Source organism: Biomphalaria glabrata, chromosome 18 (genome assembly GCF_947242115.1).
Source record: "Biomphalaria glabrata chromosome 18, xgBioGlab47.1, whole genome shotgun sequence".
Classification (NCBI taxonomy): Eukaryota; Metazoa; Mollusca; class Gastropoda; family Planorbidae; genus Biomphalaria; species Biomphalaria glabrata.
Genome location: NC_074728.1, coordinates 9,219,519 through 9,507,876, shown reverse-complemented (window position 1 = coordinate 9,507,876; position 288,358 = coordinate 9,219,519). Strand labels below are relative to the sequence as shown.

At 36.4% G+C, this 288,358-nt stretch overlaps 9 protein-coding genes and 1 long non-coding RNA gene across 23 annotated transcripts; 4 read left to right on the top strand and 6 right to left on the bottom strand.

The window, feature by feature from the left end:
- The first annotated feature begins 8,819 nt into the window (after window positions 1–8,819).
- LOC106069831 (pyruvate kinase PKM-like) lies at window positions 8,820–40,396 on the top strand. 9 transcript variants are annotated; one of them, XM_056016832.1, is made up of 17 exons: window positions 8,820–8,974; window positions 11,556–11,642; window positions 12,068–12,106; window positions 13,489–13,539; window positions 15,668–15,694; window positions 18,852–19,008; window positions 27,987–28,078; window positions 28,484–28,603; window positions 30,106–30,292; window positions 30,773–30,915; window positions 30,998–31,125; window positions 31,768–31,918; window positions 32,275–32,427; window positions 33,527–33,693; window positions 34,979–35,097; window positions 37,507–37,604; window positions 38,690–40,396. In XM_056016832.1, the coding sequence occupies exons 2-17, from the start codon at window positions 11,556–11,558 to the stop codon at window positions 38,897–38,899; spliced, it is 1,929 nt and encodes a 642-aa protein (XP_055872807.1). In that variant the 5' UTR covers window positions 8,820–8,974; the 3' UTR covers window positions 38,900–40,396. The 9 variants fall into 9 exon arrangements, with proteins under 9 accessions (XP_055872807.1, XP_055872810.1, XP_055872811.1 ...); XM_056016835.1 differs by lacking the exon at window positions 12,068–12,106; XM_056016836.1 differs by lacking the exon at window positions 13,489–13,539.
- A 16,826-nt stretch (window positions 40,397–57,222) lies between these two features.
- On the top strand, window positions 57,223–68,998 carry LOC106069282 (acidic leucine-rich nuclear phosphoprotein 32 family member B-like). 3 transcript variants are annotated; one of them, XM_056016978.1, is made up of 8 exons: window positions 57,223–57,960; window positions 60,343–60,486; window positions 60,718–60,837; window positions 61,713–61,863; window positions 61,993–62,019; window positions 62,369–62,424; window positions 62,592–62,727; window positions 67,873–68,998. In XM_056016978.1, exons 1-8 carry the CDS (start codon window positions 57,895–57,897, stop codon window positions 67,995–67,997), a joined length of 825 nt encoding a protein of 274 aa, XP_055872953.1. In that variant the 5' UTR covers window positions 57,223–57,894; the 3' UTR covers window positions 67,998–68,998. The 3 variants fall into 3 exon arrangements, with proteins under 3 accessions (XP_055872953.1, XP_055872952.1, XP_055872954.1); XM_056016977.1 differs by having other exon boundaries at window positions 62,369–62,457; XM_056016979.1 differs by lacking the exon at window positions 67,873–68,998 and adding an exon at window positions 66,834–67,561 and having other exon boundaries at window positions 62,369–62,457.
- On the top strand, window positions 65,519–66,512 carry LOC129923915 (piggyBac transposable element-derived protein 2-like). The gene has a single exon (XM_056016976.1). The coding sequence runs from the start codon at window positions 65,539–65,541 to the stop codon at window positions 66,403–66,405; it is 867 nt and encodes a 288-aa protein (XP_055872951.1). The 5' UTR covers window positions 65,519–65,538; the 3' UTR covers window positions 66,406–66,512.
- A 7,300-nt stretch (window positions 68,999–76,298) lies between the features above and the next one.
- Window positions 76,299–80,051, bottom strand: LOC129924070 (uncharacterized). 2 transcript variants are annotated; one of them, XR_008775985.1, is made up of 4 exons: window positions 79,871–80,051; window positions 77,904–78,060; window positions 77,317–77,426; window positions 76,299–76,467 (listed from the first exon to the last, which is right to left on the bottom strand). It is a non-coding gene; the product is annotated as an uncharacterized LOC129924070 (long non-coding RNA). The 2 variants fall into 2 exon arrangements; XR_008775984.1 differs by lacking the exon at window positions 79,871–80,051 and having other exon boundaries at window positions 77,904–78,729.
- Window positions 80,052–81,732: 1,681 nt separating this feature from the next.
- LOC106069833 (chitin deacetylase 7-like) lies at window positions 81,733–96,704 on the bottom strand. The gene is made up of 8 exons (XM_056017312.1): window positions 96,234–96,704; window positions 93,241–93,335; window positions 91,554–91,794; window positions 91,040–91,175; window positions 88,330–88,550; window positions 87,192–87,356; window positions 86,759–86,850; window positions 81,733–81,953 (listed from the first exon to the last, which is right to left on the bottom strand). Exons 1-8 carry the CDS (start codon window positions 96,446–96,448, stop codon window positions 81,808–81,810), a joined length of 1,311 nt encoding a protein of 436 aa, XP_055873287.1. The 5' UTR covers window positions 96,449–96,704; the 3' UTR covers window positions 81,733–81,807.
- Window positions 96,705–97,828: 1,124 nt separating this feature from the next.
- On the bottom strand, window positions 97,829–100,344 carry LOC129924016 (loricrin-like). The gene is made up of 4 exons (XM_056017611.1): window positions 100,267–100,344; window positions 99,119–99,428; window positions 98,532–99,023; window positions 97,829–97,860 (listed from the first exon to the last, which is right to left on the bottom strand). Exons 1-4 carry the CDS (start codon window positions 100,342–100,344, stop codon window positions 97,829–97,831), a joined length of 912 nt encoding a protein of 303 aa, XP_055873586.1.
- A 6,428-nt stretch (window positions 100,345–106,772) lies between these two features.
- On the bottom strand, window positions 106,773–145,774 carry LOC106069823 (NADPH oxidase 5-like). Its single transcript, XM_056017610.1, has 19 exons — window positions 145,663–145,774; window positions 138,245–139,084; window positions 134,135–134,246; window positions 133,438–133,588; window positions 132,786–132,877; window positions 132,061–132,179; window positions 131,198–131,248; window positions 126,545–126,713; window positions 124,715–124,919; window positions 123,799–123,894; window positions 121,646–121,722; window positions 120,588–120,779; window positions 118,791–118,923; window positions 116,466–116,558; window positions 114,935–115,149; window positions 113,713–113,922; window positions 112,911–113,010; window positions 112,060–112,226; window positions 106,773–111,943 (listed from the first exon to the last, which is right to left on the bottom strand). The coding sequence occupies exons 2-19, from the start codon at window positions 138,850–138,852 to the stop codon at window positions 111,812–111,814; spliced, it is 2,922 nt and encodes a 973-aa protein (XP_055873585.1). The 5' UTR covers window positions 138,853–139,084; window positions 145,663–145,774; the 3' UTR covers window positions 106,773–111,811.
- Window positions 145,775–156,723: 10,949 nt separating this feature from the next.
- Window positions 156,724–161,308, bottom strand: LOC129923978 (uncharacterized). Its single transcript, XM_056017433.1, has 4 exons — window positions 161,185–161,308; window positions 159,920–160,040; window positions 158,726–158,863; window positions 156,724–157,065 (listed from the first exon to the last, which is right to left on the bottom strand). Exons 1-4 carry the CDS (start codon window positions 161,201–161,203, stop codon window positions 156,822–156,824), a joined length of 522 nt encoding a protein of 173 aa, XP_055873408.1. The 5' UTR covers window positions 161,204–161,308; the 3' UTR covers window positions 156,724–156,821.
- A 1,845-nt stretch (window positions 161,309–163,153) lies between these two features.
- Window positions 163,154–169,772, top strand: LOC106069825 (uncharacterized). 3 transcript variants are annotated; one of them, XM_056017313.1, is made up of 5 exons: window positions 163,156–163,221; window positions 165,525–165,646; window positions 166,126–166,414; window positions 167,652–167,796; window positions 169,475–169,772. In XM_056017313.1, the coding sequence occupies exons 3-5, from the start codon at window positions 166,314–166,316 to the stop codon at window positions 169,577–169,579; spliced, it is 351 nt and encodes a 116-aa protein (XP_055873288.1). In that variant the 5' UTR covers window positions 163,156–163,221; window positions 165,525–165,646; window positions 166,126–166,313; the 3' UTR covers window positions 169,580–169,772. The 3 variants fall into 3 exon arrangements, with proteins under 3 accessions (XP_055873289.1, XP_055873288.1, XP_013085017.2); XM_056017314.1 differs by lacking the exon at window positions 165,525–165,646 and having other exon boundaries at window positions 163,154–163,221; XM_013229563.2 differs by lacking the exon at window positions 166,126–166,414.
- A 2,237-nt stretch (window positions 169,773–172,009) lies between these two features.
- On the bottom strand, window positions 172,010–286,840 carry LOC106069834 (uncharacterized). The gene is made up of 13 exons (XM_056016819.1): window positions 286,610–286,840; window positions 285,442–285,674; window positions 261,398–261,432; window positions 260,919–260,964; window positions 231,955–232,059; window positions 228,296–228,447; window positions 190,317–190,457; window positions 181,635–181,748; window positions 179,081–179,192; window positions 177,674–177,772; window positions 177,122–177,217; window positions 175,989–176,219; window positions 172,010–175,333 (listed from the first exon to the last, which is right to left on the bottom strand). The coding sequence occupies exons 2-13, from the start codon at window positions 285,530–285,532 to the stop codon at window positions 175,317–175,319; spliced, it is 1,239 nt and encodes a 412-aa protein (XP_055872794.1). The 5' UTR covers window positions 285,533–285,674; window positions 286,610–286,840; the 3' UTR covers window positions 172,010–175,316.
- Between the last annotated feature and the right edge of the window lie 1,518 nt (window positions 286,841–288,358).

Here is a 288,358-nt window from a genome sequence, read left to right as displayed (position 1 = left end):
TTGTAGAAACTTATATATTACAGAACAGGGCCGCCGCTACTTATTGTGCAATGTGTAGCATTGCACGCAGGCGGCCGAATGTAAGGGGCGGCCAAATCATTATTTCAAGATTCCTTTTTTTTTCTTAATAATAACAAAATATTTGTTTAAATTCTACTTATTCCATTATCCTTTGAAAACTTGGGGGCTGGGGGGGGGGGGGGACGATATTGGTACAATAAGAAGTTATTTTGGACACTTTAAAAAGAAAAAAAAAAAAGCGGCTCGCGAAGGATTTCCATGGGGTTTTTCCATTGGCGCCGACTCTTTCCTGACCTTGTATTTTCTCAGGTTGTTTGTAATATTTGTTTCGAGTCGAATAGCTCGCCCTGTTAGTAGGTCAACTTTAAAACATTGTCACTTTTATTTGAAATGGTTGTTAGTTGAGAGTAGAATATTTTTTGCCGATTATGCAGTGTAGATAGGCCTATAGATCTACATTAAATTCATTTGTGTTCTAGTTTTAAAAACATTTTTAATTATCTTTTTTTCGTAGTAAAATCAGTTAATAACGGAATCTGTTTTAGGCCTATACATATTTAATATTGGAGCTACTTAATATTTAATTATATATAACGGTATTACCGGGTATTTACATTTCTTTTTAGAGTTTTATTTTTAAAAATTGTGCACGTATTCCGTATTGGATTATTATTACTATTATTCTGTTTTGCACTATTGATCATCAGTATTTTAAATTCAGCGTTTTTCAAACTTTGGGTTCCCCCGGGGGGGGGGGGGGCGAGTACCTCGAATTGGGGTGAGGGTGCAACTTCCTGGCAAAAAGGGGTGTTATTCAGTGTGTCTGTTTCCTAGGCGGCTGTAAGAAGATGTTAAGCGATTGAGTGGTGGTTATGCATTGAAGGTGATGAAATTAGCGTAAAGCAAATGTGAAACGGCAGACAATCTTGAGACATGAAAGAGTAGACTTGTTTTGTCCTGAGCTAGATTTAGTTAAAATATCATTATATTTCATTAATATTAGATCTCTATCTCAAATTAAATATGTGAATATCGTAATAACAGTTATATTAAGTTTATGTTCACATAAGAAGTTTTTTCAAGTTTATTTAGCAAAAATATAAAACACCTTCATTGGTTCAGTTGTACTAGCTGCTTGTAGCGACAAGCCAACAACCAATTAACAACAAGGAGAGGGGGCGGCGAAAAAATGTTTTATTTCCAGTGTAATTTATCTCAATATTAGTAAAATTACAAGTTTAAAAATTAAAATATCTTAAGTAGGAGACGTCGTTTTATCTTCTAATAAGAACCGTGTTTAATGCAGACCGCTTTTTGCGAGGCGCGTATGCAATAATATGGGTGAAAACGTTTTGAAAAAAATGTTTTACATTTTAAAACGTCTCCGCTAAAGTGATTATTCTGGATTTTTAGTCTCAGAATAGTCGCATAAGAGGCAAACAGAGAAAGCGATGGGAAGACAACACAAAAGAATGGACTGCCAATGAAAGAGGTTCTAACTAAGCCAAAAGACAGAGAGGAAGAAAGACGGTCAACAAATCTTTCATGGTGCTCCAACGGTCCAACAGATTATGGGATAGGTAGGCCTAAATGTAAAAAAAAAAGCCCACCACGTGAGTTAATCTCTCTAAAAAATTAGCAAAGTGTTCCATTAAAAACTCAGAATTTGCGACGTGTTCCGTTAAGGAAATAGTTTGGGAAACACTGTTCTAGAGATTCCTAAAAAAGTTCAGTCACCAATGCATGTTAGAAATATAGACAATAATGAAGAAAAAAAAGATGGAACAAGTCATTAGGATTTTTTGACAATGCGCTCTGCCAAGATTCCTGGTGTTGGGTGTTCCTGTGAAACAGACGCTTGTTAAGAGCCAATTCACGGAATGATGAGCTAGAATAAGTTTCAAGCGCTTCTTTCAAATTTTAATTTTGTTAATAACAATTAGGTTTCAATTGAAAGTGTATGTGATAGTTTGGAAATTCCTACCGTGGCTTAAATATAAAAAAAAGTAAAGTATCCCTTTCAGACTATGAGATGATGTCCGACGGTGGCCAGCACAACGACCAACCGCCATTACCTTCCCCTACTAATATCAGGTACCCATTAGAGTTGGGTGGTCTCCCAGGCGTCTTAAAATCTTATTCAATTATTTCTCCAACCAATTTTTACTTGTTTTATTTTTACCATTTCTTAAAATTGTGTAGCGATGTCCTTGCGAGCGCCGGTATGGACAGTATAGAGGGACTTCTTTTGGTCGGACAGTTACGCTGGGCAGGGCACATATCTCGTATAGGGGACAAATGTATGCCAAAAGCGGACCTTTTTTTTTTGGTGAGATAAAAGGTTGTCGACGTAACAGAGGTGTCCCACGAGACCAGCTTCGGAGCCAACTTACTTAGCTGACATAGAAGAGAGCACCTGGTTGGATGCAGCTTCAGAACAAGACAGCTGGAGGTCACTTACAAAGGCCGAGGTATGCACATAAAAAAAAAATCCACTGCCTAGGACAGACTTAGACGGCGAAAAGAAAATCTTAATCTACCACAGGCGGACAATGGTTATATTGCTCTGGTTGTGGCAAAATATGTATGTCACAGCTGAGGCTGCGTAGCCCCGAAAATACTGCATTCCTCATTAATCTTCGAACTCGAAGACAAGCCTTTTAAAATATTAAAAATTTTATTATTTTGCATCTATTTTTATGTATTTATTTATGTTACTAAATTTGTTCATGAATTATGTTTTCTTCGTCAAGGGAAATTTCCGTTAAACCACTAGTGTCTTAGACAGTACCTGTATGCCTGTAAGGCAGTGTTTCTCAAACTTTTTTGTCTGCCGGCACAGTAAAAAAACTACAAAAATTTCGCGGCACACCACGAAGAGCAAAAGTTATTTTATAATAAAAGAAGAAAAGATTTGACCTGTTTTTAAGTATTACATTTAATGTGAAGGGTGTGCCTGTTTTTTTTTTATAGCAAATGCGATCTAATCTAAGCTCCAAAGTCGACAAACAAACTCACATTTCATCGTCTATTGTAAGAAGTCTCTCTCTTTTCTTAGACTTGATTTCAGTCAGTGCTGAAAATCCAAACTCACAAAACCTTGAAGATGCAAATGGAAGAATTATTTTGATTGCTTTTAAACTGATTGCAGGATATAACTTGTTGATTGAAATCCAAAACATGTCCTGGCTCTTTTAAAAAAAAAATTGACTTAGGAACTGTATCATTTTTTTCAATCAATGAGCTGCTCTTCTTCTTTAGTTGAAAGATTTGTAGCTTCATTGTTTCCTAATGGATAGCTGACCCATCCATATTCAAGACTTCCAACTGTTGGGAAGTAATGCTGCAATGCTGACTGCAAGTGTGTCAAAGTGTCCAGAATTTCGGAGGTGATTTCTTTATTTGAAGCACATTCATTGTAAGTAGGAAAGCAGTTGAAGACTCCTTTCGAAATCTTACTTTGCCACAAAGACAATTTTTCACCAAATGACTTCAGTTTTGAGGATGCAGTGATGATGGTTTCGATGGTCCTTGAAGACTTAAATTCAATGAATTTAATTAGTCAAATAAATCAGAGAATAATGTCACCTTAACCCACCAGATCTTGTCATGAATAGAAAATCCAAAGTCTTTTTTTTTCAACCTCCAAGAATGAAATCAGCTCAGCCTTGAGTTGGACGACACGTTTTAACACTTTTACCCTGGAGAGCCTACGAACGTTGGTGTGATACAGGAGACATTTGTAGTCTGAATCCATTGCTTCACAAAGCTCTGAGAAAAGTCGGGATACAAGCGGTCGAGATTTGATGACGTTTATAATTTCAATAACTTGATTCAGAACAGACATCAAATCTTTCGGCAAAGATTTGAAGGCAAGAGCTTCTCTGTGGATCATGCAGAGAACAACTAATACATTTGGATTTTCTTGACGCACACGAGTGACGAATCCCTTTCTATTTCCCTGCATGGAAGGACAGCCATCGGTGCATACGCTGACACAGTTTTTCAATTGTAGTTTGAATAGCAAAATATTTTCGTTCACCACTTTGAAAATATCTTCGCCTTTGGTCGTATTTGGTAAGCCTTTGCAAAATAAGAATTCGCTGACACATTTTTCATCCTTTATGCACCGAATAAAAGCTAGCAGCTGGGCTTTGCGCTAACATCAGTGGATTCATCAACTTGAAGAGACCACAGCAGAGACACTTCATCATCAGTCACGTCGAATTGTTCGCAGATTTGACCTTGTAAATCTGACGATAAGTCTGCGCAAGATAGTATAATTTGACAAAGGAACTTTTTAAACTTTTTCGGCGGCATCGGGTCCATGTATAGTTTCAGCCTCTGTGTGTGTTTTCATGCGTTTTGATAATAACTGAGCAACCTTATAACTTGCAATCAATCCCTTTTCTGGCAGCTTTAGGTAGTTCGTAAGTTTCTTAGCTTGTTTATTTTGTTGAGCCCTGATGTTTTAAAGTATTCTCTCGGTTGCGCTTTTAAAACTGGATGTTTTGTTTCCAAGTGTCTCTTCAATTTGCTTGGAACAAGCGCCTCTTTCGACAGAGTTGCATTGCAGATCAGACAGAATGGCAATGGAGAATCTTCAGGTCCGAAGATATGAAACTATATCCGATTCAATCTTCTTTGTACCTTCGTTTGGTTCCTTGCTTTTCATTGAACGCTTTCGCAGATTCATTCTTGCTAACGTATGTCTCCATGGATAACAATGAATAATGCTAAGTGATAACTTGTTATTATTAGCATACACCTAAAAAAATTACACGAAACACAACGCTTATTATTATCGTTACCAATTCAAGAACTGCTGTGCGTCTGATAAGGCTACTATTACTGGTCGTTGCAAGTGGGGATGTCATCGCAACGTAAAATAAACATTTAATAGTAGGCAGACCTGGGTAACGCTATTCGTGTGGCGTACTGAAAACTCCCGCGGCACACCTGCAAATCTTCGGCGGCACACTAGTGTGCCGCGGCACACAGTTTGAGAAACACTGCTGTAAGGGAAACTACTATGCTAGATTTTACACACACACACACACACACACAAAAGGGGGCGGGGTAAACACGCATAGCTTTGATACAATTGCATATAAACCTTGACACATGTATGACATTGTTGCACTGTAGCAAGGGCGTTAAGCTAAGCCATGCCCAAAAAAAAAACACACACAAACAAAAACAGTCATATAAACTATATAACCATATAACAATTACAAAGGATCACAAATAGGCCTACTGCACTAAACATTATCGAGAGAGGTAATAAAAAAATAATCATCGTATTTGAACACAGTTGTTTGTTTTTTTCTGATTAGACTTAGATCACACATTTTGGGAATATTTTGTTTGATTCCACTGCCATCGCAAAAAGGTAAGGCCCACCGGCCCATTGCTATTATTTTATCCCCGCTTGCTTTTCTGCACCCAATCTGAGTAGGCCTAGTTTTTACCTGTCTGTGAGTTGAGGGTCAGGAGATACTTGGGTGAAGGTCGCCAGACTAGTCGTTCTAGCTTTTCCATTATACATAGCAATAACTGTGTATGGATTAGTGGTTGTTTAACATAGTAAGAACAAAAGTTAGGCTGATTGTGGATTAGAGTAGGTAAGCTAATACAAACGAATAGTCCTTCTTTGATTCACCTTCACCCATCCCCTAGTTTGTTAAACCGTTGGGGCACCACACAAAATCTGTTGACAGTCTTCTCCATTCTTTGATTTCTTAAAAGTAATACCAAAATTTAAAAAAAAAATATTCCTATTTCAAATAATTGAAAAAAAAAAAGATAACAAAAATAAAAATTATTGGAAAGTATAGGGATCGAACCAAAGACATTCGCTTGACGCTCTATTAACTTAGCTAAACCATGGCTAAATAACTATAGGCAATTAGGCATACATGTGCGAGATTTTAACTTGAAATAAATGATTCAATTTTACTTGAGTTTTTAACTTTCATTCAATGCACGTATTCTTAGGTCCATTTTATATTCGCGCCATTTGAACATTTGCACCATTTGAACATTTGCGACCAATTTGCTTTCGACCAACTGCTTGATCTAAGAAATTTCCACTAGATTTTTTTCCTTTTGAATCTGTCGTCAATGATTTATCTATGCTTTCATAATCTGTTTCTGCCCTTTCCGTCGTCTCAAGCTTGTAGCAGCTGGCTGGATTCATATGGTTCCATATCTAATTCTTGGGCCATTAGCTGGCCGAAATTTGAGCGGATTCAAATCCATTTTTTTCTCTGCATTCCAGTGCAATGTCAAACTGCATTTCCTTCGATTATATAATTACCTGACGATATTCATTGTTGTTGTTGGCCTCCTTCAGTCGTGGAGCGACTATGGTTCATCGCGAACACATTTTCATGTAACTATGGAGCCCTATTTTGGAGAGACACTCCCGTCCACAAATAGCGCAGGTCGAGGTGGCTTTCGCTTTGGCGGTAGAGGAACTGGCCATTTTTCGCTTGGCACGTTTTTCGTTTAGAGCTGAGGCCCATGACTCTCACCGGCACCTTCGACATAGGGGTCACGGAGGTCACGCTCTCACCGTCTCTCTCCGTCTAGTGCGGTCTAGGGCTATGTCATCACAATGATCTGTAACAATGTTCACTGTTTTGAGGTCCCGTTTTATTAAATCCACGTAACGGAGGTCGGGGCGACCATTACAGCCAATAAATCCTACCATATGGCTAAAGTAACCAAAAAATGGTAAATGATTTAGATGATTCGCAAATCCAATTGTTTAGATCCTTGCTTTTTTGGGGGTTTGTTGGCATTTTCAACCACTTACATCATTGCATCGTACGCAGCTCTTGTTTGAAACAAACAGTTTTCACATTATCGATTCTGCATTCCCAGCGTGTATCGGACGTAGGGTTTACTGTCAGATTTTTACACGAGTCTTTTAAGATCTGCCATCGTTGTGTTTAAGTGCCGAACAAAAGAGTGTCGTTGTAGATTTCGCCGTGTCTGCAAGAATGAAATTGAAACTAAGATCCACGTGACACACGACATAATTCCGTATTGGGTTCAAAAAGAGGTCTGTGCACACCACTTTCTGAAGCCTTTCGCAAGCGCTCCGTTAACACGTCACTGACCTCTGTAGTTATGCAAACTTTCAGATCTTCAATCTAGACCTAGACCATTGGTGTCACTGACAGCTAGGAATAACACAAAATAGTCATTGATTTTACATGTATAGTGGAGGCGCGGTGGCTGAGCGGTAAAGCGCTTGGCTTCCGAACCGGAGGTACCGGGTTCGAATCCTGCTGGAGTTTTTAATTTCGAAATCTGCTGGTGTTTTTAATTTCGGGATCTTTGGGAGCCTCTAAATTCTGAAAAGTTGCATGATCTTCAGTCTTAGAGATTATACAAAACTACACTGCTGTATAATAAAGTACACAAAATTGCAAGTCACACATTTTCGTTTCATAACACTCTTTTATCGGCCAGTCTATATTTATTTATGTCTATGGTTGAAAACAATTGATCCACGGTGCCATGAAGTGCTAAATTCCGTTCTGCAAGAAGTTGCACAATTGAAATAACTCTTCGTAAAAAAAAAAATTTCCAATGCCGAGTTTCTCTTTACAGAAGTTCTCGTCTCTCTTTGTCAGTTATCTTTCTTTCCTTCGACCGATTTTCCAGCACAACCCAAGTGGCGATAGCAAGAATGTGCTTCTGGGCGATTCACGTTTTCCAATAGCTATTTTCATCTACTGAGAGCTATTGGCAGCAAAAACAAAATACAGCATTTTTTATGGTTTGAATAAAGCAACCAACGACAAATCTAAGCATTGACCAATTAGTAACTTTCTGGAACAAATCCCACAGAGAAATGCTGCTTCTCAGAGACCTCGTCTTGCCGATATTTTGTTCCAGAATTACGAAAAGGTCATTCTTCGACCAGGTAAACAGGTTTTTGTTTCAATAGCTCATTCAAGATGGTCATTACGCCTGGATCTCTCTAATCGAAGTCGATATAGGCCCTACTGGCTGCATCTTCCGTGATTGGGTTGATGACTTCTTCCTGAAAATTGGCCTATTCGTTGACTTCTTCCTCTAAAACCTTCTACTTTGACATTGTTAGCGTTTGTGAAGAAGATTATGTATCTTCTTCGTTCTGAGTATTCAAAGTTAATGCTGCCGAAGGAAATGTAATAAAGCATCTCTATATGTTGAAAGAAAAGCCTCCTCCTCCGCTTTTCGTTTTAGTGTATCAAACTCAAAATAGCAGTTTCAGTCTAAAAACTCTAAGTAGGCCCTAGATATAGGCCTACATATTCGTGAATAAACATTAAGGCGTATTAAACTAATTAGAGACTTAGAGCTAGGCTAATAGACTTGAGAGTCATAGATCTCTGCTATTTTTTAAATTTGATCCAAGTTTCGCTTTTTTTTTTTCTCTAAAATTTTTTTTGGTCATATGCGAACCCCCCACTAGTCGGAGGCCCTAGGCGGCTGTCTAGTTTCCTATGCCAGCCCTGTACACTTTTTGCAGAATTGTTAATTTCAAACGAAGAGGCCTTTCCAAAGTGGCGCCTGGGAGTGGCGGGCCCATTTGTTTCCTCAATAACATGATAAACATCGTCAATCCTGCCAATCCTATTTACGAAGCTTAACGTACGGAAAAGTAAATCTTATAATTACTCTCTCGCTAATAATTTTTTTTAAAGTTTATAGACCTAGATCTATCTAGATTTTTATTTTACTATCGAGATCTAGATCTAGATTGATCTAATTAGGGCTCAGAGATCAAGCTTTTTCTTTTTAAGATTTCCTTGCGAGAAGGACATAGCCTTGACCTTTTTGAAATCGGAAGCGCCATTTGTTCTAGTGCGAATTCGAGGTTGACCTCTCGTTTCTTTTATTCTCTCAAAACAGACTCAACGTAGGTCTGATACATTCTCAATACTGATAAAAAGTAAGAGTTTTGTGTGTTGCTGATATGTTATCTTTAAAAAGTATTTTATATCGTAGATCTATAGAGTCTAGGGCTAGATATAACGTTAATCCAAAGATTAGTCTTATCATAATTAAACAGAATTTGATGTTGACGAAATATCCGGCCATATTCTAGATCTAGATCTAGATCTAGAAAATAGGAAAAATTTAAGTCTAACAACTAAGTGAAGTAAACTAAGTCGTCTAATAAACTTAAATAAAGACTGTAAATAAATAAGTTGAGTCTCAGTCTCGAGTCACTTGTCTAGTACGGTCTAGTTCTTGAGAGTGAGAGTACTGTAGTCAAGTGTAGTCTGTCTCAGATTCATCTTCTAGATCTAGTTTTAGTTTAGATTTACTATCATTTAGATCTAGGTCTAGATCTATTTCTAGACCTAAGCCCTAAAATCATCCGCATGCCCGGTCTACTAATTTTTTTTTGGTCAAGGCGTGTCAGTCAGTGTCACTAGTCACTAGACCAGATGTCCAGAGCTGGAAGAAGAAATATGCCGGTGTGCCAATGCCAAAATTAAAATATTGCGAGTTATCGTGATTCCCCCCCCCCCCCAAAAAAAAAAAGAAATAATTAAATATCATCTAGAATATTCTAGAATAATTCCTTTAAATAATTTTAAAATAATATTATTATTATCACTTAGACTTTATATTATCTTTTAGACTGTTAGTAGTGTTAGTCACTGTTAGACTTAGACTAACTTCACTATGACTATACTTATACTGCCTATACTGGCCTATACTATAGAATCTAGTACAACAGTAAACAGTAGTATAATTTAGATCATCGGTTCTCAACCTTTCAAGCTCGGCGATCCTTTTTACAATCCCCACTCTGCCCCCCTCCACCCGCACACTCACAGCAATAGAAGAATAGACAAAAACAATCCACATTTTGATGGTCTTAGGCGACCCCTGCCAAATTGTTAATCGACCCCTAAAGAGGTCGCGACCCACAGGTTGAGAACCTGAGTTAGATGATGATATAGATCTAGATCTAGTGATCAAGGTAAGTTTAGTAAGCTTTGAGTTTTGCAACATTACAAGTTAATAAACATTTTTAGATTTAAAGTAACACTATCGCTGTGTAATTCTAAAGGCTACTATATTTAGATACCCTTACAATGTTTTTATTTTGTAAGTCTTCATGTGTATTTTTTAAACATATTGTGAATAAATCACCTGACCAAAATTTGTGTAACAGAAACATGAAATTATTTTAAAAATGTAGAAAAAATGAATTATACAATTATTATTATTTTTTTTTTTTTAGATTTGTTTAAGATTAAAAAAAACAACAACACTTTTATTGACTTAGAAGAAAAAAATATTAGTTTTGATAGTTAATATAATTCATCACTCATAATCTTTTAGGCACAAAAAGCAGCATCTGTTTATCCTAACCTTCTATTCTATTTTAAAAATCTCCTATAAATGTTTATCAACAGTATTCCTGACTCATCAACCAGCAACTCAGAAAGTAGATTAGGATAACATTTGTTAATATTTGATGTGTACAAGATAACAATATAATATATAGAAGACATTTTTAAAATATTTTTTTCAAATTTTATCACCAGCCTTTACAGTAATGGAAAAACAAAATGATTAGAGTTATTGTTATTTTTATTAGGATTAAATGTTGAAAAATTTATGTCCTGGTCCTATCATTGTCTATTAGATTATTTAATGCACATACATTAAAAAATGATGGCTGCCTGGTCATGCGGTTTGCGCACTGGACTGTCGAGGGTTCAAACCCTGCCCGCTCCCATCCCCCGTCGTCCTGCGGGAGGTTTGGACTAGGAAGTAAACTATCTTCAACTCTGAAGGAACATCCGAAACATGTAAAACATTTTTAAACAAAAGAAACATTTTACATTTTGTTAACTAACACATACTGGCTTGTTGAAAAATTTAATTAAAATATGTTCATAATTTAGCAATTCAATGCAGTTTTGATATAAATTAAATGTAACTATCAGGCTCATTCACCAAAGGCCAAATAGTATTAAGAGAAAAATGTGTTTGTTTTGTAAGCATTAGGCATTATAATTTGTGCCTTTTTTAAATTTCTAATTCTTTAAGGCAGAAGCTCAAAAAAAATAATGGTGAAGTTATTATTAATTAAACAGTTTGCTAATAAGGGGATCTCATAAGATTTAATAAACATTTATTTGACTTATTTATTTAAAGTATTTTTTTCAAAAGCTGAATAGATAAACTTTAAATGGGAAATGTTTTTTTCTAGTAAAAAAAAAGTACATATATATATTCTAAGCCTAGTTGTTTAAAATATTAATATTACTCTAATAATTTAGCATTTTGAACCTCAAAATTCAGATTCATGTTGCAAAATTTTGAATCCATTTTTTACACAAGAGACTATAGAGTTTAGAAAATTATAGTTGACTTAGATTTTAGCTTGTTGATCTATGCTATATGTTTAACTGATCTAGCAGTCAAAATAGATTTAAAAAATCTTTTTGTGATTTGCCTGGATATGCTTATGGTAAAAGCTGCAACAATTACTAATTTATGCACAGATGGCTCAGATGTTGGCTAAGCCTGGGTCCACTGGACAGATTCCCATCTTGCCCAGATCACCATCAAGTCTGATCAACAAAGCTGGGGTGAGTATTATTTTGTCTACCATTCATTCTGTGCATGGTGTTTTTTTTTTTTTTTTTTTTTTTTTTTGTACACAGTGCACAGAATTATTGTTTGGTAGTGTTTATTTTACCATTGTATTGTGGTTTTTAACCTTTTTCAATGCAAAGAATGTTTAATAGCTTTCATTCCCTTTTCAACCAATCCGTACTAAAGATTGTTTCAAAAGAGTTTTTGTTGTGATTTAAGTTTTTTTTTTTTTTTTTTAAATTTTTAATGTTTTTTTTTTTAACTATTGTCTCTGAAAAACTATTGTGTAACAATAACTTAGTTTGTAGTTTGTTTATAGATGTGAGGCACATTCTCGTGATTTTTGCTTTTAGATTAGTTACGTTTCTTGTGCTGTTGTTTTGTTTTGGCACTTTATCATCGCTTCAATCTACAACAGGTCAAGCCAGCTTTGAAAACTATCTCAGAGAAAACTGAAGTAAAAACATTTTTGTGTGTTTTTTTTTTCTTTGCATCATCTAAATAGCAGTGTACTCCTTTATTGTCTTAATATTAACATACAATTTTGTTGTTAAAAAAGAGTGCATTTTGAAATGTGTGATAATGAACATCAATATTAAATCTTTCAAACTTTTGATTCCGACACGAAATAAAGTTGTGAACTGCTATTTATGGATTTATCCCTCCCCCCTTGTTGCTGACATTTTCATGTCTTATGTAATGCATTTTTATTGGTGATGGTTTTTTTTTTATTTTATTTCAACCCACTCTTCTTTTGGAAAACATTATCCAGGACAGAAGATAAATACAAATGTAAATGCTGAAACAATGAATAATGCATAAATGTAAATAATATATAATGGCACCTCCATGTTCAATATAATTTTAATGAGAGAAAGTTGAAATATATTTTGCAAAATTATGGACTCAACAACTCTGTAGGCAGCAGCACCTGATCAGGTGAGCTGACCACAAGACCATGGTCATGTTGGAGTCTGGGCTCACATTGGTCAGGACTGTACTCTATTTCTCTGCATTTATTTCACAATTTTATCTCATTAAAAATATTGCATCCAGTGATGCCATTTTATATATACTAATTATGCATCAGGACAGAAAACATTTGTCTGCACATCTGTAATCAATGAAGAATTAAGATGATGGACAACTATTTAATATTCTATGTGACTGAAAAATAATATCTAACTTATAAGGCGACCATCTACTTCCTAGGGTGTTTAACTCTTTATTTGAATTTCTATATTTCTCACTTTAAACTATCCTATAAGAATTCAAACAGCTTGTTTACTAAATCTCTGAGAAGAGGTGGTCACCTTTCTACAGTGTTTCTCATAGGTGTGCACTTTCAAAAAGAATCGAGAACGATTTTAAGTATGTGGCATTTAAAAGTGAATAGCCTTGTTGAGAAACACTGCTTAATGATTTAACTTTTTATTTATTTCTTGATATTCTAACATTGTGGCTAACTTACACTTTGAAAAATATCAGTGTTTGATTGAAAGAATCTATATTCTTAGTTACCAGTTTAAAAAAAAAGGGGGGGGGGGCCTTAGACATTGTCCTAGAACTAACTCTTGCTTAGTGCGCTTGTGTGATCAGAATGCTAGGGGCCAGAAGTGAGGAAGTATTTTTGTATCAGTAAATAAAAAATCAATGATGAACACAAAAAGTAAGGGAACTAATAAACGTGCTGAGTATTCAACATCTGTTCCATGGTAAGCTAAACTGAGTGATAAAGAGAGCTCTTTTTTTTTCCCCCACTCAACAAACCTCATTTTTTGCATTATTTGTATTGTGTAAACCACCATGTCATCACCTCATGTGCAATGTTGTTTTCAGACACCATCATCATCTTCATTAGGAAGGAAATCATCAGCAGACGCGACCAGGGCAAGTCACATACTCCATTCATTCATTTACTAACATCCCCACTTTATTGCTTGTTAGGGTCAGCTAGTATTTTAGTTTTTTAAACATATACCTTTTTTTAATTAAAGTTATATTTACCTTTATTTTTGATATGTTTCCCCTTCATACCAACACAGACGCATTAAAGGTATTTAACAAATGGCTACTAAATGAAGTTAGCTACCTTATGTGCATTCTTAAAGCTCTCTGATTATAGCTGTCATTCCAGGCCTGAGTTACGTTAAGGAATATTGTAAAATAAAGTGCAATTGTCATTTAGAATAAATACCTAATTGTAATTTGTTTAAAAATTTTGGTTATAAGTAGTTGGATGTAGCTATAACCTAATGACTTCAAGTGCACAGATATACTTATCATTATAAATATAGTGTGGCATTTTTTTCAGTAAGGGAAAACATATGTAAAATCAAGTGTACAACTTTTATTTGTATGCATAACTAATTTTTAAAATTTATATTTGTCAAACCATTATGATTGCATCCACTCATTAGGGGAATTTGGGTGTATCTTTTGTAGAACTCTAGCCTTTTTCTACCAAGCACAAATTTTGTCATTGTTGCATCCTGCTTTATTTTAGCATGAATTATTAATTAGATTCTTATTTGTTTGTTTGGTTTGGTATAAATTTGGTGTTCCAGACTTGTTAGTGCTTATATTAAAAAAAAAAAAATTAAAAAAATTAAAGAGTTATTAATAACAAATCTTTGCTTTCTTCAACCACTGTGAAAATATTAGTTGAACCATAGTTGAAGATTTTAATTGTTTAAATTATGAATTATATGGCATTAAGAGCACATACCTGAGACAAAGCTTATAAATAAATTGTGGGTTTCCTCATGAGTCATGGTTCCTCCACGATTTTAAGGGGTGCTAAATTTGGCAGGTATGCTAGTTGCAGGAAGTGAATACCATAGTTGATAGTCCCAATATCTTAGAGGCTCCACTCCTGATTTTACCTCAATGTTGAATTCAGAAGTCTTGTAGTATAGCTGTAACCGTCAGTAGATAAGAAACATTTTCATCTGGTATAATATGTAAGCAGACCAGTTGTTGGACAAAGTTGTCAGAGGCTGTTTGAGACATACCATTTAGAAAGATTTTATGACAATTAAAGCTTTTCCATACATATTTCCATGACATATTTCTAAGACTACCTTTGCAACATTTAAATATATGCAAGATGATATCAGTGATTGGACCAAATAAATATCTTAAAATGCCAAAGAAATTTTACTAAATGAAAAATTTAAATCCCACTACTTGTACTAGTATTAAAATAAAGAACAAAAAAAATGTATGTGTTGACATTTGGCATATTCTAAAGTCTTGTCTTGCTCAGTATAGTGTAGTTGGTTGAGGTTTAAATGCATGTTTTTATTTTAGCTCCCTTGTATTGTCTTGGAGCAATTATAGCCCATTAATTTGTAAATGCATATTACATTTAGAGTCAGATGTTATCATTGTGTGCATCATAAAAGCATTTCCTCTTGTGTTTTTTGTTTTGTTTTCAAATATAGTTAAAGTAAATTGGCCAAAAAAAAAAACAATCAATATTTAGGTCCATCATAAATAATTGACTTTTGTTTTTAGGTGTTTACATAATTGTACCGCAAAACCTATAATTTTAAGTAACTTTTCTGGCTTATAGTGTTATTCTCATAATTCTTAGCTACACATACGTGTACCACTACTGCGTAACTCACAAACATTTATAATATTTTTAAATAGTGTTTAAAGCAGAGGTTCTTTGCCATTATTTCTTCTTTCTCCATACACAGTGGTAAAATAGAAGTGAATTACTTACTATTTAGGGGATCCCTTTTTTTTCAGAATTGTATAATAATAATATAATTTTATATAAAGTTTTAAAACTATAAACTGTGTGGACTAACCCTATTTAGATGGTTCACTCTGAGAACTAAATAATACTATGGTTAAGAACCAATGCTTGCTACAGGAATGATTTTTTGCTTTGTGCATCATGTATTTGTTTCCCTTTCTGAATTATTTGACCAATTTAATATTGCTTGTACCTCTACCAATCTTTCATTCATTTAACACTGGCATGTTGTCACTGTTACATTATCAGAGTGATATGGCTTCCAATAAGGAGTCGGTAAGATTTTTTTTGTTGTTGTTTCCCATGACTCTTCATACATCTCCATGTATTCTTTAGCTTCACTCACTGTGACCTCATAGACTCACACTTGCATGTAACATTCTCTTTTGTTCACTAGAGCTTATCTAACTCAATTCATATCGGTTAACACATTTGGGTCATAACACTGACAGATTTTGCAATTCTATCAACTCTGCTACAGACCTTTAGGTTATACATCTCTTTGACATTGAAATCCTTTATTAAGTTTTAGCCAGGTGGAATGTTAGCAAGCTGACAAAGTCAGAATCATGTTATAGTTTTGGGATTAAAACCTGTGTAGTTGGTTAAAGCTATCAGACCCTTTTTTTTTGTGTTATTTTTCTACTCAATAAAATGCTACTGGACTTGGCATACAATCATCATGTTATTATACATAAAGCTGAATAATTGTACCGTAATAATTTGTAACCTGGTTTTAGGAATACCTGGTTATTGCATCATTACTTGGTTTTCCTTACAACTATTTATTAGTTGGTTACACTTTTGCATGCGTCACTGCAGTGATGGTATTTATTCACCTCAACCCCCTTGTGTTTTGTTATTTTTTAACTTCTTTTAAAAGTAATAGTAATGGTCTGTTTCAAATTCAATTTTCAGTGATGCAAGCAACCCTTCCCCTTGAGCCTCAGTGTTTTTGTTTTTGTTCATTAGCACTGCACCCAGTTCATATCCAAGCCTGTTAGCTGTTGGAATTTATTTGGGCTGTGTATGTGTGAGCATGTTCAAACTTTAGTCTACTTTATTCCTGTGTGTGTGTGGTATGCTTCCATTACATTGGAAAACATCTATATCTATATTATTAGGATCAGGCATTTTGGTTTGCCTTCTGGTGGGTTTTAAACTTGAAAGGAAGGGAAGCCAGCCAAAAGACATGTGGTATGAATGGAAGAGTGATTGGGATATTTAAAAAGGGGGGGGGGAGAATTGTTTAGTAAAGAAGTGATTTGGGATAGTTTATGAGGTATTTTGGCTTATAGTGTGTGTCAAATTGTTCTGACAGTCACTAGCTACTTAATGTGTAAGTATTGTCACTCCTGGAGTCAAGGGTAAAGTGTCCTCAGCTTGACCCAGCTTTAAAACTCTGCCAACACTACAAGCACATTAAAATGTGAAAAGCCTTAAGACTGAGGTTTTTGACCTCTGAATGACGTACATGTGTTTGAATGTCTGCACACAGTTGAGTGATTTTGTTTAAGTAGTAATGTCAGTGTTTGACAGTGTCTGAACACAAGTCAGTGTCCTAGAACTGAGCTCTGTAAAGCAAGCCTGTAGTGTAGGGTATAGAAAGTACCTATATGTTTCTATCCATTTACCTTACATACACAAGAGGAAATGTGTTGCATACTTTAGGCCACTTAACTGAAGAAAAACAAATGCCCTATAGGGAAAAAACAAACTTTGGCAACTTAATCCTTCCCCACAGAGAGACAAATCCCTTTCATTGTTTTGTTGTGTGGCTGAAAGACAATGACTGCAGAAGTAGAACTGGTCACCATTAAGACTTGACAGCAGTGGGTTGTGTTGTCATTATAACCATTTTGTACAAAGGTCTTGTGTATATGCTTGTCAAGTATAGTGTTAAAATCAATAATGAAGAGGGAGGGGGGGGGTGTGGACATGTTGCCATCTGTTTAGCAAACAATTTACATTATTATACCATTGAACTGATACGTCATTTCTCTGACGGTGTTATCATTGAAAAATTACTCTTTTTTTTTTTTTTTTAAACATATTACTTGGTGTCCATCTTGTAAAAAAAAAATATGATGGTGTGATTTATCAATAAAGGATGCATTTGTTTTATTGATTTGCATTTTACTTTTTATTGCATAGATAGACAATGATGAAACAGTGAACCAAACTAATTCAATAATTGAAATATTTTTTATTGCTGCTTAACTGATCCTGTGCTTCATGTGTAATTTCTAGTAATTGAAAAATCAATCTCTTCTTGCCAGCCTAACTAACGTAAATGTACTGCTCAAGACTTTGATTAGAGTTGCTTCATTTGTCACATCAGTTCAGTGACTTTATTTATTGATCAAGTAATGCTGTAGATGACCAAACCATGTTTTAGCTTTTGAATTTCAAATACATATTTGAAGTCTTTGTATTTTTTTAATTCTTATAACCTCTATTCATATTTAAATGAACAAAAAAAAACAGCAATAATTTTTATTGACTGCCTTTTTTTTTTTTTTTTTTTTATTACTGTGCTGAAGACAGCAAGGTTTGAATTGAATTTAGTACAACAGATTGTAAACAAATCTTGTTTGAAAAGTGTGTTCTTGTTGAGGTACTCCACTTATCAAGCTGGATGGGGCTAGAACACAGTTCAACTAAATTACAATATTTACAATATACACACAGCTGTTGGACTCTGCTGTACCAGCTCTAGTTCCAATAGCCCCTTATCTTTTTTTTTTTTTTTAAATCATTGTGACCAATTTATGTTGTGTTTTTACTGGATATCTGTAATGGCTAAAAGGGTTAAGGTATTTATATTTGTTATGTATCATTTGAAATATTTTATATAAATATCAAACTATTCTTCAGCAACATCAGTTAAGTACAATAACAGTAGTAACTCTTGTGTTATGGCTTTACTACTACTATTTATAGTGTTTCTATTCAGTGGGTATTTTGTTTAAAAAAAAACAACACTATTACTTTATAACAAGATCTAACACAGTTACTCATTTTATTTTTCAAGCTAGAGATAAAAATAATTTTTTCATAACATAAAGATTTTCTATTTTATTGTTTGTTTTGTTTCTCCTTGAAGTATATTCTTAAATGCAGTATAAATTATCAATCTTTAGAATTTTCTAAATTCTTAATTTCTATTATATTAATAAGTTGTAATTATCATCACAATAATACTTGTCTTGGTGAAATGGTGCTTTTAAAAAAAGGTGCAACAGTCTTTAGTGAAAGCTGGATATTGATATTCTTGTATGAAATGATTGTAGATAAGTATAGTTTTTTTTTCTTTTACATTAATTGTAAATAGCATCAAGGCCAGGTTGGCAAGCTTTGGTCGCAAATTAAATGTCCCCCAAGAAAGCTAACAATTTTAATTGCTTGTTGTTGTTTTTTTTTTTTTGAACAGTTTAATATAAAAGATGTTGAGCACAAGGGAGAATACTACATCCAATCGCAGCAGCTCCATGCTGCCAATGCCAACTCGAGGCTTGAGCATCTGTGTGCTCTTGACATTGACTCAGAGCCTGGAAGGATTCGAATGACTGGCATCATCTGTACCATAGGTAAGGGAGATTCACAATGTTTTCTGTGCTTCATGAGCTAGTTAAGGCTCAGTATATATATATAATGTTGCCTTTGATTTTGTCTCAATTTTTTAAAAATAAATATTCTCAGAACTTTTTTTTAGTTCTGCAAGTTTTCTTTTTTACAATCCCTTATGGTTGGCACCCAACTGTACAATTATTTTTGTTTATAAGCCTAAGTAGGCCTAACTGTGCCTTTGCTAATGTTATAAAATCATGATTATAATTTAAATATATACATGATTTATTTGTATTGATAGAAACTGAACATAACCAAAGCTTAATGTTTAATCATGAAACAAAAAGCAAATATATTTGTGCTCATAATTAAATTACAAAGAACAGAAATATTTTTTCTTTATGGCTTGCATTTATTTCCTTTTCTATTGCATATGGATGACAGTCTGTTAACTATATGGCTCCTTTTGTCTCGAAAGGCAATGGATGCGCCCAAGTGAGTCACTGGTTTTGGCTTAATCTTGAGACGGGGCAGAATCTGGTGTGGCTAATCAAGCCAATTCTAGAACGGCAGACTTTGCCACAATTCGTACATGTGTATGCCTCTGATTTAGGGCTAGCAGACAGGGCAGCTTTCTTTTTTTTCCTTCTTGATTAAAGCCGCTTCAATTCTTTTGTTCTCAGCAAGGGTTGTCCCAGCACGCACAGTCTGTCTCCATGCACTCCGGTCTTTGGCTATGTTTTCCCACATACTTTCACTGATGCCTGAGGCTCTCATGTCTCGCTTGCAGACATCTCTATATGTTAGTCTTGGGCGGCCCTTGGGTCTGACTCCTTCCACAAGCTCAGCATATAAGATATCTTTCGGGATTCTACCATCTGGCATTCGGGTGACATGTCCGAGCCAGCGTAATCTTCTTTGTGTCAGGAGAGCATACATGCTGTTCATATTGGCCAATCTCAAAACTTCCTGATTGGAGACATGGTCCCTCCAAGAGATGCCCATTATGCGTCTCAGGCAGCGCAAGTGGAAACTATTCAATCTGTGCTCTTGGTACATGTATGTTGACCAGCTTTCACTGCCATAAAGGAGAGTGCTCACAACACAGGCGTTGTAGACTAGGATTTTGGTCGCTGTGGTCAATTTACCATTTTCCCAGACGCGCTTGGAGAGTTTTGCCAATGCTGTGGTAGCTTTTCCTATCCTTTTTGTCAGCTCGATGTCTAAGTCTAGGTTACTGACAATTGTTGAACCCAAGTAGGTAAATTCCTGCACCACTGAAAGGGTGTGGTTCCCAATTTGTATTATAGGTATTTCTGCGACGTCTTGTGCCAGGATTTCGGTCTTGGAGAGACTTATAGTAAGGCTAAACTCTTGACAAGCAGCTGCTAAGGCGTTCACTAGCTTCTGTAGACCTCCTTGTGAGTGAGATACGAGTGCCGCGTCATCTGCAAACAGCAGCTCCCTTATCAAGATACGACGCCTTTTCGTTTTGGCTTTAAGACGTGCCAGGTTAAAGAGCCTTCCATCGGATCTGCTATGGATGTATATTCCGTCTTCCAGGGATTTAAAAGCACTGGATAGTACGACTGAGAAGAAGATGCCAAATAGTGTAGGGGCCAGTACACATCCTTGTTTTACACCGCTCTTAATGGAGAATGGCCTGGAGGAAGAACTTTCAAACTGAACGGTACCCTGCATATTTTCGTGAAAAGCTGACACTAGTTTTCTTAACTTATTTGGGCAGCCGATTTTCTCTAGTACAGCAAACAGACCGCTTCTGCTAACAAGGTCAAAGGCCTTGGTCAAATCAATAAAAGCTATGAAGAGGGGCTGCTTTTGTTCTCTGCTCTTCTCCTGTAGCTGCCGCAGAGAGAAAATCATATCTGTTGTAGATCTACCTGCCCTAAAGCCACACTGCGACTCTGGATAAACACGATCTGCCAGGATCTGTAATCGCTTTAGTAATACTCTAGCAAAAGCCTTTCCGACTATGCTAAGCAGTGAGATGCCTCTGTAATTGTTACAATCAGAGCGGTCGCCTTTATTTTTATAAATTGTAACAATGTTGGAGTCTTTCAATTCTTGGGGGACCATTCCTTGTTCCCAGCACAAGCTTAGCAGTTCATGGAGTGGTTTGATTAGGGCATGTTTTCCAGCCTGAATTACTTCAGCAGGAATGCCATCTCCTCCGGGTGTTTTCCCATGTGCAAGCATGTCAATGGCAATGCTCAGCTCCTTTACTGAGGGCGTTTCGTCTAATTCCGTCAAAACTGGAAGTGATGGGAAGTTGGAAACAGCATTTGGTGAGATGGCGTTTTCAATCTGGTAGAGTTCTGCATAGTGTTCTACCCATCGTTCCATTTGCAGCGCACGATCGCTGATGATTGAGCCATCTTTTGACTTGAGCGGAGCACACTTGCTGGTGTGAGGTCCAAAGGCTTTTCTCATGCCCTCATATAGTCCTTTTATGTTACCACAGTCGGCACAAGATTGAATATCTTCGCATAGCTCCTGCCAGTATTTGTTAGCACATTGTCTCGCTACTCTTTGGGCATTGTTACGTGCAGCTCTGAGCCTTTTTAACCCTCAAAATGCGTGGGGCCACGATCGTGGCTTGGTGTAAACAGAAATTATAAGGCGCGAGGCCACGATCGTGGCTTCGTTTATATACGGTCGTTTCTTTCGTATTTTCTCGGTAATTAGTTGCAAAACAGTACATATCCGTTTACTTCCTTCACTTCCGACTTTGAATTTGCAAAGGACGCCAAGTTAATTTCTTTCTAGACGATTTTAATCAATCAAAAATGAGTAGTGAGAGTGAAGTTGATTTTCCAAATCTGAATAAAGACAACCTAACTGACGATGAATTTATGGATTCTGATTTAGATGAAGATTTATCTGGTAAGTGCAAATTATACGGATAATTAGATCTAGATCTAAATATAGGCAATATCCTTCACGTGTAGCGATCTTTTTTTTTTTTTAACAAATGTTTTTATCCATAGATTATTTTAATTTGGGGTGACCAAAAGTAACTAAAAAGGGCGTGGCACCTCAAAGTGTTTGTTTACATTATTAGATCTAGATCAATATTTGAAAATTAGTAAGCTTTAATTTAAAATATTAGTGATATTACTAATATTAGATCTAATAGTAATAGATCTAGGTCCTAAGTCTAAGTCAATCTGTAATATAATAATTTCAGTATAATTAGTCTAGATCTATATCTTATGATAATTTTTTTTTCTTTATTTTCAGAATCAGATGAGGCAGAATCTTTTACACCCTCTGCTGAAGAATGGACACCTGTTGATGATCATGATTGTGGTCCCAGGCCAGTTTTATTTACAGCCCACCCAGGCCCAAAACATGCACCAGCTCCAGATGCAAAGCCTGTGGACTATGTCAACCTTTTTTTGACAGATGACATCGTCAATTTGGTTGTAAACGAAACCAATAAGTACGCCAGGCAATTCATCGAAGATAACCATGAAAACCTGGAAACTACGCCAAGATCTCGTGTCCACAAATGGACACCTATCACAAAGGAAGAGTTTAGGGCATTTTTAGGTGTGACAATGAACATGGGATTAAATAAAAAGCCCAACTATAACGCTTATTGGGACTCCTGCAATCTGAGCCAAGAAACACCTTGGTTCCCTGTTCACATGAACCGAGATCGGTATCAGATTATTCTAAAATTTCTTCATTTCGCTGACAACACGCTGTTACCAGATAGAAATGATATTGGTTTCAAGCTTTTCAAGGTGCAAGAACTTATAAAGCATTTCAATGCTAAATTTAAATACTTTTACCACCCCACTCAAAATGTCAGCATTGACGAAAGTATGATTGGGTTTAAAGGAAAAACCCCTCATATCCGCCAGTTTATGCCTAACAAGAGGCATGCCAGATTTGGAATTAAGATGTGGTGTTTATCAGACAGTGCTAATGGCTATCTTTGCCAGTTTGAAATATATGAGGGCAGTCAAGGAAGAAGAATCGGCAATGGCAGGTCTTATACACACGAGCTTATTATTAGGCTTATGACTGCAGCCGGTCTGTTAAACAGAGGACACCACTTAGGGATAGACAATTTTTTTACCTCCATAGAATTATTGGAAGAACTTTTCACTGAAAATACTACAGCTACAGGAACTGTTAGATCTAACAGAAAAGGGCTACCAGATGTTTGTGTTAAAACTAAATTAAAAAACAAGGAGCTCATCGCAGCCAGAAAAGGTAATCTGCTTTGCTTGGCTTACCAGGATAATAGCAGAAAGCCAATCTTGCTGTCTACTGCTAGTAAAGCTGGTCTCATTGATACAGTAAACAGCAGGAAACAACCTGTAACAAGACCTGCTGTGATTCATGCATATAACCAGGCCATGGGTGGTGTTGACTTAGGCGACGAAAAACTTTACATGTATATGGCTGAGCGCAGAAGCTTGAAATGGACAAATAAAGTTTTTTTTTCCCTATTTGGAAGAGCTATTCTAAATAGCTATATAATCTACAATAGCAACACATCAGACAGACCAAAGCTCTCAAGGTACAATTTCATTGTGTCTGCACTAGAGAGCATGACATCAAACTTTGTTCCCCAAAAAGTGATACGTAGAAAACGCACTAGAACAGAGATGGAGGCTGCAAGAATGGGTCCAACACCCCTAACCCAGACTGTAGCAGGTCATCCACTTGATGGACATGATCTTAGCAAACTGCCAGTGGGGAAAAAACGACAGTGTGTTGCTGGTCATCCAACTCGTGTCAGAACTGGGTGGGAGTGCACAGGATGCAAAGTTGGACTGTGTCCTGAGTGTTTTGCTAAATATCACAGACAGTTGTAAATAATCATTCTTTCTACTTTTACAACTCTTGTATATATGTGTGTATATATATTTTTCTTAAAATTTTCTAAATGTGGTGTTTTTTTTCAAGTTTTATTAGTTGTGATTCTCACGGATTAAATTTTTATTGTGCTTTTTTAAAAAATGGTTTGTATTATTTTTTTAAATAATTTTTTATTTTTTATAAATATATGTTAACTGTCTGGACTTAATTAAATTCCTTATTCAATTAGCTTTTCAAAAATGTATAGGTTCAATAGGCTACTATGCATAGTTTAGCTACTAAAAGAAAAATAAGCAAGTGGGTATCCAATGTTTGTAAACACAAGAATTTTAATCCCACTTTTCAATGCACTCTCTATAAAATAGCTGAGCACTTGAAGGGTTAAGTTGCTTGGGGTGGGATCCTTCTTGTAGATTAGCATGGCTGCTCTCTTGTTCGTAGTGGCAGTTTCCATTTCTGGTAGACTAGCTTCAAACCAGTCTTCGCTTTTCTTGGTTTTGTTTCCAAAGACCAGTGATGATGTTTGGTAGATTGTATCACGCATAAACGTCCAGCTTTTTTCTACCTCAGTCACAGAGAAGTTTTTAAAAGCTTCCTCTAATTTGTTCTCAAATTCGGTGCAAAGATCAGGATTTTTTGTGCTAGTAGTATTCAGGGGTGATTTTCTTTTTCCCTGTGAAGTGTGGATCTTAGTTGGCAGCAGTCTTGTCCGGCAGGACACTAATGTATGATCAGTATCACAATCCGCGCTTTGGTAGCTACGTGTCAGCAGTATATTTCCAATGTCCTTTTTTCGTGTCAGTATCATATCCAGCTGGTGCCAGTGCCCAGACCTAGGGTGCCTCCATGAGACACAGTGCTGTGGCTTTGTTCTGAAGTATGTGTTGGTAATGCAGAGCTTATGGTATGTGCAGAATTCAAGTAGTCTTTGTCCGTTCTCATTCATCTTTCCGATTCCAAAAAGCCCAAGACAGTCTGGCCAGGTAGTGTGATCTGATCCTACTCTGGCATTGAAGTCACCTAGAAGGATCATATGTTCTTTTTGAGGAATGTTTGCAATGGCTTCTTTGAGGTCTTCATAGAACTTGTCTTTGTCCTCCTGAAGCGAGCATAGTGTGGGGGCATAGGCACTAATTAGAGTGACTTTTCCAGATGCTGTCATCATACTTATGCTTAGTAGCTGTTCCGAGCCACCAACTGGAGGGACTATCATGGGAAGAAGACTGTTCTTGACAGCAAAGCCCACACCATGTATTCGAGTCTCATCCTGTGCCTTCCCTTTCCAAAAGAAAGTGTAGTCAGTCTCGCGGAGCATGCCGTTTTCGGCCAGTCGGGTTTCTTGCAGGGCTGCAATGTCAATATGTAGCCTTTTTAGCTCGTTGTTTATAACTGCCGTCTTCCTTGCATCGTCAATCTGCCTTAGATCATCAGTGAGACCAGGACACATTGTCCTGACATTCCAAGTGGCCAGTCGCATGACAGGGATTTTCTTTTTCAGTTTAATTTTTCTTCTTTTATTGCTTGGTGCAAGTTTCCAGCCTACTTGTCATTTTAAACTAAGCTCTAAGCACCCATTAGAGCAGGCAGGCTGTGGCGGATCAGCACCTAACTGACTGGGGGCTGCCCAGGTTGAGGCGGGCGGTAGCTGATCAGTGAGGCGCGAAGACCTCTCCCACCGTCAGAGACAACCCGTGGCGTCCATACATTACGCCAATCAAGTTGGACTTATAACCCGTAACTGTTGTCTCCCGTGTTGTTTTAGCCGCTTTGCAGCAGCACCAGAGTTTCCTCTCCGGGGCGCATTCCTGGGCCTTGGATAAAGGGGTCATGGGTGGCCCATGCGTCATGATCCCTCTCTCGACCTTGCTGATGTGATCCAAAGGAACGCATCGCATTACATTTGGCACCAACTCAGTTGCAGAAGCTGCCGGAGGGAATTTCATAGCTGATACTCCCAACGCCTAAGGGGCTTCACTCCTGATTTCTCCTCGAGGTTGTCTCCTGAAGCCTCAGTACCGCAAGGCAGCGGGGGTTTGAAGTCAGAGTACCCTTCTCCTAGATGAACTGCCTTACTAGGCTAACGAGCTCCATCTGCCCGAAGCTCCCGGTTTTGTGGCGCCAGGTATCCGCCTTCACCCCTTCAACTGTTAGTAAGAGCAGTTTCGCCGGGCTTAATATCTAAGCCACACGAGCAGGCCAGGTGCTGGACTTAGTTGTCAGAGGCTATTTGAGACTGGTTTCAAAGGTTGTCATGGCCAGGGGTGTCAATGGGGTTAAGCTCCCATTGTCTATAAAGTACTCCTAATGGCATGCGAGTGTTAACTACGTATGTGAAAAGAAGCCAGTGCATTGCAAATGTTAAGATTCTGTTCCACTAAATAAGATATTCTCGGGGCTGTCTTTGTATTGGAAAGCACAGTGAATGTCATCTTCTGCATCATGTCTACTTGTTTATTGTCTGTTTCACAAAGAAATGTTGTTAGAAATGGAAGTAGAAGGCACTACTCATTCTCAGATACTTGATCCAAAATTGTGTAGCATTGAAATGAAGTGATATTTTGCTGCATCATTATTAATAACTTCAATAAATTCTCTCCTTTTGTGTCTCTGGAACATCGCAACTTAGATTGTGAATGCACTTCTTGCTTGTGCAAATGGGATATCAGGTAGATTAGGAAAGTATGCTTAAATCTCGTCCCCAAGCTTGTGCAACAAGTTCTCTTGCATAAATTATTGTATCTGTTTGTCAAATTCAATGTCATTTTCTTCATAGAAAGCTGATAAGGTTTGGAACATAAATACAACCATACCTTAAAAAATTGCCATAATATTTTCTTAATATTCTGTTGCTTGAGATCCAATTTAATGGGTTGTTCCTAAATGAAAATATTACATTCATTAACATGGACTATAAAATGATGGCATATTATCAATAATAAACTTAAGTACCTTTCAGTTGTGCCACGTTGTGCATAAATCTTAAATAGCAACTAAACAGCAAAAATAGTATCTATGATCCTACAATGGCATAACATTGTGCTATGCCACACTGTTTGGTGGACAGTTGTATGGACTTAACCCATTAGCTCCTTCTGCAGTTGGAAACGTTTTCCAGTTTTTGTCCTAAACCGTTGAAGAACGTTTCTAAAACCCGCTATTCAATATTCTTGCTTTAAACTTTTTTAAAAGAAGATGTCTTCTTGTTTCGTCGCAAGCGTGATTACAAATCATTTTGGAGATTACCGATTCTATTTTTAATAAAAATCGGGAAGGTTTTTATTTTTTAAATAATTTTTCAAATGAACAGGCCTATAGCCCCAGTGTATAAGCCCCTTCGTCGGAAAATGAGTATTTTTGAAGTTTTTTATATTCTAGTGGAATTAAACGTACATATTTTTTAAAACTAGACATATAGTTCTATTTTTTAAAGTTGTTTGTTTGCTCTTCAATTTGATTATTTTTTCAAAATACATATTTTTTAGGATTTTTTAAATATGGAGTTATCCCTCCTTGCTTAGGACTTTGGAAGGGTTTTTTTTCAACCGGAAATAGGAGCAATTGGGTTAAAAATATAATGTGGCCGTTAAAATGTTTGAAATTATTTTGATTCAGCTGTTTCTGATGGTCTTAAGGTGACCCCTGGCTAATTAACATTCAACTCTAAAGGGTATTGTGACAGGTTTAGAACTGCTGCTTTAAAACATTGTTATTAAAACTTTAAAACATTTTTTTAAAAACAGGGACGCAATTTCTTTTTTCACAATTTTACGTTTGTTTTCAATAATAATATTGAGCAAGTTTATGTTCTTAAATATGCTAAACAAATTGTCATTTGGGAAAACATCGCGGAAATTCTTGCAGAAACGAAAAATTATGTCCTTGACAAATCTCCTGTAGGAACTACAGAGGATGGAACCTGGCAAGTTTCAAACTCTGGACAATCGTTACGACAGTCTGTATCGCTAACCACCAAACCATGCAGCTCTTTTGTTTTATTCTAAACCATTAGTCATGCAGAGAGAAAAGACTGTCTTTAACTAAAGCCACCTTTTCTATGGGGGGAAAAAACTCTAACTCTAAGCATAATGTAATGACCTATTTTCTTGCTGGTGATGATTAAATAATCCTATATGTTGAAAAGGTCCAGCATGCCGAGAAGTGCCAATGCTGCAGAAGATGATTGCGGAAGGAATGAACATCGCCAGGCTAAACTTTTCACATGGAACGTATGAAGTAAGCTAGTATGCCAAGTAAACATTAGGCTAAAAATAGAAATTTAATTATAAGTTTTGAAACTAGCATTAATCATTTTGAGAAATGTTTTACCTTTTTGAGATCTATCAGTATGGAGACAAGTGATGTAATCAAGCATTGAGGAAATTGTAAACCCCCCCCCCCCCCCCCCCCCGCCCCAAACTCAAAAACAAATACTAAATTCATACTCTCTCATTCTTAGGGATATGAGCTTCTGTCCTCTTTGCTCGGAAGCATTAATCTTTCCCGCTAGTAAAGAAACATGGTTATGTTCTAGCTATAAATAAGTTTTATTTTTAAAAATAAACATTTCATTTTCCAAGAAATGCTTGTCGTTATAAGTGAAACCAATTTGTATAAATGTTTATAAAATAACCTTAACAGTATCACAAAGGAAGTATCGAGAATATCCGTAAAGCTGTGGAAGGTTTCTCTGAGCCTAGATCAGTAGCTATCGCCTTGGACACTAAGGGACCAGAAATTAGGACAGGTTTGATTCATGGGGTAAGTTTTCTTTTTTTTTTTTTCTAATTTATTTTTGTATTTTCTAAAAATATAATAAATTAAAGAGCCTGTAATACAATGCATGCTTCCTCAATTTCTTTCCTTAAATGTGATTTGACGGATTGTATTATTTTTATTCTTTTTTTTACTCTTAACCAAACTTTCTTTGTAAATATATAATAATGTATACCTAAATTTCAGCATTTTTCTAAATATGGGGTGGGCTCACCTAGGTTTTTTTTTTTCCTAGGACCAAAAATCTGTTTTATTTGTATTGTGGTTATAAATCCTTATTTGAGTTTATCAAGTATTATCAATGTTTATGATAAATTTGATTACAGTGGAACCTCGAGATACGAGTTTAATTTGTTCCAGACCCAAGCTCGTAAGTCTATCTACTCATTTCTCAAACAAATTTTCCCCATGTAAAATAAAGTAAACCCAATTAATTGGTTCTAATCCTATATAAAAGTTCCAAAATTACCTAAATGCTTTAAAAGACATGTTATGAATTAATAAATGTACATGAAACACATATACATAAACAATAAAATAAATAATGAAATGAGAAATGCAGAAAAGATATCAATCAAATATATGCAAAGTAATGGTAAATGTATAGAATATTATCTGGGTGGCTGACGAAAGCGCTAACCGAGTGCAGGTTAGGAGGAGGGAGCGAGGGGGCAGAACGAGTTGACTGCACAGAACTAAGGCTAGGTAAACACTTCATTAACAGCAGAAACAAAACAACACTGCTTCGTTTCGATGGATATCATCCTCTTCTTCGTATCATTGTGGTTGTGGTTCCTTTTCTGAGTGAGAACGGAAAGATCCGATTTCGTACGATCATCGCCGATAGGTTTTAGCTATTCAACTCGACTCGTAACTCGAATTGTCGCTCATAAGATGAACAAAAATTTTGCTCTCAGCGCTGCTCATGACTCGAATTACTCATATGTAGAGCAGCCTGTATCTCGTGGTTCCACTGTATTATGTGTTGTCCTATTTTGTTATCTTTTAATTAGGACCTTTCATTCTTTTTTTGAGAGAAGCAACTGCAAAACATGGTGGGAAGCGTAGTGGAGAGATTAAGTATGCTTGAATTAGTCTTGGCTTTGCTACCTATGAAGGAAGCTTGAGGTTTGACACCCTGCTCAAGCAGATGTGTGTTTATTGAGCGCCTAAAGGTAGCACGGAAAACCTTCTCCCAGATTTCCCCCCCACCCATCCCCTCCAACCGGTCCACACACGAGATTGGACCATAGCTATGAGCATGAAAGTAGTGCTATTCAAAAAAGCTATAATAATAATAACAACTAGCTTGGCTCTTTATCAAGGGAGTGTTTGGGTTAAACTTGAGCCGGGTTGTGCTTGCTGAGTGCCTTACGGCAGTATGGAAGCCTCCCAGATTTTTCCTCCTCCCATTTGTTTACAAATGCTTTGGACCAGAGCACTATGAGTATGGTATACTTTTAAAAAAAAAATTATATTTTCCTCAGAGTGGCACTGCGGAAGTGACATTAGTGACTGGTGAAAGCATCAAAGTGACCATTGATGATGCCTTCATGGACAACTGCAGTAAGGACGTCCTGTGGGTAGACTACCAAAACATAGTGAATGTGGTCAACCCTGGTTGTAGGATCTTCATTGATGACGGCCTGATCTCAATCATTTGCAAGGAGAAGGGTGAGTGGCCTGACTGCCAGAAAACCATAGGTGTGCTTGGTATGGATGAACCCAGTTATTTTTTTTTTAAGTTGAGTCATGCAGGCTGGTTAATGGGTTCTTCTTGAGTACATATTGTAGGGATTGGCTTTCAAATATCAACAATATGGAACAGCTGTTTTTTTTTTTTAATTATAATGATGAAATGTAATATAAAATTCAATTGAAATAATGCCATAAATGACAATTTTAACATAAACAAATTTATTTGTATATATTAGGTTTTAATAGAGAAGAGAAAATGTTGTTTTTTCGGTAACATACAATTTGACCTTATTACCAAATTAAAAAAAAAAATATGTTGAAATATGCTCTGGTAATGTTTCCAGAAGGAAGATCGTAGTACCTTACTGCTTGTAATGTTCCCATGAGCATTTTTTTCTGTGGTAAACTATCCTGCTGTTGCCTTTCTGGGTTAAAAGAAACTTTTTTTTTTATTAGGCCCAGATTTTCTGCTCTGTGAGATAGAGAATGGTGGAGTTCTTGGATCCAAAAAAGGATGCAATCTTCCAGGGACGGCTGTTGACCTTCCAGCCGTTTCAGAGAAAGACAAGGCTGACCTCCAGTTTGGTGTGGAAATGGGGGTAGGCTAATGAACATATTTGGTTGATTATTGTCCGAATAGTAAGAAAATAGAAACTCCCAGTAATAATCTGTAATTTTTAGGTGGACATGGTGTTTGCTTCCTTCATTCGAGATGCTGATGGCATTAAAGAGATTCGTAAAGCTCTTGGACCCAAAGGTACTAACATCAAAATCATTGCCAAACTTGAGAACCATCAGGGTATTCGCAAGTAAGTTTTTCAACTCAGAACTTAGAAGCTAGTTTCTAAATAGCAATTTTAAAAATACCCTCATCTTATTTGAAAATTATTAGGACAATTTCAATGTATAGCTAGTATTTAAAAAAAATACTTGAACGTTTTATTTTATTTTTTCTAAGCTTTTTACAGGTTTTTTTTCTAAGCTTTCTGCTGTAAAATTACATTTAATTTATTGGGTGTAGTATATGCCAGATAATAAAATAAGTATTGTTTATTAATAAAATCATTAATAAGAAAGAAAATCGTATTATCTTGCTATCAATTCCAAATCATAATGACTTTGGGTGTGGTGTGATTTACAGCATTTTCTTTATGTTCCAAAAATTAAGTCTAACAACTGCTACTTAAGTAAAAGTGCATATCTTTTTTAAAGGTGTTTTCTGTTCTCATGAAGCAAAATGTTTTCTTAAATGACCATATAGTTACAATGTCTTGCGTGTAGTCATATCCACTTCTTATATCAGAATAGAAGGTAATTATTTAGTGATCAGTGGTGAAAAGAGGGAAAATTTCGAGGGGATTTCCTTAAAATTCTTCAGCGTCGAATCTTGTGAGCTAGTATATGTTGTACTTGGTGTTTAAATGTTTGCCAATTGCACTTTATTCCCCCAGTTTTATGGAGATCTTGGAGGAAACTGACGGTGTGATGGTGGCCAGAGGCGACATGGGCATTGAGATCCCCCCAGAAAAAGTATTCCTGGCCCAGAAAATGATGATAGGCTGCTGTAACAGAGCTGGAAAGCCAGTTATTTGTGCCACACAGGTAAGTGAATTCATTGTTGTAACGTGAGAAAAGCCTGGACATTAGCTATGGTTGGAACGATTTCACCCACACAGTGGTTTCCTCTTCTCGACTCAGCTGTTCGTTTAAACCCATACAGTTTGGGATAAGTAGTGTTGCAGATTCTGTCAGGATGTAGGACTGTGAATTAGCATTTGTTAAAACTTGTTTATTTTTTTTATACAAGATAATATTTTGTTCCAGATGTAATTTTTGTTTGTAATTTGTCAAAAAGTGATAGTTAGAAAATAGTCCAAAGCTAGTTGTGTATAACATCGGTTATTCCAGTCTTGATTTAAGCTTTGAACTGAAGGGTGATTTTTACTTTACTGTCTCAGATGTTGGAGAGTATGACAACCAAACCTAGAGCTACCAGATCTGAAACCAGTGATGTGGCCAATGCAGTTCTGGATGGTGCTGACTGTGTCATGTTATCTGGAGAGACAGCCAAGGGCAAGTTCCCACTGGAGACTGTCAGACATATGCACAGAGTAAGTAGTTCAGGTAGATCACTCAGAGCTATTGAATTCTACTCCCCATAATGAATCTTGGAAGGACAGATTTTTAAATGATTATTTATTTATTATTATTATGCATACTGAGTTCAGCTTAAATGGTTGTCTGACATTTATAATGGAGAGTAAAGATGGTTGGTGATAAACCTATGAGATCTTTCACATGCCCTTATATATCCTTTAACATTATAGCAAGCTCTTTCAAACGTGATCTATTAGTTCTAATCCCGGACAGTATTTTTTGTATAAACTAATTTAAGTAGTAAATTTTAAAAAAGAATGATTACTTAAGGTTTAATCTCCAAAGATTGACATTAATCTGTGTAAACAGTAATATATCTAATTACTTTCAAAATTGAATCCAAATTGTCCAAGTCCATTGTTTTTTAACATATAATATGTTACTCTCTACTATTTTTTTTTTAAATTTAGCATAGCTCTTGATCTACATGATGTAATGCCTTATCTTAAGTTCTATCTAAACTTCTACATTGTAAAATGGTTTTGTAAAAAGAAAAAAATGTAAATAGGTTAAGTCTAGAATCAAAAGGATTTCACTTTCAATTAATACATCAAAAGTAATTATATCGTGTCTGGTGATTAGTGTATAAAATTCACTAGCATTGTTTTGTTAAAATCTTAACTAATTCTATTTGTGCTTTGTTTCTTGGTATCTTGAAAAATACCTCTTATCACTTTCCTCGTTAATGTAGTGATTAAATACCTTACTACATAAAATTTAGAACAACAAAAAGATGGCTCAAACATATTATACTAGGGACTATTAATCAACAGCTATTGCACTTATGTGTAAGCAATACAAAATAATGACTGACAAAGAGTAGATAAGGAAGCCTAAAAACCACACTAAATGACTTGCATCAAGAGAAAGAAAATTTGGCTTTACTGATTAATGAATTTATGAAATCTTTGAAATGGTATTGTATATAATGGTATTACAGGTCAACATTTTTATTTTTTTTTTATTGTCATTTATAGCCAAGATATCTCCACCTGTGACTGCTCAAAATGTACTTCAGTGTAGTTTCAATGTAATTACAATTTTCTCTATCAGATTTGCAGAGAGGCAGAATCTGCAATCTTCCACAGGAATGTTTTTGAAGATTTGAGGCGAGAGACTCCATTGTACACAGATTCTACTCATACCATCGCTATAGCTGCTGTGGAGGCATCTTTTACTTGTATGGCAGCAGCCATAGTTGTCTTGACAACTACCGGCAGGTATGGTCAGAACTTTCCTGTTTTTTGAGGTTTTGGGAAAAGACGATATTCGTTTTGTGTGGAATGTCTGTCCGTCTGTCCCGTTTAGATCTTGTAAACTAGAAAAGATAGTGAAAATCCAACATCATAATATTTTAGACCATTCAAAGTTCTGATGCAACGGCTACTTTTTTTCTTTTCTGAAAGCCAAAACTCTTTTTTAAATCACTTGTGCAAGCAGTTTTTTTTCATAAAAATACACCACTTTTACAACTATTCATTATTAATAGTAACAAACTCAGGAGGATCTTAGTAGGGGAGATGTCTATCTAGCATATTTGTAACACATTTATTCAAATGGTTTTAGATTTTTAATAAAAAAAATTGGATTTTTTTTACATTTGTATTGCTAAGTTAAGTAAGTTCTGTCATACTGACTACTACATTTACTCACAAAAAATGTTGCTGTTTTTTTTTGAAGAGAAAAAATCTATTTAGTATGCATATAAGTTGACATAATTCAAAACAACAATTAATAAGTCGTTTTTCATATTATCGTGTGAACTGCAGCGCCGTTCTATGGCCATAGAACACTTAACTGAAGGACAAATGTTTTTTTCTTGAGGATTTGTTTGTTTGTAAAATGTTTTACATGTTTCGGATGTTCCTTCAGAGTTGAAGATAATTACTTCCTAGTCCAAACCTCCCGCAGGACGACGGGGGATGGGAGCGGGCAGGGTTTGAACCCTCGACCATCGATAAATGTGAACGACAGTCCAGCGCGCAAACCGCACGACCAGGCAGCCATCCATTTGAATGAGATTGACACTTTACAAAACAATTAGATCAATTATAAAACATCAGTTAGGCCAGGTTCACATCTAGCTTCACATTCACTTTCACCTATCCTTTGGTCTGCTGGACAGCTGGGGCACCACACAAGATCTGTCAACCTTCTTTCTCCATTCTTCTCTGTCATTTGTCTTTGATAGAATTTCATTCTGATGTTCTTTCTGAAAATATTGAAACCTGCCTTTTTACCTGTCTGGGTGGACCACTTCAGGGGCCAATTTTGAGTTTGTGTTTCCACACAGTCTTTGTAACCTTGTTTTTCATAGGATGAATTCCTGTTAAGGGATTATAAATAGGCCATTTAATGGATTGATCATCGCATTTTGTGTTAAGATTTGTAGGTTCCAGTCGTATGAAAGTCATTATTTTCCATATTATTTATAGGATTTTTAAATTCAAAACAATTTTGTTTCAAATAATTCTCTATACAATGACAAAAAATTGAATCTTCCAGATCTGCCTATCTTGTCTCTGCATACCGTCCACGTTGTCCTATCTTGGCTGTCACAAGGAATGCCCAGACAGCTAGACAGGCACATTTATATCGTGGTATTTTCCCAATACATTATGTAGGTAAGTTGTTTTCATCTCTTCAAAACAATAGTAAGAATCTCTAAGAGCTAAAAGTTGTTTTAATGAACAGACAAAAAGTCGCTTAATTTTTTTTTTTTTTTCGTGGCTTTGAATAAGTTTTTTGTCCCATTATATTTTGTGGGCTGTCTTCCATCATTTAAATGACTTTGGTTGATCTTAGAAAGCTTGGATCATATGAAAGTGTGGGCATTAACAATGTTCAAAATGTCCACCACACAGCAGTTTTGCCTTTCATGCTGAATGTGCCAAGTGACAAATAAGCCCTCTCTATGATGCAGTTGGGTCCTAAAGATTGTCAAAAAAAAACCTGATACATTTTGGGATCAGCAGCATGGAAGGATTTGCCAGAATGTAGCACTTAGCTTCCCTAAGATCCTTGTATATTTCCATTACAAGTTATTTTAAGTAAAGGGACTCAATTCAGTTTTTAAAGTTATTTACCTTACTGCACAGCATAAACCTGTGCTCTCACAGCAATATGGGCCTGTGCACTATAGAGCAATATGGGCACTCCAAAAGTGATTAGCTCAAGATCTAGTTTTACAGTTCAAAACATTTTATTAAAATTATCCACAGAAACTAAGAATGAAATAAGTGCTATTTGATTTTAATAACTATTATTATTGTGGTTACTTTGGGGAAAAAAATTAAGGGTTCTTTCACTGTTTTTGGTTAATATGTAAGGAATAGGAAATACCTTATGGATTTTTCATATGTATTGTCTGATAGGATATAAATTTTGTCCTGCTTGAGATGGTTTTGTGTAATAAAAAATTTAAATAATTATACAAATTTTTGAAATGTTTATTTGAATCAAGAGATTGCTTACTATAGATTTCATTACTCTGTGACTAAAATATATTGAAAAACAGTAACTATTACAATGTTCATGTAAAATAAGGTGTATGCAGACCAGCATTACTTCTGCCATACTCCATTTTGTATGAGTACAAGGCATTTATTATTCTTTTATTGTATGCCAATTCAGCATCATTCTAATTTATTATGTTAAATAGTCTGAAGATCTTATTCAAGATGCCTATCAATATAGGCATTTTCGATGCCACTCTTTTAACATAACTTTTTATTGTCTGTGTTATCATTTGAACTATTCTCTTTATTTTCATTAATGAAAATAAATTTTCGTCTATTTTTAACCTAAATAAGAGTATACCATAGATCTTTGATTTTTTTTAAATCCCTTTTTCTAGAGAATGGTTTTGTTTTTAAATATTAGGTTTGATACTTGAAATTCTAAATTCGTGATGGTATTTTAGATTACAACTACTTAACTACTGGAATTGCAGCTTTTTGTATCATTTAAAAAATATGTAACTATTGTATTTATATTTTCTTTTACAAATATTTTTATTAAGTTTAGTTAAACATTCACTAAATTAGGCACAGACAGGCGTGAAAATAATTACAAGCAAAAACCATTAGCATGTGAAAAGAATGAGAATCGGTGTAATAATATCTGGTCACCTATATGTCTGTGTGCTTGCCTTGGTTACAACCCAACAGGCTTCAGGTCAAGCTCTGTGGACTCATCTGCATCACCACGTCCTGACGTTCCTCTCTTCTACTGGGAGTCTAACATTGATGAGGAGGTTGTCCATGCACTGAAGTATGCTGAATCCCAGAAAGTAATTCAGCCCAACGACCCAGTGGTAGTGGTGACTGGTTGGAAGACCGCTGCTGATTATACTAACACAATAAGAATTGTCCACTGCCCCAAAAGTGGCGAATACACCAACCTGCGCATACCTAAGCTGGATTTGTACTCAGCTTCTGTTTAAGCTCAGTAATTGTTTGATACACAATATTTGTACAACTGTGGTTTTAACACGATTGCTTACATTATTATGTGTATACTAATATTATGCTTACATTTTTTTTGGTTGATTATACTAAACAACATGTGGCTTGGAACTGTATACTTATGAGAAAATGTATTTTTTACAACTTAAACATTATTTGAACACATACGAAAACAAATGCAAAATTATTTCTATTGGAATAAATGAATCTTGAAAATACAGCTGTCTATTTATATTTAAACCTTTAATACTTTTTTTACTGTTCAAATTTAAAAAAAAAAAATTTTCAAAAATTTTGTTAAAAGCCTTTAATGTTATTTCCTTTCTTTATTTTTAAAAATGTTTTTCATATAAATTTTTGGGGGTGATTTTTTACATTTGTCAATATGCAAATTGAGAAGTTTCTATTTATAATTGGTTTCAATATTTAAGATATTTGTGTTCTGTTTAAAAGGAGTCATTGGTAAAGTTTTTGAATTGTGTAACATTTAGCTGAAGCATATTTAAACTATTATGACTTGCTTGTTTGAAACTAATTCTGTATTATTTTTTTTTACCCTTTGTCCAGCACCAAAGATGAACGAGTGGACAGCAGATGTAGACAGGAGAATCTGGAAGGCCATCAGTGTAGGACTGGAGAGGAACATGATCAAAGAATCTGACCCTGTAAGTACTGCATCAGGATTATTGTAAAATACTTTGGATGGTCGATCAGTTATTACCATTTATTCACTTTATTTAAACCTTTGTTAATCCAAATAGATCATTGAAATCTATTTTTTAATACATAGAGCAGTTGTAATGTAATTTTAAAAAATGGGTAGGTGTTTAATACATTTTTAGGGCCCATTAAAAGAATATAATCAAAAGATAAATCTTTTGATCCAAAGGTTTGAAATCTCATTTTGCTATGACCGGTATAACCAATTATAGCAAAATACTTTTCTTCTAAGCAAAGTTCCGGTGGCTTTTCAAATTTAAGTTATCGACATATTTAAATTCTCTGTAAAAACTTGTAATAGTAAGCCATTAGAGTATATCATTTTTTATTGAGATGCTTAGGAGGATCATTTATGTTTTATAAATTAGACAGTAAATTCTTTACATCTTAAAAAAAAAAGGGATTTTGTTTTTATGGTATACTCACTCCCCTCAATAATACTGAAAGTGGATCTAGATCTAACCAATTATATATATATATATCCATCCTTTATTAGTGTGCAACAATGTTTGTGAGACACATCTTCCATAGATATATGGTGCTGAAGCATTTGATAGATTTTAGTCAGTATTACTGAAATCTAGGTCTACATAGATGTAGATCTACTCAGAGCTTTAGGATAACCAACTTTAGAAAAAAAAAGTCTTTTCATCCACATCCCTGCCCAAAAAGTAAATACCGGTACTATTAAATAGGGTGCAAGTCCGATTAATGTCAACAACCTTGTCAGATATACATACAAATGCAGGGATTTCTGATGTCACATAAATATCTGGCACAAATCTGACCATTTTGGATGCTCAGAAAAATTCTTTCAGAAAAACATCAGTTACCGGTACTAAGTTATTATTGAAAATAAAATATTTTATTCCTTATCTGTAAATGGAAACTCGTATTGAAAAATTGTCAAAACCATCAGAGTTCCATTCAAAATTCTCTTTTTCAACATTTAATTTTATCAAGTTTAACAATTTTGTATTGTTTTTTAAATGATTCTTTCATTTCTCTGTTTGTTTGTTTTTAAATCCAGGTTGTCATTCTGACTGGCTGGAAGCCTGGATCAGGGGCCACAAATACCATGAGAATCATTGCTGCTCACAATGAAATGGACAAGGAGTTGCTTCCTCCTATTGTGGGCATGAGCTCTGTCCCGTCCTTCAGTAGAATGAAGGATATGACTGAAGAGTTCTCTGCCATATCCGTAGCATCAGACGAGAGTGGAGATGTCAAGTTTTTCTAAATGTCTTTCCATAGTAACTTTTTTTTTTCTTCTTTCAACAAAATCATTAGAGGCAAACACTTGTGTGGCATGTTGACACTGCCTTAAATTCCAATGACTGTGTTCTCTCAATTAGTCCATGCATGTACTTATGTCTACAGCTGAGCTAAAAAAAAAATTTCAAAAATCAACAAACCATCAACATTGATTGTCCTGCCAGCTTCGGTTGAACTTTTTTTTTTCCCTTCTTGTAGTACTTATTTGTGCTAGCTTGCCTCCTAAGCTTTAGCTGTACATGTCATTGTTCATGTCCTATGCAGACACCTTTTTTTTTTTTTCACATGTGTTTGCACGAAAAGATTATGAAAAGATAAAGTTTTGAAAAGGTAACATTAACAAACATGTTGGAATTTAATGAAATCAGGAATGACTAGATCAACACATGAATATGCATAGGAGTAGTTATCTTCTTTTGAAGGAAAGTCTGTACTGGATAAGATAAGATAATGTTATTCAGAAAGCCTTGTTGATTGGGAGAATATAAGGAGTGTTTTGAAATGCAAAGACTGTGACTATAATCATACTCAGACCTTTGTCTACCATCAAATCAGGATGGTACTCAGAGGCTTTTATTTTATTTTGCTGGTTTGCCTTTGCGTTAGCCTTTTTTTATAAGACAATTTTTTTTTTCATGTTAGCCCTTTGTATAGTGACAGCCTAATAGAACATAAGTCTCTTTTTTGATACAAGCTTTCCAGTTGTATGTCCATGTACCAGATTTCATCCTGTAATTATTATGCATGTAGTTAATTTATTACAGTCACCTTTTATTTGGAGTCTTACTATTTTATGTATTTATATCTATAGAGTTTTGTTTCTAGTTCTTGAGATTAATGGCAGTGCTTCTCAAATTAGTGAGTTGTTTGCTCCCACTCTTTTTTTTTTCCCCAAAAAATGTTTCTTTATTTGTGGAGGGCATTACTCACCAGTTGGGGAGATACTGTCTTATTTAAGTATCCACCAGTTTCTAAGACCTGGGTGTACATATATTTATATAGAAAGAAAAAACAACAGCTTATTTTTTTGTATCTTTTAGTATAAAAGTCAAAAAGCCTGAAGCCAAAAGTAGGCTTTTTTCTTTTTTTTTTTTTTTTTTACTAGTTAGTTTTAATTATTCACTAGTTTGGAGAAAGAAAAAAAAAAAGATGGGTTGACATTTGCTAGGGCATTTTTCTTACAGTTAAAGGCCATGTACAGAACTCCAGCCAATGTTGTAAATCTGTTGACTTCTAGAGAAGCAAGTAATTTAACCACACACAAAAAAAATGTATGTCCAAATCATGACACTATCTTGAATATCAAAAAAAAAAAATGTGATATTTTCTTGTGTGTTTCAAACCATTGGCTTTGATTCTATGATTGTTGGGTTGTGTGTTGATGGACGCTAGAATTTGTAACGCATTAAACACTTTTTTTTTTCTTGTGAGTTGAACAAAAAAAAAGCCTTTTTTAAATTTATTTATTTGTCTTGTGTTGTTTTCAATTTTTATTAGCCAAACAATATTAAAGTAAAGAGTACCTGAAATAATGAAGTTAAATATAATTGACCAAAACAAAAACTACAATCTAAGAATATTTCCTTAGTCCCTTGTTTTGGTCGCCAACGTATAACGGAAAGTAATCTTTCCTTGTTTTAGAAAGTCAATTTCCCCTTAGAGCTGCATGGATTAAAGAAAAATCTCAAGGTTTTGAATTGAAAATCCAAGATCTCTTAGCTAAAGGATGGCTGCCTGGTCGTGCGGTTTGCGCGCTGGACTGTCGTTCAGATTTGTCGAGGGTTCAAGCCCTGCCCGCTCCCGGTCATCCTGCGGGAGGTTTGGACTAGGAAGTAATTATCTTCAGCTCTGAAGGAACATCCGAAACATGTAAAACATTTTACAAACAAATTGAGGACTGGCTTTATGGGTATTCTGTCCGCATTTAGACTTGAAAAGGCATAAAGCTATTTGAGATATGATGCCCTTCTTGTATGGCCTCATTGAAAAGAATGCCTGGGCATTAGCTACGGTAGTAACGATGACGCCTACTCACCAGTACGCCGCTCTCCGCGCACCTGATGTATCCACAAGAACGGCAAGTATCGATATAGTTGTAAGTCCAGTTACGTCAGTGCTAAATATTTATTGGGGGCCCTAATCTGTAACTTTTGTTGCCTTTGGGTAAATAGGGCCGCCACCAAATGGACAACTTTGATTGATAGTAAGGCCCGTAAAAGGGTCCATATCATTCTCATAGAAAAATGGGCATAAGAAGCGGTAGGTGTACAGACTTTAAAATACAGCACGTAATACACACTATGCGATTAACAAACAACGATGAGACCTAAATGAAATCGACTAGCGGAATAAGAACTACCGACAGACGGTATCGTCTGCATTGGATGTGGCAAAGATATGTATAGATAACAGATTACATGGCCATTTGAATACGAATACTCGAAGACAATCCATACATTTCTAATGGCCTTTTAGAATTAGCGTTAGTGTGAACTAATAAGGTGGTAGCATTTATAGTATATATTTAAACTGTTAATCGTTGAGATTTCACAAAGCAAACCAGTTTACTTAGAATTACCGGACACCTGCAGGCTTAAAGAACAGCAAGTACCGATGCAACAAGAAAAAAGAAATCAAAGGACACTTTATTTGTTTAAACATGTTAGTAAAGGCTCTGTCAGGGTGTAGCACAGTGTGCTAAGGGTCACCGGCTCCTGATTTTTCATCAGGGTTGACTCCCCAATGCCTTTACCATGTTTGGGTATAACTGCAAGGCAGCAGAGGTTTGAATTAAGAGTGTGCCTTCTACTAGGCAGAACAGAATTTAAGTAGTTCCTCGTGTATCTCGAAATTCCTGTAACAGGCCCTTATGAATATAGCCAACTGTGCTTCACCCGTTACATCAGTTGACTCATTGAAAGCCAATGAAAAGAATTCAAAATCAGCTTTTTTGTTCTTTAATTGTTCACTCAAGCTAACTAACAGTCATTAATCAGCAGTGTTCCTTGTTAACTTTATTACTTTGAATACTTTCACCTTTTCTGGACAAATTACTTCGGCAGCTTTAACGACAAACTCCTTCATAAAATCAAATTCACTAAATGACTTGCTATGGCTTGTAATTAAGTTTGACAAAATGTAGCTGGCTTTCGCTACAGACCCAATCTCGTTGTTCAGTTTAACAAATACTGTTTGTTGCCTTTTTAAAGTATTTTCAATTCAAGTAGCCTGTCATCTCTCATTGTCCAGGTGTAAGCATGCATCATAGCCTACGCCTTTTTGTGATTAGCGTAATGTCGGTTGACATTCTACTCTTTGGGCTAACGAATGCAAGAGGTGCATATTAAGCAGTGAATCTTATTTGATATCGGTGTGAAGAAATTATTTAACTCCCATCCTTCTTGAAACGATTTGTGTAAGTCTAACATATTGCTCATTTATGGTGTGATTATTAACAATTAATCATAATTTTTAAGTTAAAAAAATTAACATTAAACTTAAAAAATTATTTAAAAGATAATTCGAAGTTAATAAAAACAAAAAAAAAACAAACACGAAATTACCACATCTAATTCAATTTAAAATAAATTTTCCAAAAAATATTTGTTTTTAAAAAATCTGATAATTCTAGAATGCTTAATAAGTGAATTAGTGTTGACAGTTAAACGCTTAATAATTTAACATTATTTTGATAATTCTTGAGGTGGTTAAGAGGGCCGCATGCGGCCCACAAACACTAAGTTTGAAATGCCTGGTCTACGGCATCGTGACATCGGGAAAGTTATTGTCTCTTTTTTTTTTCTCTTTTTTTTTAAAGATTCTTTCGAATATGTTCAAATATAGGCATTATGTTGTTTGTTAATCACTGAGTGTGTATAAAGGATTGAAACCTACACAAAGCACGGAATAGACCATTACGTTATTTCCGATAACATATATGCGTTATATTAGCAATAGTACAATGTAAAGTTTAAAAAAAAAATCGTTTATAAAATGAAAGCCACCTTGACATGTAATAGGCTATATGTGGACCGGAGTGTCTCTCCAAAATAGGGCTTCACAGTCATATGAAAAAGTGTTCGAGATAAACCATAAGTCGTTTCACGACTGAAGGAGGCCGATGATGATGAGATTAATTCGGATTATTAGACACATAATTTGCATTAAATTATTTAACCTAATCCTATATTTGCTATTGTAAATTATTTAGTGTGACTATTATTTATTATAGTACCCCCCCCCCCGGAATCAAGGAGTAGCTAACACAAACCTACAGCAAGACGGCAGGGGATGGAAGCGGGCAGGGTGCGAACCTGAGACCATCGTAATGACAATCCGAAGCACTAACCAGCCAACCATCTGTAGCCAACTTAGTGTCTTTGTGGCACAAACTATGAATTACAATGGATTGAACTAATACGCGCCGCTAGAGCCCACATTTACTACTTATTCTAATCAAAGAATACAGTTAGAGCTAGAGCTAGAGCCCACATTTACTACTTATTCTAATCAAAGAATACAGTTAGAGCTAGAGCTAGAGCCCACATTTACTACTTATTCTAATCAAAGAATACAGTTAGAGCTAGTGCTAGAGCCCACATTTACTACTTATTCTAATCAAAGAATACAGTTAGAGCTAGAGCTAGAGCCCACATTTACTACTTATTCTAATCAAAGAATACAGCTAGAGCTAGAGCCCACATTTACTACTTATTCTAATCAAAGAATACAGTTAGAGCTAGAGCTAGAGCCCACATTTACTACTTATTCTAATCAAAGAATACAGTTAGAGCTAGAGCTAGAGCCCACATTTACTACTTATTCTAATCAAAGAATACAGTTAGAGCTAGAGCTAGAGCCCACATTTACTACTTATTCTAATCAAAGAATACAGCTAGAGCTAGAGCCCACATTTACTACTTATTCTAATCAAAGAATACAGCTAGAGCTAGAGCTAGAGCCCACATTTACTACTTATTCTAATCAAAGAATACAGTTAGAGCTAGAGCTAGAGCCCACATTTACTACTTATTCTAATCAAAGAATACAGTTAGAGCTAGAGCTAGAGCCCACATTTACTACTTATTCTAATCAAAGAATACAGTTAGAGCTAGAGCTAGAGCCCACATTTACTACTTATTCTAATCAAAGAATACAGTTAGAGCTAGAGCTAGAGCCCACATTTACTACTTATTCTAATCAAAGAATACAGTTAGAGCTAGAGCTAGAGCCCACATTTACTACTTATTCTAATCAAAGAATACAGTTAGAGCTAGAGCTAGAGCCCACATTTACTACTTATTCTAATCAAAGAATACAGCTAGAGCTAGAGCTAGAGCCCACATTTACTACTTATTCTAATCAAAGAATACAGTTAGAGCTAGAGCTAGAGCCCACATTTACTACTTATTCTAATCAAAGAATACAGTTAGAGCTAGAGCTAGAGCCCACATTTACTACTTATTCTAATCAAAGAATACAGTTAGAGCTAGAGCTAGAGCCCACATTTACTACTTATTCTAATCAAAGAATACAGTTAGAGCTAGAGCCCACATTTACTACTTATTCTAATCAAAGAATACAGTTAGAGCTAGAGCTAGAGCCCACATTTACTACTTATTCTAATCAAAGAATACAGTTAGAGCTAGAGCTAGAGCCCACATTTACTACTTATTCTAATCAAAGAATACAGCTAGAGCTAGAGCCCACATTTACTACTTATTCTAATCAAAGAATACAGTTAGAGCTAGAGCTAGAGCCCACATTTACTACTTATTCTAATCAAAGAATACAGTTAGAGCTAGAGCTAGAGCCCACATTTACTACTTATTCTAATCAAAGAATACAGTTAGAGCTAGAGCTAGAGCCCACATTTACTACTTATTCTAATCAAAGAATACAGTTAGAGCTAGAGCTAGAGCCCACATTTACTACTTATTCTAATCAAAGAATACAGTTAGAGCTAGAGCTAGAGCCCACATTTACTACTTATTCTAATCAAAGAATACAGTTAGAGCTAGAGCTAGAGCCCACATTTACTACTTATTCTAATCAAAGAATACAGTTAGAGCTAGAGCTAGAGCCCACATTTACTACTTATTCTAATCAAAGAATACAGTTAGAGCTAGAGCTAGAGCCCACATTTACTACTTATTCTAATCAAAGAATACAGTTAGAGCTAGAGCTAGAGCCCACATTTACTACTTATTCTAATCAAAGAATACAGCTAGAGCTAGAGCTAGAGCCCACATTTACTACTTATTCTAATCAAAGAATACAGTTAGAGCTAGAGCTTGAGCCCACATTTACTACTTATTCTAATCAAAGAATACAGTTAGAGCTAGAGCTAGAGCCCACATTTACTACTTATTCTAATCAAAGAATACAGTTAGAGCTAGAGCTAGAGCCCACATTTACTACTTATTCTAATCAAAGAATACAGTTAGAGCTAGAGCTAGAGCCCACATTTACTACTTATTCTAATCAAAGAATACAGTTAGAGCTAGAGCTAGAGCCCACATTTACTACTTATTCTAATCAAAGAATACAGCTAGAGCTAGAGCTAGAGCCCACATTTACTACTTATTCTAATCAAAGAATACAGTTAGAGCTAGAGCTAGAGCCCACATTTACTACTTATTCTAATCAAAGAATACAGTTAGAGCTAGAGCTAGAGCCCACATTTACTACTTATTCTATTCAAAGAATACAGTTAGAGCTAGAGCCCACATTTACTACTTATTCTAATCAAAGAATACAGTTAGAGCTAGAGCTAGAGCCCACATTTACTACTTATTCTAATCAAAGAATACAGTTAGAGCTAGAGCTAGAGCCCACATTTACTACTTATTCTAATCAAAGAATACAGCTAGAGCTAGAGCCCACATTTACTACTTATTCTAATCAAAGAATACAGTTAGAGCTAGAGCTAGAGCCCACATTTACTACTTATTCTAATCAAAGAATACAGTTAGAGCTAGAGCTAGAGCCCACATTTACTACTTATTCTAATCAAAGAATACAGTTAGAGCTAGAGCTAGAGCCCACATTTACTACTTATTCTAATCAAAGAATACAGCTAGAGCTAGAGCTAGAGCCCACATTTACTACTTATTCTAATCAAAGAATACAGTTAGAGCTAGAGCTAGAGCCCACATTTACTACTTATTCTAATCAAAGAATACAGTTAGAGCTAGAGCTAGAGCCCACATTTACTACTTATTCTAATCAAAGAATACAGTTAGAGCTAGAGCCCACATTTACTACTTATTCTAATCAAAGAATACAGTTAGAGCTAGAGCTAGAGCCCACATTTACTACTTATTCTAATCAAAGAATACAGTTAGAGCTAGAGCTAGAGCCCACATTTACTACTTATTCTAATCAAAGAATACAGCTAGAGCTAGAGCCCACATTTACTACTTATTCTAATCAAAGAATACAGTTAGAGCTAGAGCTAGAGCCCACATTTACTACTTATTCTAATCAAAGAATACAGTTAGAGCTAGAGCTAGAGCCCACATTTACTACTTATTCTAATCAAAGAATACAGTTAGAGCTAGAGCTAGAGCCCACATTTACTACTTATTCTAATCAAAGAATACAGTTAGAGCTAGAGCTAGAGCCCACATTTACTACTTATTCTAATCAAAGAATACAGTTAGAGCTAGAGCTAGAGCCCACATTTACTACTTATTCTAATCAAAGAATACAGTTAGAGCTAGAGCTAGAGCCCACATTTACTACTTATTCTAATCAAAGAATACAGTTAGAGCTAGAGCTAGAGCCCACATTTACTACTTATTCTAATCAAAGAATACAGTTAGAGCTAGAGCTAGAGCCCACATTTACTACTTATTCTAATCAAAGAATACAGCTAGAGCTAGAGCTAGAGCCCACATTTACTACTTATTCTAATCAAAGAATACAGTTAGAGCTAGAGCTAGAGCCCACATTTACTACTTATTCTAATCAAAGAATACAGTTAGAGCTAGAGCTAGAGCCCACATTTACTACTTATTCTAATCAAAGAATACAGTTAGAGCTAGAGCTAGAGCCCACATTTACTACTTATTCTAATCAAAGAATACAGTTAGAGCTAGAGCTAGAGCCCACATTTACTACTTATTCTAATCAAAGAATACAGTTAGAGCTAGAGCTAGAGCCCACATTTACTACTTATTCTAATCAAAGAATACAGTTAGAGCTAGAGCTAGAGCCCACATTTACTACTTATTCTAATCAAAGAATATAGCTAGAGCTAGAGCTAGAGCCCACATTTACTACTTATTCTAATCAAAGAATACAGTTAGAGCTAGAGCTAGAGCCCACATTTACTACTTATTCTAATCAAAGAATACAGTTAGAGCTAGAGCTAGAGCCCACATTTACTACTTATTCTAATCAAAGAATACAGTTAGAGCTAGAGCCCACATTTACTACTTATTCTAATCAAAGAATACAGTTAGAGCTAGAGCTAGAGCCCACATTTACTACTTATTCTAATCAAAGAATACAGTTAGAGCTAGAGCTAGAGCCCACATTTACTACTTATTCTAATCAAAGAATACAGCTAGAGCTAGAGCCCACATTTACTACTTATTCTAATCAAAGAATACAGTTAGAGCTAGAGCTAGAGCCCACATTTACTACTTATTCTAATCAAAGAATACAGTTAGAGCTAGAGCTAGAGCCCACATTTACTACTTATTCTAATCAAAGAATACAGTTAGAGCTAGAGCCCACATTTACTACTTATTCTAATCAAAGAATACAGTTAGAGCTAGAGCTAGAGCCCACATTTACTACTTATTCTAATCAAAGAATACAGTTAGAGCTAGAGCTAGAGCCCACATTTACTACTTATTCTAATCAAAGAATACAGCTAGAGCTAGAGCCCACATTTACTACTTATTCTAATCAAAGAATACAGTTAGAGCTAGAGCTAGAGCCCACATTTACTACTTATTCTAATCAAAGAATACAGTTAGAGCTAGAGCTAGAGCCCACATTTACTACTTATTCTAATCAAAGAATACAGTTAGAGCTAGAGCTAGAGCCCACATTTACTACTTATTCTAATCAAAGAATACAGTTAGAGCTAGAGCTAGAGCCCACATTTACTACTTATTCTAATCAAAGAATACAGTTAGAGCTAGAGCTAGAGCCCACATTTACTACTTATTCTAATCAAAGAATACAGTTAGAGCTAGAGCTAGAGCCCACATTTACTACTTATTCTAATCAAAGAATACAGTTAGAGCTAGAGCTAGAGCCCACATTTACTACTTATTCTAATCAAAGAATACAGCTAGAGCTAGAGCTAGAGCCCACATTTACTACTTATTCTAATCAAAGAATACAGTTAGAGCTAGAGCTAGAGCCCACATTTACTACTTATTCTAATCAAAGAATACAGTTAGAGCTAGAGCTAGAGCCCACATTTACTACTTATTCTAATCAAAGAATACAGTTAGAGCTAGAGCTAGAGCCCACATTTACTACTTATTCTAATCAAAGAATACAGTTAGAGCTAGAGCTAGAGCCCACATTTACTACTTATTCTAATCAAAGAATACAGTTAGAGCTAGAGCTAGAGCCCACATTTACTACTTATTCTAATCAAAGAATACAGCTAGAGCTAGAGCTAGAGCCCACATTTACTACTTATTCTAATCAAAGAATACAGTTAGAGCTAGAGCTAGAGCCCACATTTACTACTTATTCTAATCAAAGAATACAGTTAGAGCTAGAGCCCACATTTACTACTTATTCTATTCAAAGAATACAGTTAGAGCTAGAGCCCACATTTACTACTTATTCTAATCAAAGAATACAGTTAGAGCTAGAGCTAGAGCCCACATTTACTACTTATTCTAATCAAAGAATACAGTTAGAGCTAGAGCTAGAGCCCACATTTACTACTTATTCTAATCAAAGAATACAGCTAGAGCTAGAGCCCACATTTACTACTTATTCTAATCAAAGAATACAGTTAGAGCTAGAGCTAGAGCCCACATTTACTACTTATTCTAATCAAAGAATACAGTTAGAGCTAGAGCTAGAGCCCACATTTACTACTTATTCTAATCAAAGAATACAGTTAGAGCTAGAGCTAGAGCCCACATTTACTACTTATTCTAATCAAAGAATACAGCTAGAGCTAGAGCTAGAGCCCACATTTACTACTTATTCTAATCAAAGAATACAGTTAGAGCTAGAGCTAGAGCCCACATTTACTACTTATTCTAATCAAAGAATACAGTTAGAGCTAGAGCTAGAGCCCACATTTACTACTTATTCTAATCAAAGAATACAGTTAGAGCTAGAGCCCACATTTACTACTTATTCTAATCAAAGAATACAGTTAGAGCTAGAGCTAGAGCCCACATTTACTACTTATTCTAATCAAAGAATACAGTTAGAGCTAGAGCTAGAGCCCACATTTACTACTTATTCTAATCAAAGAATACAGCTAGAGCTAGAGCCCACATTTACTACTTATTCTAATCAAAGAATACAGTTAGAGCTAGAGCTAGAGCCCACATTTACTACTTATTCTAATCAAAGAATACAGTTAGAGCTAGAGCTAGAGCCCACATTTACTACTTATTCTAATCAAAGAATACAGTTAGAGCTAGAGCTAGAGCCCACATTTACTACTTATTCTAATCAAAGAATACAGTTAGAGCTAGAGCTAGAGCCCACATTTACTACTTATTCTAATCAAAGAATACAGTTAGAGCTAGAGCTAGAGCCCACATTTACTACTTATTCTAATCAAAGAATACAGTTAGAGCTAGAGCTAGAGCCCACATTTACTACTTATTCTAATCAAAGAATACAGTTAGAGCTAGAGCTAGAGCCCACATTTACTACTTATTCTAATCAAAGAATACAGTTAGAGCTAGAGCTAGAGCCCACATTTACTACTTATTCTAATCAAAGAATACAGTTAGAGCTAGAGCTAGAGCCCACATTTACTACTTATTCTAATCAAAGAATACAGTTAGAGCTAGAGCTAGAGCCCACATTTACTACTTATTCTAATCAAAGAATACAGTTAGAGCTAGAGCTAGAGCCCACATTTACTACTTATTCTAATCAAAGAATACAGCTAGAGCTAGAGCTAGAGCCCACATTTACTACTTATTCTAATCAAAGAATACAGTTAGAGCTAGAGCTAGAGCCCACATTTACTACTTATTCTAATCAAAGAATACAGTTAGAGCTAGAGCTAGAGCCCACATTTACTACTTATTCTAATCAAAGAATACAGTTAGAGCTAGAGCCCACATTTACTACTTATTCTAATCAAAGAATACAGTTAGAGCTAGAGCTAGAGCCCACATTTACTACTTATTCTAATCAAAGAATACAGTTAGAGCTAGAGCTAGAGCCCACATTTACTACTTATTCTAATCAAAGAATACAGCTAGAGCTAGAGCCCACATTTACTACTTATTCTAATCAAAGAATACAGTTAGAGCTAGAGCTAGAGCCCACATTTACTACTTATTCTAATCAAAGAATACAGTTAGAGCTAGAGCTAGAGCCCACATTTACTACTTATTCTAATCAAAGAATACAGTTAGAGCTAGAGCCCACATTTACTACTTATTCTAATCAAAGAATACAGTTAGAGCTAGAGCTAGAGCCCACATTTACTACTTATTCTAATCAAAGAATACAGTTAGAGCTAGAGCTAGAGCCCACATTTACTACTTATTCTAATCAAAGAATACAGCTAGAGCTAGAGCCCACATTTACTACTTATTCTAATCAAAGAATACAGTTAGAGCTAGAGCTAGAGCCCACATTTACTACTTATTCTAATCAAAGAATACAGTTAGAGCTAGAGCTAGAGCCCACATTTACTACTTATTCTAATCAAAGAATACAGTTAGAGCTAGAGCTAGAGCCCACATTTACTACTTATTCTAATCAAAGAATACAGTTAGAGCTAGAGCTAGAGCCCACATTTACTACTTATTCTAATCAAAGAATACAGTTAGAGCTAGAGCTAGAGCCCACATTTACTACTTATTCTAATCAAAGAATACAGTTAGAGCTAGAGCTAGAGCCCACATTTACTACTTATTCTAATCAAAGAATACAGTTAGAGCTAGAGCTAGAGCCCACATTTACTACTTATTCTAATCAAAGAATACAGTTAGAGCTAGAGCTAGAGCCCACATTTACTACTTATTCTAATCAAAGAATACAGTTAGAGCTAGAGCTAGAGCCCACATTTACTACTTATTCTAATCAAAGAATACAGTTAGAGCTAGAGCTAGAGCCCACATTTACTACTTATTCTAATCAAAGAATACAGCTAGAGCTAGAGCTAGAGCCCACATTTACTACTTATTCTAATCAAAGAATACAGTTAGAGCTAGAGCTAGAGCCCACATTTACTACTTATTCTAATCAAAGAATACAGTTAGAGCTAGAGCTAGAGCCCACATTTACTACTTATTCTAATCAAAGAATACAGTTAGAGCTAGAGCTAGAGCCCACATTTACTACTTATTCTAATCAAAGAATACAGTTAGAGCTAGAGCTAGAGCCCACATTTACTACTTATTCTAATCAAAGAATACAGTTAGAGCTAGAGCTAGAGCCCACATTTACTACTTATTCTAATCAAAGAATACAGCTAGAGCTAGAGCTAGAGCCCACATTTACTACTTATTCTAATCAAAGAATACAGTTAGAGCTAGAGCTAGAGCCCACATTTACTACTTATTCTAATCAAAGAATACAGTTAGAGCTAGAGCTAGAGCCCACATTTACTACTTATTCTATTCAAAGAATACAGTTAGAGCTAGAGCCCACATTTACTACTTATTCTAATCAAAGAATACAGTTAGAGCTAGAGCTAGAGCCCACATTTACTACTTATTCTAATCAAAGAATACAGTTAGAGCTAGAGCTAGAGCCCACATTTACTACTTATTCTAATCAAAGAATACAGCTAGAGCTAGAGCCCACATTTACTACTTATTCTAATCAAAGAATACAGTTAGAGCTAGAGCTAGAGCCCACATTTACTACTTATTCTAATCAAAGAATACAGTTAGAGCTAGAGCTAGAGCCCACATTTACTACTTATTCTAATCAAAGAATACAGCTAGAGCTAGAGCTAGAGCCCACATTTACTACTTATTCTAATCAAAGAATACAGTTAGAGCTAGAGCTAGAGCCCACATTTACTACTTATTCTAATCAAAGAATACAGTTAGAGCTAGAGCTAGAGCCCACATTTACTACTTATTCTAATCAAAGAATACAGTTAGAGCTAGAGCTAGAGCCCACATTTACTACTTATTCTAATCAAAGAATACAGTTAGAGCTAGAGCCCACATTTACTACTTATTCTAATCAAAGAATACAGTTAGAGCTAGAGCTAGAGCCCACATTTACTACTTATTCTAATCAAAGAATACAGTTAGAGCTAGAGCTAGAGCCCACATTTACTACTTATTCTAATCAAAGAATACAGCTAGAGCTAGAGCCCACATTTACTACTTATTCTAATCAAAGAATACAGTTAGAGCTAGAGCTAGAGCCCACATTTACTACTTATTCTAATCAAAGAATACAGTTAGAGCTAGAGCTAGAGCCCACATTTACTACTTATTCTAATCAAAGAATACAGTTAGAGCTAGAGCTAGAGCCCACATTTACTACTTATTCTAATCAAAGAATACAGTTAGAGCTAGAGCTAGAGCCCACATTTACTACTTATTCTAATCAAAGAATACAGTTAGAGCTAGAGCTAGAGCCCACATTTACTACTTATTCTAATCAAAGAATACAGTTAGAGCTAGAGCTAGAGCCCACATTTACTACTTATTCTAATCAAAGAATACAGTTAGAGCTAGAGCTAGAGCCCACATTTACTACTTATTCTAATCAAAGAATACAGTTAGAGCTAGAGCTAGAGCCCACATTTACTACTTATTCTAATCAAAGAATACAGTTAGAGCTAGAGCTAGAGCCCACATTTACTACTTATTCTAATCAAAGAATACAGTTAGAGCTAGAGCTAGAGCCCACATTTACTACTTATTCTAATCAAAGAATACAGTTAGAGCTAGAGCTAGAGCCCACATTTACTACTTATTCTAATCAAAGAATACAGCTAGAGCTAGAGCTAGAGCCCACATTTACTACTTATTCTAATCAAAGAATACAGTTAGAGCTAGAGCTAGAGCCCACATTTACTACTTATTCTAATCAAAGAATACAGTTAGAGCTAGAGCTAGAGCCCACATTTACTACTTATTCTAATCAAAGAATACAGTTAGAGCTAGAGCTAGAGCCCACATTTACTACTTATTCTAATCAAAGAATACAGTTAGAGCTAGAGCTAGAGCCCACATTTACTACTTATTCTAATCAAAGAATACAGTTAGAGCTAGAGCTAGAGCCCACATTTACTACTTATTCTAATCAAAGAATACAGCTAGAGCTAGAGCTAGAGCCCACATTTACTACTTATTCTAATCAAAGAATACAGTTAGAGCTAGAGCTAGAGCCCACATTTACTACTTATTCTAATCAAAGAATACAGTTAGAGCTAGAGCTAGAGCCCACATTTACTACTTATTCTATTCAAAGAATACAGTTAGAGCTAGAGCCCACATTTACTACTTATTCTAATCAAAGAATACAGTTAGAGCTAGAGCTAGAGCCCACATTTACTACTTATTCTAATCAAAGAATACAGTTAGAGCTAGAGCTAGAGCCCACATTTACTACTTATTCTAATCAAAGAATACAGCTAGAGCTAGAGCCCACATTTACTACTTATTCTAATCAAAGAATACAGTTAGAGCTAGAGCTAGAGCCCACATTTACTACTTATTCTAATCAAAGAATACAGTTAGAGCTAGAGCTAGAGCCCACATTTACTACTTATTCTAATCAAAGAATACAGTTAAGATGCACTCTTTGATGATATATAGATAAGTCATCGACTGTATGAGTCGGTTTGTGAGAGTGGTAGGCCTAGGTCAATATATATATATATATATATATATATATATATATATATATATATATATATATATATATATATATATATATATATATATATATATATATATATATATATATATATATATATATATATATATATATATATATATATATATATATATATATATATATATATATAACCCGACAAGGAACCGCGCTAACCACAACGCCTGATGAAATATTTAATATCAAACGAGAACGCTAATTATCTTGTAGTTTTGTTGTAGCTTTGAAATGTCAATACAATATAGCCTACATGCCATGAAAGAAAAGCTTTATTGAAATATCTATTCTTGAGTCTATATATATCATGGGCGTACCACCCAGCCGAAATGAAATCCCCCCTGCAAGGGAAGGGGGATCGGAATTTAGTGACATATTTTTGCTTTGATTTGCTTATTTTAGGAAAGATTTTAATACTATAAACCATCACTTGCCCCAGTACAGCCAAAGGGTTTTGAGTTTAAAACCCCTTTCAGATGGGGTTTGATGCTAAAAAATACCTCTTCAATAAAAAAAAATAAAAAATTACACACTAAAATTATTTGAGCGTAGCCAAGCCAGTTGGGGGTTTTGAGTTTAAACCCATCTCCTACAGATGGCTTTTTTTTTTTAATTTAAAATCCCTCCAGATGGTTTTGAGTTTAAAATCCCCATACATAGCGTTTTGATGTAGAAAAATCTATCTTCAATATTATTCTAAAGCAAACTACAGTTACCAAATTATATGACCGTAGCTAAATAGGGTTTTGAATTAAAAAAAAAAACAACGCCAGAGATTTTTTAGTTCAGATGATATTGACGATAAAATTTCCCTTTTCGATATAAAATCTAATGCAAACAACAGTCACCTAATTCCAAGAGCGTATTCAAGAGAGGTTACACATTTCTACCAGTGGCGGGGCTCCATTAATTAAGCTCTGTGAATAGTCATCTGCCGAAATTGAACAACACTAAATGTAGCTCAACAAAGATGGCTCAGATAGATTTTAGGAGTCAGTTACAGAGATCGGCTCTAAATCAAGGAAATCCTATGCCGAACTGGGAGTCGACCCCCTTAGTAAGATTGTGACAGAGCGTCGCATGAGATTTGCGGGATATGTTCTCCGACAAAATGAATTACGCATATTAAGAGTTGCGATGACATCCTGGTACAACTTGGCGCCACACTTCATGGAGGTCCTCAGAGCAGGTGGGAAGAGGCTTCAGACATTACCATTGACAGATTTTTGTGGAAACAGCTTGACGGCAAATGCGCCAAACGGCGCGGGAGGGTCTAAGTCTGTAAGAATAGTACATTAGGTTTTTGAAATAAAACTTATTAATAGCAGGTAATGCATTGTAGATACCTCAGAATATGCATTTTGTTGTCTTTCAATACCAGAAATAGTGCTTGGCGGCGGGGCTCCTAGCGCTCTCCCAGACCTCCTTGCTGGCAATGGCGGGGAGTCTACAATTTTCCCACTAACTTCAGGAAGAACCTATTCTAGGGCACAATAAACGTCTTCCGAAAGAATGAAGGGTCAGAATGTAATAAAGATTATGTACACACAAACACACATACATAGGCCTATATAAAGATTTTTTATAAAAAAAATCCTGGCTACGCCCATGATATGCATACATGCAAAAGGTTCAGAAAATTATGTCAAGAGCAAATAATTAATGTATGTTTTAAATAAACTATATTCGCAATTTCTAAAACGAAAAAAAATCAATCATCTATTTATTAAATTTAGATATATGACAGTTAAACAATAATATTGGCATCATTGCTAACGTTCGTAAATTTCTTGAAGAACTACGTAAATTTTGCTCGCACTGACTAGATCTAGTGAGCGATGAATCGCGAGAGATGCTGGAAAACAGAACAGACAAATTCTCTCTAGAGGGATATGGAGAATGAAAAATAACATAGCCAGTTCGACCGGTGAGAATGAACACGGACTGAATGTTGAATTGGTAGCCATATTGAATTTACCGTCGAACTGGAAGGGGCACCGCTAGACGATTTCACGATCTTACTGTGAAAATGGACGTTTTCATTATTTTAATTTATGGATTCTTAAACCAAAATGTATACTACGCGTTAAAATGGAAATTTAAACACATGGCTAGTTGTCTATGTGCGTATATTAGTAAAAATAGGTGAAAATATGTATGGAGTTAATTGATGTTTTAGTCAAGGTCACTAGGGCCCACTTCGCAGCCGACATTTAGGGAAAAAAATCTTGACTTGCCGGAATAGCACTAAAGTAGGATTTGAAATTAAGGTAACATTTTCCCCAGTAATATAAATTAATATGTTTTAAAACTTTGCCTGTTTGCCTCAATTGTGTATTTCGATTTTGTGAACGATGTTTTTGATAATTTTACTTAGTGTTATGTTTCACGATGACGTCACAGCTGCGGCGCTCGATCACTCACTATCACATGATCATAGTTGATAGTGAAAGAAAAAAAATCCTGTGCATGCCTAGGCCTCCACAGGCTACCTGCAACAGAGCCCCAATGTAGGCCAAATTTCATTTGCGTGGTTGACATACATTTTAAAACTAGACTTAGTTTTACGCTAATTTTCTTCCAAATTATGTTCAATTTTAAAAAAAAAAAGCTTAAAAGCAAATCGTGAACAAAGAAATTCGAAACGAAAAAAAAAAAGTAGACTAGATTTAGATATTAATTCTAGATCTATATTCTAGATACATTCTGATAGATCTAGTTCTTGTTAGATATCTAAATTTAGAATATAGACTTAAACAACAAAAAAACATTATGATATTCATATCGAAAAAAAATAAAAAAAAGTTTCTGCAGTCTATTGTGCTTTAAAAAAAGCGGATTGGTGTTAGATCAGGATAATCTACTGCTCCCCCAAGTAATTTTATTTACTGAAATATAGAAAAACGGGGCAGTCTATAACTCTATTATTTTAAGGTTCTTAAGATTACCAAACAATTGAAAAGTATCAGTGTCTTTTTTTTTTAGGCAGATTGGAATCACACTGTTCCTTTCAGTAATTTGATAATATAGGGGTAATTTTAGAAAAAAAAAATAAATAAAAAAGATAATATAGTAATTTAATAAAATTTAGGGAAAATGAGAATAATAAGGCACTTATTAAAATGGTAGTGTCATTATTAATTTAAATACTTATTTATCAAGATTTAAAAACATTTTTAAAAATAAATATTTGTGGTCTAGATATTGCTAAATGAGTGGTTTCTCTTATGTAGAGTATGCAATAAAGTTAGTTTGTAAAATAAAATGACCATTAAAATATGCCTGTATATTAAGTGTTATAAAGGTAAATATTTATCAATTCATATTTTGCCTCCTTTTTAATTATTAAAAATGAAATATTTTAGGATTAATATTAAACTGTTGTACTACTATTTATTTGGGAAAAAATACGATATTAACATTACATGTAGGCCTAAAATGTTTTGTCTTTTACTTTCGTGTTTACTGTTATTGTTTAAACAGGTTTCAGACTCCCTAAATAATACCAACTTAAAAATATTTCATTTATCTGACTAATTTTACAATAATATGTTGATAATGCACTAAGAAAGATTTCAAAACATTTGAAGAGTAATGCAAATAAAATAAATAATAAACGTAAACATTGGGGGGAAACTGCATGGAAACCATATAAAAATAGAAACTACACGTGGTAATGTTGTTGATAAATGGAGTGCCGATTGTGTTTCTATTGGCTGAAGCGGGAAAATACTTCTATATATTTATGAGATTACCACATGCCCCAGGACTATGTTCAGCCAATCAGCGAAGCGCCCTCTCAACATTGATATCTCGCGCGCACTGTGGTAGTGTAAGATCTTTCTTCTTGAAAACGGAGCTTTGATTTTCAGTGAAATATCATAATTATTTGTGAAATTTGGATAAAACTACATGAAAATGTCGTTGGGGCTCGGTAAAAGAATAGAGTTAGAAATGAGAGGCAGGCCCGCCGATCAGGTAAATATGAATATCGTTGACTTAACTTTATAGTTTAGTGGACTTGTCTAAATCAGTAAATGGCATGGCTATCTGAGTATCTCAGGCGTGCATCGTTGTGCGTCAGCATGGTTACTTGTCGTTTTCCTTGTTTAATATCTGATCTGATGTTGTATAATGTTCAAATTATAATTAGAAAACAGTATCGTTACTCATAATTGATGAAGTTTCGGTTTAACAATAATGTTATTCCTCGTTAAATATCAAAATATTCAGGATCTTATTTTTGCTATTTCATTGCTCTAGGTCTAAACATGGCGCCTTTAGACTCCCCTATCAGCTAAAATTCCTATGCGGCTGAATAAGTCAATTGCATGTGTAATTTACTCGTTATTTGATAATCTTCTATTCCATTTTGATATAGATGTATTACCTTTGTATTAAATGTTCAGTTAATCAAGATATTAAGTCCAATATTGTCAACACACAGTTGATTACAAGCGGAAATGCGTCTTTTTGCCTGTTGTTGTGGACGTTAAATTGGCTTGCTGGCCATTATTAAGCATTATGTCGGTCTATTTTTGTCCTTTAGTATTTAAATATTCAACGTTCTTGTGTGTTACAAGTTTCTTACTCATAAGTAAACCTTTCTACTTCCTTATTTATTAATACGTTTGAACAGTTAATTCTAAATCATTGCCTAACTAATCATAACATTGAGACTAACGATGAAGGTGTTGGGTTGTAAGGGGAGATCAGCGTGTAACTTTCTATCGTTCGTCTTTTGAGCGTCGACAGCCAAACGGACGCCATCTTGGAATGTAACACAATTAATCTTTCATTTTTATAAATAAGCCTTATTAGTGTCGTATTTTGTACTTATTTTTTATTTGCATTCATAAATTAGTTTTAAAAATTTGTTAATGTGTACATATTTGAAGCTTGCATGATTGCAAGTCCTCGTCTGCCGGGATGACCTATTTATAAATCCTCGATTCCCGCCATGTTGGATTGAGCTGCCACTCAGTCAGAGGTCACAAAGCATAGGAAATGGGTCTTGAACTCTTGGGTGGCTTGGCTTGGCGGATAGTCAGAAATCAAGTTTAAATAGATCTAGATTCTAGATCTAAATCTGCTTATTTTAATTGTATGTTTATATCTAGATTCTAGATAGATCTATATTAGAAAAGCAAGATAATGCCCTTAAATTTGCAATATATTCATCCATCTAAAATCTAATGAATCAAATCTAGAGCTAGAGTCTAGGATACTAGAATTATAAATTAAATAGTCAACACTGTGATTAGATTCTATATATTTAATATTATATTATAGATCTAGATCGATATTTAATTAATATTCCATATCCTCCCTATTTAAACTATGCAATTTAATCTAGAATCTAGACTCTATATAGAAATAAAGATGTTTCTAGATCTATAAAATAAAAGCTAAAAGGATTGTTAATGTCTATTGCCTTATCATGATTGAGTGACAATTGTCACTAGCAAAATTAAGCATTTAATTTTAATTATTGTCTTTTTAAAATCTTGATCTACATTCTAATCTAGAATCCAAATGTACAAGTTTGTAGCAGGATATTTTCAATTCTCCAAACTTTTCAATTTCAAAAGCCATATGGAAGGAATTAAATCTCTATTCAAATCAAATTGAATTAGATTAATTTTATATCTAGGTCTACAGAATAGGCCTAACTTACTTGTAGATAAATACTCCAGAATTGCTTATAATATCAAGTAATTAAATATAATTTCATAAAGATTAAATTTTAGTACCTTTACAAACCAACACATTTAATTTTTTTTTAAATTTGTTGTTAGATTTTTTGTGACTAGCATATTTGCTATAATAGTTGGGAAAAAAGGAAGCCTAAGTTGGTTTGGACCCATAATCTTTAAAAAAAAAAAGGTTTTTAAATAGTGCAACTTTCATGCTCATTGCATGCTTAGAGTGCTATGGTCCAATCTGTTTTGAGGACCAGTTTGGGGGGAGGTGAATATCTGCCTTTGGGTGCTCAATAAACACAACTCGAGCCCCCTTGATAGGTAGCCAAGTGGTTAAAGTCTCTATGCCACACATTTTCCTTTTTTATAGCCATAGTTGACCTGCCACCAGAATGTGAGTTAACGCTATTTTGGATATTAGCTTAACAAGTAAACAAAGATGTGTCTGGTTTATCACATGTAATACATATGTAAAATAAAAAGCATTACCATTATAAGGTGAAACCTTTTACCAAAAATGATAATGGATTAGGAACCACTATCATGATTGCCTTGGTAAAAAATGTTGAAAAGTTTGAATTGTGTATTGACTATTAGTTATTTGCTTTTAGTTATTACATTTTGATTTCATTCTAATGTTCAAATGGTTATTTTATAGATACTGGATCTGAATCTTGATAACTGTCGAGCTAACAAAATAGAAGGACTCACAAGTGATTTTGTAAATTTGCAAACACTTAGCCTCATCAATTTGGGATTACAAAGTTTAGAAGGATTTCCCAAACTCGGAAACTTGCGAAAGGTATTGAAATATAAATTTCTATTTTTTTTTGTTTCTTCAGATTAAATTTGTATGACATACTTTGCCAAAAACTAAAATTTGATAGGTATATAGATATATATTTTCTATGTTAGTGAAAGTTAATTTTAGATAATCAATCTTGGTTTTATTGAGAATTTAATTTTTATTATTAAAATCATAAGCTTGTGAATTGAAAGTCTGAATCAATAAGACCTGGTAATATATTTACAGCTTGAGTTAAGTGATAATAGGATTTCTGGAGGACTGAATCATTTAGCTGGTTGTCCAAACCTTACTCACCTAAGTCTCAGTGGAAACAAAATTAAGGATTTTGATGTGCTAGATCCATTGGTAAGTTAAAATTTGTTAGCTTGTCACCCCTTGTTGATTTACTTTAACAAAATTATAATTTTAGGCATAGTGTGGGTAGATGGCTAGAGTTTTTTAAGTATGAAAAGAATGATGACAGTGCCTTTTGGGTCAAAATCAAATCCACATATTCTAGTCTTCATAGAATTGGCAATCTTTAAAACGAGGTCTAAATCTTCAGTTTCTTAGTCATAAATCATTTGGCCTGATGAATTTTTAAATCTCCGTTTTAAATTTAAATAATGTATGGTTTATTTACCTTGAAAAAATATCAGTAATAATAAATAATCAGCAATAAATTTTTAAGTATTAACAGGCTATATCTCAAAAGCCATAAAATCATTCTTGCTGACCTAATGGACGATAGCATGTTCAAGGCAATGAACAATATTTTATAGCTTTCTCTTGAGCTGAATTATCACTAAATGGCTATCTTTCTCTGCATTAGTTAGCATTTTCTCATGACATACATATTTTATCTTCTGGCTAAATGTTAGCATATGTAATGTCAGGAAATCTTTGACTTGCTCAAATATTTTGTTTCAAAAATGAAATTTAAAAAAAAAATTTTTTTTGGATAAGCATTAGATTAGAAGCAATCATTTTTATATTGAATTCCAACTCAGATAAAATATCTAGAAAATAAGATAGATATTTTGAAAAGCATTTTTTAAAAATAAGATTATGGGAGATTTTCATTGTTTCACTCAGTCGATACATGAAGTGCTCATCTTTTACTTTAAAATAAAAAGAAAGCAAATGCACTGGCACTTTTATTAAGCAAGTTGGAATAAACAAAAATTATCCCAAACATGTGATAAATTACTATTAACTTTATTTTAAAATATGTTTTACAGAAAGATCTCCACTTTTTAAGAAGTCTTGACCTATTCAACTGTGAAGTGACAAACAATGAACAGTACAGAGAAAAAGTTTTTGCCAAACTTACACAAATTACCTATCTTGATGGTTTTGATAGAGAAGAAAAAGAGATGGAAGATATTGACTGTAAGAATTTTATAGTGCTTTTTATTAAGCTGATTTTTGTTGTATTGTAATGTATATTTTTTATTTTCATTGACTTTTAGATCTAATGATAAATAAATATGAAATTATAAACTTAATATTGTTTTACAGGTGAAGAGGATGATGATGAAGATGATGGTGAGTACATTTTTAAAATTTGTTGAAACATTCAAATTTACTATTATATTATGTACAAAATAAAGCTAAATTAGGCTTAAATATTTTAGAATAAATTTTTTAGCGTTTTCATAAAGAACTCATTTTACTTGTATGACAATTCTTCTGAAATTCCTTGGGTCCATCTGAAAGTAGTTATTAAACTGGATTGATGTTCATTTAGTATTTAAATTATCTTCCAAAAAGAAAGTTTTAAATTTAAGTTCTTTTTTCTCCCCACCATGTATATTGTAGCCCCCTTTTTTTTATTTAATAAAGATGTGTTATGCATATTTCTATTTCATTAATTAATTTATTATTATTTAACCAGATGAAAACGAAGTAGATGATGATGAGGATGATGATGACGATGAAGGGGATGAGGAGGTTGGTCTGTCATACCTGACAAAGAACATTGATGTTAGTTTTTAAACAAGATCAATAGAATAACATTGTACTTTCATAATTTTATGCAGCTTAGATATTGGTTTTTATTTCATTTAGGATTCTGATATTTTTAGTTTCTTGAACCATTTTTGTTTATTCTAAATTAGGATGATGATGATGATGAAGAAGAGTTTGAGCCTGGAGAAGATGGAGAGGATGATGATGATGACCAAATTGTTGAAGGTGGTGAGGATGATGATGATGATGAGGATGAAGATGCACCAGCTGGACAGGAAGATGGAGGTATGTTTTTAAATAGGTGTTGCCTATATGTAGTTCTTGCAAAAGCTAATTGTATTTTTTTGTATAGTGAAACTAAATTCTTAAGTTGTTAGCTTCAGAAATGATGATAGATTTAGTAGATGTTTGCAACTTTATTTGGACAAATTTCTAGTCTGAGTGTACTAAAGCTCTATGAGATGAAGTTAGTATTAAAATTAATATTTAAATGACTCAAATATCAATTCACTGCGGATATATTTTTCTACCTATTAGTTGATAGAAAAGGCTGAATAAACATGCAGATGTTTTATTTTAATTAACGTGAATATGACCATGAAATGCATACTGTTTCATTAGACCCCTCAGGCTTTTTAGTTAGTCGTGTAGACTTTTTGGAGTTGACATCTTCTAACCTAATTGAGATTTGAGCGTAAATGTAATTACCATTTGTATAACTAATGGATGCTTGAAAAAGTGCCCATGATTAATTTTCATCATTTTGTTGCTTTCTATTGATTCTCAAGCCAAAACTCGTATTCATATTAGGTTAAAGTGGAACAAGATTGGTGTTTGTGTGCATATTTACAGCATGTTAACAAAACACAGCTTCATTTACCAATAATCAAAATAGAGAGCAGTGAATACTTTTAGCTCTGTTTAATAGCCATCTTTGTGACATTTTACAGAACGTTCTCAGTGGAACTGATTGTCTTAGCTTATCTCTTAAAAAACTGAATTTTTTTCTCATTCTACCGGAATTTTTTTTTTCCCCCACAATTTTTATCACATAAGCCTTTTTATAAACGTCATACTGTTTTTTCTGTTTAAAACATAGACATGTTATATAAAATTTTGTTGGAAATTGAATGTACTACAAGATAATTTATCTTTCATGTTATAGATAGTCACTTGAAAAAAAAATTAGGTAATTTCAGAGATGAAATTTTTTTTTTTTTTTTAATTTGGTCTTTAAAAATGGACTTTCCCAAGTAATAAAAGAATATTCCAACAGTCCTCAATCATAATTATTGTATGAAATATTAAACTCTATCCAATTATCTATTTAAAAAACATACCTTTGTCAAACTTGATCAATATTTACACTTTTAGTGAGGTTTCTTTCTAGATCTACTAGGGCCTGGCTGGGGCGACGCCCCCTTTCGTTTACTACTATTACTAGATCTAGGGATGAATAATTCACTATCAGACTCGCTTGAGTCTGAAAATCGCTTTCATTATAACTTTCTAGCTCTAGAATGTCTAAGTCACTCATGTCATTATCATTTGTATCTAAAAAGATATTTAGAGCCTGATCAGCAGTAAAACGGCAAGAAGGCCTGTCAGCCATGATGTCTGATGCAAAAAAAAACGAAAAATTCACTAGTGACTTACAAAAAAAATATTTAGAACAATAAAAACAGCTTAGATCAACAAAGTATCAGAATGAAAAAAAATTTCAAAATGGCCGCTCTAGCGTTTCCTTAAACCATTTAAGGGATTAAAAACGTGGATTAGAACAGAAAAAGAAGTAAATAGGGAAATAGTGATCGGACGCTGGAAGCGTCATTACGTTAGCACGGCCGGGAGACTGGTCGCTGTCAGCGTCATTGCGGTCTTGAAGAGTTATTGGGAAGAAATAACTGTTCAGACAAGAGTGTATTTAATATGCTTTGAATTTAGGATTTCATTGTGAAATCTACTTGATTATTTAACCATTTGGCAACTAGAGTCGCCGGGAGTCGCCTCTACCGGTAGACAACTAGAGTCGCCGGGAGTCGCCGATTTTAGGTTGTTTCGTTACCGGCGCTATTTCGAGTTTTTAATAATTGATTTTATACCTTTTCTAACTCTCACATTAGAGAGCGATAACAGTGCTATTTTTACATGCTTATTTGATGATACTAGCTTAAACGATCGACTTTTTGTGAATTTTTGAAAATTGTCTTTTTTTTTTGCCATCGGGCGAAAATGGAAGATATTTTGAGTATGTTTAGAGACTATACTGGATACGATTACGAAGGTAATACACAAGTTTTAGATCTAGAACCTGAAAATAATGATGGGGAAAGTGATATTGACATTTCATTGGAGCCATTTGGGTCCGATTCTAGTGATAGTGAAGATGAAACTAGCCTAGATCTAGTAGATCTAAACAATGACAGTGGAGATTGGAGTGCTACTACTACTGATGTTGTGGTAGAGAATTTTACTGAAATATGTGGACCTACACATGATCTACCATATGATGCTACTCCTTTTGATTATTTTAGCCTTCTAATACCTGAAAACTTTTATGAGCATATAGCTGTGCAAACTAACTTATATGCCAATTATCGTCAACAAAAAGAAGGCAAAGTCGACAGAGCATGGCAGCCTACAACTGCTTCAGAAATCAAGCTGCTGTTTCATATATACATTACTATGGGTATTCATGTTTTACCTGAATACAAAATGTACTGGGCATCAGATGAACGCCTGAGAGTTGATGGGGTGGCTGGTTCTATGGGAAAGACAAGATTTGAAAAACTATCCCAGTATTTTCACCTCAACGATGCGACAACATTTGTACCTCGAGGTCACCCTGGCCATGATCCCCTACACAAAGTCAGACCTTTTTTAGACCTAATTAGGACTAATATTGCTACAAGATTTGCTGCTGGCAAAAATATTAGCCTAGATGAGGCAATGATACCTTTCAATGGGAGACTCATGTGGAAGCAGTACATCAAAGGAAAACCTAACCCTTGGGGCATCAAGGTCTGGTGCGCAACAGATGCATCTACGGGGTATCTGTTGAATTTCAATATTTATACTGGTAAAGTTGAGGATCCTATGCCTCATGGAACTGGACATTATATAGTTACTCAATTAGGTGAAAGGTTTTTAGGAAAGAGACATCATTTCTTCTTTGACAATTATTTTAGCTCAGTTCAGTTAGCAGAGGACCTTTTGCGTCAGCAAACCTATTGCTGTTCAACAATAAGACCTAACAGAAAAGGTTGGCCTCTTGATCTCAAACCCAAGGCATTAAAAAAATTTAAAAAGGGTGACGTCATGGTTAGGCAGAAAGGGAATCTCGTTGCTACAGCCTGGAAGGATAAACGTTGTGTCACTCTTTTGAGTACCAACACCACTTCAGGTACCGCTGAAATTACTCGCCGAGGACCAGGTGGCAACTTTCAAGTGAAAGTCCCATCTGCTGTTAATACCTACAACAAATCAATGGGAGGTGTTGACAGATTTGATCAGCTCTCATCCTACTATCCAGTAGGAAGGAAATCTGTCAAATGGTGGAGATACATTTTTCGATTTCTCCTCCAGACTGCTGTCATCAACAGCTGGATCATTTATGCTACCTCTCACAGGCCCAGACCCAAAAGCCTATCACTAGGACATCTAGAGTTTCGGCTTGAGATAAGCACAGCCCTTCTAAAGGGAAACATTGTTCGTAAAAGGAAGCAAAGTGATCTCCAACCATCAACTCAAGGAGTTGGCATGAGTGATCTTCTTGAGCATAGGCTCATTCGAATGGTGGGAAACAAACGTGCCTGCCATTGGTGTATGAAGAACAAACAATTTGGAAAAAGAAACAGAGCACATGAAACTGTTTATGGATGTAATCTCTGTCAAATAAGACTCTGTAAAGGAGAATGTTTCTCTAAATTTCATAACTCACTGACACTTCCAAGTCATGTTTAACGTCAAGTGCTCCATAAACATTTTTTTTTTGTTGTACTTTTGTCTTATATTGGCATTGTTTTTGGTTTATATTAAACTTTATCCATTTGTCTTTAATCTTTTCAAAATTTGACTTAATTTGCTTCATTAGTTTTTTTTCTGTGAATTTTTAAAAAACATATGTTGTCAAAAATACGGAGTTATGCCCCTTTTGTTAGGGATGGGACAGTTATTGGTAGGCAACTGCATAGTGATGAAAGGGTTAATGTGAAACAACCCTTGCAGTTTGAGACATTTGAAATTATCTATGTTAAACAAACACGTTTTTAAAAATAATAATAGTATAGCAGTTCCCTTAGTTTAATTGGTGTTGTAATCACATTATATTTCTTAATTATTGTTTGTTTTTTTAAAGATATTTAAGTAAACTTACCTGTTGATTTTAACAGAGGCAGTATTAGTATATTAAAAATGTGATAAGTACTTTTTAAATAAAATTTTGTTATATTTAGGACTTCTGACAATTTTTGGCGTTTTTTTTTTTAATTAAATTTATTAATTTCTTTTCATATAACATCATTATTTTTCTAGATATTATATGGAAACTTCATCTGTTTATTCTCTAAATGCTAATAAACAAATTGCATTTATATTTTTGTTTAAAAAAATTTAGGAATAGTAGTTTGATTAAAAAATTTTGTTTTTTGCGATTTTCTCAAAATACTATTTTTATTCACATTTTTTACTACTCCTTCACTAATTCTGCATGGAATTCAAACTTGTCCTGCTTATTACTTATACCATGTACAACAACTTCTAGTTTACATTTTCTAAGTCTGAATTAATATCTTGACTTAATTGCAATAAAATACTTGAAAAATGAAAAAAATTGTTTTTTTATATAGCAAGGTTAGAAAAAAATTTTAAAAAACGTTTTTACTATATTTAGAAACTAAAACCTAGAAAATGTTCTGGTAAGATTGATTTACACATTGTATATTTTTGTTTGGCAATAGCTTAAATAGTTTTAAAGCCTTAGCGATTTAAAAACGATAAACAACAATATGACGGCTGTTGCCATGACAACCATTATAAGAAAACAATTTTAACATTTTTTTTTTATGGTTATTCATAGGGATTATACATATAAAGTTTGGAGTAATTTGATCAATAAATAGGTCAAGTGTCCTGCATAGCCTTAAGTTAAACTGTCCTGATAATCTTTCTCTGTTTTGAATTAGTATACAATTATCCCACTAGGTCATGCTAGAAATGAGATAGTATAGTGCATATTTTACTATATTTTACTTATTAATTTTTTACTAATGCTAGTAAATTATCACAGAATACATGTGTACTTTGTCATGTCATTGGCTGTTTTTTTTTTTTGTTTTTTTTTTAAGATGTTGCACAAATTAATTCATTTGTATTAATTAAAATTGCTGGCATACTGTTAAAATAATAAAATTTTATCTATCTTCTCCACAGATGATGATGAAGATGATGAAGAGGGTGAGGAGGAGGAAGAAGGTGAAGAGGAAGGTCCAAGGGGGACAAAAAGGAAACATGCAGAAGAAGAAGAAGGTGGGGAAGAGGAAGATGAGGATGCATAGTTGATATGTTGTTTGGTTGCTGTTATTGTACATGTGCATTTGAATTTGGTTGAACTTGTGTGTACATAAAAGGACAAAAGTATTGATGGTGGTGTGTGTGTGTGTGTAGGCAAGTGTAAAAAAAAAAAAAAAGGGGTGGCATCTTTTATTCTCATTAACCTGATGTACATCAATTCTCATTACATATACATTCGTTGATCATAAGTTTTTGACTGTTTTTAAGTCTGCATATGTGCATCATTACTGGTTCGTTCTTTGTCATGCATTTGTGTCAAGTTTTGTGCAGGAGATGAGCACTGCAATGGAAGTGTATTTTAGTACTGTAGTTGCTGCTGTACAGAGTTAGTTTTGTGAACTTCAGTTTTTGTACCTGCTTTTAATTTTCAGTTTATTCATGTTCGGTGCTTTACTACTAGACCCTTAAAGTGTTTACTATGACTTTCTCACTAGAAAATGATCAGCTTAGATTTTCAGAAGCTAGTAATTCTGCCTTAATTTTTTCTCAAAACATTTTGTATGGAATTGAGCAGTACTTTAAAAGAAAAGCAATCCTCTCTTATAAAGAAAATTGCAACTGGTACCTGGCTAATTTTTTTTTAAATTTTTTTTTGTGCGTATATTTTTTTGTTTTAACCAGTTTTCTAGAAGTACACCATTATTTTCATTCAGCATTTGTTTGTGTTTGATCACAATGACCATTAGTGGCAGCCTGATTGTTCTGCTGTAGGATTTAGGTTTTGGCTGCTCCTTTTGTCTGTCTACCTGTGCAGTGTGTTTGAGAGAGAAAGTGCAGATGAATGTTTGATCTCTTGACATTTTATTGGTATGATTCACCATCTCTCACACAATATTTCATACATTCACTGATTATTTTGTTCATTTAAATTTTTTTTATGTGATCCACCAGAATTATATAATGAAAAAAAAAATAATTAAACTTACTTCATGATTTGTCATTCTTACCTTCTGGGAGTCAAATAAAAAATTCATTCATGACAAGATCATTTGATTTTTTCTTTTTGTTACAATTTGTACTAGTTGCAGGCTTACCACATTAGAAAATGCCTGTAATTTTGTTCTGGCGATAATTTTGTAAAACCTATAAAAAAAAAAATTTTTCTTTATGAAACAAATGCTCGAACATAGCTATTATGACCTTTTTTTTTATTAACTTGCCCAAAAATATTAGTATGAATAAAAAATCCCCTCGTCAGTAAAGTTCAAAGCTAGATTTATACTAATGTCCAAGTCATTGTTTTAGTTAGGTGAGTCTCTGGGGTTCATTAGTCTTAGTTGAATCACAGTTACATCTATTTGAATTTTTTTTCTTGAATTTTTGATGCCAAAGTACTCAGTTGAAAATTGTCAATATTTTCTATACTCTTTCATACTCATTAGATTATATTTCTGCCAGAAGAGCTGATTATGATATGGTTACCAAATATGTTTTTCAAATAGATGTTTTACCAATTTATAAAATTATCACTGCTGTAGACATCCAAAACACTAAAAAATTCAGTCTTATGACAGAGAATGGTCATAAAACAAAGTTTGGTAAAGATGTTTCCTTTCCTGCCAAATGATTTAAATAGTACATAAAATGTTTAATGAAAAGAGTTGAAGAAAGTTTTATCAGTTTTATGAATTTCCTTGATCTGGATTTAAATAATGCACAAAAGACAGTTTCTGAATGAGATCCAAGTTTTTGACAGACCATTAGCTTAAAATCAAATTGTGTCAGTGAGAGGGACATTACATGTATACAATTTGAGGTTTCTCTAAGTGCTTATTGAGTATATGTAGCAAAAGTCTCCCATCACAAGTTGATCTATATTTCTCAATAATGTAAATTTTTTAATATCCAATTTTTGACTAATATGTTTTTTTTTTTATTTTATTTTTATTGATTCAAGTTTTGTTAGGTACAATTAAAAAATTTGTGGAAAGTTTACTTGATCTGAGAATGGGTGTGGGAGAATGTTTTCAAAATGTTTACCAGATGGAGAGACATTGAGATTTGAAATAAGCTTTGTAAAAGACAAAAAGGTTACATGATTTTAGACAACTTTTGGATAGTTTTCAAACCTGCAGTTGCATTAGCTTATTGACGCTGAAGTTATATTGTAAATGAATCACACCAAGCAAGTAAGACTTTCAGATAACTTAGGAAAAAAAAACAATCTGATGCTAAATCAGGAACAACTAGAAAAAGAAAAGCTATTGACGATGAAATAAGCACTCTTCTAACAAAGAGACAAGACCACTATTTTCGCTTGAGTTAAATATGCAGATGGAGTTCCTATAGGAAAAGGCTGAAATAATATTTTTGTCAAACACTTGTCCAAGGGGTAATGCCTTTAGAAGAAACGCATAAGAACTAGCTGAAGAAGTTCAGGAAATCTTGAAATATTTCTTTTTTGTGTTTTTAGACATATATTATAATAAATTGTTATAATACTTATAATATAATTGATATCACACTAAATGTACCCTTTAGAAATAATGACAAAACCCCCATTGATTTAAGTTTACAAAACCAAGTGAAATAGTTTTGTATGTGCAAACAAATAACTTGGAATTTTTGAAAGTGTCTTCATTGAAAAAGAACAAGACTTCGAATGGAAGAAGAGATGAACAATTTGTTGACATGAAACGATAGTGAACATTTTGTGGGAATTAGGGTTCCCCGAAAATAGCGCAGAAAAAAATATTTTTTGTCATTTTGCAAGAAATATTTTAGACATCGAAAAATATTGAGTAAATATTTTTTTTTATTTTAATGCTATTATTATTTTTAGCCTTTAGACACTTTAGATATCCTAAAATATAAATATGCAAACATTATGCAAGAATTATAATAAGCTAAAATGAATAATTTCAAAGTATATCATTTATTTACATTCCAAAAGTGCACTTCAAAAACACATAAAGATAGGTACTTCCATACTTGTCAGATTTACACACACACACAATAACTTTCACAAAGTTAAATTGTATGCTATGTCACGTAGAAACTCCACCAGTGGCTTGTTTTCATACATTGCAAGACATCTGGTAAGTTGGAGGTACTTTGTCTTGCATGCAGCTTTACTTCGTTCTCCAGCATTATAACTCAGAATCTTGTTCTCAATGTTTTCTGAGGAAGTGAGAGATTGACTTGTAGACATAAGAGTGATGACTGTCATTAGACAGCTGTAATGCATGGTACCATTCGTGGTAGATTTGTCCTGTACTCGATCTCCAACATTCCATAATGCTATCTTGGAGTCACTCCTCGGTTTCGCCTCAAAATAGTTGTCCTCCCAATAGTCATGCAAATTCCCTACAACAACTGACAGGCAGTATTTACAGAAGAAATGTGATCGCCAGCTTAACCAATCCTGACACCTAAGTTTTACAATGCTGCGGCAAGAGACGCACTGGTTTGATCAAAGAGAGATGCCACATATAATCAAGATTTCTGATTATACCGTAACACACATGTGTAACACACACCTCATCATATTGTAACGAATCTCCCTATCCAGGCTTTCTGCAAACTGCACCACACGACATCACTAAAACTTAATGAACTTGACAACTCTGGGCTCCAAAATAACGTAATAGTTTAATGTCGATTAAATTACAGCCAATACTGTACAATTGGCAACAACAATACACAGACTGTACAAAAGCTTCACACTCGGACGTATCAACTCTGAGACGCTGTATCAACTCTACGCCCCTTCCTAGACTTGCACTTGATTCTCTGTTCTGGACCGACTTCACCTAGGCTGGTTCTTGACTCCGACTCGTACTTGTGAAGTTGCTAGGTAACGTGAAGCGACTTGACTCTGACACACTTGCTCTTATATAGGGTCCCTACTGGCCTTCTAGAACCGGACGGAACATCGCTCGAGCCTTTTAGTCGATCACATGACTACATCCCTCGTGACGCTCCTGAGCTCTACTCACAACACTGATCCTTCCCGAACTGTCTTGGCTGACCGTCGTAACTCGTCACGGTTGACAGCTCGTCTAGTGCTGGACTGGGGCGATTTGCGTCGGCTGTCAACATACATACCACTACCCCCATCTGTGCCACCACCAGGGTTATTACAATATACCTAACCCTTGAACGAGTCATCAAATTTCAAAATCATATTTTTTTTTGTAGCGAATTATTCCTTTTGAACATTGTTGAAAAAGGAGAATGAGATACATTTTAAGTACTCACTTTCTCTGAGTACTTTAAGATCTAATAATATTGAAGAAGATAGAGGTCTCAACGAAGAATGCTACCTAGGACCTTCACTTACTAAAATCTGGTACTTTTATACATGCCATATTTAAGTCCGCGCTATTTTGTCGGGTCACCAGGATTTAGTGAAATTATTTTTAAAAGTAGTGTTATGGACTATATGGAGTGTGTGTGTTTCTATGGTGACTGTGGGAGGAGATTAGCTATTGGTTGTGAATGATGCAAGGTTGATGTCATTGTCGTCAGAGGTCTTTTTTTTTTTACAAGTTCAAATATAATACGCATACATCGGTTTAGTTCTCTATCAGCAGTTTGGTGCTACAAGTCAACAACTAACTGGTATCAATGGTTTCATTGATGATGACTGTTTACAATGTATACATACCCACTCAGCGGTGTCATACGGCCAACCAGCATCTTATACCATTTCTTTGCTGGTGACCAGGGCCGGTCCTACAGATTGCGGGGCCCTAAGCGAAACGGATTGCGCGGGGCCCATTCTGGGTAGGGATAAGGATGATAAAAATGACAATTTTGTCTGTTTTTAAGGAGATTTACATGAGTTTTCAGTAGATTTTAATAATTTCATATTTTCTTGACTTTTTCGTATATTTTGCAATTTCAGGAGAATTTGAGGAAACCTTAAATAATAAGTTAAAACGGTTTATTTAATAATTTACATCTAGAATTCGCGCGGGGCCTATGGAAGTGTGGGGACCACTGCGGCTGCATAGATTGCAGTGGCCTAAGACCGGCCCTGCCGATGACTCACGGTTATACCTCAGTACCCTCAGAGGTGTCGCATCTGGCATCTGGTACCGTTTCAAGGGTGAGTGATTGGATGGTTGAGAATAAGCTCAAGATGAACGAAGGCAAGACGGAAATAATGAAGATTGGCACTCGGAACAACGTCTCAAAAGTCGAGAGCACAGATTCTTTTTTATCACGAACTGCCACTTCCGTATGTCCATGTAGTGAGGAATCTTGGAGTTTTCTTCGACTCAAACACTTATCTTTCGACCCACACATATAAGTCAGCTCTGCAAGGGTCTTTATCTTCAGCTGCGCAGATTAGGCCAGATCCTACCATATCTGACAACGGAGTCAACAAAAAAGGCTAACTGTGGCATTCATACTTTCCCGCCTTGACTACTGCAACGCCGTGCTAGCAGGTATACCTGATGACAAAATAGCCAAGCTGCAACGTATACAGAACAACGTCGCTCGAATAGTCCTTAGAAAAACAAGACAAGATTCTGCTACTACTCTCTTGCGCACGCTCCATTGGCTTCCCGTGAAAGCAAGAATCGACTACAAGGTGGCCACACTTTGTCATCAGTGTATATATAACAATGAAATTCCCCAATACCTTAGCGAACTGATCACTCCGTATATCTCTCAGAGAGCCTGCTCTCAATGGACTCAACGCTTCTAGTGGTGCCACGATTCTCCCTCAAAAGCTACGTTCTGCTGGATTTTTCATTTCACGGACTAAAGGCTTGGAACTCACTCCCCAGTGATCTCAGATAACACGCTACTCAACTTTCAAGAAGAACATTAAAACCTACCTGTTAAAAACTTATTTAGATTAGTTTGTCATGTTAGCTCTCGTGTTTGTGTTTGTAATGTTATAACAGTACCTTTAGTCTACATTTCGTTAGTTAACAGCTCTTTATAAATAAAATTATTATTATTATTATTATTATTGTGATAGTTTCTTTGTTGATTATGTCTGTGAAAAAATCTCTTACACTTCTTATGTTTATATGTTTATAAAGTATTTTGTTTCTTCTGACGCCAATAACTTGTACAACGGGAGATAACTTAAGTAACTTCTTTTGAGAATAAAACTAAATATAGATACAATATAAACAAATTTAACTTGAGATGAAATGAAATAAATGTAGAAGACTTCATTAATGATGTAAAATGCCTGAACTCATTACAATAACATGTCTTTTCAGTCTGTCCTTCTGGAGTCGTCTGTCCTATTTAAGACCGCTGACGACAATCATCTTACATCATTCACAACCAATCACTAACCTCTTCCCACCGTCACCACATATAGTTCGTCCATCGTGGTTCGATGATGACCACTTCTGTCATCCAGGGGGCTGAGGGTTTTGCACTGGGGTTTTGTTCCTCCTCCATTTGAAACCTTACACGGTGACCATTCACTGTCATAACTGCTGTCATCCTTTTCGTTTTGCGGTTCTCTAAAGACATCAACCATTTATTTTCTACCATCATGACTTCATCTATTGTGTCCAAATGTGGCTGCCTTTCATCGTCAGACATATCATCTGACACCTGCTGAATTTTCTTTTTGCACATAACGGCAAAATGATGTCTCCTCTTGCACGCTATGCACGTTTTACCCCATGCAGGGCACTTTTCCTTAATGTATTCGTGAATACTTCCACAATACCTGCATTTACCTTCTTGAGGGTGTTGATACTTTCTCAATGACTGGAGAGTTGGCTTGTATTTGTCTCAACTGTTTGTTGGCGGTCTCGTATGCTCTGCAATGTCTCTGCACCTTTCCAATGTGAGATTACTATCTTGTAACAATTTCATTTTGAGGTATTCATGCCTGTCTCTGATTAAGCTTTCTCCCAGGCGTTCATACCTACACGTATTTGCTAGTCTTCTAAGATTTGTAATGTACTTTTCAATGTCCTCGCCTTCTTGCTGTTCACGAGTATTGAAAACATAGCGCTCATAAGTTTCATTCGTTTTTCCAATGCAAAAACTTCCAATTGTTTTCACTATTCTATCTTTCTTTCTTTTCCCTTTGCAATTTCAAGACCTTCATATATATCCATCGCTTTTGTCCCTATAATTGTCAGATTCTTCCGCAAATTTAGTGGCTAACTCATAGTTTCCCCAGCTCCGGTGAAACTTTTGCCAATTAGCGGCCATGTTACCTTCTACCTCGAGTGGCTCGGTTACAGGAAGGAAATTTCTAGCCGCCATTCTAAGGCGTAGCCTGTAATTGTTGTCTATTTATTATTACAAACAACAAACATTTATTGTACCGATTAATGATTACCTCTGATCATTAACACACCGCTGCCACGATGTTGATTCTCAGTCAGCAATAAGCAAAGAACTACCCATAGACTTATATATTATATCTAGACTGGAAACCGGAAATAAATTCTAATCCGCTACTGATCGATTCACAGGCATATCTATATATAGATTTTTATGTACGTAAACTCTTTTTTTCAGGCTCTAATAATTAATAATTATAAATATATATATTTATAACATGTCTAAACTAGTTTGAATTTCTTTTCTTTTTTTCTCAGCTGCTCATGAATTTTGAGATTTTACAGCTAATAGAGGAACAAATTTTATCTGCTTCCACTTAGACAAACAGCATGGAAATGTGCTATTGTAATGAGTAGAAGATATTTGTCATTTAGAGTATCATGCAACAGCTAATTATCAGTCCACACATCTCAAGATGAGGAAAAGAACAGTATAAGCTACATTCATTGATGCATTATTTATACAAAAATGTATAGTCAACCCAGTCATCACTACATTTTTTTATGAAGCCAGTTACAGTTACCATGAAGGGATGAAATTTCAGATAATATTTTGTTTATTTCATGAAATGAGAATAGGCCTACATCAGAAATTGAGATGGTCATCTTCAGTATTTAATGTTTCATCTAAAAATGATAATTATATTAATACATATTTGATGTACAAACAAATGAAAACCATTCAAACACTTTTTTTTGTGAAGTATAGAGGATTAAACTTGTAAGTGTCTGAACAATACTACATCGACATTAACTTATTATTATAGACTTTTTACAGGAATGTATCTTAAGCTGGACTGAAAGAGAAAGTTGCTATAATTTAAATAATAAAATTTAATAGTTTGAACATGTAACTAAAAATTGAATAATGCTAACATTTATTGACAAGTGAATATTGGTAATGATGTGCTTTCTATTTTAATAAGTCAATAATATTAGTAAGAACAATATTATCTTCCCTTTCTTAATATTATAAACACAATATTTCCTGAAAAGATTTTTTTAAATTATAGAAATAATGCTCAAGTCTTTGGAAATGGTAGTTTTCAGAATCATCAAATCAAGGACAACATAGTATTCATGAACTTCCAGCTATCAGCAAGCTCCTAGTAGGTCTTATGGAGCACATTCTTCTTCAACTCAGAGGATCACAGGCACTGGACAAATTCTAGTACTGTTGATGGAATAGAAACAACATACATTAAATTCATAACAAGTCACCAATTCAATCTTAGTTTCATATAGTACCAAACTTCCATATGTTCAAGTCCTTTACGGATAAAATCAATTCTGAAAACATCTAACAAAACAGTTCCTTAAAAAGTATATTAGGAGTATAGTAAAGTATATTAGAGGTTTTACACAAAAAATGCTATGGGAACATATTATGAAACTAAAATATTACAAAAAAAAAGGAATAGTATAATAATAACAATATTTAATCTTTGACATTATATTCAGTAATATTATGAAAATTTAATGAATGATTAAATGCACTTGAAAGTGAAGGGAACAGATTTAAAAAAAAATTCAGGAAATTTTCTGCACAAGCATGCTGAGGTAACCCAAATAAAGAGAGTCATTGAATATTGTGCTGAGTGTTTGAAACATAATTTTTTACTGCATACATTAAATTATAAACATATCTTTGCAAATTTAAAGGGAGAATTTGAAGACAGCTTTTATTCTTTTTGCACTAAGATAAAAGTATTAAATTTTAAGCTGCTCTACTTACTGAAAGGAGGCCTGGTGGCTTAGCGGTAAAGCGCTGGGCTTCCGAACTGGGGACCAGGGTTCAAATCCTGGTGTAGACTGGAATTTTTAATTTGAGTCTGAGTCCACTCAGCTCTAATGGGTACCTGACATTAGTTGGGGAAAGTAATGGCGGTTGGTCACTGTGCTGGCCACATGACACCCTCGTTAACCGTAGGCAACAGAATGGTCAGAAACAGATGATCTTTACATCATCTGCCCTATCGATCACAAGGTCTGAAAGGGAAACTTTACTTTTTTTTTTACTTACTGGAAGTTTCGTAGGAAGAGTTTCTGGCATAACAAGTGAGTTTTGTGGCATTCATCCTATTGATAAACTCTTAGAAATAAGAAAGCATCATTTCTTCTTGAAATATACATCTGCGGAAAAGAAAAGAACAATTGCTTTAAATGTGAGCAATAATAAAATTCTAATTAAATTTTAAAAATCTCCAAAATATTTATAGTGACTTAGTTCAAAGAATTATGTAAAGACTTTCTTTAAGCATTTTCTCAACTCATCTGACATCCTTTTCCACCAAGATAACTGGTTAATCTGTATTTCTAATTGAGAATTGTTGCATAATATATTTAATTCTTATGCAAGAAAGTATAATTTGAAGGAAAACACCTTAGATAACAAAAGAGTGGTATTGGCCTGCATGAGAAAATTATCACTTTAGAAATACCCTGCACAGGCTGGAGGGAATATAATATGTTTTATTTACAACATAACAACAATATTGTGTAAATATTCACCTATAAGTTAGCTTTAAATAAAATAGCACATGGATTCTTACAATTAAAATAGACTTACATAACGTTTAAAAATAAATGATTAATTACTTAAAAACTTACTGTTAAATGTATTTATACAGCTTCTGGCACTGTGTGAAAACTCCTTTGAAAACAATAAGAGCATATTGTGGCAGTATCTGGGTAAATACTTGATTCCACACATTGAATGGTAGCAATAAGAGCCCTTTGGGTACCTTTCAACATCCTTTGTGTACTTCTTTGGTAGTTAAGAGAAAAGTTAAGATCTACAGTGAATAAATAGCACAATTTGGTACCTATTGCCTACTAGAATATGTGAGAATAATGAAAAACGAAAATAGAACCGATTAGAATGTCTAGTCCAATCTAGTACAGTTGTTTATATCTAGGCAAGATATGAGTTGTGATCAAAAGAGCTAGATCTAGTACATGAGTAGGGCCTATGTTAATGGGCATGGCTGTAGACTGTAGATAGTAGTATTGCTCATCAGAAACATTAAATCTGTAGTGTATAAATCACAAATGGGAATAGATCTAGATACAGATTCTAGATCTAGATGATGTCTATTATTATCATATAAAATATAGACATAAACTAGATATAGATTAGAGTCGTTAGTAAAGATAAAGTAGATCTTCAAATAGTTTAAAGAACGATCTGTGACACTGTGAGCCAAGCACTTCCATTCATGATTCACATATGAAGAAGCTAAGGCTAAGGCGCCTAAGGGCTAAGTAAGACGAAGTTTAAGTTAACAAGTCAGGAAGTCAGATTAAAATTAATCATCATGATCAAGGTAAGATGAAGCTGAACATCTAGACTTGAAATTATCCTAGATCTAGTCTAGAGTCAACTAAAGCTAGATTCTATATAATAGGGGGCCTATATAGATTCAATATCTTCATTCTCTGGGTTTATCAGACACACAAAGATGATGAATCTAGAGACTCGACGTTCATAATATTTTTAGTCATAATTTTGTTAAAAGTAATATAGGCATAGCCAGATTTTTTATAAAAACAAATTATTATTTTACAAACTTAAAAATGGGCATTTACATAAATAGTGTTTAGTGTTCTATATATATATATATATATATATATATATATATATATATATATATATATATATATATATATATATATATATATATATGTATATATATATATGTATATATATATATATATATATATATATATATATATATATATATATATATATATATATATATATATATATATATATAGTAGTGTAGTAGTGTGTTGTGTGTAAGTTCGTATTTGTAGATAAAGTTTATAGCCATAGGTCACTACATCTGGGTGAAAGTCTACATGTTTATGTGTACAATCACTTTCTAGTGAAGTAGAGCCTAAATGATTCTAAAATTTTATTGGGCGAATATATTCGAAACAATATCAGATCTTTTTATAGCTTTTAGAAGAATTGGATGTTATTTGGGATTCTAGTTAGTTAAAAAAAACACTAAAAACTTGAAGGCCGAAATTTTTATGCAGATTTTTCAGTTAGTCATACATACATCGTTGATTTTTTTTTATGGTTGATTTTCCATTACTATAGATAAAAATGCACATTATCTTGAAATTAAAATCAAATTGAATAAAAAAAATATTTGTAGATCTGAACAAAAGTTGGTAAAGATGTAAGATTGTAGGCTTAAAATTATTGACTCACTATATTGTTAATTTATTTAGACTGACTCATTCACAGACTTAACTTAGGCCTGTATCACCCATTATATACAAAATTAATAAATGACACTCTCAGAAATGTATTGACTCTTTCAGTAAATCGCTTATCACATTTAAAATATACATTGTAAAAATAATGATAATAATTATCAAATGTGATGAAAAAAAAAAGAAAAACAAATAATCCAAACTGGCAGCACCAATTAGCAGACAATTAATGTCGTAAACAAGAATACACGAAATACAGGCTTGGCTAATTATCTATATTGGCTAAGAAAATCAGTTACAAAGCTTTATAGTCATAGATCTAAGTCACAAATTGATTTGTGCACACTTACCTCTGTAACATCGTATATGACAATTAAGTTTCCATTTATGATTTGCTGTAAAATTGATGGTAAAAATCTTCGGGAATAGTTTCTTTATATAGTAACAAATTCTACCGGAAGTCAATTTACCACGCAACCAAGGACGCCTCGGTGAAAGGAACTTATGCTTAGTTTCCTTAGTGTTGGCAGTCCATGTAATATATAGTCTATGATCTAGATCTAAAAATTAAATTATATGTTACATAGGTTAGGGTTGAAAAAAAAACAGCTTTACTTCTTTTAACTACTTTACAAAACAACGCCTTGATCCAACTTTCTAAAAAATTTTCACGTCATTTTTTTGTAGTGTTATAAAGTCTCCATGTCCAGTCTAGATATAGTATAGAGTAGAGTCACTATTGCGGAACAGTTTGCAGCTACTTTTAGTTTTCAATTTTTTGCTCCGTAATGGTTAGACCTATGGAAATACTAAAAGTATCTAGGCATTGCCCATCCATTTTCCGATAAAAATAGGCGCTTTGTTTAGTTTTTCAACAGATATTTACATTTTACATTCAATTCGACTGAGATATGGGTAGTCACAATTACGGAACAGGATTTTTAAAGAAGTCACAATTGCGGAACAGGGTAAAAATGTCGGAACAAAGCCTATATAAAGCATATATTTTTATTAGTCTAATACTTGAACTCCTTATCCTTTACATTAATTTTATTTTTATTAAAGCTAAAGACACACATTGTCACTTTTTGATTCTTTACCTCTTCTTTAATTGTAATTGACGTCATACTACTCTGATTTTCCTTACAAGGTTTTTTTTCCCACTACTCTTTAATTCTTTTTTGTTATATTAATATATATAGGCCTATATATGGTATTATGATTTTTTCTTTTTGCTGGATGTCTGGTTATCATACATTATATATTATATATAATATTATTCTCTAAATGTTTTTAAATTTATGTATACTAATACAAACTCATATTTAAATTCCGATATCTAAATCACTATGTAAATATTAAGCTAAATGACAGTAAATGCGCAGGTCAAATAAATAACATCTATAGTGTTCCACAATTGTGACTATCTTTAAAAAGGTAAAAACAGGATAAACACCTCCTAATTTTTTAAAAATTGAATTCCTGGTAGATAGCTATGAAATGAAGTTTTTCCTCATCCATTTATAAACCGAAAAATATGTGTATCATGCAGGTGATGTGTCATTATCATTTTTAAAAAGCCTTAAGCCATGGCCTATGCGGTTCTCCTGGTACGTGAAAAATAATGGACGATTCCACACCTGTCAACTTTAACCTGGAGTCAAAATTAATTTTCTGCTGTGAAAGGAAAACCCTTATATTGGAATTGTAGAGAAATGGACCATGCGCAGTACCGTTACAGTACTTTAGCAGAACATTTCAAAATAAAGTAGATTTTAAATAATTTCGACGAGCTGTTCCGCAAACATGCCTGTTCCGCAATAGTGACTTTACTATATATGTCTATGGAACTACATTTAGTGTCATGGCGTAAAACAATACTATATTATATTGAACGCGTGCACCATTGCGCACCATATCAACAGTATGTAAGTATGAAATATGTACACTAGAGCTAGCAGTATCTAATACTTAGATATTGTAAAAAAAAATGCATTCATGTATTTGAAGCTAAAATGTTACACATTTTACACATGAAAGTATTGGGTTCGGTTAGCGTCACTGAACTATATATGTTTAATTCCCACTCTGGTCATTTGATTGTTTAGTTTAGCATCTGAAAATAGGGTAAGAATTGATTTTACGGTTTAACTTTCATATATTACTTTTATATTAACATTTTTATGAAAGCAAATTCAAACAAATACATTGATTAAGTTAAAAGAAAGATTTATTGTACATTATTTGTGCAATGTGAAGTCTATTGAATCTAAATCTCACTTGTTCATTACTCTTCTTCCGCTATGCATGAATAATTTGTATATTTGAGCCAATTGTAGCTGATTGGATTTTGCATCCAGAAAATGAGTTTGGAAGGTGTCACTAGCCAGACATCTCCCAGGGCCAAGATTTCTTGTAGGAATATACCTAGGGCTGAAAACAAAATTTCTTAGGTTAAATAGATTCACTTTTTTCTTTCTCTACTAAAAAGACAATATTACTAGCAGATGCCCAAATTAGATTTACCTATAAAGTCCAAACTGCATTTGCACATACATTTGATTTGAGTTGTTTGTAAAATGTTTGTTATAAAATGTTGTACATGCCCTCACGCAGTACGACGTGGGATGGCAGCTGGCAGGGTATGAACCCTGGACCATGGAGACAACCGAACGCTAGTCCAGCGTGCATACTGCAAGACCAGACAGTCACTTAGGGCTACATACACACCCTAGTTCAGTGTTTCCCAAAGTGTGGTACGCGTACCCCCAGGGGTACGAAAAGAGTTTAGTTACGCGTTGTACCTCATAACTACGCTGATTTTGTTTCAACACGTTTTTTAGTATGTTCAGTTGATAAATGCTTTTAAAGCATTTTTAAACATTAAGTCGAAATAATCGGCTCTCAGATTGAAATAAACAGGGAACCAAATGATGATGACTGATCATCAAAACACACGCCATTTGATTTCCTTCTCATTGCTCTAAATCAATGTCATTTATGACAGAACTAGAAGTAGCTGCCATGATTTGTTCATTCAAACATGAAATGGCCTAAAAACTTAAGGAAGGCCTAAAAAACTTAAGGATGGCCTAAAAAACTTAAGGATGGCCTAAAAACTTAAGGATAGCCTAAAAACTTAAGGATAGCCTAAAAACTTAAGGATGGCCTAAAAACTTAAGGATGGCCTAAAAACTTAAGGATAGCCTAAAAACTTAAGGATGGCCTAAAAACTTAAGGATAGCCTAAAAACTTAAGGATGGCCTAAAAACTTAAGGATAGCCTAAAAACTTAAGGATAGCCTAAAAACTTAAGGATGGCCTAAAAACTTAAGGATGGCCTAAAAATTAAAAAATGGCATAAAAACTTAAGGATGGCATAAAAACTTAACGATGGTCTAAAAACTTAAAGATGGTGTAACATACTGGGGAAATAATTATTTGTAGACCGTGTTTAGTTGCCACTTGCTCCTAAGTTACCAGCTTGACCACTAGACCTGTGTTGTGAATTGGATTTTTTCTGTTAGTGGTCATGTGTCTTGGGGTACTCGTGAGAAGTGTGCTCTGCTCTGGAAATCTTTGGGCCAAGCATATCTTTATTCATTATTGTATTTTATATAATGTATTTGTTAGTAGATATAGCTTCAAATGATTTCCAGGCAGTATATTTTAACACTGATGTTATGTTGAATAGGGTGCTCTTTTAAAATCAATCCCCATTATTATGTAACCTGACTCTTACAAGCAACCTCATTCTAAATGTAACACGGGGGCTCGTCCGGAACATCTCAAGACATTAATTGCATACCTAGAGGTTATACTTAATAAACTAGGAAATACGAGTAGGGACCAATATGCCACTGGACGAACGAGCCAGCACACCTTTAACAATGATCTGTTCATCTAAAATACCTAAACCTAGCTATAATTCTAATTGAATCTTTTTAGCTATACCCGCTAATGGGTAAATTAATTGATCAACATTTTGTTATGTAGAATGGGGTGCTCTTTTAAAATCAATCCCCATTATTATGTAACATGGGGTACTCTTACAAGCAACCTCATGCAATTTGTAACATGAGGGCTCGTCACATTTCATAATGAGTCCTCTATCTTTATATGTTTGTATGTGACAGATAGCCTAAAAACTTAAAGATGGCCTAAAAACTTAAGGATGGCCTAAAAATTAAAGATGGCATAAAAACTTAAGGATGGCCTAAAACTTAAGGATGGCCTAAAAACTTAAGGATGGCCTAAAAACTTAAGGATGGCCTAAAAATTAAAGATGGCATAAAAACTTAAGGATGGCCTAAAAACTTAAGGATGGCATACAAATTAAAGATGGCCTAAAAACTTAGGGATGGCCTAAAAACTTAAGGATGGCATACAAAATTAAAGATGGCCTAAAAACTTAAGGATGGCCTAAAAACTTAAGGATGGCATACAAATTAAAGATGGCCTAAAAACTTAAGGATGGCATAAAAAATTAAAGATGGCCTAAAAACTTAAGGACGGCATAAAAAATTAAAGATGGCCTAAAAACTTAAGGATGGCATAAAAAATTAAAGCTGGCCTAAAAACTTAAGGATGGCATAAAAAATTAAAGATGGCATAAGAAATTAAGGCAAGCTTTGTTCATTTGGGTCCCAGCTGGTTTGTCAATGAGCTGAGAAACTAAACTGGGTGAAACCAAATAAATATTTAAAAATAAATGAAAGTGAAAAGTAAATATTTGTATGTTGTTTATTTACATTTGATTGAAAACTTTGTATAAGTGTGCTAGGCCTATCTTATCTTCTTATCTTATATAATACAGACGTTACTTTAAAAAAAAAGAAGATGATTACGTCCCGTCCTACGCGTCATGCATTTACTCATGCATGTTACAACCCCTTCCATGCTCTGGACTGACGTTCAGTGGTCACGAGGGTCCCAGTTCGAACCCTGCCCGCTGCGGAAGGTTTAGGCTAGGATGTAATTATCTTCAGAATCTTAAGGTGCATACGAAACATGTAAAACATTTTACAAGCTAGGTCAAAGATATAGATCTAGTCTTTCTATAGACATTGATTTCCATTGCCTGAAGTGTGACTGCTAACGAGCTAGTCGAGGGAAGATGTCATTCATACATTGAGCATAACATTTTCATTCCGTTTTTTTTTTGGTTTACAAACTGAAGCGTACACATTGTCACTCTACTTATGGCATAACTAATAACTTTAAAATTAAAATGGTAGCAAAAAACAAAATGTAGTCTTTGGCTAGGAGGACGAGGAAGGAGAGAATGGGCACCTCTGTCTTACACCTGTCTCGATAAGGAACTAATGATTAAGAACTAAGAACTACTTCCATTGTGTCTAAATGTTTAGAAAAATTGGTTAAAATGTTTCTTCTGAATGATCTTTGTAATAAGTTAGACCCTTTACAATTTGCTTACCAAAAGGGTAAAGGTGTAGACGATGCCATCCTAAATATTTTAAACTGTGTCTACAAACATCTGGACTTACCGAACACTTATGTAAGATTGCTCTTTACGGATTTCTCATCAGCTTTTAACACTATACAACTTCATTTACTCATTGAAAAGATGAAAGCGTTGCAGATTAGTCCATACATAATACTATGGGCTAATGAATTTTTGACCCAGAGAGCTCAGAGGGTTAGGGTAAACAATGTTATATCTAATGAACGCATAGTTAACACAGGGGCGCCCCAGGGGGCTGTAACATCGCCATTGTGGTTCATTTTGTACACCAATGATTTTCAATCCGATAGTTCTTGTTGCTCCTTCACAAAATTCGCTGATGATGCGGCTCTTCTTGCCCTGCTCTCAAAGAGCTCAGACGTAAATGAGTATTTCAAAGAACTAGAACACATTGAGGAATACTGTAAAGATAATTTTTTATTATTAAATGTAAAAAAAACCAAAGAAATGATAATCGATTTTCGTAGGGACACGAAGGGAAATGATATTGTTTCTGTAGCTGGAGAGACTATTGAAATTGTGCAAACCTTTAAATACCTTGGTACTATCCTAGACAATAAACTAAATTTTACTGCAAATACTGATTATATCAGCAAAAAAGGGCAGCAAAGATTACGACTACTAAGAAAACTGTCCTCGTTTAATGTTAGCGAAAAGGCCTTGGCTATGTTTTATCACGCTCACATCTGCAATATTTTAAGTTTCAATATCACTGCCTGGTATGGCAATCTGAGCATTAAAAATAAAAATAAACTTAATAGAATCCTAAATGCTGCTGGCAAAATCATTGGCAAAAAACAAACCCCATTTGGGCAGTTGTTTGAGACAAACATCTATAAAAAAGCTAACAAGATCCTCGAAATAAAGAATCACCCTTTGTGTCAGGATTTTGTGATTTTACCATCACAAAAGAGATACAAGACACCGATAGCAAAGACAAACAGACACAAACACTCTTTTGTTCCCCTGGCAATCAAATCATTAAATAAGAACAATCTGGTATAAACTTTGTCACATGTAAATTATGAGTGCGTCTGGTGTGAATGTACACTTTGGTTTCTTATAGTTATAATGTTTTTTGTTTGGTGTAATGCACAAATTGTAAGACAAATTTCCTTACGGATAATAAAGATTATTATTATTATTATTATTATTATTATTATTATTATGATAAAGAGCTAATGATAAACAACTATGTTTTCCCTAATCTTCCGTCTTAATGCAGCAGCTAGAAAATAGATCGACTGTATAGGTTTATATGTATAGGTTTCGTAGGTTTCGTAGGTTGTGGACGAATTTTTCAGGGAAGCCATATTCTTTAACTATTCGGTATTCCATGGCGTGAACAGAATCGAATGGAGGACTTGGCCTCAGAATTCAAACCTCTGCTGCCTCTTAAAACATGGAAAAGCTTCGGGAGTCAACCCAAGGGAAAAATCAGGAATCGGCGACCTTTTGGACGCTTGCAGCTTTACACTCTGGCAGTGGGTGCGACGCAGCTGATCCCAAACAATATCGGCACTTGCCATTCCTATGGCCACTTGACCACCCCGCCCCCATACCTGCATAAAAAGGATAGTTTTTATATCTGTTACTTCAGAATTTAGTAAAAAGTTAGTATCTTCTTCTCTTTCGTAGTGCCACTAGGATTGCATCATGGTTTCAGATATAAACGATTTATATTTGAGATAAAAAACGGGTCACAATTCGATGACTAAGACCACAATGTAAACATTTCACAGTTGACAAGTTACCTTCCAAAGCGGTTTCATACTTCAAGAACATTGAGGCGTGGGAGAACAGGTGCATTGGGACACGCTGAGCGTAAAACTTGTTGAAGTTATTCCTGTGTGAAAGAACAATTAGTCATAGTTCACATAGTATTGATGTGCTGAAACATCGTCCCATAGTATTGATGTTCTGAAATAATGTCCATTTATTTATCAACGAAGGAATATTGACATTATCATATCGATCATGTCAATATTGGATTCCATACCTTTCAATATCACCTATGTACAAACAGATACAGTAACAGACACTGTATAGTCAGTATTCAATACATGCTACAAACAAAGGTAATCAGCTCTGGTACTATGTAAATCTAAAAGGTCAAATTACCTATAATATGCTACAAACAATGGTAATCAGCTCTAGTACTATGTAAATCTAAAAAGGTCAAATTACCTATAATATGCTACGAAATCATCCACCGTGCCAGTGAAGTCGTTCCCTTTGACGGTGCATCCGTCGATCATACCACAGCTGAAGCCGTTGCTGCCTACCCAGCTGTTCATGGGGATCTCCCAGAGTCCAGGATGTTGGCGGGCTGGGCATGGGCGATTCGGACACCTAACGATATACAAACATTTAGTGTAAGTCTTCTTAAGGAAAGATGAAGAAAACAACACGCAGGTAGCACTAGCTAGCAGTCAGTGGTCCTCTGCATATAGCAAAAACAAATTAGCAGACAAATATCCTTCACATTAGATAAGTGATCTCCCAGAGTCCATGATGTTGGCGGGCTGGGCATGGGCGATTCGGACACCTAACGATATACAAACATTTAGTGTGGGTCTTCTTAAGGAAAGATGTGAAGAAAACAACACGCAGGTAGCACTAGCTAGCAGTCAGTGGTCCTCTGCATATAGCAAAAACAAAGTAGCAGACAAATATCCTTCACATTAGATAAGTCAATAAAAAAAAGACATTTGGCTGCAAGTAGCATACTATTTATCCTAGATTTTATGGTACTACATTAGGTTGCACCATAATTGCTACTTACTGTAGCACAAGTAGCATACCATTTATCCTAGATTTTATGGTGCTACATTAGGTTGCACCATAGTAGCTACTTAATATAGCACATTAGTGGCTAAAAGTAGCATACGATTTATCCTAGCATTTAAGAAGCTGCATTAGGTTGAACCATAGTTGGTACTTAATGTAGCACAGTATTTGCCATAAGTAGCATACATTTATCCAAGCACTGATATGCTAAATGTTAATTGCGGGCCCCTGCTAGGCACAGGACCCATTGGTCCTCATTCACCAATCGTAAACAAACAACATTTAGTCACGTGATAATATTGATAAAACAACGGAAAAAAATGTCAAGTGATAACCATTGTGTATTAAAAATTAGATCGTAATTTGTATAGAAGAGATAGAGAATTACGTGGCTAAATGTTGTCTGTTTACGATTGGTGAATGAGGTCCATTTAGAGCAATCGGTCAAATCGGCCTGTAGGCATGCCCTGTGTACAAGAGTGTAGGAATACATAGTATAAACTTTGTTTTAATCCAGACTTGGAGATTTCATTACCCGTTGTCATCAATGGGGTAGTCCAGTGTGAATGGCCAGAGTGGGCGTCTACCGACCTGTAGCTCGATATTAGTGATCGTGGAGTCATAGAGGAACTGGTTACTTCTAAGCACATCGTACTGGGTGTCGCCCATGATCTTCAGGTAGGGAGACCGGAAGCCTTTGATGTCGTTTGGTTTAATCTTCGTCTTGTTGACGATCAGGTCACGGAGACCCACAATCTGGTGACCAATGACATTTGCAGCTTTTGTAAATAATAGAAAATATAAAAAGCAAAATAAAAAAAAATTCTTTTAAATAAAAAAAAATATTACAAAGCTTATAGTGTATCGATTAGTTTGGATCAAGCCATGTAATTAAATTTGTTATAGATCTAGATCAGTGATGCTCGACCTTATTTCTTTCTACTTTGGGCATCACCGATTTAGACTAACCAAAATAAATCTTTGCCATTAGAAACACTTTTACCTAACCGCTATTTCATGCTTTTAGATTTCTCAGTACGCTATGATCCTATCACATGTCTGGATCAGTTGGAATAGGGTAGCGGGAGAAAGAGTATCTGGGTATCTGGGTGATCGCTTTTTAAATTATTTATATACAAAAAGGTAGTAAGTAAAGTTCCCCTTTCAGACCTTGTGGTCTTTAGGGCAGATGATGTAAAGGTCATCTGTTTCTGTGGCCAACGGTTAACGAGGGTGTCATGTGGCCAGCACAACGACCAACCGCCTTTACTTTCCCCCAACTAATGTCAGGTACCCATTAGAGCTGGGTGGACTCAGAAGTGCCCAAAGAAATTAAAAATCCCAATCTTCACCAGGATTCGAACCCAGGACCCTCGGTTCGGAAGCCAAGCGCTTTACCGCTCAGACACCGCGCCTCCATACAAAAAGGTGAATGAACCAAATTCGAACTCTTGGGCTAAAGCCTTCTCAGGCTTCTCAAGACAATACATTAACCACTCTGCTAGCGAAGAGCTTATGAACATGGAAGATTTATTGTTTCTATTTCATGTTTGTGTTCATTAAGCTTCAGACGACGATCTCTAAAGCATAAGTCAATGGCTCTATGTCTAAAAAGCCTAGTTCTAAATCTTGACTGCGAATCAAAATTATTCACGAATGCTTAGATCTAGTTGTTAGAATACTCATGTTAGAAGACACTTGTTGCTTCAATTTTGGTGGAAAATTCAAAATGCTTCTAGTCTGGTGATCATGAATGGTCCACGAGAAAACATTCGCGTTATCATCACTTGCATTGAGCTCTGAACAATTTGTTTAAGGAACAAAAGACAATTTATAAGAAACTCGAGCAAAAAGAATCAGTATTACAGCAATGTTTTACAAAGAATTATTTTAATTGTGCAGTTCCTTGCAGCACGGAATTTAGCATTTCATGGCACTGTGGATTATTTGTTTTAACTTAATGATATCGCGGCGACAATTTTCAGTCTTTACAGCGGCTCTCTTTGAAGTTTTGTATCAAATCTTCTTTTTTTTTTCTTTTGGCGCTTCAACACAGCAATGAGAGATCTTGAAAGCTCTTGTTTAAAATCTGAGCTCTTTCAGGAACACGCTCGAAATGCAATATCGACAGTGTGAAAGCGATTTGTTTTCAAAAAGCAGCAGCGTACAAAGCTTCGTTGGACGTGGTAAGAACCAAAGCAAGTCGATTGGCGAAACAACAATCTGTTGAGATTTATCGCCTCAACTGAATATCGTCACGAAAGGAATGTATACACATTAAAAAGTGCAGCCGAGTTCATGGAAAAATTTAACTCTTTCTCTCCTAATTGACAATATCATCGTTGATTTAAACTAATTAAAATAAATTAATGTTTGATTTTATAAACTTTACGTTGTCTTATATAAAAAGAGCATACATTCCCCTTTAATTTGATACCAACAAAAACACAACAACATTTTCTGATAACAAACGAAAACGTTATTGAAACTTCATCATAACATGGGAGTGAAATACTCTTGAACAAAATAAAGAGTTTCGTCATAAACGTGGAGAATAAATACGAAGAGAAAGAGTTAAAGAAACTTTATCTGAATCCGCTCAAATTTCAGCCAGAGAATAGGCTCCAGAATTAGAAACGGAACCTGAGATGAACTCCTATTGGTAGCAAGACTGGAAGGGCTAATCCTCCGTAAAGCTTTAGCGAGAAGCTCTGCCGAGAAACGGAACCAGATAAAATCACTTCTCCAGCTGCCTCAAACTTGAGACGACGAAAAGTGCGCCAACAGTTCGATTACGAAACATTGACGATAGACTGAAGAGAAATATATCGATTGGAAATTTTACAAATGTTTTGTGAGATGAAACAGTTTGGTTGCTGACTACACGTTTGACTTTTGGTCTTTTTGGATCTCAGCACAATGTAACAAAAAAAAAATGGCGAGTTTGACCAAACGATTGAATGAAATGTTGCGCGGATTTGAATATCGCGCTCACCGATGCCTCTGGTTGAAATATTGATCCTAAGGTTTAAGGCTAAGGCTGCATATGCCTACGTTCGGCCTTGGAGAGAGAGAGAGAGAGAGAGAGAAAGAAAGAGAGGAGAGAGAAAGAGAGTAGAGTTAAAGAGAGAGAAAGAAAAAGAGGAGAGAGAAAGAGAGAGAAAGAAAGAGAGGTAAAAAGAGAGAATGAGAGAGAGAGAGAGAGAGAGAGAGAGAGAGAGAAAGGATGTAAAAATGTCACGTACCTCGGAGTACACCTCACTATAGAGGTCTGTATTGCTGACGTGGTTTACAGTGTGGTCAGCTATCTCGTGGCCATAATCATAGAGCGTCTGGACCAATGAATAGTCAGTGTAATTGTGGGTTATGAAGAAAGTGGACCTAGCGGAGTAGGCGTGTAATATTAATCAATCCATCAATGAAATCAATCAAATCAGTCAACCAATAGAATCAATCAAATCAATCAATAAATCACTTAATCAACAAAATTGACATTCAAACAATCAAATCAATCGATTCAATTAATTAATAATTCAATCAAATTAATCAATCAAATCGATCATTCAATAGTCGATCTATTAAATCAATCGATTAAACTAATACAATAAATCAATCTACCAGTTAATCAAATGAATCAATGCATCAAATCAACCAACTAAATGAATCAACCAATTAGCCAATCATATCAATCAAATCAAACCAATCCAATCAATCAATCACTTTGTGGAACGAACTGTTCGCCCTTTCTCCCAACCTTACTTAATGGAACAGTTGTTGGGGTTATACAAGTTCCAATAGTTGTCGATCAGCAACTTCCGGTAGACGCTGGAGTAGACACTGATGGTGACAGCGTCATCAAAGGTCAACAAGACAAACTGAGGCGTCTCCTCCAGTGTGATATTAGGCCTACTTCCGTAGCAGAAACAGTTGGGAATATCGCAGTTACTGGGCGAACACTTGGCTATTGGCGCTGGTGTCGTAGTGCTGGTGGTGCTGGCGTCTGCAATGAAAATGGGATAACCCGTGACAACAGTGAGGTACACAACTGAAAGAGAGGATTCATACGAACAAAGCAACTCCTCTAAGCTAGGCTCTAAATATTTTATCTTCAATCAACGCTCTAGATACAGACACTGTATCTAGAAGTAATCAAACTGCTCGAAAGGCTGTGGCCAACATATTCTCGTGGCGAGTTTGATTTTTTCCCTTGGGGAAAATCACCACACTCCCTAGCCTAGTACTTTATTTTTACACTGCTTAAAGTCTTAACTTTTTATGGCTTTAGTTTGCTGGGGAGGCGGAACAGTGGAGGGAAGTGAAGAGACAATCAAAACGTTGGATCTCCCTCACCAGGGGGCACTGTCAAGGGATGCATTGCGATGGTTCCTACACTGTTTCTATTTTTAGACACACTTTGTAAATTGTAAGGCTCTTTTTTTTTTGTTTGTTTTTAAAGCAGATGAAGATTAATAAACAAGTAAAATATAAAAAAAATACTTTAAAAAAAAAACAAACAAACAAAGAAAATATTAAATGTAATTGATCAATTATTTTGAATCAATTTATTTGATTTATTTGAAACAGATTTAGACTAACAATCTGTTCGATTGGAAATATTTTTGCCAAATGTTGTTTTTTTTTTGTCTCGAGCGATATGATGCTTTTAGCATGCTCAATTCGTTAAGGCTCAATCAGTTGTGTACTCTTGGATGGGGGTGGGGGGATAGGATGGGGTATTTGGGAGAAGGTTTCAGTGATGGCTTCCTAAAATGAAATTTTAAAAAGTTGTTCAACTTGAACGGACTCTGTGACTGCAATGTCCCCAAGCCAGCCAAGAGCTTATGAAAATAGAAGGTTTTATAGATTGTTAGTTTTAAATCTTTAAGCGACGACCTAGTTCTCTACACAAAGCTTATCTCCCTTTAGCTAGTACTCTCTCTATAAAATTAATTAGTTACGCCTAATTGATAAAATGATTGGTCATTTTTATCGATTGATTTATGTTTTGTTAGGGGCAAGGTAATTGTCCAAAACAGAGTGTACGAAATTCTATCGGGACAGACAGAGTGAGACTAGGAGTCGATAAAAGTTTTGTAAACAGTTCAAAATAAAACTATCGTGAGAAAGCATGGGGACGACTGGTCTCGGGTTCATACCACGATGAAAGCTGTGATTTTGAACTCTAGTATTTTTCGGACGCCCTAGAGTCCTGCAAACAAGAATGAGAACCTGACATTTGTTGTGTAAAGTAAATGCAGTTGGTCATTATGCTGGCTACATGATACTCTCCTTAATCGTAGGCCACAGAAATAGATGACCTTTACATCATCTGCCCTATAGACCTCATGGTCTGAAAGGGGAACTTGACTATTTTCCTTTTGGAACAATGGCTGCGTATAAAACCCCAGTGCAGCTGTATCAGGAGGTAAGGAGAATTTATAGTCACCTGAAACTGGCTTAGTTGGGACTTGAGAGAATGCTTGGTCGGGATCACAGTTGAATGCTTGTGGCCAGTTGCAGATTTTGTTTTGATTGTCCCACCTAAAATACAAAACAAGGAATAGAAAAAAAAGGATAAAAAAAAAAAAAAAAAAAAAACAATCTAAGGGAAAGAACCGCTAATTACTGCAATTTATCTGAAAATCACAGGACTTAGCTACCTTCTTGCTATATAAAACAAAATTAATTAATTACTTCTAAGTAATTAACTTTTTGGTTTATTTTTGGATTGATTCGTGGATTGTTATCGCTGATTAATTATGCAAAATTTCAACTTGATCCTATAATGGGGAGTGGGAGAAAAGAAAGTGTCAAAACGTAATAAGGGGACTAAGTCTCTCTCTATATATATACATTTATATTTTTATATATTTATAGCATTTGTTCCCCTTATTTTGGAAAAAATAATTAATAACCAACAATTAATTATCTAATTGTTTAATAAGCTTTGCTGCTGCACATAAAAAATATATATGTGTGTCATATGCGAATAGCCCACATTTTCAGTAAAAGAAATTACAAAAGTCATTTCTCTATAGAAGAAGTTACGAAAGTTATACGATTTAAAACAACAGACCTATATATACTACAATAAATATAGGTATTTGCTCTCTATTTTCGATTCATTCAGATGATCAATACTGTACTATTACACACCAAGCATGAGATTTTAGAAAAAAAACAGGTTCGATTTTTGTGTAACGCTATTCGCCGTATAGATCTAAATTAGGCCTACATCTCTTTATTAGTATAATTAAATCTTTATATTAAAATCTGTATGAATGCGTTGGTAATATGGTAGATCTAAGCCTTAACCATTGAAATAATTTCTTCCAACCAATCAAATATTTTCCTATCAAGCATTATACCGAGGTTGACCTTAACCTTGACTTGAGTTTATTTTAAATTAATATTTTAATATTTTAAATTAATACTTGACATTGATACGTGACATTTTGTTTACTATCAATAATCTTTTTTGCTCAGTTGCACAATTATTTAATTAAAAAAAAATATAACTTTCGAAAAAACAAACAAACTCGAGACAGCTCGAGTCAGCTTGAGACAGCTTATGATCTTATGATCCTAACCCAAAGACCGAAGGATACACATTTGAGTCCATAAGTAGGCCTAAAGCTATTGCCAAGGACAGGCGTAGACGTCGATAAGAAAGATTAAACCGACCCTAGCACTCTCAGCACTGATTATGCTATAAAGTTGCACTACATATAAACGAAAATGATGACAATTACTTTATGTTACAAGGTGACGTGGTGGCTGAGTGGTTTGTCGTTGTGCCGGCCTCAGGACAGCCTCGTTAACAGTGGGCCATACATAAAAACAGATGACTTTTACATCATCTACCCCATAGACCACAAAGGTGAACTTTGCATTGTGTTACCAGAAAAGGGCCTAGAAATGTGATTCTACAGTGCCAAAACAAAGTGCCAAAACAAAGTAAACAAAAATTAAAAAAAAATATTATTAGATATTTCCAGGAAAAACTAAACAATGTCAAATACGCTGAATTAGACCATTCTTCAATCCCAGTGGCGCTACTACAGCCTGTTGGAGAGCTCTGGCCTGCTTCAACACATCCCTCTATAATTTCACAGTTTTCAAACTAAATACAATAAGAGAGTTTCAATGTTTACAAGTTCCAATGGATGACAGCTGATCTTAGCGTCGAAAATCCCATATTACCGTTAGCTAAGTTTCCCTATTGGCTTTTTAAAAAAGTTTTAAGTCCAAGAGTGAAGGTCTTAAAAATTATTTTGTTTAAAATATAGGTATATTGGAAATTCTGCTGAGTTGAAAACCTAATCACGGTAATCTGTTCTATATTTTCAAATTTTAAGATCCCCGTTTACGCTGTATACATAGAATACAGGAAGAGAGAAATAAAAAAAAAAAGAAGAGTCACCAATAGGAAGAAATGTAGTGGCTAATTTCGCTATAATGGAACGGTTGAACCTAAAGACAGACGTAATAAACTGAAAAGAGGAAAATTGGGAATGATTTTAAACTAAATGTATACAACCAAAGATGTTAATCCTGTACCTGTAGCGCTAAAAAAAAGTTTTTATAAGCTTTTAAAAATGTAAAGCCTGTCTATACATCCGTATCCTGAACACCGGATACTCCAGGGAACAGTACCAGGGAAAAGAAGAGGAGGCAGACAGCGACGGGAAGACAACATAAAGGTATGGACGAGCCTGATTCTATCAAAGGCAAAAGACAGGGAAGAATGGTGAAAGACTCTCAAGAGATATTGTGTGGTGCCCCATCGGGTCCAACAGACTAAGGTATAGGTCAGCGGTTCTCAACCTTTTTTGTTCAGCGACCCCTTTTTACAATTTTCCACTATGCATCGACCTCGCAGCCGAAAAATCATGTTTTTGATAATGTTAGAATCACCAAATGACTAGTAATAACTGAAATTGTAATTTTATAACTTGGCATTTATGTACTTTTATATAGTGACCAACCTATTCATGTTTTTTCTACTTATGTGCTACATGGAAACGGGGAGTTTCGTCCCACCTTTTGATGGATAGTACTTTAAACTGTTTCAAATAATTACTTATGCTGCGGACTGCGACAGTTACAGAATTTGGAATGATTATGATTCCGTTGTTCGCATCATCTATTCTCGAATGACAATTATATGTAAAAAAAAAAAAAAAAAAAAAAGTAGCTACCCAAGAAACATTTTGCACAATGTCGAGGATTTTTTTTATACAAAAATCTATTTTTTTTCCGATGGTCTTAGGCGAGGCGACCCCTGGAAATTTTTGATTCGACCCCCAAGGGGGTCGCGACCGACAGGTTGAGAACCACTGGTATAGGTGAAGGTGATTTATCTGGTCATACTGGTATGAAATATTGCAACTATTGGATCTAGACAAACGGACAATTTTATAAATACATTTACTTTACCTCAGACTGTTGCAAGTTACATTGGTCAACATGCCGGACACACAGCGCCAGACATTTCTTCCAAGTTCAGCAGACGACTCGCCGGCTTCCAAAGCTTTGCAGGCGTACTCGTTGTCTTGGAGATTTCTGACGCCGTTGCTTGTCGCTGCATTGTAGCAGACGGCTGCTGCAGTGGACAGCATTAAACAGGAGAAAACTATGACTTTAAATGACATCTTGCTTCGTTGTTTTTATTTCGACACTATTTTCTTCTATTTCTAAAACGAGTGACTCTATTTTATTTCTTGAGTCTTTTTTTTCTTTGAGAAAGCTAGATCTAGCTACTTTTTCAGCACTATACTCCCAGATTTAGCACATGTTTATCCTAGACGATGTACTTAAACATGAAGTGACGTCTGGCTTTATGTTGCATTATATACCTTAGCTTTCATAAAATCGGGGGCAGAAGTTTCGCCTAAGCTAAATTTAAATATGGAGTCTAAGGGCGCAGCTGACAACGAAGGTGTGTTCGTGTAGGATCTGATCTGATAAAACAATAGGACAGGTAGGTTCGAGTCACGTGACTGAGATCCCACTGATACTAAAAGGGTCAAAGGGAGCGGGGAAAAATATTTTCAGTATTTTGGGTTAATTTAAAAATTAACTCCCCCCCCCCCACCCCAGCTTTGAGCTTAACAGCATGAATGCAGTTTTGATTTTATTTTAACATGATAGCATACTTAGATAAAAATAAAAAGCCTGTCGCGGCATTAGTGTGCACCAAAAGGAAGACAAAACTGTTAAAATTATCTCCCTTTACTAACCTTGGATAAAATGTAAATTTACTAAAATTAAAAGATTTAAAGTGACGCAAGCGCAGTAAACCGAACGGTTATTCTAACAGTCAATAAACATGACTAGGTTAGCTGTGAATAGGGCTTCGTAAGTAATAAATAGATTTAGATCAAGCTTTAATTTGGATTATAACACATTTTAATTTAGAAAAAAGATTAATTGTATAAACCAGACAGTGACCCATTTCTTTTATTAGAATACACATTTTAGGTACATAGGAACTGACGGAGTTGCCTTCCCGTGCCCTCCAGGATGTAGGTCTAGAAGACATATAGGTAGTTTCTTGTCTAATTAATTGTTCTGCAACAAGGAAAGGCACAATGACCTCATTAGGGTGCTTTAAAAATAGGCAACGATTTGTGAATACATTGAAATTTTTTTTAAAAAAAGGAAAATCCCAATTATGTCACATCGGTGTACACTTTTTGTTATTCTTGTCTCAATGGGTAGTGAGACCGCAAATCTACACATGATCTATCGACCGTCTTTCACCATTCCTTTCTGTCTTTTGCCACGAATGGAATCTCTTTCAATGACAGGCCCGTCCATTATTTGATGTTGTCTTCCCATCGCTTTCTTTGTCTGTCTCTTCTTCTTTTTTCCTGGTGCTGTTCCCTGAAGGAAGGTCTTTGATCCAATCTTCTCAATCTTCACAAATATGAACCAATGTAAGCATTCTTTTTTTTTTTGTTCTTCAAAGAAAGTGTCAAGATGCTCGTAATGTATTAACAAAGAACGGAATGTGTGTACACTTTATCAGATTAGTTATTCATTAAAAAGACAAAGTAAAGATCTACATGTGAAAACAAAAAGATATTAAAGATGATTGATACATATTTACATGTTTAAAGATCCATTTTCACTGAAGTCAAAATCTGTGGTTTGTGTGTGTGTGTGTGCAAGGTTTCACGAATCACTTCTATTTATTACAAAGCTTATATCTGTCTGTCTGGCCAAAAGTTTAGACACCTTATTTCTCCGAAATCCAATCTCTGATCAAGCTGAAATTTTGCACAAGCATTTCTTTTACCTGACAACACAAGAATCAATTAAAAGAATTAGCCAATTAGTTAATTAACTATTAACTCTTAATTTGTTTGTTACTTCAAACAAGGAAAAGAATTTGTACTTGACTGAAGTGGTGGTATAAAGTCCCCTTTATAGATTGTCGTCTGAGGCTTAGTGAACATAAACATTAAATAGAAACAAGATATAACTACTTAATCTTCCACGTTCATAGACTCTTAGCTAGAAGAGTGGTTACCGCGTTGGTCGATCCATTTTTGTTAAAAAATACTTTTAAAAGTGATCACCCAGATACCCCGTTCTTTATCGACCAGACAAGTGAAAGGATCATAGCGTAATGAGAAAGCTCAATGCATGAAATTGGGCGAAAAACAGCAACAACAAAAAAAAAACAACAACAATAACAAAACAGTTCAAAGAGAAACATAACGTAGTTACCTTCACTAACATAGTTACCTCCACCAACATTATTACCTTCACTAACATAGTTACCTTCACCAACATAGTTACCTTCACTAACATAGTTACCTCCACCAACATAGTTACCTCCACCAACATAGTTACCTTCACTAACATAGTTACCTCCACCAACATAGTTACCTCCACCAACATAGTTACCTCCACCAACATTGTTAACTCCACCAACATAGTTACCTCCACCAACATTGTTATCTTCACTAACATAGTTACCTCCACCAACATAGTTAGCTTCACCAACATAGTTACCTCCACCAACATAGTTAGCTTCACCAACATAGTTACCTCCACCAACATAGTTACCTCCACCAACATAGTTAGCTTCACCAACATAGTTACCTCCACCAACATAGTTAGCTTCACCAACATAGTTACCTCCACCAACATAGTTACCTCCACCAACATAGTTAGCTTCACCAACATAGTTACCACCACCAACATAGTTAGGGTTACCTCCAACAACAAAGTTACCTTCACTAACAAAGTCACCCTTACCAGCAAAGTGACCTTAGCTTTACCAACATAGTTACCTCCACCAACATAGTTACCTCCAACATAGTTACCTCCACCAACATAGTTACCTCCACCAACATAGTTACCTCCACCAACATAGTTACCTCCACCAACATAGTTACTTCCACCAACATAGTTACCTCCACCAACATAGTTACCTCCACCAACATAGTTACCTTCACCAACATAGTTACCTCCACCAACATAGTTAGCTTCACCAACATAGTTACCTCCACCAACATAGTTACCTCCACCAACATAGTTAGGGTTACCTCCAACAACAAAGTTACCTTCACTAACAAAGTCACCCTTACCAGCAAAGTGACCTTTACTCACAAAGTTACCCTGGTCAACAAAGATACGATCACTAACAATATTACTCTCAATAACCGATTTACCTTCACTTACCAAGTTACCCTTGTCAACAAAATTGCCCGCACTAGTAAAGTTCTCTCACTAACAAAGTTACATTAACCAATAAAGTTACATTCATCAACTAACTTCTTTAATCACCAATAAGGCGAAAAACTCCTGTTCAGCCTTGGCAATTTTATATCTGCAATAATAAAAAAAATAACTTATACGAAGAATTAATTAATTAATTGGTAATTTTTAAAAAAATGATTCTTGTTTTATCAGGTACGAAAAAATAATTGTACAACATTAAAACTTGATCCGAGATTAGTGTCGCACCTATTGAATTAGTTGTATAGTAAAAATGTTCCCTATTGAATAGTACCGTTTTCGTCTATTTTGATGACGTCATTTTATGGGTATTTGTTTGTGTGCAGTGGGTGATCTCCCCTTGTCGCTTCGTCATATTTTGTTTTATGACGTAGTAGACTTTCGTCGTAGATCGTTTGGTTCTTTCTCTCCATCTTGGGCAGTAGAGCCAAGTTGTAGATCTTTGGAGCTCCTGAATTAGACTTGTGTCTTCGTTACTGGATAACCTTAGCGTTGACCCGGTTATATAGTCTTGAATTATTTGAGCCCTATTTTAGTATTTAGGGTGAGTTTTATTTCATATTGTATAGTTAATTTTTATTTGGATTCGATTGAATTCGTATATAGATTAGAAGATTAGAAGAATCTTTTCTTTATCTTTCTATAGGGTCTCAGTGTAAAGTTTCAGTCTCAGTCTCAGGTTTCAGTGGTGAAATCGCAAGTCTCAGTTCTAGGTTACAGGTCTGAGGTTTTTCATCTCAGGTTTTCTGTCTGATGTTTCAAGTTTGATATAGAAATCTGAGATTCCATATTCCATATTCCAGATTGTTGTATCCAGACCTTGTGGGTGCTTTGTGAAGTTGTGAACTTTGATGTTGCTATGAACTTATTGATTATTGATCGTCGGTGCACGGTATCTTGGCTGGAATATAGATCTACTTGTTGTTGTCTTGAAAGATTGTGTGGACAATATTACTGAACCTTATAAGTTAAGGTGATTATATTAGTTTTAATATAAATACTATACTAAGTATTTAAATTGAACTATATTATATTACATCACATTATATATTTACTGGCATTCATATCAATATCATTATTAATATATCAGTTCATTGTACAAATATCATTAGATTAAATTTATATTTTTATTTAAATCATCATACACATCGTTTATTGTATTATGTACAGCTGGGTGTGTATGGTGTGACTGTCGGGCTGAACGTGGGCCTAAAATATTACAAGTTGTAAAGTAATGTTAATATTTAAACACATTAATAATTTCATTCATCTAAAGACCTGACAATCAGACGTGTACAAACTTTTTTACCAGACAGAGTGAGTTAATATAAGTTTTGTAAAAATCGTCGCTCACAAAACGGAAGTAAACAATAACACAGCCTGAAAAGTTTTCCTTTAAAATCAATGGTCTACTTATGAACACTTTGGTAAACACAAAATTCAGATTTATTAATAGTTCTTGACACGAACTGTGTAGGGAGTGCTTTCTGAAATACATGCACAAGACATGGACTTTTTTCCCCTCTCTCTCTCTCTCTCTCTCTCTAGATTATGATCTAGAGTTCCTTTTGTCATACACTCACTAGGTAAAGAACTATCGTGAAATCTTGAAATATTCAGCGTATATATATAGCCTGTTATGTTTATAACCATAACCGGATGTGACGTCATATGTTATGATTGCTTGATAGTCCTATCATCACGGATATAAAAAAAAAAGAAAAAACATTGCCCCCCCCCCCCCATTCAAGGATTTGTGAGATTAATGATAAATTTTATTGCACTTAATCCAAACTAATTGACTGTTGAAAGAACTGTGACAGAAGGTTTAATTTTAAAATGATAAAGAGTCCTCGACTATCGGGTTTTTAAACAAGTTATTTTCAAAACATTCAAAACTAAAAAAGTAAAAAAAGACTATTGTAGATCTTCATACATGAAGGCAAATCTGTTGTAGGAAGCGTGGCCGAGAGGCTAAGTACGCTTGAACTTGACTTGGCTACCTATGAAGGGGGCTCGAACAGAGTTGTGTTAACTGAGCGCCTAAAGGCAGCACGGAAAACCTTCTCCCAGATTGGACCATAGCGCTCTGAGCATGCTATAAGCATGAAAGAAGCGCTGTGCAAAGGCTATAAATAGCAAGCTTTTTAGTGTATCCGTTGTACAGAATAATGCGAATAATGAAGCATTGATAAGTGAAACAATGATTTAGTTGCACTCTAAGCACATCCCCAAGCTCCTTCTTTTATAGGGCAAAGTCATTTGTTTTTATAGGACAAAGTCAATTGTTTTTATAGGACAAAGTCATTTGTTTTTATAGGACAAAGTCATTTGTTTTTATAGGACAAAGTCAATTGTTTTTATAGGACAAAGTCAAATGTTTTTATAGGACAAAGTCAAATGTTTTTATAGGACAAAGTCATTTGTTTTTAATTGGTTGGTAAAAGTGTTTGGGTTTCAGTATGACTTTTTTGGACATTATTTGTCTATTTTAAAATCTCTCTCAACCATCCCATTTAGTTACTAGGTTCCCACCAGATTTCTTCATATCACTTTCCCTTTTTACCCTCTAACTGTATTGTATGTGTTAAAGAACGTCAGCAAGTTTTTAGAAATCAGAGTGTATTCAAAGCGCAGACTACTGTGATTCATTTTTACAAAGTTTATATCAACTCACTCTGTCTGTCTGTTTGTCTGTCTGTCTGGCCAAAAGTTTGTACACTTTATTTTTCCGACACCCAATCTCGGATCAAGCTGAAATTTTGCACAATTATTTCTTTCACCTGACAACACAAGAATCAATAAAAAAAATTAACCAATAAGTTAATTGACTATTTGGAATTAATTATTTTGTTTGGTATTTTGATCAAGGGAAAGAAATCATACTTTGACAGATGTAGTGGTATAAGTTGAATCAGTCTACATGAGGACTTCTGAGCCCTGAGTAAACGTGTATCATGTAAACATTCACCAAGATACCCCCTTCTTCCCTCTCCCTTTTACAACTGGTCCAGACAAGTGATATGACCATAGCGCATTCAAAAAGCTAAAAGCTAAACAAAAACAATTGGTAAATATATTTCTCATCGCACAAATTTAGTGTCACGCTGTTATAGAATCGCAGACATAGGGCTGATCCAGACTAATTGATACAATTACACTTAATAAAAACTTTGTTTTTGTTTTTGCTGTTCTTCTTGTTTATTCTGCGTGCTCCCCACTTGGTGACCTGAAGAATACTTTTGCTAAACGAACTAAAGCTCGAAGAGTGTCCGAACCATCCCAGATTTATAAGCTTGACACTATAAAGAATCTCCTCTTATTCACCTGCCAAAATATAGAATTCATATAGAAAAACACTTTGTTTTATTAAAATACAATTTCAAAGCTTTTAAATCTATCAGTCCCAAGCCACAGATATAAAAGTATTGAACTCTGTTGCGTACAATGTACAAGTTGTAATGATCGAAGCGGCTAGATTTCCCCAATTGAATAAGTTTCTCTCAAAAAACTCCGTCCATTGTTATTTTAAAACCATCTTTAAGCCTTTCCTTGTTTTTTTTTATACCCATGTCCATCCCTTCCTAGTTATGTTAAATTCCATCTTTTATCCATCCCTTGTTATGTTAAATCCCATCTTTTATCCATCCCTTGTTATGTTAAATCCCATCTTTGATCCCTTCCTTGTTATGTTAAATCCCACCTTTTATCCCTTCTTTGTTATGTTAAATCCCACCTTTGATCCCTTCCTTGTTATGTTAGATCCCATCTTTGATCCCTTCTTTGTTATGTTAAATCCCACCTTTTATCCCTTCTTTGTTATGTTAAATCCCACCTTTGATCCCTTCCTTGTTATGTTAGATCCCATCTTTGATCCCTTCCTTGTTATGTTAAATCCCATCTTTGATCCCTTCCTTGTTATGTTAAATCCCATCTTTGATCCCTTCCTTGTTATGTTAAATCCCATCTTTGATCCCTTCTTTGTTATGTTAAATCCCATCTTTGATCCCTTCCTTGTTATGTTAAATCCCATCTTTTATCCCTTCCTTGTTATGTTAAATCCCACCTTTGATCCCTTCCTTGTTATGTTAAATCCCATCTTTGATCCCTTCCTTGTTATGTTAAATCCCATCTTTGATCCCTTCCTTGTTATGTTAAATCCCATCTTTGATCCCTTCCTTGTTATGTTAAATCCCATCATTTATCCCTTCCTTTTATTGTATTTCACGTATAGTACTTTATAAAACAGTAACATTGTAACGATTGAATGTCTTAATTCAGACACATTGACGTGTGTTTTACTTCCTTGAGTTCTAGTACTGCCCAACTTTGCTCAGTAGATCTGAGATTGACTGACGTATCCACTTGCTACAAATCATCTCACAACATAACAACTTTGTCCGACAACTGTACAACAGTAACATTTGTGACAACACAAGTTACACCGTCACTACCTTAAAACGGGCTACCGATTAATTATAGAAACACATCAAATGTGAATATAAAATGAGCTGTTTTTTTTTTTTTTTGAAAGACGCTATCATTATACAGCTCGAGGCAATGCGGGGAACACGACGGCTTGCTTTGTTAGGCTAAGTCCTATTATGGTCGGCTAGGAATATGGGATAGGCAGGTTGATAGGGTCCGTTCTGGTTTCACTTTGTATGTCACGGGAAGGATAGCATTTAGGTCATTGCTGTGGTCAGCGGTTTACGAGGATGCGATGTGACCATCACAATGAGCGGCTAATGTTTAATCTCGATGACGTTTTCAATCTCGAGGAAAAGAAAAAGTATCGTGTAGTCCAGCTTCAGATGAGCGCTCTATTTCCTCATCCACATTCATTCGCGGAATAAAGTTATAGCGAAGGGTTTAACAATTACATGTTAAGTGACACCCTGGGCGATTGTCAGCTTGAATGATGTCTTGTACAGGCGTCCTCAACATGTGGGCCTCTGTGTCACACTTCACAGAAGTAGAATTACATCTCAACCCTATATGTGTCCAGGCAGAAGTCTGAGTCGGTACCTGCTGGGAATTCAACTCAAATAAGTCCAGACAGAAGTCTTGAGTCGGTACTCGCTGCGAATTAAAAGATTTTCTTTCAGGAATCCATATTATCTGCATGGATGACTTTGTGATCTCTGTTGATTAACGCCCTTTTTTATCCTCGATTCATATTTTTAATGAGAGTGTTTGTGTCTAGGCTCTGATGTAAACTTGAATAGGATTCATTCACATGGGCGGGGAAGTAAGGGGGCGAAAGTTTGAAAACTGAAGGTAAGAAACGGAACTAAGTGTGATTAATGAATTCTGAGATAAGTTTTTAAGTGAGTTTTATCTCAAATTTGAATCATTAGACAGCTTATAATATCGCTGGTGTTTTAAGACAAAGTGACATCTGTACATAGGCTATTTGTTGAAGTCAAATTTATTTGGATGAAGGTTGTTGAGCTTAAGATTTGTGTCACAAGTTCATCAAAGTTTATTGACAAGTTTTATCAAATAAGTTGTAGATCATGTCTATATGTTTACTCTAACTTTTTTTTTTTTTAGCGGCCCCCGAATGGGGAAATGACGCTATTAGTTTCTTGTGGCCTGTCTGTCCTTCTGTCCCGTTTAGACCTCAGAAACGAGAAGAGGAAATGAAAGTCGGACATCATATTTTAGATCATTCAAAGTTCTGATGCAACGGCTACTTTTTTCTTTTCTGAAAGCGAAAAATCTATCTTTTTTTAAATTATGCAAGCAGTTTTTTTCTGTCCTCTTGGCTTCGAGTTTCCCAGAGAGAGAGAGAGAGAGAGAGAGAGAGAGAGAGAAGGGACGAACTTATTTCGAGGTTGTAAAAATCACTCTGTTCAGTTCTACGTTTTAAGCTTCATGTTAAGTCTTTTACTAAGAATTAATTAATGAATTTGGATTATAATGTGTATTTTTTTTTCCAATCTTTTGACGATTTCTACTTGAAAGTTCTCAATATTTTATTTGGTGAAGAGAATTTATTTTTTAAAATTTCTTAACGCAAGCAAGTACTTCCGGCATTCATTTGACATTGGTCCATCTAAATAAACTTCTAAATATACGAAGATGTACACACCACTCAATCCCACTGTATCACATTTATTTAGACCATTTTTATACAAGATTCAAGTTGGCATTGGGCGGACTCCTAGATTGATCTAATGATGCCTATTTGATTAAGTGGAGGTCAAATCTTTTAATTACTCTCTTCAGAATTAATACTTCACTTGATAAATAGTGCAATAATTAAAAGAAAGGGGAAGTAAAACCAAGGAATGAAGAAACATGGAATTTATTTTGAAAACTATACAAACTAAATATTTATAATAATGACATAGGTATGGCACGTAGAGGCTTTATTAGATGGACAGCAAAGTAGCCAAGAGTGTGCAATAAATAGGACATCTATTTGTGTTACATAAAACATTGTGGACCTTTCCTCAAGTGAGAATCCTTGCTATCACTTTAACCTTTCTAAGTTAGATGCATTTCGGCAATGTATGAATGATAGCGTAAGTATCCCAGAGATGTTAGATTTTGTAAATAAATAGTACTTCTTCAAAGTAATCTATTTTTTTTTTTGCATTTATACCCATGTACATTAAAAATGTTTCCTTAAATTACCCCACAATTAGCAGGTCTGATCAACAGTCTCATATTGGGTTAACTCTTTCTCTCCGTAATTATTTTCCACGTTTCGACGGGGATTCTTTATTTTTCTCAGTAGTATTTCACTACCCTGTTATGATTAAGCTTTTTTGTTTGAGATATAAATCAGAAAATGCTTGATTTGGTCTAGAATTAAAGGGGAATGCGTGCTCTTTTTATAATAAGACAAAGAAAAGTTTATAAGCTCAAACATTAATGTGTAACGATGGTATCGTCAATTAGTAGAGAAAGAGTTAATTTTAATTAGTTAGGGAGGCCACATAAAAAAAAATCAGACTGCAAACATGGAAGGAGTATTAAATTAATTTTTCATCTAACTCGAAGAAAAAGGTAAAAATTGCTCCCTAACCTAACGCAAACAAAGTTAATGTCGTAAACACGTGTCGATTTAAAGTGGTAAATAGAATTATGGCAGAGCTATTCAAACCTTATACTAGAGAGAGAGAGAGAGAGAGAGAAGTGTTGAGAGAGAAAGAGTGAAAAAGAGAAAGTGACTAATGGAATAATAATTTAAAAAATAATTTGAAAATATACTTTTATTCAGTATTCATCGCTATTTTATTATTATTTTATTTTACAATGAATACTCCCCTCCGTACATACGATGATAAATAAGATGATAAAAAACACAAAAAAACAACAACAGCAAGAAAAGGTTTAAATCGAAATACGAAGGATTCTATGTCAAAATTATAATTAATAGAATTCATTGCAATGTGAACACAATACATGATTTTCGTCTGATTCTCATTAGCAGACTTGAGAGTCACGTAACGTGTTCCGAGTTTTCCGGAACGTTTCGTTACGTTGTTAACAAAACGAACAAAGTTACGTTACAATAGAATAATGCCAAGATTAATGTTACACCATAGGCACAGAAATATATATAGACATGGAAATATATAGACTGGTAATCGAGATAATGTTAATTTAGTGATTTTATTATCAGACCTATACAATGAAAAAAAAAAGTGTAAATTTCCCCCGTTCAGTTCCTAGGGCAGATGATGTCAAGGTCATCTGTTTCTGTGGCCCACGGTTAACGAAGGTGTCATGTGACCAACAAAACGACAAACCGCCTTTGCTTTTCCCCAAATAATGCTGGGTTCCCATTAGAACTGGGTGGACTTAAAATCCCGAAATTAAAAATCACAGTCTTTATCACGATTCGAACCCGTGGCCCAGACCCTCCTTGCCCCGGTTCGACAGCCAACCGCTTTACCACTCAGCCTCCACCACTATTTATAATAAAATCAACAATTTGTTTATTCACCCACAGAAAACAAAAAACTTTTCTTATTCAGTTATACGAATCTAATTACAGCACGATAGTCCTATTTCCGACATTTCGTATCCACATTGGTGTCTCCGGTGTACAAAATACACTATCAAGGTGTTGATTCTCTGTGTTCTCTGTATTGGATACTTTTTGGTCACATTTTAGAACTGCAGAATCAAATTTTCTAAGGTGTTACGTTTTTTAAGATAAGATAAGATAGATAAGATACTTTTTATTGATCCAATCAAATGGAAATTCACATTTTCTAAGGTGTTCCGTTTTTAGTAAAAAAACAACAACAATGTTTTAAGTCAATTTGTGAATTACAACTTAATTTAAAAAAAAAATGGGCAACTAAAGGCGATTCGATACGAAGATCAAGTGCCACACATTAGGATAGTGTTACAATTCGAGCTTCATTCTTTTCTATTTAGTTGGCAGCAGCGACGTTCAAGATAGCGTCCTTGACATTGGTGAGTGAATCGGGAAAATCTCCAATAAAAGAAAAACCTATACATTGATTGCAAACATTTTTGTAAATGAACTCCGTGGAATTGTTGAAATAAAACGACAGACTTCCTAGCATCGCTTCAACATATTTGTTTTTGTGTGTTATTTCTAGATTTAAAAACACTACAAATATAATGGGATAAATATATTTTTTTAAGGTTAGTCCTTCTTAACAAGAGTAAACGCCTATAGAGTCAATAACTATATCTAGTAAAATTTTTTTTTATATTATGAAAAACAAACAAGAAAAAAAAAAACATTTAAAACTTACTCGTTCTGAGTGGCAGAAAGTATATAGTCTACAACTATAAAGTGTCCAGTCTATCTATATATTCGCTACTAACATGTTTAAACATTTGATTATGTTATTTGAATGTAAATAATCAAAGAAATAAAAACACAATTAATAAATTGCGTTTGATCTAACGGATAAAAAATTAAACAAGAATTTTGAGCAGTGGCGTAGCTAGAGTGAGGGATCCAAATGTGAAAATCCCCCCCCCCGGGCACCCCATTTGAGGGGATTTTTTTTTCATTGAATATTATTGCCATTATCTCATTTCATGATGTCGAATGTCAAAATGCAGGGGCCCCTACAGAGGTTAAGACCCTCCACCGGGCCCACAAATCCCTAGCTACACCACTGATTTTGAGCATATAAAATAAAAAAAATATTTACTTATTGTATTTTGTGCTTATCAGCTTATTTTAGAAATTATTTTTTTCTTTACTTTAGATAGTATCAGAAATATCACCCCCCTTTCCCCACCATAACCGTAACCCATTAACTAGATGGTCTTCTATTGGCCAAGAAGTCCTACGCTTGACCTTGGCTTGTCTACCTATGATGGGGGCTCGAGGTTCGACACCGACTCGAGCAGAGTTGTGTTTACTGAGCGCCTAAAAGGCAGCACGGAAAACCTTCTCCCAGATACCCCCTCCACCCACTGGTCCACAAATGAGATTGGACCATAGCGCTCTGAGCATTCTATAAGCATTAAAGTAGCGCTATATAAAAGCCATCATTTTAAATAGCAAACTTGACATTAACATTTAATATTTACAGCTTTTCACTATAGGACTGTGAATTCATTAATCAGCACACTATATTAAACAAAAAGACAACAATAAATGTATTCATCACAGACCTATATATATAACACTGAAACTGGAAAACGGAAACAAATTCTTATCCATTAATGATCACATCACAGACCTATATATGTAGATTGTTATGTATATAACTCTTTTTTAAGCTGTAAGGGAAGTCGCCCCGAATCTAGGAAAATCGATCTTTTCTGTCTTAGAAAAGTAATGATCTTTGGTTTTCAAAGTTTAGAAAAAATGCAATACCATTTCGCGGATTTCAAATAGAATATGCTATTATTAATATTAATAACAGAATTATATATTTACGCAAATTAATGTAAAGTCATTTCCTGTTAGTTTCCATTGAGATAATGTATCGAAAATCCTAGATCGAAAATAATGTAGGCCCGTTGATTTTAAGTCCGTTGATTTTAATAATCTTATGATTTTAGATGGTAAATTTAAATAGATTGATTACCTAGATCTTTCTAGATCTAGATTATGTATCTAAAAATGGCAAAATATTAACCATGAGATCAGAATACTCTTATTGTCGATGTCTTGTCACGTAGGTTAGGGTTGAAAAAACAACACTTTACTTCTTGTAACTACTTTACAAAACGACGCTTTGTTTCAACTTTTTTTTTTTTTTTTTTCACATTTTTATGTAGTGTTAGAGATCTAGTCCAGTCTAGGTATATATATAGGTCTGTGGCATGCATACAATAGGAAGGGAGGCAACTGTATCACGCGTCATAGCAGAAGTGAAATTTTGTTTTTCAGAACAATTTTTCGTTTACTTCAAACTATTTGGTCATTTCCCTTTTTTCTCTGTCGCTTAAGTTCTGACCTACTTCACTAAATGCGGATTCAGAAAAAAAAATTGACATTTTTAAAACAAAGAATAAAAAAAACAACACGAACATGGCGCAAGTATCACGTGACTTTCTAACATTTAAATACAATCTTACAGCAATACAACACTTCCTTCACACAACGACATGGAGACATTGGATGCATTTAGAAATAAGGGAGGCAACAGCAGAAACAAAAAATTCTCTGACGTTATCAGCAGACAGCGGAATGCTTTAAACTTTAAACTAATCTTTATCACAACTAGGATCAAACGTACAAATGTCTATGCCCCCACGGCTAACACCTCAAGTCCTCAAGTAACGCATCCTAGTATAATATTTATAGTAACAAAAATGTTGATCAAGCCCTTACGTTGAAATTAAGCAGTGGACTTGACAATTATATTTCACTGGCGATGCTCCATAGACCAGAGCTACTTGTATACAATTATTTCAGGAGTTTCGATAATCCAATCTCACCTAAGCAGGGCACCCAGTCATACGGAGTGATTAATAATATGTGGGGGATTTTATAAATACAGTTTTCAATGTAATCAGTGTACAGAGAGACGGAGGTGTTGATAAACCCTGAATACAAAAACCGCAAAATTTTTTTTTTACTTTATTTTTCTTACCTCGGAATCAAATTTCTACACTTTTACTTTTGTTGTACTGTGCAATTTATAATATAATTTATAATGTAATTTATATTGCAAATTAATTATATTTTTGGCAAGAGAGCTCTTTCAATTTAGCGCCCGTGATCTTGTTCATTTTGTCTATTTCAAAATCTTCCTAAATCCTAATTTTGAAAAATGTTCTTCAGTTTTCATTCCCTCACATTTCTCTGAATTGCTTTTTTTAATGACTGAAATTTATCAGTCAAAGAACATAAACTGGATCTTAAGATTCAAAAAGTAAACAAAGAGCAGACTACTCCTCCATGAGAATCAAACAAGAAACAATATCCTCACCAGTAATCTTGACGGAAGTATCAACAATTTAATAAAATACATAAACACAGAATGAACACATAAAAAAATTTAAAAAGTTAAAATCATAGACATATGCCTATGGTTAAAATATTATCAGAGCTACGGGAATCCCAATAATAACCTTGAAATAAAAAAGTTAGTTTTAAACTATGACAGAGTAAGAAAAAACAACAACAAAAAACAACTTATTTTTTTGAAAAAGACAGCATGTCCTATACAGAGCTTATAGCGCGATTATTTTCTATTCATAATAAATGAACGTTAGAATTTCAAAAATGGATTCATTTTAGCCCCGCCCTGTTTCATTCGGAAATACCCGAAGACATCTAATCCGTTCAAGAGAAATATTTTCTGGTTTTCTAGCCAAAGTTAAATTTATTTCTTTTTATGCTTTGAAAAATTATCACAGTCAAATTAGAGTGTTTCCCTGTGTGGCCAACCGGCTAGTGATTCTTGTCTCAGCGATATACATCAACTGCTAAATTACTAGGAAAATCGTTGGAGCGGTTTTTGACATCAGCGTCTTTGCAGGTTTAAGGTTTTAGGTTCCACGACTTTCCGACATGGATAGAGGCATATTAAAAATAAAAATATTGTGTTTTCCCGTTCTCCTTTACATTAGCATTTAACAGAAAAGTTTAAAAACTGTAAAAATGAATGTTCTCTCACAGAGGCGTCATGTTACATGATTGGGTGTCGGAGAAATCATGTGTACAAACTTTTTACCAAACAGACAGACAAAGTGAGTTGATATAAGCTTTGTAAAGAAAAAATGCCTTAAGATATGTTGAAGATTGTTGGCGCAGATCAAAGCAGAAACAAAGGCACAGAAACTCAGTTTTCCTTTTAGAAGTACTCGTGACGGAAGGCAAAGCCATACTTGTGGCTGCATTGCTTCAGAGTCTTGCCCAGTAGAGGTGAACCACAGAAGAAGACTGTCACTCTTCCTTTGGCGTTGTTCTTGATTTTCCGGAACAGCTGTGAACATAGATATACACCGTTACTTCCAAAGCATATATTTGGACTTGGCACGTGAAAAAATCCCAGAAATATAAAAAAAAAAAGAATATGTCGAACATCCATTGACTACTTACGAGATCAAAGTCTGGACGTCCAGCCTGGGTCCTTGTCTGGAGTCCTGTAATCAAATCAGTCCTCTCATGCTCATGAACTAGGTCAAGGGCCAACTGTAGACCCAGGCCCTTCATGTCTGTCTTAGGGGGCGCAGAGGTCATGTACATGTGCATGTCAAGGATGTGACCTGGAGAAACGAATAAGAGATTAATGAAATAGAAAGACAAGATAGAACAGAGGAAGAGAGAGAGAGAGAGAGAGAGAGAAACGAGAGAAAGACAAAGAAAAGAGAGGAAACAGAGAAAAAAAATTAACAAAAAGTGAAGAGACAGAGAAAATAGAGAAGGTAGAGAGTGTATATATATATAGAGAGAGAGAGAGAGAAAGAAGAGAGAAGGATGACCTGCACCCATGAAACCACTGTCACAACAGATCTGAACGAAGTGGTCGTCTCCTTTCCATTAGGACTAAAACAGACAGATTTAAAAACTCCTTCATCCCACTGTCGGTCAGAGTGTTACAAGATCATCTGTCGTCATCGAGAAGTACATAGTAGTCTAATTCACAAAGCGCTGATTGTGGGTGTGTATGTGTTTCGTGTGTGAATGTTGTTCGTATTTGCATCAATATTGTCATTGTACAGTAGTTACGCTGAGGTTGTCAATTGTAGTCAAACTGAATTTCCATTTGATTGGATCAATAAAAATTATCTTATCTCTTTTCTTATAAGAGAGAGATGGAACGAAAATAGAGACAAGAGGGAGGTAAAAAAGAGAAATAGAAAAAGAGATATTTATATATAGAGAGAGATAATGAAAGAAGCTGACAAGGAAAAGCTGTTGAGTGGATTGTTACAACACATTTTACTCACCCAGCCCTCCTTCTATTTCCTGCTCTCTCTCCAGCCTCGACAAGAGATTCACAAACCATTCAAAATGGCGCTGGTCTCGATTGATCCAAATAAAATCGACCTGAACACAAAATCAGCGTTGATCTAAATTTATCATTTGCAATGTATGAATAGAAAGATTTACAATGACCAATAGCCACAGGGGATAAGAAAAATGTCCTCAGTCAAATACTATTTTCTTTCCCTTGTTCGAGAATAAAGCAAAACAATTATTTACCGATAGTTAATTAAATATTTATTTTTTATTGATTCTTATGTTGTCAGGTAAAAGAAATAAATGTGTAAAGTTTCAACTTGATCCGAGATAGGGTGTGGGAGAAATAACGTGTACAAACTTTTGACCAGACAGTCAGAGTGAGTTGATAAAAGCTTTGTAAAAAAAAACATAACTATAACAATAACGACCAAGCAGTTATGTAGATTATAACATGAAGAGGAGAAGATTGTGCTGTCTGGTCAATTATGGCTAGCCATAAATACATTTGAAATGCAGATAGTGTGGACAAGAGAAGATCGAAATGTAAGTAGTAAAGAAAAGAACCAATCAAAATGTAGATAGTACAGAAAAGAGCCAATCCAATTGTAGGTAGTAAAGAAAAGAACCAATCAAAATGTAGATAGTACAGAAAAGAGCCAATCCAATTGTAGGTAGTAAAGAAAAGAACCAATCAAAATGTAGATAGTACAGAAAAGAGCCAATCAAAATGTAGGTTGTAAATAGAAAAAGTAAAAAAAAAAATCGAAATGCAAACTGTGTTTTTACTTTTTTCAAGTTCATGACAGAAGCGGGCAGTTTGTGGCACCATGTGTATTCACATTTCGGACACTGAACGCAGCTGGCCTTCAGCTCTGACACAATGGACTGCAAGATGGAAGCGAAAGGTGTGATCCCGATCCCCGAGCCTATCAGGACTGCGTGCTCCGCTTCAAATATGTGCCGACTTGGAGTACCGTAGGGGCCGTCAAGGTGACACTGTCGAAGACGTGATGCAAAGTAAACGTAGAGTACAAACTGAGTACATGCAAAGTACAGTCACGGTACTTTAAGTACTACCAAATAAACATACAAGCTACATTTTACTGACAAGGTCATCACGAAGTGGAAGTAAAGTACTTACATTGATGTGTTTTTTTCAAGAACTTCATATTTTAAAGTATGTTTCTAAGTTTGTTTTTTCTAGACTTTTTTTTTTACTCCTAGAGTGACCAGTATAGTCTTTTGTTTAGGGAACATGTATATACAGAGAGTAACGAAGTAAAGTATCAGGTTCAGACTTTGCAATCTACAGGGGAGATAATGTAAAGGTCATCTGTTTCTATGGCAGACGGTTTTGGTCATCTGTTTCTATGGCAAACGGTTTTGGTCATCTGTTTCTATGGCACACGGTTTTGGTCATCTGTTTCTATGGCAGACGTTTAACGAGGTGTCATTAGGCTAGCACAATGACCAACCGCCTTTAGTTTCCCCAACTAATGTCAGGTCAGGTACTCATTAGAACTGGGTAGACTCAAAAAATCCTAAAAAATCCATTATTCAAAATCGAGATTCGAACTTGATACCCCTCAATTTGGAAGCCAATCGCTATACCACTCAACCTGGTTTTATAATTTTAATTTGTTGGTTACAACTTAGGACAACCAGTCTTGAGTGTACATGTCATGAATTTAGTCCCTTTCAAAGTCTGTGACAGAACAGAAAAGTTGGGTTGACACTTTGACTTTCTATAGTAGACGGGTGAGATAAAGTTTTGCTGGAATGTCCAATGAAATGCTGCTGCTTTTTTTCTTTTCTACAGTAGGTCAGCTGGGGGTCAAATTAAGCGGAGGGGTGCGAGCTTATTGGTTTAGACTCTTTCACTTCAATCTGGTCCCTTCTTTTCAGTGTCTTCATAAGGATTCAATCTTCGACCACCTTATCTTTACTTACAAAAAAATCAAGGATTTCGTTAGTATCTCAAGTTTGAACCCCTGCCTCTTAACATTACCTGTACACGAGCACACTTGGTCACCACCCTTCTTCTGATATTGGCGTCTATCATGCGAGCTTTGAGAGGCTTTTTCTTCTGCCAGGCGATGGACGAGGCTCTGCGGATTAAGTTGGACTTCCTGACCTGGTCATCGCCATTTTCTTTGGACAATTTCAAAGTTATAGTAGAAAAATTATGCCAGCTTAAAAGATTCAAAGGATTTTGACATAATTTGTGTAATTAAGAAATTAAGAATGGTATGTAGTAGTTCTCAAAAACACAAAAAAAAAACAACAAACAAAACAAAACAACAACAACCACGAAAGTACAAAAACGAAAAAAAAAACCCAGCAATAACAACAAAACAACAACAAGGAAAGGACACCCTCACACCCACCAGTTAGCATGCCCCTGACAATCCGGGTTCAAAAAGCTTCATCACTAACAAGTGAAAGCACAAAGATGAAGTGTTGTGATTGTTGTGAACTCCTTACTGGGATTATACTTGACACAGAACGTACTAGTGATACTTCTTTCAATAAACTCAAGAGACGCCAGAGATGAATTAACAACAAAAATATAACTTTAATCAAAGTAAACCGGGTATCTGTAGTTGTAGACAACACATCAGACGTTAACTAAATGAATATACACATAATTATAAAACTGACTTCTATATTACTCATATCGTACCGCTAGGCTCCATAACTCAGGCCTCTAACAACAATAACAAAACTTAAAGCGCTGTCACTCTGTCCCAACCAATGGACCAATGAAAGAATAGTAAAAATAATAAATTCCTTGAATCTTATAACCCAGGTTCTATCAACTGCTGTTTACAATCCTATATACAAACATAATCACTACATGGAGTGACTAGCCCTAGGCCCTCATGGTTGACAAAAGTGGTTGACGTGGATAAATATTAATAATGAAATGTAATAATGAACTTTCAAAATTGTGACATTAACTCTTTATTGTTTTACGCTTGAAAATATAAAAGTCTAGATACACCAGTATCATATGAAATAAAATCGGCTTGTAGTATCAAGCATTCAAAGTGAATGGTAAATTAGAAGAGGATACTAGCAATGGAATGGAGTGATGCTATACAAGAATCATAGGTGTCGCCTACAAAGACCGCAAACGAAGAGGATCACAATGACAATTTAGCCCCACGATGACCCGTTGACCACTGTCCGTCAAAAAATGCAAACTAAAACTTAATGACCATATCACAAGGTCCTCAGAGCTCGCAAAGACATCCCTTCAGGGAACAGTACCAGAAAAAGAAGAAGAGGCAGAGAGAGGAAAGCTATAGGAAGACAACATCAAAGAGTGGATTGGCCTGTCACTGGAAGAGATTCTACCTAAGGAGTGGAGGAAGACGCTCGACAGATCATGTGTGGTGCCCCAATGGTTCAACAGACTAAAAGATAGTTGAAGATGAAGGGGAATAAATTCTAAAACAGACAAAACATTCTTGTAACAAATAAATGTTGATTTGATAAAACACTCAAAATGTTTGCATTGAAACCTTGAAACTTACCAGCCTCCAGATCCTCACACACGTAGTTGACAAAGTAGTCATGAAGAGACTTGGTCCAGTAGCCCGCTGACCGGATGTGGATTCCGATGCTATCTGAGAAGTTCAGACACAAGGTTAGGAATCAGAACCACTCTCAACATTTTAAGATTTGATGAATCACTCATTTGACATTTTCAATTGAAAACTGAACTAATTCTTAAATGCTACGAGTCAATCAAATGAAAATCTCTTTTAGTAAACTCATAATGACATAGAGCAGGGCATGGAATAGACCTTCTCCTTGCAATAATCATGTAACAAGCAGACAATGTGAGTAGCAATAAAGTCAGAGGAATTTTCGTACATAGATCTATTAGTTTCTTTGTTTTATGGGAAGATTTTTCAAGTGTGTTTTCTTAGTACAGTGAATCCACGTCAAGCCACAGCACAATGCATGATCATTAAAACCTGATTGGATTACCTAACAAGGTCATTGAGAGATTTGGTCCAGTAGCCTGCTGACCGAATGTGGATTTCACTTCTTAGACATTGAGACATCAACAATAAAGACAGACAACCTTGCAAAAGTGAAAGTATTCATAAACCTTCAGCCATATATTCATCTAAGAGGAGGATGATGGTCTTTTTAAAATAGAGCATCTTTTAATGATTGTTTGGTCCCATTAGTCCAACACGAACTCAAAACCTTGAAAGTTTCATTGAAAAACCCAAAAGCAAAGAGCTTTTTCCACATTGGAATAGAAAAGTCATCTTTGTAACCGACTTTCATATTAAAGTCACTGTATTCATGGGCGTAACCAAGTGTGGCGGGGGATTGAACTGCGAATATACACTCCTAAATAAGATGCCCACTTGCGGGGGTGGGGTCATGGGCGTAGCCGGGGGGGTTCTTGGGGTTCAAACCCCCCCCCGAAATGAAATCCCCCCCCGGGGTGAACGGAATTAAGTGACTGATTTTTGCTTTCATTTTGTTTATTTTAGGTGAGATTTTAATACTAAATCATCACTTACCACAGTACAGCCGAGGCAGTTTTGAGTTAAAAACCCTCTACCAGGGGGTTTTGAGTTTAAATCCCCCTACCAGGGGGTTTTGAGATTTAAAAAACCCCTATCAGGGGGTTTTGAGATACAAATCCCTCTACCAGGGGGCTTTGAGTTTAAAACCTCCTCCAGGTGGCTTTTTCTTTAAAGTTTAAAACCCCTCCAGATGGTTTTGAGTTTAAAATTCCCCTACAGAGCGTTTAGAGTTGAAAACCTCTCTCTTCAATTTTATTTTAAAGCAAACTATAGTCACCAAATTCTATGATCGTAGCTAAATGGGGTTTTGAATTAAAAACAAAACAAAAAAACTCCAGATATTTCTTAGTTTAAAACCCCTCAACAGTTGATTTGACGAAAAAAACTTTCCTTTTCGATATAAAATCTAAAGCGAAATACAGGCATGTAATTCCAAGAGCGTAGTCAAGAAAGGTTACAAATTTCTACCAGTGGCTTGGGCTCCATTAATAAAGTGTGAATAGTCTTCTGCCGAAATTGAAAATCATTAAATGTATCTCAACAAAGATGGCTAAGACAGATTTTAGGAGTCCGTCATAGAGATCGGGTCTAAATCAAAGAAATCATTTGCCGAACTGGGAGTCGAATCCTTAGTAAGGTTGCGACAAAGCGTCGCATGAGGTTTTGCGGGACATGTTCTCCGACAAAATGAATTACGCAAAATAAGAATAGCGGAAACAGCTTGCAGAAAAATGCGCCGAACGGTGCGAGAGGGTCTAAGTCAGTAAGAATAGCACATTAGGTTTATGAAATAAAACTTTTTAATAGCAAGATAATGCACTGTAGATACCTCAGAATATGCATTTTGTTGGCTTTCAATACCAGAAATAGTGCCCGGCGGCGGGGCTTCGCCCCGCGCAGGGGGAGCGCTACGAACTCCCCCAGACCCCCTTGCTAGCAAGGACGGGGAGTCTACAATAAACAATAATCTTCTTCCGAAAGGGTCAGAATGTTAAAGATTAATTATGTGCACACACACACACACACACACACATATATATATATATATATATATATATATATATATATATATATAAATATATATATATATATATATATATATATATATATATATATATTATATATATATAAATCCCCCCCCCCCAAAACCCTCCCCGAAACAAAATCCTATTTTTACGTTGGTTAAAAAAAAACTAAAGCAAAACTACAGTCACCAAATTCCTTGAGCGTTGCCAAGGGAAATTTTAGATTAAACCTGTCTTTACTCGGAGCATGGTAAAAAAGTAATTTGAACAATCAATTACTCACCCGTCTGTTCAGGGGCGGAGCTGATGGTAAACGGGTGCCATTCGTAGCGGGCTATGGCGGGAATCTTGACAAACACGTAGTCACCCGCTTTGAAGGTGAAGCCAGTTGGTCTAGAAATGACCAGATGAGTGACCTAAAGAATGCATGAATACCAGCCGTTAGTAATAATCATAAACCTTGTCGTTAACTGTTGGGTTACGTTACTTGCGGCGAACATCACAGCGTTTATTGTAGAGTTCTTCATGAATACATCACTTTCTGATTTGTTGGTGGAATTTTAGAACTTGGAAGCCTCATTGTGACAGAGAATTTTGATCACTAAAGATATCCGTGGGGTCAGACGGAAAACTTCTGGGTAATAAAGGAAGTCTAATGTATTGAATGCAGTAATTATTTGGGCTCGCTACAGTGCGGACGTTTTTAATTTCAGTTGTACTTATGTGTTCTTTTTTGTATAAGAATATTATTCATTGTGTTTGGATTTCTAATAATGTTATTTATTACAACTAGCAGCTTATGGCTGGAATGGTTTAGACCAGTGTTTCTCAAACCTTTTCTCAACGGAACACTTCGCACATTCTGAGTATTTAGAGGAACATTTTACATTTGCTTATTTTTTTCATAGAGAGATAGATTCACTTGGAGGCCTACTAGTTCATTATTCCAATAGTTTGAGAAACACCTTTTCAGGCCTCGCGGAACACTAGGGTTCCACAGAACACATTTTGGGAACACTGGTTTCTATTACGTGGTTTCTATTTTATCTATTAAAACAATGTCTGCTGAAATATGCCTCGATTCAGTGTATCTTTGTTACTAATGTGCTGTCCAACACAAGTTGGACAGCACATTAGTAACAAAGATACAATCACGCCCTCTACACACAAAAACCATACACATTTCTAGAACCCACGGTCGCAAGTGCAATAACTCAAAAATAGCACGTGACACTTATATAGTAAAAGACCAATTCGCCGGTAGTCGTTCGTAGTATCCACCATTTTTAACAAGAAAAACATTTAAAAAATACTTTTAATAAAAGAAAATACCTCCTTTATTATACTCCATTGAATGTGGAAATACCCGAAGTGGCCCGAAGACATAGTCCTGGTTAAGATAAATATTTTCTACTTCTTTAGTCAAATCATAATTCATTTTTTTATACACTGAAAAATTATAAGGGTTTTCACAGTGTGGACGGTCGAGCTAGTAATTCTATTTCTTACGATACACATCAGCTGTAAAATTTCTAGGGACTTCGTTAGAGCTGTTTTCGAGATCCGTGTCCACCCGTGTCAATTTGATAAGTGGCTACCACGAAGATATGAGCAAAGTATAGATATTATTGAAAAAAGTGAAATGAAATGAAAGTTACAATTTTTGTTTTGGAAAGACAGGATAACATTTGGGATATTTTTTTTTATCCAAGGGACATAAGAGATACTTTTTACGAAATCACTATTCAGCTTTTACCTTCGTGGAAACTAAAACCACTGATATTAATTAGACTGTTTATAGATCATTCTTTTTGCATATATTCTAGGAACATCTTATGTTTCTGACCCTCCCAACAATTTCTTCTCCGAAAACAAAAAAAACGTAGTAGGCCATTTCAAGACTTAGTAGTTATTTAGCTTCTTCCTTAGCTCTTTATATGTTCATTCTGATCCGGGAATATGGAATAGTGAAAGAATGAGCCCTACAACTCTGATAGTTACGTGTAATAAATACTATAGGTAGAGCAAAAGGGTTAAGCGTAATATAAGTATATATATATATATAAATATGAGCACCAACTTCCGAGGGTAGGAGGCAGACACTCTGGATGTACGTCTTCCCCATAGTGGCCGTCCTGATCCAGGATATTCTAGAGAAGGCTTCCAGGAAAAAGACCAGCCCAGGTACGGCGAACCACTTCCAGAAGTTCTCACAGTGGATAATGGTCAAGGCCCAGAAGATAATGTACAGCTTATGACTCCAGTAGAAGACCTGGCAATGACAAAGAACACTTTAAGATGTTAGTTTAAACAACTTGATTTGCTGAAAAAATAAGAAAATCAATAACTGATTTGCTGGTAAGATTCTAACCTCAATACCTAGGCTAGAGCAGAGCGTCTCAACATGTGGGGCGCGCCCTCATTGAGAAAAGGTATGTGTGTGCAGGAGAGACCGCGGGAAAGGTCAAAGTCCGTCTTTTTTTTTTAAGGAACTAAAATATTTATATTTTCATTTCACTTAAGTGTTGCTTACAAAGCATTAGAGACCTTTCCTTTGTTATCAACGTAAAGAAATAATTATTAAATCAAGAGAGGTCTTTTAATCTTATAATGGATCAATTTAAAACCATTTTTAGAGGCGTCTGCAACAGTATTCCCATGAAGGAAAAAAAAATGTCAATACGTCTCTGCCATTGCAATTCTAATCGTCTTTCTCAGAAAGTTCTTTTAATTTCTTTTCTGATGACCTCTTTTTTTTTTTTTGCGACTAACACAGACTCGACACACATGCACTTTGACCTGCACTCATTTGGCTATGATGATGTAGATGTTAGTAGAAATACTGTAGATAGCACTTCTGCTGCTCAAAGTCAGCAAATAGCTTAATGCTGGGGATTACAGCATTCACAGAGACCTTCTAGTTGGCTAAGAGGGGTGCACACGAAACTGTTTCTTCTAGGAAGGGCCCCACCAAAGTTGAAGGTTGAGAAGCACTGGACTAGGCGTAACCAGCATTTCAAAGACGTTATAGATTCTATGTATCCACTTGTTAGTTCTTAGATCGAAGACCTCGCTGCAAATTAAAATGGAAGTGAGAATTCCATGTCAATGAGTTAAGGTTCCAAACCTGCAACTGACCTCAAAGTAGCCACTTCTTCTGACCACAGGGAGGGATAGTAGCACCATCACCAGCAGCACAACGCACAACACAACACCTGCAAAGACACATAGGAGCTATCGATTTACAGGGGCGTCAGAAAAGGAGGGTGCCAACAAATTACAGGGGCGACAGAAAAGGAGGGTGCTAACAATTTACAGGGGCGACAGAAAAGGAGGGTGCTAATAATTTTTAGACTCCTTATTTTGGAATTATTTTTGTCTAAATTTTCCAAACAGATGAGAAATATTGAACAACATATTTTTCTGAGACTATAGTGAACTTAGAGGAAAAAGGAAGATTTCACATAATTGGTTGGATGCCTGGTGGTGAGGTATGCGCTTTGAGCTTTGAACCATCGATCGATGGTGTCGAGGGTCCCGGGTTCGAGCCCCGCCATTCGTCCTGCGGTAGGTTAAGGTTAGGGCTAGGGTTAGGGTTAGGGCTAGGATGTCATTATCTTCAAATCTGAAGGAGCTTACGACACGAATAAACATTTGACAAATAAACATGTAAAACCGTGGCGCTAAAACGACCTTGCCACTAAATTGTCGCGTACAGCGGACAATTTCAAAGTGGGAACGCGGAGATGAAGCAACCAGACAACTGAGAACTTTGGACAGAAGATTAACATAAAATTAAGACCTACAAATAATTTATTTTTGCCTAAAACAACAGAGTCTCCAACTTGAGGGTTGATTAGATCACCCACCGCCGTACGTTTTACTACAGCTAACTCTGTCTGGTACAGATTTTAACTCTTTATCTCCTAATTGACGATACCAACGTTGATTTGACCTCATTAAATTAAATTAATTTTTCATTTTGATAAACTTTATTTTGTGTTGCATAAAAAGAGCATACATTCCCCTTTAATGTTACACCAAATAAAACATTTTCTGATAACAAACAACAAAGCTGTTGAGGCTCAGTCATAACAGGGTAGTGTGGTGTTGATGAGCAAAATGAAGAATTCCATCGAAACGTGGAAAAATAATTACGGAGAGAAAGAGTTCTTACTAAAATATGAATAAATCAAAGAATTAGCCAATCAATTAATTAATAAGCAGTAATTAATTAATTTAGGTTGATAACGATAAAGGGAAATAAATCTATATAAATATATATATGGCTATTAATAAACAGTTCTTTCCCTTATATAAGCATTTTTAAAAAGGTATTTTTAACTTAGTGATTCGAAGATAGTAAAAAGCCGATGTTGGTTTAAAAAGGGGGACAAATCTGTTTTGCTCAATTTTTACTTATGTTAACATTAGATTATTCCCCTTTTAAAATTTCATTATAAAAATAAATATTTTTAAAAATTAGATAAATATATAGTTAAATAATGTCAATAAACACTCAAGTCTTTTTTCCCAACAGAACTAGCACTCGTGCTTTTATAGCCATTGCTTTTGAATTTGAATGCCTGAACTAAAAGCAACATTATATTTGATGTTTCACATTCTAAAAGAGTTTTGAGCAATGTATAACGACAATGTATGCAAACGCTAGCATCTCCTTAATTAATCTTAGTGCAATAATTTCGTTAACACAAACACAAGGCAGCGCTTATCCCTTAAAGTAGGATTGTTATAGCACGATTAGGGATATGTTGTTTGTTTCGTAAAGAGGAGAAGTTTTGAAGATAATGACGCGACTAGTAAAAACTAGACTAGGTTTTTATGAAGAATAGCGAAATATAAACCTTGCAAACCCGGTCTGAGCTTACTGATGCAGTAGGTGTGGAGAAGCCATCTGCCGGGAAGAGGCAGAAGTTTATAGTCATCGGCCTAGACAGCAACTAGACCCTGAATTTGTAGCCCCTTAGGCGAAGTACAGCCACTGGGCTTTGAACTCGTAGGAGGTCACGAGATAAACAATTTGTTATACTTTTGGAGCAGTGAAGCTTTGAGGGCTAGAAAGATAAAACAGATAAAAAGTGGGCATTCCCCCCCCCCCCTTTACCTCCTGTCTTTGGGATTGGTGCCAGGACCTGATAAAAAGCTTTTAAGACCGCAGTAGTAGTTTGGTTAGAGGCCTTTTGTTCTTTAAGAAACCAAATTAACTTAGCTTTGTGTAGGCAATGAATGAGGTTGTACTCACCTTGACCTGAATAAATATGAAAACTCACCAGTGAGTGGGGCGAGTCCAGCAATCCATCCAATGTTGGCCTTTGTTGTGAATACCACTTCTATCAGTGTTAAGTGTTTGTCCTCGGCGACAATAACTACAAGACAAACACAAAAATACCAGCATAATAATAATTTGTTTCGTTACACATTGAAATCCAAAGTATTGGAGCTCTTCATATTTGGAGGAAATAAATAGCTTTGTGGTGTATCTGGTGTACATATTACTCTAATTTTTGATTGGCCAGTATTTTAATAAAAAATCTCCAATACATTGCTACTCTTAAAAATGTCGTGTCATTGAGATACAACATCCAGATAGTGCTACATGACATTTCGTGTCATTGAGATACACCATCGAGATAGTGCTACATGACATGTCGTGTCATTGAGATACAACATCCAGATAGTGCTACATGACATGTCGTGTCATTGAGATACACCATCGAGATAGTGCTACATGACATGTCGTGTCATTCAGATACACCATCGAGATAGTGCTACGTGACATGTCGTGTCATTCAGATACACCATCGAGATAGTGCTACATGACATGTCGTGTCATTGAGATACACCATCGAGATAGTGCTACATGACATGTCGTGTCATTCAGATACACCATCGAGATAGAGCTACATGACATGTCGTGTCATTCAGATACACCATCGAGACAGTGCTACATGACATGTCGTGTCATTGAGATACACCATCGAGATAGTGCTACATGACATGTCGTGTCATTGAGATACACCATCGAGACTGTGCTACATGACATGTCGTGTCATTGAGATACACCATCGTGATAGTGCTACATGACATGTCGTGTCATTGAGATACACCATCGAGATAGTGCTACATGACATGTCCTGCCATTCATATACACCATCGAGATAGAGCTACATGACACGGATGACTTACGGGCGTTTCCAACGTGTGCGACAGTGTGGCCTATGCTCTGTATTGCTATCAGGTAGCCACAGATCTTGTGGAACATGATGTGCTGATCGAAGGGTAGAACCTTGACCAGGGGCGTGGCTCTCAGGGAAGTGATCACGCGGCGCAGCATCAGGACGACGATGAACGTGCAGTTGAAATCGAGGCAAATGCCGAAGCCACGTGCGACCTGGGGGTCAAGGATTGGTGAAAGGAAAAAGTTTAATCAGCGTTAAGATGAAACAAAAGTTGAATGTAAATTATAGAGCTATCGCCTTCATAGTTTCGAATATAAATAGAAAACGATTCTAATAAAAATAACAATAAAATAATTCGAATATAAAAAAGATAAATTTCGAAAAAGAGCAGAATTCGAGTATATATAAAATATGATATAATATTCTTAGAATACTATAAGAATAAAAAAAAATTCGAATGTAGATAAAGAACAGTTCGAATATATATATAAATATATATATATATATATATATATATATATATATATATATATAAATATATATATATATATATATATATATATATATATATATATATATATATATATATATATATATATATATATATATATATATATATATATATATAAATATAACGATTCGAATATCAATAAAACATGAATGCCAAACTATGTTCACAGTGGCGTAGCTAGGGAGGTTTGACCTCTTGAAGGGCTCAAACATTTTTAAATTCCACGTTATGACATGCGATAATGTACTTAATAAATATAAGTCTAAACGGAAATTGCCAGAAATAGGTACAGTATATAAGTAAAATTTAACAAAAAAATTATCATTAAGACCCTTTTCTTGAATAATACCGTTGTTTGTAGTCGGGACAAATCTCAATTCATATCGTTTCACGTCGTGAGTTCTGTGCAGCATCTTATAACATCATCTAGATTCTAGATCAGTGATGCCCAAAAAATACGGCCCGCGGGCCAGATCCGTCCCGCAACGTGGTTCCATACGGCCCACTGAAACGTCGTCATGAAGAGTAGTAAACCCCCCCCCTTTTTTTTTTCAAAACGAAAAAGTTGAGAAATGTATCTTAACTACGTTAGCGCACTCTGATGGATTGGCACAATGACCTTTGTTTAAGCCGCGACTAAAACAATTTTTAAACTACGCCTAGAAATTGGAGGATCGATGGGAATATTTACCAAAAAGAGACAAGAAAATGAGCCGTTGGCTAGCTACCTATAATTTTTCTCACAATTTAAGTAGAGAAATGAAGCCGTTTCCGACGAAAAAAAATCTTTCTGATATGCCATTAATTAATGTAAGTACAGTAAGTAGTAAGTATTAGATCAACAGTTTCTATTAAAAATATTTCAGATCAGTTTCTTTCCATTTTTGTACCTTTTCGGTCATGTGGCCCGCGACACGAGTGTCGGAAATAATTTGGCCCGCAGGTTGAATTAGGCTGAGTATCACTGTTCTAGATCAATGCTGTCTAGTATTTGTGACCCCACGTAAATAGCAAGATTACATTATATTTGATATTTAATGTAAAAAAATATGGGCTTTCATTTTAGGGTCCCCCTCAAGTAGATGCCCGGGGGGTGGGACCTTCCTATTCGGACTCTCCCTCTCCCACCCTAGCTACGACACTGTATGTACAACCTTAGTAAGATTTGTGCATGTGCCTTTATTTTAAAACGCTGAGCAATGATATAAAACAACCACAACAACAAAAAAAAAGACTTTAAAATTCGTTAACAATTTGTTTTGGTTGCCCAATATCACTGGCTGGGCCCAGAGCGTGGCCCCCTTACCCATGGACAGCCCTACTTACCGTCAACCAGGTGTTGTAGTGCCAGTATCGCCAGACGTTGATGGCCGTCAGTCCAGCGTTGACCAGCAGGTAAAACACAAGAAACAGGATCTTCTGGAGGTTGTTCTGGATGTAGGTGGTGGTGAAGTGGCGGCAGCACCTGTGTTTTTTCAGAGGCGTCTCCCCAGAGCTAAGGAGAAACATAAAGTGGTATGGATTTCAGTATTTGTTTGTTCTAGGATACACGAATGGTTAAAGTAGATACACATAAACGTTTATGAGATAGTTGCGAAAAGATAAGAATAGAACTTTAAAGAGGAATTTTTAAAAATGATCATAGCTTTTTTTTTTTAAAGTTTATATATGGCTGAGTAGTAAAGCACTTGGCTTCTAAACAGAGGGGTTTAGGATTCAAATCTAGGTTAAAATTGGAATTTTGAATTTCGAGATCTTTAGTATGCGCCATAGTCCACCCAACTCAAGTGGATACCTGAAATAAGTTTGGAAAAGTAAAGGCGGTTGGTCGTTGTGCTGGCAACCTAACACCCTCATTAACCTTGGTTTAATGAAACTGATGACCCTTACATCATCTGACCCTTAGATAGAAAGGCTGTAATTTACTTTACATTAAAAACTATGAACACCTTCGTAATAAAACCCCTTGAAATCATGTAAAAATCTGCAAAAAAAAAAAAAAAAAAAAATCAATAGAAAACCAGAAAAACATTTAAATTCTGTATAAAAAGTCTATACCTTCTTTATACAAATTTTAGAGCTATTGTTTTTCTCTTAATAACTAATGAAAGTTTAATTAATAAACAATGGGACATTTCCCCTCTCCACCCCCCCCCCAAATCACACCGAGAAGGAAAACTGGTTAAGCGAATGTATAGATCTACATACAACATATACACACAGATCATATACACATACAACATGTAGACACACAGAGCATATACACATACAACATGTAGACACACAACATATACACATACAAAATGTACACACAACATATACACATTTTTACACGCTGACACAAGAGTGTAAGCTACTCGAGATGAGTCACTTTAGTAAAGCAAGGAGCCTCCCCCCCTCCCCCTCAATCATCCATCAAACATTCGGGATGGCCCCTGGCTAGCTCAATCACAAAATCTCAGGCCCGATTTCAGACCTACTTGGATGTTCTATTTCTAATTTACTGTTGGTACGAGAGAGAGAGAGAGAGAGAGAGAGAGAGAGAAAGATTAGAGCTTACTGTCAATACATTCGGATTATGTCGTTAACTCTTTCCAGCCTACTGATGACAACTTTGAAGAAAGTCACAGAGACCGAGATGGGAACATTATTCAAAGAAACATGCGCCATGACATGCACACACGTGAACACAGACACAAGATGACGTGGTGTTCGCGAGTTAACCCAACACCAATCGTTACAGATGGCCTCATCACTGACCTGTGACGTCGCTCCCTGTGGGCAGTGTAGACAAATAACTCATTGCCAGGAGAAAGACGGTCGACATTTGAAAGATTTCAAATGACCACTTGAACATTAGAGTATGATATCAGATTTAAAATGACCACTTGAGCTTTAGAGAAAGATACAACATTTAAACTGACCACTTGAACTTTATAGAAAGATACAACTTTTAAACTGACCACTTGAACTTTAGAGAAAGATACAACATTTAAACTGCACTTAAACTTTAGAGAAAGATATAAGATTTAAACTGACCACTTGAACTTTAGAGAAAGATACAACATTTAAAATGACCACTTGAACTTTAGAGAAAGAGATAAGATTTAAAATGACCATTTGAACGTTCCACTAGAAAGCCTCCAGGTCTGTTGATAGTGTAAGAGATACGAAAGGAGGACAACTTAAAGGAATAGACGAGCCTCGCTAGTGATGTGACATTAAAGAGCGACAGAAGTCATAGAGGAATGACAAGAACTGCTCAATAAAAAATGCAGGGCCGGATTTACCAAGAGGCAACACAAGCTATGCGTTAAGGTCTCAACGAAATATTTAGCACTGAAATATAATACTTGAACTTATAAGAGGGCCCAAAATAATGGTCCCATATCTCAAATATATTCGGGCCTTTTCAAATCTGCATGCGGCACTAAGTTGTGAAGTGTTGTGAGTAAAGTGTGGTGTTCGACATATGGTTTGTGATTTGTTGTGTGTGGTGACACCATACGACCAGGTAAACTTGTCATACCAGCCAATCGTTTTAAGTTACTATATGTATTACAGTTCAATTCAAACTAATTAAATCTGTCTCTGATTTTCCTCTGCAGTTCAATCCGAACGAAAAAAAAAAAGGAAAAAGGTCATTAACAAGGTGACAACACCCACAAGTACCGTGTGTACCAGGCATTAACAAGGTCAAAAACATATGTTCAGTGTGAACCAGGCATAAATATATTCTATGTACTCATTTTAATGTAGCTCCCATTCCCTTTCTTTCTCAGACCTTATTTTCTCTTCCAACACACCCCTCTGTTTACACCCGAGGGCTACAGTTAATTTGATCATATTATTACCCATGACGTTTCCAAAACAAAGTTATATGCCTTAACGTGAAGGAGGGGAGCTAATTATAAAAGGAGAAGATTATTTACATAAATAACTATATTGATGTTTATACATTTTGTTTATCTCATTACGTCATTATTGTTGTCATGATTTATTTTAAGCAGTGGCTAATACACTAGTTCTCACACTGTATTCAGAATGATACAGGAGTTATCCCAAAAACTGTTGTTAAGAATTTTGTGAGCTTTAAATAAGCCAAACTTATTATTTCACTGATTTTATACACAAACACATAAAAATACACATTTACGCACATATGCATAAGTCAATTCATATAAACACTCAATACATACATGAATACACAGATGAAATACTCAGTCACACATACACACACATATATACATGGACACATAGATGTGGTGGCGAGGTGGCTGAATAGTAAAGCGCTTGGCTTCCGAACCGGGGTTCGAATCCTGGTAAAGACTGGAATTTTGAATTTCGGAATCTTTGGGCGCAGGTGAGTCTACTCAGCGGTAATGGGTACCTGACATTAGTTGGGGAAAGTAAATGCGATTGGTCTTTGTGCTGCCCACATGACACCCTAGATAACCGTGGGTCATAGAAACAGCTGCCCTATAGAGCGCAGGGTCTCAAAGGAGGAACTTTTCTTTACTTTTACGCATAGATGTACATTCACTCATAATGTATGCAGATGTAAACAAAAGGAAAGAATGAAATGATCCTAATTACTTCTAACTACGGAGAGAGGGGGGGGGGGTTGTTCTACTTCTTTTATGCTTTATATTCTGAATCCCAGCGTAAAACTAATGTTCTTCTTCTTCTTCTTCTTCTAGCCAGCTTTATTGCTGCTGAGCTGTGAGCTCTTTTGCAGACTGTGCCAAGGAAATAAAGTGTGCTGTTTTCTTCAGTTGTTCAGCACTGCCGTACAGGGTGTTGGTTATGTTGGGCTGTAGTGGAAGTAGGGTCTGCCTAAGGTGGATTAGGGAGGGGCATTTAAAGAGGATATGGTTTACGGTTTCAAAGGGGTGGGCGCAATGTCTGCAAAGGGGTAGTTGTGTGGAGTTTATTTTGTTCAGGTGGTAATTTAATAGTGGTGTGTGTCCTGTTCTTAGTTGGAAGATTGTAGATTGTTCTTTGCGGGGGAGGAAGTTAATACTGTCCAGTTTGTTAGGCGTAGTCATTTCTCTGTACATGGCTCTGCCTGTGTTTCCTGATGCCCATTGGTTGAGCCACTCCTCTTTATGATTGTTGACTAACATTGACCTTAGGGTGAGGTAATTAACAGGTCTATCTGGTTGTTCCATAGATGAACCTGCCTTTGATAGCTTATCTGCCTTTTCATTTCCCATGATGCCAATGTGTTCAGGGATCCACTGTAGTGTAATATTGATATTTAATTTTGATATCATCTGGTGGATTATCACAATGAGTGTTGTCAACTCTCTTGGGCTGTTTGAGGTTGACAACACTAAAGTATAGGAAGCGTTTGTTATTAAACAGCAATGTTTGTTGTTAAACAGAAATGTTTGTCATTAAACAGAAATGTTTGTCATTAAACAGAAATGTTTGTCATTAAACAGAAATGTTTGTCATTAAACAGAAATGTTTGTATATTTTCTTTCAATACGTGATGACTTCCCAAGTCTCCTGTCACTGAATTTTCTAAGTTGTGAACTCTCTTCAGGTGCGTCATGTGCACCCCCCTCCTCCTGGAGTTTGTGAACCCTAAGTTGAGAATTTCAGTGTCTTTAACATCGAACCACGCGAGCTATATATATTGTTGTAAGAAGTTGTATTGTATATGTTTTGTTGTCAAATGTTTTACACGTTTTGGATGTTCCTTCAGAGTTGAAGATAATTTACTTCCTAGTCCAAACCTCCCGCAGGACGACGGGGGATGGCAGCGGGCAGGGTATGAACCAGCCACCTTCGGGATGACAGAACGACAATCCAGCGCGCATACCGCACGACCATGCAGCTAGATACTAGTGCTATGTTATAACATGGATCCTTCATATAGTTGTCTAATTTTGAATATTATAAATTAAGAACATAAATGCAACTTGTTCATGCAAGTAATTCAAACTAAACAACTTGAACTAAATAACTTACTACTCAGTAAAGTCGTATTCGATTCCAGCTGTAGTATTCGACATCAGGGTACTGCAAATGAAGATAACATTTTACAATCATTTAGTAATGAACAACAGGGAGCAACATTCTTCAAAGCAGAATCGATTTGTGTATACTGTCTAATAATCTACAAGCTGATTACTAGACACAATCTCGTTCTAGTATGTCTTATAAACTCTAATTCCAAGAAGGGGAGATGACTGCTATAACTCTAAGAAGGTTAGATTACCGCTCTAACTCTAAGAAGGGGAGATGACTGCTATAACTCTAAGAAGGTTAGATTACCGCTCTAACTCTAAGAAGGGGAGATGACCGCTCTAACTTTAAAAAGGGGAGATGACCACGTACTTTGTCAGTCAGTGTGCGACAGATAAAGAGTTAAAATATCATGATCACGTCATCACTAGTTGACTTAAAACAGTTTTGGCCCACAATATACATCTATAGTGTTTGGGTCGATGCACATCGGACGAGTGGTAAAGCGCTTGGCTTCTGAACCGAAGGTCCCGGGTTCGAATTCTGTCGAAGACTGGGTTTTTTTAATTTCGGGATCTTTAGGGCGCTTCTGAGTCCACACATCTCTAATGGGTATGTGGCATCAGTTGAGGAAAAGTAAATTTGGTTGGTCGTTGTGCCGGCCACATGACATTCTCGTTAACACACAGCCACAGAAACCGATGACCTTTACATCATCTGCCTTTTAGATCGCAAGGTTTGATAGGGGAGTTCTACTTTTTTTTATCTTAATGTGTTGTTCAAAGTTTAATGTCAAACGCCCCTTAATTGTCCAGCTTCAAATGTGCCAGGTAAACTTGGCAATGTTTGTTCACATATAAACTCACCTTACTGCCAGATTGTTCGCGATCGTTGGGTGAGCTTCTACTAAACTTTTCAGCTCTTCAAATGAGATTTTCCCGTCTTTGTCTTTATCGGCTGCTGAGATCAGTGCATCCGTTAAAGCCTGGGGAAGATATTCAGATCTTTTTTTTTTCTTCAAGATTTACCCCGGGCTCTAGCTAAGAGCCTCATTTCCACACAGGAGCTTAGTACAGAGAGCACCTCACACGTGAAAGTAGCTTGTTGAAGCGATGGGCGATAGTAAGAACGTTCAAAGGAACAAGCAAAGAAAAATATACCAAGCAAAATATAACAAGCAAAATATAACAACAAGCAAAATGTATTAAGCAAAATATATTAAGCAAAATATAAAAGATTTAAAAAAACACTCAAAGTATATCTAGGGAGAAGAACGCTCCGCGTACAAGTATATCTCTCTATAACGTAGAAGTTATTTTTGCTTTAATTGAAAGGAAATATTTATACGAGATTCGTTGGTTTGTATATTAAATGCAGTAAGCATATACGTGATTTCTCCTTTTTGTAAAATCATATACTCTCAGTATAGAAATAAAGACCTTTGAAATATAGACATTTGAAATATGGACCTTTAAAATATAGACCTTTGAAATACAGACCTTTGGCTGTTAATAACTTTTCTACATTTTATCTAACTTCTGATGTTAGCCATTTTCTAATTTTAACATTTCTCAAAAGCTGACGCACTGACCTGTATGTTGTCCTCGCTCATCTGTAATTTACTTTCTATGACGCAAGACTTCAACACCTGATTGATCTCACTTTTACCTATTTTACCTGTGCCTGAGAAAGAATAAACATCGAGACAATACAACAATGTTAAACATGTCTTTTATAATTTAAGCGCAACTTTCCTTCTGACACCAAATTCTCGAGCTTATGAGACCCAGGCCTTCGGCACTTGCATAGAAAGCCATGACATGTTGGTGCAAGGCTTGAACATAAGACCATGGGAGTGAGAGCGTTGGTAGCCAGGCTAATGTTAGGCTGGTCAAAGACATCTGACATAGCTACATACATGCAGAGTATCTAAGTTACACATGTAAAAACAACAACAATATGTCAATGCAACTATAATAAAAAATATATTACAAAAATGAATGACATTGCATGATATTGATGATATTTTATGAAAGTATGTATGTTCGGTTTATTGTTTATAAGTAGAGAGCATGAAGAGACAGAATAAAGAGACAGAATAAAGAGACAGAATACCACGAATAAAGAGACAGAATAAAGAGACAGAATAAAGAGACAGAATAAAGAGACAGAATAAAGAGTCAGAGTAATGGGTCAGTTCAAAGAGATAGTCTAGTCTTGATGTTCAATACAGTGACTCTTACCTCGTATATTGTAAATAGTAAACAAAAAACGAATCTTTTCCGTTTGATTTCCAAACACCAAGGACCGTAACTGAGTGATCACATATTGCAGGTTGACCTCCCCATCGTGATCTACATCGAATAGTTGAAAACATCGATCCACGAAGAAAGACTTGATGAAAAAAAAAGTGAAATAAATTTGTTTCCTAAAAAAACATGATGGGCATAAATCCAACAATATACTAAGAAACAACCTTCAGTTTATATCTGCTTGAGACTCTGACACGCAGAACATTCTTAGTCTCTAGACTAGTATAAATATTAAAAGTTTGAAAAAAAAGTCGAAGGTCTGTAAGATAACATTGTTCGTATCTTTCGTTAGAGACCATCTTAGAAGTACGAGAGTCTTCAGATATTGGGGGCCTAAGCTTAACCCTAACCAAAAATATCTTGGTTTCATGGTATTTGGTATATTTATCATGGGGAAGGCTTCTAAAACATTGAATAGCAAGTCCTGGTTTATGAGAACAGTTTCTGAAGAAATTCCCCAGATGAATAGGGCACAGTAGAATGTGTGGCAGAGGTCCCGCATATTTAGGACTAATCGTCAATTACGGTGACTAAACAATCTCCCTATCGCCCCCTTCCAAAAGTGGGGTTTGTTAAAGTTGACCCTCTCACCGCCCCCAATGACCCCATTAACAAAAAATATACTGACCTCTTTGACTTGCATAGCTTCTTGAAACTGTGCCAAAGTTAAAGTCTCTGTCCCTGCAGCTTTAGCCGCTAGCCTGGTCTCCACGGTAGTCAGCCATGCTTCCTCTGGACTCCTGGAATAGCATGAGACAAATAAGAAAAAAAAAGTAAATATTGAAGGGAGATGAAATACAATAACATGTAGTGAAAAGTAAAGAATGGAACTCAAAGTCTTAACTAATAATTTACACACATTTAGTAATCGCCCCCCATTAGAATCCCCCAATGGGGGTTGTAGTTTTGTCATTTGTATAAGATATTTCACGACAACAACAACAAAACAGCTATCTTTGAAGTTCTCATAGATAGTCGACAAGTACAATACATGATTCATTTGTAAAGAAGAACAATAGATACTCTCACTCCACCAAGCCTACTTCTGTATAGAGCTTTAAGAATTTCCATTAGCTACTTCTAAAATATGTTGAACCAACGCCAATGCTAAAGTCCCTTTCCCGATGTTAAATATTGGAGCGTAAGACAGGTCTTGACTCTCAGAACTAGCGAAAAAGAAAGGAATTCTAATCCACAAAAAGAAAACAGAAGTCATAAGGATCAACAACTGACAAGAGAACCCAATCATGCTGCAGGGAGAGAATCTCATCGATACGGACCACTTCACATATCTGAGAGGTAGAGTTAGTAAAGACGGAGGAACTAATGACGATATACAGCGTCAGATGAATAAAGTTAGGTTTGCCTTTTCCCCTCTTCAAGCAAGCTCTAATGTACTATCTCTACATAACAAGATACGAACCAATAATACAAACGTGAAGTCTGTCCTTCTATACGGTTCAGAGACATGGAGCGTCACTAAAACAAATATGGAAAAAACTCCAGGCCATAGTTAACAGATGCCTACACATGGAGGCGGCCTTAGGGGGTGGCGATAGGGAAACTGTCTCAGGCCTCGCGTCTTAGGGGGCCTCGCGATAGAGATAATCTTGTGTCACCGTCATCCCATCGTACAAATACTCATGTCCCTGACTGGACACTTGCACAGGGCCCCGCGCAATGCTAAAGCCGCCTCCGCCTACTCCAGGTTGTAGGAATGATGTGGCCGGAAACGATAACTCCTGTCAATTTGTGGGAGGGAACTAGACAAAAACCCATAGCCCAAGATATTACAAAGCGAAAGTGGAGCTGGATATTAAAACCAGCTACCAATGTTGCAAGGCATCTGCAAGGAAAGAGGAAAGTGGGCAGGCCCAAGCAAACCTGGAAGAGGTCAGTTATCAACGAAGCTGATGATTCTGGAATGACAGGGAGCAGTTCGGTGGAGAGGTGTGGCTGGGGCCCTATGCTTTCCTGGGGGTTCGCATGACTAAGTCAAGAAAGGTCTACAATAGATCTACAACAGCTATAGGAAACGAGTAAGCATGTGATAATACTGGGTTTAGAGTAACATTCGACCGTCCAAGATGAAATAATAAGCAAAATCTAAAAAAAAATCCTTTTTTAAAATCAAAGCTTATGTAAGGGGAAGAGCTCCGCACGGACAACTGTTTCTCTCATTGCTGTAAAAGTTTTTTCCCCTTATTTGATATCAAACAGAGTATTAATTACCAATGTGACTAATCGGTAGTTTTTTTTTTTAAATGATTCATCTTTTGTTAGGTACAATTAATAATTCTTTAAAATTTCAGCTTGATCCGAGAATGGATGTGGGAGAAATAATTATATAATTGAACCAAGCCCTACATATTTAACCTTAGCTGCGAACACTGAAGGATTAATTTCAAACAAAAGAATCAGTTATCAGTTGTTAATTGACAAATTGGTTAATTTCTTTTTTTTTTTAATCGATGTCTTGTCTATGGCAATGAATATAGTGCAGAGTTTTAACGTCATCCTAGAAAGGGTGTGGGATAGTATTGTGTGTAAAAGCTTGTACCACACAGACAGACAAAGTTGCTATACACTTTGTACAGAGGGTATGGTTTCAGCTTAAGTATCGTAGAGGAGTCTGAAGCTTTTAGGCTGAGCGTTCTCAATACGATATGATCCTATCAGTTGTATGGACGAGTTGGAAAAGAGGTATCTTTGTGAATGTTACCACGATCGCTTTTTAAATACATAGATAAGAGGTGAACGACCTGGATTCGAACTCCAGAACTCTAGCCTCCTTAATCCAACACACGTAACAATTATGTATTGCTTGTTTCAAACTTAAAAGCAAAATATTAAGGGAAATGATTCATCTATAGCACGACATCAGTCAAGTACAATATTTTTCCATTGTTCAATAGCAACCAAAATAATTATTTACCAATAGTTTAAATCACACAACACTAACACTAACTGGTTAATTTTAAAAAAATTGATTCTTGTGTTGTCAGGTAAAAAAGAATAGTTGTGCAAAATTTAAGCTTAAGCCGAGATTGGGTGTCGAAAAAATAACGTCTTCAAACCTTTCAGGCAGACAGACAAACAGAAAGATTATGGATGGCTGCCTGGTCGTGCGGTTTGCGCTCTAGACTGACATTCATATCTATCAATGGTCCCGGGTTCAAACCCTGCCTTCTCCCATCCCCCGTCATCCTGCGGAAGGTTTGGGCTATGGAAGTAAATTATCTTCAACTCTGAAGGAACATCCAAAACTTGATTAAGTTGGTAAAAGCTTTGTAAAAAACAACTGAATTTTATCATATTAGTATAGAGGCATAAAGTTCACAGACCATAATTGAAACTTAGAAATACACTTATATAATAAAGGTAAAATCAATGCTTTTGTTACAGCAATATGGAATATTCGCAATTAATTAATTGACAATTATCAGGTTAAAGAGTATTTAAACTAGGTCTAAATGCGTAGGTTGGAGTCACATCACTTAAATCGAATGTTCTTCCTTATGAGTTTAATACGAATAGTTTATAAAAGGCAGTCAGGTGTAAACATTCCTGTTATAGCCATCCTGTATACTAAATTTGTTCAAAAGTAGCTCACTCACGAATATTGATGACTACAATATGGGGCGGATGGGTGTCAAAATCCGCCCGTAAATCGCATATCATATTTTGGGCATCCGATTCTAGGTCCACCTGTCCTCAAAGTCATTATGCTAAGTTTGATAATGTATCGCTAACTGTACACATGCATAATGTGAACAGGGTACACTAAATCCATATACGAAATGTAGGCCTTTTATAAGCTGTGCTAGACGACCCCAGGATGCCTGAGTGCAGGGACGTGCCTTTATTGTGAGTTATCATTGATAATCAGTTACATATCATTTTATCTCAAGTTGATTTTGTCTATGTTGGTATAAAAGTTGTATTTATATTTTTCCAAGCTTTATAAGTTAAAATATAATACGCCTGCAGGGATTTAGTTTTCTACCAGCAGTTTGGTGCTACAATTCAACGGCCGTCAACAACAACAACTACAACACACACACACACAGCCACACACACACGCACATTGCTAACTCGTTTAAGAACCTTAAACCGAAACTCCATTCCCCCCTTGAAGCACGCGAAAGGCTTAAGACCAGCACAAGTGCCAGCTTGCAATCACTGGCATAAAGGTGAACATCTGAGATCAAGTGACTTCTAAAAAGAGACAGCTTAAGACCTTTACAAAGACAGCGGCACATCTATTAGCGACTGCCCGTCGAAAAATGAACTTGAACAGACCCCCACACCAAGGAGACAACTGAATGGTCTGTGTCAGAAGGGACAAAATGTGTTGGTCACTTCTATGTGTACGTAGCCACGTAACTCTTGCTTAATTTTTTAACTTCAAATCAATCCTTTGCTAATACCCCAACTTCAAAAAGAACTACATTGTCTGCGCCAGAAGCGACAAATTATGTAGGTCCCCTCTGGGTTTGCGTAGCCACTTAACTATTCCCTTATTCTTTAACCTCAAAATCAAGTCGTTGCTAATGCCCCCATTTCAATGAGACAACTGCATTGTCTGCGCTAGAAGAGACAAAATATTTAGGTCACATCTGGGTCAACATAGTCAATTAACCCTTTCTTTATTATTTAATTCGAAATCAAGCCTTTGTAGCTGTGAAGAATAAAGAAATAATGTCTACAAAGATGACATAGACTAAAATAGACTTACAGAAGTGCCTTTCTTCTCACAGTTTTAGAAGTACTTCCTGTTTTAGAGTTTCTGGATGAGCTTTGACCCCTTGAAGTTAGACTGGGCAGCGTGTCATACACGACAGCCGTCTCCGAAGGGTCGGTCAGCAAGGAGAAGATGCTGTCCCTTCTAGAAGAGGACTGCGATCTATCTGGAAGGGGTGGAGGCTGCTCGTCCGTCAGCTCAGTGGTGCTGTTGTCACTGGAGACAGAGGCGGATCTCTTCTTGTTGGTCTTCTTTTTTACCCCCGTCTCGTGCTTTGTTTTCCTGGGCGCCGTGGCGTAGGTTGCGTACGTTCCAACCCTGGTGGAAGACTCCTCTGCCTCGCTTGGGATTTTGGGATAGAGGCCATTCTGTACTTTCTTTTGTCTGGGCAGGATCGGCGGTAGTGGGGCATCAGTGGATGAAGGTTCTTCAGGCCCCCTTTCTAAGGCATGCTGCTTGGACGATGCGAGCTGCTTCTCTTCTTCTTCTGTGGCATTCTCATAAATGACGTCACCTAGTCCAAGGGAGGTTCTGCTTACAGGCTTCTCAGTTGGGTCAAGGTCTTTCTTACTGATTGAGGTCAATATGGGCTTTTCCATCATTCTATCAGTGCATATACCCCTTTAAAGTCCATAAAAGTGTTTAAAATGTAAAAGAATCTTATAGTTTATATGAAACGCAATCTAGTAAAGATAGAAAATCCAAAATCTGTTTTTAAACATGGCGTTCTGTATCTGATTGTAATGAGACATCAGTGAAGCATCACGTAGAGGTCCAAGATGGAAACATCACGTAATCATTTTCTGACTCCACTCCTGGATGTGTCAGCATCAACTGCAATGCAAAAGAAAAAGTCACTTTACAATTTTATCACTAATAAAAGATATACATTTTGTGTAACAGCATGCTGCTCAGAAAATTTTAAATTGGCATTCTCTAAGATGTCAACAGAACGTTCCAAATAGCATCCTGCTCACAAAACATCCAATTAGGTATTCTATAAATTGTACAGCAAGCTGCGAATGCGACAAAAAATGCAATGATGTTAACTGGGTAGTGGCCCCTAGTGAATACACCGACAGTATGAATACCAGTCACGTTCATTTATGTTCATTTATGGATTTTGGTTTAGTAAAGGATTTGTACAAAGTTTATATCGTCTCACTCTGTCTGCCTGTTTGGTCAAAAGTTTGTACACGTTTATTTCTTTTTCATGTGGAAATTTCGCTCAATTATTTGTAACACATGACAACAATAACAAACATCATAATTGCCATAATTATTATAGTTCCGAATTGAAAAAACGAAAAACATAAAAAATAGTTTTAAAAACCCAAGCTCATATTAAGTGTCATTGTAGCAATTAGTTTGTATCAGTCCTGTAATTAAATTTGTAATAGATCTAGACTAACAATAATACATCTGTGCGATTGGAAATATTTTTACCCATTTTTTTTTATTTAGCGCTATTTCATGCTTTCAACTTTCACAATAGCCTATCACGTGTCTGGACCAACTGGGAAAGGGGTGGACGGGATGAAAGAAAGGAGAGTCTGTGTAAATACACAATATAAACGTTTTTCTACTTGCATTCAAACTCAGGGCTCAAGCCTCCTCAAGGGGACTAACTCAGCTTATACCACCACATCAGTCAAGTACAGTGTCTTTCTCATGTTCGAGATACCAAAAATAATAATTAATTACCAATAGTTAATTAACTAATAGTTGTTTTTAATTGATTCTTGTGTTGTGTTAGACACCTTATTTATAGTTTAGTTATTTAGCGACCCACCATAGAAGACGCATATTGAACGGAACTAGTGACGTTTGGGATATGTTGGGTTAGAGACCGGAAAATCAGTTAGCGATATAATCCTCCAGGGTAACGACTTGTTTAGTGACAGAGACGTTTACTGTGGCCTTTTCTTAGAATAAATACATGTTACATTGTTCTTCAGCGTTGACTACACCTACATCTCTTTACTAGTTAAAAACGATGTGTTTGTTTTGTCTGGATTGTTGATCAACTACACGGAATACACCCGAACAATAACACCCAAACGCTTGCAGAGTAATTGGTTGAAATTCAACAGTCATCCATAGTTGACCTCAAGACAGCCTGAACAAGCAACATCACAGTTGTTAGGGAAAATAAATAATTGTGCAAAATTTTAGCTTGATCCGAGTTTGGGTGTCGGTGTGTACAAACATTTTACCAGACAGACAGACAGAGTGAATTGATATAAGCTTTGTAAAAAATGTGATGTTTAAATCAATTTGTAGAGCCAAGACGGTGAGACTCATAGCTTCTCCTTTCATCCCGATGTTTATAGTATTTTTTTCCACAGAAACGCCGGCGAGCGAGTCCCTCAAAGACGATTTTCAATTAGCGAATGCATTCGCAAAGACACTAATGACATGAAATTCTGGTGAAGTGGCGTGCAGACGTAAGTGAACACCCAGTTTAATGACCTATTGATGCTGAGGGAATCGTGTTAGGACGCTCATTAAAATGACACGACACCAAACATTGAAATAGAAAATGAAAGAGAAGACGTAGGATCGAGCTATAGATTCGCAACTTGTTGCTTTCAAGTCTTTAGCTCAAAGTAACTCCTCAATTTATTACCCTTTACCCCCCCCCCCTTCCACATGACTTGTTCACCTTTGAGTGGAGGCTTTTAAAGGATCTTTTTGTTATATATGTATATTTTTAGCGACCACCGAAAGGGGAAAAGACGCTATTAGTTTTGTGTGGCCTGTCTGTCCGTCTGTCCCGTTTAGATCTCAGAAACTAGAAGAGAAATTGAAAATCAGACATCATGATATTTTAGATCATTCAAATTTCTGATGCAACGGCTACTTTTTTCTTTTCTGAATGAGATAAATATAATTTTTTAAATCAATTATGCAAGTAGTTTTTTCATAAAAATACACCATTTTTACAACTATTCACTATTAATAGTAACAAATACTAGAGTTTTTTTCCAGTAAGGAACTAGACCATTACAATTTTCTAAACATATTTATACAAATGGTTTTAGATTTTTTTTTTTAAATTATTTTTTTTACTAATCGTTTTGCTAAGTTATTTAAGTTCTGTCATACAAATCACTACATTTACAAATCTATTTACTATGCAAATAAGTTGGACATAATTTAAAACAACAATTAATACGTAGTTTTTTATATTATCGCGTGAACTGCAGGCTGGCCAGATTGTCATAAAACACAAAACTAAATGAATTTTTTTTTCAACGGAAATTTCCTAAACCCCAAGGCTTGAATAACAAATCAATTTGATACGCATTATAAGACATCAGTTAGGCCAGGTTCACATCTAACTTCACATTCATTTTCACCTTTCCCTTGGTCTACTGGACCTTTGGGGCACCACACAGGATCTGTTAACCTTCTTTCTCCATTCTTCTCTGTCATTTGCCTTTGATAGAATTTCATTATGATATTCTTTCTGAAAAGATGAAACCGGCCTTTTTACCTGCCTGGGTGGACCACTTCTGATATAATTTAATACCGATATTCTTCTGAAAATATCGAAACCTGCCTTTTTCCTGACTGGGTGGACCACTTCAAAGGGGGGGGGGGCAATTTTGAGTTTTTGCTTCCACAAAACCTTGTTTTTATTGAGTTCAAGGTCAGGTCACAGAACTGTTTAATCTTAACATCAGTCAGCCAAGCATACATTTTATATCCTCTTTCACAAATAAGATTCTCCTAGCTGGTCAGTTGCAAATCTACTCTCTAAACTGAACAAACAACAATATGCTCTCTACAACACACTAGCTACGGCAGCGGTTCTCAACCTTTTTTGTTCGGCGACCCCCTAATACGATTCTCCACTATGCGGCGACCCCCAACCGTAAAATTAATTTCGTTCATAGGCAAATGTACATTTCATTTTGCTAATATTATATAATCGTCATCAAAATGTAGTTGGACTTCCATGATGTATGTTCATATCAACTGAACATTGCAAAAGCTTTATGCAATTAATAGTTTTTATTGTAAAAATAAATTTGTGCTTAAATAAAAAAAAAAAACTTTATGACTTTCAATGACTTTCATTCATCTACTTTTCTAGTGCATATTTATTATGTTAATGCAAACTTAAGAGACAATTTAAAAACTAGGGCTAGGCAAGGAAAACGTACATTTGTTAATACAATGAACTGCATTGCAGTAAAAAGATTGTTGCGACAGTATTTGCAAACACGCCAACGTCAGTACGAAGGTTGAGCTTGGTTATGTTTCCCCGGGTGAGGAATTCTCCGGGCAGTAAGATAAAACGAATGTAACCTTCAGCACCAAGTCTCTTTCTGAATTAAGTCTTAAGGATATGTTGTTGGTAATAGCAGAAAGCGCAAAAAAAAATTTAAAAATCTCAGAACGGGATATGACTGTAAACACCTGATATAGAATTGTGTAAATGACATTGAAAGAATATACTTTTTAGCTGCAGCTCTATTGTGGCAGTGTCTTCGTTGCTAATATTGGCCATGAATCATACAATGAGTTTCGATGACTTTTGGTGACTCATTCTGTACCAAATGTTGAAATCCGGACAGTCATCCTAGCATACTTGGAGCAACATCTGTGCAGTTACAAAAATATCTTTCAAAAAATGAACCGACTTTGTCCATTAAATAACGTTCTATATAAGTTGTTTCCAAATGTAAACTCGTCTTTAAAATCAAGTAAACCAGTAATTGAACATTGGCAACGTCTGTGAATTCATCAAGTTGGATGCTAAATATTGAAAGTGGAGAAGAAATCATTTTCTGAATTACATGATCAATGATATTAGTAGACATATCAACTATTTTACTGTGAACAGTCTTATTAGATAAGAAAACTGCACTCAATTTATTAACGCATTCGGCTTAAATCATCACTCGAACAATGTATTTGACCTCTAGCAATATTCACTTCTTGACAATGGTGTGAGATTTCAAAGCTCTGTCAATTCTGAGAGCCACCAAATAAGACGTTTCAACGGCCAATGTGTTTTGATTGTGGTCTTTGCCACCCGAGATGGGTCTGAATCTCTTGCCTTCACCAACTTTTAAACCTAAACTACTGAATGTAGTTATTAACACGTTACAGTTTGGGGCTTCATACATTCGCCAGATAGAACTTCATTACATCCGAGTTTTCCAGTTCCTGCTTGAACTTTTGAAGTAAAACCTAATCGCAAAAAGCGTCATTACATTATCTCCTCTTACATCGAGCTCCTTGTTCCTGGGATGTTTTGTAATGAATATAAGGCGATGGCGTAATACTGGTTATTATTGCTCCACATAGCGCTAGGCCCTTTGAAATCCCACATTGAGGTTAAGCAGCGCTTTTGATTGATAGTAATTTCAAAATATTTATGGTGCGACATGATTTACAAATGAAAATTATATCATAAAAGATATACAGGTAATTACCAATAGAAAAATATGTCTACCTTCATACATTAATGTTACGCTCCCTAAGGGTGCCTTCTGTATCCTCTGTCAGTGTTCTCAATTGATATGTCTTCCCCTTTTTTCTGTTTGATTAAATTTACTTTTCAGATCATTTTATGATTTTGTGGTAGAGTACACCTGTCTGCGTAATGTCCCTTGATTTTATTTATTAAAATGTAAATGTATACCATCTATGGTACAAATGTTTTTTTATCGTTACAAATTAGGAACGAAATACTAAACTTCCGATAAAAAATTCAGAAAGGTTTTAAAGTATTTGATTAATGATAAAACAGGAAGCTAGGCTAGTATAATTCAACTAACACATTGACATGAAAATAAAAAAAAATAGGACAACAAAAGTGAACAAACGTTAACCATCCTTTCTTAATAAGTATTTTTGAAAAGAAATTACTAAAGATATTTAGATATAGAAAGTTTAGGTGCCCTTTCAGACCTTGGGATCTAAAGGGCAGATGATGTAAAAATCATCTGTTTCTGTGGTCCACGGTTAACGAGGGTGTCACATGGCCAGCACACCAATTTCCCAGCTAATATCAGAGATGGGTGGACTCAGAGGCACATTGAAAATCCCGAAATAAAAAAATTCCAGTCTTTACCAGGATTCGAGGCCGGAGGTCAAGCGCCTTATGTCACATATAAGTCCTAATCTATTAGATTATATCTCTTTGAGATCTCCTTAGATATTCAGAACGTGAACGTACCGTTTGTAATAGAGAATGATAGAAAATGTACAAACTCTTTGATCTTGCTGTAGTCTAAACTACATTAAAACAGATGAGTAGAAAATAAAGTTTAAAGACTCTTTATAATCCTTGATTATTATGGCCTCCTTTAGTCGTGAAGTGACTATGTAGCCCAGGGGTTCTCAACCTGAGGGTCGCGACCCCTTTGGGGGTCGATTGACGATTTGCCAGGGGTCGCCAAAGACCATCGAAAAAATGAATTGTTTTTGTCTATTCTTATATTGCTGTGTGTATTTGCCGAGGATAAGAGGTTGAGAACCGCTGATGTAACCTCTAATGGGCATGAGTTGAATGCCTGGGCATAACCTGAGGTCAGAACGATGGTGACCGAAGGGATGAGATCGTAGCTTATAATGAGAACAAAATGCTGCTAAATACTTATTTTAAATCTTATTCAATTATTGGTAAATACATGATTGAATCGAGTTATCGATTTTTTCCAGATTTGGTCATGCACCTATGTGATTATTTCCCGAAGAACTATTTAGTTATGTCCTGGGAATGCTACTGTGAAATGTGTAGTCTACAAAAGTTTGTAATGTAATCAAAGAGCAATTAAAATTGTTACAGTTTTGAAGTTTCGAACGGTTGTAAGCTTTTGTCATGAATGAGGAATGAAAATATTTATTTTATTTATTCCTTTTATGTCCAAATAGTTTGCTAGTTCTAAAAGGTTGAGGGCCTATCACAATGAGCGTTTAAGAATAGGTCACAAACTGCCTGAATATCTGTAATAAACTCCAAATGTTCACGGAATAAGCTATTAACATAAATAGTATTATACATAAAATAGCCATACCCTGAAAATAGAATACTGCATATAATATTTTTATGATTGGTTTTGAAATATATAAGGAATCGCTCAGCATTGTATAAATTATAGGCCTATTATTGTGATATATAACTGTATGTGAAATCATTTATCATTATTTTATTAAAATATATTTTTGTAAGACTTTTTTTTTTTTGAAGATAGATGCTGATATGCTGTTAAAGTATATAAATTTTATGATGAAGTAAATCTATAAAAATACAAACACACATATACACATATATACATGTGGTACTACTGTCTTGTGTCCCATGTCAATGTTTTGAATAATTGAATTAAAGCGAATTAAAAAGCGGAAAAAGTCCTAGGATGAAATGAAAATTAACAAATTAAGTTCGTTACCTGAGTCTTTGCCTGGAGTGAAGGACCAACACACTGTGTGAGGGTCAGTGTCAATGTGATGGAGTCAGCTGCTTCATCCCTCCGTCGTTCAGCACCCCCCGCCCCCTCCCACGTCTGTCCCTGGCTCCTCTGAAGTACGTGTGGGGACGGGGGGGGCAGAGGTGGGTGAGAGGGGGAGAAATGTAGACACTTCTTTTAATATTTTATATGATAGGTAAATACACACAGAGAAAGAAGGGCCTAGTGAGAAAGAAAGAGAGAGTGAAGAGAGAGAGAGAGAGAGAGAAAGAGGGAGAGAGAGAAAAAAAGAGAAAGAAAGAGAAAGAGAAAGAAAGAACAAAATTGAGTGATAGAGAGAGAGAGAAAGAAATATATATATATAGAGAGAGATAGAAAAGAGAGAGAGAACGAGAGAGAGAGAGAACAAAAGAGAGAGAGAAAGAGAGAGAAAGAGAGAGAGAGAAAGAGAGAGAGAAAGAGAGAAAGAGAGAAAGAAAAGAGAAAGAGAGAGAGAGAGAAAGAGAGGAAAAGAGAGAAAGAATGAGAGAAAGAGAGAGAGAGAGAAAGAAAGACATAGTGAGACAGGGAGATATTGTGAGAAAAAGAGTGACAGTAAGAGATTAAGAGAAAGAGAAGAACATTCGAGTGTATGAAAAAGCTGGAAAAAGAGAGAGACAGTGAGGAGACAGAAGAGAGAAAAGAGAAAAGAGACAAGGAGAAGAGAGAAAAGCGAAAAAAGAGTAAGGTCAGAAAAAAGAGAGCGTAAGAGTAGAGAAAGAAGAGAGAGAGCGAGAGAGATAAAACAAAAGAGAGTGATAAGAAAGGAGAAGAGAATAGGAACAGAGACAATTTGTGTGTGTGAGAGAGAGAGAGAGAGAGAAGAAAGGGAAAAATTCTATTAGTAAACTCTAGCTATTTATTTTCAAAACCGCCAAACAGACTGGTCACGTGGTCTCCATCACGCCATATTATTCTCTCTGAAGGGTGTCCAAATCAAGAGCTTAAGCTAAAAAAAATGTCATTAATTTTTTTTCAAAACAATATTTTATTTAAAGTTATATGATGGATGTATTGTCTTGTTAAAATATGTTTTAAAAATGTTGCCTTGTTTTCTTCTATCTTTCTCTTTTGCTATCAATATTTGTACATCAAGTTTACATCAACTCACTCTGATGCTGAAATTTTGCACAATTATTTCTTTAACCTGACAAAAATAAGAATCAATTAAAAAAAAAGGTTAATTAACTATTGGTAATTAGCTATTTTGATTGGTATCTCTAACAAGGTAAAAACATTCTACTTGACTGGTGTGGCAATATAAGTTGAATTAGCCCCCCTCCCCCTTTTTAAAATTTGTAGGCTGCTGCTTTATATATACATTATATTTTCATAAGCGATTCACTGGTTTAGTGGCTAGCGAGTTCGAATTCAGGTCGTTCCCCTATTTTTATGAATGCATCTAAAAAGCGATCATCCAAATACACCTTTCTGTTTTACCTTACCCCTTTGCAACTGGTCCAGACAAGTGAAAGGATCATAGCGTACCGAGAAAGATAATAGCATGAAATTGCGCTAAACAAAAAGAAATGGTAAAAATATTTGTAATCGTACAGATTTAGTATTTTTTGTTTAGATGTTTTACAAATTTAATTACATGACTGATCCAAACTAATTGATACAACTAAGCTTATGATAAGCTTTGTCTTCTTTAAAAATTCTTTTTTTTTTTTATTAACTTTAGTTTTATCAATCAAAGCCTTCTTCATCTCGTAAAACAGAATTTCATCCATTAATATCTGCCAAAAAATCAATGATTGAGAATGTCTGACGTGTCTGGGTCAAACCCACACATACTTCTACCTCACACACACACACATCACTCAACCACTTACACACACACACCCATTAATACGCACCTTATTAAAATCTAATTTAAATTACATGTTTTACGGTACTTCTACCAACTGGGTGGTCGTTTTGGACAAGATGAGGTCTGTATCTGAAAAAGTCAAGGAACCTAAAAGAAGCAAAGAACCCTAACCAGGTCTCCATGTAAACAAATAGTTTAACACCGCTTTCCTTTTTTTATTTTCCAATTCCCCAATAGCTTACAATTTCTTCATGGGCGGAATGTAAAAAAAAACAAAGTTGGACAAACCTTGGAAGTAGAATGCGCAGCGTGGTCCTAAAGTGGTTTGGTGCGAATGTGGATTGTTGCGAATGTGGGTTGGTGCGAATGTGGATTAGTGCGAATGTCGTTTGGTGCGAATGTGGGTTGGTGCGAATGTGGATTGGTGCGAATGTGGATTGGTGCGAATGTGGATTGGTGCGAATGTGGGTTGGTGCGAATGTGGATTGGTGCGAATGTGAATTGGTGCGAATGTGGGTTGGTGCGAATTTGGTTTGGTGCGAATGTGGATTGGTGCGAATGTGGATTGGTGCGAATGTGGATTGGTGCGAATGTGGGTTGGTGCGAATGTGGATTGGTGCGAATGTGGATTAATGCGAATGTGAATTGGTGCGAATGTGGGTTGGTGAGAATGTGGATTGGTGCGAATGTGAATTGGTGCGAATGTGGGTTGGTGCGAATGTGGATTGGTGCGAATGTGGTTTGGTGCGAATGTGGATTGGTGCGAATGTGGATTGGTGCGAATGTGGTTTGGTGCGAATGTGGTTTGGTGCGAATGTGGATAGGTGCGAATGTGGTTTGGTGCGAATGTGGTTTGGTGCGAATGTGGTTTGGTGCGAATGTGTATAGGTGCGAATGTGGTTTGGTGCGAATGTGGTTTGGTGCGAATGTGGATAGGTGCGAATGTGGTTTGGTGCGAATGTGGTTTGGTGCGAATGTGGATAGGTGCGAATGTGGTTTGGTGCGAATGTGGATGGGTGCGAATGGGTGTTGAATAAAAAAAAAGGAAGAACAAGTAATATCAATTTTTAAAAAATCTATACCTATGTGTTGAAATAAAATCACATCAGATTGGATTATCATTAAAAAAAATGTTGTCCAGTATGGGAATCGAATCTACGGTAGTCCTTCCTGGCCAGTTTCAGGAATTTCCAGGCTGGCAACTTTTTCCTTCAACTTATGAAATGTCAGAAAAGAATGGTAGCTAATAGCTGGACATCAAAAAAAAAACACGAGACAATTTATTTATGTTAAGCTAAAATTCCGATTCGATCCTATTTCAAGTTAAAATTCTGATGTAATATGGGTGTTTAGCTGAATCACTAGGACGTGTTGCTTTTAACCGAAACGTCGTGTGTTCAGTTGAGACCAATCGTTATAGAAGTCATGAACACTGACCTGAAACGTCACAACATGTAGGCAGTCTAGGCCAATATCTCGTTGCCACGTGACAGGTCTATACGACGTGGCAACGAACTATTGGTTTTAAGTCTGCCCACAGGTTGTGACGTTGCAGGTCAGTGTTGAGGCCTTCTATAACGCTTGGTCTCGGTTCATTCCCCTTACTGACCATTCATTTGTTTTTTTTCTCTTAGTTATTCAATGATTCAATTTTTCACTTGAGTATTTGACTTGTGTCTTTTGTGACCTTTTGATTATGAATGAAAATAATCCATGCTTCAGACATTTTAAATTATCTAGATCTGGTTAAAGGGGAATTATAAGTTATTGAACGATGCAATAGAAACATGTTTGCAAAGTCGCAGTGTGGACTTCATTCTGCCAACTAGAAATCCGTCTCTACCTGATACCTTCTTAATAGCAAGTTATTCAATGGACGTACAGTGTGTATGACCCCTTAGAATCCTATGCCACAGACGTAATGGATGAAGCTGTCATAGACATCCGTTCTGTCAGTGGAACAGGTCAGCGGTAAAATAGGTCAGCGTCCAGGTTTTGACACTTGATGTAAGCATATGTTGATTGAATAAAGAAAATTATGGGATGGCCTTAGTCTTTTGGTCAATGTGCTTAGTATTCCTGTTTAACGCCACGTAAACTATCTTATCGGTATTACCATCGTTCTAAGTGATTTCTAATAGAAACCAGCAATAACAATACAAACGTTATTAAATGAATTTATGTTCAAACAAACTCGTAGGCGGCCTCCTAGGGCCAGCTTCTTGTTTTAAGTTAAATGAAAAAGTTGTAAAAATGACTTCTAGTTCTAAGTTTCAATCATGGAGGCTTTTGTTATACTTAAAAAAAAAAGGCTTTATCTCCTTTTATACAGCGAATAGAACAACTATTTTGCACTTAATAATGAATGACTGTTACATTAAAAAAAGGGAACATTTACCCCCCCCCCCTTTCCCCTTGGAAAAAGGCAGTTATTTTAGACAAACCACATAAAACCATTTGCAGTTTTTCTATTTACAGGATCCGCTAAAAACACTGAAAGAAGCTTATATAAAATACCAAGGAACAAATAATTAGTGGTCTGTATAAAAAGAGAAACAAAATAACGAACGAAAGGTTTGTAAGGTGGTAGAAGGCTTACCCGACATTTACCCCCCGATTGGTCAATATTACCCTCGATTAGCCGCCTTTACATGCAAAGTAGAATATTTAAGCTATCATAAGAATTTGTTGCTTCATAACTGGACAAACATAAACCCCCAGAATGAAGTGCCTGGCCAGAGTTAACTACCCACAACACGAAGGCCATATTAAGACAGAGGCCAGGATACACCAGGCTGGCGGAACACTAGAACCGTATTGGACAAAGCCACACTGCAAGCTGTCTCTGGGGTGTTCATGATACAATAATTGTATTATCTGCTTTATTGTCCCTAAAGACGTGATAAGCAAACAAGGTATCTTTCCGTGGTCATAAAGATAAAGAATGATTCTCCGCTATTCGCCACTGCTACAGTTTCAATAGGCCTACAGTCACGTAACGTAAAGCAGCTAATGGATTAAGTTTATTTTTAGATTATCTGCAGCGCAAGGTCATGGTTTCTTGTTGTTGACAAGTGATGACGTTGTTTTTTCTCCATTTGCTCTAAATAGTTTGGATAGTGCTAGAAAGGGAGGTAAGTGGCAGTATTTAAAGACTTGGATAGTCCGTTTTCTTCTTCTTCTTCTTCTTGAAACTGTCAGGTAGAGTTGAGCCTTCAGCTCTTGGAACTCTAGGCCAGCAAAAGTAAACAAGAGCTCCCTCTCACTGGCCTGAAAGAGAACAGTGTACACTGTTCTGTCTGACGGGTGGGTACACTAAGCCTCCCGCCATTTTCCTTTTCTATACCTTGTTGATGTCTAAGGGCTGAGCCGAAGGCTCTTCGAGCCCTAAGTTTGAAAGAAACCCTGCTTGGACTCCAAACAGTAAAAAAAAACAAACCTGTGTGAACACACAGTTCTGTTTGGGAGAGACCCTAGACAATGCCTATGTAAAGCATTGCTGTTGACCGATGCATTTGGCCCCCAACGCGTGGGCTAGACACGACCGGGATCTTCTGCCATTTTCCTTCAATGTACCAAGCTAACTGTGCGGGACCCGCCATTTATGTAACGGTCCCTTTGAGGAACAGCGCATGGATTGGTGACAGGTTTGTGGGGACTTTTTTACAACACCGCCCGTGCAATGAGTGGACTCTCGTCTACCCGTGGGCATCCCCACGGGAGTCTTGTGTTGCTACCCTTTTAGCCTAGCCACTTCCTCTAATGGCCGTTTCCACGCGGGCGCCACGATGAGGCAGGGCAACGTGCCCGCGACAAAAATGGGTTTAGCCAGCTTTCCTTCCTACCTACGCTCTGTTGCCAGAGGTACGAGGCTGAGGTACATGTGTGTGGGGGGGAGTGGGTAGGGGGATGTATGCACGTTGCCTTTGCCCATAAACGCTAGTTGACCGCCCGGAGGCAGTATTGTCGTGGACTTTGACTGTGCCAGTCGCGCTAACAACGACTTGAATGTTGGGCCACCGTGACCCTCGAGCTTACGGCCTTTTTTCACCCCGACCTCACATCCGTGGCAGTTCCCCGCCTTCGAGGTGCCCCCCGGGGAATCGGTGACATCCTTCTACCGTTGCTGGACACCTCCCCACCGTGGACTTGGGAGTCCTAGGAGAGGGCTACCCGCTCCAGCACCAAATCGATCTGTCTGGCCGGACAGGACGGTACCGCCACACAGGGCCCGGCCCCGGCCGACGCAGTCAGTTTGCCGAGTGGACATTCCGCCCATGCCAGCCAGGGCTACAGCCCGCGCCCTGCTCATTAGTTCCCCTTTTCTATACCAGACTAACCGTGCGGGACACGCCATTTATGTAATGGCTCCTTGAGGAACAGCGCCTGGATTGTGACAAGGTTGTGGGAGCTTTTTTACAGCTCCGCGCAGTGTAATGAGGATGTTCTCGCACGCCCTTAGGCACCCCCACGGGAGTCTTGTTTTGCTACCCTTTAGCCTAATCGTTGCCTCCTACGATCGTTTCCACCCGGGCGTCACTATGAGGCAGGGTAGCATATTACGTTTCAAAAGAGAGCGGCGACTAGAGTAAAAGAATTTAAATTGAATTGTATTGTACATTTATGTAGTGTGTATATTATTAGAGTGATTCTTAGTTCCGGAAAAAAGGTCTGTATTTGAATTGTGCGGATTCAGTTTTGAATGTATAGTTTTCATTTGTATCTCCGACATCAAGATATTATTTTAGTGTTTAGTAATTAGTTTAAGAGGATAGATCTATACACCATTATAACATCAGAAACGCATTGTCCGATCAACACGATCTCATTGTAGTATGAATACATCGATGTCATCTGGCACTCAAACATACCTACAAGTTACAATATGAAAGGGATGAAATAGCTCTTTAAAAAAATGTGTATAGACTCGAATACATAACATTTAAAATGAACTAAGTCCTTTTACGCTACATGAAACATTTACGAAATTTAATATGAGTCAGAGACCTCTGATGAGTTATATATATGTATGAGACTGTCTATGACATAATGACGTAATCAAGCCCTCAAACTCTCCTCCTAACAACAGTTCCACTCCTTAAAAGTTTTTTTTTTTCAAATAGATATAAAAGTGGATAAACATTAGTGTCCTGACTTGATGAAGATGTGTTATTGATTGAAGTAAGGCATTTAAAAAAAAAATTAATTGAGCGCCTTACTGTGTTAGTAACATGACAAGAGATTGATACGTGTCAAGGGGAGACGAAGAGTGGTGGATTATCTTCCCATGACGTAGTAGGCCAGAGTCTCGGATAGATTTGGTTTTTACAAAGTTTATAGCAACTCTGTCTGTCTGTAAACAATTATGAACAATGTATTTTTTAAGTATTTTTATATTTTGCTTATTTTTTTTTTTCTGTTTTCTTGAGTGAGACTTAGATCTAAAAGTAACAAGAATATATATATATATATATATATTTAAAAAGCAAAGTTTATATTACGCATAGTTATATCAATTACTTTAGTATCAATTAAATTTGTAATAGATTTAGACTAACAATAGAAAAGCATTAATACATAAGATTTCAGAAATAAGGGGTATAACATGAATTTGAAGGCTTAAGCCTTCTCAGGCTTCTCAAGCTAACACGGTAACCACTCTGCTAGTGGAGAGCTTATAAATATGGAAGATTGTATTGTTAACTAGTGTTTCTATATACTCGTCCTATTTTTCATGCTGTGTTCATTACGATTCAAATGACGACCTATAAAGTAGACTAAATTAGATTATACCTCAACTACAGTCCAAGTGCAAATTCTTTTCCTTGTTTGACATGCCAAATAAAATAATTAATAATAATCAATAATTAACTTAATTTTATTTTTTGATTCTTGTGTTGTCAGGTTAAAGAAACACTTGTGAAAAATTTCAGCTTGATCCGAGATTGGGTGTGGGAGAAATAACGTGTACTAACTTCTTACCAAACAGATAGGCCTTAAAGAGTGAGTAAAAATTATATCCAATATCAATGCTTATCTAAGAGAAAGAGTCGCAAAATCACCGCCATATATATTAATGCTAAGGAATGAGCTCCCTTTTTTCTATTTAAAACAAAAAGGTTATTTTTTTTATTGATTCGTGTATTGACATTGACTATGAATATATGCAAAGTTTCAACTTGATATAAGAATGTGAATTGGGAGAAAATACTTGCACTAAAATAACACAAAAAACACTCGCATCTCTTAATAAATAGCATTTATTTCCCTTTCTCGATACCAAACTAAATAATTACTTACCAATCATTAATTCACTCATTAGTTAATTTAAAAAAAAGTATGTATGTTTTCTCAATGTGGCTAACGAGCTAGTAACTATTTTCCCAACAATATACACCAACTGTCAAATTCTAAGAAAATCGTCGAAGCCGTTTTCCAGATGCGTGTCCACCAAGATTTTTGAGGCCACCCAGAAGGTTTTGGTTTCCATGAAGGTACGAGTTGAATAGAGGCATTGTACTGAAACATCTCAGTTGACTTTCAAGAATGAATTACCTCCAATTTGAAATCAATTTATGAACAGAACTTTTATTAAAGCACTGACACATATCTGTATGCACCACAGTAGCTTACGTTTAATATCATTTACACTTTCTTCCTCGTTTTTTTTTGGTTAACTTCACATAAAGGCCCGTTTAAAATGAGTTATTTTATTTCATTATCCCCGCTCCTTGTTCATCACTGATGTTGTAGCACAGCATGCATAAGACTTCCTACTTCCAGTTGTTATTTCTGATACTTTTTTTTTTATCTAGTTCTCTTTTTTTTAGAAGATCTTTAATTGCAGTATGATGCGCATGAATGCATTCAAATGTAGAGATTAATAAATTATTGGAAGAAAATTGTAAGTTGTAAGTACCGATTAATTTCTATATATGAATCTATATACCATCTGGAGTTAGTGAATTCGATCTCCGATATTCGAGTTTATATAAAAACTAGAAAGAGTTATTGTTTGTATGCAATTATTATGTGAACATTCGCCATTGTGTATTTCATATATATTATAAAGGACTAACAAATTAGTGTTGTCTTTTTTTGTAGCAAAATTGATTGATAATGTTTGAATTGTAAAATTTTTTTTCTCCAGAAAATCAAAACATCTTTCTGTAATAAAAAATAAAAATAAATTAAGGCTTTTATTTCCCTTTTAACTTTATACGACGTTGAGTTTCACTTTCTATGCTTTCAGGAAAAAGAGCGGGAAAGTTGTTTGTGTCAATAGTTTTGGAACAAAATGTTAAGCAGGCAAAACGTTTGGAATTTTAAGGGAAAATCAAAAAGTTTTATTCACAGAGAAGCATCAAAGAAACAAACCTTTGACATTAATATTACAATCTGACAATTACAAACACTTACATGATATTTTTGTGGAAACAGCAGAGCACAAAGTCGGTTTGTTATACAGAACAAGAAAAGAACATTAATTCATTGATAACAAACATTCAAATGTCTATTACAGCCGATGGTCAGTAAGGTAACAAGTAAAGTTCCCCTTTCCTACCATGCGAGTTGACCCAAGTCAGTGTACAATGATTTGAGAAATCAGTAAAACTAAACATTCTATATGTTTATGTCTGTTAAATTTCACAACTATTATGAATGGTGTCAGAAGTGTGTCACTCAAGAAAAGTTTCTACAATGTGACTCATGTTTAAGGCATCGTTATAGATTTTTTTAAAAGAAATATATTCTACTTTTTTCCCCCGTTAATCTCGAATCTCTATTTTCTCTAATAACTAATCTTTAGTTTCTCTAATGTCTGTTTTCTCCAATATATAAATCTTATTCTCTAATCATCAGCTTCTATTACTTCAGTTTTCGTTCATCTTTTTATTTTAATCTCTAACCTATATTTTCACTAATCTCTATTTTCTCTAATCTTCAATCTTTTCTAAACCAAATAGTTAATCCCAAATATCTATTTTTCTAACATTCAATCTCTTATAGATCTGCTCGTTAATATTAAATATCTATTTTCTCTAATGCCTATCTTCGCTTATCTCCCATCTCTTTTATATCTAATTTCCAAGCTCTATTTCAGTCTCGTCAAACTATTATTTTCACTAGAAAACCGTATCCATTCATCTATAGCTTTTCTATTTTCTGATTTCTCTTACTCTATTATCTCACTACTCAGGGCCGGTCCTACAGGTTGCGGGGCCTTATGCGAAACGGATTGCGCGGGGCCTAATTTGGGTTGTGATAAGGATTATAAGTGAAATTTAAGATTTTGTATTAGAAAATAAATTTGTCTTTGCATTTTATTCATACTTTAGTGAGTACATAATCACTGTAAAATTAACTTTTACGAGCAATCTACAGTAGATAGTAGTTTTCCAACAAAAAGCCGATAAACATTCAGATCTGCCTTTTAGATTTACTATCGACTCGCAAAATATCGCTTTTGTTGTTTGTTTTTTTTTCTATAAGAGGTCAAGATAGATTTAGATCAATATTTGTACGCTAGTGGCTATTGAAGTAAATTAAGTATTTGAACTTCTTGTTTCGGTTAAAATTCGGCTTATTATTAAATTTTTATTAAATGAAAACTGACATTGCCTTGTTTTTTAATCGCGAGTAGGATTGGCGTTTTCCACATTGAATGACACATCGAAATGACAATTTTGTCTGTTTTAAGATTTGCATCAGTTTTCAGAAGATTTTAATAATCTCAGGACATTTTCATGACTTTTTCATGTATTTTATAATTTCAGGAGAATTTCAGGAACCCTTTAATAATCAGTTAAAATGGTTTAATTTAATAATTTACACCTAGAATTCGCATCGCGCGGGGCCTATGAAAGTACGGGGCCCACTGCGGCCGCATAGGTTGCAGTAGCCTAAGACCGGCCCTGTCACTACTCCAACATCTATACTCTTTTTTCAAATACACTTTTTACTGTCTATAAGTTCTATTTCTACCATCTTTAATCTCTATTTTCTCTAATCTCTATATTTTCTAATATCTTTTTCTCTAATATCTATTTCTCTAGACTCTATTTCCTCTAACTACTATTTCTCTAATCTCAATTTCTCTAATCTCTATTTTCTCTAATCTCTTTATCTCTAATATCTATTTCTCTAATCTCTATTTTCTCTAATCTCTTTATCTCTAATATCTATTTCTCTAATCTCTATTTCTCTAATATCTATTTCGTTAACCTCTATTTCTCTAGCCTCTATTTCTCCAATCTCTCTCTAACATATATATTTCTCTCCAGTTTCTCTAGAATATAGAATTATCGTCTGAATATGATTGCTTCTGCTTCGGGTTTGTCGTTGATTGCGCGCCCTCCGATGGTGAAGAGTAGTTCAGGTACTGAGGTATCTCTTCGCTGAACTGTTCCACGGGAGGCTCGGTGAAGTTTGGTTTGTAAAAGAGTTCGTCCTCTTCCTCCAGCACCACAGACGTCTGCGTCCTGGAGGGCGACTTGAGCAGCGAGGGTCTTTTATTTTTGGTATCTGAATTTCTAATAGAACAGAAAAAAGGAAGGTTTTGGTACAATATTTAACTGGAGGAACGAGATTTAATCACACCGCTTAGTGCACATGATATGTATGGTGTTGGGTGGAGGAAAAGAGAGGGAGAGAGAGATAGAGAGAGATAGAGAGAAAGAGAAAGATAGAGAGAGAGAGAATTAAGGTTGAAACTGAAACAATGAATTAGACACTCTTATTTGCTTAAGCATATCGAGAAATACGAATTAATTAAAATATAAAATGAATTATAAATATCCCCAAAACGCCCTCAAATCGCGATAGGTCAAAACCAGTTAAGAGTCAAATAAAATATCAAAACGGTAGATTACTTGGAAGGTCACTCCTCCAATACGAAAAAAGGAACAAAACTGCTACAAAAAAGAACGCCTACAATCTTGGAGTCATGGAGTCTGTTGAGCCATTCACGGTCAGTACACACACTCATACCACCCACCCCCCAATACACCTACACACCCCTTATATATATATCTTCTTATCTTATGTAATACAGACGTTATTTAAAAAAAAAAGACGATCATGAATAATACATCCAGACTCCCATGTCATGGATCCCTACGTATGGAGCTTCTTATTAATAGAGTTTCAAAATGGTCGACGTAACTTAAACTCGATTGATGATTTGAAACCAAGACTGGAAAGAGCTTGGAACTGATATCTCACAAGTTACCTTTGAAAACGCTACATGACCTTGGATTCATGGTTAAGACATTGCTCTGAGGTGCACGGAGGTCATTCTGAGCATCCCTAAGTGTAATACGAGTTTAAATAACTTCGAAAAAGTTATTCTTTGCAAAAAATATATAGATGCTCGACAAATTTTCCGCTTTTCTAGCGACCACCCTGTATATAGAATGAAAGGTCAGAAGTGGTGCTGAGACACAGATGCCTGCACGTATAAGAATAATGGGACAGTTTAGTCAAAGACATGAAACAAATAAACACAGTAAGATTTGAAAATACCTCCACAAAAAAAAAAAAATCACGAAACTGTCTATCACTATACAGGGCTTTGTACTAAGTCTTATATCCAACTGAACCATAATGGTTACCATCTTCACGGCTGACCATTGAGCAATGGAGCATTTGAAAGACGCTAAAAAAAAGTCTTTCAAGTAGTGTAGCAAACATTGTAGGAGTGTCGTATTTTTTGGGTAGATTTTTTTTTCTTCTTTTTCTTTTTTTTTTCTGTATTTAAATTCAGTCTACGGATGTCAGACTTTTGTGCAAGACAGTACCCAAAGCCTTCGAGGTTTAGATCTTCTGAATTTTAGTTTAACTCCTAAATTCATTTTTTTTACGTCTAGTAAGGTTGGAGTCTTCTGAAGAACTGTCTTGATTTAATGTTGCAAGGTGCATGCACCATAGATTACATTTTTTCTCAACTAACTTGGTATGTAGTCTAAAGTACAGGGGCGTAGCTAGTAATCTGTCATCATTTGTGAGCATAGGGGCTTGACCTCAATGGAAGCCTCTGCATTTTGCATAATATCTAATATTTAATATAAAGAACACTAATTTGGGGGACACCTCAAGTGGGGGGTCAGGGGTAATTTTCAAATTCTCCCCTCCTCGTCTACCACCCTAGCTACGCCACTGCTAAAGTATTGACATTATAAAAGACCAAATTACCTGCATGCAGTGCAGACGATCAAACAAAGAAAGAGTACCATGAAGCTAAACACAGAGGCAATGTTTAACACGCAGTCCAGGTCTATCTCGTCCTTTTGGATTGGAAGATGGGGCGCCACTTCACTGAATGTCCCCGGGCTGTGAAAGATCATAGAATTGACGTAAAAAACAACAACACAAAAATATCAAACAAACAGACCACAACTCCTGGCACACTATGTCACAGCACATTGTTACACTTCAACACACTATGGTAACACACAACATCACAACACGATATCACAATATGTCATAACACGATGACACACTATGCCACAACACGATGACACACTATGCCACAACATGATGACACACTATGTCACAACACGATGACACACTATGCCACAACACGATGACACACTATGCCACAACGCGATGACACACTATGCCACAACATGATGACACACTATGCCACAAGACGATGACACACTATGCCACAACACGATGACACACTATGCCACAACGCGATGACACACTATGCCACAACGCGATGACTCACTATGCCACAACACGATGACACACTATGCCACAACACGATGACACACTATGCCAGAACACGATGACACACTATGCCACAACACGATGACACACTATGCCACAACGTGATGACACATTATGCCACAACGCGATGACACACTATGCCACAACGCTATGACACACTATGCCACAACACGATGACACACTATGCCACAACACAATGACTCACTAAGCCACAACATGATGACACACTAAGCCACAACGCGATGACACACTATGCCACAACACGATGACTCACTAAGCCACAACGCGATGACACACTATGCCACAACACGATGACACACTATGCCACAACACGATGACACACTATGCCACAACACAATGACACACTATGCCACAACAAAATGACACACTATGCCACAACACAATGACACACTATGCCACAACGCGATGACACACTATGCCACAACACGATGACACACTATGCCACAACACGATGACACAATATGTCATAACACGATGCCACACTATGCCACAACACAATGACTCACTAAGCCACAACATGATGACACACTAAGCCACAACGCGATGACACACTATGCCACAACACGATGTCACAATAAGCCACAACACGATGACACACCATGCCACAACACGATGACACACTATGCCACAAACCTATCACAGCAGATGGATTTCTTTGTGACAGCGTCAACACACGTGCAATTCAAACACAGATCTAGGCGAATGCTCTTGAAACAGGGCTGACTTGCCGTGATGTTAGCCATGATCTGTCCATCTTGTTCAAAGACAAAACAACAGGACATACAGCTCCTAAATATTCACAGTTTTCTCTAATCAAACCCCTATTCCAACAATCTAGATTCAAACGGCAGACCTTCGGGATCGTAACGCATTCTCAAAGTTAAACCAGAACTTTTTAGTTCGGCATCAAACAAACAGAAGGAATCAATATCAATAAAATGAACTCGTTCTAATAGAACAAATCAAGACCAAAGACCTATTCTTTATTTCAAAGTTAACAAAATCAGGGATCATAATCTTTCAAATACTATCGGAAAACATTAATTAAAAACTACTACTCACCATTTCGGACCAGATCAGATATTCTTGTTCGAATAACGACAATTAATTAGGTTTTAAAGCATAGAGATCAAGGGATGAAGCTCTTGGTTATTGACTTCGAATATAGCCACTAATTTTAAGTTGAGATTTGTGGGTGTAAACGAGAGTGCCCTATCACAAATATGATGGATGTATCATCATGTATGGGGGCAATAACAAAGGTTTGTCTTTTTCAACAGTACAGCCCCAGAAACAGGAACATTTTAAATCGCTAGAGAGGCACTAGGCATCACCATTGGGAACCTATACATTCCATCAGGGGATTTCTACAAAGCGGTGTATCTCAAGGTTTTGGGTCTTAGAGACAATGGCATAGGCTACGCCGCTTACGTTGTAAAAGCTACCCAAATATTTGTTAGAAATATCCAACATCCTGACATAAAGCCAGTGGAAGCGCTTGTATTATACATTCTTATATTATCTTATAAATACAGACGTCACTTCCAAAAATGATGATTACGACAATTTACGCCCGACGTAAAAAGCTTATACTTCTGTAAATGTTCAACTAGACCGACTTGCAGCCTTAGCGTTAAAATAGATCTAGTTTATGTCTCTAGTCAGTATACATTGGCACTTTCGTATGATAAATTCAAACAAATAAATCTAGATCTAGACTAGATCTATTCTAGATCTAGTAATAGTTAATAGTAAAATGAAATAGGGACTACATCTATAATCGAAATCTAGATCTACACTATTTCTAATGAATTTAATCTAGATCTCACGTGGTTATTTTTTTAAAGTAAATATCAACTGGTCTTGTGCATAAAACTAAACATTAATATGACAATTACTTTCTTCTGTAGAATGCATTCTGGTGGAGCTGAATTTGCTTCAGGCAATAGCCTGTACTTCCGTTCAGTACGCTTGAATTTCAGTGCTAGCGTTGTACAAAGTACAACAAAAGATATTTTTTTTTTGCGGCGCTAATAAAATGAATTCAACTCTGACAGCAAGCATGTTGGCCACGGCTAGATCTAGATCCTGAGAGCCATAGGGCAGCGTTCAGCCGAGACCATTGTCTGTTCAGCAAACCATTTCCAAGCGCACCCCACCAACAGCCATATTCGTTTCAGAGTTGAATTTTTGCACAACTTACAAATAGAAAAACAAAACCTAATAAAATACTCAGGAAAACACAAGGATAGAGGCACATTTCTTATCCAATACTCTAGAACAAATTCGTACAAGTGCTCCTTCTTCCCTAGTGCCATTAGAAAATGAAATGGGTTGCCTGAATTAGACAGGAAAACCAACGACTTAGCAGAGTTTAAGTCATTGATTAACAATCATGATTAGATTGACACATGAGATGCATTGGACGTAATTATCTTTTTTTGAAGTAACGTCTCTAATATATAAGCAAAGATATGTTTGGAGTCTCTGCTAAAATACGCTTTCGATGTTCAGTATTGGAAAAGGATTAACCTCTTTAATTATTTCTATTAATGATCCATGGTCAGTGTAACAATCTCGGACTCTAATGAAAGCTGTTTATTGACTTTTGTTTCCAAGTTGCTATAAGATAGAAACTCAAACAAAAACCACACTTAAAACATGTTTCTTCTTGAAAAACAAATAAACAGCTACATCGAGTCTAGTTTCATGACTGTGTTGATGTATATCCCCCTCAGTCCCTAGTGAAAATGGAATCATCAAGCATCATCAAAAACAAATATTCCGAATGAATTTTAGATTTTGTCCAGTGGCGTGGCGCAGGGTTCCTTTACGCCCATGACTAACAAGGACCCATAGACAGAAGAAAGTAGTTAATAACTTTTTAGAAGGCGTACAAGCAGTGTGAAGAATGACACACCTTTCCAATCACATTTAATTCTTAAAGACAATCTGCATCCATTAAACCACTGTTAAATTAAATCTGGACAAAGTGGTCGGCTCCTATCAATTAAGAAAGTAATTAAAGTTCCCCTTTCAGACCTTGTGATCTATAAGGCAGATGATGTTAAGGTCATCTGTTTCTTTGGCCAACGGTTAACGGCAGGGTGTCCTGTGGCCGGCACAACGACCAACCATCTTTACTTTCTCCAACTAAATTCATATACCCATTAGAGTTGGCGCCGAAATTCCAAATCTTAGTCTTCACCAGGATTCGAACCCAGCACGCCAGGTTCGAAATCCAAGCGCTTAACCACTCATCCACCGCGCCCCTACCTATCAATTAAGGCTAGAACAAAAGATTTGAAAACTCCTTTATGCCACTCGTAGGGTGTTTCAGGTATAAGGTAGTCCCTATAGCATAGTAGTGATACAAACAGAATGACCTTTTCTTTTCTCCCTTTACCAAAGACACTCGGCTGTGGTCGTCCATGACCAAAGAGTCCAAAGACCATAACAAAACTAACAACGTGTCAATGGTCATAATAATTCCTTCATGACACTTATGCCTCGATCTAATAATAAAAATGCTAGTCTTCGAGTCCCAAGATTTATGAGAAATACAGTATTTCCCATGGCTACTCAGCCCCAGCTGCCTCGATCTATTCATTTCTATATTAATTAACATTTTAAAAAATTTAAATGGTGACATAAACATTTTCTTCTTTCCTGTGACTTCATAGGTGGGCTTTTGGGGCACCTGTAGTAACTCTTTCACAACTTCACGCCTCATTGCTCTGCTGGGACATTTTTTTTCCCGATTTGACGATGCTAAACACATTTTGAGCCTAATGTAATGCGCACTTCTGGTCGATTTAGTTCTATTTTTAGATCATTGGGAAATGTGAACTTTTGTATTCAAAGATTGTGCGACATTCTGTCTACTGATGTTAGTATAAAATGTAAACATCTTTCTTTTTCTTTTAAATTTAGATGTAAGTTCACATCTGTTTTAGAATTAGTATATTTATGCCTTATCAATGTCATGTTATTGATTTCATTATATTTCTCTGGCTATCCTTCTGTGCATATATTATATAATCCAGATTTACTTGCGGAGACCGAGTTACTGCAGGTTCTAATTGAGACTTGATTCTATCATCCACTGATTCAAATGATTGTAATTAGTTGTAGATCTACTGTATATATTGGCATAGTCTATGATCTATGTATTGACACATAATAAGGCTTGTCTTCGAGTCCAAAGATTAGTGAGGAATGCAGTATTTCCCGTGGCTACCCAGCCCCAGCTGTAACCTACATATTTTGCCAAATCCAGTGCAAGCATAATCATTGTCCGCCGGTGGTCGATTCATATTTTTTTTCGCCGTCTGCGTCTGCCCTAGGCAGCAGATTTTCTTTTGGTTTCAAATGTTTATCCCGCGGCCTTTGTGAGTGACCTCCAGCTGTCTCGTTCTGAGGCCGCATGCAACCAGGTGCTCTCTTTTATGTCAGCTAAGGCAAGTTGGCGCCTAAGCTGGTGTTTAAAGCGTTTCCGTAGGGTACCTCTGTTACGTCAACCACCTTTTAGCTCACCAAAAAAAAAAAATGCCTTTGGTAAAGGCATATTCCAAAGTCCATTTGTTAGGACCAATCAGCACAAGAGCTTCTTCTTCCCTACTGCAATTGGTTAAGTGTCACTTGATTAATTTTGTGTATTATAGAAAAGCGGAAATAAATCTCGCAGTATTAAATAGTATTGATAGATATACAGCTATATAACTCAAGAATGTAGAAGATTTTTTTCCTTTTACTATATCAAACAAAACAATTAATTACCAATAATTAATGGACTAATTGATTAATTTTAAAATTGACTCCTGTTCATTAAGTACAATATATAATTGTTGAAAGTTTCAACTTGAGTCGAGAATGAGTACGGGAGAAATAATGTGTACACTTATGTAAGGGGACAAAACCTGACCTATTTAACCATATTTGCGAATACTGAAGGATTAATTTCGCTTGTTGGGTATCAAATAATATAATTAATACCCAGTAATTAATTGACTAGTGGGTTAATTTTTAGAATTGATTCATGTTTTGTCTACAACACTAATGAATAATTGTGCAAAATTTCAATTTGATCCGAGAATGGGTGTGGGAGAAATAACTTGTTCATACTTCTATCAGACAGACAGACGACGGTCAGAGTGAGCTGAAATAAGCTTTGTAAGAAACAGGTTAGTTGCCTTGCTTACCCCTGCTCCACATTTCCATTGGTTTGATGACCGGACGATAAAGCTTTCGGTTTCCAAAACGAGGCTCTCGAGCTGAACTCGTGATGAAAGTGAGGCTTTTAGAACTCGAGTTTTGAAATCCTCACCACACTTTAGGAGGTACTTGACGTTTTGGGGAAAATAAAAAGACTCTAGTTGACAGACTGACTATAAGCCACAGTACTGTTGACCTTTACACCATCAGATGCTGTAGTAACCAAAAGTGCAATTTTTGCCTTTCAAAGATGTCGAGGAAATCCTAAATAGAAAATCTGTAGTTTTCCAAAGGCGTATCTAACATTTATCTTACGAAATTCACGGTGGGTGGAGGGATGGGGGAATTAGTTTTTTTTCTATTTGACCCATCCCTGAAAGTTACATGAATTTCCGCAAATCAGAATAGAATCTCGACAGCAGTAAATGTGTCCCTTTTTTATTCTAATTTTCTGTGTATGAAAGAATTATATGATTTCAATGCTTGCTATACTGTCCAAGAATATATAGTTATGCAGTTATTATAAGCAACAGTCCGTAAACATAAGCGCTTTAATAGTAGAAGGTGACATCGGAATTTCATCGCATTCTCCAAGTATAAAATCTCGCTGTTCAGCCCCATTTCACAGAATCTAAATGTAACAGAATACGCCATAACTTTGTAAGGTGCTTCATTGGCTTCTTAAAAAGCTCATATCCGCCATTTTAGAAAAGGCTACTTAAAGTTGTGTTACAACCATTTGATTAAAAATAATTAAAAGAAGAAAACTATAAATCATTAAAATAAGAACACAAATTACAAAATTGGATTATCATGTTAAGAAAGCCAGTGTTACTGTTTTAGAGAACTCTTTGGGACTTTGCCAACATCTGAAATACATTCTAGTTTGAAATTTAAAGTATAGATGGAGGCTAGAAAAAACCTAGATTAAATAAAAAAAAACCACAACTATTTTTCTCGGTGGCGCGTACACAGCAGCGTTGTGTGATTTATGTGTTTTTTTTCTGTTTGTTTGTTTTCTCAGTGGTAAGTCATGGGCAGTGAGCCCGAGTGGACATGGTGTACTATCATTGTCGTCATCATTCTCGTTGTTCTTCTGCTTCTAATGGTCGTTGGTGGGACTTGCGGCTTCGCATTCTACATGAGGTAATGTTAAGTCCACCTAGACGGTCATCTGCTGACCATTGTCCGAAGTCACGCCACCATTGTTGAAAGGCGTACCGCGCGTTTATTAAAAAAATAAATTCTAGGACATAGGGTTTAGAGTAAGTAGGTCAAACCTCACAGCTAATACGTCTAGAGAAACTTACTTTTCATAATTAAAATTGAAAAAAAAATAAAGCTTTCAAATCGTTATGATTATAGTAGATTATTAGCGTCCATAGCAACGGCATAAAATGGCGGATATGACATCATTTTTTTAAACAAATGGTTATCGTATGCTCAATTTCCATACTGTGAATGTGGCGGCGTAGCGAGAAAATGGAGAAAGCTTGAAAGTTTAGAGATTCTTAACATTCTATAAAAGCTACGAAAATTTTAGTAAAATTGGACGATGGTCAACAGATATCCTCAATTTTTAAAATTAATTCATAAACAAATGCCTTTATGTATATTCTTTTCAGTGACAGTCGCTATATCAAATGTGACCACTGGTCAATACAAGCCTGTCCAAAAGGAAAAAAATACTACAATAAACCCTTTTTTTTTCAATTGAGAGTACGAACTATTTTGTGTAGGCGTGGCTCATGCTGTCAACTTGAAACCTCGTGTTGTCCTTAGTGTGAAAAGTCTGCGGACACAGCTGCCAACTATGTGGAACTGGTGCACTATCTTGCTACTGATCATCCTGATCATGTTCCTAGTGATTGTGATCATAGCTGCTTCCTGTTTCTGTGCTATTAATATTAAAAAGTAAGGCACGGTACATTTTAAAGCCACATTTAAAGCTACAAGTCTTTGTTGTTGTACTAATGTCTTGACTAACATTATAGTGTCAGTGGGAGGCGCGGTGGCTGAACGGCAAAGCGCTTGGCTTCTGAGCCGGGAGACCCGAGCTCGAATCCTGATGAAGACTCTGATTTTTACTTTCGGGATCTTTTGGGGCGCCTCTGAGTCTAATGGGTACCTGACATTAGTTGGGGAAAAGTAAAGGCGGTTGGTCGTTGTGATGGCCACATGTCACCCACGTTGACCGTAGGCCAAAGAAACGATGACTTTTACATCATCTGCCCTATAGACCACAAGGTCTGAAGGGGAACTTTACCTTTTTTTTAAGTGCCAGTGTATTACAAAATTAACAACTCTCTCACTCTCTAAATCTTCTCGGTTGATGTTTATATTGTTAAAGTAGGTGTGTGTGGGGTGGGTGAGGTGGTGATGTAGGCCTGGTCGCGGATGGTTGCCTTGTCCTGTGGTATATTGCTCTGGACGATGATCTCGACGGTCTCTGGTTCGAACCCTGCGTGCTGACATCCCCTGTCGTCCTGCCGGAGGTTGTGGCTAGGATGTAATTATCTTCAGAACCTTAAGGAACATCTGAAATCTGTAATGTATTTTACAAATCAAACATTTTAAAAGTTGTGAGCTCTCGTAACAGTTGAGAATGTAAATGGGATTGTTTTAGCTGTTATTTTGAAAACAACTTCACTGGGTTCACCTAGCCCTCCCTACCATTGTGATTAATATCAGTTAAAGGCGATTGGTTGTGGTGCCTGACGCATAAAACCACCATTTACTTACGATGACACAACTCACCTGCTGGATAGAGGATCCTTATATCTTGAGATTTTTTAAATTACTGGCATGGTATATGACTATTAAACTCAATTTCTTCTAAAAAAAAATACAAAAGTTTCGTGAATATTATTTGGTCTGTTCATGAGTGAATGATTAATATTATATCATATTTCTATTTAAAAAAAAGGTCCTACATAAGGAAAAAAATTTCTCATAGTATCTAATAGATCAATGTCTATAGACAGTTTAGCGAAGAAATCGGGCTCTAAATGACATAAAGGCAGAGTTGAGTAAACTGTTGAGATATGGGGCTCCGCTGGTAAAATACGTCCGAGAACCAATAGCATAAAATAAGAAAACTTCCTTTAAAACATAACACTTTATATTTTCTAAACATTTTTGTATTTTTTAGAGGAAATGAACGCCGTAATCCACCATCAGACTTATATCCCTTTCCCATGGATCTCTACCCTACGTCACAGCGGTCGTTTGTCGCTCCGCCCAGAGATAACAGGATCGAATCCACAGCCCCAGTAACATACAGCCAACAGTCTATGGTAAGTGTTGAGGTAACGAATGATTGGTGGGTCTTCGGGTTTCTCCAGGGCTGGGAACTCATCACGTGACAAAGTAGTTTTAGGGAACATTCTCATGGAAACAAAACATTTCTTGTTTTAACTCTGATTCTATTATTCCCTACATTTTCTCGTTTATGTAGACAACTGAGAAAGCGGGTTTCCCAGGTGTCACCTCTCTTTATCGTACATAGTAGTATTGTCAACACAATCATATGACATACGCGGTATTCATTAGGTGCACTGGTCTGACCACATACCAGATACAGCAATCCGACAGCTGTCCAATATGAACAGTATCAATGCCATTCTAAAAAGGTCCCAACTTCGATGGGCGGGACATGTAGTCCGCATGCCAGACAATCGCCTTCCCAAACGACTTCTGTAATGGGAGCTGTGAACAGGAAAGCGTTCCCGGAGGGGGGGTCAATACAAGCACTATAAAGACAACCTTAAGAGCTCCTTCAATGAATGTGGTAATTACATTCACGGCTGGGAAGCACTAGCTCTCGATCGCTCCTCATGGCGTGAAGCTGTAAGAACATTAAGCAAAGTGTTCCGATAAATACACAGGGAAAAGTTTTGGCAAACACTCATACAATGTTATATAGTTGAAGACAGAATACACTATGAAGATATAGGCAATCAATAATAATCCATCAAAGAGTAAAGACATCTAGGAATAATGACCAATAATTGCAGACCAACGACCAATGACAGAGATAAATGACCCCAATAGAAATCTCTGTTTCTTATATATTTGGGTACAAAGATTTTTCTGGATCTCGTACGTCACTGATTGCTAATTCTCCCAGCTTCTATCCTGACCTATACATCTACTTTATTCAAATCGAGGTCTTCTAAAAGGATTCGACTTTTTTTATTCCTCACAAACGCAATTTGACCCAATAATACGGACAGTTCACGTTCCCATGGTCAGGTACTATCGTTTGCTGCTCATTGTGACAAACATACACACCTGTGACGTCAAGTAACAGAAGACTGCTTTAAGTCATGGTGACATCACTGGAGCTAAAAATAATTTGTAACATGTCTTTGAGAGAAGTAAAGAAGGTCGGGAGGGGGGGGGGGTAAGGAAATAAGAAAGGCGAGGAGAAGTGATGGAACATTAGGAGAGAATTGCTAGTTACTACAAAGCTTATGTATGATCTCTCTGTCTGTCTCTCTGTCTGTCTGGTACAAATTTTGAGCACGTCATTTCTCCCACTTCCGATTCTTGCATCAAGATGAAACTTTGCACAATTATTCATTGTTCCTAACAGAACATGAATCAATAAAATAAATATTAACCTATCAGTTAGTTAACTAGTAGTAATTAAATAATTTTGTTTCATATCGAAAAATGGAAATAAATATTATCGTATTTAGTTTTAAATGTGAAGTTTTTACCCTTAGATAAGATTTTTTTAAAAAGTATTTTTTAAAAATTTTCCTTGTTTTCGCTTTAGTTTTCTGATTATATATTTTACTATTTTTTAAATCTGTGATCCATGATTCATTTTGTTAAATAACACAAGTCTCTGTGTAGCTGTCTTGCAGGGCAGGGAAGTAGCACGGGTAAGAGAGGGGTCATTTCTAAATATGTTCCACTTCTTCTCCGCCTCTGTCTAATCTCACTCTTTCTTGTCCTCCCACCCAGCCCATGTTGACGCCCTACCAGCAATACATCATAGCACAAAACTGGAGCAACTTGTACAGGGCCTACCAACAGAACCAGAACCAAGGCATCAAACAGAAAACTTGATACCAAGTAACTGACGGTCTTCGGTTTGGGCTAGACCGCATCTCATCTCATCTCACTAAACACTACTTTCAAAGATCGATAATTCTTCATCGAATTTCATTTCATCGCTTACGTCCCTTCTTAAGGGCGGGCATCCATTAGTAATATCTGTACCTTGAAAATAATGAAATAAATTGATGTCCAAATTTATTGATTTTATTGTTTTGTTACTTGCTTTATAATAATGGTCATTACCTTATAAATTAAAGACGTTCCTTAAAAGAAATATAAAAAATTCGTGCGTTATATTATATTCTTATTGTAATGTTAAAGGACATCTATAATTGTTTGGTTTGTATAACATAAAGGTGAGATAAGAAAGAAGAGAGAAAAGAAAAAAGACGGAGAAATAGAGAGAAAAGAAGAGAGAGGGAGAAATAGAAAGAAAAGAAGAGAGAGGGAGAAATAGAAAGAAAAGAAGAGAGAGGGAGAAATAGAAAGAAAAGAAAAGAGAGGGAGAGCGAGATAAAGAGAAAAGAAAATAGAGGGAGAGAGAATTAAAGAGAAAAGAAGAGAGAGGGAGAGAAAATTAAAGAGAGGAAAAAAAGAAAAGAAAAGAGAGATCGAGAGGGCTATCTGAGAAAGTTTTTGTGCTGTCTTCAGGCGCTCAGCAATTACTGCAACTCTGTCATCTGCTCAGATTCCTCCAGAGGATAATGACATTTACAAATATCGGACAAAATCATTTCCACTTTGTGACAAAGAAACAACAAAAAACTATATGTGCATTGAGTTTAGTTTTCGTCCAGAGAATGATTTCTACATAAGACGGTGCGCCAACTGTTCATGTTCGACTATTTCTTTGTTACAAAGCTTAGATCAATTCTGTCTGTCTGTGTGAAGTTTGTCCCACGCCAAATGTTGAATCAAGCTGACATTTTACAAATTTTTTTTACCTGACGAAACAAAAATCAATAAAACAATTAACCAATTTGTTATTTAACTATTGGTAGTTAATTATTTTGTTTGGCATCGAACAAGGTTAAAGAAATAGTACTTGACTGATATGGTGGTATTACTCGAATTATTCTTATTTATATTTTGTATTATAATTATAGCTTTTATATAGCGCTACTTTTCATGCTTATAGCATGCTCAGAGCGCTTTTGGTCCAATCTCATTTGTGGACCCGTGGGGGGGGGGGGGGGGGCGTAGGGGTAAGGGGTATCTAGGAGTCGGTTTTCCGTGCTGCCTTTAGGCGCTCAGTAAACACAACTCTGCCTGAGTTGGGTGTCGAACCTCGAGCCCCCTTCTAGGTAGCCAAGCCAAGCGCACTTGGCCGCTCGACCAGAAAAATGTAGTTGCTTTTAAGTTTGAAGCTAACAATAGATAACTACAAGATCTTCTATTTTCATAAGCACTTCGCTAGCACAGTGGTAAGTGTTGGCTTGAGGAGGCTTAAGCCAAAGTTCGAATACAGGTCGTTTAACATTTTTGAATAGATGCATTTAAAAAGCTATCACGGTAACATTTACTCAGATACCCGCTTTCTTCTCCTCCACGCCTTTCCCAACTGGTCCGGACAAGTGACAGGATCATAGCGTTTTAAAAGCATGAAATTGTGCTAAACAAAAAACAATTGGCAAAAAATATTTCTAATCGCACAGATTTATTATTTGTTAGTCTAGATCTATTACAAATTTAATTACATGACTGATCCAAACTAATTGATATAACTACGCTAAACTATACGCTTTTATAAATACTTAAAAAAAAAATCTTTTTCTTGTTCAACTCTTTTTCTGAATAAAATTTTTAAAAATATTTCAGTCAAGTACTTGACATCCAGCTGAGTCTGTTCAAGATAGAAGCCAAATCTAATTTTAAGATGATTATATTTTGAACAAATTTTAGCAGTAAAACAAAAGTTTTCACTGTTTGTCCATTAAGGTACTTATTTTGTATTAAATTAATAAATGTTTTAATATTTTTAATATCTGAACTGTGTATGGACATTGTTATTAATGAATTAACTGTAAAAAATTTAGTTCTTGATATATGAAGGGGGAATAACCGTTGAGGGATTAGGGGCACGACATTGCCTATATTGTGCCGAAGTGCCAAAACCCCAAAATATTAAACATCAAATACCCTCAAAGATTTACGTGGACTGTCCAATTTCTAGGAAATGTTTTAGAGCCATTTTCGAAATACGTATCCAATATCCAACAAGTGTACTTTTTGAACCCATGAAGAATTAGTCAACTGATTGGAGGATTTGTAAAAATTCGTTTAGTTCTAATATTTTCCCTTTAAAAAAATCAGTTCTTTCCCAATGCGATCAACATGAACTACAGACCAATATAGAATACAAATAAACATTAGAAGTAAGGGAGGCTACCAAAAAAATAACACAACAAAAGTGAAAAAAGAAAAACAAGAAGTCTATAGTTTACAGAACCAACTTTTTATTTTATTACAACAAATATATTTTCAGAAGCTTGGTTTTTTTTTCTCAAATAATTCTGGGTTTATTTCTGATCATCGCTAAAACAAAGAGTCAGAAGATTTTAATGTCAAGTTCATTTTCAAACAAGTACAATTTTTTTTTTCAAACATTTCTTAAACTAGTTCACTTCTTTTTCAATTTGTTCAAAACCCAAAATCACTTAACAATTCTTTATATTCTGGAAACGTCAGATTAAAATATGAATGAAAATGAAAATATAAACATTTAACTGAATATTTCTGCACCATATTTTTGCAAATTTTCAACCTCCCCCCCCCTTTTTAGAGATGTAATTTTAAAAATCTCATCAACACTTATATTTTTTCACAAAATATTTTTAGTTTTAATTTTTTTTTTTGCTATTCAAACTAAGACTGTCTTTCGGCTGTTCCCTTTTTACTTGTCAATATGAAATATGTAGACCTTATGTATGTGTTAGCATTGCAGATTTGAAACAAATGCGCATGTTTTTTTATGCCAATCTTTCCATTGATTTCTCCTCTTTAAACTGTTACGAAGTTAGACATTTTGTTTTTTAAGAGCATAGGACAGAGATCACGGAGATCAAGGGGGGAAATAAATTAGAGCAAGTGTAGAGACAGATAAATAGATCAAAAGATAGATAGCTCCGTCTATTACGATTGATAGATAGATAGACAGACAGACAGATATATATATATATATATATATATATATATATATATATATATATATATATATATATATAGAGAGAGAGAGAGAGAGAGATAGACATATAGATAGAGAGATTGAAAAAAAAGAAAGATTTATAGATAGATGGATAGTGAGATAAAGAATGTGTCTGTGCAATCTTGTATGTGTGTATGTGTGAAATAGATAGATAGATAGATAGATAGATAGATAGATAGATAGATAGATAGATAGATAGATAGATAGATAGATAGATAGATAGATAGATAGATAGATAGATAGATAGATAGATAGAATGAAAGAGAGACAAAGACGCTGTGACTGACAGATAAAAAGTCACGCAGAGATTGGAACAGATACTGACAAACGAGATAAAAAGAAACAAAGATGTCGCGTAAAGTTAAAGGTAAAAAAATAAATACACGAACCGGAAGTGGAAAAAAAAAGATAACCCCAAACTGGACTTTACCGCAGAAGACACTAAAAAGAAATGTCTCCATGAAACATTGTTATGTCTAAACTTTATCTCCTCTAACAACAAGTCCGCATATAAGCACGGCCACACAAACGCATTATGTAGACATGCAGATCTCAAACATTACTTATACATTAGTTACAGATATCTTAGAATGTTGATAAGTATAAAAGTAGGAAAATTTCTATTCCTCAGACCAATTTTTTTTTCTGTGTTCTTTAGACACGATTAAAACAAAACGCTATAAAAAGAAATGAAGATCAAAGACCATACCAATACAAACGCATAGACACAAGTTTTATTTGAGGCCTTTTCTGGAAAGAAAAGACCGCTTGGGATACACAGGATCACAATACTCGCAAGACAAGGGAAAGAAGCAGAGATTTTAAAAATAGAATTTCGTCCCCTATAAGAATTTGATATAAAAAAAAATTTATTAAACAGGCCTATTTTATAAAGTTACTTTGAAAAAAAAAGTTTGTATAATTTTTGCTTTCATAATTGTATTAACAATTATTTTGAAGATTTTATTTGGAAATTGTATTCAAATTATAGATTACCATTTCTCAAACAAAAGAAGACGGAAAACAATAAAGGGGAGAGAATTCCATTTTTAAGGTTCACAAATATATACATATAAATGTATTTTCTGAGTCCAACAATTATTTGTATGCTATATACATGTATATCAGTCACAAAACAAATTTTGATACAGATACAGGGGCGTAGCTAGGAGTTTGCCATCATTTGGGGCACCTGGGGGGCTTGACCTCTATGGGGGCTCCTGCATTTTGCGTAATATTTAATGCAAAAAAACACTCATTTGGGGGCTCCCCTCAAGTGGGAGCACGGGGGGTGGGATTTTCTTATTTCCTCCCCACCCTGGCTAGGCCACTGTACATATGTATTTAGCCACTTGATGCAATGACTTTAAGCCTTTGCAAAGAACGCTTGCAATACGAAATCTCGATTAAAGATATTCTGTTTGCTGTTAATATAATTTCTGATACTAGTAAAGTAACCCTTCCTTCGTCAAGCAGGTATTTATCTAATTAAAAATGTAAGCCCATTTTTTTTTTTTTAAAAAAAAAATAAATTTGAAATAAACACTTGGCTAAAAAAGTAATACAATGATGTTACAAACATCTTTTTTTTTTAGAAAGTATTTTTATTGTATACCTGAACAAAAGAAGCCAAACATTTAGAGTCAGTTTGAGGACAAGGTATAAACATAAGATTGATTTGAACACTATTGTCACAATGTATAAAGTGTAAATATTGTATCAGTTTATAGGTTTATGTATATATTTATAGATTACCGGTAGTTGGAAAATAGTTATACAAAATTAGAATGAAACATCTTAGCACAAAAGCCTAACAACAACACCATGAATGTGCAACTGCAACTCAAACGTGTGCAACATACCAGCCACAGACAATTAGCATTTTTTTTCCAAACATTTTTTTAGCCAACTAAAATATTTTTTTTTTTAAAAATCTGCAATTAAAAAAAATAAGTAAAATCGATTTTTCACAAGATTTATTTTTGAAAAATAAATTCAAAGAAAAATTTAAAAAATTGTGAAAAGATTCTGAATTATTAAAATCAAATAAAAATCAGAAACTATAGTTGAAAGAAAGAGAAACAAAATATTGTACACAGTATGCAAACACGGTAATATGCCACAGCAATAAGGACAAAGTAAGACATGTTGCAGATTTCGCATTATATTTGATGACTTGAGTTTAGAAATCCTTTTTTTTTTTTTCATTTTCGAAATTAGTTGCTTCTAGAGGTTTGATTTTTTCTTCCATTGTTATTTTGTTTTAGTTCACATTTATTTGTGTTTCTTGAAGGGTCCATTCAGTTGTTTCCAATGATTTCATTTCCTTTCCAAACACATGAGTAGTGGCATTAAAAACGTTATTTTCTCAATTATTTCCCTTTCAAGATAAGGTCTTTTTAGATTTCATCAAGAGTACACGCTCCTGAAAGTGAGGATGGCTCTGTTGTTTCTCACATGTTGCTGTCATTCATCCAGCAGTCGGAAATTCATCTGTACAACTCAGATATACGTCCATCAGTCATACAAACCTTTCATTGCTTATTGTTTCTGTTGTTCTGTAAAAGAAATAGAAGAAATACATAATTTTGTTTATTTATCTATCCATCTATCTATCTATCTATCTATCTATCTATCTATCTATCTATCTATCTATCTATCTATCTATCTATCTATCTATCTATCCATCCATCCATCATCCATCCATCCATCTATCTATCTATCTATCTATCTATCTATCTATCTATCTATCTATCTATCTATCTATCTATCTATCTATCTATCTATCTATCTATCTATCTATTTATCTATCTATCTATCTATCTATCTATCTATCTATCTATCTATCTATCTATCTATCTATCTATCTATCTAATCAATACAATACTGACCACTACATAGTATGCAGCACTGCCTACTATGAACTATACAAAACTGACCACTATAATTTATACAGAACTAACCACTATAAATCCCTAACCACAATAAACTATAAAGCACTGACCCCTATTAGGGATACAGCACGGGCTACATTAAACTATTTACTAAAGTAACATGTGTCCTGCTAGTCACAAAACACAACTTATAAACAACTATTGGAAGTAGCAATCTCAAGCTTTTTGTAAATAAACAACTTTAAATGTTAAATATTTCAACAAATCTTAGGATAATTTTGTGTTTATAAAACTAAAAGCAATTGATCCGTGAAGTTACCTGCTTTAGCCTCTGCTTGTTTTTCAGCTTTTGCCTCTTTGATTTCCTCTTTGACTTCCTTCACGATTTTCTCCTCAACTTTCTTGAGAGCCTCTTCCTTGACTTTTTCTTTGGGTGTTTCCTTAAGAGCTTCTACTGGCCTGGCGTTCTTGAGTGCCGATGTTTGTGAAATGACATCGTTAGGCCTGACGTTGTACGGTTTCTCGTTCAGGGAAGCGGCGACTGTATCAACTGTAAGCAGAAACATTAAATAAATTTATGTTAACACGGACCACTATAAACTACACATCACTGATCAATATAAACGAAAAAGTACTGAAGACTATAGACTATTTTGCAATGGCCCTTAAAAGCTATACTGACTGCACTGGCAAGTTTGAACTATACAGAACTGACCATTATAATAAATACATACCTGGCCATTATAAACTATACAGTACTGACCACTATAATCAATACAATACTGACCCCTACAGCACTGAAAACTACAAACTATACAACATAGACTCCTACAATTTGTACAGCATTGATCATTATAAACTGACCACAATAAGCTATACAGTACTGACCCCTATAATCTATACTGCACAGACCACAATAAATACACAAAATATGAAATGCTTATTGAAGGCATGGACTCTATCGACAATAGTAATTAGAACACTCCAAACTCTGAAATCCGTGATGAACTGGTCATTAAAATTACAAATGGGTGGTGGGGGAAAGATGGGAGAGTGAGCTACAAACGAGAAATGTTCGAAGCTACACGTGGCTTAAAAATATTGTTCAGATTTTAAAATTGAATGAGACCGAGGATTATTAGACTAATGGGTTAACAATCTATCTAAACCATTGCTGAAAGGCGCCTATCTGACCTATCTGACATATCTGGCCTATCTGACCTATCTGACCTATCACCTATAACAGTGCTTCTTGAGCCCTTCTATAAACTATGAATGAGTGTACTCAGTTAGTCGCTGTGAAGCATAATGGTACGAGTGAAAGCCTGGTTCCGAAAGCGACACTGTCTCTTTGGTCACAATGGGTAATGGGTCACAGTGGATCATAGGTCACAGATGATCTTAGGTCAGAAAGGATCAAAGTTCACTGTTGATCATGGCTAGTCAAGTTACCTAAGATGTCTCTGATCTGTCCAATGTCGTCTGGATTATTGTCTTGGCTGACCCTCTCGTACAGCATGCGTACAATCTCTTTGGCTTCCTCGTTACCTGCAGGAATCAATACAATGAGGACATTTAGAGATTTAGTTCTATGCACCGTCACATCGTCACATTGTTACATACACCTAAGCACAAGTAAAAATATTCGATTGTGTGTCAGATCTCAATACAAAAGTGTTGCGAAACTATGTCTAGATTTTATTTGACTATTCTTTACCTAAATATTTCTTCATAACAGATCTATTTATTTAAAGAATAGAATATCCCTTGTCCCACAGAAATAAACATATTTATTTTTCAATGCTATTTATTTTACAATAATAACATTTGTCTTACAATACTATCTTATGATATTGAATGCTACTAAATCAATTAATCTTACAAAACCAATTTATCTTACTTCCTATATACTAGACCTGTCTAGAAGTCTCAGTATTTCAAAGAACATAACCTGAGCAGACGTTATTGCTAATTTTATTCGATGGCTGACGGGTCAAAATTTACCTTTCCCATAGGCCTCGTTCCAGAGAGCAGCCAGAAAGTCGTAGAGATTGATATCCCCACCAAAATCCTGGGATTGCGCCAAATATTGTTCTTCCGCCTCTGAGAATAGACAATGTCATCAATTAGATTGACTACACCTTATGCAATGGGATATTATAACCATAAATACTCTTGCATCTTGGGTTATATCTTTTTTTTTTTTACAAAGACTATATCATCTCACTCTATCTGTTTGGTAAAAGCATTGTGTATGTTATTTCTCCCAAACCCATTCTCGAATAAAGTTGAAACTTTGCAAAATTATTCATTGGCATAGACAAGATTTTTAAAAACCAATTAGTCAATTATTTACTGGTATTAATTATTTTGTTTGATACCAACAAGGGAAATCAACCTTTCTGTATTCACAGATATAGTTAAATATGAAGGGTTTCGTCCCCTTAAATAATTTTGAACACGTTATTTCTCCCACATCCATTCACGGATCAAGTTGAAACTTTAAACAATTATTTATTGTACCTAACAAAAATGAATCAATTGAAAAAAGATAACTAATTAGACAATTAATTATTGATAATTATTTTCTTTAATAAATTATAATTTTTAAAAAATATATAGTTATTAAGAGCAGAGTTCTCTTCCTTAGTTTGCTTTTTCTTATTGATTTCTCATTCCTACAAAATAATATCAACATATAATGTTTAAAAAAACAGACTTTAGGGCAGGGGTCAGGTGATTCCCTGTCAGTCCCGGGACCCAAGCACTTCTAAAGCCGCCTCTGGTTTTAAGGTCATTTTAGTCAAGTTTATTGAATGAATAGATACGTGTGGAATGATGTCGGATTGATTAAAGCCCCTTGAGTTTCTCCATTTATATCTCGCCATTTCATCTTTTGTCGAAGGGGTGCTGTGACAGTTCGTGTAACCCATTGCCTCCGCTTTCCCCGGTCAGCAGATGTCCTTAGCAAGATATCGAAAGAGAGGCCGGTCTGTTCTTTTAGATTGTCCAGCCAGCTTTTCTTTGGACGCCCCTTTCTTCGTGCTCCCTCCACAGTACTGTGAAGAATGACTTCTGACAGTAAGTTACGTGACAGTATGACCAAGCAGCTCAGCTTTCGTCTCTTTACAGCATTGAGGGATTCCTTTTTTTTTGCCAGCCAGAGTTTTAACCTATTATTTAGGCATGCAGGTCCAGGTCAATTTTACTATCCGGTCGCTATAGTTCCAGAGGACACTAGAGCTATGGAATCTATAAAGGTCTGTGGGTCACTTTTTGCTTTTTTTAATAAAGATGTGTAGTATTCAGTAAGTTCTTAAGACTTATTAAATTTAAGAGACTGACTAGTTTGACAAGCAAGGAACAGTCTGAGACTGTTAAAAAAAAACATAGTAGGTCAGATGTACTTACGGGATGGGTAACCAAAGAGTTCAGCTGGTGCGTATCGGTCAGCTGCAGCGTAACCTGGTCCACTCTGACTCTCCATGTCTACGATTGGGACCTGCTCCAGGTCGACTGGATACTGGAATAAGATTTAACGACATGAAATGAACAGCTACGTATTACTATTGAAATGCAGTGGGATGATATGTCAAGAAATGTATATATCTAAGCACCGTAGAATTACATGTCTACAATAGTAGTTAGAATACATTTATTAAGAAAACATTATTTCTAAACCAGGAAAAAAAAATTAAGATCTCAAAAATTAATGAGGAAGAAAGAATAAAAATTCCAAAAAAAAAAAAAAACTGACGGGAAGCAAAAAAATATTTTCTCTAAACCAGAAATAACTAAGAACACAAACATTGATGACGTGACAGGTACAAGAAGTGACAAGTTTGGGTTTGGGCTTTAGGCAAGACTGAGGACAATTTCCTTTCTTGGAGAATAAATCTGATTGTTTTAAGGAGCCATCTTGTACCTTCTGTTCAAGTTGAGAAATGAGTAGATCTGTTATTGGGAAGCGTGGCCGATAGGCCAAGTGCGCTTGAACTTCGCTTGGCTTGGCTACCTCGAAGGGGGCTCATTGTTCGACACCCGACTCGGGCAGAGTTGTGTTTACTGAGCGCCTAAAGGCAGCACGGAAAACCAACTCCTAGATACCCCCTTCCCCCCACTGGTCCACAAATGAGATGCTATAAGCAAGAAAGCGCTAAATAATAATAATGGGACTCGTTATTGAGCCTGCACATTAGTAACAGATTACCAGAAGATTGTTTCACTACTAAGTACATTGTTTTTCTATAGTAAAGGATGTCTTTTTTTACTGCATTCACTCATTAACCTTCTGTCCCGCAGGGACTTATTAGAAATGGGTGGACGAAGGATAATTACAAAAATGACTAATGAAAGTCCAGACTTCAACAAGACTTGAGAGATGCAAGAATCACCTTTAACCTATCAACGACATGCTTAAATGTCCATCTTGTAAGAGCAGGAATTGTTGTCTTAATGGCTGTACCTCTGCATTTATGTCTATGTAGCAGAGGCGTAGCTAGGATGTTTGATGCCCCGTGCAGCCTGCACCACTCGAATATGGCTAGCTACGCCACTGCTATGTAGTTATAAGTCATTAAGAATTATATATATGGCTCCTTTTGTCTCGAAAGGCAATGGATGCGCCCAAATGAGTCACTGGTTTTGGCTTAATCTTGAGACGGGGCAGAATCTGGTGTGGCTAATCAAGCCAATTCTAGAACGGCAGACTTTGCCACAATTCGTACATGTGTATGCCTCTGATTTAGGGCTAGCAGACAGGGCAGCTTTCTTTTTATCCCTCTTGATTAAAGCCGCTTCAATTCTTTTGTTCTCAGCAAGGTTTGTCCCAGCACGCACAGTCTGTCTCCATGCACTCCGGTCTTTGGCTATGTTTTCCCACTTACTTTCGCTGATGCCTGAGGCTCTGATCTCTCGCTTGCAGACATCTCTATATGTTAGTCTTGGGCGGCCCTTGGGTCTGACTCCTTCCACAAGCTCAGCATATAAGATATCTTTCGGGATTCTGCCATCTGGCATGCGGGTGACATGTCCGAGCCAGCGTAATCTTCTTTGTGTCAGGAGAGCTTACATGCTGTTCATATTGGCCAATCTTAAAACTTCCTGATTGGAGACATGGTCCCTCCAAGAGATGCCCATTATGCGTCTCAGGCAGCGCAAGTGGAAACTATTCAATCTGTGCTCTTGGTACATGTATGTTGACCAGCTCTCACTGCCATAAAGGAGAGTGCTCACAACACAGGCGTTGTAGACTAGGATTTTGGTCGCTGTGGTCAATTTACCATTTTCCCAGACGCGCTTGGAGAGTTTTGCCAATGCTGTGGTAGCTTTTCCTATCCTTTTTGTCAGCTCGATGTCTAAGTCTAGGTTACTGACAATTGTTGAACCCAAGTAGGTAAATTCCTGCACCACTGAAAGGGTGTGGTTCCCAATTTGTATTATAGGTATTTCTGCGACGTCTTGTGCCAGGATTTCGGTCTTGGAGAGACTTATAGTAAGGCTAAACTCTTGACAAGCAGCTGCTAAGGCGTTCACTAGCTTCTGTAGACCTCCTTGTGAGTGAGATACGAGTGCCGCGTCATCGGCAAACAGCAGCTCCCTTATCAAGATACGACGCCTTTTCGTTTTGGCTTTAAGACGTGCCAGGTTAAAGAGCCTTCCATCGGATCTGCTATGGATGTATATTCCGTCCATTAAGAATTACAGTATAAGAAATTAAAAAGATACGAAAGAACAAAAAAACATTTCTCTCTCTTTATTTCTTTCACGTTCTCTCTTGCTCTCTCTCTCTCTCTCTCTCTCTCTTTCTCTGTTTCTCTTTCACCCACTAATTTGAAAAGCAACGCCATATTCTTCTTCTTCTTCTTACGTAGCACTCAAATGGTAGCGCTGGTGAAGTCTCACCAACCGAAGGAAACAAAAACATTGCAATTCATAATCACGTGCATCCCGTCACGTGACTTACCCTTGGGTACATCCGTTTCTCAGCCAGGACCCTGTCTTCGTAATCCTCAATTTGAAGTTTCTGGTACTGGAGAGCTACACTCTTGGCGTAGTTCTGGGCATCCTCAGAGGTCATCTGAAGACAAAATCAAAACACATTATATTTCAAGACTTACAATAACAAACACGAAAAAAATGAGAGTAGATATATAAAAGAATTGTTTTGATCGATTACTAAGGCAATATTGCTCGGCTGAATGGTTCTCACAGCTTTCGATCACAGGACAGCAGAAAAATATTTAAAGTACTTTTATTATCAATAATGTTTTTTTTTTAATTGTGACACGGCCGAATTTACTTGAGTGCTGAAAGCGCAGCAGCTCGGACAGAAACGTTAGATAAAATAGATAAGTAGGTTAATGAGTCATTACCATCGTATTAATTAAGTCCTTTTTAGCCTTCAGAAACTGCTAAAGGCGTCCACGAAACGCTTGCCTAGGACCTACACATACTAAGACCAAGCACTGTATTGTCATAAAATTAAAGTAACAAGATGCCCCTGTCATTAGTTAATGGTCAAGTCGTATGTATTTAGAAATAAATCGTGTATGTTATGTGTTCAAATCCGATGTGCCTAGTAGTCAAGAAGTATGTTTTTCGATTAAGTTAAATGTATATGTGCTATGTAGTCAAGTTCTATGTACTATATGTTCAAGTCAATTGTGTCTGTAACCGCCCAGTGATCCAGTGATGCCCAGACTACGGCACGCGGGCCATATCCTGCCCGAAATACTATACTAGCGGCCACTCGAAATTTCTGCCCACTTTTCATAATGAAGACGCTGAGTTTCGGTTCCACTCAACTCGAATATGATGTGGCCCATGAAACGCATGTTGGAAATGTGAAATGCCCCTTTCGCCCCCTGGCTAAAGTAGGTCGCCCTGCCTTAAAAAAATCTGTTGCACAAAGCCTGGTCCTGAAAAGAACAACAACCCTGAGACAACTTGTAGGAATCCCTGAGCCTGCATGATGTTCCAAACAAAGGCTCCACAGTTCGAGTGGGCTTTGATAACATCTTCAAGCAGACAAGCCGAAATCGATAGCACTTATTTATGCATAATATCCTGGCTAGTGACAGACGAGCAACTCCATTGTATCCACACTTCCTGCTAGAGGCCAAACACCATCTTGACCTATTTCACAATACCATCCAATAATTTTATACATTTTCTTACGCTCCCCTTTCCCCCTGGATTAGACATTCATTGCATTTTCAGTTCTTGGTGATGTATAAATGTATCTATTTGTTATGTTAGTAACTCTTTGCTTTGTAGAGTTGAAGTAGTATCACCTTTTTTTTTTACAAAGTTTATATCAAATCACTCTGTCTGTCTGTCTGTCTGGTAAAAAGTGTGTACACGTTATTTCTCTCACACCCATTCTCGGATCAAGTTGAAACTTCAAATAATGGACCTCATTCACCAAAACCTGATAATATTGATAAAACAACGGAAAAAATCTGTCACGTGATAGTCATTGTTGATTAAAATTAGATCGTAATTTGTATAGAAGAAATAGAGAATCACGTGGCTCATTGTTGTTTGTTTACGATTGGTGAATGGGGTCCATTATTCACTGGAATAGACAATACAGGAGTCAATAAAAAGGTAAGCAATTAAACAATTGATTAATTATTTTTTAAAAGCATTAGTGGAACAACCTGAATTCAAACTCATGGCTCAAGCCTCCTCGCGCTGACATGCTAACCATTCTGCTAGTGAGGTACTATTGACTAGAGAAGGTTATATATTGTTTGTTTCAATTTAAAGCGGCGACCTATAAAGAGAACTAATTCAGCGTATACCACCACTTCAGTCTAGTACAATTTCTTTCCCTTGCTCGAAATACCAAACAAATTAATTAATTACCACTAGTTAATTAACTAATTTTTTTTTAAATTGATTCTTGTGTTGTCAGGTAAAAGAAATAATTGTGCACAATTTCAGCTTGACCCGACATTTGGTTTCAAAGAAATAACGTGTACAAACTTTTGACCAGACAGACAGGCAGCCAGAGTGAGTTGATATAAGCTTTGTGAAATAAAAATTATCTACCCAGTCTTAGTCACAATTTGTAAGAAAATAATAAACATCTTATTCTAAGTCTGTCAATGTGCTTGGATGCTCAGATAAATGTGTATTCAGTCAATATTCATGCATAAGCATAAAAGGCTTAACTAAGATCTAGATTATTTTTTCTTCTTCTTTTGTTACAGTAAATCAAAGTCTATGGTTTTGTCTTGAAAGATATTGACTTGTTTATTGCTGCTTCTATGCAGTATCTTGGGTTTTGTGGCTGGGTTTTTTTATTTTTTATTTTTCTACAGCTTCCGGAAACACGAGCGCCTGTCTGTTTCTTTACATCAGAGCTTAGCACGCGAGACATGAACGTGCAGTGTCAGGCTTTGCTGGACATAAAACGCAAGCTTAGGCATAACTCTATGTACAGTGAAGATCTAACTTTAAGGGTGGCCTAGTCGTATGTATTTAGGACTAAATCGTGTATGTTATGTATTTAAATCCGATGTGCCAAGGGGTCAAGAAGTATGATTTTCGATTAAGTTTTATGTCTATGTGCTATGTCCATAATGTGGTCATATCCTTTGTGCTATGTGGTCAAATCCTATGTGCTATGTGATCATATCCATTGTGCTATGTAGTAATATCATATGTGGTATATGGTCATATCCTATGTGCTATATGGTCATATCCTATGTGAAATGTGGCCATATCCTATCTGCTATGTGGTCATATCCTATGTGCTATGTGGTCTAATCCTATGTGCTTTGTGGTTTAAGTCATATGTGCAATTTGGTCAAATCCTATTTGCTATGTGGTCATATCCTATCTGCTATGTGGTCATATCCCATGTACTATGTGGTCAAATTATATTTCGGCAACTCGTTTGTGTTAAATGTTGAAGTAATACGTGCTATAAAAAGGGGTTAGCGAAATGTCAAGAATTTTCTTTCTCTTTTCCGTCTATTTCTCACTTCATTTCTCTTTCATTCTCTTTATATTCTCTCTTTCTCTCCATCTTTTTCTTTTATTTTATCTCCCTAAGCTATTAAGTAATTGACTCATTAAGCACGAAAGCACGTAGGTAATTGCATAATCTTCAAATGAGACTAGATCAAAATCTTCCTACTTTGTATCGACTTCACCGACCTCTCCAGCTAGATGCAAAGACAAATACATTTTTCTCTGTGGAGCTGCGAACTCTTCGAGAATACAAAATCGCTTTCTTTTAGGCCCCCGTGACGCAAGTGAGAAAACAATTTGCATAAGTTCTAGCCAGAAGTTAAATAAAGCTGAAATCAATCGGTCCAGAGTGTTTCTAGCCTGGGTCTGGTGTGAAAGGATTTGCCAAGGAGAAACATTGAAAAAGAAAACAAACAATTTAGTCTCTTCCTTAAGCAGGCGTGCATTACAATGTCATCAGGGCTACAAGGATCTTGTCCTGCATATCTGTATCTATCTATCTATCTATCTATCTATCTATCTATCTATCTATCTATCTATCTATCTATCTATCTATCTATTTATTTATCTATCTATCTATCTGTCTGTCTGTCTGTCTGTCTGTCTGTCTGTCTGTCCGTCCGTCCGTCCGCCGTCCGTCCGTCCGTTCGTCCGTCCGTCTGTCTGTCTGTTTGTCTGTCTGTTTGTCCGTCCGTCCGTCTATCTCTCTCTCTCTCTCTCTCTCTCTCTCTCTCTCTATCTATCTATCTATCTATCTATCTATCTATCTATCTATCTATCTATCTATCTATCTATCTATCTATCTGTCTGTCTGTCTGTCTGTCTGTCTGTCTGTCTGTCTGTCTGTCTGTCTATCTATCTATCTATCTATCTGTCTGTTTGTCGGTCTGTCTGTCATTCTATCTATCTACGGTTGTATTGTAGAATTAAAATCATTCCTATTAATGAGGTAATGATTGTGATTGTGTCCTTTTACAATAAGACATCCCAGTACAATGATGTTGTTTCTGTTTTCTGTATATCAGCTGACTGTAACATTGTGACGAGTTTTTTTTTATTGATGTACAATTTTTGCTTTCTTGCCTTTTTTCTGAAGCATAAATAATTTTTTCTGCACGACATGATGCCTCAAAGCTGGAATCGAGGGGGAAAAAAGGAAGGGGGGGGGATAGCTGTTAAATGAAATATTTCCAGGGCTTTCATGTCAGGTAATCTTTGTTGGTCTCTAATTCTTTTTGTCCAAGATGTCTGTCTCATTGTCTATGGCTGTGTCATCTCTGTGTCTGTCGTTATGTCTGCTTGACTAAATCACACGGAGTAGTTGAAAGTTTAAACCAACAGTTGGCAATTCTGTTTTGTGTTTTAATAGTGAATGTTTGTGAAGGTTCAATTTGTGAATATTTATGGAGGTTCACGTACATCCTCAGGGGGGGGGAGAGATTTTTTTAAGGAAAAAAATATTGTATTTGCATTGTAAATATAATACAAATTTGTTTTAGTATTAATCAAGTAAATACGATTTTTTTAAATGTTTAAAAAACAATTAAATGAAATGACATCGTCTTCTTACTGTTGTTGCCAGAGGCGTCTCCTACAAAATCGATTCAAATATTTCTTTTAAAAGAAGACGTTTTAAACCATCTTCGTTAATGTCATTGTAAAAAAACATCCCGTCTTGTTTCATGTCAGAACAGTTAAATTTCTGTCGAATAGCTATTTTCCAGTTGACTTCTAGCAAGACAACGTAACAGGCTAACTACATGATCTTAGACAATCAAGTCAACATGCTCTACTGGGTCAATAATCTATCAATTTTCAGCATCAGCCCGTCACATTCCTTCTTTATTTAACTGTACCTGGCCTGCGCTTTTTATTTTTGAACTGAAGATTTAATGCGTGGTAGACGCAAGGAGAATACATTTCTAAAGCTCAGAATGCAGGGGAAGTAGACACCAGAATACATTTCTAAAGCTCAGAATGCAGGGGAAGTAGACACCAGAATACATTTCTAAAGCTCAGAATGCAGGGGAAGTAGACACCAGAATACATTTCTAAAGCTCAGAATGCAGGGAAAGTAGACACCAGAATACATTTCTAAAGCTCAGAATGCAGGGAAAGTAGACACCAGAATACATTTCTAAAGCTCAGAATGCAGGGAAAGTAGACACCAGAATACATTTCTAAAGCTCAGAATGCAGGGGAAGTAGACACCAGAATACATTTCTAAAGCTCAGAATGCAGGGGAAGTAGACACCAGAATACATTTCTAAAGCTCAGAATGCAGGGAAAGTAGACACCAGAATACATTTCTAAAGCTCAGAATGCAGGGAAAGTAGACACCAGAATACATTTCTAAAGCTCAGATCGCAGGGAAAGTAGACACCAGAATACATTTCTAAAGCTCAGAATGCAGGGGAAGTAGACACCAGAATACATTTCTAAAGCTCAGAATCCAGGGGAAGTAGACACCAGAATACATTTCTAAAGCTCAGAATGCAGGGGAAGTAGACACCAGAATACATTTCTAAAGCTCAGAATGTAGGAAAAGTAGACACCAGAATACATTTCTAAAGCTCAGAATGCAGGGAAAGTAGACACCAGAATACATTTCTAAAGCTCAGAATGCAGGGAAAGTAGACACCAGAATACATTTCTAAAGCTTAGAATGTAGGGAAAGTAGACACCAGAATACATTTCTAAAGCTCAGAATGCAGGGAAAGTAGACACCAGAATACATTTCTAAAGCTCAGAATGCAGGGAAAGTAGACACCAGAATACATTTCTAAAGCTCAGAATGCAGGGAAAGTAGACACCAGAATACATTTCTAAAGCTCAGAATGCAGGAAAAGTAGACACCAGAATACATTTCTAAAGCTCAGAATGCAGGGAAAGTAGACACCAGAATACATTTCTAAAGCTCAGAATGCAGGGAAAGTAGACACCAGAATACATTTCTAAAGCTCAGAATGCAGGGAAAGTAGACACCAGAATACATTTCTAAAGCTCAGAATGCAGGGGAAGTAGACACCAGAATACATTTCTAAAGCTCAGAATGCAGGGAAAGTAGACACCAGAATACATTTCTAAAGCTCAGAATGCAGGGAAAGTAGACACCAGAATACATTTCTAAAGCTCAGAATGCAGGGGAAGTAGACACCAGAATACATTTCTAAAGCTCAGAATGCAGGGGAAGTAGACACCAGAATACATTTCTAAAGCTCAGAATGCAGGGGAAGTAGACACCAGAATACATTTCTAAAGCTCAGAATGCAGGGAAAGTAGACACCAGAATACATTTCTAAAGCTCAGAATGCAGGGAAAGTAGACACCAGAATACATTTCTAAAGCTCAGAATGCAGGGGAAGTAGACACCAGAATACATTTCTAAAGCTCAGAATGCAGGGGAAGTAGACACCAGAATACACTTCTAAAGCTCAGAATGTAGGAAAAGTAGACACCAGAATACATTTCTAAAGCTCAGAATGCAGGGAAAGTAGACACCAGAATACATTTCTAAAGCTCAGAATGCAGGAAAAGTAGACACCAGAATACATTTCTAAAGCTCAGAATGTAGGAAAATTAGACACCAGAATACATTTCTAAAGCTCAGAATGCAGGGAAAGTAGACATCAGAATACATTTCTAAAGCTCAGAATGTAGGAAACGTAGACACCAGAATACATTTCTAAAGCTCAGAATGTAGGAAAAGTAGACACCAGAATACATTTCTAAAGCTCAGAATGTAGGGAAAGTAGACACCAGAATACATTTCTAAAGCTCAGAATGCAGGGGAAGTAGACACCAGAATACATTTCTAAAGCTCAGAATGCAGGGAAAGTAGACACCAGAATACATTTCTAAAGCTCAGAATGCAGGGAAAGTAAACACCAGAATACATTTCTAAAGCTCAGAATGCAGGGGAAGTAGACACCAGAATACATTTCTAAAGCTCAGAATGCAGGGAAAGTAGACACCAGAATACATTTCTAAAGCTCAGAATGCAGGGAAAGTAGACACCAGAATACATTTCTAAAGCTCGGAATGCAGGAAAAGTAGACACCAGAATACATTTCTAAAGCTCAGAATGCAGGGAAAGTAGACACCAGAATACATTTCTAAAGCTCAGAATGCAGGGAAAGTAGACACCAGAATACATCTCTAAAGCTCAGAATGTAGGGAAAGTAGACACCAGAATACATTTCTAAAGCTCAGAATGCAGGGAAAGTAGACACCAGAATACATTTCTAAAGCTCAGAATGCAGGGAAAGTAGACACCAGAATACATTTCTAAAGCTCAGAATGCAGGGGAAGTAGACACTAGAATACATATCTAAAGCTCAGAATGCAGGGAAAGTAGACACCAGAATACATTTCTAAAGCTCAGAATGTAGGGAAAGTAGACACCAGAATACATTTCTAAAGCTCAGAATGTAGGGAAGTAGACACCAGAATACATTTCTAAAGCTCAGAATGTGGGGAAAGTAGACACCAGAATACATTTCTAAAGCTCAGAATGCAGGGAAAGTAGACACCAGAATACATCTCTAAAGCTCAGAATGCAGGGGAAGTAGACACTAGAATACATCTCTAAAGCTCAGAATGCAGGGAAAGTAGACACCAGAATATATTTCTAAAGCTCAGAATTCAGAATGCAGGGGAACGCGGCCTGAATGGGACGCAAACCTCATTTATTGTTGCACGAACGGGAAGAGGGCGTCACTTTAAAAATGTGAGAATCATTAGCCTTAAGACTCATTTCAGTACCTACCCCACTCCCTCAAGTTATTGCAGTACTCCCTTCCAGTTATCTGTCACTTCTCAAGATATTAACTGAACTAGAAGAAGCCCAGACTAACACATCGATCTATCTATAGAGCATCCTTATGGATCGACGTAAGTCTTCCTTTGTAATATCTCATATCATAACTCTAAAAACCTGAGTTCCAAAATAGATTTCCTTATTTAGCAAGGATATAAATTTAGGTATTAGCTTAAGGGGAAATAATCGTTAAAAATCGTTACGCTTTCTAATTTAATACGTTTAATGTTTCATTGAGATCAAAAAAAAATTTCTTTAGGAAGGAAATAGAAAATCTTTTCATAGTATATATTCAATCAATGTCGTCTGCAAATAACACATTTATTGATAATAAGAATGTATCACATGAAAGAAAAAAGAAGCTTTCTTCGTTTAAATAAAAGATGAATAGGGTTAAAAAGCGCTGGTATAAATAGATACCATATGTGAGAATATTATGTGAGAATTCAAAAGAAAGATAGTAACTGTACGTTAGACAGTAAACGACAAAACGGTATGATAGTTAAATGCATACCGTTGTAAACCAATAAAGCCATTAAATTCCCAGATGTTAACTGGAAAAATTAATACCATTGGTAGGTTCCGCCGAAAAAAAAAAAAAAAACGGTATGAGGCGGAATTACCAGAAAATCCAAAAGAGAGGAAAAAAAAAAATTAGGCCAGAATAACCCCTCCAAAAAAAGTATAAAATATCAGTCACCTCCCATTCACCCCCCCCCCCAATAATAAATAGTCAAAGTGGTTACTAGTTAGATTCGGCAATTGTTAACAGGATAATGTTCAATATTTCATGTTGTGCGACATCCTCCACTATAGTTTTAAAGTAAAGCTTTATGGTCGTACCTTTGATTGGTTAACCAGTCGATCCAGTGCTGCATAGAACGCATCAAACTGCTGGGTTAAATAGAGGTACTCAGCCATATCCGCTGGGGTCAGCTCTGGTTCCAGGTCCTGCTCCTCATGGGCGATGTCCTTAGAGGGGTCCTACAAAAGAGAATGGTATTTTGGTCTATTATGAATATTATTTGATTTCTGCTTAGAAAATTATAAAATTTAATGAATTTTATTTTTTTTTTGTCAGCTACAAATTGATTAAAGCTAAGGGAAGTAACATATCTTATTAAATACAGACGTTACGTCAAAATATATGATTACGTCCCATGCGAGTCCATATGTCAATCTAGTAATGCATGTTAATGAAAGTCTTAAACTTTGCCAATTCACAACTTTTCCTGGCTGACTTAGGCAACCAGTTCTATGCTCTAATAGCACAAGGGATGAAGGAGCATTTGTACAAATTAGTCCTAGCTTATGGAATAAGTAATATGCCCTAACCTTTCTGTATATTTTCTTAAATTTTGATTTTATATTTGAAGACTATGATTCAGTGTTTTGTGTATTATTGCTACTTTTACTTTTAAGTCTTCTCTCCTGAAGAGTCTCTAAATGTAATGATTTTACTAATCAAATGTGAATATTCGTCTATTATGAATCTCACTGCTCTATTTTTTGTCTGTTTTAGATTATAGGTCACTAGGTACTTAAAACTGGACATTTATTAAACAAATACAGGTCAACGTAACCCAGACCTACCTCTACCTAATTCATTTCTTGTAAACTATCCTTTACTTAACTCACCACTACTTATCTCTTCGTAAGGTATCACTCTTAAACTCAGCTCGACATAACTCAACTCTAACCGTTTGGATTTCATTATGGGAATGTGTGTTTCTTAGTCAAAGACAGAGAGGTTTGGGGGGGGGGGGCTGAGAATGACGTATGCTATTAGCTTATTACAGAAAACCTATCTACAAATAAAATAAAATACTTGTATAAAATACATTGCCAAGGATCCAAAAAATTAAATAGGATTTTTTGGTTAGTGCTAAAAAGCTTGTCTAGAAGAGATCTAGATGGGAGAGTTAATCAATATAGAAAGAAACTAAACAAATAGAAAGACACAATGACTCCATAACAAAAAAAGACAAAACGACTCCGTAAGTGAAGAAGAATAGATGCAAAAGAGCAGACACGTAGTTATACAAAAAGCGTAAGAACAAGAGAGAGAGAGAGAGAGAGAGAGAGAGACACTTGGAGACACACATAGATAGAAGGGAGACAGGTCAGAGAGAAAGAAAGAAAGATTGAAGAGAAGCTGAGACAAAGAACGGCCAGAGGGAGACAGAATAAGAGAGATAGGTAGAAGGTGTGTATGTATCAAGACTATTATAGTCACATCTCCATCACGACTGCTCATTACAACTAAAACATTAACGATATTTTCATAGACTAGCAATTTCAACTCAATTAAAAAAAGTCAAATATAAAAAAAATACCTTTGCAAAAAGCTTATATTGCGTGAAATTGCATCAATTAGTTTGAATCAATCATGTCATTAATTTTTAATACAGGTTGGCCAAGATAAAAGAGGTCCGGACTGCCCCCGGAGTCCTGCTGTGGTTAGTATTATACAGCTACCGAAAACTGAATAGAAGCCTCGTGAAATTTAAAGTTTTATGTGTTTTTTTTTTATGATGGCAATGTCTTCGATGCCGAAGGTGAAGGATGAGTGAAGTGGTTCACGTGACTACGCAAACCTGCATATTTTCCACTCATCTTGTGTTTTATTAATAATATTTTGTTTGTACTATCTTTATTTCAAAATCATAACGTTTCTGTACGTTTTTGGTACTCCTGTACCAAGCCTCCTTTATCTTGGTCACCCTGTAGACTCTAGACTAACTGTGATACATTTGTGGGATTGGAAAACGTTGTTGGCCAGCTGAGGTGTGGGACGGGGTAATCTGGGAGAATGTTTCTCTGCTGCATTGTCAAAAAAATATTTGCTCTAGTCTTCAACCTCCATGATGGAAGGCCGACGTGTTAGCCACTCATCTATTTAAGCACTTATAAAAATAGAAGGTGTTTAAGTCTTTAAAAAAGTATATAGTTTAACATTTTAAGCAAATGACCCAAGTCTCTACATAAGGCTCATCTGCTCTTAGCTAAGTACATATTCTTTATAAAAAATTAGCCTGACATTACCCGCGGCCTGCGGGTCTTAGTTTGTGTTTACTAATCTAGTGGATTGGATTTAGATGTATGTTAAACTTAGCTAATGATCCTTTCAAGTTTTTCTCTTTCGCTACGAAAATAAAATTAGTTTTGCGAAAATGGGTTTACCCGAAGCCGATACATTCATATCTATTAAAAACGAAAGGAGCGATAGATGAATATGATATAAAGTACAATTAAAACGGGTTTACCCGATTTGTTAAATGAATTGTATTATAAGTAAGCCAGGACGTTCTGAATTCGCAGATATATGGAACGAATTTATGTAAAAATGCTTTTGAAACACAAATTTGAAGGTTAATTTTATTAAATAATGAACTCAATAGACTATATTTTGTATTTTCATGTGTCAAAGTAAAAAACTATCTGTGCAAAGTGTAGTTCTTAAAATTAGATCTAGATCTAAAACCTTTCGATCTTTTCTAATGTCAACATTGTAAACAAAGCCTAGATCCATATAATACTATATCTTTAATAGAGTCGGTCAACTAAATTTTTTTTAGGGTCTTAATTTTGTTTTAGGGCTACAATACATACACTACGGTCTAAGTTAGTACCCAAAGAACATTTCTGCCAACTTTTATCATGATTGGTCAAACGGTTTTTATTTCTATTCCTAACATACATACATACATACATACATACATACATACATACATACATACATACATACATACATACATACATACATACATACGCCTTACTTTCTACTTTATATAATAGATAATTAATTACTACTAATTGTTTTTTTTTTATATTTATTCATGTGTTGCCATCGACAACGAATGGTGTGCATAGTTTCAACTTGATCCTAGAATCTGAAGTGGAAGAAATAACGTGAGCAAGATTTCACCCAGACAGACAGACAGAGTGAGAGGATATACGCTGTTAAAAATACCATTAGGCATATAAAAGGAAATGGACAAATATTATTCTGTAATAAAATATTGCCGCCTGCTCATTCCCGCCTATTTATCTAGTGAACTAAAGAAAACACGGACATCAAGAGTCATATATCATGTTTCTAAATAGTGTTGATAAATACAATTAAAAATGTCTTTATTTATCTAACCTAGGGACTTCTTTTTTTTAAATCTCAAAATCACCATGGCAACCAAATAAAATAGAATAAATATAGAACACTAAGACTAAGAGGGTTGATTTCTTCCTCTTTTGACATCAGTGTTCTCCCCTTTCATAATTTTTTTTTGTTTTAAAGTCACTTGCGTTTTTTTTAATGCTGGGTTTTTATACTTTAAAACCTGAGTTTTTTTATACTTTAAAAAAAAAAACCAATTCATTTCTTGTGCAAACAGGGTATGTTATTTCAAACCAGTGATTGCGTCAATCCGTTGACTTTAATTGAGAACTCCAGAATAAAACATAAAGCAGCGATGGAAGATAGAATATAGCTGAGGGAGAGAAGCTGTAATGAATCATTGGAGAATGGTCTCTTGGCGAGTGCGAAAGGCCAAAGATTAAGAATATTAAGCCAATAAATAAGATTACATTCAACGCTGGTCGAGATCTCGTAACGTGATCAGTGTGAGATCGAGATGGCCTTTGCTCGATCAAGTGGATTTCAATATTAGGTACATCTGCCCTACTAAAAATAATAGTGACTTATAGCGTTCAATGGTAAGAGATTGTAAGTCTTTTTTTTTTGTCCAAACATAATTAGAATAAAGAAACAAATAATATAATTTTAAAAAAGTAATCCAATCCTACTTTATGTTCAAGTAATATAATATAAAAACTCTTATTTTAATTTTCATTGACAAATATACAGAACAAAAGTTGGCCAGCTTGGGGATTTGTAACCACGATATTTACCTTATTAGCGCGACACTCTATCAACTTTGCTAATCAGATATAGTACTATCTGGGCCGGCACTAACAATTGCGGGTCCCTATGCAAAACGAATTGCGCGGGATTAGGATAAGCATGTCAAAATTAAGGTTTTGTATTAGAAAATGCGTTCCTCTTTGCAATACATTTTTATTAAATGAAAGCTGACAAAGATGTTTTTTTTTTAAATCGCGCGTACTATTAGCACCCCTAAATGACAATTTTGTCTATTTTTTGTCAGATTTTTTATGTTTTCATGATATTTTAATAATTTCAGGTGATTTCCAGGACTTTTTCGTACATTTAGCAATGTCGAGAGATTTCCAGGAGGCTTTGAAAAATCAGAAAGCCGCGGAAACCCTGTTATTATACATAAGTTATAATGTTTATTCAATAATTTACACCTAGAATTAGTGTGGGGCCCACTACGGCCGCATAGGTTGCAGTCACCTAAGGCCGGCCCTGACTAATATTTGCAAATATTTAAATTGAGAAAAATGATTCTAGCTTCTGACCACATCCCACCCTTCTTAGACTATGAATGTGAGCTAATCATCGTCATCGTCAACATCTGTCCCTTGCTTTTCATCGTAGGGGTGCTGTAGGGGTGCTGTGGGGGTGCTGTGACAGTTTGTGTAACCGAATCCCTCCTTTTTTCCCCCAGTCAGCAGCTTTTCTTAGTACGATAGCAAGAGAGAGAGAGAGAGAGGGAGAGAGAGAGAGAGAGAGAGAGAGAGGGAGAGAGAGAGGCCGGTCCATTGTTTTACGTTGTCCAGACAGAAAAAAAAGTGAATTAGGTGGAGTGAGGTAGAGCTTCTAGATGTTGCTACTAAGAGTTTGATGGAGCTACTTATAAGTAGTTAAAACTACTTAGCGTTTGGTGGAGCTATTTAGAATTAGGTCTAGCTAGGTGGGGCTACTTAGAATTAGGTGTAGCTAGATGGGGCTACTTAGCATAAGGTGTAGCTAGATGGGGCTACTTAGCATAGGGTGTAGCTAGATGGGGCTACTTAGCATAAGCTGTAGCTAGGTGGGGTCTACTTAGAATGAGGTCTAGCTAGGTGGGGCTACTTAGAATTAGGTGTAGCTAGATGGGGCTACTTAGCATAAGGTGTAGCTAGATGGGGCTACTTAGCATAAGGTGTAGCTAGATGGGGCTACTTAGCATAAGCTGTAGCTAGGTGGGGTCTACTTAGAATGAGGTCTAGCTAGGTGGGGCTACTTAGAATTAGGTGTAGCTAGATGGGGCTACTTAGCATAAGGTGTAGCTAGATGGGGCTACTTAGCATAAGGTGTAGCTAGATGGGGCTACTTAGCATAAGCTGTAGCTAGGTGGGGTCTACTTAGAATGAGGTCTAGCTAGGTGGGGCTACTTAGAATTAGGTGTAGCTAGATGGGGCTACTTAGCATAAGGTGTAGCTAGATGGGGCTACTTAGCATAAGCTGTAGCTAGGTGGGGTCTACTTAGAATGAGGTCTAGCTAGGTGGGGCTACTTAGAATTAGCTGTAGCTAGGTGGGGTCTACTTAGAATGAGGTCTAGCTAGGTGGGGCTACTTAGAATTAGCTGTAGCTAGGTGAGCTAAGTGGAGCTAGATGGAAGGGGAGCTAAGACAGTTATCTTTTAACAAAACCTCTAAACATATATCTTTTATTCTTCCTCTCGTCTGCTTGCCTAAATCAGTCTTCTTCCCCTAAAGATTTTTTTTTGTTTGACTCCTATGTAAAGAGCTCAAGTGATCCACGCCGGGGAAACTCTCAGTGCAAAGATAACTCTGTTGCGGGAAATTTGTCACAGTACCAGCGATGTTTCAATCGAGTCAGCTCACGATGTAAGGGGAGGGGGGGGTGAGAAAATCAGGGTGGAAAAAGGCGGGGGGGGGGGGGGAGGGAGGCAACTGGCTTCATCCTCCTGGTATTTGCAGACGTCCGTGATAATCAGAAACTGGACGGCCATTTTGATCATCGAAGATTCCGAAAATAGCTCGTGTGTGGGCGTTAGTTCCATTGTATACATTTCTTTTTTTTTATTTCTTTTATATTTGATTTTTTTTTATGTCTTAATTTTTATTTCTCGCTATTCCAGCGGCTGGCTGACAGCGCTTTGGGTTGTAGCTCACAGAAACCCGATTTTGTGACTGCTTTTTTTTGTTCTGCTGAGCTCATCTCTATGGGAACAGTACGGCTTCTGTCAGAAGTGCTCACGGTAATAGAAATACACCCTTTCAATATAAACATTCAGAAATAATTTTAGAATAACAAGATATTAAAAAGTGTAAAGAAATGTAGAGTCGTAGCATAAATCTGATTAAAGGAAAAAAACAAATCGAGATGAATTCTCCACCTCCCAAAAAATAGTGTGATCTATTTCTAGAAATATAAATTATTTTTAGAAAGTGAAAAGAAAAAAAAGTGAAGTTCCCCTTTCAGACCTTGTGATCTATTTGGAAGATGATGTAAAGGTCATCTGTTTCTGTGGACTACGGTTAACGAGGGTGTCATGTGACCAGCACAACGACCAACAGCCTTTACATTCCCCAACAAATGTCAGCTACCCTTTAGAGCTGGGTGGACTCAAGGGCGTCTGAAAAATCACTTAGTTCAAAATATCACCGAGATTCTATCTGAAAGTGCAGTAAAGTTTCTTCAGGGAACAGTACCAGGAAAAAGAAAAGAGGCAGACAGAAAAAGCGATGGGAGGACAACATAAAAGAATGGATGTGCCTGCCATTGAGAGAGGTTCTAAACAAGGCAAAAGACAGAGAGGAATGGAGACAGACGGTCGACGAGTCTTGCGTGGTGCCCCAACGGTCCAACAGACTAAGGGATAGGTAAAGGTAAAAGTTATTATTAGGCCAGGATATACCAAGATCATCCTGTCAGTTATCCTGTGCTCTTTTGCTGCACCACTAGCGGCGTAGATTTGAGTTATCACCCTGTCACGAGTCTCATCCCTCCTCACTCCACCTCCGACACACCATCTTTCCCAATGGAAAAGAATCATTTCATCTTACTTTTACACTGTGGGTAGAAGTTACCAAGCGTCGAAGATCAGCAAATCTATGGCCGGATATAGCCCGCAGGCCATCGGTTTTAACATCACTGCTGTACGTTATGTACAGGCACAGACACACACACATAGTCACCAGTAATACAAGCTTGTTAAGTCCACAATTACAACCCCAAACATGGTTCAACCACTTTTATATTTCAACCCCCGCTGTAAAAACCTCAACATTTCAAAAGGTGACTAGTCAGTCAGACATATTGATTCAGAAAGAGGCTAAAATGTCAATAAAAATTGTAATTGAAACCCGAAGATTTCTCTCATTATTTATAACTGTCATTAAAAAATAATAATTAAATTTGGCTATTGAATGACTCTTTTTTCGTAGCTTAAAAAGAGTACATTCAATTACCGCTATAAGCAGTAGCTAGAAAACATGTTGTTAATTGGCAAATTCTATCTATGTATCTATCTATCTGTCTGTCTATCTGTCTGTCTGTCTTGTATGTCTTGTATGTCTGTCTGTCCGTCCGTCCGTTCGTCCGTTCGTCCGTCCGTCTATCGATCTATCTATCTATCTATCTATCTATCTATCTATCTATCTATCTATCTATCTATCTATCTATCTATCTATCTATCTATCTATCTATCTATCTATCCATCTATCTATCTATCTATCTATCTATCTATCTATCTATCTATCTATCTGTATTTCTTTGATATATGTAGTATTATGTGTCTGTCCGTGTAGGCATTAGGATCCACCAATCCATGTATATTTTGATCTTATTGTTTTGCTAATAAGCGGATCATATTGTTGCAATGTTTGCAATAAAGCAAGTTTTTTTTTAACTTTGTATATTTCCCAAAATAGTTATACAACTATCGATAGTTATTTTATATTACAAAAGAAAAAAACAAAACACTGGGGAAAGAGAGAGAGAGGGGGAAAGAACTCCAGATAAGAGCAAATTTGCGTTGGAGATTTCATTTCTAGCCGCTGAATTGATTGCAAGCTATTTTTAGCTGGCTACTTCCTGTGGGCGGAGCGCCAGTACTAGTGAAGTGACACCCGGCTTGAAATAGGTTGAGATGCTGTGTCCTCGACTTTGACAAGGTAAAATACAGACCGATCTTGATTTACTGACAAGGTCTGCGAGTCACTGTCGGAAGGACAGCCTAGAACAGTAGCTGCTTGTAATACAGGGCAGAATCGAAAGAATAAAATATTGATTGTTGCTCAATTAAATTAGTCAAGTTTCGACTGCAGCTGATGTGTCCAAAGGCACCGCAGGTGTTGATGCAGTTGGAGATCAGCGGCCATGGCAGGTTATGCTTTGTTGTAGCACTGTGTGCGGTAAGCTGCCCGCGGGTCACCTACTTATGATTTTTCCTGTAGCTATTGGATTGCTTGTTTCAGTAATAACAGTCTTATGGAGCCTGTTTTGAATTTAAAAGGTCGTATAGAGTCCGCGGTAAATTACTAAATGACTTTGATACTTACGGGTCAGCAAATGGCGTCTTCTTTAATTTTTAGCCACACACCTAACAAGTATTGAATAGAGAATGTTCGAATGTCTTACTGAAAAGTGGCTACCTAATGATGACATGCATACATCTCAGCCCTAGGCCTACATTTGCATTACATGCCACCCCGGTCCTCCAATCAAGGCTGCCATCGTTTAAACATCGGAAAACACTCATACACGTTTAGAAAAAGGCAATATTTCGCACTCTTTCCCAGAGGTCGATTTGGGGGGGGGGGAAGCATTACCTTTTTTTAAAAAAACTTCCTCTGCATAACAGAGTAACGCACGAAATTTGCACTATTTGACCTATTTACGACAAGGCTTTCAGTTTATTATTATTATTATTTTCTTTCACATTGTTTACGACATAAAGTTCAGTTAGTCTAAAAGCACAACATGGGCTGGGACTTGCACGCCAGATGGTTATGTTTTTTTGGTTGTAATTTGTTTTCAGAGTTTACTTTGAGTGGATGTCTTCACTGATGATTTCCTGATTCAGTCCTTGAGATGTCATCGTCTAACTGATTGCAGGGTACATTAGATATCTTTTTCTCTCTCTCCCTACACACACACACACACACACACACACACACACACACACACACACGCACGCACGCACGCACGCACGCACGCACGCACGCAAACACGCACACACACACTCCAACACACTGCCACTCACTCCCACTCACTCTGTTTTGTCTTTTAGCTAATAGAAATGTGAAGTTAGGTGCTGAAACAAATAATTAATACATACACATTAAACATATATTAAACGAGTAAATCGAATAACTAAAACTATATTAAAGGCAGCACCAGGGATCAAATGTCAGCTAAAGAAATCAACTTCTAATCTTTCGACTCAGGACCGGACACAACAGAATGCGACAACATATGTACCGGAAGCTCAAAATTGGAACCAGTGAAATCTGCCCATGTGGAGTATCACCAGAAAATGCCGACCAGGTCCTCCAAAACTGCTCTCTTTACCATGAGGCCCGTACAAGACACTTGCCCCAAAACACCCCAATAGAAAGAAAACTATATGCAGAGCTGCCTGATTTGGAAACCACTGCGCAGTTCATCTCATGTATTGGTCTAGTCATCTGAGCGCTCCAACATAATAAAATAATGAATTAAGTGTGACTTAGCAGAGTTTAAGTCATTGGTTTACATGCATAATTTGATTGACACATGAAATGCTTAGGACGTAATTATCTTCTTTTTTTTTTTGAAGTAACGTCAGAAATCTGTAAGATAAGATAAGAACATAAGGAACTGCTTCGACCGAGCAGTGGCGTAGTTAGGAATTTGCCGTCTTTTGCCTTGACTCCTTTGGAGGTTCCTGCATTTTGCATATATATATTTAATATTATTTGTAAAAAGAAATTCCAGCGCTCATTTGGGGACTCCCTTCAAATGGGGAACCAGGGGGGGGGGGCATTGTCAAATTCCTCTCTCCGCCCACCCTAGCTATGCCACTGCGACCGAGGCACGAACTAGCGACCCCAGGAAAAGGCAACACCGTCTACCATCAACGGACTACCAATCGAACTAACTTCAAGACCATAGAGGTGTCACCCGCATCACCCCCCCCCCATCTTTCTGATCTAAAGTATTTCGCCAGCATGCAATTATCACCCCAGTCGTCAATTGTCACATGTTCCACCTAGCTCCGCACCCACCTCGCCACACCCGTATTCATCACAATTTCAACAGAGCCGACACAGACAACCGTTAGGGCAGCGGTTCTCAACCTTTTAGCTCGACGACCCCTTTTTACTATTCCCCACCATGCGGCGACCCCCTGCCGTAAAGTAATATTCTAAAGTAACTGGTGCTTTGGATAATGTTAAAAAGAAATCTTGATCATAATGTTACATCTGATAAGCATTGGCCAAGCTTTAAGTTTAATTACGAAATAATACCAAATTCTACTTGACGGATGTGGTGGTAAAAGTTGTTTTGTTTTGTTATATTTTCTCGGTTCACCTTAAATGAATCAATAAATACACTTTTACACAATGTATTAAAGCCTGCCAGGCTAAAGCCAGAATTAAATTTGTGAATGGTTTTAGTTCCTATAAATAAGAGATCACACAATTACATTCGCAGAATCTCTCTGAAAAAGACTGGAGTCGAGAAATGCTGTTGGATCTGTACAGTTTTGTTTGTCTTTGACTTTGTTTGATGTCTTTGGTACAGTTCGATAATGTTTTGTTCGTTTCTATTCTTACAACTCGATAACGAACATACACTCCAAAATACTATTATTAATGATTTAATGGACATCTTTCTATATATTTTTTTTCCACTAGCATGTTGTATAGCCGCCTGAAAGAGATCTTAAACAAAGTGCAATCATCACTCTTAAAGTAAGATCATCTGTTTCTGTGGTCCACGGTTAACGAGGGTGTCATGTGGCCAGCTCAACGAGGTCTTTACTTTTTTCCCCAAGTAATGTCAGGTACCCAGTAGAGCTGTGTGGACTTGCAAGCGCCCTAAGGATCCCGAAATTTAAAATCCCAGTCTCTACCCAGATCCAACGTTTCGGAAGCCAAGCGCTTTACCACTCTGCCACTCTTGGAAGACAACGGCTCCATCAGAACTACGTCAGGTCGTCGCGAAGTGGGCGACTACTGTCAATCAAAACAAGAACAGAGCGATACAAAAACTCGTTCGTACCTCACTCGGTCAGACTATATCAACGCCACTCGTTGATCAGGAAACATGAAAAGGACCAAGATGCCTGTGTGTAGTCGCTGAATGAACTTTCTATGTTGTGTCTGTTGTAGTTATGTGTATGTTTCTGTTCTGTTGTCTTTACATGAGAATAGAGTCCTTGCAATCACAAGAAATTTCCATAAGGATCAATAAAGCAGTCTTAGTCTTAGTCTTAGTCTTAAAGCAAGCACTTTAAAATTTAAGCAGCATCTAGCTTTATACGTTCCACAAGATCAAGAATATAACAATTGTCAGACAAAAGAATGTGTGCTGTCTAACAGGCTAACACATTTACTAAAAAATTCTTTCTTAATGACAGGTTTTCTATATTAATTCTGGAGAATTTTTCTTTTAAAGTTCTAAAAAGCAGCTTAGAAAACAACGCCATTTTAAATGAAAATTTGAACCCGTTGTTCTCAGTAAAAGCCACTCTGGCAAACAAGACCATAAAAAAAATGTTTAGTTTGTCTTTGGCCTGATACTTCTGGAGAGCTTCAGCCAAAAATCAGGCAAACCAATTAGGCTAAGATAAACTCTGCTAATAATTAGATTTTGGTTTCTTCGTGGCCCACTTCTCTATGAGGAGAACAAAATCAATAAACCTCCAAGCAACGCATTTTTTAAATAGAATTTTTGGTTTTCACACATTTTTTTCCCCAGAAGCCTTTCAAGAAAAAGGTTCACGCTATATGTGTTTTTGGACCAAACATTTTGTTGTGCTTAATCATTTTGCAATTAAATATTTAGGCTTTGAATTTTTAAACATTTGCGTCAAAAAATGGTTATGTATTAGTAATAATACGCTTGTTGTACCACATCAAATTGTAAAGATATATCAAAATATACTTGTGTTCGAAAATTCCTAGATGTCCCGAAATGTGTGCTTTAAATATTTGAAAGTAGCCCATCTCTCTTATAGTTTGCCAAAAGGTGAAGCGAGAAAAAGGTGATGTAATTAAAACCTCATTTCTAAACACATACTTTTGACTCCATACATTCTAGTATCCCGAAAACTCGTGTTTCGGTGCTTTGAAAGAGTTGTTTAATTTAGAAACTCTCCCCCTTTTTTTTTCCACACTTCCAATGGCACGGTCCGCATTATAACGTTCCCCCCATAATACTTTCGTCCCTTGAATTCTAGTATCCCTTACGTGAAATTTTTTAATGGCTCTAATGTGTTGCTTTTTCACACGAATTACTGCGCTTAGATGGTAAATATACTACATCAGTTTATTAAGAAATAATCAATAATTGCAAACCATAATTACTGAAATGATTTTTCACATAAAGCGTAATAAAAATATGTGATTGGCTATGTGCAGACAACAGACTCACACTCCATCGTCCTCTCATCAATGACGTAACTATGAGTGAAGTGAAGCGGTTTTTCTGTCTGTCTTGGTAACGTGACCCATCCCATGCTAAAAGTTGATTGGTTAATCTGTGTACATTCAAATTATATTAAATAGATTTAAAAATAATCTCCAAAGTGTCCAATCGATTCTCGCGCAGACAACATTTTGCATTCGGAGAAGAAACAAATGCATTCGTTTTATAAAAAAGAAATGAGATACACTTCTCCGGAATGGTCTCTAAGATAAGAATATTTTTTAAATTGTAGTTATTACATCTCAATAATTGGAAATCCAAAAACTTATTAACCCTTTACCAGCAATTCCCAGCAGGAGCTCCCGAAGTGCCGCCTTACTCTCGGCACCGCTAAGCATAACGGATTAAAACTTAGATCTCTGGTGGCCACCGCAGATGAGCTCAAACTGACCTTATGTCCATCAGTCCAGCTGTGCCATTAGTATTACCCAATCGACTCTGAGTGTACATGACCTTGCACGGGAAACAAAACAGGTCTGTTGTTCTGACGTGAAATGACGTCATCTTTAACACTACCTACCCAGCCCAGCCCCCTAGCCCGTCTTTCCCGCCAGTTTCATGCCAGAGTACATCTCACGGCACGAGGGACTCATAAGTACGTCATCATTTAGTTTCCTGAATCAGATGTTTCAAATCTAATTTGGGATTGTAGATATCTCTCTTATCTACTCTCTCTCTCTCTCTCTCTCTCTCTCTCTCATTTACAACAGCGAGACACATAGATCTATTTGTGTAGCTGTTTTGTGGCGAGACCAAATCTCTATGTTGTGTGTGATTGTGATCTAAATCTTGAATGTAGAGTCATTAATCATCCATCCATCCATCCATCCATCCATCTATCTATCTATCTCTCAATCTATCTATCTATCTATCTATCTATCTATCTATCTATCTATCTATCTATCTATCTATCTATCTATCTATCTATCTATCTATCCATCCATCCATCCATCTATCTATCTATCTATCTATCTATCTATCTATCTATCTATCTATCTATCTATCTATCTATCTATCTATCTATCTATCTATCTATCTATCTATCTATCTATCTATCTATCTATCTCTCAATCTATCTATCTATCTATCTATCTATCTATCTATCTATCCATCCATCCATCCATCCATCCATCTATCTATCTATCTATCTATCTATCTATCTATCTATCTATCTATCTATCTATCTATCTATCTATCTATCTATCTATCTATCTATCTATCTATCTATCTATCTATCTATCTATCCATCCATCCATCCATCCATCCATCCATCTATCTATCTATCTATCTATCTATCTATCTATCTATCTATCTATCTATCTATCTATCTATCTATCTATCCATCCATCCATCCATCCATCTATCTATCTATCTATCTATCTATCTATCTATCTATCTATCTATCTATCTATCTATCTATCTATCTATCTATCTATCTATCTATCTATCTATCTATCTATCTATCTATCTATCTATCTCTCAATCTATCTATCTATCTATCTATCTATCTATCTATCCATCCATCCATCCATCCATCCATCTATCTATCTATCTATCTATCTATCTATCTATCTATCTATCTATCTATCTATCTATCTATCTATCTATCTATCTAGTAACAGATGATGTAAAAGTCCTCTGTTTCTATTGCCGAAGGTTTGCGAGGGTGTCATGCGGCCAGCACAACGCCCAACAGTTTTTTCTTTCCCACAATTAATATTAGGTACTTATTTGTTTAGGGTGGACTCAGGGGCGTCCAAAAATCACCGAGATTCAAACCCGAGCCCCTCTGTTTGGAAGCCAAGTTACCTGGCAAATGTTGAAGAGCTATTTTTTTGTTTTGTTTCGTATTTTTGCATGGGGGCGGCCATATGCCAAAAGGAATATTACAATAGAATTGCTAGTTACCCTGAGTCCCATAGATGAAGCAGTGGTCTTAAGCGGTATATAATTGTTTATTCATTTAATTCAATAATTAATGAAGTGATCTTCTGCGACTCTGTGATGCCACACACCATGAGCTTATCATATAAATATTAGAGCGGAATAGAATACTGACAAGTTGTGAGTGGTAATATTTAAACTTTAGTCTTTACTGAAAGCGTGGGTTAATAGCAGACAAATAGTAACCTTATTGGACTTCTATATCATCTGTTTATGTCTACATGTATTGCTTGTAATTATATTCATTATGAGCCAGCGACTAGCGTCTAAATCGAATGATTCTGACTTAGCAACGCCATAATTTTGCGTTCAAATACATTCTATATTGTTTCTGACTCCGTGACTCTTATCCTTTTACGACTAAATATATTGTTTCTGAATCCATGACTCTTATCCTTATGGGTCTTAGTATATTGTTTCTGACTCCACAACACGTAATGGTCTCAGGGCAAAAACTGTTAGAGCAATATCGATTCCCGGATTCGTTAACACACTCTGACACCACTTGTTAACAGACTCTGTCAATACTCTAAAGATGGGTTACAGTCACTCTGTGTGTGCGTGTGTTTGAGAGGCAGAAGGGGGGGGGATGTGACACTAAGACGTACTTTTACCAGACAGTAACATTATCAGATAGTAATAACATACATGTCTGAGAAATGATTACGCAATTTTAGTCTGACATGTTTAACGGATATTGGACAGTCGCCATTGTTACTTAAAAAAAAATACCGTACCCTTAGGACTTAAGACATTAGTGTGTGTGTGTGTGTGTGTGTCCAGAAACGTATTACATAATCATGCAGACTATAAAATGCGATATTATAATACCACGGCGCGACGCTAACTAAATTCTACCACGCACTTGGTCACACGGAGGATGATCAAATAAACATTAGTTTAGATCAATAGTACACTTTCACAGTGGTTCCGAGTATGTTTTCTTTTTTGTTTTTTACCAGAGGCTTACAAAATGGTGCAATCTGCATTGTGAATATGTTTTGGGAGGGCGTATCATAGAGAAGGTTTCTCTGCTGCCTTTGTGGAGCTCAACAAACACGACATAGCTTGAGTGAATACTCAGAAACTTTCTGATCTACATTGGGAATCAAACAACACCACCCCCCCCTTTTTTTTTCAGTTAGCCAAGCAGTATCTTTAAATACATATATAGATGAAAGATTGGCCATTTAAAACCATACATCTCAATACTGTAAGATTTATTTCCTCTTTAAATGAAACAATATTAATTAATTACCATAATTATTTTAATAATTGATTAATGTTTTTAATTGGTTCATTTTTTTTTGTACGGAGCAATGAATAATTGTGCAAAGTTTCGACTTGATCCGAGAATGAGAAGTTGGAGTTACAACGTGTACAGAAAGTGTACCAGGCAGACAGACATGGGTGAAAAAAAATGTACTAAATAGTCCCAGACAGACAGACATGGCTAAAAAAATGTACTAAATAGTCCCAGACAGACAGACAAGGCTAAAAAAATGTACTAAATAGTCCCAGACAGACAGACATGGCTGAAAAAAAAATGTACTAAATAGTCCCAGACAGACAGACATGGCTAAAAAAATGTACCTAATAGTCCCAGACAGACAGACATGGGTGAAAAAAAATGTACTAAATAGTCCCAGACAGACAGACATGGCTAAAAAAATGTACTAAATAGTCCCAGACAGACAGACATGGCTGAAAAAAAATGTACTAAATAGTCCCAGGCAGACAGATATGGCTGAAATAAAATGTACCTAATAGTCCCAGACAGACAGACATGGGTGAAATAAAATGTACTAAATAGTCCCAGGCAGACAGACATGGCTGAAGTAAAATGTACTAAATAGTCCCAGACAGACAGACATGGCTGAAAAAAAATGTACTAAATAGTCCCAGGCAGACAGACATGGCTGAAGTAAAATGTACTAAATAGTCCCAGGCAGACAGACATGGCTGAAGTAAAATGTACTAAATAGTCCCAGGCAGACAGACATGTCTGAAATAAAATGTACTAAATAGTCCCAGGCAGACAGACATGGCTGAAATAAAATGTACTAAATAGTCCCAGACAGACAGAAGGAGTGAGTTAATAAAAACTCTGCAAGTAACAAACTAATGGCTAAGTTTATAACATTGAAAAAAAAACAACAGAATCGAATAGAATAAAAGGAAAGAACACATTACAGACAAAAAAATTCTTGTGAGGATTGCGCAATTGTTTTGATCATGTGGTTTTTATTCTAATATTGTCTTTTCAATTTTCCATCAGAAAAAGAAAAAAAAAAGTTAAAAATAAAGATCAGAAACACATTTTCAATAACGAAACAAAGCATATAGTAGCAAAACATGTTATCAGTTCAAAATTTTAAACAAAACAACTAGAGGCTCTGACAAGGTTTTTCTTTTTAAAATCTTTATATTGGGGATAGTCACGAGAAACTAAAGAATGTCAAGGACATTAAATTAAACTTCAATGTTGCCAAATTATTATACTAAATTTCAGAGGCGTTGCTAGGAATTTTTGATCATTTGGGGGCCGGGGTGGGGGCTTGACCCCTTTTGGGCTCCTGCATTTTGCGTAATATTTAATATTTTAGGTAAAAGACACTCATTTGGGGGCCCGCTCAAGTGGGAGGCCCGGGGTAATTTTCAAATTCTCTCCACCTCCTCCTCCCAGCTACGCCACTGCTAAATTTAGATAGAAACGGAAGAGCTCAGAAAATTAAACTTGTTTCTGCAGTGATTTTTAGAAAATGAAAAAAAAAAATACCTTAGCAAAAACAACAATCAACGATACCTTTATTCTTTACACCGGATGCACCAAAATACTAGTTATGTATAGCTCTTCCGCGATGGAGGAGATTCTTTAATAATGTTTTTTTTTTTTTTCTAAATATTACCTTCTGTGTAGCTAGGAATGTTTATTTAGACCAATTTTTTATGATATAAAAAAAAGCACAGCCTCACGTTTTTTTTTTGTTTTTAATTTTAAGGGATTCCTGAAGTAAAGATATTTGGTCATTGTTTTAGCAACTGGACATTCTCGTAAACTGTAAGGCCATTTATAATAAATTTGCTAAACTTAGAGATGACCACTAACTGGAAAGTTGACTTGTCTTTAATTGAAAGCCTAGACACCCACTGCACTTGACATTGTCTTGTCAATGGACACATAAAATGAGAAGTATCACCTAACGTCCACCAAAATGACTTATTATAACAGCTAATCAATTTAGCGTGTGTCTAATAATAAGTTACTTGATTTAGCGTTTTGTCAAAAAAGCTATACAAAACTTAGCGTCTGTTGAAACAGGTTACAGAAATTAGCGTTATTCAAGAAAGTTACACAATTTAGTGTCTGTTGAAATAGTTTCACACTTTAGCGTCTGTTGAAATAGTTTCACACTTTAGCGTCTGTTAAATAAGTTACACAGTTTTAGCGTCATTCAAGACAAACACAAGCTGGTAGAAAGGCAAAATAAAAAACAAAACAAGCAAAAACAAAACAAAACAAAACAAAAAAACAATAAAAAAACAACAGTACAACAGATAACTCCTTCAAATCAAATTCTGTTCAGTGTTTGGGGCAATGTTCAGTTTGCTTATGCCACCCACGCTTTGGATCGATTTAATTAGCAGAAGCAGGACAGAGTTATCTCTCATATCAATACATACACCCACCCACACAGAGACATAAACACACATTTGCGCAGATATGCGCACATACTCACACAAATATACAAACACACACACACAGACACAAGGGCACACAAACATTAATCCCACCGCCTCCCTATTGTCTTATTTAGATGTTAAGAGGTCGGAGCCTCGGATGTCCAGAGGATTAAATCATTTATGACAAGGATAGCAAGATATCAACTCTGTTTTCTTGTGATTCGCGAAAAAACAAATACAAAGAATCGCTTTATCCCTATGTTGGCGCTGGTTTATTGGTGGCATGGTTATTTAACAGTATGATAGTTGGGTTTCTAGTTTGAATGTAATGTTTGTTTTAGCTGTGTGGCAAAGTGTTTGTATGAGAATTGTTCTGTTCATGTTGGGTGATTCCTGGAAATAGTGTTTATCTTTGTTAAAGGTAAGCATTTTTATGCGTTCTAGGTTGATTAATTAAAGTCTGAAATCAATTGGTTGTTTTGAACTTATAGCTAATTAAATTTTATTATTCGACAGCTGCACTTGCTATAAAACTTTTCCCCAGTACACGGAACGAGCGCAAGCAAAAGACGATGTTTCTTTTGACGAGCTTCAATCAGAGGCATCAACCCCCCCCCCATTCACGTGATAGCTATAAAGATAAATGAGACGTCAGTTTGCCCTTATTGCATAGAGGAAATCAGGAGGCGGCCAATGACACACCTGGAAGGAACAGATAGTGAACTGTCACAAAAGTCGCGGGTCACACGTTGGAAGCCTTTAACATATATGTCGAAAAGAGAATTGACCTTCAGGCGGATAACGGCTTTTTTGTATCAAATGTGGCAACTGGGTCTTCCATTGAAGAAGGTCAACAACAAATATATATATATATATTTATATATATATATATATATATATATATATACATATATATAAAGCTGATGTTATTTATATAGTGTTTGGTCATTCAGGGTTAATTAGTTTGTACTTGGAATGCAGGAGTAAATTTACATTTTATTTAAGGTTGACACTTCTTAATGTGTGATTATTACAGAGAGGATCTTTTGTGAGGTTGACACGTGAATACATAATAAACTTTTAATTAATGTAATACTCTCTAGCCCACAAATCTTCTAGTTATGACGTAAGGTTGGGACGCCCCGAGAGTAGTTTTGACTTATTTATTTAGTAGTTACGACGTTTAACTTTGTAAACTACTCTCAAGTTAGTCTCAAAACAATATGGAAAGACCAAGGCCTGGCCCTGGACACTAAAACCAGTCTGATGCGCTCCCTCGTTATGGCCAGACTCAAGTTTGCTTGCGAATTATGAACGCTACTTCAGAACTAGATGGAAGGATCCTAGAAATGGAATTGAGATTCTAAGGTATCACACACAAGGACAGCATCACAAAAGAAGAGATTAGAAACAGTATTTCAACGGTAGTTGAGCACCACTATGACCTACTTACTACCATCCAAAAAACAAACAAACGCAAACTAAAACTTTCCGGCCATATGACAAGGTCCGCGGGGCTTGCAAAGACCTTCCGTCATGGAACAGTACCAGGAAAACGAAGAAGTGGCAGACAGAGCAAGCGATGGGACTACAACATAAATGAATGGATGGACCTGTAATTGAAAGAGATTCAATATAAGTCAAAAGAAGGAATGGAGAATGGAGGTCAACGGATCATTTGTGGTGCCCCAACGGTCCAACAGAGTAAGGAATAGGTCAAAGTGCAGAAGAAATAAAAAGACAACAGACTGAAAACAAACGATCGCATTTCTAAAGACTGTCTAACAGCTCTTCGTTGGGGAAAAAAACCCCACTAACTGTAAATATAAATAACCCAAAATAAAATCTAGCAAGTAATAGAAGCCATGATAAAATATACTTTGTAGGAGTTAAATTCTATAATGTCAATGTAATCACATGTTTCTGTTGGTATCAAACGCCTTTTTTTTTAAATTAATGAAATGTCACGTGTCACTATCATGTGACTGTAGAGGTGGTGTTAAAAATAGCCTGACTCGTATGTTTTAAGTTCCTGCAAAAAAGCTAACAGCTCAGCAGTAAAAAAGCTAACAGCTCAGCAGTAAAAAAGCTAACACTTCAGCAGGAAAAAAGCTAACAGCTCAGCAGTAAAAAAGCTAACACTTCAGCAGGAAAAAAGCTAACAGCTCAGCAGTAAAAAAGCTAACAGCTCAGCAGCAAAAAAGCTAACAGCTCAGCAGGAAAAAGGCTAACAGCTCAGCAGGAAAAAAACTAACAGCTCAGCATTAAAAAAGCTGACTAGAAGAAGAAGAATGTTTTAAGTTAAAGTTGTCACCATAGGACTGTAACAGTCATTTCCCCAAGGTGAGAGTGGCTCAACATATGCGACATGTGTATATTCTATATATGCCATCTTTACATACACCACACATAACATAAAATATCTCTGCACTTTCCCTTTCCGCTCAAATTCATTTTTGTAGACCATAAATAACTAGGGCACAATATCATGAATCTATGTACGCCATATCATTTGCCGTTGTGACTGTAATCTCCTTCAACAGAAGATTTGATGGTCCCGCTATATTGAACCCAAATATGAATTCTTCGGGTCAAGTCGCAGCCGACGCGTTGAAAGTTACTTCCCTTTGTCTCAACCACGAGCATCAATGTATTTCGAAATCCTATGTACTTTATTGTAATCTTTCTAAAATCTTTTTTTTTCAACATTACTTGAAGAGAAGCAATAGAGTGAAGAAATATTCCGATAATTCTGTTCATACGTTACTTCTCTCCCTCTAAACGCCTCTTCTTAAAAAGGAAAAAAAAAGACTGCTATGATTTCGATACCGCCCACTTCCGCTTAGAAACACAAACAACGCCTTGTGTTGTGTACTTATAGATTCATAAGATGTTGAAACAATTAAGAGTCTGCATCCATTAGCTATTGCATTATCGGGAGACTTGGATGGTAAAGGTGCTTAGCTATTAGAAATGTGCACATTCCACTAGCTGGTTGTATTTTGTGTAAACAATTCAGTCTCCTGAGAGTTTCCCAAATGCCAATGACTTCTTTAGACTCCACTTACCATTTGAATGGTGTGTAGAGTCACAAAAACATTTGGATGGTGTGTAGAGTCACAAAAACATTTGAATGGTGTGTAGAGTCACAAAAACATTTGGATGGTGTGTAGAGTCACAAAAAAATTTGGATGGTGTGTAGAGTCACAAAAACATTTGGATGGTGTGTAGAGTCACAAAAACATTTGAATGGTGTGTAGAGTCATAAAAACATTTGAATGGTGTGTAGAGTCATAAAAACATTTGAATGGTGTGTAGAGTCATAAAATCATTTGAATGGTGTGTAGAGTCATAAAAACATTTGAATGGTGTGTAGAGTCACAAAAAAATTTGGATGGTGTGTAGAGTCACAAAAACATTTGAATGGTGTGTAGAGTCACAAAAACATTTGAATGGTGTGTAGAGTCACAAAAACATTTGGATCACGTTGTTTTGTTTTTCTTTATTTAATTTGCGCTTCACGTTTTAGTTTTAGATTTACTTTGTGATTTACTTTGTGATTTACTTTGTGATTTACATTGTGATTTAACTTGTGATTTACTTTGTGATTTACTTTGTGATTTACTGTCTAATTTACTGTCTGATTTGCGTTGTGATTTACTTTGTGATTTACTTTGTGATTTACTTTGTGATTTACTTTGTGATTTACTTTGTGATATATTTGTTTTTATTTCTGATGTATTTTGTGATTTACTTTCTGATGTATTTTGTGATTTACTTTCTGATTTATTTTGTAATTTTCTATCTGATTTACTTTCCTGTTTTTATTTCCGATTTTCTTTGTGGTTCACTATATGATTTACTTTCAGATTTTACTTTCTGACTTTACTTGGTGATTTACCTTTTAATTTACTTGTGTTTTACTTTGTGTGATTTACTTTTTTACTTACTTGTGTTTTATTTTGTGATTCATTTTCTGTTTTTTACTTTCTGAGTTTACTTTCCAGTTTATTTGTGATGTAATTTGTGATTTATTTTCTGATTAATTTTCTTTTTTACTTCATGATTTTCTCTGAATAATAAGAGTGCCATCAGCATTAATGTCTGTTTTATTCTGGATATTTTGCCTGTTGGTAGAGATATATGCTTTATCGGCAGGTCTAAAGGCTTGATGCACCTGGATACGTCTTAAGCATATCTTCTGTTTACTAGTGAACCTACATTTGACATTATTTCAGCAGCATTTACTCTAAGATGTTAAGAAAGATCTGCAAGATGAAAATACATCTACAGAAGACAGATGATCTTTGTTATCAAGTGTGTGTGTGTGTCTATTCGCTGAATATATTCTGATGTAATCATGAATAAAACAATGGCAGATATTTTTGTTGTATAAGCAGAATAGATTCTGATGTAACCAGCAGTAATTTTATGGAAGCTGAGGACGTTATAAAATAGAGGAGTGAAAACTAGCCTAAAAACGAATGACAAACCAGTGACACAAAGACGTGAGTCATAAATATTGCCATTTCACTTTTGTTTCTACAAGAATTCAAAAGCTGTGTATATTGTCAATACAAAGTTACTCTTAATTTTGGTTTAATAGGAAGTCCCATTTTTTGTTTAAAGTTTTGCACCTAGAATGTAATACACTTACAACGGTTTAGTTGGACTTGCTGTCTGGAGTTACAGCCCAACAATCGAATATCAACAATCATGATTATGAAAATAATATGAATAAAAAACAAACTTTATGAAGCTCATGAATTTTTGGTAAGACAAATCACTTCTTTCAGGAATGTCTATTTATTCATTCAACACTTTACTGAATTTAAAACGATGTTTGAGTCCGGAAATACCCGTCGATAACACACACACACACACACAATGCAAAGGTAATAAAACATCATTCACCCAGTATCCTTCTAAGGCCACGAACATTTCGCAAGCTAATAAGGGAAATTGAAAAAAAAAATTGCATTCTGAAATAAACGAAGAAAAAGATTTAGTAATGATCGATAAAGAGCCAATTGCAATTATTGTTATTAGCGTCAGGCTCATCCATACTCACATCCATTCTTTCATATTCTAATGTTGAAAGAAACTTAGGTCTCTTTTTTTGTTCCTGTGATCTCAATGTGACATTATTTTCCTCACATCCACATTATCTGGAAAGAGTTTAATTTAAACCTTTTATTTTGGGGGGTGGGAGGGGAAGGGGGGATCTTTTCTTCCCCTTGACTTCTTGAGCCCGGTTAGTCTCAGTACATTAGTGATTTCGCTTAAGGACATCTCCCAGGCAGAAGTAAAAGTTAAGTCACCCATAAAATACTTGGACACTTCAACAGCTCCCGTGAATGAAGCTGGAATCCTTGCAGCGGTTCTCATATCTCTGTGAAAGTTGTATACATCATATATAATGCTTGACGTGATATGATTATAAAATAGAGCAATCGTTTTATCAAACTGATTTATATCGAACAAGCAGTTAATATAAATAAAAAAAGATGGAGAAATGACATGCTGATATGATGGTTTGATGTCACGGAGGATTGGACAGGGATACAAGAGAATGGACGAGGATGGTGCGAAGATTCACCATTGGTGCTCCATTTGCCATTTTCCATTTGGGCTTATAAAAACATAGACACCCCCCCCCCTTTTTCAATGGCCACTCGACTTCTTGATAGAATATAAGAAATACAAATGTAAAGTAGTTGGAGCTGACGGCTACCTGGTACGACCTCATTGTTATGGAGTGCATGTTCGTGTTTCTAATGTTACTGTAAGAAAAGGTGGGCGGATTGGTTTGGTTGTGTAGACTGAATAGATTCTGATAAGTCCTCAAGGCGGTCTGTGGTATTTCAAGCTCATAAATAGGGGTTTGAGCGTTGAAGAAAGAAAGAGTGGCAACTGACACCAAGACATGTATTTTTGTTTAGAGTGAGTTTTATTTTGTATAAATTGTTCAAGGTCTCATCGTTCGTTCATTCATTTATATACTTCTACACTGAAGATGTCTACACTATGTCTATTTGCAAATACAAGTTTCAGTTCTGTTTGTTTATTTATATTGTTACGACCCTATTGGCGGCGCAAAAGGGTTAACTATAGGCTCAGCGGGGCCATGGACAAGGGACAGTACTACGATTACACGCAAATATGACCAATGTTATGGTCATGTGATCGAAAGCCTGCGGTACGAGTGACACAGTGTGTAAGAAAGCGGCAGTTCAAGACCGGAGAGCGTTGAGACCAGGACTGTTAGTTGGCCATGAAGTCGGTCCTTGTCGAGTCCTCAAGTGTTATGTACGAGTCTAGGAAGAAATAGAGACAGTAGAGTTGTATACGGTGATGTACAGTTTAACATTCGTAGTAGCTTATTGTGTTGCCAATTGTGTCGTATTGGCTGTCTTCTACTTATTCACTCATTATTAAAGTACCAGATTATTGTGGAGCTCTTGTTGGCAGGTTCTTGATGTGTTAATGTGTTGTGTTGTGTTTAGCAGTGTTTATAGAAGGCCGGAGTAGAAGAGAACCGTAACACTGGTGTCAGAAGTGGGATCGGATCGTATCGGATAGGAACGATCCGCTATGGCTACTATGAAAACGTTAGACCAACTCCGTGTGAAGGAACTGAAGGAAGAGCTTCGTGATCGAGGCCTGAAGACGAGCGGCAACAAAGAAACCTTACAAGCACGCCTTCGGGAAGAACTGGTGAAGGAAAAAGAAGATCCGGACACATATCTTTTTGAGGTCGAACCGGACTTGCTGGAACAGATCAATTACAAGATAGATGCCATGGACACCAAGATAGACACGATGGACTCGGGAATCAAAACGGAGTTATTGGCAATGAACCAACGCATACATGCTGTGGAGGAGAGAATCACCAACATTGACGAGCAGATGAATCAGAGGGTCGACGCAGTGGAGAAGGCCATCGACGAAATGAAGATACAAGTCCAACGCAAGCACACAAATGTACCAGAAGCAGATATGACGACATTTGTACCTGAAGTCTACGGGAAAATGAAGCCCCCCGTATTTGATGGTTCCGTGTCCTGGGCAGTATACAAGAAGCAATTTGACGCAGCAGCCAAAGTTAACAAATGGATCAGTGAGGAGGAGAAAGCAATAGCCCTTGTGTTATCCCTAAGAGGAAAAGCCTCCGAATCGCTACAGTCTCTACCGAACCAGCAAGACTTCGCCGCCCTAGTCCAGGCTATGGAACTCCGATACGGGGATGAACATCTGCAAGAAGTATATCGTGTGCAACTAAAGACCAGACAACAGCGCCCCGATGAAACACTACAGGAACTAGAGACAGACATCGAACGCCTCGCACATCTGGCCTACCCAACCGCCGCACAAGATTTTCTGGAAGTCATTATTACAGACGCTTTCATTGATGCCCTTCGAGACCCCGAGTTAAAGAAAGCCACCAGAGTTAGTGGTAAACGTAAGGCCAGTGAAGCCCTCGTATATGCTCTCTCATATGAAGCCGCCAAAGACGCATCAGGGAGCACTCATCAAGGCCGAAGGTTAGAAGTCAAAGAGGAAGAATTTACACAACTTGTGAGAAGGGTGACAGAGGCAATAGATGAACGACGAACAAACCAAGTACCAGAAAGTCAACCTAGGGTTCCTGTACGATGCTGGAATTGTGGTGAACTCGGTCATATACAAAGAAGCTGCACTAGAAGATTTGCACAAACTGGAACCCATTACAGATCAGAAAGGTATGCACGACCAAATTCTCGGGGCTACCAGGGAAACTAGCACGCGCCGGCTTCAAGGGGCGGAACCCGGCGACACAGAGAATGAGAGCCCCTGCAACCATCATCCCGGTCGCCGTGCTAGGGCAAAGTAAGAGTCTAAAGGTCATCGGGAAAATTGGATGTCAAAACTATCACTTCCTCCTTGATACTGGTGCCTCACGATCAGTCATCCGGACGGATAAAGTGGACAATAGCAAGAAAACGCCAGTTAGGGCCTACTCGTTGAAAACAGCCAGTGGAGAACTGATGCCCATAAAAGGCCTGATCGACATAACAGTCGAGATCGGAAATCAGTCATTCAAACACGAATTCCTGATTGCTGACGTCACAGATGACTGCATAATAGGACTCGACTTCATGCTGAAATATGGCTTTTCTTTGAATATCGGCGGAGGCACTTTACAATGTGGGGACCTCGAAGTACCCTTGCTTGGCGACGAAAATGAAGAAGATGGCCGAGCCAGAAGGGTTACGTTGGTGGAAAATACAACCTTGCCTGCTAAGTCGGAAATGATCATTTGGGGGAAGATTGAGGACGACTATCCCACGACAAAAACAGCGCTGGTAGAAAGCTTGAACACCAACTATAACGGGATAGCAGTAGGAAAGACACTAGTCACGATTGGGAAAGACCAAAAGGTACCCGTAAGAATTATGAACCTCGGCGCAGAGGAGAAACATTTACGGGAAGGAAGCCTCATCGCTGGTTGCCATGCTCTAGAGATGATAAGAAACTGCAGCAGTGAAAATCCCGACGGAATACTCAAGCCCAGTGAACCCCAGGTTACTAAACTTCTGGCAGAAGCCAAAACGATCTTGTCAAAAGAACAGTACACCAAAGCAGAACAATTCCTAAGAGAGTTCTCTGACATATTGCCATCTGATGAAATGGACGTTGGGCGAACAAACCTGATCCAGCATCGAATAGACACAGGAAACACTAGGCCCATCCGACAGCAACCACGTCGCCTGCCGCTAGCAAAACGTCAAGAAGCTATGGACATGATAGAACGAATGAGGCAGCAAGGGGTTGTTGAACCATCCAACAGTCCGTGGTGTTCACCCATAGTCTTGGTAAAGAAGAAAGATGGATCCACTCGATTTTGTGTCGACTATAGATTACTAAATGACGCCACACACAAGGACAGCTATCCGCTTCCTAGGATTGACGACACATTGGACACACTTGCTGGGTCACAGATCTTTTCCACCCTTGACCTAAAGAGCGGTTACTGGCAAGTGGGACTACACCCCGAGGACAGAGATAAAACAGCCTTCTCTGCTGGTAATGGTCTCTGGCAATTCACCGTGATGCCTTTTGGCCTCTGTAACGCCCCAGCCACCTTTGAAAGACTAATGGAGCATGTGCTAAGAGGACTCAACTGGACCACGTGTCTTGTTTACTTAGATGACATTATCGTCATAGGCAGAACCTTCGAGGAACATATTGTAAACCTGAAGGAAGTGTTTGAACGAATTAGAAACGCTGGAATGAAATTGAATCCAAAGAAGTGCTCCTTGTTCAGAAGGACTGTCAAGTACCTTGGGCACATCGTGTCAAAGGAGGGAGTCAGCACAGACCCGGATAAAGTTGAAGCCGTAAATGGATGGCCGATCCCCGCTAATATCCAGGAGTTAAGAAGCTTTCTTGGACTCTGCACGTATTACAGACGTTTTGTGCCTAATTTCTCTAGCCTCTGTAGTGCCCTTCATCAATTGACAGAACCGAAGCGGCCGTTTATTTGGACAACGGAATGTCATGAGGCCTTTGAGAGACTTAAAAAGGCTCTTGTTTCATCGCCCATTCTGGCCTACCCGATACCAGCAGAGACGTTCGTACTTGACACTGATGCGAGCAATACCGGAATAGGTGCTGTCTTATCCCAAAAGGTAGATGGAACTGAGAGAGTCATAGCTTACTTTAGTCGGAGCTTGTCCAAAGCCGAGAGAAACTACTGTGTCACAAGACGTGAGCTACTGGCAGTTGTGGATGCCATACAACATTTTCACAAATACTTATATGGGCAAAAATTTATCATTAGGACAGACCACGCTGCTCTACAATGGTTGTTGTCATTTAAAAGTCCGGAAGGACAAGTCGCCAGGTGGATTGAACGTTTGCAAACCTATGACTTCGAGACACAACACCGAAAAGGACAAACTCACCAGAATGCTGACGCGCTGTCTCGACGACCTTGCAGAATGGAATGTAAACACTGCAGCAAGGTTGAAGAAAAGGAAGTTATCGTTGATTGTCGACATCTTGGGGTACAAGCTTCCGGGTCATGGTCCGACGAAAGAATCCGAGAAGACCAGTTAAAAGATGAGGACCTGGCTCCCATTCTGCTTATGAAGGAAGACGGACAAAGACCAGAATGGCATCACCTTTCTGATAAAGGAGCTGCTACCAAGGCATATTGGGCACAATGGGACTCACTGACAATCGACAATGGAGTTCTCAAGAGGGTCTGGGAAACGACAGATGGGACATGCAATCGCTTACAGCTGTTGTTGCCTAAAGTGAGAGTTGCTGAGGTGCTGCAAGAAATCCATAATAATTCCAGTGGGTCACATTTAGGTGTCAACAAGACCTTTGAAAAAGTACGCCAGCGGTTTTACTGGTTCGGCTACCGGGATGATGTAGAAGAATGGTGCCGAAGATGCGACGCATGTTCAGCAGCAAAGGGCCCGCACAGGAGAACGAGGGGACGTATGCAGCAATACAACGTCGGTAACCCCTTTGAAAGAATAGCGCTCGATGTAGCCGGACCATTTCCTGAATCCCAGAGAGGAAACAAGTACGTTCTAGTAGTGATAGACTATTTTACTAAGTGGCCTGAAGCGTATGCGATACCAAACCAAGAAGCCACCACCATAGCGGAAACACTTGTGGAGAATTGGATTAGCCGATTCGGTCCTCCCAGGGAGTTACACTCCGACCAAGGTCGAAACTTCGAATCCAAGATCTTTCAAGAGATGTGCCAGGTACTCGGCATCGAAAAGACACGCACAACCCCTCTTCACCCCCAGTCAGATGGAATGGTGGAACGATTTAACCGAACATTGGAACAACATCTGTCGAAAGTCGTCGATGAACGTCAAGAGGACTGGGACACCTATATTCCAATGTTCCTTATGGCATATAGAGGATCGATTCACAGCACCACCAGTTACACTCCAGCAAAGATGTTGTTCGGCCGAGAGCTGCAACTACCTTGTGACTTGCTGTTCGGGATTCCGGGAGATGTGCCAGCCTCTTCGACAGACTATGTCGCAAATCTCCGAAAACGGATGGAGAAAACTCACGCTCTAGCCCGCAGAAACATCAAGATCAACAGTGACCACATGAAGACAAGGTACGACAAACGGGCCAATGCCGCTGGGTTTCATGAGAACGATCTGGTGTGGCTGTACAACCCACAAAGACGAAAAGGCAAGTCCCCAAAGCTTCAAACAGACTGGGAAGGACCCTACCGCGTGATAAAAAGAATCAACGATGTCGTGTATCGAATACAGAAGAGCCCAAGATCCAAACTGAAGGTCGTCCACATCGACAGACTCAACAAGTACCATGGTGAAGCTGGATCTGCCCGGGACGGACAGATCTAAGGTGGTGGCACAGATGGGGGTAGTGGTGTGTGTAGTCAGCCGTCGCTTTTGCTGCAGAAATGAGTGCCTCCGTCAGCCAGACAGAGCCAGACAACGTTGTGTTACAGCCAGACAGAACCAGACAACGTTGTGTCTTACATCAAGCCTGTAGCTGGGGACATTAAAGACATCTGTCAATCTGTCAGTGCTGATGAGAGGGACCCGAATCCTGATGGCTGCACTCAGATGTTTGGCGAGAACTTTGTGTGTCGAGCTTTGCAGGGAGAACGCCAACTCCAAGAAACCCATCGGCAAGGTCTGCACCCAACAGACGTTTGTCCAGCTGACGAGACCTGGTGATGGTCAAGTAAGTGAACTGGAGCCTGATGCTGAAGATGAGGGTCCTTCGCAAGTGGAGTGCTGCCAACTTACTCCGCTAGTTTGCCCTCCGGACAAGCCTGAAGATGATGTGTGCCACTATCTCCCCTCCTGTGGACCTGACACCCATTCCCAAAAACCCGTCTCTTGAAAACCCTATGAAACAACCTGATAGGCCAGCGATCTTGGTGACCCCAGTCCTGACATCCTATCCCTCCCCGTGTGTTAAGTGGCTGCCCTCAGAAGTGAGCGACCGAAGAAGGCGACGTTTGCTCAGTCCAAAGTGCATGGCGATGCAACCACGACGTCAGTGCAGCCAGGTGAAGGTCACCTGGAGTAGGAGAAAGAGACATACGCCGAATACAACGCAGATGGCTCCATCGAGATGGCAATATAAGCCCATTGTCGCCCCCACCGATAGACCTCCTCCTGCATCGATTCACCTCCACTGCCCATGTCGTGTGATAGATTTTGTCCGGGACGGACAAATCTGAGAAGGGGGCAGTGTTACGACCCTATTGGCGGCGCAAAAGGGTTAACTATAGGCTCAGCTGACACACCCGTGAATCACTCAGGTCAGCGGGGCCATGGACAAGGGACAGTACTACGATTACACGCAAATATGACCAATGTTATGGTCATGTGATCGAAAGCCTGCGGTACGAGTGACACAGTGTGTAAGAAAGCGGCAGTTCAAGACCGGAGAGCGTTGAGACCAGGACTGTTAGTTGGCCATGAAGTCGGTCCTTGTCGAGTCCTCAAGTGTTATGTACGAGTCTAGGAAGAAATAGAGACAGTAGAGTTGTATACGGTGATGTACAGTTTAACATTCGTAGTAGCTTATTGTGTTGCCAATTGTGTCGTATTGGCTGTCTTCTACTTATTCACTCATTATTAAAGTACCAGATTATTGTGGAGCTCTTGTTGGCAGGTTCTTGATGTGTTAATGTGTTGTGTTGTGTTTAGCAGTGTTTATAGAAGGCCGGAGTAGAAGAGAACCGTAACAATATACTTCTACACTGAAGATGTCTACACTATGTCTATTTGCAAATACAAGTTTCAGTTCTGTTTGTTCGGGTTATTTCAAATACTATATTATAAATTTAATACGCCCACATCGGTTTATTTGAACTAACTATTTGGTGCAAGAAGCTAACGAACAAGTATCATCAAATGGTGTCAGAAGTAGGAAAAAAATGACACTTATGTTAAGTAGAAAGATAGCTATTAGAACTCGCATTGAAACATATCACAACATGATCTCTATTGCAAAGATGGCAGTCTCTTAAAGAAAAGAGTGGCAGTTAGTAGAAGAAGAGCATGCTGAAACAATTGTGAAGGAAAAAAGAATGAATATTAGTATTAGATTTATCTCCTGCCACTTTATTATGAATCAGTTAAATGTGACTACAATACATTTAAACTAATCTGACCAAACCGAGAAGCAACCATTTTGGTCCCAATAAACAGCTGTTGCGAATACAAGAACATTTTCTGTGTTAAATGATTATTAGAGTGATGGAAGTTATGGATCGAATAAAAGATGGATCTGATTAAACGGTGGCTCCATTGACCGAATCGACTGTTATAGGTCAAAACATGTATGCGAACTGAATTTATAAGTTCGTACGAAGGTGAGGGAGGAAGAAAGAGACAGAGAGAGAGAGAGAGAAAGAAAGAGACAGAGAGCGATAGAGAGACACTAATAATATATTATAATATTAAAGATACTCTATGTATGATTTGATTATCTGACGGTTTTCAACATTTCTGGTGCAAATGTGATTGTACAAGGACTTGGTTTCAACAAAATGCATAATTAAAATTTAAATAGACGTCCTGGTCGACTCCTTGTCCAGCCCCAAAACGAAACTCAGAGAGACATCATTATTCGTGACAAAAACCAACTTGAATTTCAACAACTGAAGAAAAAAATGTTTTTTAAGTTGGAAATTCCAGTTCCCTGTAGGCTAGAAATCTGGCAACTTCAGGAGATGTCTTTCACTTGCCAGTTTGTCTGTCACCAAATTCGACTCGGGCCAGTGAGATAACAATAAGGAAATTCCCGATGTAGACCGTCGTCTGAACCAAATAATGGGGGACACTGGGCTCGAGGAAGTAGAGGAAGAAAAGATAGCAATGTACACAGAGATAATTGGACAACCAGGATACAGTGATTTTTTTAAATACAATACCTCTATTCAAGTCAGAACTTCATGGAAGTCGGGTGGGCGAAACCTGAACGCTGATATCAAAAACGGCTCTGACGAATTTTCTAGAAATTTAACAGTTGATGTATAACGCTGAGAAAAGAATTACGAGCTCGTTGGCCTTATGGGAAAAACTCTAGTTTGACAGTTATAATTTTTAAAGTAAAAATACATAAATGTAAATTTGGCTCGAGTACTAGACTTAGATTTAAAGCTAACAAAGGTTTTGAAAGGACTATCGCCTTCGGGAATTTTAGAAAGTAAGGCATTATTGATTCAAAGAGTTAAATAAATTAATTTTCTGGATAATTTTGCAAATCTTCATCTAAGTCTAGATTTAAATGCTTAGATCATGATCATTGGAATTATTCAAGAAAGAAATCAAACAGTTGTGTATTAAATGCAAAGTTGTAATTTTATTTATAGATTATCTAACGTGCTTCTATTTTTACGTAAATCTAGATTAACTATAACATCTCATTTATATTTTAGAACTAGAGCTATGTGTAATAAAGGAACTATTAAATTATTGATTTCTTATACAATGCTCGCTGGGCTAATTGGTGAAATCATTCAATCAAGAAGCTTTCAATGTTATCCACCTTGGGTATCAATTTTTTAAAAATCAATTTTGAAAATATACTTTATTACGATATGTGTTCATGTCTTTTTTTTTTTTTAAATGTATTTAAAAAAAAATTTTTCGTGTTTAAATCTAACTTTTGAAACAATGAATTTTGATGCAAATTAAGACAAATGAAAAGTTTACTTTACGATTATGTAGTGCATTCTTTTAGTATTCTAGTAAGAATTTATTATCTTTTAGTGTAATGTAAAAAAAAAAAAAGATACTCTAGAACTTCAAAAGAATTATATAGATAATAAATGCCTTGTATTTAGTTAGTCACGGCAGCGTCTGGCCAACATCAGGAGATGCAATCAACCCCAGTGATTCAATCCGGGCGCATCCATTTTCTCTCGGGACAGAAGGAGCCATACATATGTGCGTTGAGGTGTCAACTACCGTCAACGCGTGGGCAGAATTCTTAAAGAACTGGCGTCATGGTGATACCGAACCCTGTTTCTTTTTGCTGCTTTGCCTTTTAAAACCGACCCAACAAAGTACATGCACTCTTTATGTTCATAAGCTGGGGTTACCTCGAGACTTGGTTGGTGTCACTCCTCGAAGCGCCGACTCTGGTTCATCAACATGTCAAAATATGATTTCCAATAATTTTCTCACGACGTCATCCAAATATTGACGTCGAAATGTAATCGATAATTCACCATTTTTCTTTAAATTAATAGTCGATATATTTTTTTTTTCATCCCTAAACCTATTTCTGGTACCGAGTAAAATAATAATACTACAAAAAAAAAGCCAAATAAAAAGAAAAGTTCCAGTTTCCAAGATATTTCCGGGTCTATTAAACCAGACCTCTAAGTCATTGGGCTCGGAAAACAATTCTGCCTCAATCTCTCTCCCCCACCAACCCCCAAACACACATACACACATTTCCCCCTCCCCTTCCCCAGTTCTCGCAGTCTGCCTTGTTATTGACGTCATCAGACCAGGGAGACGGCACCAATCAAGTAGCCAACTTAGGTCCAATATTGACACGACCACAAAGGTTGCTATTTATATTTCTTTTCTCTCCTTTCCGCCCCTACCCCCTCCCCAAGCCACCGACAAAATGTATTTGCAGAAACACGGAAGGTACGCGTATAAAAGTGCCGGTTATAGATGTTAAAACGCCTCAACCTAAAACATAAACATTTTAATTTTATAACTGAGGAATAGTTTTTGTTTAAACAAAAGATGATTAGGAAACAACAACCAAACAAGAAACTATATTAAAAATTAAAAAAAATAAAAACAACGATTATTTTAGGGGAAGAACTCCACAGTTACGGTTATATTTCTAAATACTATAAGATTTATTTCCGTTTTCGATATCAATCTAAATAATCAATTACCAGTAATTCATTGACTAATTGGCTAAGTTTTTAATTGATTCATGTTTTGTTAGGTATAATAAATAATTATTTACAGATTCAACTTGATTCGAGAAAGATTTGGGAGAAATAACGTGTACAAACTTTTCACCAGACAGACAGACAGAGTGAGTTAATAAAAGCTTTGTTAAATAACATCTAACAAACTTTTCTTAAAATGCAGTACGAAGATAATGGAATCAAGTTATTAAACCTATTTTATTTTCATTATCCATAAAAAATGTCGCGACAAAAAAAAATTGACAGGGCCAAGTTTTAAGACACGTTGAGAAGCTATTCATTTAAAAGTCCATTAAAACAAAATATTACTTGTAATGGATAAGAATGTAGAGCAGTATTTTTTTTTTTAAAAGCTGAAACGCTAAAATTTTTTTTTATATAAAAACTTTGACTTTCTTTTATCACGCATTTTCATTTTAAATTTCGACTGGCTTGGAAGCTTACAACGTAGACCCCCGTTGTTATTTGTTTCGCTATTTTACGAAACAAAATGTCAGATGTTTTTGTTATTAACCGAATTCATCTTTTTTATCCACAAGGGTCAAAGGTCAAAAATATGTTTGATTTTTCTTTCTCTTTTTAGGCTTCCTTCCGTTCCTAACAATGCGCGAGATGGGAATTCTAAAAAGATCGATATCTAGTCATGTTAAAGATATTTGACTAGACACTGAATGTTTTTTTCCCCTCGTAGCCTGGAACAAAGGTGCTCAAAATGTTGCAATGAAAATAACTCCCAGATGAGTATATTTCCTACTAGCTGGCAGCACTCTTTACGCAACAAAATAAGTTTCATTACTTAAGACAAATATATTCTTTGAAAGATCTTTTTTATTTGGTATCTTTTTTTCAAAAATGTAAGGGAAATTAAAACCAAAACAAACAGGGGACAATACTTTCTACCAATGAACTGCGCAGTGATCTTTTTTTTCGCAGCCAATTTAAATAGGTTGCTGGGGTGGTTTATTTTGAGAATTCTGGGAGCGCAGGAAGGTTACTCAGAAGTTGCCTTATGATATTGATTCTGTTAGTATTTTGGAGTTTTCATGGGTGTCTGTTTTAGTACATCGGATGACGAAGACAAACAAGTAATATAAAATAATAATAATAATAGAAGCTTATTTAAGGAAAGAACTCCACATTCGCAGTCGTATTTCTCAATAGTGTAAGATTTATTTTCCTTTTTCTATATAAAAAATTATTACCAGTAATTAATGAAGTAATTCGTTAATTGTTTGATTGATTCGTGTTTTTTTTTAAAGGACAATGAATAATTTTGCAAAGTTTCAACTTGATCCGAGAATGGGAAGTTGGAGAAACAAAGAGAACAAAATTTATACCACTCAGACAGACAGACAGACGTCGAGTCACGAGACTTTCAAGGCTCATCAGATATATTCATGAGTAATTCTTCAGATTTGGCTATTGTATATCAGTTTAAAAAATTGTCTTTCCTATGAGATATCTACTGCTCAGTGAATGATGTGTAACTAGGAAATGAATTTTAAAAAAAAACAAAACATTTTTTGCTTTGGTTAAATAGTTTGGAAACGGGGGACCATGAACTTTTGATCTTCCCCAGCTCAATGCATTATGATCCAATCTCTATTGTGGGTGTGGGGAATGGGGCGAGACCATTATCATAGTAGGCCTGACCTGTGACATGGTGACCTGTGGTCAGTGGAGAGCAATAGATCTTTGTCACGTCACAGATCAGTACGTCACAGATCAGTACGTCACAGGTCAGTACGCCACAGATCAATAGTTCATCGATCAGTACGTCACAGATCAGTACGTCAAACCTACAGGGCTCAGGTATACTATGACGATTGGTCTCGAATGGGGAGCGGGTTTACGTGTTGCATTCAGGCGGGGTTCAGACTCGAGCCCACTTGGTATGTAGCCAAATGATTTTTACTGAAAAGCCACACAACTCATTGAGTTGCTTGCTCTGATTTCTAACAACATGTCATGTTTATTTGACCAAGCTTAGCAAGTGATTTAAAAATTCAAACATTCCATGATCTAAATCCTCTATTAGTAAAAACAACAGAAGAAACTTTTAAATTAATACTACTTTTAGTTTCAGATCAGATTAGACTTTACCATGTCTAGTTTTTGTACAAAGTTTAGGGAACAACAACAAAGCATTTATAGATCAGTAGTCTAATAAAATAGGGGCTTAGTTGAGCCAACTTTTCAATTTAATACATCTCAAAATAGTGGCAGTGCTGCGATCGACACAATAGCGTTGTTTAAACGCAAGCATATCTAGACTTGCTCCTGACATAAATATCTAAAATAAAATTGAACACTGTAATACAGCTAAGTTGACAGTATATTTCATCTATCACCAGATCTCTGCCTACCTGTTGTAATGTAACTAATATGCTAGAATAGATACAGAGATCTTGACTATTTTTAGTACCCACTCTGGTTTGCATACGCATGCATGATTTTACTGGAATATTCATTTTCACAGCGTAAAATCATCGCCAGCTAAAGTCGTACATTTCCATAAATAACTCCCTCCCCTTTTCTTTATCCTTGAACAACTCCCTTTAAGAAAGAAAAGGTTTATGGTTTGGCTAGAAACATAGTCTGTAGATGTTCGGGTTTTATTGCACAGGCGTCTCAAAATTGGTTGAGATGCAAATATCGATCGCAGCGCTCGATGATTGATAATTGTATTTTCACGAGCGTCAGTCGATTCTGGGACATGTCATATAGGAACAAGGGCTCTCAAAATTTCGCAGATAATATATTTTTTTTTACAGTGGGTTAACTCTATGGCAGCGCTTCTCAACCTGTAGAGTACCCCCCATCCCCGAAATAAAAAAAATAATTTTAACTAAATGTTCTGTAGGTGAACTGAATGTTTTTAAACATTGCAAATCTTGAAAAAGAATAAGTCTTTCGCACTTTTACAGTCGTTTTAAAAGTATAAGCTAAACAATAAGTACAATAAATATAAATTACATAAAAGCGTACATAAATATGTTTGATTTGTAACGTTTATAACTGTATTATTTTTATGGTTGACAATACACTCAAATGGTGTTTTTATAAGCATTATTTCCTAAATTAAAGTCATGGTATAATCTCTTGTCCCATCTACTGCTCTTTACGTTTCAAAGATGTAATTCTGTTACTAGATCTAGACTGGAACAAAGAACTAGGCAATCGTTTCATTAGTCCCATTATACATTCATCTACTCCTTGACCCAGACGCCAACTTCAACGCATAATAAAATTCACTCACTGGAACTTATTCGTATTACATTCATTTATACACATAATAATACACAATCTCTCATTACGCCAGCATAATAACACAACAAAGACATTCCTGAAATGTATAATGCAAATCAAGTACTACAAAGACATCCCACACATCTGTAATACAAATCACTTACTACAAAGACATCCCACACATCTGTAATACAAATCACTTAGTACAAAGACATCCCACACATCTATAATACAAATCACTCACTACAAAGACATCCCACACATCTATAATACAAATCACTCACTACAAAGACATCCCACACATCTATAATACAAATCACTCACTACAAAGACATCCAACACATCTGTAATACAAATCACTCACTACAAAGACATCCCACACATCTATAATACAAATCACTCACCGTGCCTTCCTGGACAAAAGTTTCATGGACATCCTCTGAGGGAATGTCGATTTTTGTTTTCACGATCGTCTCTGGTTTGGAATTTCCCGTAGCTTCTTGTTTCACTTCCTGTTTCACGTCGGCTATCACGTTTCCAGTTTTAGCATCCACCACTGCAATGGCCAGTTGGTAAAAAGAGTGTAAAATTAAATGAGACCAACTAGAAAACTTTAAGAAACCAAAGTAATGCTTCTATCTAAATCAATATCAGCGTTTCGCAAATTGTGGGCCGTGCTCTCTTATTAAATTAGGTCACGCCATTTCACCATCTGATTAAAACATTTTATAATGTTTTCATGTTTTCGCGAGAAACGTCTGCAATTAGTATTGTATAAGATTTTTTAAATATTTTGAATAAGATATTTCAATACGTCTTCAGTCACGTGATTCTTGTTTCTATCCGTTTTTCTAGCGTCACAATGTTAATTTTTCTCCCTAATGACGTACCCATTTTTCTGTTGACGTGCTGAATACAAGCATGATCTTATCAGGACTAACTCCAGTACAAACGTACAAGCTTTGGTGTCTCAAATACAACTCACGCTTTGACCTGTTCCATGACTCTCTAACTTTACTTTATTTTATTTGCAATCTTTTTTTTTGCGAGTTCTTTGCAGACTTTAGGAGAATACATTTCTGAATCTCAGAAAACAAAAAAGCATAAAGCAGGTTCAGGGGGCTCCAATTGTTATACTTCTGATCGTTGACGGGGTTCTGATAGTTGGGGGGTGGGGTGGCAGCGTGACTACTTCTTCTTCTTCTAGCTAGCCTTTAGCGCTGCTGAGCTGTCAGCTCTTTTGCAGGCTGTGCCAGGAAAAAATTGTATGCTGTTCTCTTCAGTTGTTCAGCACTGCCGTACAGGGTGTTGGTTATGTTGGGCTGTAGTGGTAGTAGGGTCAGCCTAATGTGGATTAGGGAGGGGCATTCAAAGAGGATATAGCAGTGTGACTAATAAAAGTATGAGAAACACCGATCTGTAATATGTATCTATGTAGGCTACCATATGTTATTGTCTACTGTGCAATATATCACAAAACCCTACTATGTGGCTGGAAACCAGTGTGCTTTATAGATTCTATGAAGTCTGTTACGATGTCAACATACGTTCTCTGCACTCCATCACAGACATACAATAAACAATGATGTTTCGCTAAATGCCATTGTTAGAAAAAAAAATTAGACTAAGCTTATTATTCAATAAGAATATTACGGATGACCGCAAGTCGAATTTTAAAATTTTTATCTCGAACCCAGAGAATGAAATAGCAAGATAGATGATTTGAAGATCATCTCAGAAGTAAGCCTAACCTGACTGGCTTGTTATTCGCCTTTATTCGTAGGGCGACTTTGGTTCATCTCATAGTGGTCTGTCATAGTTATAAGATGCTGTCGCCTAACGCAGTCCCGTTGCTGCTGAAGCCAAAGGAACACTTTAGCGCCGATAAAGTCTTGGTATCAGCAGAATCAGACATTCAGAATGTAGCACTTGCTATTTTGCTGTTAAAGGGTAACAGACTACATATTATACGGATAAAAACAAGAAATCTTTCCTTGTTTTGGCTATGTTTCAAGATATCTGATGTCTCTCCTAATTAGCACATTGCTTACATAACAACATAATAGCAGGATTGGGCAATACTTTTTTTTTCTGTTAATACGATACTCCTAGAAGCAATTACATTGATTTCACAATATCTGGTTCAATGCCTGACTACAGTTTTACGTTATCGTCCAATGCAACTGATCAATAACTAGCTCGATCTAGTCTTTCAGAACCACCACTATATCAAATTTAAAATGTAAAATTTGATTTGATAAACTATTGTTGGTATGGTTGATGTTCATTTTGCTAATATTCTTATTGCTGCTATTGTTGACGCTGTTTCTGTTTGATGTCGTTGCTAGAGTTAATGTTACTGCGTCATGCTATCATTGTTCATGCATTTGTTATTGTTTGCTGCTGTTGTAGAGGTTATTATTGCCCCTGCTGTTGTTATAGTTAAATAATATTGTTATGTTGCTGTAGTTGTGGCTGGTGATGTTGCTGCATTGACTTAGTGTACACGTTAATTTCCCTTCATGCTACAAGATGTTAGCCATAATAACATGTGCAGCGAAAACTTCTTAAAGTCTTTTTTTGGGGGGGGGGGGGCGGCGACCTTATGTATTAGGTCAGTGATGCCCAACCTTATTCATCCTGCGGGCCATTTATATTTCCGATACTCGTGTCGCGGGCCACATGACCGATAAGGTACAAAAAACGAAATGAAATTGACTTGAAACTATTTGATTAGAAACTTACATTAATGATTAGACATTGGAAGTTTTTCTTTTTTTACGCGTCGGAAAGTGGCTTCTTTTCTCTACTTAAAATGTTAGCAACATTTTAGCTAGTTTTAAAACCAACTCATTTTCTTTTCTCTTTTTCATAACTTTCCACATCAATCCTCCAATCTCTAGAAGTAGTTAAACAATCTTTTATTTGCGGCTCATACCAAGAGTGCCGTCATATTTGTTCATGATACTGTTATACATGTGGGTTGTTTGTTTTAAACAGCCACATTTTCTTTACAAATCAAATATGTTGGCATATTATCATGTTTCAATAGCAAAGATCCGTTCACTTTTCCTGGTAAATTCTACATTTAGAGTCCCATTTCGTAAACGAAAACTGATAAAGGTCATGTTACAAACCTATCAGAGAAAAGTAAGAGCCTAACATTTGTAAAAAAAACATTTTTCAACCTTTTTTTATGAGGGGGGGGGGATTGTCTACAATTTGTGCTGACATTTCAGCGGGCCGGATAGAACCACGTCGCGGGCCGGATCTGGCCCGCGGGCCGTACTTTGGGCACCACTGTATTAGGTGATCTTCTTGAGCGGTCTATTTTGGTGATTTTCTTTGGCGATATTCGTGAACGATTTTCTTTGGGAATCTTCTTTGGTAGGCTTCTTTAGGGATCTTCTTTAGGGATCTTCTTTGGTGATCTTTTTTGGTGATCTTAAAGAAGATCAGTGTAACAGATATGTCCCCTCTCATTAAAGCTTTTTAAAGAGTGAACCCTTTAGCCTCGTTTTGGTTTTAAATTCGTGTACGCTGTGCATGACGGGAAATAGCTGATGATTAGAGAACACAGGAAGCATTATTGCACGTAACTAGTGAAGCAACACCCTCACATTTTATCAACATGTTGTAATATATCAGCACTCTGTAATATATCAACACGCAGTAAACTTAATAAGCAGCGCTGCTGTAAATTGCGACATAACAACACAAGGTGGACCTGAAACAGCCCACTCAACAGAGACCAATCGTCCTAGAAGGCCTGAACACCGACCTGCAATGTCGCAACATGCGGGCAGTGGAGACCAATAGCTAGTTGCCACGTCACAGGTCTGTGTTGAGGCCTACTAGGACGAGGGGTCTCGATCCAACAGAAACATGGAAGGTGAACTTTAAAGCTGAATGTCCAGGAACACACACACAGATATACAAACTACTCACATACAGTTGAACCCTTTGTTTTGTAACTATTTGTTTGTTCCCTGGTGATGCCAGGCATGACCAGTGGCCTATTCCAAACGTTATAATGTTACCACTGGTTGGAAAATGAACTGACCTTTTTCTTCTTTCTCTTCAACTTTGACCTTCTCTCCGTTCTTGTTTTCAAAATGGGAGACTTTCTCTTTGTGTACCATGACGTCATTTTGGTGACTTTCTTTGTCTGGGGAAAAATAGGTCAAGAATATAGTTTTTCCTAAAGCTATCAGATGTACTCAAGTGTTTTAATGTCACGCTGCTTAAGACTGTTTGCCAGCACCAATCAAAATCATCAATTTCGATGATTGAATGATCGATCCACCTAATCTATCTATCGATAGGTAAAACCTTCGCCCTAAGAGATGTCTCTCTGTGTATGTAACTCGAACTGTGAATATATTTGTTGTATTTTAAAACCAACTCACTCCGTCTGTCTGTCTGGTAAAAATATTTAACATGCTATTTCTCCCACTTCACAAGTCTCGGATGTAGTTGAAAATGTGTACAATTATTGATTGTTCCCTTCAAAACATGAATCCATAAACTTAATCACACATTATCTATCTGGCTATCTGGGAGAAGTTTTCCATGCTGACTTTAGGAGCTCAACAAATACAAGTAGAAATTAAAACTCAAGCCATACTTCATAGTTAGCCAATAAGATGCTACCACGTGACATGCTGCTTTTATTTGCTGTGTTTTTTTTTACAATACATCTCTTCAAGTCATAACTTCAAGAAACCTAAAACCAGAAACCTGGAACCTGCAAGGACGCTGATATAAAAAAAAAACGCTCCAACAATTTTCCCAGAAATTTAGCAGTTGATGTATATCGCTGAGAAAAGAATTACTAGCTGGTTGGCCACACAGGGAAAAGTCTAGTTCGACTGTTATAATTTTAAAAGTAAAATAAAATGAAATAAATTTATATTTGGCTTTAGATCTAGATTTAGGATTCTAGGTCTAGATCCAGCATCGGTTTTGAAAGGACTATCGCCTTCTTGAAAGAAATATCGCGTTTGGGAATTTCCGAATGTAGGGAAGTCATTATTGATTCAATAGTTTAATAAATTAATGTTCAGGAAAGTATTCATCGTCTTCTAAGTCTAGATCTAAAGGCTTACATTCAAATCAATTGGAATATTATAAAATGTACTAGATGTATACATTCGCTTAATAAGATATTCTTTCTAGCGGAGAAGGTTTTAATCATTTATTAATTTTTAACAGAAAAAACATTCCTCTATGAGTTGCATAGAGTATTTTTAAAGTTTTTCTCTCCCCGTTATAATCTAGATCTAGAATTATAGATGCAATCAGGGAATACACATTGATTGAATTAGGGACACCGTATGGAAGGAATCTATGAATACGCAAACATTTCTAAAACAACAAATATTTAAAAAAAATATCTTAGACTAGAGTTTGTTTGTGTAAACCAGTCCGAACTTTTTAAACAGAAGATTTGAAAGCAAAGCAAATGGTTAGTACCCAGCTGAACTGATCAATAGACAGGTCAATACTCTTGGCATCCCGAATATTTAAACTCTTGATGAAACGCTACACTCAGCTAATAAAACAATAGAAGACCTCAATGTAAAACCAACATTGTGCAAGACGCGCCTCGGACACGAGTAACACGCTGGGAGACTGAATGGCTATTGACTAGGACTAGCGGAGCCTATTAGCAGCGAGTTTATATCCGATCTATAAGTTGTTTTAAGGCTTAAGAAAGAAAGGGGCATTATGAAGTAGTTATATAGACTTGAGAAAACGGTTTTTCAGTGCTTTCTTTCTATCTATCTATCAATCTATCTATCTATCTATCTATCTATCTATCTATCTATCTATCTATCTATCTATCTATCTATCTATCTATCTATCTATCTATCTATCTATCTATCTATCTATCTATCTATCTACCTACCTACCTATCTACCTACCTACCTACCTACCTACCTATCTATCTATCTATCTATCTACCTACCTACCTACCTACTTACCTACCTACCTACCTACCTACCTATCTATCTATCTATCTATCTATCTATCTATCTATCTATCTATCTATCTATCTATCTATCTATCTATCTATCTATCTATCTATCTATCTATCTATCTATCTATCTATCTATCTATCTATCTGTAGAGGCTCAAGACCTCGAGTTCGAATTCAGACTCGAGCAACGTAAATTTAAAAAAAGCTTTTGAAAGGGCAGCACGGAAACCTTCTTCTCAAGCCCCCCTTCCTCCTACCAACTGGGCCACAAAAGGGATTGGACCACAGCACACTGAGCATGCTATAAGCTGATAATTAAACTAATAATAAAAAAATAAAAAAAAATAATTTTTTGTTAGTCTAGATTACTCTAGATCTATTGAATGTTAATTATAGAATTTATTCAAATATTTAATACAATTTCACTTGACGTAAGTTTTGTTGCACTTGTTATAGATGATAAAGGCTACGTGTCCTAAACGTTTGGTTTGTTTTTAGGCCCTGCTTTTTTTAATATGCATTTTTTTTCTATATAAATTCAAGTTATTATATTTTCACGTTTATGTCGACCGAACTAAAGTCTTATTGCAATAATCACTCTTCAATTGTTTTGTTCCGCATTTTACATTTTCGGACTCCTGCAATTGAAAGGTCACGGGAGTCGAGAACCTGTCCAACGAGAGACTCTGAAGTCTCTAACCATAAATGCCCTTGTTTAATTCATCCGATAGGAGGCTCATTTCGACAGAGTTGCCCAATGACAATAACAAAACACACAACAACAAGGGACGACAACAGTACCGACCAGGGACGTATTGATTTAATGCGTTGAATAATTGATGGAGTGTCTGCATGACCCAGTTTTGACCATATTCTGTTTTAAGATCCTAGTCAGACAGTGACCCATATAACGGCTGCTGTTTATACACGATATATTTATTTACATTTGTCTGATATGCCATTCTGCCTTTCTGCCTGCCTCTCTGTCTGTCTGTCTGTCTGTCTATCTGTCCGTCCGCCCGCCCGTCTATCTATCTATCTATCTATCTATCTATCTATCTATCTATCTATCTATCTATCTATCTATCTATCTATCTATCTATCTATCTATCTATCTATATAAACGTTTCCCTAGCATGGTTTTTGATGCTTACTAAACTAAAACCTTTTATAAAAAGTATATCTTAGATATTAAAATTTTGAAATAAATGATATAAAAAAAATTCTCTATGGCTGTAATCATCCTCAGTTGTTTTAGTCAAGGATCCACGCAAGTCTAAGCCTTCATGAGTCTTGTCACAAGTTTAGCCACCACTAAAGTCTAGTCAACACAAGTGTAGGTTCCAATGGGTAAAGGGCCTCATGAGTACAGCCAACATAAGTCTATGTTACACGAGTGTAGGTCTATGAGTCAAGTCTTCCAACAGGTCTACGGCCACATGATTTTCGTGGCTCCATAAGTCTCTCAGCCCATCAATTGTCTAGGTTCTATAAGCGAATGAAGTGCGCTTCTAAAATAAATTCATTAAATAATTATTTTTTTGATTTGTTTTGTTTTTAAAGTTATAGTTTTTTTTTATTATTTTTTAAAGACGCTAAATATAACTTTTATCTTTAGTCTATAGTTTACTCAGACATAAAGCTAAATAACATTTTTTTTTCTTCATTTCTTTTTTTTTTACATTTCCTAGTTCTACTTTGTTTGATTATCTTATTGCTGATAGATCATCAGAGCCCACTACACCACCTCAAAATTTACACATTTCGTCCCTCTCTAAATCGCCTGGTCGTGCGGTATGCGCTTGACTGTCATTCGGACTTCTCGTTGGTCCTGGGTTCATACCCTGCCCGCTGCCATCCCCCGTCGTCCTGCGGGAGAATTAGACTAGGAAGTAAAATTATCTTCAACTCTGAAGGAACATCCGAAACATGTTACAAACATTTTATTTTCAAATCTTACATGTTAAACGCAGTATCAGAACTTACATTCGTATTAACATATACACCCAGGTGTTAGACTACTATTTAATCAGTGCTGCAAATAAAAATGTGGTGACCGATTGCTCACCCCCAGTAAACATTCTTAGCATCCATTGTAGAGCAGCAAAAGGTCTTGGTTATATAACAGAACCCCCTTCCCTTTCCCCAGAATCGTGTCTAATGATTTGACCACCATTCATGCTGTCAAACTGGCTGGGCATCTGCAGCGCCCAGAACTTAGCGGGGGAGTAAAATGAGATGTGAAGGGGTCTGGATGGAAGGCAGAACGATCGAGATGGGGGTGGGGTGGATAAGGCAAGGGGAGAGGGTTTGGAATAAGAAGCGAGGGTAGTGGGGCGGAGGAAGATGGTCTGTATTCGATCACCCAGCTTCAGAATTATGGAGACGGGTGACGTCAAAGTGACGTCATGTCCAAGGCCAGGACATTGATCACCGGGGATCCAATAAAAGAGCGAGGAGGGAGAGGGGCTACCTTTCCTTCCCCCCCCCCTTTCCACAATCTTCTTTTGAACATTTCTGGAAACATTTTCCTCCCTTTTTTTCCCGGGTGTAGTTGTCTAGATTGAAATAGCCGAAGGAGATACGAGTGTTTAAAAGCTGCCAAAGGGAATGTGAAGCAGCTTGAACCGGAAGGGAGTAATTTGGGGGAGATTCTCCATAACATGTACCGAAATCAGATACCAACTGACCCAGAATTCTTCATATTGTTCCAGTCTTTATTTAGAAACGTTGTGACCTTTCAAGAAACTAAGTTTTATTTTATAAAGGTTTTAAAAATTGAAAAATTTTTTTTTAAAAATAATCTTCAAATCGTTTAAAGGAGATTTTAATGTCTGGAAATATTTCTATGGAACAACTAGTAGAGAACGAAGATCTTAAAAAAAAAGACAAGAAAGGCTGATAATCATAATGAAAAAAAAAATAAACCCACTAAAGAACAATACATTAAAAATTTGTTAATCTGTCTCGATCTTAGATTGTAACTATCTAGTTTAAAGATTATTGTATTACAAATGTTGTGCTTAATGTGTGCTCAAATATTTATCCCAAGATTGAAAGGCTTATTAGCGCTACATTCACGAGGTATTTAAAAACAATAAGACAATAGCTGAACGTAGCAAAATATTGCTTGAATTAATCTGCATTGATCTCCTTTGGCGAGATCACCGTGACATTAAACCCATTTCCTCCCCCTTTTTTTAAAAAGCAAAAAAAAAACCAACAAGAACTTTAAAGCACACAAATTACCCTAGGCAAGCCTAAATGATAGAAACTCAACAAATGTATTCCCCTTATAACAATAACACAAATTAAAGTGTGTTACTGCCTCTTTGCTTTTATCTATATTCCGGTCTGATAAACACAATAGAGGGTCTAGCAGAGATAACTTAGCCATTTCTAGACATAAACATTTTTTGTAAGATCCCAACCACCTCCCGTATTTCGGTACAACGAATGATATTATAGCGCATTGGAGATAGTTGGAAGTTTATCCTTGATATTTGGGAAAAAACCTATTGAATTACTGAAGTTTCTATTTATTGGCTATGATTTAAACTAGAATAAATGTTCACACGCTTCACACCAAATGTATGGTGTGTATCTTCAGGGCCGGATTCTGAAAAGGGTAGGCGGGGTCTACAGCCAAGGGAATTCCACAAGAAAGAGGCCCCTACAATAGAGAAACAAATCCATATTTCGGGCTAGTAAGTTTACGTTTTTTGTAAGAACAAAAAAAATTTTCTCGCAATTTCACCAAACAATACTTAAAATAGTATAGTTAGCACCACTGTCTGTTAATAAGTTGTCCGCTTAGAGTGTGCTCGTATTCTCGTCATATACATCGGATTTACTACATTGAGTAAACCAAAAAAAAAACAAAAAAAACAAAAAAAAAAAAAAAAAAAAAAATTCTTGTTACTAAAATATGTATGTTAAAATCAAAACTAATTAATTAATCTACAAGCACTCTCATTCTTGTATAATATGGCATGCTTTTAGATATTAGGTTTTTTTAAATTTAAAAAGTGGATTTTTAATAGAGCTTTTGAAATGCTGTAGAGGCCTCTTCGGAATATCAGCCATGGAGCTTCCACATACTTAAATCCGGCCTTGTGTGTCTACAAAAAAAGTTCTTATTATTAGTCGCATAAGTCCTTCAATATAACTGGATGAAGTGACTGAAGGAAGCAACATGTTTTAACATTATAGCGGGAAATGTTTTTCTAATATTATAAAGAAAAAAATACCAGTAAGGTCCCCCCCCCCTTTTTTTTTCAGACTTTGAGATCGGCCTGTTAGATGATGTGAAGGTCACCTATTTCTTTGGCCGACAGTTAACGAAGGTATCAAGTGACCAATTCAATGACCAACCGCATTTAGGAGATATCAAAAAAATCCCGAAGTTCGAAATCCCATTCTTAACTGGGATTCAAACCCGAGACTCATAGGTTCGAGAGCACGCATCTTTACCCACTCGGCCACCACGCCCGTTCTTCCAAAGGAGCTGTTTCGCTACACCACGCATGCGCATTAGGTGCCACCCACAGGGCATTTACCAATATGGCCAGTCCGCCATCGGATAAAATAAATATTAATATACAAAGAAGGTAAAAAAGGGGACGTGATCGCATTGCTTTATTTGAGACGACTTAAAAGAACTCTCTCCCTTTAATATCACACACACACAGAGACCAGGCCAGGCAGAAAAGATAATTGTCAGGGTGATGGATAGCACTAGTGCCAGTATGACATCCCTAAATAGTTTTCCAGACCTCTCCGTGTCTGTCAGAGCCAAGGCTTTGAAAAAAAAAATAAACCTCTTCCTATCTCAAGCACTGGAGACATTGTCGGAACCCTAGCAGAACGAAGAGTGGCAGAGGAGTCCAATAAGATCTTGTCTCTCTCTCTCTCCCTTTTCCCTGAAGGAAGCCACTTAGGTTTGACAGGGTCAAGATATATATATATATATATATATATTTTTTTGGGGGGGGGCGCACCGAGAGTGAACTTTTTGTGTTTCAATATAGATATTTTAGTGTGCTTTCTTGTATTGTGTGTGTGTGTTTGTTTGTTGTTTTAGTGTGCTTTCTTGTATTGTGTGTGTGTGTTTGTTTGTTTGTTTTAGTGTGCTTTCTTTTTGTGTGTGTGTGTTTGTTTGTTTGTTTTAGTGTGCTTTCTTGTATTGTGTGTGTGTGTGTTTGTTGTTTTAGTGTGCTTTCTTGTATTGTGTGTGTGTGTGTTTGTTGTTTTAGTGTGCTTTCTTGTAGTGTGTGTGTGTGTGTGTTTGTTGTTTTAGTGTGCTTTCTTGTATTGTGTGTGTGTGTGTGTTTGTTGTTTTAGTGTGCTTTCTTGTAGTGTGTGTGTGTGTGTGTTTGTTGTTTTAGTGTGCTTTCTTGTACTGTGTGTGTGGGTGTGTGTGTTTGTTTGTTGTTTTAGTGTGCTTTCTTGTACTGTGTGTGTGTGTGTGTGTGTTTGTTTGTTGTTTTAGTGTGCTTTCTTGTATTGTGTGTGTGTGTGTGTGTTTGTTTGTTGTTTTAGTGTGCTTTCTTGTATTGTGTGTGTGTGTGTGTGTGTTTGTTGTTTTAGTGTGCTTTCTTGTACTGTGTGTGTGTGTGTGTGTGTTTGTTGTTTTAGTGTGCTTTCTTGTATTGTGTGTGTGTGTGTGTTTGTTGAGGGACTCGGTTAGTATTTAGTCATACCCCCAGACTTTGCGATCTATGAGGCAGATGATGTAAGGATCATCTGTTTGAGCGGTTAACGATGGTGCCATGTGGCCAGCACAACGACAAACCGCCTTTGTTCTTCCCCAGGTATTTATTAGAGCTGGGGTGGGCTCAGGGGTGCCCTAAAAATCACGAAATTCAACATCCCAGTCTTCACCAAGATTCGAACTCGAGAGGCCGAGACCCCTCGGTTCGCAAGCCAAGCGCTTTACCACTCGCCCCCCCCCTCTACACCCCACAATTTATATTAGTGGATAAGAAAGTCAAATAAGGGCCTGTAGACTTTTCTCGAAGAGTTTAAAATATTTTAATGAAAGAAATAAAAATCCCTTTGCATAATTTGTAATTGGCTTGTATTGCATCTACAGGTTTTAAATTGACAAGATTCGGATTCTCGATCTTACAGCCCAGTATGGACCATCGAAAGAAGATGAGCTACTAAATAGATATATATTTACAACAATATCTCTCAATAATTGAGAAGTTATTGCCCTTCTTTGACATCAAAGAAAATGATTAATTGACTAATTAGCTATTTTTCTTTTATTGATTCATGTTTAGTTAGGCAGAATAAATACTTGTTTAAGGTTTTAACTTGATATTAGTATGAATGTGGGAGAAATAAAGTGTACAATTATCTGCTTGAGATAGGAAGAGGTTGTTTTTTGAAGCTTTGGCTCTGACAGACACTTCCTAAAACTTCCGCGTATACATAGGTCTTGAATTTTACTTTTTCTAGGTAAGGATAACTTTGTTTAAGACCTTATTCCTGTCATTGTTTAGGACCTTATCCCTGTCGTTGTTTAAGACCTTATCCCTGTCATTGTTTAAGAACTTATCCCTGTCGTTGTTTAAGAACTTATTCCTGAGTTGTTTAAGAACTTATTCCTGAGTTGTTTAAGAACTTATTCCTGTCGTTGTTTAAGAACGTATTCCTGTCGTTGTTTAAGAACTTATTCCTGTCGTTGTTTAAGAACTTATTCCTGAGTTGTTTAAGAACTTATTCCTGTCGTTGTTTAAGAACTTATTCCTGAGTTGTTTAAGAACTTATTCCTGTCGTTGTTTAAGAACTTATTCCTGAGTTGTTTAAGAACGTATTCCTGTCGTTGTTTAAGAACTTATTCCTGTCGTTGTTTAAGAACTTATCCCTGTCTTTGTTTAAGAACTTATTCCTGTCGTTGTTTAAGAACTTATTCCTGAGTTGTTTAAGAACGTATTCCTGTCGTTGTTTAAGAACTTATTCCTGAGTTGTTTAAGAACTTTTTCCTGTCGTTGTTTAAGAACTTATCCCTGTCGTTGTTTAAGAACTTATTCCTGAGTTGTTTAAGAACGTATTCCTGTCGTTGTTTAAGAACTTATTCCTGAGTTGTTTAAGAACTTTTTCCTGTCGTTGTTTAAGAACTTATCCCTGTCGTTGTTTAAGAACTTATTCCTGTCGTTGTTTAAGTATTTATTCCTGAGTTGTTTAAGAACTTATTCCTGAGTTGTTTAAGAACTTATCCCTGTCGTTGTTTAAGAACTTATCCCTGTCGTTGTTTAAGAACTTATCCCTGTCGTTGTTTAAGAACTTATCCCTGTCGTTGTTTAAGAACTTTTTCCTGTCGTTGTTTAAGAACTTATCCCTGTCGTTGTTTAAGAACTTATTCCTGTCGTTGTTTAAGTATTTATTCCTGAGTTGTTTAAGAACTTATTCCTGAGTTGTTTAAGAACTTATTCCTGAGTTGTTTAAGAACTTATTCCTGAGTTGTTTAAGAACTTATTCCTGAGTTGTTTAAGAACTTATTCCTGTCGTTGTTTAAGAACTTATTCCTGTCGTTGTTTAAGAACTTATTCCTGAGTTGTTTAAGAACTTATTCCTGTCGTTGTTTAAGAACTTATTCCTGTCGTTGTTTAAGAACTTATTCCTGAGTTGTTTAAGAACTTATTCCTGTCGTTGTTTAAGAACTTATTCCTGAGTTGTTTAAGAACTTATTCCTGAGTTGTTTAAGAACTTATTCCTGAGTTGTTTAAGAACTTATTCCTGAGTTGTTTAAGAACTTATTCCTGAGTTGTTTAAGAACTTATCCCTGTCGTTGTTTAAGAACTTATTCCTGTCGTTGTTTAAGAACTTATCCCTGTCGTTGTTTAAGAACTTATCCCTGTCGTTGTTTAAGAACTTATTCCTGAGTTGTTTAAGAACTTATTCCTGAGTTGTTTAAGAACTTATTCCTGTCGTTGTTTAAGAACTTATTCCTGAGTTGTTTAAGAACTTATTCCTGAGTTGTTTAAGAACTTATTCCTGAGTTGTTTAAGAACTTATCCCTGTCTTTGTTTAAGAACTTATTCCTGAGTTGTTTAAGAACTTATTCCTGTCGTTGTTTAAGAACTTATTCCTGAGTTGTTTAAGAACTTATTCCTGAGTTGTTTAAGAACTTATCCCTGTCGTTGTTTAAGAACTTATTTCTGAGTTGTTTAAGAACTTATTCCTGAGTTGTTTAAGAACTTATTCCTGAGTTGTTTAAGAACTTATTCCTGAGTTGTTTAAGAACTTATCCCTGTCTTTGTTTAAGAACTTATTCCTGTCGTTGTTTAAGAACTTATTCCTGAGTTGTTTTAGAACTTATTCCTGAGTTGTTTAAGAACTTATTCCTGTCGTTGTTTAAGAACTTATTTCTGAGTTGTTTAAGAACTTATTCCTGAGTTGTTTAAGAACTTATTCCTGAGTTGTTTAAGAACTTTTTCCTGAGTTGTTTAAGAACTTATTCCTGAGTTGTTTTAGAACTTATTCCTGAGTTGTTTAAGAACTTATTCCTGAGTTGTTTAAGAACTTATTTCTGAGTTGTTTAAGAACTTATTCCTGAGTTGTTTAAGAACTTATCCCTGTCGTTGTTTAAGAACTTATCCCTGTCGTTGTTTAAGAACTTATCCCTGTCTTTGTTTAAGAACTTATTCCTGTCGTTGTTTAAGAACTTATTCCTGAGTTGTTTAAGAACTTATTCCTGAGTTGTTTAAGAACTTATTCCTGAGTTGTTTAAGAACTTATTCCTGAGTTGTTTAAGAAGCACGCCACATCTACCAAACCTTCTGTATTATTTTATCTATTCAATTCTATTCCTTTTTCAGTTTTAAACTGTCTGGCTCTTTATTGTTTTGTAGGAATTCCCGTTTATTCTTTCCGTATTATTTCAAGACTTTTAAGGTATGAAATATTTTTTCCTTGCTATCTTTCTTTGCTATGCATTTTTTTTTTACTGACCTAAAATATTATTAAATTTTTTTGTTAAAATTTTCCTTTTTAAAAATAAATTCACAATACTGATAAATGAATTGAACAACATTTCTATTTTTTTTTTTAAAAGGGACTGCAGCCTTTTTTTTAAATTATTGATTTCTGTGTTTTCATACGGCATTGAATGTTGTCATTAGAAGTGCATGTCTAGAAGAGATAGGGTTGAATTCGGTTAATTGTATTAAGTTCTCCCGCTTTGACTATTCTAAATCCTCCTTCTAATTTGTCTATTGGCAATCGATTTCTTTAAAAATAATTGACTCTGAATAGCTAAGCATGGACTATTGATTCCTTACCTTAAAACAAAATAATTAAATTTTCATAATTTGTAATTGGCTTGTAATCGATACACTTAAATCTACAGGTTTTAAATTGATAAGATTCGGATTCTCGATCTTACCGCCGAGTATAGACCATCAAAAAAAGATGAGCTACTAAATATATATACACACACATACAAGTAATAAGAGTTAAAAACACATACTAAAAAAAACAACATACTGTTATAAACCTGGTGGTGGCACAAATGGGGGTAGTGGTGTGTGTGTAGTCAGCCGACGCAAATCGCCCCAGGCCAGCGCTAGACGAGCGGTCAACCGTGACGAGCTACGACGGTCAGCCGAGTCGAGTGTCAACAGGACAGTTCGGGAAAGATCGCCGTCGTGAACAAGAGCTCAGGAGCGTCACGAGAGCTGTAGTCATCTGACCACCTAGAAACGTCGAGCGGCGTTCTGTCCGGTTCGAGAAGGCCAGTAGGGACCCTATATAAGAGCGGAGGCGACGCAGTCAAGACGGTTCAGAAATCGGGTTCACGGCAGGGGTTCAGAGCCCGGTTCACTACAGTCCGGTCGACTACAGCACAGTTCAGCGGTGTGGTTCTGTACGGAGCATTACGACGGTTCAGTGCGGAGTACTGTCAAGTACAGTTGAGACGGCTGGCGTCTTGATCTTGGTCTGCGATCGAGTCCGACACAACGAGCCTAGTGTGTGAAGTCAGTCCTGAACTGTTGAACCCAGTGCAAGCCCGGAATGAGACGGAGAGGCCAGTGCAAGAGTTGATACTGCGGAACGGTGTTATCGGAGAGATATTTGTACAGTGTACGTGTTGCCAATTGTACAGTATTGGCTGTTATTTATTCAACTATTAAAGTGTTACGTTACTTTGGAGCCCTGAGTTGTCAAGTTCTTTACGTTGGTGGTGTATGGTGCAGTTTGCAGAGAGCCTGGATAGTGAGATTCGTAACAATACATTAAACATACTCACACACAGGAATCATTACACACATACTCACTTTCATACTTATGTCACAAACATGGCCCACATTTCTTAGAGGTTAGTAAAAACAGAAACACATTCCTATTGGCTGGAGACATCCAAGTTAAAAAACAGAAACACATTCCTATTGGCTAGAGACATGCAAGTTCAAAAACAGAAACACATTCCTATTGGCTGGAGACATCCAAGTTCAAAAGAATGCTACACAAAAGCTTCATTGTTATGATTTGCTTGTTGCAACATACACAACTCGGGACGGTTCTTTTTTTTTTTTTTTTAAATTCTTTTTCATTCCAAACATTTTTTTACATCAAGAATTTAAAATGCAACAAAAAGCTTTTCATACTAAAACAGACGACAAATAAAAATGGAGGGGAAAGAAAAAGATTTAAAAACATGAATTGAAAGTTCCGTAACTTTGGTAAACAATGTGTCAGAGTGAATTGATGGAAATACAGTTGGGATCTCGCTCAGGGGCGCTTCCTCTGTGTGTCATCATGTGGGCGATACGAGTACTTTTAAACTCTGGCTATTTACATCGGAAAGAAGCCAGAGAAGTGCGTCTATGTGTGGGGGTGGGGTGGGGGCGGTCCTTATCAAGCAGAAAAACATGCCTCCCCAAGATGTTTCGAGACTGGTGTTTCTTTGACTCAGTGTAAACAAATACATTCAAATATAAAAGGTATAATCAAACAAAACGCTTTGATGAAAAAGATTTCTAGTTAGTATAATTGCGTTGACTTTGACGCCTATTCCTCAACATTGTCATCTGCAGATTTTATAGGGCTACTATACAGTAAAAATGCAAGAGACATTCAAGAGCGCCTGCTGTACTGAGTTAAAACTGGAGAACGTTTATACAACTACCCTTTCAGCTGCTACAGGCGAAGTAATGAACTCAAAACAGGTTTTAAATAGTTCGGGGTTCATGTGAGGGGCTGGTGAAAGGAAAACTGTGAGACCTCTGTTCGAAGTCATGCCAAAAACAGGTAAGGTCTTCTAGAGTACATGTCACAGAGGTATTAACCTCCCTCCCTGAGGGCTGTCTCAATGGGGGATAAAATCTGACACTACAACGAGTCAAAGAACATTAATTCGTGAGCGAAAATAAAACCCCCAGAGTTCTCGCCCCTTGAGTGCGTGTGAGGGTTTGTTTTGCATCGTCTGGTGTACTAAAATATAAGATTTGTGTCTTTACCGGCGGAAGTTCCATTGGATGTCTTACTGGCGATCCCTTTCCTTTAACAAGCAAAATATACGTAAAAATATTATTTAAAAAAAAAACAACAACAAAGCTTATCTAGGGGAAAGAACTGCAAAAAATCACACATCTATCTCTTAGTACTACAAGGATTAACTTTCTTTTTCTATACAAAACAGAATTAATAAATTACTATTAATGTGAATTCATGTTTTGTTAGGGACAAAGATTAATTATGCTCAGTTTAATCTTGATGCGACTATGGGAAGTGGGAGAAATAGCGTGTATACATTTTCTTTTTTAAACAGACCGAGTGAGCCAAAGCCCATCTCAAAAAAATGTTTAGATGAAGTGGGTGTTGATACACGCTCCTTGGGTTGTTCCAACTATTTAGTCTAGAGCTACCTCCCTATCAGAAACCCCTTAATTAAGAAACAAATGTGTTAAGATTACTCTCTCATAGCACGCGAAAGAAACCGGGCAGTGAATCTTAAGGTCGCCTTGCCACATACAACAGACAGACCCGTTGCCAAACACGGACCAGTTCTCTCATATCACTTCCAGACAGCTGGTCCAACCAGACCATTGCAGGAGCATTGTGTTAATCTCTAAATGCCGAACTTCAATAAACTTCTATTCTTAAACATCAATACATGTCACTCTTATTAACACTATATACACAGTTGGACAAAGAAAATGCTTTAGGGACACCATTAAAGCTTCTCTGAAAGCCTTCAGCGTTGACCCTGCCACCTGGAAGACGGACGCACATGCCTTCAGCGTTGACCCGGCCACCTGGAAGACGGAAGCACTTGCCTTCAGCGTTGACCCTGCCACCTGGAAGACGGAAGCACTTGCTTTCATCGTTGACCCTGCCACCTCGGAGACGGAAGCACTTGCCTTCAGCGTTGACCCTGCCACCTGGAAGACGGAAGCACTTGCCTTCAGCGTTGACCCTGCCACATGGAAGACGGAAGCACTTGCTTTCAGCGTTGACCCTGCTACCTGGAAGACGGACGTACTTGCTTTCAGCGTTGACCCTGCCACCTTGAAGACGGACTCACATGCCTTCAGCGTTGACCCTGCCACCTGGAAGACGGAAGCACATGAAAGAGCATCATGGCGTCGCGCTGTGAAAACTTCAGCACAAATTGCTGACGATAAGGGAACAGCGCTGGCAGTAGAAAAGCGTCAGGAAAAAGACACTAGCTCCAACTGAGATAACCTGCCCAGTGTGCACCAGCCATACGAGGAGGCACAAAACCCCAGTGCAAAGCCTTCAGACCCCTGGCTGACAAAAGTGGCCATCATCCAATCACAATAGACGAACTATATATATACAAGTATTGTAAAAAAAAAAAAAGTAGACTATAACTGTGAACAATGTAAACAAATTACTCAATTTCAGCTTCACGTCTTGCAGTCATTAGCCTCGAATACTGTGTGTGACAGGTGGGGAAATGTGACGTGTGTTTGGCACGTTTTATGTCTAGGGGATGATTATTTTTAATGCTATCACACCCCACTTATCAGCATATGAATCGGGAGCAGACACGCAACGAGACAAAGCAATGAAAGATAGATACAAAAGTTAAAATAAAGGATATTTATTTACATAAATATACATATAATAATAAAAAGGGGGAGGGTTTGTATCTATCTCTAGTATATTCTATGGTTAATCATCACTCTTGCACATAATAAGAGAGTATGTCACTTTGTCCTCTGACTTAGCTGGTATTCCTGTTGATGTCGCAGCTGGCTGTGTCCTGGCTTGAGGTTCTGCAGCTGGAGGTGGCGCTCTAGCGAATAGAGGGACGCCGGCGATATAGTTCTTGTGGAGTCTCAATCCCCAAAATCTAATATCTGTAGTGGGCACAGTAGGGCGGGTGGCCGGCTACCGTGGGCACAAGGTTACTGCGGGCAGAGCTGATCTGCCGTGGGCAGCGTAGTTGACAGGATATGTCCAGTGAGTTGCCGAGGGTTGGCGTAGCTATGACGTCTCGCACAGATCTGACTCTATAGGGACGTCGCGCCTAATAGCTTGACAGGTGGGCTGTCGAATAGGCGGGCAATGCCGATAGCGCCAAGTAGTAGAGTTGAGTAGTGTCGTGTAGACACTGAACCGCAACAGCAATTAAATAGGCAGGTCTCAGTAGGACAGTGCAGTGCTGGATAGCACTCAGCACATAAATAGGCAAGTGCAGCGCTGAATAGCACTAAGCACAACTGCAGGTAAATAGATCGTTGATCCAATAACTAGGCAATAGGTGATTCTTGATAGCAACTACAGTGCTGAATAGCACTAAGCATCTAAATAGGCAGGTAAATGATCCGATAAATAGGCAGACACCTGAGGGAGGCACCAGGTATTCCTCTAGGAGAAAGAATGTGCGAAGTAGTCCAGACTCGATAGCTCGTATGAGAATGAAAGAGAGGGTCTGACTTTATTTAATTTACCTTATATACAGGCCTGGAGAATGTGGGCGGACACAGGAAACGTCCTGGGCTAAGAATTAGCTTACACGTGGGTGGAGTCCGACAAGCGACGCACCTTGGTGTATCACGCGGTATGTTGACCAGGGTAATCTCTTAGATCAAAGAGAGACGTGAGAGAAGGGGGGGGGAGAAGGATTAGCTTGTATTCAAACCAAGGTGGGGTCAACCGCGACCGTCCTTCAGACATCCGGCGGGCAAGACAAAAGAGATTGTGTGTCTACCTTTCCCCGATCAAGGGCAGATAAATGAAAGGACGCGCCTTAGCTATCTCCAAGGTGGTCAACTAAGTCTAGCCTGGAGAGGAAAAGGTGGCGCGGGTGAATGATTTAGGGGTAGGATGGACAAATAATTAAAATAAAATAAATAAATAAGGAAAAATAATAATTAATGCTGTGATAATTTAGAGTGACTCTGACAGCGAGTTTTTGACTTGTCACACTGTGGACTTCCTAGAGTACATCAGAATCTATTCAGCCTATAAAAAGGATTACATCAGAACACATATAAACACACATATAGACACATATACACACCAGCTCCAACACTGCACTATCTCCACAACCGACATAAAAAAAAAAAAACATTTTAAAAAATTATTTGTAGAAAAAAAAAAAAAGAAATATTTAGAGTAGTTGCGTCAATTAATTAGGATCAGTCATGTATTTAAATTTGTAATAGATTTAAGCCAACAACAATACATCTGTGCGATAAAAAATATTTTAAGCAATTGTTTTTGTTTAGCGCAATTTCATGCTTTTAACTTTCTCAATACGCTATAAATCCTATAATCCTATCATTTGTCTGGTCCAGTTGGAGAGGGGTTGGAGTGGGGGTGTGGGGAGAGAAATATATGTATATCCGGGTGATCGCATTTTAAATGCATTTATCTAAATAATGCGAAAAATAAAGGTGAACCAGGTGAATTCGAACTCGATGGTTAACATCTACTCCTAGTTATCGTGCTAGAGAATTGCTTTTGGAAATAGTATTTTTTATAGAGTTATTTATTGTTAGTTTCAAACTTTTCCCTCTACAAAGTATACAGAGAAACTTATACGCCGTATAAGTCAATAACTATTTATTTCACTTGTTCGAGTTACCAAACAAAATAATTAATTACCAAAAGTTAATTTACTTATTCGTTATTTAGTTTATTGTTAGTGATTCTTGTTTTAACGGGTAAAAGAAATAATTGTGCAAAATTTCAGCTTGATCCTAAACTGAATGTTGGAGAAATAACACGTGCAAGCTTGTTACCAGACTGACAGACGGAGTAAGCTTTGTAACATTGTTTTTACTCCCCTTGAATCACCATAGGTGTTTCTAAACCGGTGGCATCAATACAATCGATGAGAAACAGACAAAATAACCTACAACATAGTAGGAAAAAAAAACATAGTTCAAGTTTTTGGGAGTTAAGAATAAGCAAAGTAAAAATAAAAGATTATTTGTCACGAGAACCTGAATGATAGTATCGATTAATAGCGGCTTAAAATAGTACATTGTAGTCCAGAAGCTGCAGATTTCTGTCGTGCCTCGTTCCAAGGGCTTAGGGGATTTTCTCCCCTGTTGCTAGGAAACCGTGACGCCATACGTGTTATATAAAAAAAAAATTAATGGCTCTATCTTGGAGTCTTAGCCAGAATAGGATGCCAGTGAAGGAGAGGGGAGTGAATTAAAGGAGAGGTGAGACGGAATGGGAACAGAATGAAAAGATGCATTTAAATTATCGCCATCCCTGCTTCCCTAACGCCCCGCGCCCTGAGGCTTGATATTCTGTCGTCTGCTATGACAAATGACTGAAGTAATGATGACCTTTAACTGCAGGGTAGGTCCCGATTTGACAATGTGGCATCACCATTACTCAAGCCATGGAAGTAAAAACTCGATAGATATCTGATGGTATTAATTGTCTCGTTGCAAACCTTGTGCATCTGTTAGATCTAGGTTAACTGAGAAGTGGCATATGTCGAAATGTGTACAGCAAATGTGTACAGCAATATAAGATTTCAAAGCAAATATATATCTAATATATAAAGCAGAAAGTAAGGCGTATTTATGTATGTATGTATGTATGTCCCGCATAGAAATTAAAACCTTTAGACCAATCTTGATAAAACTTGGCTTAAACGTTCCTTAGATCATGGCGGAGACCGCAGTGTATGTTTAATGTTTCTACCACTACCGGAGAGCCCTAAAAATAGACAAAATGTACCTAATTGTATCTCTATTTAAAACGAAACTTTTTAACACATCGGGTAAACCCGTTTTTACACTTTACTTTTGATTTCGTGGCACAATAAAATGTGAAGGAAACATTCTCCATGTTTAACAGATCTAAATTCAAACCAGGAAATCAGTAATACCATGTCTAAGGCCCACAGGCCGCGGGTCATATCCTGCTAGTATATATATATATATATAATGATGAAATAGCGTAAGCATTCCTTAGAGTAGTGTTGCTTCTTCATTGTCACATTCTGACTCCAAACAGCTGGGACAGTGAAACCGACGCAAGCGTATTATGTTTTTAACATAGAACGTTAGTAAATAGAACTGAACGAACAAATCTTAATGTAACCCTGAATCCAAAAATCCGTTTCAGCCACTTCTGCTGAGCCACATTTAGCATTCTTTCTATTTTGGCAGATGGCCTTCGTGTCTCGCATGCATACGTCGCAGACGATTGATGACGATTGCGTTAATGTCCAAATAGGCCGTAATCTTTAGTAAAGGGCCCCATGCCATGCTAAATGATGATAAGTCTAGCCTAGCATATTTTTTTTGCTTCATCCAAGTTGCTCAGAGGCAAGAAACAGTACGAATAATTTTATTTCTATTATCTAATTAAAGAATCATATTTTAAAATAGGGTTTCTGATTCTAAATTTGGAGACATCTGGTTGTAGAAGGCATAGAAGAAATTTTAGGTGTTTTCTGTTTAAGGTTATCATTGACTAGCACACGACAGTAGTAACACTATAACTAAAGTCTAATCTAGATAAAATATCTACATGTAAACAGAACACCATATGATCTAGATTAGTTACCTTGCAAATCAATGACCTGCGTATCATTGAGAGTGTCATATTTAATCTCATTTTTTAAATGAGCCAAAAGTAAATGTATCGTAGAGATAGCTTATTGCAGTAGACATCTGCTGGGGGGGGGGGGGGCGGGGGTTCCAACCACGTGGGCTATCCTATCACCTTCTTAAAACCATTATTCTAAGGTAAATATCACGATGTGTGCCAGACTAACACGAGAGAGCCTCACATCGCACACTGTAAACTAGGTGTATACATATAATTATGACATTCTATTTCTCTAATTTGCCTCTTTTTTTTCGCGGAGAACTGCAAATGTCGTAGTTCAAAGATAACACAAACGAGGTAATTGTAACATTTTCTCTGGAGATGGAGACGCTAGTGGCGGAGTAGAAACACACTTGACTGTGGAATTGAGGGTACTAGGATTCGAGTCCGTCTGTATTTTAATCTTTTGTTTTACGGAAAAAGGGACGGCTTGGGTGAACCTCATCAAAATCTTGTTTGCAATTTGAGACAAAATGAACGATGGTGTCGTTGTGCTGGCTGCATAGCGCCATAGTTATTATTTGTCACCAGCTATTTCTCTAAGACGTAATTTACCATAGCTACCGAGCCATTATGAAAAACGTTAGAAAAAAAAAAACAAACAAAAAATAAACAAGCAAAATCTGAAAAAATACTTTTTAAAATATTGTCTGTGTGGAAGAACTGCATATTTACATCCATATATAGCTAGAAATTTGCCATTATTTGGGGGCCACTGCATTTTGCGTAACAATTAATATATAATGTAAAAAAAACACCCCTCTCCTACCCCACACTAGCTACGCCACTGTGTCAGATTTATATCCCTTTTCAATATGAAACGAAATTAACTAATTATCCCTACTTAATTAACAAGCTGGTTTATTTTTTCCATTGATTCGTTTGATGTCATCCAGTTCATATCAAAATTCTTTTTTAAAAACAACATTTGAATCAGTATTCTATTCAATGAGCTTGTTAATAAATGGAAAATATATGTTATAATGATCCATGGAAACTTTTACCATCGCGACCTTAGATAAAAAAAAAATTACCAATGCGCGAATCTATGAATGAAGCTTGAAATCTTATTGAAGAAATCCATGACCTTTTAAAATAAGTTACCTCCCCTGAAGTTTTTCATTGAAAAGTGGTGTAAAGTTTTGAAAAATCTGCTGCATATATAAATTTAAAAATTTGATGGTTCACTTTCGGAAAAGAAAAAAGTAGCCGTTGCATCAGAACCTTTGAATGATCTTAAATATCATGATGTCCGATTTTTATTTTCTCTGTTTCTGAGATGTAAACGGGACGGCGGGCGGACAGAGAACAGACAGGCCACACAAAACTAATAGCGTCTTTTCCCCTTTCGTGGACCGCTAAAAAACAACAACAGAAGTTACGAATCATTTTGTATTATTACGTATAACGGACTTAAGAAAACGCCTAGTGTGGCGTGCACATTAACATCTCTTGAAGTAATGTCGGAAACGTTTGAATAGCATACATTCATAATAAACACACGGTCAACACTTGCCTGGACACACATTTAATTGCAATAACAGTTGAACAAGTGAATGACCTGTGACCTAATTACCTTATGCAAAAAAAAAAAAAAGGTTGGATAGACACCATAGGGACTAAACCCTTGGCCTTCCTTGCGTCTGTTCATCCTATAGGTCAGAGGTTAATCCCAGGGACATTGTATCCTACGGCTGGAAAATGACGACATTGGTCTGGCCCGAGTGACTTGCACGCACTGACTCGACCTGGCCTCTTTAAAGATGTATGAGCTACGACCTGTGCAGTTTGTAATTGGTAAGTGAAAGAAAAGTCGTGTTTGAGTTGGTCGATTTTCTGAGCGGTAACATTCTAAGCATCATACAAGATTAGTGATGTCGGTTAGTCGCTTAGCTGAGCGGTATGTTCATACAAGATCAGTGTGTTTTCAGTTAGTCGATTTTCTGATCGGTAACACTCGAAGCATCATTCAAGACCGGGGATGTCGGTTTAGTTTTTTTTTGTTTTTGTTTTTTAGTCAAATCTATGTTTTCAATTTAGAGAGAATGTGTGCATTTGAGATGTGGAAAATATTTGTGCCCGTCAGTTATTCTCAACCTTGAAGACATTATTTTAAAGTTTATTCTCTGTGAAGTGACCACAATCTCAGTTTCTATGTTCAAGAAGATTGGCACAATCTCTAATTTCTATGTTAAACAAAGATGTACACAATCTCAGTTCCTATGTAAAACAAAGATGTACACAATCTCATGCTATTTACACAACAATCGTTTCCTTGAAATATTGGACTCTGAACGTGTCTAGGGCTAAATCTGAATGTTGTTTTGTTTCAAATCATTGCCTGTAGTTCTGTCTCTCAACGCTTTGCCTCACTGCTAGAAACTCCAACTTGCACAGCTCCGGGTCAAGAGAATCGATTTTGATATCCTTGCCCTCCCCCCCCCCCGAACTTTCATGTGTTCATTCTATAGTGTTTCTTTAGTGAAACCTATGATCTATTATGTTACATTCTCTAAAGGTAAATCCACTTTTTTTTCTTCAAAATTTGCTAAATATTTAAACATGTTTCCAGCATTGGTTGTTATCTTTAAAAAAAATGTTTTGAAGTTTATAACATCCACTTCCTCTCTCTCACGTTCACTCTCCAATTCTCTATCTCTCACTCTCCCCCCTCCTCTCAAGCTCTATCTTTTAGGCTTTCACACTCTCCTTTAATCTCTCTTTTACTCTCTCCTCTCTCTCCCCCCATCTCTAACAGAAAGTTGAGAGCAGAAATGTTTTTAAATATAAAGCCATTGAATGACGCTTCTCAAAGATAAACTTTAAGGTTGGAATGATAATAAACTTTAACACGAGCCTCATACATAGGGGTAAACAAGCAAAATAGAAAAAAAATTCTTTAAAAAAAGCTTATTGAAACGTAGAATTTATTTCCATTTTACGATATCAATCAAAATATTTAATAATTAATTGACTTATTGGTTATTTTTTAAAAAGTGATTCATGTTTTGTGAGGTACAATAAATAATTGTTTTAAGTTTCATCTTGATCTGAGAATAAATGGGGGAGAAATAACGTGTACAATTATTTAAGGGGACAAAACCCGACATATTTAAGCATATTTGTGAATACTGAAGAATTCCTTTCCCTTGTTGGTATCAAATAAAATAATTAATAAAAAGTGATTAAGTGACTAATTGGGTTGATTTTTTTCATTGATTCATATATCGGCTAATTTAGTGTTTCCCAAACTTTTCCATAACTGAACACATCGCACATTCTGTGTGCCTATTTTTTAAAGAGAGGTTAATTCACGTCGTGGCCTACAAGTTAATTATTCCATTAGTTCGTGGAACACCTTGTCGGGACTCGCGGAACACAGTTTGGGAAACACTGGGCTATGCAAATGAATAATTGTTCAAAGTTTCAACTTGACCAGAGAATGGCTGTGAGAAAAATAGCGTGCTCAAACTTTGTACGGACTAAGGGAGTTGATAAAAAATTTGTGAAAACTAAAGACAATTCACTGACGGAAGCCGACTCTCATTGGCTTACCAAATGTCATTCTTACGCAAGTTCACTGGCATATATAAATCATATCGATGCACAATTTTCATTATAAAAATAAAAGTAAAGTTTTCCTTTCAGACCTTGTGGTCCATAGGTCAGATGATGTAAAGGTCATCAGTTTTTATGGCCCACGGCTGGTGAGGGTGTCATGTGGACAGCACGACGACCAACCGCCTTTACTTTTATCCCAACTAATTTCAGAGATTCAGAGGCACCCAAAGATTCCGAAATTTTAAATCACAATCGTCACCAGGATTCGAACCCGAAACGCCCTGTTCGGAAGCCAAGTTCTTTACCGCTCAGCCCCCACTGACAAAAATGTATTTCACATTAGTTGTTTGAAAATAAAAACTCGACCGAACCAACAAAGAATCAAATTAAGAATACAAAATAAATTTAAATATTGTATTCTAGCATTGCATTCATGCCGAATATTTAATGTTTCAATTGTTCGTTTGTTGTACAGAGATGTTCAAAGTGCAAATGGTTTTCGTTGAATCAAATAGAGCGGTGACAAAAACAACAACATTGTACACAAAAAACACGCGCACACACACACACAATATCCGCCAAACACATCAATACACACACACACACACACTTTCCCACACACAGACTGATGCGCTCGAGTGCCAATGCAATTATCTCCCTCACTGTCCGATGTGTTTAGCAATGCGGAAAAAAAAAAGTTTTTATTTTTGTTTTTACTTTTTTTTCTTGTAAATGTCAAAGTTTGTGTGTCTCGTTAACCCAAATGTATGATCGCTTACAAGCATAAACAATGCAAACTCCAAAATACCTCCACATAATATTTGACCTGATGTTTTGCGATGTTTTTTGTATTGTTTATACACGAACTTCATTCCTAGTAACAGCGATCTACATACATAGAGGCAAAACAATAAATTGAAAGCTTCTTGGTGTAGCCAGTATCGTACATTACGGATAAGGAAATATTGAGAAGCGAAGTATTATGTAAACTTATAATTATTTGTGTGCTTGTCAGCACTGTGTAATCAAATGTGAAGGCTCAATTCGTTGTTTTTTTTCTTTTCCCATATTTTATGACTTAAAGCAGTGTTTCCTAAAAGTTTGAAAATTTTCAAAGGACAACGGCAAAAGGAGGCAATTTGAGCATTGCCATCTATCGAACATGTTAACGCTGCAGAACAGACTATTTCTAAATAACTTTGCATATGACAAATTTTGGAATTTGGAATGGAGGGGGGGGTGGTGGCGTGGCTGAGTGATTAAGCGCTGGGCGCCCCAGAGTCCACCCAACTCTAATGGGTACCTGACTTTAGTTGGGGAAAGGTGGTTGGTCGTCGTGCCGGCGACATGACACCCTGCTCGTTAACCGTTGGCCAAAGAAATACCTTAACATCATCTGTCCTAAATACCGCATGGTATTTTACAATCGTTATTTGAAGACAAAGTAGAGTATCGCTCTAGCATTACTCATTTAGAATTCAATATCACCAAACAGGTATCGATATCGCATCGCCTTTCTATTCGTAATCTCATTATGCCGTCGAAGAAGTCAATACGTAAATTGCGTTTCTATATAGGGACACGTCAGTTCAATCTAATTGTATGTCATTTCAATCTTCGATATTTTATTGCAGAGTCAGGAAATTCGAAAATGTCACCAGGATTCAGGACAATGATTAAATAGACACATTCTTTTTTTTTTTTTCTTTTTTTTTTTAAATGAGACAAATGTCAATGGAGTTTAGTTTTTAAAAAATCAAAACCAAAGAAAGTACAAACCCAGATATTACAAGAGTTAAAATTGAAAGAGCTTGAAAAAAGTATTAGTTCAGCACGATGACCTATTAACTACCGTCAACAAAAAAAAAAAAAAGAACGCATGCTAAAGCTCTATGGCCATATCACAAGGTTCTCAGAGCTTGCAAAAACCTTCCTTCAGGGAACAGTACCAGGAAAAAGAAGTAGAGATTAGACAACGTAAAAGAATGTAAAAGCCTGCCATTGAAAGAAATTTTAGAACGAGAGGAATAGAGAAAGACGGTCAACAGATCTCGTGTGATGCCCCAACCTTTCAACAGACTATGGGACAATTGGAGGTGAATCAGCAGCTACATCAGAAAATACAATAATACAATACTATTGCCATGAAGCGAATATATAACATAATCACAAAAAAATAATTATCGTTAATAATAATAATAATGGATACGCGTTCTTTTCTAACATAATATTAATAATAATATTTGTTTTGGTAACCTCTCATATGTTTTTCTGATTTCCAATTTCCACTTTAATTTTTTTTTTCAGATAAAGTAATCATCGGTAATGAAAACAGTATCTTGATGTCTTTGTCATGATGACCCACATTAGAGCAGGCACGATTCTTTGCGTCATTTGTTAGAAACACGGGTCACGTTAATTCCCTTCAATTAAATGTGTACCAATCAGAGTGTCCGGAGTTGAAAATTCAAATATTTACAACGAACTTAAGTGATAAAAAATACAATAAAAAAGACAGACATACAGTCAAAGGGGAGGTAATTGCGTATTCACGTTAATACAGTCCCTTGTCTACCGAGGGTTCTAGTCTTAGTATAGTGTCGTGAATTAAAGGTTGCGTAATCGTGATGTTGACATTAATATTAACTGATTCTCCCTTGTATCTAACAATATCTTTTTTTTTGCCATCAAAATTGTATTGTACTCTAACGTCGTTCAAATATAATCATAGTTGCTTAATACTATTTTTTTGTTACCAATGAAAGTATTGTTATATAATTTGTTATGGAGTAATAATTAAAAATTCTCTCCCTTTATCTCAAATTATCCGCTACACTAACGACCATCTCTTGTTATGTACTCCTCCTCTCAGACCTTATGATCTACAAGTCGTATGATGTTAAGGTTATCTGTTTCTGTGGACAGAGGTTAACTATGATCTACAAGTCGTATGATGTTAAGGTTATCTGTTTCTGTGGGACGACGGTTAACTATGATCTACAAGTCGTATGATGTTAAGGTTATCTGTTTCTGTGGGACGACGGTTAACTATGATCTACAAGTCGTATGATGTTAAGGTTATCTGTTTCTGTGGGACGACGGTTAACTATGATCTACAAGTCGTATGATGTTAAGGTTATCTGTTTCTGTGGGACGACGGTTAACTATGATCTACAAGTCGTATGATGTTAAGGTTATCTGTTTCTGTGGGACGACGGTTAACTATGATCTACAAGTCGTATGATGTTAAGGTTATCTGTTTCTGTGGGACGACGGCTAACTATGATCTACAAGTCGTATGATGTTAAGGTTATCTGTTTCTGTGGGACGACGGTTAACTATGATCTACAAGTCGTATGATGTTAAGGTTATCTGTTTCTGTGGGACGACGGTTAACTATGATCTACAAGTCGTATGATGTTAAGGTTATCTGTTTCTGTGGGACGACGGCTAACTATGATCTACAAGTCGTATGATGTTAAGGTTATCTGTTTCTGTGGGACGACGGTTAACTATGATCTACAAGTCGTATGATGTTAAGGTTATCTGTTTCTGTGGGACGACGGTTAACTATGATCTACAAGTCGTATGATGTTAAGGTTATCTGTTTCTGTGGGACGACGGTTAACTATGATCTACAAGTCGTATGATGTTAAGGTTATCTGTTTCTGTGGGACGACGGTTAACTATGATCTACAAGTCGTATGATGTTAAGGTTATCTGTTTCTGTGGGACGACGGCTAACTATGATCTACAAGTCGTATGATGTTAAGGTTATCTGTTTCTGTGGGACGACGGTTAACTATGATCTACAAGTCGTATGATGTTAAGGTTATCTGTTTCTGTGGACAGAGGTTAACTATGCTGTCATGTGGTCAGACCAACGACCTACCACTCTTCTTTTAGTAACTAGTGTCAGGTACCTATTAGGGTTAGGGTGGGCTCAAGGGCGCACTTAAAATCTTGAAATGCATGGTTATCACCGAGATTCGAACCCTGGACCCCTAGGCACTTGGAGTCGTAACCCCACAATGCGATAAAATGATCTACTTGTTGGTATGACGGATGGAACCTCAGGGCAGAGTTTTGATAAAAATTAAGCTCAACTCGTTTTGGGCACTCTTCAAAGGTGTGTTTCTGACGGGAAGCCTTTGATGAGGATGAAACAAGGGAGAGCAATCGAGTGAACTAATTATGATATTCGCGTGACTTTTTTTTTTCAGATTAAGATTACATTTTTTTTTAAATTAAAGAATATATAATTTTAATAAATAAAATTATTTGTTAGATACTGTGAGTCACACCGCATTGTAACTCAACTTACATCCTTGTTAAAATGGATTTTAAAGCTACTAATGACCCCAAATTTAATAATAATAATAATAATAATAATAATAATAATAATAATAATCTTTATTATCCGTGAGCGAACTTGGCCTACAATCTGTGCATTACACCAAACAAAAAACATTATAACTATAAGAAACCAAAGTGTACATTCACACCAGACTCACTCATAATTTACATGTGACAAATTCAAATTATTAAATTTAAAAGTAATTTAAAAATAATTTTTTTATTCTGCACAAAAGCTTTCAATTCGCTAACTGCACTGATTAAAGACTTCCAACCAAGAATTCTTGAAAGTTATTATTTTAAATTAAATTTTAAGTTTAATATTGAGGTCTAAAACATCTTGGATACACAATAAAACTAAATTTAAATTTGCGTGAACATTCAAAGTGAACACGCCTGAGGACTAAATGGTGCAGAATTACATCGGTCGTAAATTTGTTCTAGTGTGATCTCTATCACACCCCGCTGCCCATCGATCTACAGGGAATCTGATGTTAAAAGCCAATAAAATGAAGCTTGGCTTTGATGTATTGTTAAGGCGTGGGCGAATTTTTTTTTAAAGCGCACTGGGCCCTGCCAGTTAAATGTGGCTTTGACGTTGATACAATGATATGAACTCTTTTTTTTTGGGGGGGGGGGTGGGGGGGGCATCTAAATAATTAATTTTCCTTTCCGGCTCCTATGTTTACTGAAAAGGGGGGGGGGCGATCTGTCGAAAAATAAACAATAAACAAGAAGAAAGAAAATAGCATTTTTGGGTCAATTTCCAATGTTGTTATTTATATTTGAAACCTATAGAGAAATGTAAAGCTCGGATAGAAGTACGCAGTCGCTAGAAATGTCATTCCTGGACTCTGATTTATTACATCAGAGACGTAAATAGGGCTGGTGAGGAGAGAAGAATGTGAAAATCCCCCGGGCCCCCGAATGAGTGTTTTTTTACATTAAATATTACGCAAAATGTAGGGGATCCTAATGAGATTTATCCCCCCGCCCCAAATGATGGTAAATTCCTAGTTACGCCACTGCGCTACTTCTACTCCTCTTACGCATGTTTTTATTATAACTATTTCTCTTTTCTTTCTCTTGTCTTATCTTATAAATTAAAAAAAAACAACGTTATTTCAAAGAAGACAATTACGTTCTACGCGTACCCATGTATCAATCTAGTCTTGTATGTTTAGAGACTTACATTTGTAGTCATCGGTTAACCTAGCTGATTTACACATCGTGCTCCATGCGCTCACGCACTGGCGGATCCAGGGGGGGGGCGGTAGGGGCGATCGCTTTTGGCGTCGGGGCTTCGCCCCGAACTGCATTTATAAATAATGACCTATAGATGTCAGGAGAATGCGTTTCTGCAGTGAAAAAAACAAGAAAACGCTTTTGTCGTCGCGGCTTTGCCCCGAACCCCACAAGAGAACCTTATAGCTCTGCCCCAGTTGTTTTGTTTTTCGCCGAAGGTTGAGAAATGCTAAATATATATATATATATATATATATATATATATATGTGTGTGTGTGTGTTTGAATGTGTGTGTGTGTGTGCTGTACGCAAGTTTATACATAGGGTTAGGGTTTACTGGGCATTAGGGTTAGGGTTTGGAAAAAAATCGCCGCCCCCCCCCCCCCACTCCAAAGTTCTGGATCCGCTAGTGCTCTCACGGCACTAGGGAAGAAAGAGAACTTATAACAATTTCTCCTACAATATGGAATAAGCCGACGCGCCTTTATGTTCGTGTCTTTCTGAGTATTTTTATTTGGTTGTATTTTTTATTTATTTGTAAATCATAATTCACTGTTTTATGTCTTTGTAGTCAGACCTCGGATCGAACCCAGACCATCGGGACGAGAGTGCAAACAGCGAACTACGCGACCATGCAGAAGTCAAGAAAGCCTCTTCGGTTGAGTGTTGCAAGGTAGAAACATTGTTAATGAGCTGCGTCTTTGACTTGCAGTCTCGAACCCAAACACACATGAGTTCACATAAATACACACACATATCTATAATATCACACACACACACACGCATATAACAGCACATATATACACACTGTTACTTACTGACTAAGTTGAGAAGGTCACGAAGATCTTCCTCCTGCTCTTGACCCTGTAGAGTTCAAAGATCCCATGGGATTAACTCGACCCAATACAAAATGATTAATTAAATATGTTATACAATTAAATATAAACATATGTCTTTGTTTTAAAAAGCTTCATATGTAATCTAATGAGCCACAGAATAAGTATATTTGCAAATGTTATTTTGGAATTCTTTAACATTTATACTTACAATATTTTCCTTGGTGAAACTAAATTTTTTAGCTTAATTTATTTTATTTTATGTGATTTTGTTAGGGTTAGGGTTAGTTTTTAAACATCAAAAGTACTTGTAAGTGTGTTTGTAACTGTGTTTGTATCTGAAAGTGAGAGTGTGACAGCTTATTTATACAAGATATATTTGTAACCGTAAGAACGCCGGGCTATTTGTCTAGTAATTAAAAAAAAAAAGGAACAATATATGCTGTATGCACTTTACGTACCTTGCTAGATGCTGAGTCCACACTTCTCTTCTTCACTGAGGACATAAGGAGAAGAAAAGAATGTAACGATTAATTAAAAAATAATTATTATAATACTAATAATTTTATAATCTTATTTATAAAGCGCTGTTTAACAAACAAAGTGTAGGCTCAAGGCGCTGTGATAACATTACAAACATAAACACGAGAGCTAAAATGACAAACTAATCTAAAAAACGTTTTAAACAGATAGGTCTTAATGTTCTTCTTGAAAGTAGTGTAGCATGTTGTCTGCCCGAGATCAATGAGGAGTGTGTTCCAATTAATACAAGATAATAAGCATTAATTAATACGTAGAATATGATTTCGTATACTTCATTGTAAACTAAGTGACAGACTCCAGGCTGGCAAGCTACAACTTCAGAGCATGGTGACATTGTCACTCCGCCTGACTCCGCCAACATATATTTCTTATGTTTCCATTCAGGTTTTTTGGTGTCTTTTAGAGTTGAGACAATGTCACATTAGTTGCACTTTTTAGATCGGTGATCATCTGAACCCTGAATGCGCCACGACAACCTGATGCCAGAGTGGTAATTTAAATGAATTGGCCTGTCTAGCAGAAGATTATAAGATCAGATACTGTTTGTTTTTTTTTAAATTTACATCAAGAAATGTGATATCTTTCGTAGCGCCTGTCAGTCCATTGAAGATATGTTTTAAAATTGTATTAGTACTTTTACAAAATGAGTGCAGATTCGACAATTTGAAAATTGCATTTGAATAAATGGGACGTTTTAAAACGTCAACAAATTGTGTAATTTCAAGTGTGTAAAAATATACGAATACCAAGGAAAGCCTTAAAGTAATGACGTCGTATGCTGTTTGATATTATTTGATTAACATCTGGATAGATGATATCTGATCATAGGTCTGACATGTCCAATTAGTATTCTTATTATTTTTTTTTCAATTTAAAACTTTTTGGCTATTTGAACAATGCATTTAAATATATTTAAAAGATGACGTCTCTAAACCTATAAAAAATATCATAACATTGTGTCAAAATATAAACAAAATAATTAAAGAACACTTTGAAAGTAATTGAATCCTTCATTCACAAATCGGTACATCATTAAATAATCATTAAATGTTCAAGAAATTAGGGAGATGTGTCAGGTTAATATTGAAAAGAATTATAAAAAATAAATGTCATCAGTATTTGCAGAATGTTTGAACATAACCTTAACACGAGAAACGAATCGCGTTCACATTTTTACGAACAAGTATAAAAATCATTTTTAAAAACCAAGATTTTATTAGGGAAAAAAAACGCACAATTACTATTAAAAATCTCTTAAATTTGCAAGATATATCTTTCTTTTTATAGATAAAACACAATTTATTAATAACCGCTAATTGATTATCTAATTGGTAATTTTAAAATATTATTTGTGTGTTGTCATTGACAACAAAGTTGCAAAATTGCAACTTGATTCGAGAAAGGAAAGTGGAAGAAATAACGTGTACAAGATTTGCACCAGACAGACAGACATACAGACAGAGTGAGTTGATATAAGCTTTCTAAAAATAAAAACAAATGATTGATTAGAACAGATAGATCTACGTTCATGCCACCTCGATACCATAGTGTCTTTTTGTTTTATAATGCTGGGCACATATTTCCAGGATCAGGTCTTCGACTAGAGACCAGTTCGCAATAAAGACGATTAGATGCAAAACTTTAATTCTGTAATCATTGAATATGTAAGAGCACAATTTAAGTTTCAACCTCCCCCCCCCAAAAAAAAATGGGTGTACTGGGCACATAAAAAATTGTTACATTCTCTGCTTGTCCATTCATGATACAGTAACATTTCAATCGACATTTTGTTTATATCTTCTCACAAAGGCAGGAACCGAACCCTTTTTAGAGACAATCTGGGATTAGGTTTCCTCCACACACAGAAAATCAATTCTCCTGGTTCTTCCTGGCTCTCTTCGCCACGACGCTACCCTTAAGGGGCGCCAGTAATTGGCCCCTCATTATCTACTTTCCCAACTCGAGGCTAGCTTTTAGCTTTTGTTTAGGCTGTCGTCTTCTCTTTCTTCTTGCTATCAACGACCAGGATCACAACAGACCTGGTTCAAGCCGCCAGACTTTTAGCACGAAAGTGTACTAGACAACTTTCTCACTTCCGGGTCACATGATTTCAAAGTGTTCTTTAAATAATGAAGCATAGTTCCTCCTAGGAATGTTCATCTTTAATTAATGAAGCATAGTACTTCTAAATATTGCTAGACTGAGGGCCAAAACTAAAATCAAAACCACTCTCGTAAGAGATATGCAATTCGCGGACGACGCAGTGATAGTGGCACACTTACAAGAGGAGCTTCATTCACTAATGTCCCGCTTCTCTAGGCTTGTAAAGAGTATGGCCTAACAATTAGCACGCATAAAACAAATGTGATAAAACGGAATTTAAAATCAGTAATTATTGATACTGACAATTGGGAAGACATAGCCTTAGACCGCACTAGCTAGAGAGAGAGAAAGTGACCAAGAAAGCTATGGACAGCGAGAAAACATGGGCCTCAACTCTTGAAGAAAAGCGTGCCATACGTAAAATGGCCGGCTCCTATACCACTAAAGCGAAAGCCACTTTGCCGCAATATATGTGGATGGGAGTGTCTTTTAAAAATAGGGCCACACAGCCATATGAAAAAGTGTTCGAGATGAACTGTAGTCGATATACGACTGAAGGAGGCCAATAAGGTGTCAATCTCTTATTGCAAACCTCAAAGAAATCTTCCCTTCCTTTCATTGGGTATTTATGTATGTATACGCTTTGAAGTTCACGCGTTAATATGAAAAACTATTTATTAATTGTTGTTTTAAATTATCTTCCACTTATATGCATACAAAATAGATTTTTTTCTATTTAAAAATAAAAGTAAACATTTGTTTTTATAAATGTATTAGTTAGTATGACAAAACTTACTCAATATGTTTTTTTTACAAATAATTCGAAACCGTTTGCCTACGCCACTTGGGGATATGGTAAATAGCCTCCCGTGTTTGTTACTATTAATGGTGAAAAGTTATAAAAATGGTGTATTTTTATGAAATAACTGCTTGCATAGTTGATTTTAAAAATTAAATTTTTCGCTTTCTAAAAAGAAAAAGTAGCCGTTGCATCAAAACTTTGAATGGTCTAAAAAATCATGATGTTGGATTTTCAATATCTTTTCTAGTTTACGAGATCTAAACGGGACGGACGGACGGACGGAGAGACTACACAAAACTAATGGGTCTATTCCCCTTTTGGGGGCCGTTAAAAACATAAAATAAATTATAGCTTTTATATATAGCGCTACTTTCATGCTTAAAGCATGCTTAGAGTGCTATGGTCCAATCTCATTTGTGGACCGGTGGTGGAGAGTGTATCTGGGAGAAGAGAATTTCCGTGCTGCCTTAAGGCGCTCAGTAAACACAACTCTGCCCGAGTTGTCGAATCTTAAGCCCCCTTCATAGCCGAGCCAAGTTCAAGCGTACTTAGCCTCTCGAACACGAATCAGTTATGTCGAATTAAGTTAAAATCACTTGCAAGATAGAAGTCGGCCATCAAACAAAGAAAGTACATTAAAGTTACATAAAAGCTTGAAAAATAAGATAAAAGGTTAATGCCCTTGAGCATTGGCAAAGCATTGTGGTACGGGGAGGTAACTGTATGCGACGGCTAGAGCCCTGACACATATAATGTATGTCGAACTCATTCCTGTAACAATTTATTGTGTTGAAATAGATAGATGTGAGTTCGGACATCTTAGACTATTACATTGTGCGTGAGTGCGTGCGTGTGCGTGTGTTTGTGTGCTATCACGCTATCCATTAACTAGTAATGTTTTTGTGGCTATTTCGCAATCGTCTCCCTTGGCCAGATGTGCTTACTTCTCATGGGAAATAACTCCCGACTAGATCCCTGTCCACGCTTTTTGTTTCTTAACTTTCTTGAAATTGGCAATGATGTCTTACTGGGCTGGTGACGCTGTGTTGTAGACACGGCACATGACGTAATCTAAGCTGACAGCGCCGTTACAGCGATCAGAGGGATCTCGCCAAGGTTAAAGGGCGTGAACCTTAAGATAGGCATAAACAGACCGATTCCTATTATTGTTACTCTGTTTGTGCTGCGCACCACTATCGACACCCACTAGTTGCGCACCAGTCACAACGGTGCTAACGGTAGAAACATTAGGACGAGCTTGAGAAAGGAGACTTTTAATATGTGTTCCGCTCAGATATAAGACAAGAGACTTTTGCTGTGTTCCGCCCAGATATAAGACAAGAGACTTTTGCTGTGTTCCGCCAAGATATTAGACAAGACTTTTGCTGTGTTCCGCCAAGATATAAGACAAGAGACTTTTGCTGTGTTCCGCTCAGATATAAGACAAGAGATTTTTGCTGTGTTCCGCCAAGATATAAGACAAGAGACTTTTGCTGTGTTCCGCCAAGATATAAGACAAGACTTTTGCCCTCAAGGAAATTTAAGGTTCATCGAGCGCTTCAGTCAAAAGTGCAGGGTTTGTACTTGTACACATGGATCAGGTGGATTTCACTATATCGCCTTTTTTTTTATCTCTCGCCCTAATGACGCCATTGAGGCTCGCCTCAACACGGATGTGGCTCTAGCAACAAGCAGGGCAATAAATGAATAATAAATGGTTTTAGCGCTTTGTTCACAAGTTACGGACAATGGCTTTTTTTTTTGCAGGAAAGAGAAAGAAATGCGGAAATGTGTATCAAAGGACAGTGATAGAAGTAAGAAGTGTATGCATGTGTGTGAGAGACATGTGGTTGTAGAAAGTTGTGTGTGTCTTTATCAGCGTTTGTATTTTGTGTAAAGTAGATAATCTATTTGCTTATCGTTTCTAAACATGCTAACATATATATATATATATATATATATATATATATATATATATATATATATATATATATAAAGAGAGAGAGAGAGAGAGAGAGAGAGAGAGAGAGAGAATTGGGGGGGGGGGAGCGATGGTTTCAAAGAAAGAAGCTTACACAATTATAAAGCCTCTAAAGTCTCACTAAAAAAACTGAGGAAAACATTTATTCGATTTTTTGAATATTATATATTAACTGGATTCAGATTTTAAATAAATGGCGAATAATTTTTCACATTGATATAAACACTTTGAATATACAATATATACATATCTATATTCAGTGAACAATAACTATTCTTATTCTTTTTTTTTTATAAACTAAACATTACAAAATTTACCATTTTTCTTAATACGAAAGTCGTTTTTGTTTCAGTTTACAATCAACAGTATTTTTATGCTAGACCTAAGCTATATACTATATAGTATTTCTTGTAAATAGTCAACTAATCGAAATATTGATAGTTCCCCAATTGAATAGATCAATTATCATTCATCTGCCTGAGCTTCCTAGGGGATGTTCCTTATTAACATATGTAGCAAAATCTTACCTTTTGTTATTTTAATGACCATAACGCATGTGATGTGTTTCTATGTGTGTTTGTTTTTACATGTTTTTGGATGTTTTTCATATTTTGGATGTTTTTCATATTTTGTGTTTTTCATATTTTGGATGTTTTTCATATTTTGGATGTTTTTCATATTTTGGATGTTTTTTCATATTTTGGATGTTTTTCATATTTTGGATGTTTTTCATATTTTGGATGTTTTTCATATTTTGGATGTTTTTCATATTTTGAATGTTTTTCATATTTTGGATGTTTTTTCATATTTTGGATGTTTTTCATATTTTGGATGTTTTTCATATTTTGTGTTTTTCATATTTTGAATGTTTTTCATGTTTTGGATGTTTTTCATATTTTGGATGTTTTTCATATTTTGGATGTTTTTCATATTTTGGATGTTTTTCAAATTTTGGATGTTTTTCATATTTTGGATGTTTTTCTTATTTTGAATGTTTTTCATGTTTTGGATGTTTTTCATATTTTGGATGTTTTTCATATTTTGGATGTTTTTCATATTTTGGATGTTTTTCATGTTTTGAATGTTTTTCATGTTTTGGATGCTCTTTCAGAGTTGAAAATAGTTTACTTCCTAGTCCAAACCTCCAGCAAGACGACGGGGGATGGTAACGGACAGGGTTTGAACCTGGAATCATCGACACGACTGAACGACAGCCCAGCGCCATACCGCACGACCAAGCAGCCACACTATGTTTCTCTAATTACTTTCAAAAACAAAACTGTGGAAATTGTTAGAATTTAAACTAAAACAACGTGGACAAATCAATAGATGACATTATCAGTTGGATTTACAAGAGGAAATGAGATCAATCAATAGTTTCTCTTCCTCCTGAGGTAGGTCATCTTGTTGATCAGGAACTATTTTTTATGAACAGGTGAAATCAATACGCCCCGAGATCAAAAGAATTCACCGACTGGCGCGCGATAAACTGACATTCTACTGCTTGTGTTTATCTACGCCAATGCTTTCTTGTGAAGGAAGCTTTAATCCAACCTGTATATTTACACAGCAGATTTATGTTTTTATATTAATAAACGTATTTAATTTATAATTAAGCGAAAGGTGATACCCAGGAAGAAGGTAACTCTAACACTGCATTGCTAAATTAATGATTTCCCTAAGCAAAGGATATATACTAGATAAAACGTTAATAATAGAAACTTCATTGCCCTTTACTGAACTATAAGGGTAGAAGTAATTTTAGGTATTCGATACTAGCTTTGAAATATACAGTAGGATATCGATACAACGTCTTCGTGTATCTTGACTGTATAGAAACAAATCCAGCGGGAATTTCGATGATTAAGTGGAGAGTCATGTGACGTAGACATATTAATGTCGTTTGAAGTGACATGTCATTGAAGTGTGGGGCGTGTCTTTGAAGTGTTTGACGTGTCTTTGAAGTGTGTGACGTGTCATCGAATGGACTGACATGTCATTGATGGGAGTTACCTTTCCAGGGAAAACACCTACTGACAGTTTTTCCCCCAAAGCGTTAACGTTAAAATGTTAAAGAGAATGTTTGTTTCCTTCACATTTTCTTTTAAATTTTACCACAAAAATAAAAGTAGAGTGTGAAAATGGGTTTACCCGTTTAGCCGACATATTCATATCAAATCTAAAATACTGTGAAAACGGGTTTACCCGATTTGTTAAAATGTTTGGTTATTAAATAGAGATACAGTTAGGGTCTATTTTTAGGGCCCGTGGTTGTGGGAGGGACATTAAACATACGCTAAGGTCACGTCAGGATCCAAGGAGCATGTATGCTCAGGTTTATCAAGATTGATGGAACAAGTTCCAAAAAAAAACCCCGAGGAGTCTGACAGCGCATGAGGCACTTCCCCGTGGTGGAGTCTGTCCAGACCTGAGCACGGTTATGGCCAAATTTTGATTCACGGTGCCCCTGCTGTGGAGAAGAGAAGAGAAAACAGTGTCTCATATTCTGTTTGACTGCTCCAGACTTGCTGATCTCCGTCTCGACAGGTCTGGGAAACAAAAGATTCTCGACCTGTATGGTGACATGTATGCACTACGCATACATACATACATACGTACGCCTTACTTTGCGCTTTACATTATAGATAATCAGACACATGCAACACTCTCAACATATGCAAAATAAAATTTGCCATATTTTCTGGTCAAAAGATCTTCCGTACATGTGTAAACACTGTGATCATATCTCGCTAAGTACTATCCATGTCAACACAAAAGTTATTTGGCGGTAGCTCATTAAGCAGGGGCGTAGTTAGGAATTTTCCATCATTTGGGGGCCCGGTGGGGGGCTTGACCTCTTTGGGCGCCCCCTGCATTTTGCTTAATATTTAAAGTAAAAAACACTTATTTGGGACCCCTCTCAAGTGGGAGCTCGGGGGGGGGGGTCAAATTCTCCCCCTCCTCTCTCCACCCTAGATACGCCTCTGTCATTAAGCCGGACTCTCATTCCTCTCGTAGATTGTAGGTCATTGACGTGAGGGTAGCCTTCTTCATTAACTTCAGAGCATCGCCTTTTTCTTTCTTGTTCTCAACAATCTCCAGTCAATATTTTTAATTTTTTTATGTGCCACAATTTCTGAAATAGTCAGTAAAATGAAGGCGCGAATATCGGCATTAACAAGAAATACAAAAAAGGTTAAAAGAATTTTTTTTAAATTTATTGTCCAACACTACAACCATTTTTAAAATGATTACATCTGCTTACGAAATTCATTAAGACTATGTTACAATACAAGTCATAATACAAAATTTTTTCTTCAAGAAGGAAAATTTGGGAAAAACAGCCTGGGTTGGGATACACTGGGTTCTAAAATCCATCTCTTTCTTGTATCTCGCCCAGCAAGCCAAATGGCGTCTGATTAGCTTTGGTCAAAAAAAAAAAGGCTGCATAAAAAAATCTGGCTACCAGGGTTTAGCTGTGTGTATTGTTTTCCACTTGCCAGTATGACATGAATATTTCATTGGAAACCTCACCCGCATCCTCTCCCAACATTCACTTTGCAATACACAGTTCTTTTTTTTTTTTTTTTTACAAAGATAATATCAACTCACTGTGCCGGTCTGTCTGCCTGTCTATCTGTCTGTCTGTTTGTCTGTCTGGTAAAACGTGTACACGTTATTTCTCCCACACCCGTTTTCGGTTCAAGCTGAAACCTCGCACAATTATTCATTGACATAGTCCAGACATTAATCAATAAAGAAAAGTAACCAATTAGACTATTAATTACTGGTGATTCAATATTTTGTTTAATAGCAACTATGGAAACTAATACTTCAGTATTCACATATATGGCTAAATTTGTTGGGTTTAGTCCTCTTAAATTATTATTAATTTCTCCCTCAAGCCTTTTCCGATAAAGTTGATACTTTAATAAATTGCTTATTGTACCTAACAAAACATGAATCAATAAACAAAAATACTAAATTAGTCAATTAATTATTGGTAATTAATTATTTTGTTTGACATCGAATAAGGAAAATAACTTGTCTATATAGTTCTAAGGATGGAGTTCTTCCCCTTTAAATAAGCTTTTTTTTTTTTAGATTTTTTAAACATTTTGCTTCTTTACCTATCCCTAACATAGACATAAGATCTAACATAACAAGTAGCCTTATTTCTTTGTAATACCTCCCTAGCCTTGCTTAGACCAGGTTTATCATTTATAAAATGGAAGATTATACTCTGGTTGTTACCCTGGAACTCAATGCCAACGTTTACCATGGCTGATTCTGACAATGCTTGTATGTCTGGTAAAAAAAAGTTTCAACACGTTATTTCTCCCACACCCATTCTCGGATCAAGTTGAAACTTTGCGCAATTATTCAATGACAAAGACAATATATAAATGAATTAAAAAAAAACATCAACCAATTTATTTTTGGTGACTAATTATTTTGATATCGAAAAAGGGAAATATTTTCTACGTTATAGAGATATACAGTCGAACACGTGGAGTTCTTCCCCTTAGATACTTCTTTTTAAAAAAAAGTATTTTTGTATTTTTCTTGGTATTCCTTTTAGTTTCTCGTGACTCTGTCGTGTTTGAATTTTGTTAGCCCCGAAACAAACAACTGCTCTTTAGATCTAGTCACTGTCTCTTCTGTTCTTAAATCTTATGACCTCAGACTCATAAGTCTTTTGTTAAAGGTATTTACATGTTTTTTTTTGCTTAATTGACTTTAACTCTAGACTGCTAAACCCCACTGCCACAGTTATAGATGAGAATCACATCTTCTGTCACAGAGACTTTTAGGCCTAATGGGTTAATCTTGTACACATTTCATTCTTCGATAACAAATCCGTATACATTTACTGTTCTCATTCAATCGTATTACACACCTAACGTTAGACGTATACATAAAGTATAGGCCTAACAATTTCACTGCTCACTGTTTTTTTTCTTCAGTAAAACTTAAACATCTTTCAACATAGCTTGGTATCAAGGGTTGTAATGGTTAAAACTAGAATGAAGAAGAATGGGTGAATCTAACTTCACAACCAGTGAATATTCATAGGGCACTTTCATAACAAACCCGTTGTCGTACACGTACAAAATTGCCACTCCTTGCCCGAACCTCAACGAGACATCGCGAGATCTAACAGGTATAAAATCAGAAACCCTCGCTCAAGCATCAACGAGACATCACGAGATCTAACAGGTATAAAATCAGCACCCCTCGCTCAAGCATCAACGAGACATCACGAGATCTAACAGGTATAAAATCAGCACCCCTCGCTCAAGCATCAACGAGACATAACGAGATCTAACAGTTATAAAATCAGCACCCCTCGCTCAAGCACAAACGAGACATCACGAGATCTAACAGGTATAAAACTAGCAGCGTTTGTACAAGCTTAAACGAGACATAATCAGATCTAGCAAGTACAAAATCACGAGACATCACAAGGTCTTTAAAGGTAAAAATAAAAAAAAAAGCTGCAGCCCTTGCTAAAACCTCAATGAGACATTACGAGATCTAGATAACATGTTTGAAATCCCAAAATTTTCTCCACAATATCAGATTATACAATCACCAATAATAATACCAAAAAGTGAAAAAAGTAAAAATTAAAAATAAAAAAAGTTCAATGACATTTCCCAGTATTAAAACGGAAATTTATTTGGTCTCTCCGAGGAGATTGCACGCGAGGTTTTCATCATGAATAGAGTGAAGATGAGGTCAACAAAGGTCATTTCATTTGTCTTAGTGTCGGATTCATCGACCTATTATTACAACAAAAAGAGTATGTTAGTGTTAAAAGCAAGGACAAAGGTCTAGTTAGTTTAATAGTTTGAGATTATTTTTCTTTCTTTTTTAAGTTAAAAGACTTAGTCAAACTTTCTAATTAACGTCATGACGTTGGACAGCTGGCTAGTAAAAAGATAATTAAATTCTGAATTCAGTTTTTTAACTGCAAGGACTCTTATTATACCTTGATCACCTCTTACACCTTGACCATCTCTTACACCTTGACCATCTCTTACATCTAGACCATCTCTTATACAATAACCATCTATTACACTTATCTAAAGGGGATGAACTCTGGCCTTAAAACTATACCTATCTATAATGTACAAGCCACTTCCTTTATTTGATATTGTGACAGGTGGGGTAATGTGACGTGTGTTTGGCACGTTTTATGTCTAGGGGATGATTATTTTTAAAGCTATCACACCCCCACTTATCAGCATATGAATCGGGAGCAGACACGCAACGAGACAAAGCAATGAAAGATAGATACAAAAGTTAAAATGAAGAATATTTATTTACATAAATATACATATAAGAATAAAAAGGGGGAGGGTTTGCATCTATCTCTTGTATATTCTATGTTTAATCATCACTCTTGCACCTAATAAGAGAGTATGTCACTTTGTCCTCTGACTTAGCTGGTATTCCTGTTGATGTCGCAGCTGGCTGTGTCCTGGCTTGAGGTTCTGCAGCTGGAGGTGGCGCTCTAGCGGATAGAGGGACGCCGGTGATATAGTTCTTGTGGAGTCTCAATCCCCAAAATCTAATATCTGTAGTGGGCACAGTAGGGCGGGTGGCCGGCTACCGTGGGCACAAGGTTACTGCGGGCAGAGCGGATCTGCCGTGGGCAGCGTAGTTGACAGGATATGTCCAGTGAGTTGCAGAGGGTTGGCGTAGCTATGACGTCTCACACAGACCTGAGTCCATAGGGACGTCGCATCTAATAGCTTGACAGGTGGGCTGTCGAATAGGCGGGCAATGCCGATAGCGCCAAGTGGTAGAGTTGAGCAGATCTCAGTAGGCAAGTGCAGTGCCGAATAGCACTAAGCACAGATGCAGGTAAATAGATCGTTGATCCAATAAATAGATATGCAGGTCAGTGGGCTGGTGCGGTGCTGAATAGCACTAAGCACAAAGATAGTAGGTGATTCTTGATAGCAAATAAATAGGCAGGTAAGTAGATCGTTGATCCAATAAATAGGCAGGTAAATAGGCAATAGGCAGACACCTGAGGGAGGCTGCGGATAAATAAAGACAAGTTAGGACATGTCTCTCATGCATCTTATAGATGCCCTCGACTGAGGTGCATTCGTCAGATTGGTAAAATTGCTTTAGAGCACAAGGGGGAGGTGATGACAAATGGGATTTGGAAAATAGATGGATGATAGTAGCAATATCAAAATGTACATAAAAGGGGAAATAATAACATAAAATGTACATAGAAGGGGAAATAATAATCTCAAATGAACAACACAGGTGGATAGAGAAAGAAAAGGGGGGGGGGGTTGAATTGGGCGGTGGTCAGCGACCCAGATGATTGTTTACATATGACCGTGGGTCGAGAACAATGGAGCGCGCTTGAATGGTGTGTCCGTTCAAGCGGCGCAACTCTCCTTAGAGTAAAATGAGTACAGGGGAGACAATTCACTACAGGGGAGATAACTCGTATCTCTTTTCTAGACGCAGTATTAGTGCGCTAGTAAAATTATCACGGTTGTCAGCCGAGATAAAGGAAATAGACTAAGATGTACGAATATATACATAGTTGCATCAACGATCAATTGAGCAACGTAGCATTAATAGATTAATGCAATACATAAAATATACATTAGCCATGTTCATGTTTTCTACTTACGCCAGTGAGAAATACACAATGCACTGATTAAATATAAATGAACTAGGCAAAATACACATGATAATATCCAATGGAAATATACACAGAGTAAATAAGATGGAACTTGTGATTAAGTTCGGCTTACCACCAGGTATTCCTCTAGGAGTGAGAATGTATGAAGTAGTCCAGACTCAATAGCTCAGCTCGAATGAGAATGAAAGAGAGTTTGATTTGAGTTGGTTTACTTTATATAAGCCTGAAAGTGCGGGCGGACACAGGAAATGCCCTAGGCTAAGATTTATCTTACACGTGGGTGGATTTGACTCGAGATGGGAGCGTCGAGAGGCCCTTTGACTTGAGTAATCTCCTAGATCAAAGAGAGACGTAGGAGAAAGGGGGGGGGGGGTTAGCTTGCATTCAAACCAAGGTGGTGTAAACCGCGACCGTCCTTCAGACATCCGGCGGGTAAGACAAAAGAGATTGTGTGTTTACCTTTCCCCGATCAAGGGCAGATAAATGAAAGGACGCGCCTTAGCTATCTCCAATGTGGTCAACTAAGTCTAGCCTGGAGAGGAAAGGGTGGTGCGGGTGAAGAAATTGGGGTTAGGACGGGGAAATAATTGAAATAAAATAAATAAATAATGGAAAATAATAATTAATGCTGTGATAATTTAGAGTGACTCTGACAGCGAGTTTTTGACTTGTCACAGATATCAAACAAAGTAATTATTTCCAATATACCAATAATTGAGTATTTTCGTTTATCGATTCATGTTTTGCTAGGTACAATAAATAGTTGTTTAAAGTATCAACTTGATCGGAGAATACGTGAGGGAAAGATAGCGAAAATAATTATTTAAGGGGACTAAACCATACAAATTTAGACATACATGTAAATACTGAAGTATTAGTTTTTCTTCTTGGTATTAAACAAAATAATTAATTACCAGTAATTAATTCTCTAAATGGTTCCTTTTTAGCAGTCCCCGAAAGGGAAAAAGACGTTATTAGTTTTGTGTGGAATTTATGTCTGTCCGTCCGTCCGTCCCGTTTAGATCTCGTAAACTAGATAAGATAGTGAAAATCCGACATCATAATATTTTAGACTATTCAAAGTTCTGATGCAACGGCTACTTTTTTCTTATTTGAAAGCGAAAAATCCATTTTTTAAAATCACTCACTCTGTCAGATTTTTCATAAAAATACATTACTTTTACGACTATTCACTATACATAGTAATAATTACGGGAGGCTCTTTAGAAGGGAAGATAGCTATATACCATATTTTCGACACATTTATGCAAATGGTTTTAGATTTTTTGTAATTTACATTTGTATTGCTAAGTTTAGTAAGTTCTGTCATACTAACTACTACATTTACATTTAAAATTTTTTAACTTTTTTTAAAGGGAAAAATCTATTTTGTATGCATATAAGTTGGACATAATTTTAAACAACATTTAAAAAGTAGTTTTTTTTTAATATTATCGCGTTAACTGCAGCTTTACAGAATGCCCATATATCATTTAACTAAAAGAAAAAATTATTCTTTTTACGGATGTTTTTTTCTTGAGAATTTGAATAAGAGATTGACCATTTACAAAACAATTAGATCAATTAGATAATCAGATTATAGGACATCAGTTAGGCCAGGTTCACATGTAACATTCACTTTCACTTTCCCCTATCCTTTGGTCTGCTGGACCGCTGGGGCACCACACACGATCTGTCAACCTTCTTTATCCATTCTTCTCTGTCATTTGTCTTTCATAGAATGTCATTCTGATGTTCTTTCTGAAAATATTGAAACCTGCCTTTTTACCTGCCTGGGTTGACCACTTCGGAGGCCGATTTTTGAGCTTGTGTTTCCACACAAACTGTCTTTATAACCTTGTTTTTATTCATTTATGTCTTGTATACGCCAGTAAATAATTGTGCAAAGTGTCAGCTTGATCCGAGAATTGGTGTGGGAGAAAGAACGTGTAAACAATTTTTACCAGACAGACAGACAGGGTGAGTTGATATAAGCTTCGTAATAAAAATCTAACTTTTTTAATAGCGCATATTCTATATCTCTATTTCGTACGAAATTGCGGAATCTGCTTTACCCGGAGTTGTTAAATCTTTCCTGGCCACGACACTTTGGGAATCTATAACTTTTAGTATTACGTGGCAAGAAGAGAAACTATTTCAGAGGAAACGTAATGCTTCTCAACAGTCATCTTAGTCTATTTTTAGAACAGGATTTTACATGAATGGACTAAAAGAAAAAGGCGTGACAAATAATATCCAATGAAAATATAGGATTTATACATTTGAATAATCGGGAATATCTTTATTTAATGACACTTATGTAGAAAAATAATGTGCTGACATCTAATGGAAGGTCAAAGTTTGAGGTCACTGGGGGGGGGGGGGGGGCTGTACTGAAGACGTTGTTGTCCTTACAAGGGAACGTTGTATTTTGTTTATAGTAAAGAAATCCAAGGCTTTCTCTGCCTTCAAACTCAGGTTAATTAATAGATGCATTTGCTTTTGTTTTCTGTACTAAATATTAATTATTGTATATAATACCTAAATATCTAATATATATATATATAAATAATACCTTTACAGAACAAACACCAAAACCACAAAATTAAAAAAAAAATACAATCAAAATTTAAAAATAATAATTAAAAAAAAAAAAAAAAGAATATAAGGGAGACAACTCCACACTTACACTTTATATCTCAATATTGTAGAAATTGTTTTCCTTTTGCGGTATCAACCAAAATAATTAATCACCAAAAATTAATCGAACGATTGGTTAATCTTTTAATTGTTTCATGTTTGTTAGGTACAATAAAATTATTCTAAAATCTTTATACGAGAATGGGTGTGGGAGAAATAACGTGTTCAAACGTTTTACCAGACAGACAGATGAGTATCACTTACCAGCATCACATGTAAAATCCTAGAACACATAATATGTAGCAACATCATAAACTACTTAGACAAACATAATGTCCTCACCCCATACCAACATGGCTTTAGGAAATATAGATCATGTGAAACACAACTAATAGGACTAATTGATGATTTTTCAAAAGGTTTAGATAATAGTGAACAAATAGATGCTATCTTACTAGATTTTTCTAAGGCTTTTGACAAAGTTCACCACCATAGTTTGCTTAAAAAATTAAAATATTTCGGCATTAATGGTCCACTGCATCAGTGGATTAAAGATTTTCTGATAGGGAGAGAACAAACTGTAATAATAAATGGCTCTAAATCAACACCGATAACAGTAAACTCAGGTGTACCTCAAGGAACAGTCTTGGGTCCTCTACTATTTTTAATTTACATTAATGATTTACCAAATTGCATTAGTTCAGGAACAAAAGTCAGATTATTTGCAGACGATTGCATAATATATAGAACAATAAAAACAACACAAGACACAGATATTTTACAAAGAGAATTAGATGAATTATAGAAATGGGAATCAAATTGGAGCATGTCTTTCCACCCAGAAAAATGTCAGTTGTTAAGAGTAACAAAAAAACTAAAACAAATTAATTCCACTTATCTTATTCATGGTAAACCAGTAACACAGACTAAAAACGCAAAATACCTAGGTGTTATAATAAATGAAAAACTATCATGGAATCCACATATTGATGAAACTACAAAAAAATCAAACAAAGCATTAGGATTTATTAAAAGAAATTTCTATAAATCAAATAAGAACATAAAACTAAAATGTTATTTAACCTTGGTTAGGCCAATAATAGAATATGCATCCTCCGTTTGGGACCCCTCAACTCAAGAAAACATTAAGAAACTGGAACAGACACAAAATAGAGCAGTGAGATTCATAACAAACGAATTTTCACATTTGACTAGAGTAACACCTTTAGTAAAATCCCTAAATTTAGAAAGCCTTCAGGACAGAAGGCTCAAAAGTAAAGTAGCAATCATACATAAAACACTGAACCATAATCTTCAAATACAAAAACAAAATTTAATAAAATACTCTGAAAGACACAAAGATAAAGGCACATTCCTCGTCCCATATGCTAGGACAAATTTGTACAAATACTCCTTCTTCCCTAGTGCTATTAGAGCATGGAATGGGTTGCCTGAGCTAGCCAGGAAAACCAGTGACTTGGCAGAATTTAAGTCATTGGTTAATATGCATGACTAAATGCATGACGCGTAGGACGTAATCATCTTCTTTTTTGAAGTAACGTCTGTATTATATAAGATAAGATAAGAGTTGATAGAATCTTTGTAAAAAAAGAAGCAATTCAAGAATTTACATTTATTCTCAGGAGTCACTCAGACAACATTGTATTTCTCAGAGCCACGTAGACAACCGTGTTTTTCTCTAGAGGAAAGGAAGTAACGGTGTGTTTTCACAACAGCTAAATTAGAAAATAGTGTTCATATACAAAAAAAAAATACTCCTCGTGAAGCTCGGTCTCCGGCCTCGCCAGACAGGGAAAACCAGTTTTGTCTCAAGGATTCAGTGTTTTTCAAGGAAGTAACATACTTTTAAAGGGCATCTTCGGGGGCACTGTTTCCATCTATCTATCTATCTATCTATCTATCTATCTATCTATCTATCTATCTATCTATCTATCTATCTATCTATCTATCTATCTATCTATCTATCTATCTATCTATCTATCTATCTATCTATCTATCTATCTATCTATCTATCTATCTATCTATCTATCTATCTATCTATCTATCTATCTATCTATCTATCTATCTATTAATGCAAGTTCAGGGTAATAGATGTAGTCAATTAGGGCGCTAGACAGCTAGCCAATTAGGGCGCTAGACAGGGCGTGCTAAGACCGAGGAAATAATCTAACAATATATCACTAAAACTTCAACCAGGAAGGTCACCGAGTTCGCCATTATGGTCAGCGCGTGAGAAACTGCCACGGCAGCCAACAGTGTTGCTAAGCAACCAGAAACCCAAATGAGATATTAGCAGAAGAATATATTTTTAAAAAGTCTGATATTCAGAAAAAAATATATCATTAATAATTCTATAGTGAAGGTAGATAGTGTAAACCGCATTGAATAACATAAAATCATGTCTCTGAACTAGAAACAGCCCTGAAGAATCGTCATTGATTTTGATTGCTTCAAGAATGAACAGCCAATACGCCTTAACTTGTTTGAATCACAAAACAAGCTAAATGTAGCTTATGGCAGGATGGAAAATGAACACGTAACTGCGCTGCTGGGTGGAGTAAGGGTTAAAGGTTATTATTTTTATTACAAAGCTTATATCAACTCACTCTGGTAAAAATCTTGTACACGATATTTCTCCCACACCCAATCTCGGATCAAGTTGAAATTTTGCACAATCATTTCTTGCACCTGACAAAACAAGAATTAATTAAAAAAAAACTTAATTAACTATTGGTGAAAATGCAACGGCGCCTGGTGATTACATATGCCCAACCTTTGACCGCGGCTGTGTATCTCTTTAGTCATACAAGAAGTTGCAAATGGGAAAAGATCATCTCTCGAGACGTAAAATGCCACAGAGTGGTGATGAATTATTTTGAAAGGCATAGAAGAATTTGTGTCGGAGAAATAACGTGTACATACATTTTACCAGACAAACAGACAAGAGTTGATATAAGCTTTGTAAAAAAAAAAGTGCAACTATGTCGTACCGTGACACAATGTTTTAATACTGAGTAGAACTTTTAGTCACCAAATGCTCCAATAAGAATGTGACCTAATTTACTTCTTAAGCTCAATTTCTTTTAAAGTAAAAACCTAAAAAATAACCAACAATTTTTATTTATATTATCCTAAATTTAACATAACATTAGTTACATACGAGATAAGACAAACAATTAAAATCTCTCAAATTGTGAATTGCAAATTAATTATCAACGCAAGGTGTTCGGATTAATTAATCAAATGCAGTATACTCTTGGAAAAATTTTAATTACCAATAGAAGGATATGAAATTATCAAAAAAAAAAACCCGCTTCACTTTTACACATATACAAGATACGTAGTACATAAAAAAAAACAACAACGGGATCTATTTAATAAACTTCATTGTGTGGCGTCATGGGAAATTAAAGGGCAGATAAGCTATCAAAAGCAGGATCATCTATGGAACAACCAGATCCTTAGACATGTTAACCACCTCACCCTAAGGTCGTTGTTAATCAACAACCACAAAGAGGAGTGGCTCAACCAATGGGCAACAGGAAACACAGGCAGAGCCATGTACAAAGAAATGAACATGCCTAACAAACTGGACAGTATTAACTTCCTCCCAATCAAAGAACAATCTACAATCTTCCAGCTAAGAACAGGACACACACCTCTGTTAAATTACCATCTGAATAAAATAAATCCCACACAACTCCCCCTTTGTAGACAATGCACCGATCATTCTGAATACGTCAACCATATTCCTTTTGAATGCCCCCTCCTAATCCACCTTAGGCAGACCCTACTTCCACTACAGCCCAACATAACCAACACCCTGCACGACAGTGCCGAGCAGCTGAAGAAAACTGCACACTATTTTTCCTTGGCACACTCTGCAAAAGAGCTTGCAGCTCAGCAGCAAAAATCTGGCTAGAAGAAGAAGAAGAAGAAACTGCATTGTGCCAAACTTAGGGGAGGAGAAACAAGGAATAAAAAGAAGACTTAAAACAAAAACAAAGCTGATCTAAGGGAACGAACCACAAGTTTTAGCTTGATCCGAGAATGGGGAGAAAAAAACGTGTTCAAACATTTTACCTGACAGACAGACAGACAGACAGAGTTGATACAAGCTTTGTCAAAATCTTCTCCCCATGTGCAGTGTTAGCTATTTAGCTTTAAATGAGTAATATAAATAGAACAGCGATACTTCAATCCTCCTAATTCATTGCTATTAGAACATCTTGTCTGGGTTATGGTCTGTCGCCTCGATACTATGGGGTTCGAAACTTGCAAGCCACCACCTCCACCGTCCTGCGGGAGGCCTGGTCTAGGATGTAATACTCCTCAAGTCTAAAGGAAATGTCAAACATAAAACAACAACAAACAGAACTCAAGACAAGGGGACATAAAAAAGTCTTGGCTAACATCCCAACATTGCAACATAGAGATCAACTGAAATCTGATAAAATAATTTTTTTTTTTTACTGGAGGGAAAAACTGTGTCGTCTGAAGCAATAAGTCTTGTAGAAGATAGACTGAAGGAAGAACAGATGGAAATACACATACAGAGAGAGCTGGAGAAAAAGAGAGAGACAGAGAGAGAGGGAGAAAGAGAGAGGGGGAGAGAGAGACAGAGAGAGAGAAAGAGAGAGACAGAGAGAGGGAGAGAGAGAGGGAGAAAAAGAGACACAGAGAGAGGGAGAGATACAGAGAGAGAAAGTTAGAAATACAGAGAGAGAGAAAGAGAGAGAGACAGAGAGAGAGAGACAGAGAGGGAGAAAGAGATAGAAAGAGGGAGACAGACAGACGGGGAGAGAGAGAGAGAGAAACAAAGAAGCTTATTGAAGTTAATAATGCCACCAGGGACCATTAATTTATTGTTTTGTCCAGCTCCAAAACGGAAGCTACCGAGTAAATTATTCAGCAGACGACTCGGACACATCTGAGATAAGACTAAGATCATACAAAGCGAAGACAACTTTAGTAACATTCTGCCTCAACAAGGGGAGATAACATCAGTATATGTGGTGAGGTATGTGTGTAACCTTGGTGTGTGTGTGTGTGGCTAATGACTTTTTTATAGTACTCAAAAATTAAGTCTAAATGGACCAATATGTCTTGGAAACAGACAGACTGGGACACAGCCATGTTAAGTACTATAGGGTATAAATAATTTGCACCTTTTTGTTACAGTGTAAAGATATTTTTCTTGTGTGAGTGAATGGGCTAGAATTGTGTAGGAATACATTTTTTTCCAGTGTAAAGTAATCTAAATTTAGTTGTAAGTAGACGGTGAAACTAGAGGTTTGAGAGTTCAAAGTTTTTCACAGTACAACGACTAAGCTCGATTTCATTCTTAATGTGTTTCTAAAGTGGCCTTGTTTTACAAAGGCACCCAAAAGACTGAGAGAAAGAGGGGGGAGAGAGAGAGAAATAGACAGGAGAGAGAGAGAGATAAAGGGGGAGAAATAAAATCAAATATGTGAGGCAGAGAGAGGGAGAAAGAGCTTGACAAGAGACCAGGGGCGTAGCTAGGAATTTTCCATCGTTTGGGTAACAAAAACACTCATTGGGGCCCCCCCCCCCTCAAAAAGGGCCCGGGGGGATTTTCCAATTCTCCCCCCTCCTCCCCCCACCCTTGCTACGCCACTGCAAGAGACTTAGAGAAGAAGATGCAGTTAGAATTGAGAGTCAGAGAAAGATACAGAAATATGGAAGACGTCAGAGAGATACAAACTTTGAAGGTTGCGGGATGAGAAGCACAAAGATAAGACAGTCGTGAGGAACAAGATCTCGAGAGAGGCAGAGAGGACAGAGGGAGAGAAGCGGAGAGACAAACATTAAAAAAAAAAAGCGTCAAAGAGACACGATGGGAAAAAAAGAGAGGAAGTATTACAAAGAGACAATGCGACAGAGAGAGAGAGATGGAGAGAGAGACCAAGAGAGAGACAGACAGAGAGAAAAGAGAGAGAGAGAGAGAGAGAAAGAGAGGAAGTATTACAATGTGACAGAGAGACAAATGGAGAGAGAGAGCGACCGAGAGTGAGAGAGACAGAGACAGAGAAAAGAGAGAGAGAAAGAGAAAAATATTGAGAGAGACAGAGGGCGAAAATACAGATATGGTTAGAAAAACACACCAAATGAGAGAAGGGAAGGCAGAGAGAGAGAGATAGTGAGAGAAACAGTGGGCGAGAGATAAAAAAAAAAGGCACAGATAGATAGATAAATAGATAGATAGATAAATAGATAGATAGATAGATAGATAGATAGATAGATAGATAGATAGATAGATAGATAGATAAATAGATAGATAGATAGATAGATAGATAGATAGATAGATAGATAGATAAATAGATAGATAGATAGATAGATAGATAGATAGATAGATAGATAGATAGATAGATAGATAGATAGATAGATAGATAGATAGATAGATAGATAGATAGACAGAGAGAGTAAGAAGATGGAATTAAAATATACAGTGGTGGGACAAGACATAGTTTTTCTTATGGTTGAGATACACATTGCGAGGGGTAAACAGAAAGAGATACTGTACATGAATAAACACTTGAATGTGTCATATGTTTCGTTACATAATTTCATTAAAAGAAAAAGAATGAAAGAAAAGAAGATAGAAAGAAGCCTTACCTTTTCTAGTACTGTCTTAGACAAGTTCAATAGGTCAAATTGTCAAAGTGTCTCCTCACTAATTCTTAAAGGATTTTCATTAGTTTAAATTTTCCCTCTCAGCGGAGGCTGTGCTTATACCTAACATGCATATGCACTTACCATACAAAACATACATTTATATACATATAACAAACATAATGTACATAATATCGTCGATAACTCGCTTACTAGAATTCAAAACAGCAAAACCGAAAAGATGGAGGCGCGGTGGCCTAGCTTTACTTCCGAGCTGGGAGTCCCGGGTTCGAATCCTGGTAAAGACTAACATTTTTAATTTCGGATTTTTTTTTTAGGCGCCTCTGAGTCCACCCAGCTCTAATGGGTATCTGACCTATGCTGTGGAAAAGTAAAGGCGGTTGGTCCTTGTGTTGGACACTTGACGCATTCGTTAACAGTGGGCCGCAGAAACAGATGACATTTACATCATCTGCCTTAAAGAACGCAAGGTCTAAAAAAAGAAAGAGTAAAACTGTAATTTAGAACCGAAAAGAACACATTGAAAACGTCTAAAAGACGAAACAGTGTATCAAGTCGAAAAGGAAAATGACCAAATGAACCAATCAAAGCAGACTGGTATTACTCAAGACAACGTTTCTCTGAAGAAAACACCATCCAGATCAGATCCAACAAATCCATTAACCCAGTTTATCAACGACCCCACCAGTTTCCATTTCATTAAACCCAGATAAGGAAATCAGTTGTCCGCCCTTGTGTTTCATCAGACATTAGCCGCCATATTGTTTTTCGAACATCTCACAGCCACAGCGTTGTTGTAAACACAGAAAGGATAGACTTATAAACGTGGGCCTGATTTACTTAGATGTCATCATCTACAGACCCCCATGGCACTTAAGCTTAAAAAAAATTTTTTTTAACATATTCAGTTATGGCTTAGAAAAGACGCTAATTCTAGGGTAATTATAATTTATATTAAAAAAAAATGTCATTCGCGGCAGATTTCCCAGATTTTTGAAGACTGAAACGTTTAAATGAAAAATATGCTAATTGGCATTGATGACACGTAGGTTTGTAAAAATGACAAGACTTCTGTCCTTATGACATTTGATAGTCTCTATGTCAGAACTAGTTCTGCTAGTCGGTGTCCGGTAAATTATAAAACCTGTCATACTATACTATAACTGGACATTTAGTCTGGCGATCGGGAGAGAGCTGTCAAAAAGCTAAAAATAGTCATAACAGACCATGGGAGTTAAAGATAAACAAGAGAAATCTGGACACTCAGGGTTGGTCTTAGGCATGGGCCTACTCGGCAGCCGCCTAGGGCCCCTATTTGGCGGGATGCCTCCACAGATCAAATGAAAATCATGGTATTATAATAAAAATTGTGAAACGTTATTAAATCTCCAGAGGAGGATCACTATACGAGTCTTTGTTTCTATGTTTGATTAATTGTGCATGGGCCTCCATAAAATTGTTCCACATGTTCTTCACTTACTTAAATCGGGCCCTTAGGTCCTATTAGGAGTTCATCGTTTACTATACTTCACGTCAACACTATCTCTAAAGATTTATAATTCAAATTGATTTGTTATTCTTTACGCATCAAATTTAAAGTGTTCCGGTGATATTTTCAAATATTACATTTTCTGAACTCAATGTGTATGTTCCGCGTGCCATTATAAGCATCTTCGGCTTGGCTTAGATATAATCGTCATTAACACAGCTCGTCATTAACACAGCTCGTCATTAGCACACCTCGTCATTAACACAGTTCGTCATTAACACAGTTCGTCATTAACACACCTCGCCATTAGCACATCCCCGGGAATGTTGGACAGTTATAAGCACGCACTACTGTGGAAACTATAAGATTCACTTTGAATGAACAGACAACCCTCTTGGCAGACGTGAACAGATTAGGGGTTAAGTAAAGAGGGAAGAATAAAATATAAATGTAAAAATGATATAGAGGCCTTCCCTATTCTGGCATCCAGCCACTGCTAAAACGTAGGGCTACTTGAGAATGAAAGGTCATGGTGCAAAGGTCACACACTGTCCTTCTGACAGTAAGAACTATTTAAGAACATATGCTTACCTTCATCTGGCTTGCTGTTCAAGGGCGCGGAGAAAACTGACGTGGAGAGTAGGATGACGTAGACAAGCGGAGTGACGTAACTGATAGACATTCTTGTGTTGCTGTTTTGTTCTTGATTTGAAAAGTAAACGCTTAGCGACTCTATAAAACCAGCTTCTTGGCTCGGTATACCTGGACTTAAACTATTTAGGGTCTTAGGGCTTGCTCTCGTTGGAGAATCTGGCACTCTTGATCTGTAACGTGGGGATGAAAAAAAAAAAGAATCAACAAATAATTTTAGAACTTCTATTCTAGAGATTTTGTCTTTAAAGGGTTGAACTAGTTATGTCTATTTCATCTCTCTTCGATTCTTCTATATTTTAAGACTTCACGGATTACGAATTAAGCTTAATGTTTAGATTAGGGTAGCGGTTAGATTTAGTTAGGGGCTACATCACCAGAAAATTCCTCATTGGACACTTACAAAGGGACTACAATGAATTTTGCTTCTCTTTAGAGAAACTCGACCCTGCCAGCGCCAGAGAATGAATACTCGTTCATTTCTAACATAATAATAATAATAATAATATCTCTAAGAAGATTCTCGTTGCCTTTCAGAGAGCGTTACTGCTGCTGACCTGCCACATCACCAGAAAATGTCTCTGTGGAGATATTAATGGGACTACAATGAATTTTGTGTCTCTCTCATAAAGCTCGACATTGGAGGTGCCAGAGAATGAATATTTCTTTTACTTCTTTTTTGAAATAATAATAATAATAATAATAATAATAATAATAATAATAATAATAATAACAAATTAAAACATAGAAATAATAATTACATTTTTAGGTTTCATGTCGAACGAGTCAAAGATAAAGATTTTTTTTGTATTATATGACAAATCTAACAAGGAGCTCTTGGGTTTAAATTTAAACAAATATTCAAGCTATTGGTTAGATTCTGGGTTAATTTATGTCAGACGTATAATGATAACTTCTTATTACAAAGGCAAAGTTCAAAAATGATTTAATTCGGTCATCGCGTTGACCAGAAACCTGGTCAGAGTGATCTAAACTCAATAACTCAGGTTAAGACAGAAAGGGCGGTAATATGATCATATCATGGAATAACAAAAGAGATCCAACGATGTAATGATATGATAATAAATAAACAAGAACCATAACTCACGTTTCTTTTCCCGTGTGTGTTGATGTTATTGTTGCTGTTGCGATTGCCTGCCCGTGGCCGCTGGAAACAAAGCTCTGCTCACTACTGCCTGGTAGACTCCACGGGCTCGCCCTGGTCGCTCTCGCCTGCTTGACAAGGTGCTGGAATTTGTTCCAGAGACATGCGACGTCTGGCGGGTATTGGTGACGTTGCGCGTGACGTCTGCGTGGGTGGTTGAGAGATTTTTTTTTCGGCTCCCTCCGTACCGTCCCCCCTCCCCTCGCTAGATCACCCCCACCCTCCACCCTGCCTCCCTTGTTAGCGCTGTGTGGGAGTGAAAGAAACAAACGGCTGACGTTTGAAGAGACACACTGTGTCCGGTGCTAGCAGGACACATTCTCCAGGTCTACAGTGTGAGTGATCAGCCCTCAGTGTCCTCTACCGGAAAAGGATTTCTTAAATTGGTTCTGAAAATGAGTTCTCTCCCTTCGTTAAAGTCGGGACAAAATGGAAGAAGAGTGCACTTGTAACAGATGGAAGCCTGTTCCAGCCCTACTCTAGACAACATTTATTTTTAATTTTAACGTAAAATAATTTACGATGGATATTTTGTTTTGAATCTAACTCTTTTCGCCTACGAGTAACACAATAATAATTTTAACAACGAATATCTCTAAATCTAAACAATTTGGACTCATTTTTTTTAAAGTAATAAAGTTCTTTATTGACAATTACTTTTTTGATTTTATATGTGCAGGATGTAGTGCAATAACATAAGTAAAGAAAAAAAAAGAATTTAAAATCAGATCAAATAAGATAATTTCAAGTACAATAAGCTAGGTTAATAACATATAAAGATCTAAGGTATATCATGATAAGATAGATTAAAGTGAAATTACATACATTGAGATATGGTATGTAAAAGTAAATTAAACTAAATTTAATAAAATATGTTAAAATATGCTTAGAGAAATTAAAAACAGTTAAGATAGATTTCAATAAGCTAAAAAAAGATAAATTAAAAACAGCGTTTAAAATAAGTTATAATAAAAAAAGTTGAAAGATAAACAGAAATAAACATACACACAAACACATTTAGTCTCGCTGGTATGCACGCTGTGTGTTGAAAAACTAGAAAAAGAAGACTGTTACAATTGGAAGTCTATGGCCAAGTACAGAGGGGAGATTTTTTTGTTTCAGACAAGTCTTAGGGTTTGAAACTTGGCTATTTGAATGACAAATCTGAAAGATCGACAGTGAGAAAGGATGGGGAGGGGGAGGGTAGGTCGGGAAGAATAGGAGGAGGAGGGAAAAAATGTTAGTGATAATTGGAAATAGTAGAAAATAACTTTGGAAATAAGAAACAAAACAAGACAGAAAACAACACACTACCAACACACTACCAACACAATTAGAACACATTAATTGTTTAGTAACACCATGACATCACTATAACAATAATATATATAGAACAGCAAGACAAGAAAAACATAAAAAATACTTACAAAAAAAACAAAAAACAAAGCTTATATTAAGTGAAATTTTAGCAATTAGTCTCTAGATCAATCAAGTAATTACATTTGCAATTGGCCTAGGCATATACATCTGCACGATTAGTAATATTTTTACCAATATTTTTGTTTAGCTTTAAGCTTTCTCACTACGCTATGATCCCATGACCTGTCTGGACCTGTTGGGAAAGGGGGAGGGAGAGAAAAGGGGGGATCTTGGTGAAGGTTTACATGATCGTTTTTATTTTTAATGTTCACC

What these genes read in the sequence shown, in the direction of transcription:
- LOC106069831 (XM_056016832.1), top strand. Translation starts at nt 11,556, where the DNA reads ATGGCTCAGATGTTGGCTAAGCCTGGGTCCACTGGACAGATTCCCATC. An exon ending in AACCATCAGGGTATTCGCAA is followed by an intron (nt 31,126 to 31,767) that starts GTAAGTTTTTCA and finishes TTATTCCCCCAG; the next exon opens with TTTTATGGAGATCTTGGAGG. An exon ending in GTCTTGACAACTACCGGCAG is followed by an intron (nt 33,694 to 34,978) that starts GTATGGTCAGAA and finishes TGAATCTTCCAG; the next exon opens with ATCTGCCTATCTTGTCTCTG.
- LOC106069282 (XM_056016977.1), top strand. Translation starts at nt 57,895, where the DNA reads ATGAAAATGTCGTTGGGGCTCGGTAAAAGAATAGAGTTAGAAATGAGA. An exon ending in AGAGATGGAAGATATTGACT is followed by an intron (nt 61,864 to 61,992) that starts GTAAGAATTTTA and finishes ATTGTTTTACAG; the next exon opens with GTGAAGAGGATGATGATGAA. An exon ending in GGATGATGATGAAGATGATG is followed by an intron (nt 62,020 to 62,368) that starts GTGAGTACATTT and finishes TTATTTAACCAG; the next exon opens with ATGAAAACGAAGTAGATGAT.
- LOC129923915 (XM_056016976.1), top strand. Translation starts at nt 65,539, where the DNA reads ATGCCTCATGGAACTGGACATTATATAGTTACTCAATTAGGTGAAAGG.
- LOC106069833 (XM_056017312.1), bottom strand. Translation starts at nt 96,448, where the DNA reads ATGTCATTTAAAGTCATAGTTTTCTCCTGTTTAATGCTGTCCACTGCA. An exon ending in GTAACTTGCAACAGTCTGAG is followed by an intron (nt 93,336 to 96,233) that starts GTAAAGTAAATG and finishes TTTGTATTTTAG; the next exon opens with GTGGGACAATCAAAACAAAA. An exon ending in TACCCCATTGATGACAACGG is followed by an intron (nt 87,357 to 88,329) that starts GTAATGAAATCT and finishes GTATATCGTTAG; the next exon opens with GTGTCCGAATCGCCCATGCC.
- LOC129924016 (XM_056017611.1), bottom strand. Translation starts at nt 100,344, where the DNA reads ATGGAATATGGAATCTCAGATTTCTATATCAAACTTGAAACATCAGAC. An exon ending in AGATGAAAAACCTCAGACCT is followed by an intron (nt 99,429 to 100,266) that starts GTAACCTAGAAC and finishes TTTGTTGACCAG; the next exon opens with GGTAACTTTGTGAGTAAAGG. An exon ending in TGGAGGTAACTATGTTGGAG is followed by an intron (nt 99,024 to 99,118) that starts GTAACTATGTTG and finishes TTGTTGTTGGAG; the next exon opens with GTAACCCTAACTATGTTGGT.
- LOC106069823 (XM_056017610.1), bottom strand. Translation starts at nt 138,852, where the DNA reads ATGATGGAAAAGCCCATATTGACCTCAATCAGTAAGAAAGACCTTGAC. An exon ending in TGAGCGAGGACAACATACAG is followed by an intron (nt 132,180 to 132,785) that starts GTCAGTGCGTCA and finishes TATCTTCCCCAG; the next exon opens with GCTTTAACGGATGCACTGAT. An exon ending in GAAGAAGTGGCTACTTTGAG is followed by an intron (nt 120,780 to 121,645) that starts GTCAGTTGCAGG and finishes TGTCATTGCCAG; the next exon opens with GTCTTCTACTGGAGTCATAA.
- LOC129923978 (XM_056017433.1), bottom strand. An exon ending in AAATCCATCTGCTGTGATAG is followed by an intron (nt 158,864 to 159,919) that starts GTTTGTGGCATA and finishes GATCTTTCACAG; the next exon opens with CCCGGGGACATTCAGTGAAG. An exon ending in ATCGTCTGCACTGCATGCAG is followed by an intron (nt 157,066 to 158,725) that starts GTAATTTGGTCT and finishes CTGTTCTATTAG; the next exon opens with AAATTCAGATACCAAAAATA.
- LOC106069825 (XM_013229563.2), top strand. Translation starts at nt 165,534, where the DNA reads ATGGGCAGTGAGCCCGAGTGGACATGGTGTACTATCATTGTCGTCATC. An exon ending in GGCTTCGCATTCTACATGAG is followed by an intron (nt 165,647 to 167,651) that starts GTAATGTTAAGT and finishes TGTATTTTTTAG; the next exon opens with AGGAAATGAACGCCGTAATC. An exon ending in CATACAGCCAACAGTCTATG is followed by an intron (nt 167,797 to 169,474) that starts GTAAGTGTTGAG and finishes CCTCCCACCCAG; the next exon opens with CCCATGTTGACGCCCTACCA.
- LOC106069834 (XM_056016819.1), bottom strand. Translation starts at nt 285,532, where the DNA reads ATGTCTATCAGTTACGTCACTCCGCTTGTCTACGTCATCCTACTCTCC. An exon ending in TGGACTCAGCATCTAGCAAG is followed by an intron (nt 260,965 to 261,397) that starts GTACGTAAAGTG and finishes TGAACTCTACAG; the next exon opens with GGTCAAGAGCAGGAGGAAGA. An exon ending in ACAGATCAGAGACATCTTAG is followed by an intron (nt 176,220 to 177,121) that starts GTAACTTGACTA and finishes TTCTGCTTACAG; the next exon opens with TTGATACAGTCGCCGCTTCC.